The sequence below is a fragment of the Excalfactoria chinensis genome, chromosome 1 (genome assembly GCF_039878825.1).
Source record: "Excalfactoria chinensis isolate bCotChi1 chromosome 1, bCotChi1.hap2, whole genome shotgun sequence".
NCBI lineage: Eukaryota > Metazoa > Chordata > Aves > Galliformes > Phasianidae > Excalfactoria > Excalfactoria chinensis.
The window spans coordinates 59,575,480-59,863,837 of NC_092825.1; the positions used below are offsets into that span (position 1 = coordinate 59,575,480).

The following is a 288,358-nucleotide window of genomic DNA, read 5'->3' on the forward strand; positions in this document are numbered from 1 at the left end:
ATATGGACTATTTAAATCATTTAGTAAGCTGCAGCTAATATAAAAGGCAGCAGCTTTCTTTAAGGGAGTTGTACCTGGATAAATGCGCCGCAGCAATTTTCAGCAACCTTTGCTTGTTGGAAGACAATCTGACATTTAATTGCAGCTCTTAAAATAATATCAATAGAAACTAAGATTTTTAAATAACTGTGTATCCTTTCTTTACTTTCTGATTAAATTGGGCTACACCCAGACTCCAGAACCTGGAAGGAGTTTTGAAGCTTCCAGCCTGAGCATACATCCAGATGTTTTTCATGCAAGTGCAGGCGAGACCCCAGCACGCACCGGTGCTTACAGGCTGCCTTGCTTCCACCAAGAGGCAGCTTGTGCGTTGCCCAAATGGGAGCCAGCTGGCAGCAGCATGCATGTAATAACCAAGCAAATGAAGACAGGGGAAGCTAACAATCAGCTTCTCTGCATTCGTGCCACAGCCTTCTTATTTTAAAACTCTTTGCTAATTGGTATGTTCCCTAAGGCAGTATTTGGCATCTTTCTGCTTTGGTTTTCTGTGGAGAAAAACTACATGCTGACCAGAATATTTTTAGGCAATTCCACAAGGCTCTGAACAGGTAAACAGAGTTTTTCCAATCTTTTATTTTTCTGCAAAATGAAAATGTCAGACTAAGCTAAAGAACAACCTCAGGCCACAGCCTGATCACAGGTAGAAAGGGTGCTTCTTTGAAGGAAAACTTTTTGTCCAGTATTAGTTGCTTTGACACTTGGTGCAGTGTACCAGGAGGAATAAACTGCAAGGTTTTAAAAAGGATCTAAATGAAAAAATATTAATAATTGCACTTGAACTACTAAGTTACCTACTTGTTTTAACAAAGAAATCTCTGTTGATGTTCTGCAAGATCGAAGTGTTGCATTTAGCAGTAAAAACTTCCATTGATTTTCCTGGGTCTCAATAACTATTCACAGGGTTTTGCCATTGGATGCTCTTTTGAAGACCCATGTCTTTCATTTATTCCTGTGATCAGGTAGGCAAGAGCAGGGACTTGTGCTGCCTGCAGAATTGATCAAATTATTCAGGAGTCACTGATGTGCATCCTGCAAAGAGTGTGATAAGATGGTCTACTCCTAAAATGCACCTATTCCGAGACTGCCTTGGCTTTATTTTCCTGGTGAAGGTTGTGTCACTGCACTTGTGTTGTTGTCATTGTTATTGTTGTTGTTTTGCTAAAAAAAGTAATATACGTAATATATAGCTTATAGAAGACAATATTAATGTTGACAAAGAAGAATTAACACATACCCTGTGAGTATCTTTTACCAAGGCAGATTTTGTTTGAGGGACCATGTGTGGAATCAAGTCCTTGTAATGGTTACTTTAGCCAGAAACATTATTTTCTCATGAAAATGTGTATCTACATACAGTAACCACTTGGTTATTGTAGGACATTCAAATAACAATTCTCTTTGGGGAAAACAAAAACTAAAACAAACAAACAAACAAAACTAAGAGAGGAGATTTAGATTTGATGCTGGGGAGATATTTTTCACTGAGAGGGTGGTGAGTCCCTTGTACAAGCTGTCCAGAGAGCTGAGGATGCTCCATCTTTCAAGATCAGGTTGAAAAGGGCCCTGGGCATACTGATCTGGTGAGTGACAGCCCTGCCCCTAGCTTGGGGTTGGAACTGAGTGGGTTTTAAACCATTCCAAACCATTCAATGGTCCCGTGATTTACTATATGAGGCAAAGTATTTTTCGACTAATAAATAAAGAAAGGAGGCTTTGCCAGATGCACTTCCCCTAAATCATGATTGACTTTGAATAGATTGGCTTTGCTTCTGATGTAGTTTTTCTATTACACAGATTGTCAAAGACAAGATTGTTCTGTACTGCCCTATTTAACTGTGAAGATTGCTGTAAGCTGCAAATCTACTCACTTAATGTAGTTCAGACTCACCTACTGTCAGAGCTATAGGGAGAAATTTCATGGAAGTCTGTTGTTTGCACCCATCTGAGGAGTGATGGAAAGAGCAGAATTTTGCCCATCAGTGTAGAAAAAGAGGTTAAGTATAGTAGTTTATTACAAGTACAAGATATTACTCAGAAAATGTCAAAGAACTTTAAATTGCGAAAGCATGGTGAAATTACAGTTGAGTTGAAGTCTCATTGTGAAGGGCTGTCTTCAAAGTGTGTTGAATTCCACTAGAGTAAAAGAAAATACAGATTATTCTTTTTCCAGCACTTCACATGTGAATGAGAATCCATTTCCTTGGTGCACCACAGATTTCTATTCCAGTGATTCTTTTGCTAGAAATATCATGAATTTGCTTTTCAAAAGTCTTACTGTGGGTAAAAGTTTATCATCTCACATAATCATGTAGATCTGTGAAGCCTGTTGGAACTTATTAATGGATTTTAATCTCTTTCCCTCTTTTTTTTATAGTAGTTGTTTGGTTTATAGTAGTTGTTGTCAGGAAGCCAAAGCCTTTCTCATAACAAAGAAGAGAAAAAAACTATACCTTGTTATAGTTCTATGTAACCGGACAGGGCAAAGAGATTTTTTAACTAGTGGCTGACTGTCTGACACCAGCAGTGCGTGAAAGCATCCAGATAATAATTTTCCGAGGTTTTAAGATGCCTAATTGAAGTGATACACACATAAAACAGCAACAATATATAAGTGAATCAGGCCCTGAGCATTGATTTTCATCCAAAAGATAAAAGTAAATGAAGAAAATCAGAGGACAAAACAATGGATAAAGACTTGGAACTGAATCATTTCTGGAGAAAGATTTAGGATTAATCCCACTAAAAAAATAATAAAATAAAATAAAAATAAAAATAAAATAAAATAAAATAAAATAAAATAAAATAAAATAAAATAAAATAAAATAAAATAAAATAAAATAAAGAACTACTCTGGCCCTGATCCAAAAGAGTACTCAAGTCTTAACCGTAATTCAGTCAGCAGTTTCATGTCTGCTCAACTGCTTTTTCAGCTGGGGCCAGGTGAATGGTCATTTGGAAGGCTGAATTCTCAAAAAGCGGATCTTGGTCAGATAATAAGGACTGGCAATGAACTGAACTTGCAAGAGGTGGGATCTTGCAATGAGCCTTTCAAATACTTCCTGAAGATTAGTTGGGAAGTTGTAACAAAACATCCTGGAAGAAAATAGCTTTACAGTTGTGTAAACATTTACAGATTTTGGGTTCTTTTTTCCAATTAGAATAATTTCTCAATGTTTTTTGAAACAAAAAAACAAACAAACAAACAAAAAAAAAACAACAAAAAAAAAACAAGTCTGGAGAACTGTAAATTTTTATTATGGCAATTGTTTCCCTCTTCAAAATTTTCCATCCAAAATTGTCAGGTTAAGAGATTCAGAATTGAAGTTCATTACAACACCTCCACATCTATCTCAAGATACAAGATTATTGCTCAGCTTTCTCGTCAAGAAGCTCTGCTGTGGGTCTGGGTATTTGAGTGGTACGGTATACACTGCTTCTCTGTTTGCATGATTTTGAAGATGCACAATCAGTTTAATGGTACAAGTATGTAATATATCCTCAATTATTTTCCACCATTGTACTTATGTAACCTACTTCATATCTGATTCTTTGTAGATTATTGTTCCTTAAACTGAAATTTTAATTGGACTATTTGAAATGATGATTCCTTCATGGTTAGTTACCCTCTGAGGTAGACAGCAGAGAGGTATTTTGGCTGTGGGGAGAAAAATGCGGCATTCTGAATGCTAGGTTGCTGCTTGTAGGCAAGTGTGCCTGTGGAAATGTCAGCAGAGATGGAAATAGATTGTGAGTAACTGCTCATCACTGAATAAATATTAGGTACGAAAGACCACTCAGTGTTAAGCAAGAGAGAACAGCCCAGAGCACTTGGAGTAAGCCTGAGGCCAGCCATCCTTGCTTAGTGGGCAACATGGATGAAGCTGATCTGTGGAAGGCTGGACTCACAGCAGGGTCTGCCCTGGGGTCTCCTTATTCCAAGGCTATGCTCAATTTCAGCAAAAAGGAGAAGGCCTGCTGGCTCCTGGGATGGGGCCTTGACCACACAGCCTACTGCTGTGGCTGGGCTCAGAGTGGTTTCACGTCCCACAGGGCTCATTATGCCTGGTGCTCTGGGTCTGGTACATTTGGGGTTCTGCCTGTTCCTTTCCAAACAAAATGTGATAAAAATTTGCTTTATAGGGAGTGATTTGTGGAAAACAAAACAAAACAAGAATCCAGAGCTTATATTCAGGTCAGAGTTCAAGTTTGAGCTCACACTTGCTGGCTCGTGGTGAGCTAGTTTTGAACTCCTAAAACTTCCCAGGATCTGTGTTAGGATCCAATTTATTTTATTTTTTTTTCCCCTTGGATGTTTGGATCCGGAACTGTGGTTTTTACTGTTTGAGAAAAGACATTCTGATCCAGATATGGAGTCTAAATCTAGATTTAATCAGAGCTGTCTCTAGTTATAAGCATATGTAGAAGGGGAGAAACAGATGATAAAGAAGGTGACTAAGTTCCTCGGAGCTGGGAAAGTGTTCGTGCTCAGATTCATTTGTGTTTGGACAGATTTGAAATAATTTTCCAATTATTTATACAGACTGCCTCACTATGACTTTATCTAAACTGGACATCTTTCTAAAATGATGTTTTTAAAAGCTCTGCTCTAAACTCAGTATAAAGTACTGATGTGATGCAGGAATCTCTAATTCAGAATCTACGGTTTATGGCATCTTAACATTTCCACTGGATGATATACTGGCTGATCATTACAATGATTAAGAGGAAGACATGAATGAAAGTAACTGCAGATGGTCCTCAAGCTGCTGTAGTTCTGCATGCAGATTTCAGAGAGACCTCCAGCTGTTCAGGCACTCATTTTGCAAAGCAAGGCCTGCCTCAGAATTAACTTTTACTGCAACCCCCCACAAGACATTGACCACCCAAATACATACCAAGAACATTTCTGCAGTGTACCACTTCATTTCCATTTATGCCACACTTCATTATATGTGGTAAATAAGTGTAAATAGCAAACAACCAATGAGTCCTTTTGTCTACTACTCCACATGGGAATCATCTAACCTTAATAGGGAAGATGTTCTTTTGGAACCCAACCAAGCTGGTAGTAGTCCTCCTACATTTGCTTTTCTTTAAGAAAATGCAGTTCATGCCCTTTCCCACTGAATAAATGTTTCTAATTATCTGAAACATTTCGCATTTTTTCCAGTGTTTAATCGCTGCCTTCCAAAAAGCCTGGATTTAAAACAGAGTCTGGAAGCTTTACATGGCCACAGCCGTTACTCTTATCTGATTTAATCTTCCCCACCTCAGGGATAATTTACAGTTATTTGATCTGTTATGTAGAATACATCCAAGGTTGTTGACCTACAGCCTCCTGCAGTCTCACTTGCTCACATGGTATATTTCAGTGTTGCTTTAGCTCAACTGAGCAATAACATTTTCCAAAGCAGCCCCAGTGAAACTAGTAGGGCCAGCTACTTGTTTAGGAAAGCCATATTTAGTGTGTAGAAGCCCAGTGGAGCCCAGTGCTGCTTTGTTCATGAAAACACCTGCTAAGGAAATTCTGCAGTTGGTTAAAAAAAAAGCTAGATAAATAAATAAAAATCAGTGCCTTTGTCATTACCAGGATTTCTGAAGACGCAAATTGCACTTAGCTGGAAGTCTGTGGTTTTTTAGCAGTGTAGACCACCCTGCAACGTTTATCCATTACTTGCTGAGGATGGGAGAGGATTTCCAGGCAATCAGGTGGGGACGCATACTGCAGAAGCGGCCACCTCCCAGTGTTCAGATGGCCTAAGGAAAACTTGGATTAATGATACATTCTGGAGTCAGTAGAAGCTGACTGCCTCCTGGCAGTTTAGCTTTGAAATTACTACCTGTCCTGCCCCAGACACTTGGAAAAAAATAGAAATAAAAATAAAAATAAAAATTAAAATTAAAATTAAAATAAAATAATTATTCTAGAGAGAAATCCTGATTTCTTTCTTTCTGTTGTTGTTCTGATCAACTGAATAATCCAATATATTCAGAAAGTTAAAGCAGATGGTCTTATAAAGATGAAAGTGTAATTAGGGATGTAATCCATCTGCACCTCTGACTGTACAAACCCTGTAAGGAGCAGTAAAGAGAGAGCTGCATGCGCTCCTTAATCCTGATGCTGGTGGTGACTCCTTGACTGTTACTGCGTGACCTTTTAAAGGCTTGTAATGAAAAGAGGAAGAAGTGTCTCCTGCTCCTAAAAATCTAGTTTACCATTTTGGCCTATGATAAATGAGCTGCTTTTTTACAGTGACCATTTGCCCTGTTTGAATCCCAAGAAAGGCAAGAAATATAAGCACGTCTGCCTGGCATAGCGTGTGGAAGTAAGCAGCGTTGCCTCCATTCACTTCTGGCTTACTGTGCTGATGCTAAATTCAAGAAACACAGAACTGGAGATTTATGTAAAAATGTATTGGATGCAGCATCAAAGCATTGTCTTGACCGCCATCATCCATTCACAGTCTTGCAGAGTTTAGTAATGCATATTTTCTTGCTTATTCTTAGATTTGCAGTTTAACCCATGAGAATTACTTTTATCTCTTTCTGAGATCTAGGGAGCAGACAAGCTACACCAGAGCTTTGATATATTAGCTGATTAGAGCTTCTGGCAGCCCTCAGCACAGAGTTTCTCAGTACCAAGCTCTCCAGAGGATTTCTGAGGGTGGGATTACCGTTAAGGCTTTTTTGGTTGTTTTTCCTGATCACAGTCCTGCTGCTAATAGTGTGTGTGAAACAAAAGTTCAAATGTTGGCACATTCTGCTATGGGACAGCAACATTCACAGCGCATAATTTTCATTTCTCTCATATGCTACTTGATGGTTTGTTGGTTGTTGGGGTTTTTTTTTAAGCTGCGATGCATCCAGAAGAAGCATAACCTGTGGTTGTTAGTCTAGTTCTTAGTTTTTCCCATGTTTATGTAACTTAATGTTAAAAAAACCCCACAACCAAACAACAGAAACAATGTGATTGTTTTTCTGTGAAAACAGGATATCAAGAACTTGAGGAAGGAGGAATTCCTGCTACCTCAGATGGCTGAGGTAGAAGCACAGTCACTGTTCAGCTCTGATACAGTCATTGTAAAAAGTCTAAGAGCTGAATTTCCTCTAAAAATGCTATTTCTCTCCATTGACAATGGAAGAATACTACTATAACTCTGTCCGTGAATTTGGTTCTTAAATCTGGAAGTAATTAGTTATTGCCTTCCAAACTAATAGTATAATTTGAGGCTTACTTCTGTTCCTTATAAGCTTTGAAGTCTTTGGCGGAAATCTGATTTTCTCAATGTTTTTTCAGACAGCTCTGGTTTGGAATAGTTTCAAAGTGACCAAAATGTGAGAGGTGCCACTGTGTCATCTTACCAGATCCATGATATATTCACAACGAACAATATTTGTGTCTGGTGCTCCTTGTGGAAAATGAAATATTAGGCTTAATAGGATTTTAAAAGGATTTAAGGGAATTTAAAATGATTTTTTACTCCCTGTGAGTTTCTCTGCTGTACTTCTAGTGAAGAAATTGGAAGTCTCATTCTCTTATCAAGACAAATAAGAGCGCTGGGGTCCAGAAATATGTACAGTCTTTGTGTCTTTCAGTGGATACCATACAACAGAACGGTATATCCTAAATGTATCCCAGCTAAGTACTCCTCATTACCATATATTGCCATGATTTCTACTGTAATTTACAATCTCCCTTAATTGCTACTGTTTCCAGAATCCCATCTAAAGACTTTGAGGATGAAGTGCTGCCTTCACGCCCTCTTGCATGCCCTTTCTTGAGCTGGGACGAGCCACAGGCAGGGCTGAGATGCCCACACCTGCCTTCCTGGCTGTTTGTGCCTCATATGTGCAGTGTCTCATTGCCCATCCTGCCACAGCAGGGCATAGAGCTGACCTGTACTTCCCAGTTATTCTTTTAACTGTACTTCATGAGGCTTTGGAGGAAGAAGCAGGAGAAGCAGCATGGACATTGGCTCTCCCTCTGCCCCAACCCATGGGTCCAAGAGGCTTTGAGCTTCTGAGCTGGGGAGCAGTGGGAGTGGTGTGATGAAGTGTGCAGACAGTGCACAGCTACACTGACATTTAATTTCCATATCTTTGACTGGTATGGTTACATAGAGGGCTAAATGCATATGTAGTTAAAAGGGGATTGGCACTATGTTATGAGCTGATAATGAGATCTGGGGGGACTTAGCATCTAACAGTAGCACATCTGGGAGGAACAAGAAGGAATAGAAATTAAGAGTACTATCTCTTCCTCGTAGCAGTGCTTTAAGGATTCTGAAATAAGACCTGAAGGGATCTTAAGTGTATTGGACCTGGAATGGTAATTTACACCTCCTTTGAGCTTCCATGGTCTGCCAAGTATAAGCAGACAGCAAGTAGCAAGTAGAGAATAGCTTGAAATCTATTTCTTCCATTCTCCAAAAGCTTTATTACTCCAAGGAACATGTTCACCAAAGCCTGTAATAAGGGAAAGTGAGATAGGAAAGATGCATATATTAGAAAATCAGAAGTGAATTCAACACTGTACTTTGCACTGGGAGCCCACTATGAGAGAACAGTAATTGAACAATGCTCTATGGAATGGCAAATAGAAGCACTGAGACGACTATTCTGCATCTTCAGGCCACAATATGTAAAACTGATCCGAGATTGCCACCTGCGGGTGGCTTCAGCAGTGAAGCACAGGAGAATGCAGGAGCTGCAGGGCACCATGTCACTGCCCCAAGGGGGTCAAGGGGCTTGGGGCAGCTGGTACAGCTTGGCCGTGTGGGGGCTCGCCTCTGGGGGGTGCATTGCTCACAGCAAATGAGCGTGAGAAGGAAAAATGATCTCTCTTTTCAGACGCTGGTATTTTAAAGGCTGTTCTTGTTGTAAAATTCCAGTTTCACCGATGGACTGAAGGGGAGTGATTAACCTTCAGTGCCTTTCTGAGGTTAAATGACAGCATTGGTGATCCAGCTAAATTGCTCTCCATGGTTTTAATTGGGAATTTTGGGTTGTGCGCTATTCTTTTGCACTGTCAGATTCTCAGTAGCTCCATTGACTTCTCTGGGTGACACCAGCAGCAAAATTCGGCTTCTGCTGAGTTACAGCAGAAGAGAATTTGCCAGTTATTGACAAATCTGTAGCTGAGTGCAGCACTTCCCTTAATTAAAAATTATATTCAAGGAGCCTGTGTTTTGCTGAAGGGTAAATTTAGCTGATACTTCTGTTTATTCACTGGTGCTGTACTTAAGTGCAGAATTTTGAAAATGCTTCTACTTTTTCATAGCTTCATTCATTAATCTTATCACATGTTCTGACTGCAGTGCCAACCTGCACTCTTATAAATGAAACGTGAGAATAAACACTGAAATAAAAGAAGTAGAAATAGAAGGTAATTCCACTGGTATGCAGGCACAACATATATAGTGGTGCACACATGTTAGACTTGCATGTATGTGTTCATGCTTAGTCGAAAGCCAGTGTAAGGAGAAGAGGATGCATTTAAGCATTCTGAATTCAAGAAACGGGCAACATAAAACAGAGGGCAGACTAATTCATGTATGCACACTACAGTAGGCTGAGGTGCTTGAGGGAGGCATCGTAGAAGCTGCAGTCTACAGTGTCCTGCTACTTTTCAGAAATCTGTGTTCCACCCATGGGGTGTGTAGAGTAGAAGGAGAAAATTACTTCTAAGAAATTAATAAATACAGTCCATGTGTTGTTTCTATGGATCTCTGCTGACCTCGTTCAGCTCTGGAGTGTGGCACCTGTATTGCTTGGCAATTTTTTATCAACTAGGTTTTCCTTCTGGAAAGAACAAAGGAAGAGGATGGAAAGCTTGCAAAGCACAATGCCTGGCTGCAGAATGTTGTGTGGTCAGCTACAGTGGGAAAGCTGCTGGCAAGAGAAAAGTCAAAGAGGAGAGGTGGTGAGGATGGCCAATGCTATCTCCATCAATGAGCACTAAGAGAACAACCCTAAAACAATCTTGAAGTGTTATACATTGTTCTTGGAAAAAATGAAGTTGACATTTTTTCATGGTCTGCCCTGTGGACAGTAGAACATCTTCTGTGTAGTCAAAGGAGATGGGTTACTCTCATGATTCTTTTCCTCCTGTCTGTCTCCAACTGACTTGTCCAAACATCTGTCTTTTTGAACCAGCTGAATCTGTGACCTGCTCAATTAGAGGAAACCAGAATGTCAAGAGTGTCTGATGTGCAGTAAGAGATGAATTAGACTTCCAACACTGTGTTTTAGTCCAAATACTCTACTGGATTTCTTCACTTTCAGAAGTTTGAAGGCTTTTTGTGAACCCGCCATTGCTTATGAAGCATAGATGTTGTAGGTTATGCTAACTGAAATTACTGCTGCATAATCTACCCACTGCAACCTGAGGTGAAAAGCTTGTGCTTCATGTATTCATTTTGGAATACAAGTACATAGGGCATAATATGAATGAACTGAAATATCCTCTTCTGAACTATTCAGGGTCCTCAGAAATATTTTATCTTCCTTTACGTATGCTCTCCGGATTGTTTCATAGTCATGAAATTTCTATACTTGAGATTCTCTGTGGGACTTGTAATCATTTCCTGCCTAGTTTCAGAACAAAGGCATCAAAGTGACATGGACTGGATCATTTGTTGGAGGATAATGGTATGTTCCTATTTTTACAGTCTAGAATATAATAGTCTTTACTCTCTTAATTTTTATTTTAAACTGTGCTCCTGTAATTTCTTATTTTTTTTATTTCTCTCTCTCTACTTCCTTGGAAGGTGCAGTTGTGTTTGCACTCACTTAAAAGATGCAAATCCACCTTATATCACTGCAGGCAGAGGAGAAGAAAATGGGGCCATGCTGTTGCTTCAGAGTTCTACTTCTGCTGCATCCCGTGAATTGTGATATGTAAACCTCTGTTGGCCATAAATCCCCAGTCTTGACAGACTGAATGCAGATCATGAAAGGAAAAGGGAGGGTAGGATGCATTTTAATGTTTTTAAGCTTTGCTGAGGACATCTGGCCTGGGGTGATTTGCTTAAAAGAGGATTAATTGTAATGCAAACTCAGGAAGAATGGGGATTCTTCAGTGACAAGTGTCAAGTATACAGGAAAGGCATTGTTTATGTGAGCCAGTGGAATCAAAACAGAATTATAAAACCTTTGCAGGATCTCCCTGATGCTTCAAAATGTTTCAGAGAAATCCATTATACTCGGAGAATTTCCCCAGCAGGAATTTCTTGTGTAACAGAGTGTTGCCCACGATGACCTCCACTTTAATAAAGGACTTCTTTGAAATCCAAAGTTACATCAAATGAAGTAAGGCTAAATTGTGTTTGCCATATAAGTGTGCTGAAAAGAAGTGCTTTGTATAATCACAGTTTTGCCAGCAAAAAGACTTCTCTGCATTAAGCAAGAGTGTACCATGCAATCAAATCTCCCTGTTGCAGATATACAGAAATGTGGATAGATGTGGGATAGGTGTAGGATAGATTAGTGGACAGTGAGGTGGAGTGAGAACTTACTAACTGGCAGAACTCATTGAGCTGTGATCAGTGTTGCAGAGTCTAGTTGGAGGCCTGTAACTAGTGGTGCTCCTAGGATCCAGTGCTGGGTTAGTCTTGTTCAGCATCCTCATCAGTGACCTGGATGAAGGGATAGAGTCTACCCTCAGCGAGTTTGCTGATCATATGAAGATGGGAGGAGTGGCTGACACACCAGAAGGGTGTGCTGCCATTCAACGAGACCTGGACAAACTAGAGAATTGAGCAGAAAGGAACCGTGCAAGGTTCAACAAGAGCAAATGTAGAGTCTTGCACCTGGGGAGGAATAACTCTATGTATCAGAACAGATTAGAGGATGACCTGCTGGAGAGGACCTCTGTAGATAAGAACCTGGATGTCCTAGTGGCTAACAGGTTGACCGTGAGACAGCAGTGTGCTTTTGTGACCCAGAAGGCCAACAGTGTCCTGGGTTGCATTGAAAAGATTGTGGCCAGAAGGCTGAGGGAAGTGATCTTCCTCCTCTGCTCTGCCCTGGTGAGACCACGTCTGAAGTATTGTGTCCAGTTCTGGGCTTTCCATTTCAAAAAAGGCAGAGATCTCCTAGAAAGACTCCATTAGAGGATGACAAAGATGATGATTCTGGAATATCTCCCGCATGAGGAGAGACTGAGAGATTTGGGGCTCTTCAGTCTGAAGAAGGCTGAGAGGGAATCTTATCACTATTGATAAACATCTGAAGTATGGGAGTCAGGTTGATGGGGGTGGACTCTTTTTGGTGGCAAGCAATAGTAGAACAAGGGTCAATGAGCAGAAACTAGAACACAGGAAGTTCCATACTAATACAGGAAGAACTTTGTTTCTGTGAGGCTGCACTGTGACAGAGCACTAGAACAGGCTGTCCAGAGAAGTTATGGGGTATCATTCTCTGGCAATATTCAAGACCTGTCTGGATACCTACACATGAGACCTGCTATAGGAAACCTGCTTTAGCAGGGAGGTAGGGCTCAATGATTACTAAAGATCCCTTCCAGACCCTACAATTCTGTTATCTTCACCTTTGTTCCTGTGGATAAATATCTGCAGCCCTGCAGTGCCCTTCTCCCTGTGGGAAGTACTCACTAACTCTGGGCATATTGACCCCCAAGCTGGAGATGGGTGCAGAGATGTCCCAGCTAGGAGAGACCACCACTACTACATCCAGCTACTAGCAGATAGCATCTGTAAAAGTGTCTAATGTGAATCTGAATGCAGTCCGACCTTTTTTTTATATGTCTCTAAAGAAGTCAGCAGGAGCTGAATGATCTTACCTCTCAGGATCTCTTCCAGCTGTATTCTCCAAAGGTTTATGTATGAAGGGTATTCATTACAGCTGGTCCTTTTCACCTTTTTCTGTAACTAACTGTTTGTGTGACTTGGAGCTGCGAGCTAACAGGATTGGCAGTCCTGTAAGACTGTAAGAATTCTCCACAAGGCAGAAGGAAAGGGGTGTCTTTTTCTCTTCTGTTCTATCCAAAATGGAAAATAAACCCCTCACCACCACTGGAATAACAGTAATAAAAATTGGAAATAAAAAACCTATCAGATAGAAACCCCCAAACATACCTTATTACATTAATGAAACAAATACTTCATTCATCCAACATAAAAATATTTCACCTTATTAGCAATCTTTGTTGGATTGCTTTTTGCTTTAGGCTTAGGCTTTCTTCCAAAAAACCACATTAATTTAGGATTTAAAAAAAATGGAAAGAAAATTGAAATAGCAAAGAAATTCAATTATTGGAGGTTTTTGTGTTTTTTTCTTTTCCTCAGGAAAATAACTGCCTGAATTCATAGCAGATTTGTGAACCACGTCATCTTACAAAAATGCACATTTCTGGCAAGATATTTAAGCTGAATCTCATGTGACCTTTTGAAGTCACTTTTACTTTCTGTCTCTCTTCATTTTTTGAGTCCATAAAAGCAGCATGGCCGTGTCCGTGACAGTGAAAAAGAGAAACATGCAATGGTTCTTGTGGGAGATTACCACGTCATGCTTTGTTTGTTCTGGCAACTATAGCCTCATCTTGTTCTTCCCAGCCAAGTGTTCTTGTGGAGAAGCATTCTGTTGCCACCAGGGGAGGAATGCTGACCTTGCAGGGGGGAGAGCCATACCATGCTCAAGGACAGCCCTGTACCAGGATGGGTTGCTGGCACATCCCCCACAGAGGGTGATTAGGCTCCAAAATACTGTTCTTAGATCAGTGTGAACTGATTTATCAACAGCTGGATGTACAACACCTATATTTATACAGATATTATGTATGTTGTATAGGTATCATTATGTTTACATTTATTTCCTGTTGAGAGAACGAGTTGCCCCTCTCTTCTCTGCAGTGGTGTGGCCTCACCTGGAGCATGGGGCCACAATATAAGGACATAAAACTGTTAGAAAGTGCAAAGGAGGGCTACAAAGATGGGGAAGGGTCTGGCGGGCAAGGTGTGCAATGAGAGGCTGAGGACCCTGGGTTTGCTCAGGGCAGAGCAGAGGAGCTGATGGGAGGCCTAATGGCAGCTGCAGCTCCTGACAGGGAGCAGAGGGGCAGCGCTGAGCTCTGCTCTGTGTGACAGAGACAGGGCCCGAGGGAACGGCATGGAGCTGTCCCAGGGGAGGGGCAGCTGGGGGTCAGGGACGGGGTCTGCACCACAGGGTGGTGGGCATGGAACGGGCTGCACAGGGCAGTGGGCACAGTACCATGGTTGGCGATTGTACAGTGCTCTCAGATATACAGTTTGGTTTTTGTGTGGTCTTGTGCAGAGCCAGGAGTTGGACTTGATGACCCTCGTGGGTCCCTTCCAGTTCAAGATATTCAGTGACTCTCTATTAATGAATAGATTGCTTGTCACATACAGAAAATGGCATACAAATATGTTTTGTTGTAACTTCCTTACCTGAGATTTGAGCTTCTAAATGGGGAGCAGAAAGCATGAATATCAAATAAACAGCACCAACCATTTGGCTTGGGCAGCAGAGGTCAGTTGCTTTGTCATTTATTTGACATCATTTTTGCCAAGCACAAGCCACTTCTGTGGGACTGCAGCATCCCCACTGAAACTCCCAGCCTTTTTTAGAGACTTTGTCTGAAGCATGTGCTATCAAATAATAGAAATCTCTGATTTACTGTCCTGTCTTTCATCAGCCTGCTTGTGTCAGAGCTAGAAAGCTGTATTATTCCCTAGTAGCAGTGCCATCTGGTGAACAGAAACGACAATCACTTCCCTTAAAGCAAGTGCATCTCCCTCATCCCTCCTTTTGACTGTGTGTAAAACAGTTACGTGAAAGATCCATATCGCTAGTTTGAAGACACATTTTCTATCATGTCTCTTTAAAAGTTGTATGTATCCTTTCCACTTCTGCAATCAGCTAATTACAGTTAAAAGTAACAGGGAGGGTCACTCACAGCAGTGGTTAATGGCAGCAAATCCATTACAGGAGAGGATGCAAGGAAATGCCTCATTCAGCTGATCTGGGAGTCAGGTTATATTAGTTCAGAGTAGAATTTGGCTATGACAGTACACATAGCATCCCTAATTTTATAGGGAGGGACATGAGATCCTCAATAACCATGCAAGTACTCAGCTCTGGTGAGGCCACACCTTGAGTACTGTGTCCAGTTTTGGGTCCCTCACTGCAAGAAAGACACTGAGGCCCTGGAACGTGTTCAAAGAAGGGCAACAAAGCTGGTGAGGGGTCTGGAGCACAGGCCTTATGAGGAGAGGATGAAGGAGATGGGAATGTTCAGCCTGGAGAAGAGGAGGCTCAGGGGAGACCTTATTGCCCTCTATAACTTCCCGAAGGGAGGTTGTAATGAGCTGGGGGTCAGCCTCTTCTCTCGTGTCATTTGTGATAGGACTAGAGGAGGTTTGCCTGAAAGTGGATGGTAAATCCTGAACAGGGATTTAGCTGGATATTTAGATAGCCCTGCCCTTCTGCAGATCATTTGTATCTAGTGTCTTGATTGCAGCTGCTGTTATCTGAGCATGGGGAAAAAAAACAGAGCCCAGTCCAACTGAGCTCTTCCATGACAGCTTCCTGAAAACCATGAGCTTCTGATAAATTCTTAAAAAGGAAAAGGCAAATGGGCATGTCTGATGTTCAGCAGGGAGATGTGTGATAACTCCCTGTTGGCTAGATGAAGTGTTTGCAAACTTCATTTGCCTTACTTGCCTTTGGATGTGATACTGAAATATCCACGTGGACAATGTTTCAAAACCTGCTTTGCTTGCCCACAATCATCAGCACAAAATGGTCATTTCATCCTTGAGACTTACTGAGTTCTTTGTGTTGTAACGAATAGCTTCCGATAAATTCATGTTTGTGTAACACTGTGTCCATTTGTGTAATGCTTCAATTTGAAGTGTTTCAGAAATGAGTTTCTGTGATGTTATCATAGAGTGTGAAGATTGCTATGAGGTTGTTGTTTTCAGTGACTATCTTCACTAGAGCTACTTCTTTGCCAGAAGTCTTTCTCATGGAGACACTGAAACAGGTTGCCCAGCGAGGCTGTGGATGCTCCCTCTCTGGAAGAATTCAAGTCCAGGCTGGATGGGTCTTTGAGCAACCTGGTCTAGATGGAGGTGTCCCTGCCTGTAGCAGGGGGTTGGAACTAGATGAGCTTAAAGGTCCCTTCCAAACCAAACCATTCTATGATTCCTTCTATGTAATGTCACGTTCCGTAAAAGTTAAAATCATATTGTATAGCCGTACGTGTTGAAATCGGCGTGTTGTACTTCCAATTGCCACCGAGTGGCAGTGTTTCAGAAAAGTTCTGAAGATTTTGCTGTGCCCTGTCTGTGGGCTAATGGCGGAGGGTTACCCTGCTCCATCTGTACTCCGTGTGACTTGGTGCAACAGATTCAAGGGACAGGACGAATCTACTGAGGTTCTGGCACATAGAATTGCATGTTTTTGTTTGTTTGCTTGTTTTGTTGTTTTTGTTTTGTTTTTGAGGTAGGGAGAGGGATTCAATTACAATTTTAAAGAAACTTGCTTATATTTTTAATCAGGCTGGGGGGAAATCAGCATTGCTGTTCTCCCAGATCTCCATGTTTTTTTGTTTTTTGTTTTTTTCCTGATTTTCGGGGTTTAGGTGTTCTCACTTTTTATATTATTCAATCAGAGAGAATCAGAGAGTGGTGACACCCTGGAACAGGTTGCCCAAGGAGGTCATGGATGCCCCATCCCTGAAGGCACTGAAGGCCAGGCTGGATGTGGCTCTGGGCAGCCTGGTCTGGTGGTTGGCAACCCTGGATGAGCACTGTGGTCCTTTTCAATCCAGGCTATTCTATGATTCTGTGAAACCTAATTGTGGGTTTGAAGCTGAAGAATGGGCAGAGCTGCATGCTTGTTTCCTATTCTCATGTATCCATCTAACGATTTCATAGCATAGGCATGTCCAGCCCATGGACTGCAAGCAACCTGGCACAGCTCACAGTACGCCTTCATGGCAGTAACTCTGCCCCACTGAGTGGCCAGGCCCTGAGCACACATCCATTGCTCAGCGACAACCAGACATTGTTGTGCCATCGGCACTGTCTGGGCACGAACTAGGGCATGGGAAGGGCTCAGCATAGTGCATGACTCAAATTATGGCACATAATTGTATGCATTTTGATACAGTGGTTAATTACAGACCTGTGATCAGTGAAAAATATGCAGCTGTGCTTTTTGCTTTGATAAAAGAATTTGAAAATGATTCAAGATTTTTGGGGAAATAAACAAAAACAAAAACAAAAACAATTTTTGATATATTTGTGACTCTATTTTCAATTAACATAGATTACCCGAGAATTATGAAATGGAATGTATGGAGTTGCAGTCATATATCCAACCCAAAGAAAAATGTGATCATGACTCTTTATCGGACTTTTATAAGCCATCTTTTACCAGAGATATTCCTCACTTCACAGTCATGCCTTATTCATGTTGCAGCTTTTTGGCAGTGCGTACATTTGTGAACAACTGTTTTCAGGGATGAAGCACAGGAAGAGTAATATTTCATCAAAAACCTCTGACGAGATCCTTGAGAGCTCACTGAGAATAGCAACCACTGCTGTTGAACTAAACTGATGCATTAGTTTCACAAAAACAGAATCAAATATTCCACCAGTTTTATGTTTTTCTTGCTCTCTTTTTAAAATATTTAATAAAAATGTTAACAGTCAAAATGGGTATTTTAAGTTATATACATGAAGTATATTATATATTCTATGAGGGCTGCTCCAAAAGTAATGCATCCTATTTTATTACATTGTCCCATGAAAGGAAAGGCAGATGTTGAAGGTATGGCACTAGAGGTTGAACGTTCACACCAGTGTTCCATTGCATTTTGTTGCTGTGCAACAGATGGCAGCAGAGGGGCAGTCTGACAAAAAGTCATCTCACATAAAAGTGAGTATGAAGCAAAGGTGAGGAATTGTATTGCTCCATGCAGAAAAAGTTGCACCCATAGACATTCACTGATACTTGATGAACATTTGTGGAGACCAAGCAGTGGATGTGAGTATACTGAGGTGGTGGGGTGGTACGTTTCAGAAGTGGTGACCACAAGCATGCAAGTTTTGACAAGCATGGCATGCAGGCTGTTGTTGCTGGTGGCAAAAAAAGCATAGCTAATGCTATGTTGAAAAATAGTGTTTTCTGGCTGAGAAATTGCTCTATCAAGCAGAGTTACTGTTCTCTTTGTATTTGCTGTGTTTTCCATGAAAATAAATAGTAAGCATTTCTTCCTGAGTGGCCTACATATATGTAGCCCTCTTCACCCAATGCAACCCAGCCAAGGGAAAAGGTTGGACTCCCAAGTTGTAATGCAAAAATGAATTGTGGTAAGGCTGTTAAGCGTAGAGAAGAATGCTGGAAGATGCTAAACAATTAAAGGAATAATTTAGGTTCACACAGATGCTGTCTTAGCCTCTCAGTAATCTGCCACTTGAACATGCTTGAAGCTTTACTCAGATAAATACTTATGTAGGTAGACACACATGCCAGCACCATTTCTCAAACTGTCAGCATTTGATGAGCAGAGACAGCACACAGCCAAAACCTGGGATACAGTTAGCTTCAGGCTCAATGAGTTTTGTAGCTTGGGCAGCTACCTCAAGATTTCCTCAGCTTCCAGTTCCCTTACAGAATTATTCTATGTTGAAATTTTAAGATGCAAAATAAAGTGAAAGGGATGGATTTTGGCTTTGACAATAAACTCTTGTAATTGTAGTGTATCAGTTGTACATTTAGCTCTTTGTGAATGCAAAGGAGCAGGAATTTGATACTTACAGAAAAATGTTATTTAGAGAAAGTCATTACTAGTTAGGTATCCTTTCCTTTTTTTCTGAATTCAGTCTCTCTTCCTTTTCTTTCCTCATTTCTTAACCTCAAAGCAGAGCAATGGGGCTCTGCAAACTTGCCAGCCTTGGCCTAACTCTCTCTGTCAAGGTAAAGGTGCTCAATACATGCAGCTTTGTTCTCTGTGAGAAATAAGTGACTTGTCAGATAGGAAATGGAATCATAAGGGAAACTAATAAAGTGTGAAGACAGAGTATGTCTACTCTCACAGCAGTAGTTGCTTGTGCAGTTTTTAACTTCAGAACAGATAATGCAGGCAAGGAAAGTAGAGGATGGGACATAAAATAAGCAAGTGCTACTGTAAAGCTGCTGCAGTGCTTCTGCCTATAAAAGAACTAAAAATTGACTACGGGTTGGGTTCCATACTCTGCAGGTGACAGAGGACTGGTTCAGGTTGGCCAGAGAAGTTGTAGAATTTTTGTCCTAGGAGATCTGCAAAAAAGCTCCTGAACATTCTGCTCTGGGTGTCCCTTCTGGGGCAAGGATTGAAGTAGATGTAACTGAGGTCCCTTTCTAGCTCAACCATCTTGTGATTCTATGGAAGACCATGCTCAATGCTCAGTTTCCTTTTCCCATAAGTAACTTTCAGGGTTATGCTATGGATACAGCTCCATAAAGGCTTGTACTATTGGTATCAAATTTTGTAGTACTGATTGAATGGATTCTGCATCTGTATCCTTATTTTTTATTTTTTATTTTTTATTTATTTTTTATTTTTTATTTTTCTGTTTCTATCGATTAATTTAATACAGCCCTTGTCCCATTCCTCTAATTTCAAAGGCATATCTCTGAATGTCCCTCCCAATCTGCAGACTAACCTGAGAAATAGGAGTTAATAGACTTATCCCAAAAACTCAGTGATGCTCTTCTTAAATATTCTGAGTTTGCACAGGTGTTGTTAGTTTCTAGGGATGTTCATATTCTTGAGGGGATCTTAAATTTATTGAAGGGTTTTCCTTATTCACTGTAGAATATTAAGCAATAGAGTTATCTCTGATACAATATAATTAATTTTGCTGCAGTGCCTGAATTTATCAGAAGGCTACCACTGATAGCCTGGATGTTATACATGTACTATATAGTTAGAGCAAGTTTAATTTAATGTTCTGCATTTTTATTGATTTTTACTTTAGCAAAATACAGTCAAACAATCATGCATGGATTTAGAAAAGCTTTATAGTCCACAAGCACTGGCACATTCATTTTTGACTTTGTCAGCAAAGGAGAATTAGATCAAACAAGGTGCAAGGATGCGTTTGTTGCTTTGGGAGCCTCTACTTCAGAACTTGACATTGATAAACTGTTATAATTAATTCTCCCCATTTAATGAGATGGTATACAATATCAGCAAATGCAAGCTTTGATGTCAACATATTTTATTGACCATTTTCTTGTATTAATTGGAACATGCCTTGATGGAGTTTTTCCTTGTATATGACCAAAAGGGAAATATACAGAATTTTGCTTATGTGCCTAACCAAGAATACATGCACTGAAATGGTTCATGCGTGCTTACCCAAAGCAATTATTCGCCAAAGCCAGAGAATGTTTTTCAGTGATAAAGCAGAAGGAATCGGGAAAGTGAACTTCTTGGCTCTAATCCTGGATTTGTCATTGAGTCAGGCAAGTCATTAAACACAGTTTGACTACAGCTTACCTATCTGTTTAATGGAGATAGTAATATTTTCCTATTATGGAGAGAGACTGCAAGTCTTAATTAATACTGTGGAGCTCAATGCAGTACTCAAATGAAAGTCAAAACATTGCTTGGTATAGGTTAAATTATACAAAAACAAAATGTAATCTGATGTTGCTTTAATTTTATGCATTTTTCTGACAATTAAAATAATTTGATTGCACTGATGTTAACATTCAAATACTTCAGGTTTATTGAAGAGCTCGTACTAAAATCGAGTGCCATAATAGTTTACAGACTTTCATGTAAAACACTAAGAATAACTGGTTACTAATGCTGTTTGCAGCTGATGATTTTGTTTAGTTTTACAAGTACAAAAATAAAAAAATAAATGCTGGAAAGTGAAAAGTCGAAGAATATTTTGGCATTAACAAAAACTAGTAAGTGGTACTTGGTGGAACTCCAGAATGGAGTGATTAAGCAGATCAGCTTGCTTACAGCAGGGAAAAAAAGGTAAGGCTACAGCAGAAGTGTAAATGGGTAAAAGGAACCATATCCACAGAAGACCATAATATTTGTACAGCCATGGTCAGTGTAACACACTGGTAGCCACAAAAGAGAAAGTTACATTTTTTTCAAGACTATCTGTTTCTGGTTATCTAAGATACAGTGATGCATGAATCCAAAATATGTATATAAAGTACTAAACCAGCTGATTATGGCTACTCTCAAGAACTCGAAGCTTCAACAGTTATGCCTCTGTTCCATCTGGTGCCACACATGGCTAGTGCAGTTCCTGTGTCTCATGTGAAATCTGAAGGACTGAGTGTATTGCTGCCGATCAAGGGTTCTGCTTTATTCTTTAGACCTTCCTTCAGATCCCCCTTTATTGTGCTTTTTGGGTGAAGACTGTGACTGTAAGCATCAGTGTGAATGTCCACCTATTAGGGATTTTCAAGCTAAGTGGAGCATTTGCTGCTACAGAGCACAGCATTTTCCCCCATTGTTACAACAAAGAATTTGTTACCACTACAGTAACAAGCTTGTCCTTTCTGATTTCTGTCCTGCTGATTACATGAATCAATATGGCACATTAAAATGATGAGATATGTTGATTCAGGTTGGAAAGATAAGTGCCGTGATGATGATAGACAGAAATCTCACAGATAAGTCTCAGAGCCTTAGAATGCACTGCAAATTATCCTGAAAAACTGTTTTCTGTTCTTTTCATCTGAATATCATTTATCTTCTTAGTTTCATTCTATTTTTCACAGGAATTTCAGTTGACCTAATTATGTTTTTTTTCTGGCACACAATTTTTTTATTTTTTTTTTTTTGTCATAAAGCATGTTGCCATAAATAACAAGATCCTATTTCTCATCTCTGTCAAACGTAATTACTTTGATGGCAATGCATTCAAATCCACCTTGATAAATCCACCTTGATATTAGAACTTTACTTGCTTACCTCAGTGATTGGACAGGGACTGAAGGTTTATTTGTGCACCTCCTTTCATAAGGACTTTCATGATCAAACACTTGCAAGAAGGCTTGCTTAAATTTCTGTCTCTTGCTATTCTGAACACAAGCATGTTTCTGCACCTTCCTGATAACCAGTAACTTTGTTCCACTGAAATTATGGAGTCCTCTTCATTCTAAGCTGTTTGAGGTCAACAAGCTCCAGATTTGAAAGCAGATTTGAAATTCCTGGAGCAAAAAACTAATGGGATATTGAGGGGAACTGTTGGGCCACATAAGATCAGATGGGTTGAAAATGGATATGGACCTGAGAAGAAGTATTCCTAGTACGTACACAGATTATTTTCAGCTTGACCTTGTGAGTTCCATTGACTCAGTTCTTAAGTCGCTGAATAAATGGCATTTACTTCTTATAAGTTATTCCAGTGGCAAGAGATATTTGTTGAAAGAATATAGTGCTCTAAGAGAATAGGCTGCTGTCAGAAAGTGGTCACAGCCCTTTTCACAACATGTCAAATGGGGAATTCCGTGTTTTCACTTAGTTTGTTGAACGAAAAATGCAAGGCATATCAGAACTCATGAATCTCACTTTCATTAGTTGCTTCTGATTGCATTTATGTTCTGAGAATCACTATACCAATGTGGTTTTATTTTCAAGGTTTTCTAGCCCCACAAATGTATTTGGGTCATGTCTGCTGGCAGCCTACTTCAGAGGGGCTGTTTCCATGCATAGTCTACATAAAGCTCCACATTTAATTACTGCAGCTTAAACTATTATGCTTGTAAACACATTACTGCTGTCAAAGTCCCCGTAATGTCATTTTGATGTTCTCTACACCATTGATCTACCTCTGGCTTTGTGTGGATTTCCTGAGCTGACAGAAAATGTCAGAGCTGTCTTGTCCAAAAGCACTGGACTACTCCAACCACTTTGTAGCTGCCTCCGGTTTACAAGGCATTCAGCATGTATTTGAGCAGCTCAGTAGATGCCTGTTTGATGTGCAATGTGCAACCTCCTGGGGCTCCAGATTTTTACCCCGAGCTGATGCCAAAGTTCCACTCTATGATATGGAAATGCCAAGGTAATTTCATGCTTTGTACAGCTCTATGAATATTTTTAATTATGACAAAAATGCCATGGAAATGAAGATTGTTCTGGGTTTTATTGTTGCATGTAGTTTTGTATGACTCTAATTTCATAGCAATTTAGTTCGTTTGACACTTTTGAGATTTGTGTGTTGCCTGGAAGCATAAGAAAGTGAACCCCATATTTGTCATGGCTTTGATAACCTTGGCTAAGATAATACAGGGACTTTTCTGCTGAGCACTGCCAGTGCTGGATTTTTAAATGTTGTTTTTTCCTCTGTCCTCACTTGAGACTAAGAATCTCCAGGCTCCAAAATGCTTCTGAAGCACAATCTTTCCCCACATTGCTTTGGTATGCTTAACACTACTCAATAAGGACTATGTAGATGAAGGCAAGGGAATTTAACTTAGCATCTCTGTCATCTGCACTCTTAGTTTATCTTCAGAAACCGTGGTGTGTTTTTTTCTTTATAAATTCCTTTCCACCTTGTAGCAAACATGGAATGTCAGTTGATTTTCTTTAGGATACAAGAAACCAGTAAATGAACAAGAAAAACTTAACTTACTAGGCTAACTGTTTTACTTGTTTTGAGCCCACGTATGTATGATTTATCTTGGGCTTAGGACTTTGGATGGTCATTGCTTTTGGTGTGTTAACATAGAGGATGGACAAGTACACAAGTTCTGCCATGAGCTCTCCCCATCTGTTCTCTTTCATCATTAGTCAAATAGTTTGTTTGAAAGCACATTTGTTTTGGCTGTATTGAAGTAAGTAACAGCCTGGACATGGCTGTCACCTGGGTTATCATCCCCTCGGTGTTGCTCATCCACTTGTGGTATAAGCAAAGCTGCCTGTTAGGGCTGGGTGGAGACTGAACATCCATACTTTACTGGCTCCAGTGACAGGGATATCATGTGTGTTTAGGGGTCTTGTGCCCTCTGTGAGCCTTCAGCTTCTCTGTCAGAGGAAGAAGAGTTGGCACTGATTCCAGCTGAAGGTGGAAAATGAGACCTCTGCTGCTTTTAATTCATTGCACAACTACCTGGCTGCCTCACTCAGATTGGTGAGCTCCCTTCTGATTTAAGGGGCTATTAAAGATGTCAAGGCTGAGACAGCAGGCCATGGTATACTGTATGAGGCAGAAGAGTTGGATTAGATGATTAGAAGAGTTTGGACTAGGTGATGTTGTAGGTCCCTTCCAACCTTGTGATTCTATGATTCTATGATATGAGAAGATGCTGTGTGAGCTTTTCAGGAATATTCCTAGAGGTGAAAGCTGTGTTAGGAAAAGGTTTGCTGACTCATCGTATCAATCTGTATTACATTACCTTCCAAAAAAGAAAGTAAATGAGGCATCCTATGTCTGCTGAAGTCAATAATGGAACTCCCATTAGTCTGAGTATGTGTTAGGTTTGTAATTGATGTATTTGGCATATTAATGTGTTAATTTATGTAAACTGGATACCACATGTTTCCTGAGAGATGATCAACAAAGAGAAAAGCAGACTTCATTATTTATTTTTACAGTCTTACAAGTCAGTGTACAATGGATATGAAAATGGAGGGAGAATTCTATAGAGATGTTTCACTACTTCCATAATCAAAATTTGGTTTTCCTTCTCAGTGTTAGACAATTTGTCAAATACTCTGAACAAGCCTACATATAATGTACAAAACATGCAATAATGGAAAAAGAAATCCTGTATCATAGCTTCCTTTGTTTGGTATTTTCTTATTCCTGAGATTTCAAAATGCTAAAGATTGAATTTAAGTAGAAAACAGTGTTGCCTTACTTGGTAAGTGTACAGATTTTTCCTCCTATACCCATATGAATCTTGCTATTGCCTGCTTTCCTTGGTGACTTCTGCAGCTGAAATTTCAATACTTGAATGTGCCAGTAACGTTTACTGAGTCTCTGTTTTTTGCTTTTTCTTTCTTTGAGTGAAATCCACCCTGTAGGAAGCAAATGGTTTGTGAATGAAATGAGATTTTTTGGAATAAATGTATGATTTCAGGTGCTTTGATCCATTCCTACATAACTGAGAGCCCATTTTCCACACTGGACTGCTTTAAAAATTGTTTACTCAGAGTACCCAGTAATTGGCATGATTAACCAAAGGGTGTGACCAATCACATTGGTTGTGTGAAAGAAGGTGCTGCCTTCCTATCTGCACTGTGCAGAGGAAAATGACCGGTGCTAGTGTCCCATAGGCTGGGCAAGGGATCTTCACCCCATGCACAAGGACCCAGGTGTAAAGGCAGCAGCACAAGGGATGCTGGACCACAGGCAGGGAGCATGAATGAAAGTCATTTTGTCTTTAGTTTTCACGCTGTTGCCTATCCATGGGTAACTTCTGCTGAGCATACATAACAAATCTGCAGACCTCACAAGATCTTTCTGTTTTTAGTTTTTGAGGCAAAACTTTGGCTCTGAGGTGCTTTTGTTCATGATCTCCTGACACCAGACCATGTGAGCTTTGTGCTCCTGACACCTGCAAGGCAAAGGGAATAGCTGTTCTTGTACTACTGCAAGATACTTCGATACCTGTGGTTGGAAGGTAGTATGCAGAGTCTAATAATGTTATCCTTGTGTAGGGAAGAAATATTGCTAACTCAAGAAGGCTGCTTGTTGAGGCCACCTGGGAAACAGGAGAGAAAAGGCACTGATTTGAGGCATGCACATTTATATTGAGATACGGTAACCCCATGAAGACAGGAAATATCTTTCAGTATACATGCTAGGGGAGAAAAAGAAGGAAGTCATCTGTGCAAAATTGCAGCTCCTATTGTAAATTTCTGGGGAGAGAAATGTTTCCTGTAAGTATGACTCAGATTTCTGTGAATCAATAGAGCCTCTGAGTGTCAGAGGCAGTCAGTATATTTTGCAGGTGAAAGGTAGTAAAGTCTGTAGCTGACTGGAGTGAGTCAGGACCCACTCTTTCTTTTGGATATATTTCAGTTTTTTGGGGTGATAATGTAATACATAGGTGAATTCCTGGCATTTTCTCCCGGAGAGATGAAATCATCTTAAGCAGAAAATATTATATTATTACTGTTAGTTTGCATCTTCTTATATAGCCGAGGATGGTGTTAGGAACAGACAGAAATTCCCAAGCTCATTCTTTCTCTGGTGTGAATGTGCCTTTGACCTGCTCAGACCTTAGACAAAAATGGAGAAGCCATCTGTATCTGGGAAGGAAATAGTCTGCAATAGAAAATTAAGTGTGGTTGAAAACTGTAGCAATTGCTTTCAGTCAACTATATGTACTGAGACATGATGGAGAGCAAAAAAGATATGTATTGATGACAGACTGATTCAATATTTAATACTCCCCAAAAATAGTAAACTCATAGATTTTTTTCTTTGTCTAAAACTCCATTCACAGAATTCTCAGGCATCTCATTCTCTGTAGCATCCATCTGATGTAGGACAGGTTAATAGAAGTTGTTAAACACTGTTTAAACTTTAAAGCAATCACACTGGCTTTTGTGTGCATTGTTACTGCTTTTCTTCTGCAAAAGCTGTTCCTTTCTGTACATCATCTCACAGAATATTGCACATCATTAAAGAAATATCAGACTAAACCTTTCATAAACTTATTTCTGAAGGGAGAGAGATTCAGTGCCAAAGACAGATTTCTGATTTCTCATGAAGTGACCTTTTGTCGTATAGTTCATTGCTTTGTGCTGAATGACTAACAAGCACCTGGAAGCTTCTCAGGCTCGAAATGTGTCAATCACTCTCGTTATGAAAAGACAAGTTGACAGCTTTTTAAGATCTGTTTGTTAGAGGGACTGTGGGACATACTTTTAAAAGTCATAGGGCCTGTACTTATCAAAAAGAAAGCTAAGATAAATTTGCACTTGAACGTCTAAGTGACATCCTGTGTACGCTACTCCAGCCACCCTTGCACTTGTTTATTTTACTGTTTTATCCAATTTTGTCATTGAAAGATATCCATGAGATAAGGATTTTAGGTGGGAACCTGCTTCTTAAGGAGGTTGCACACTCTTTTTTTTTCCCCCCCATAAAAACATTTGTTGCTGAAAGATAGCTTTACTTTGGAAATTTCACAGACTGGGACTGCTTCTACATACAGGTTTTTTATAAACCTCATTTTATGCCATATTTATCCATATTTGCTGAGGCCTGTAAAGCTTCATACAAATCTGGGTTTATCTCATGGTCAAGTAATTCAGGTAGTTCAGAGCTTTCCTTCTTCAACTGTCCGAAGATGGTAGAGTTGAGTTTTACATTGAGGTTTTCAGTGACGTGAGGGGAATTCACTCTAAACCTGAAATTAAATCTGTTTAAGTTACAAGCAGGAGCACTTCACATAAATGCCTAAACAGCTGAAATATCTTAATTTTATGCTTTTCTAATAAGCTAGGGGGTTTACAATCCTGGTTCAGATGAGATGTTATATTATGTACAAATATCTGCAATTGTTTTAATTTGCCAAACCTTTCTGTTAAAGGTGGAGCTCTAGCATGGTCACTAGCCTGAACTTCATGCAGTTAGTGAAAACTACCTGAGGAGCTCCAGGAAGTATAAGTGATATAAAGTCCTTTTCCTAGCTGGTGCTCTCAATAGCAAGGTTTTGTCTTCTAGTGATCTGCATCCTGTAATACCTTGGAATGTCTGCATCAAGTTCCTGCATACTGACCGTCGCAAAATCATTCACGCCTCAGTATTACAATAAATCTAGTGAGCACAGACAGCACTCTGGGAATCTCACCTGCACTGTAACACTTCTTATGCGCCTCACTGCTGGGTCCCTGTGCTACAGATTCTTTCACCATAATTCTGCTGGTGTGGATTTACAGAGAAACAAAGTCCCTTAAGCCTACTCTGGTGCCTCTGCAACACACATCAGAGACCCTGATAAATTAGGCTGGCTCGTAAGTTTATGATTATAACATCCCTAGAAGGGACAAAAATAAATAAATAATTAAATTAAAAAAATATATATTCATAATTCATTATGGATTGCTTTTGCTGTGTATCCATCATGCTGTGTATCCATAATGCTGCATGTGACCTGTGATTAGTTCTGCGGGAAGGAAGATTTTAGGCCAAATAGTCAAAAGCACAGTGTTTTACTTACATATATTTAAAATATGCCTATGTTTGCACGTTTTTTGTTCAAACCATCAAAATCCAGATTAATTAGCAAAGTATTCTGCTGCAGCAGAATCCTTCCTTCCTCCTCCTGTAATGATGCCTTAGGAATCCGTTTGTACTGTCCCCATGATTTTGACTGTGGCCTTGGAGGACTTCCGTAATGGCCTTCTATCAGTGTATTTCATTTACTAACTGCTTATGAACACTCACAAACCACCTTGTTTCTTATTCCATGAGATATCTCAGTCTCATTATTTTAAAAAACTTTGTTGTTTTATTAATGACTGTTTTTGTTTAGATGCTAGAAAAAATGAGCTTGCCCTCCTTTTCACTGTTCCTTTTCTTTTCCTCAGTACATTAACTTTTCACACTTCTTATTCAGAAAAAAAGCAACTTCTTTTTTTCCTTTTTCTCCTTTAAATCCTGCCTTCTTGCACTCTCAAGAAATGCTGTGTGTGACTTTCCAGGTTTCACCCACTGAAAAAGCCTGGAGGCAACCTCTCTGGCATGCCAGTCGTTGCTTGTTAGCTTTGCTCGTGTTGTGTCACCTTTCTCTACTCAGCTGTAGGCTTCCCTTGGCAGGAACACTTCTACTACCCCTGATAACAAAATCTTGACCTTAGTTGCTGGATATCTATCTATCTATCTATCTATCTATCTATCTATCTATCTATCTATCTATCTATCTATCTATTTTATTTTATTTTATTTTATTTTTAAAGAAGACAGTTATTTTCTGAAGAATGTTTTTCCATTCACAGCATTACTTGAATTTTACAAAGCATTGGGAATTTCTTCAAAGTTTGGGTAACACTAAGCCCCCAGAATCTAAAAAGGATGCCATTCGTGTATTCTCTTGGCTGCATGTCTCTGTACTGCTACAGCCTGATCTGAAGGTTTTAGCACCTCAGCCCTTTATCAAAGGTTTCTTACTAGAAACACTTGTCATTTCTTCCAGCCATCCTTCACTTTAACTCTTTGATTCAGATAGTAGTTTTTCTGAGACCCCAATACCCTACTAAAATTCAATACATATTTTTTGCTTTTCAATTATCTTTAGTCTCTAATCTTGTTTAAGCCATCATCATTTTAGCCTCTGCATACTCTAGTTGGAGCAGAATGTCAAAACTTGTTTTACTTTGGCTAGGAAATTTTTGTTGACTAGAATTAAATCCATGGCTCTTCATTACTGATGACAATCTTAATTTCCTAAAGAAATTCACTCCCCTGTCTTTCAGACAACCTCTCTTCTTCCTAAACCTGTGTGCACTGAAGGGGAATTTATCTATGGTTAACCTCTTGCATACCAATTTGAGATAACGTTTAAAATACCAGCAGGATGATAGCTACCCAAGAGAGGTCTGTGTCCTTCACTGCTGGCACTGAGAAGGTCTTTTTTTGTCCCTAGCTTCTTGTAAATGAAGATATGAATAGCATCTTCTTTCTGGAGCTGTAAATTTGGGCTGTGGGCCAGTATCTATCCAGGACCCAAATTTCTCCTTCACTTTCTGGATTAATCCTCATCAAGTGTGACAAATCACTGCTTGAGGGCCCATTTCAGTGGAAAATAAACACATCCCTCTCTGGCTTTGGCCACTTTGAAATCCAGCTTCTGTTGACCGAAGATCTAAATTACATGAAAATAAAAAATATGCCACGTGTAAACCAAGTCATTGCCACTTGATTTACCAGTGCTGTCAGAGAACAACTTTTTTGATCATCTTAAAGGACATTCCTACAAGAAGGTAATAATGTACACCTTGCCTAAATGGCTTAGGAATTTTGGAAACACTAAAACTATTCTCATTCAGCCATTACTTTTCTTCTTTGTGTATCTGTTAAGCAAAAGTGATGTGGTGGCCCAGGGATACAAGTAATGGAACCACACCTGGTTCTGAATTTGCTCTGAAGTTTAATGTCTCTGATACAGACCTAGAACAATCCGTACTGGAATAGGCTCCCCAGGGAGGTGGTTGAATTGCCATCCCTGGATGTATTTAAGAGCTGTTTGGATGTGGTACTCAGGGATATGATTTAGTGGAGGGTTGTTAGCATTAGGGTACTGGTTAGGCTGCGGTTGGACTTGATGATCTTCAAGGTCTTTTCCAACCTGGGTAATTCTATGATTCTATGATTCTATGATCTTATTTTGCTCAGATCAATATTGGTTGTCACTCTCACAGGTGCACTGAAATTCATTTTGGTAGGAATGAAAGAGCAGCCACTGACAAAAAGATGTGGTTGTGGGGTCTCAGTTTTGAGAAGACCACCTCTGGGCTGGTAGTGGTGGTGGGAAGGTTATGTGTTTTGTTATTCCTGGTGACATCAGATTAAGCAAGACAAAGAGGAGCAGCTGCTCATCCACACAGTTACAGTCTTGAATGCCAGTCGGCAGGATACGCGGGATGTAGTACCTTTTTCCGGATACATTTACGATCGCTGGTCCTGAGCAGGTGGTGGAACAGGATGAGCTCTTACTTCTTCACCCCTCGCAGGTTTAGAGCTATACCCTGAGCTTCTCGTTTCCCAGCCCTGTGATCACCGCTGGCAGTGGCCCCTGGAGCCGGTGTCTGATCGTTCTTTTCCTGCTCACCCGACATTTGTCCCCCGCAGACGTGCTGCGGGGGTTTGGGGGAGGTTAACAACAGCAGGGGCCGGAGCTGCGCTTTGCCTCTTGCGCCCGGGAAGAGGTGGTGCCGGGGGAGAGGCTCGGGGCGGCGGCTGCGGGCTGTCAGCCCGCGGGGCTCGGAGTGCTGTGGCCACTCCCGTGGGCACACCGCGCCGCCGGCGCCCGCTGCCGCTCTCCCCACCCCTTCCTTACCCGTGCAGCGGCGAGATCGCCCAAACTCCTGCGAGAGAAGACACCCACCCCACTGCCGCCGCCGCCGCCTCCTCTTTCTTCTCCTCCTCCTCCTCCTCCTCCTCCCCCCGCCGCAACTCCCAAATAAAAGGGCGGGGGGCGGCAGGATGCGCGGCTCGGCGGGGAGGTCGGCGCCGCCGCCGGCAGCCTGATGCTGCCGCAATTCGCCATTGCCGAGCACGGCTCGGAGCCGGGCGGAGGGAGGCGAGGGGCAGCGGCGAGAGGCCGGGGGGCAGAGGAGCCGCAGCCCCCCCCGCCCGGCCGCTCCCGCGGGCCGCGGCCGCCGCGCTCCCCGATGCCCGACCGCCGCCGGCGGGGAGCCCGGGGTGGACCGGGGGCCCGCTCCTGCCTACTCTGGCTCTTTGTGCTGCTAAAGGTAAGTGCGGGGAACGGGAGGGCTGAGAGCCCCGCGGGAGCGGGGCCGCCTTTGTGTGCTCGGGCTGCGCCCCGGAGGCGAGGGCTTAACCGGGGTTCGGCTGCCCCCGCTTTGTGTTCCCTCTGCGAGGGGGATGAAGGCGGGGCCGCTGCGCCCCACACCCAGAAGTGCCGGGGAGGCGCCGCTCCCCCATCTTCCGTCGTGCCCGAAGTTACGCGGCGTAGTGGGAGAGCCGCGCCGGGCGCCCCGCGCTGTCCTTCAGCACCGCGGGCAGACACCTGCCGCCGCGCCCAACGCGGCCCGTCCGGCTCCTGCCGGCTTCCCCCGGAGCTGCCGAGAAAGACGGCTAACAAAGGCGGGCGGGGGGGAGCCGCGTGTCGCTTCGCCGTTGAAGAATTTGACATTGCTTCCAGATCAGTGCCGGCTCTGTCCTGCTGGCGGGTCAATCTTTCAAAGTTCAGAGTAATGCCGCCAGCTTGGCTCGGTGTGGCGTTTTTTATCGTTATGCGTTTGATGCTTTAATGGTTCCTCAGTCGTATTGAATGTGCTTCGTGCAACTTCTAAAAGAAAACATCTGCTCTGCCTGGGCAAATAGCACCGATTGTAAATGCCAGTGCCCTAAACGGCAATATGCCGCAGTAGTGAAAACTTTGTTGAGTATTTGTCAGTGGCAACTAAGGAACTCACTCTTCAGTGCCTCACGAATGGAAGTGTTCTATAGAGATGAGCAGAGCTCCCTGTGTGAATGGGACTTTGTAGGATCGTGTAGGATCGTATTCTGGAACGGCAGTGGAGTCACTTCTAGCACTGACATTGCATTGACAGAAGTACTAAAGGGGAAGCGTTCGCAGCATCTGTTCACATACTCAGCCGTCAGCTGTCTCATTTTCATAACTGCTGAAATGTACATTTATGCAGGGTAAAATGTTAATATAGTGACAAAACTTCATTCCTCAGAATTTCATGATATTGTGGGTTTGGGGTTTCTTTCCTTTATTTATTTATTTATTTTTCCTTTTTACAGCTTTTAAAAGTAGCTATTTTAATTACTGTGATAAAGTGAGACAGTATATAGGTAGTTCGGATCTGTAAGATTCTAGTACCTATGGCCCCATCCCTGGAGGTATTCAAGGCCAGGCTGGATGTGGCTCTGGGCAGCCTGGTCTGGTGCTTGGCAACCCTGCACATAGCAGGGGGTTGAAACTGGATGATCATTGTGGTCCTTTTCAACCCAGGCCATTTTATGATTCATTGATTCTATAGAAATAAATCTAAAGAAATGGGGTAAAGGCTTGAAGGCAGCCAAGGCCTTGGGTTTTTTTTCCTGTTGGAAGGTGACCATCAGCTCAGAGTCAGATAAATCTCAGACGTGCCCTTGGGTATGTTGCTTGAGAAAACCCAGGACTGGAATGGCAACAAAAGCTGCAGGAAAATAATGATGGATACTGGCAGAATTCTATAGTGTGAGAGGTGAAGCTGTAGCTCAAGACAGGGGCACATCAGCAATGCTACGTGTGACTAGATTATGACTTTTGTTGGATGCCTGTGCATTTGTTTTTTTCTTGCATTAACTAATAATTAAAGGTAATTAATTTCAAAACAAAGCATTTCCCTTGCTCTGTGCTGTTTGGTTATGCTAACTTATGGAACTACTAAAATTATCCAGCCTTGAGCTATTGGCTTCCAGGTGAGACAGCAATTTAATCTTGTTGGGAAGGCAGCTGTACTGAACTGATGACTCTGATGCCTGTGTGTTTGCTGTTTCAGCATTAGCAGTCCAAATGTCACTTGCTAAGCTGTATCTGCTTGGTGTGGCCTTGATGCCCATCTGGCAATTTATAAAGCCATCAGCAAGCTTTGCAAAGCGATAAAACAGCTCAAAGCACATTTTCATTTCCTTTCCATGCTATATTTCATGATGTAAAGAAACGGTGACAAATTCTTTCAGGACCTGGCGCTATCTGTTGATGCTGGTGTGGTCAGTGACAAGGAGGGGATCAACAGCGATGCTGCCCACTGCAGATTCATGTACCTGATATTGTCATCTATGGTCTAGCAATATTTAGTTCCTTCATTCGCAGCTCTGTCTGAACATTACTTTGTGCTCCAGGGCAGTATCATTATCTTTTTAGGAAATGGAGCGATGTGATCTAGAACCTCTATCATTCTTCAGTGGTTTTCCTATGCAATGGCTAGCTTAGAAACTAGCAGGAGATATACATTATTTGTGATCTCAGACTTTAATATAGATTTACAGTTCTTGGAAGAGGAACAGAATTATATCTTACTTCAGCAAAAAGCTTCCAAGCCTCCTGCTGGAGGAATCTCTTTCTGACCTAAAACATTGCCATTTTTCAGAGGTTCTGCATTCTCTATTTTTTCATTGTGGATGGCTGGGAGGCATAGCCCCTAGCAGCTTGCTTAGTATTTTTTTTCATCTGATGTGACAAAAGCATGGGTGATCACATCTAAGTGGAAAAGCTATACTTCATCTGAACAATACAATAACAATAAACAGACATGTTTTCATTGTCTTCACCTTTCCCATCTTTTCTAACAGCAACACAGCAGGCTTCCTGTAGCCATATCTACACTAACCTCCAACTAGCTGAAGTTCTGTCCTGGATTCTGTGACTAGTAGGTCAGATATCTCAGTTCTAGTAGCTTGCAGCTGGGTGGTTTTGTTTCCTTGCTGTGTTATGTCTACAAGTAGACCTAAGCAGGGAATAGAAACTTCTTAAAACAGCCAAACCTGATGCTGAGACATCATCAATCTGTTACACTTACAAGAGGATCTGATCAATGCTTATACTAGGAAAACAATCAGAAATCTGGTTGTCTATGAACTGAGTGGAAGGGATGACAGTGTTCAGGAAAATTATCTAGGAGTGCAAAGGGAAAAAAACACAATTCATTTCCAGGAGATTGAGGTCTTCGTATGGGGTCTTTATATGCTACTGAGGCTCTGTGTGCAAGGCAGCAATACCTTCTGGTTTTTCTACTAGCAAGAACAATTTTTATGTCTGATAGAACATTTTTGTCCACTACAACATTAATGCATGGAGTTTGGTGTTTTAGTGAGATCTAAATTCAGATTTGCATGGATGAAAACATTCAAAGGGATCCAGGTGCTGTAAGATCATACTCAGCACAACCTTACCAGACAAAGGAATCGTTTCAGTTAGTGTAATTTTTTAAGAATATTTGCATCTAATGTTAATAATCTGCAACAAAGATGATAGCACCAGAACACTGTCTTTTTCTCACTGAGAAACCTTTTTTAAGGGAGGCTGGTTTCACAGCCAAGAGCCCCAGTGTTTCATCACTGGTTCCTCCCAGCCAGAAAAGAAATGGACACTTAAAAGATTTGGTATGGAGTCCCTCTAGCATCTCTTACCTCTCTTAGGAATGCTGACTGAAGCTCTTGTTGAGAAAACAAGTACGTTCTTCCTCATGACTGTGTCCTAGTAGTGCCAAAGTAAACAACTTTGTCACCATTCTGTTTCTCTTTGCAAGACTAATGTAAGATTGTTGTGAGGGGATGTAGTCAGACGAGCTACGGAGGTAAAAAATGTTTGGTCTTTACAGATCATGTGGGAGAGAAAATCATCATCTCAGTAAGAAGTTTGTATATATATTATTTTTTTATGATCAACTGCCCTTTGCTCAGGACTCCTCCTACAAGCCACATTCTCATTTTGTTATTTTCATGGATTATATTTATGGATTATTTCTATATCAGAATGATTCTAACGGACAAAGATATTTATAAGAATGCTTGGGTGCCAACTCATGTTTATGGAACTATAGTAGGCACACAGTCTAGCAGTGGAATAAGTCTACCATTACACACTAGCAACTTTCTAACTTCAGCGCAGTAATAGTGGACAATCAGCAGAAGATCTTTCAAGAGAGATCAAGAGAGAGCCCTGCACTTAAACTGCAAGAGGTCAACAGGGCAATTTTTAGATGGCATCATTTCAGTCAGATGCTACATCCAAGGGTGATTCCTCATTTGAGTTAGTACAGGGACCATGCTGAATAAAGACTTGCCTGTAGCTATTTTACAACCTTTGGGCCATTTGTTAAAGAGCTCATAGACAATGTGCTGACTAAACTTCAGAAGCTCACTTATTATCTGCCTTTCTGATGTCACCTTATAGGGAAATTCAAGCAGATTGTAAAATAACTGTTTATTGAGTGAGTGTTAAGCAAAGTCTTGTGTCTAAACCCATCATGAGACTAATTTTACTAGATGTTTCAATACAGGAGAAGGTTGCTTTTATTACTTGGCCATGTGAGTCAGAGTGATAAATGTCAGAAAAATAAGCTTTGGAAATAAACGCTTTTGCTGAACAACTTAAAAGGATCATACTTATCTTCGTATTTAAGTATTTAAAATTATACATATTTTCTACTGGAGAAGTATGTATCATCTTCATTACCATAAGCACTCTTATCCTACAGTACATTAGTGATCACACTTTCCTTATTAAAATTTCAAAATATTCTTGTAGCAATATGTAATTGATTGCAATGTAAAGAAAGACTACTTTGATTAGATGTTAAGTGTTTTAAAATTAAAATGTTTATGCAGAGTGCAGTACACAGAAGTATGCTGTTCTAGGACGGCCAACAGTTCAATAGGTATTCCAAATCTAAGAGACAAATCAGACAATTACATTACATATATAATGGTAGAAGGGAGCTGTGGGGCCAGTGTATTCCTGTCCATTCTTCTGTGTCTAGTCTTGAGTTATCTGATGGAGGAAAGTTTCAGGAGAAAATTCCCAGTATGAAAGGATGGCGAGGCAATGGAACAGGTACCCCAGAAATATGGTGGATGCCTCATCCCCGGAGACATTCAAGGTCAGTCTGGAGCAACCTCATCATACGTGTCCCTGTTCATTGCAAGGAAGTTGGACTAGATGACCTTTTAAGGGTCCCTTCCTACTCAAATGATTCTATGGTCCTGTCTGCAAGAGGACCATAGAAATTACAGCCTCACCTGTGATTCATCCAAAGTCAGTGAGTTGCTGCCAGTCTAAGCAAGACATCGTCCTTCATCTTCTACTGGATTGCAGCCATAATGCTCTTGAAGGGCTTTGGCACAGCACAACAAAAGAAATTAGGATCGTAAGTGAAGCTAAGCATTAAGTTTGAGCAAGTAGATGAAATATTGGATGATGTCTGTCTTCCGTTGAAGTGTCACTGTGGGACATAGGACCTGGCTGGACTTTTTGTCTTTCCCACTGAAAGCTCCTAAGTTCCAGAAAATATGATGATTTAGGGCAGCAGGAAAGTGAAGAGAGTGGTTTGTTAATATGCATACAAAAGCTATTATAACTTTTCTATTAAGCTTCTGTCAATATAAAGCTGAAAAGAGAAAAATCTTTATGAAGTTGATGTAGCAGTATATACTGACTGCCACATCCACAATATATAACAAATGAATAGAGAATGGAAGATAATTGAAATGGAAAAGTTACCTTGCTTTTCATAACACTGTATAATGTGGAATGAATACAGTCAGTGAAAGGAGCAGGTCTGAAGGAAGAAGACTTCTATCTTTCCAGTAAGACAAATGTGATGCACAGTATTTCATTTCTGGAACCTCTTCATTCTTATGCTAGGAAATTACAGTGGCTTTTAAGAGAAGGAGTTCCAGAAATAATTGATAGGCATCATGTCTGGCTTACCATAAAGACAGCACGTTGTACCCCAGCAAAAGTAGCATGTGCTATTCTCAAATTACTGTGGTTATCTTTGCATTTTCTGTTCAATTAGATGCATGGATTTAGAGAAAGAAGTTCTTTACAGTAAGCATCAGTGATGGACAAATTGGTTATACAGATGATAGCAGCAGGGAAGAGAGATGGAAGGTAATATGCTCAGCTTTATGTATGCTGATCTTGAGGTGACAGCACGGGCACGGGTAGAGGATATGTAGGATAGGAGCTATGATTGAATATAGAGCGCAATATTGAGATGGAAAAATCCAAGAGGGACACTTAAGCACAGGGGCTGAACACTTGAGAGCAGCTGAATGGAAGTAACAGAAGTCAACAACTCTGCTGTTTTGAGGCAGACCGAGATGTGATGAAGCCGTTTGGTAAAAAGAAAGCTCTTGAGGGAAAAACACAAGAACAAATTAATTTTTAAGAACTTTGTGGAAAAGTAGATAATGTTGCTTGACAATCTAACAGTTATGATTTTGAAGTGATTGGGCCTCGGTGCACTTTAGGAGGATGAGATATGAGTCTTCTGGTTATTTCAGTAGGATTTAAACAAGCCACAGCTGCTTTACATGCTATAAACCTGCAGGTCTCCGATTTTGTTATGATGACTTTGGATTATATCTTTGGGTTAAGAGAGGTAGTTTCTGGTCAGTAAGTTGTCAATCAAATTAGAAACTCATTCAATTTTAAGAGCTTTCAATCATTGCCTTCTGAACTAGATGCACTGATCTACAAAGGAGTTGTTCCTTGAGGCTGAGAAGAGTCCCCAGAGCAGACAAGGGAACATCCCAGTCCTCTTGTTGCCTTTGTGTTGTTTGCCGTTTGGCACCTGTTGGCTATCCACACCACAGCTATTTAGGGTCATTTCTTCTTTGTTCATATGGAAGTCATTTTCATAGTTCCTGGTTGGCCTAGCAGACAAAAAGAAAGAGTCTAGTTCCCATTCTGTCTGCAAACAGCAAAGAAGATTTAAACTCAAGGAAGAAAATCAACCAACCAAACAAAAAAATGCAACCTATTTAAATGTGGTAAGGAGCAGTAGTGAGCATTGGTAGGGGAGAAAAAAAAACACACACACTCTCAGAAAATGCTAATTAGTATTTTCCTGAAGTAATGAAAGGCAGATTTAAGAAAAATGAATATTTTCCAACAGCAATGAAATTAATGTATTTATTATTTACTTAGCAGTACTGTGCCTCGCTTTGTTCTGCATGCAAAATATCTGCAGGCTCTGACTGAAGTCTGAAAGATAGACATATCAAAATAAGGATGCTCTAGATAAACAAGAAGTGATTATCATACATGCCAGTTGCTGGTATTCTCCAAGGGACAGTATACCTTCCAAATAGAAATAAGTCACAATTGCTTCCCTTAGGAGCTGAGGAAAAGAGATTTTTTTGTTTTGTTTTGTTCTAGTTGTTTTTGTTTGCTCCTTTTGCTTCTGTTCAGTATTGATTTCTACAGGATGTCGCTCATCAGATCTGCTGGATATTTACATCAGTTTAAAACATCAAAAATAATTAATAATCAATGTGACTTTAATCCCTTCAAAGAGAAGCCATTAACCCTCACAAAAAAAAAAAAAAAAAAATTGCTATAGCTTGCAATAGTTTCATGAAATAACTTTAATAAGAGGAAGAGATGAAAGAGAGGAACACTGCTCAACCTTTTTGTTTTTCTTCTATTCTTCTATTCAAAACAGAGAACATAGCTAATAATTTATTGCTGCCTACTTGTGGTAAATCAGTAGGTTTGTCGTTCAATAATTTTCTTTCTCTAACTCAGCTGCTACTGCCTAATCTTGCACTGATATTGTCTTGAGTCATCAGCGTCTGCTTCCGAGGAAAGGATTATGATGTCACAAAATCAATAGTGGAGGATTCTATATTGTAATCCCTTTTCAGGGAAGTCCATTAAATCAATGCCTCTCTTTCTGTGAGTAATGGCTGCAGAATCCAGCCCTCTAATTTTGCTGTGTGAAGGAATAAGAGCAGATGGGATGGGATTTTACATAATTAACTAGTAGTTATTACATACAGCATGAAAAATTATGACATTTTCTGAAGAATAAATGGATACATAGTGAATACCTAAGTGTATTTAAAAATGCTCAATGGTCTAAAATGCCTTTCTGGTGGAGTTACAAAGGAATGTGTTAAATCCAAAATTTTTAACCTTATCTTTGAAAACCAACTCAAGACTCTGTAGTCTTGGAAGCCCTGCCAGGTTTTTTTTGGCAGCATCAGTGTCACTAGCATTTAAGAGAAATGGAGACAGGTCATGAATATGGATGGAAATGTTGTGATCTCACCTAGAGCTCATGTGCAACACTGACCTCTGTTAGCTGCAACCAGAACTGCTGGGCTGTCTCTAATTCTCAGGATGCTGGGAGCTATCAGAGAGTCTACTGTGCTTCTGGGAACAGTTCCAAAATCCAAGCAAAATCAATAAAAGTCTTTATGTCGCTTAAAATGGGCTTTGGATCAAGCTGTAGCAGGAAGATATGCAATCTCTGCCAGGTGGTACCATGAAGCTTGACGTGCAGCACAGAGCTAATTGTGATGTGCTAGCGACCTTGGGCTCACTGCAGTGTCAGTAGCAGAAACTGCAGGCCATAGGATGATTTTGAGTTTTGGAATCCAGAAGTCTGATAGATGAAAATCCAGTTTGGATAAATCTTGAGTAGACTTCTCTCTCTTAGGGGGCCACTGTATTGCCATGATTGGCGTGTTGTAATACAGCTGATGGAGCTAGTGCAAGAGGAGCACACTTTAATGTTTCTGTTCTTGAAAGAGGGTTCTCTTTGCAGGAGGCTTAAGTCATGTAACTAACACTAGACAAAAAAAGGAAAAAAAAAAAAAAGGGACTTTTCTTCCTATGCAGAACCATAATTCTCCTCTTTCTCTTCTTTCCAGGGACTGCTCAAATAAGAGTTTTGATTTAAGTTCAGCACATATCCACTGTTGTTGACATTGCAACAATAGCATGGAAATATGAATGAATGGAAACCAAATTCTGCATCAGATAACAAGTACATGCTCAGATATGGATCTGAACAGAACATCTGATTCCTGTCCCTTTAGTAGGCTAATGGAGTTAAAAATAATTCCCAGAACCAGTGACAGTTTGGATTGTGCTCAAGCTCAATCTGAAGCTAGCATTTATTTTCTAGACTCTTGAACATACTTAGATTTCTGTCCTTCTATATAGTCTTTAATGACCTGGACATTGCAGGAGGCCTCTTGAAAAGCAGCATACTGAAAACCAGTTGGCTGTGGCAGATGTGCTTGATTCTGAGACAAAGAGGCTTTCATATAGTGGCAGAACAAACTGGCAGTCGAACACCAGCTCTTCTCGGTAGGTGTTACTATAGCAGGTGTTGGACATCAGCCAAGCAGGAAAGCAATGTGTCCAGGTTGAGGAAACAAACTTTGAAATGTCCATTACATGATGCCTGAGCATTCAGCTTGGAGCAGAGCCAGACTGCCCATCCTTATGGCTTCACCAGAATAACTGGCATAGCCAGAGCAGTTGCAGGTGGTATTATTTCATTCTCAATTTAAATATGTTTGTGAATATTATGAGGTTAGGAGATAAAATGGAAAAGAAATACAGTATTTTGGAAAATGCCAGAGCATTTCTGTCTTGGAGGCTTTGTCTGTCCCAGTTGCACACAGTTGTTGCCACATCCCTTTTCTTTCTATAGATAACCTTCAATAAAGATGTGATCTGTTTAGGTCTTGGCTTTTGTAATGGTGCTTTGCCATGTTTGTATAGGATCACCTGTTGGTCACTGATGTACTGTGAGAGAAACTGACTTCTTGATCAGGATGTTTACAATTTTAATTAAATTACTGCTTGTCTTCGATACTTCTTTTCAAGGAAGAGAATTGTCCCTATGAATACTAGTTATATGGATAAAATGAGAGCTTAAAGGATTTCTGGATTAGCATTAGCAGTAACTGTTGGAATAATCTTGCCATCAAAATGTCTAGAATAATGTAATTTGGTTCCCTAAGCTGGAGATTCATCATCTATGCGTTTGTGCCTGCTGTTTTTCAAAGTAGAGTGGTTTCATCTGGTGCTTAGCAGGAAAAGACCTAATTTTCTCATGCACATTCCCATTGCAACAACCTTCTTTGTCTAAAATCAACAACATAGCACAACTGAGACAGCAACAAGCAGTCATGTCTAGAGCAAGGAAAGCCAGGATCTGCCATGTAGATTTGCCTGAACATGTAGTGATAAAATCACAAGTCAAAGGCAGGGAATGATTCTATAAATATATGTATTTATAAAAAAATGACAACTGGAGTCATCACTATGTTATATAAGTTGGCAGTGGTCTGGTTGGATATCACTGGACAACTTTGTTTTCCTTTCCACTTTTTGGTTTATCTCATGGAAGTCTTCTAGTTAGCTTTAAGTTGATGGTAACAATGATGTTTCTAACCCCAGCCTTGTAAGTGGAAGACCATGCAATGGGCCATCTGAGAAAAAAAATGGATGATTCAGAATTGTTTCCTGGTTGGACACAAAATGTATAGAGTGGGGATGCTGTGGCTGCTTGAGGATGCAGCGAGAATTGAATCTGCTTGGAGCCTAGGAGTAATTCAGGCTGGAAGAGATGTCTGGAGACCAAGCGCCAGCTCAAAACAGGGTCAGGATGTTGGGGGCTCAGAGCTGTGTCTGATGAGTTTTGAATACCAGCCATGGACAGAGATTGCACCTCCTCTGGACAACTTCCAAGGGCTCCAAATAAAATGAATGACAGTCAATTAAACCTTTTTAAAAATAATGAATTGGGGTTTGAAAGAACATGAAACTTTTCTATTAACTTGTCTTCTAACATATTTTTTTTAAGTCGTTTAAAAAATTCATCTTAGGCTATCTTTCTTTGTAGAATGTGAAGCTTTGGGTTACAGTCAAATGCCTTTTTGCTGAAGTCCGCTAGTTTCTTGCATTCTCTCACTCCTCGGAGCTTGAGTTTTAAATATAACATCAAGGATAAAATTCTTAGTGCTGCCATTGTTAGAATGTTCCTTAATTATCATTTAAACTTTCTGCAGAGTCAGGCAGGTATCTGCCATCACTGCACAATTCGTTTCACAGGTTCACGTTTCTCAAGAAGGATTTTTTGCTGAGATTTTTATTTCTTTTCTTTTTTCCTTCCTCTGACTTACATTTCTAGGAGGAGAACCATCATTTCAAATGTTTTACAAATTTGGGTCTTTGGCATATAGGAAACCATTCACTCCAGAAGTACTTTTGAGTGATGTGAATTAAAGGTATTGGGGCAGGGCTGTCTCAACTGGCTTAATGCTGAAGTGAAGAAATCTGCCAGCACAACATGCAGTTAAAGAAACTTTTAAAAATCAAGATGGAACAATATATATCTAGAGGGAATATGTGGAATATGGTCTGGAAATCTTTTTAACACTTTTTGTATTGATAACTAAAATACTGCTCCTAAATTCAATACAAGATTAAAGGTACTCAATACAGTTAATGAGCTCCAAAGGAACTGTTATTCTGGGCTGTAATTACAGCTTTTGCTGCCTGACTCTGTGTCACACTGGCATTTTATTACTGATGATTTGTAATGTCAGAGGGGAGGATGTGTTTGGTGATTCATTAGTGTTTTCACAGATTCTGCCTTAAATTACATTAGCTCATGATGTCAGATGTTTGCATGTCCATGCTAGTATGAAGATTCCTTTCTTCTGTGCAATGTAGTTAAAAAATAACCTAAACTCTAAATCAAATGCACACCAAAATTAAATAGTCTCTAATAGTCCCTTCTTGTCCTGTCCTGTGGTCCTTATTTTCTACAGTTCTGTTCTGTGTCTCCCAATTTCTAAACAGTATCGCCACAAAAAAAGCTTTCTACTTGTAACTTTAAAAAAGGCAGATCTTCGAGTAAATAACACACTGTCGTATCTTACAGTTCACACCCCCCTCCAAAATAAAAAATAAACAACAAAAAAACAACAACCCAACAACCAACAAAAAAAACCCAACAACTTATGTCATCTGTTAGATAGGCAAAATGATGCTTTTTCCCTGAAGACCCTACAATGCCAGATTTAATTTATTTTGGGAAGAATGAGAGAATTCTGTGGAATGTGCTTGCCACTTGTGAAATGGAAGTGTCAGCGGAAAGTGTGAAGATATCGTGCAGAACTGAGCTTCCGCGGAATGAGATGAGTTTATAGAAAGAGGAAAAACCTCTGCACCTCTTTTATATTTAGCGTAAGAGAAATGGATAGAAAGGATTTCAAGATGTCATGCATGGCCCAGAGCAGATCAGCTGTGCTCAGACTGAGAGTTCAGAAAGTTTGGCTCTCTAATCCCAGCTCTCTTCAAAGCTCAATTTAGCTGTGCCAGTCTCTGAGGTCTCTGTGCAGGGATCATGGTGAGGAGGAAAACGAGCCTGAAGCTGAGTGATACATACCCAGCAGAACTATGGGCATGTGGGAAAGGGGCTGCAGATTGATGGGACTCAGAGCTCCCCACCTGTAGTGCAATTTTAATGTACAACTTCAGCTGATTACTAATACTTTGGAAAACGAATAAAGAATCAAAACACGGATGGCTATGCAATTGCATGTCAGGTGGGTGCAGGGCTTTCACACGTACTCTATTTTTCCACAGTGGGTTGATTATTTGTGTCTTTTGCAGCTTGCGAGAATAAAGTCTAATGACATCAGACCATTCCTAGAGTTGATCCTTTGTAGCTTTGTCTGGAAATGCTACCCCCTATTCCTACAGTTCTATACAACAGATGACTGGTAATTGCTGGATGCCCAGTGTGAATTTTTGCAGTGATACTGAGAAGTCTTTTGCATTAAGAGCTGAGCCCCAGTCAGGAGGAGGGAAAGCAGATGGACTGCAGAGAGATGGCTGCATCCCGCACCCAGGAATGCATGTGCTATCTTAAGATGGCTAATACAGTGTCCCCTCCTGTCCCATGATAAATCCATCTCCGTGCTGTCAGAAATGGCTGATAAATGGGAGCTCTGGGATTTTTCTCTACTGAACTGGTCTAGTCTCATTTATCTCTTTTCCTCTTTGCATATTGGCATATTCTTCCTCTGCAAGTATTTATCCAAAGTCTTTACTTGCTGTGTCGGACTAAAGGTCATATCAATTTTTTTTCTCTCTCCTTCTTTTCCCCTTCTAGTCCCTCTGTTTCTAAAGATGCCAAACTAGATAACTGATGGTTTCTTCTGATGCCAGAAGGCCTTCACAATATGCATATTAGGATTTTGTGTTTTAGCTTTTTTTTTTTTTTCTCCCCCTGTATCTCAGTGTATTCAATTTGTATGCAGAGCTATCCTCTTACCATGAGCTTCTATGCCCAGATCTGAGGATTATGTTCTTATCCAACATATGTACTTAGCCTGAAATGCTAAATCTGTGCTACTAGAGGAATAGAAAGATGTGACGGCTAAAGGAGCTATGTCAAAGTAACCAGTCAGATCAAACTATAAATTGTTCCTCCCCTGACCAGCACTAACTCATACATTTATATATTGCTATTTTGACTGTGGGTCAAAAACAAAAATGGTTTTGCTTGCTTTAAAAAAATATTCTGTGTCCCTGTCCTGAGCTTTCCCTGTTGCAACAGGAACTTTTGGGAAGGAGGAGAAAGGGTACTGGATTTTCCCATGTTCAGAGAAAGGCAGCTTTGCTGGTTGGGGAGAAGGTGCCAATACCAGGCTCTCAACTGGTCTTTTTTCTTTGAGGTCTTTACGAGGAATCAGATGCTTTGTCCCGCTTTGCAGTGCACCTGGCCTGTGCTAGTGCAGCCACAGAGGCACTGCTGTTGTACTCCAGTTGTGATGTTTTCTGAGTGTTTCTCTTACCATTCACATCATCACATCATTGTATCAGAGTGCTGACTGGTACCTAAAATGCTGGTGGAGAGCTTATCCCAGGATAAGCTATGGACTAATCAATTGGAACTAGGATTCTGTGCTGAAGGGGAAGAGGAAGAGCAACATCTTGTTGGAAAGCAAAAAATAATAAAAAGCCCTCTCATGGATTCTCTCATGAATTACACACAAGATTTTCTTTGAAGAAATGGGCAGAGTGTGTGGATGTTTTATTTATTAATGCTATGCAAGAAAAATATATACATATATATATATTGTGGAGGATGGGTCTTCTGAATGCTTGAAAGGCAGAATAATCACTTGGATTGACTGACAAAAGTATTTTGTAGATCTTGGTAAGATATAAAAGCCTAGGCAACTTCCTAGCAAATACATTGCCTCTCCAGAAAGAACATTTCAATCCTAAGCTTACGTCCCACTCTAAAAAGAAGACAAGTGGAGAAATGGTCAGATCTGTATTTTTTCAAAGAATAAAATACTAACCCATTTCTCACACATATCCATCTGTCCCTTGGCTATTACTCCCTTGGCCTCTTTCCTCCCCTGCCCACTTTTTACTCTCTGCCTCACCCACATCTACTCCTGCACTGTTCACTGCCCGCTCACTTTCAGCATCACCTCACCATGCTGGGCTTCAGCAGCCCCCAGTGGCATCATCTTCTTTCTGACATACTTTGCTTTCTGCTCCAAGCATGTGAAGTTGTATTTCTCCAATAAACATTTTGGATTGTGTTTTTGCGACCTTGGTAGAAAAGATTTTTCTGCACACCACTCGCAGTCATTTAGCAGAGCGCAGTAGTTAACTTCCAGTGGAATGCTAAATAGTGAGAAAAAGACTATGATTACACAAGAAGACTATTTTAGAGAAAATAGCTGCTATTCAAATAGATATTATATTTCACAGGGAAAAAAATAAAAGGGGCCAATTACTCTGCTTAGTCACCCACACTGTGAATTCAAATGAACTTCATCTACAATTATGGTCTTACACTGATTTTAACAAATATAACTAAAGTCAACATCAGTCCCTGTGACTTTCAGGCCAGTTGGCTATAGCTGTGCAAGGGTTATTTCTCTGAAAAAATATTGTATTGTAATATTAAAAAGACAGAATTCCAAATCCTTTTAAAACTGTTCTTCAATTTTCTTAATCTTTTACTGGAAAGCATTTAACGCAAGTTTGTTTGGGTCTTCTGTGTCTATCTTAATTACATATGTTTCCTCCATTAATCATAATCCAAGCTTTCTGGTAGATAAATTGGTTCTCTTCTAGCCCAGGACAGCTTGATGGCCCATAAAATAGATTTTCCAGGACTATTGCTGTGGCTATGTGATTTACATCAGAGTCTGTACTGAATTCTGTGCCCATAATTACTAACAGTAGTGCTTCCACACAACATATTGGGACTTAATCTGCCACATTACTAGTAAACAGCAATAATTTATTTCTCTGGAAGGTGTATGACCTTTTCTTTGAATAACAGTGTTATTAACTCTTGGAATTTTGCTAGAAAACCAGTCACAACAATTGTTTGCAAAAGCAAAAAATAAAAAATAAAAAAAGAACAAGAACCCCAAAAGTGTGGGTTTTTTGCAGCATACTTTTAGAGGGTATCATTGGAAGCACAGAATTCGTAGGTGGAGAGCCGGTGGTTTGGGACAGGTTCTCATCCAAAAGGAGTTGAATGGCAGCTGTGAGGCACAGCTGGGGGCAGTGGAGGACCTCTTCAAGGAAGATATCCCCTTTACGGCATAACGTCTGTGCTGTCACTGGTGAACAAGCCCCTTGACAAGGCAAGGCAAGTAGACTGCGGGCTTTGGTAGCATATTAGGTGGTGTGTTGATCATGGAGTAATGAAGAGGTTCTAAGATGCAGTGGTGACACAATAGTAGGGACAAATATGCAAACCTCGGTTGGCTTACAGATTTAAGAGGAAAAGTTGCCTTTTTACTTTTGAATGCAGAACCGAGTTCTGTCCCAAGGAGAGTTGTGAGTCCATCATTACATTACCATTACCTGGTACATCATTACCAGGTTTTGTTGTTGTTGTTTGTTTATTTTAAAGGGAAAAGGTGAAAATTTTGCTCCCCCAAATGAGACAGACAATGATAGCTTGTTTGTTTACTTGTTTTAATTTAAATTGAAGTTTCAGATATGTTTCGTCTTGCAAGTATTTTTAAATGTGTCTTACATAGATGGTTTGTGGAAAGTCTTGGGAAAACCACTGAGAAAAATGGGATCGGTGTCAGTGAAAGGTTTTGTAGTCATGTCCTATAATTTGTAAAGGGATTGTGTACTGGGACTACTGCTTTTCACATCCTATAACAGATTTCCTTAAGGCATTAACTTGATCAGCAAACTGATTCCTGTTATATTTCAGTGATGAGACAGACTGAGCATCCCGAGCATCCAGAATATCCCTGCTGTAGAATATCTTTAGGACTCTTAAAGAGGTTAATAGCAGCACTAGTGTAAATCTTCAACAAAACTTTGCTTAGCTACACTTTGGTGAAATATAGTTTTACTCTGGAAGTGGTTATTTTTAGGTTTGTACTCCAACAGGGACAGATAGGAGATTCTGTTGAACTGGGAACATATCTGCAGATTACCAGGGGATGAACAGTAATTAAATACTGGCACCTAAAGATGCTGAGAGGGGTGGAGTGAGTTAGTAGAAGTGTTCAAGTACTTGCCAATGTCTATTTCATCTCTACAGAAGAATGAAAATTAATGACAGAATTTTATTTTTTAGTAATTTCCCACCTGTGTTTAAATTGTAGATTGTGAAGCACGGGTCTTACCTTCCTGTAAGGAATAAAGAAATGAAGATACTGAATTATATTTTCTGGTCATTTTTTAGAATAGATTGATGTGTCCTTTTGAAACAGGATTTCAATTATTGGCAATTCCTATATATATATATATACACACACACATGTATTTACATATATATATGTATATATATATGTATATATATATGTATATATGTATGTGTGTATATATATATTTTTATATATATATATAATTCTCAGACTAATGTGCTTAATTTTATAGACCTGAAAGAGATGATGGAGAGTTTGGGACCTAACTGCAGTCTGTATTTCAGAAATACACACTGGGCAAGCTGTGTAACCTGCTGGTGTCATTCACAATGCACTTGCAGAGAGGGAAATAGGATCCAAGAGAGATCTGCTACCTGTGCTGATCACAGGAGTGAGTGAATTACCGAGTACAGACCAAATTTCAGTCACAAGAAATGCATTAACATCGATATTATGCCATCAATATTGCCCTTCTGCAGTAAAAGTAAAGGAAGTTCACCTTGTTAATTGTATTCAGCTTTATAATTGAACATTTTGTGTGATGGCTTCATCTACTGCAAGAAAAAAGGAGTGATTTACAGTGTGTGTCAGTAGAACACTGTTATAGGAGGAAAGATTAACAATCATCATTTCAGATTCAACAGTATTTATAATTCTGAATTGTCTGCTTTAATGAAAATATTCCATCTTAAATGCTGTGCTTTGTCTTGATTAGTTAAAATAATCCTTCCTTGCCTGGATAGCTCGGTAAATCAGTGACTGGGCCAACATCAGCAGCATCATGTTGCTGCTTTGTTTATCCCATACTGATTGTAAAAACCAAGAGAAACAGGGAAGCAACTGGTATTTTACATACACAGCATAAGAGGCATAGGTTCAGATTTTAATTCCTCTGTCTGGATTCATTTCCAGTCACTCATTTCATGAGGCTTCAGTGACTTGGATAAGGTTTTCACCTGCTGAGTCATGATGGCCCAGCCATGCTCTTGGATTGTTGAAAGCAGATCTGCTTTTGCACTGTTTCTGCTGCATGAAAAGGGTATCTGGAGATGTGACTATATCTCAGGGACTTCTTCCTACACCTGTTTTTGACTAATCAGACCATCTGCTGTTATCAGAAGAGCTGCAGTGATGTGGGCTTTACCTGCTGGGTTTGCAGCCACAGCCTGGCCTGCACAGAACAAAATGGGTTTCCATGGCTCAGGAGGTGGAAGGCACAGGGCCAGGCTGCCTCTCACGTGTGTAGTTCTGTTAAATTCAATCGGAACGCTTCCTCAAGCAGAAAGAGCAGAATTGGTATGTGTAGTATAAAACCATATTAAAATTGTTTGCCAATGAAGTGCAGCTGCATTTGTGATGGGGAAGCCTGGGAGCAGTGGATAATGAGCCTGCATTGGTGACTGGTCCTCCTCTTGCAGATGGCAAAACTCCTTTCTGGTGCCTCTCTGTAGCAGCTGAGGCTTGTGTCCAGGGTGAGATTTTGTTTGCCTCTTATCAGCCATTTAAAAGAAGTGTATTTCGCTGGATACCCAGTGAGGAGAAAGTATTTCTCCTTCCAGGTGCTGAATATAGGTTCTAAGGTGTAATAACTTACCTTCCAGACCCAGTCATCCCTGTCTAGAGTGAATGAGTCCCACTTGTTTAGATCAGATGCTCAGATTTTGTATCATTTGACAGATAGGGATGGAATGAATCCAGCAATGAAGCAAGAGACTTGCTTTCTGGTTCTAGTATCCAGGGTTATTTTCTGGGTTACCGAGTCGTGCTGACTTCTCTGTCCCACAACAGTGTAAGGAAGATGATATTTGAGGCCACAGAGACATAATTAAAACACGGTGTTGGAAGTTTCCGAACATCCATAGGGTGTGATTGAAGGAGGGAAAGAAAACTGTGAAGGGTCTGGAGCACAAGTCTTATCTGGAGTGGCTAAGGGTACTGGGGTTGTTTAGACTGGAGGAGACTCAGTGGAGACCTTATTGCCTCTCTACAACTCCCTGAAAGGAGGTTGTGGTGAGGTGGGGATCAACTCCTTCTCCCAGATAACAATAGGATGAGAGGTAATGGCCTCAAGTTGCACCAGAGGAAGCTCAGATTGGATATTAGAAAAAGAATTCTTCTCAGAAAGAGTGATGATGCAGTGGCACAGGCTGTCCAGGGAGGTGGTGGAGTCACTGTCCCTGGAGGTGTTCAAGGGCCATTTGGAAGTGACACTGAGGGATGTGGCCAGTGAACATGGTGGGGATGGGCTGATGGGTGGAGTAGATCATCTTAGTGGTCTTTTCCAGCCTTAGCAATTCTGTGATTTTTGAATACTGAGTTTCAAATGAAACATGATTTAAAAGCTTTCTGTTAATTACATGAAAAGTGAGGAGTGTAGTGTTTGTCGCAGTTCATAACAATACCTTTGGGGGCTTTTTCTGCTTTAAAAAATCACAACATTTTGAGAATTAACAACAACCTTAAACTTCATTAATAGCAAAATTGCTTCTTTGGCTGTGGTGTGTGCTGAAAAGGATGGATATCTTGAAACATTGTACTTTTGTTTTCTCCCCATTATTCCAGACAAAGATTCCAGAAAAGGAGAAATAAAAGGTTAGCATTTTCTGAATGCCAGTTTTCTTCTCCTGTCATTTTTGTTTCTGATCCTTTAATACAAGGGGAAGTTCAGGATTGCTTTCTGTGTCAGCCTACTGCTTCACCAAAACCTGACACTGGATTTGCACAGACTTCAGAGCTGATATTGAAGCTCAACTTTAATATTTAAACATCACAGTGAAACTTGCCTGGCCTCTGCTTCCAGTAATTTTTAAACTCCCCTTAGACTTGTTGAGTGCTGTAACTGAAGTTCATATCTCTTAAATGCACCTTTCAGGCTGCGCATGAATTTATATTGCGGAAAGCAGATGAAATTCAGTATCTCTTGTTCATGAAAGCTTTTGGGTAATTTCAGCAGTTTTGAATGAAGTCATTTGGACTAAGGTTTTCAGAGCTCTGTAAGACGTTTAGAACATTAATGGGAGGTGAGTATTAAAGCATCAGCCCAATATTTTAAATCCAGAACTGATTTATGCTGCCTTTTGTAGAGTCAAGATTTCACCCTAAAGACTTAGTGATTATGTCCGAAACCTAGTCAGTCCTCTTTCCATTCTTCATATTATGTGTTAAGATGAGAGATACTGGATGAAATTAAGAAATACATGCTAGTGACCTTCTACTTCACTTTTCGGATGCAGAAAAAACTGTGGCCAACACCGTTTGTTAGTTTCCATTTCAATCAACTCTTATTCTCTAATTAGAGGTAGAAACAGTAAAAAAAAGTATGGAGGAAACAATTCCCCTGCCATTGGAAACTACCTGTAATCACATGAACTTGCACATCCAAGCTGTTAGTCCAGGGAGTCTGAGGAGGCATACAAGATCTGAGTTGCTTATCTAAGCAGTTGAAAGGATTGTCCTTGTTAGATCATTAGCCTTTAATCTCTTGCACCAAAAAGCATGGCTTTATAATGAAGGAGGAAAGTCTGACAGCTTGTTTTGGGATATATTATAATGGACCTATTCAAACTCTGTTTGCAGTACTCATCTAGAAGTAAGCAGGAGACTCACCAAGAAGGACTTGATGTCCTTCTATCTGAAAACATTTAAATCCTTAATTAGATGGTTCTGATTAGAGGTCATGAAAAGATACGTAATTCCTCAGCTTTGGCTATGTAAAGCATGAACTGCAATGAATTCTCAGTATTGCAAGATAACAGCATGAAGCTTGTAGTACAATTATGCGGTAATCCAATACATAGAACTCCAGCAACTGCATGTCCACAGAAAATAAAAGTTCCTCAAATTATTTTTATTGGTTGTTGTCTGTCCTACTTCTTCTATTTAACCGCATAGAAGTAGTTAAGAAAAACATCAGTTATTTTGGTAACAGGTTAATTTGTTTTTGGTATGTTTTTGAAATGTAATAAACATTCCTAAAATAATTGTGTTCACATCATCCTGCATAACATTTTTTTTCCATTCTTTGTTCTTTGCTATTGTTGATACTGATTTATAAAACACAGTTTTGAGACTCAGACAAATTGGTATGAACCATTTGAAAGGCTGAAATCAGTCTGTGAAGTGCCACGTGCCACAGACTTGACAGCTCTTTGAAAGAAACAAGGCTGGAGATATAGCTTTCAAAAATCTGCTGCAATCTGCTTCTTGTGCCTTGGCTGCAAGGAAGTGGGTCAGCAGACTGTGCCAGTGGATAAGATATGGGTAATGTTCTTTGGCTGCTTTGTTTTGGGGGATGGGGCAGATTTGCTTTTCTCCTCTTTCATCACAGGCAATTTTATTTTCTAGATTACTGGTTTAGGTTTCTTAATCTTTTTCAAATCAGAGTAACACATTGCTTTCATTACAAGCTGTACTTAATGGATTTAGTGATATCATTCATAGCATGCAGTAAGAAGTACACACAAAATAGTATGGGTGGGGAAAAAATATCTTAGGCACTGCCTGATATTTAAACATATGTCAAGACCTATTAGCTGTGAAATTGTATAAAGTAGTGCCTGAATTCTATGGTAATATAATTTAAAACAAATAATTCTTGAATAAACTGTGTAGCTAGGAGAGGTTTTTCTCTCTCCAGAACTGAATAATAGCAGTAGTAAATGATTAATAGTTAATACCCATGTGAATATTTCCATTTTAGCTGCCAATCTTCTTCTCCTTTACAGAAAGGAATAAGTAGCACTTATCACTGAGTTTATAGGAGGGTGTTTGCTGTACTGCGTACATACCTTGTAGATGGTTATAATTTCTAGGGCCATCACTCAATTTAACTTGATAGTAAGTGAGCATGTGGGAATAGCTCTCACTTATGTTGCTCTTCCCTTTGCTAGCAGCAGAAATTAAGAACAGTGTGATTGATGCCAGAGCATCATTTATATGAAGAAGACTGAGTTTCTTTCAAGCTTCAGCTTTCCGCAGTCATTATCCCTAGGATGGCCACATGAAATATGTGCTCTGCCAAGCTGACCTCTACCTCTGCTGGGGTTGCTGTTCATGGTGCAATCCTCTGTTTTTTAGGGGTGAACCTCATAACTGCAGGTCCCAGGCAGGCTAATCTGCTGCCTCCTGAAAGCAGAGACATTTGCTCTCTGGTGGCCTTAGAGCTGGATTATGTGGTGACCTACAAAAGAGGCTGTACATCCACTTTCCCATCCCTTAAAGCCATTCATTCCTATTAGCATTTTTTTTTTTTTTTTCATCAATTTATTTTCTTTTGGTAAGCTAAGATCATTATCCAGATGCAGTGAAATTAATTCAGAGACGAATATGCAAAGGCAATAATGTATGGTAATCCCAGGGAATTACTTTTTCATGGTGCAAATGAAAGTAGCCTCCTCCTCTTTTTTTTCTGCCCTTCTACCCTTTGTTTTATTTTTATAACTGCAATTTGATGTTTTAAGACCTCATTTTTATGTAGAGTATGAACACCTCACACGTTTCACTAGAAAGTGCAGTACCTTAATGTGACCGTATCTACGTCTTGTCAGAGAAGAATTGAGAGACCTATGATAGATGTCCTGGTTCTACCAGAATGAAATTTTAAACAGGGTACAGGTGAATGTGACATGAATACTGGGATGGTTTCCTACATCTTCTCTTTTTTCCTCCTTGTTTGCTTGGGTGATTGGTTGGTTTTGGTTCCCATAAGTTTCCTTTCTTTCTTTGCAGAAATCACTGGTTTGTAATTCATAAGTCAAGTCAGTGTTTAAATCTCCTGATTTAATAAAGAAGCTGAGGTCTGCAAATACAAACAGAGGCAGACACCATTCAAAGTAACTGACTTAAGGAAATTCACAAGAATGAAGAATGTATCTCAGATCAAAAACTGAGTAACATATGCAGTCTTATAGGACTTCAGAGCAGATAATTGCATTTAATGACTTTTAAGACTCTTCAGAACATTTTGTGGCTTAGTAGTGCACAAACAAAATTTGATGTCAGCTTAAGGCAGAAGATCTGAGATTCTTGTTTTACCAAAACCAAGCCCCATCACTGTGAGGGGACAAATCCTTTTTGTATCTCCCTTATGTTTACATACTGAGGGGATGAGAGTAATCATCTCAGCACCTTGGAATTCTTGTTAGTTGCTCTTTAATGGTCTTATCAGACAAACTGTAAATAAGAGTGTAATTAATTGTTCTCTACTTACATGACAAGTTTCGTATAAGTTCTATCCCCCAGAGAATCTGTTATTTACCTGATTGCTTGGGGAAATTACTACGGGGTTATCTAGAGAATGGCTGGAAGATAAACATTGGTTTTACATGCACTTATTTGAACATTATTTCATGCATAATAACTACATTCTGCTAAAGAGTTCATGCAAAGAAGGAAGAATTAGGAGACATCAACTTTTATAATTATAGTTGGCTCATTTTCCTTTGCCTGGTAAAATCAACATATGGCAAATACTTTATTCCTAGCTAAATTTTCTGCATAAAAAAAAAAAGCTGTCAAATTCATACTTCTGGGAACAAAATCCTTGTGCTTGTGCACACAGAAGATGCTGCTAAACGTAATGCCAAACTCTGGAGGTCTGCCTTGGAGGGCATTTTCTTGTGGTAATCAAGTAATTTGTGTCCATGGCAAGATCCTCGGCTTACTCTCGCTGTTTCATTGGGAAATAAGTGCTCTGATTTTGGCCCTTCTCTGCTTTCTAAAGTAACTCCCCCCCCCAGAAAATAAAATAAAATAAAATAAAATAAAATAAAATAAAATAAAATAAAATAAAATGGATACATTAAAGCATTTACAAAAGAGGAGGGAAGGAATTAATTAACCTTTTGATCGGTCCTGTTTCTGCCTTGAAATTTCATTCATACTCCAAATATCAAAACAGATTTTCAGAGCATGAATAGATAAAAAAGTGTCTTCCCACCCCCCCATCTTCTGCACTGGCACCATTGTTTGAACACAAGAAATCTGAACTTTGACTTCATTTCTCTTGTAGCACAGGAAATTAGATTACATAGAAACCTTAATTGTACTTCTCATTAAGAACTGCTATAACCTTTACAAATGTTGTAGAATGACCCAAGTGTTCACTAAGTAAAACTTTATATAAGCTTTTCCCAAGTGAAGTTGGTGAGAGTTTTACCACTGATAAAATAAGAGGCAAGATTTTATACTGTAGCTTTTTAGTATGCAATCAGCCTAATTCAAGTTCATGTGACACGATTTTTCTTATCTTACTCCAGCTGTTCTGTCTGTTTTGTAATTACTTACTGCTACTCCAGGTGCTGGAAACAAGATCACACTTCCAATAAATGGTGGGAGATTTTGGGCTTTTATTAATAGGCTATAGAAGGACACTAAACATGTTAATAGTAGAGTGTAATCTAAAAGTACTCTTTTTTTAGAAGTGGACTTCATAGCTAAATCTTGACAGTCTGCACTTCGAACAGCTGGAATTTATCTAAAAGTATCTTGTAAGGAGTAAGACTGTTTATTGCAATTCTCATTTTGATTTTCTTTTGTTAAACTAGGAGACATACTAATCACCCCACTGATTTCAAATGTGCCTTTCTCACTATCCAAACAACTATCTTTAGATTTTGGATGACAGAGGAAGAAATTAGCTCCTCATTGCACAGGATGTACAAATTCTGCATTCAGTCCACCTGAATAGTTCATTTTAACAGGATTTGTCTTCCTCTTTCCAGTTGATTTCTGGAGGTCACCAACTTGTTGCAGGAAAGCTAGTCAGCTCTGGTCTGGTGTTCTGCTTATCACAGAGTCTGGCGGCTTCTTTCCCAGACAGTGGGTCTCTTCTGAATTTAATGTAAGGATGATTTGAAGGCAAAAGTCATTTGGAAGACCCTATTACAGACTGGAAAGCAACACAAGGCAGAAGAGTGGAGAAGAGAGAAGTTCAGTCTGCATTCTTGAATGATAATATATAGTAGGCTAAGACTAGCCAAATAGCCTGTGCATGCTGCCCTTGTCAGTAGATTTCTCAGTTTCAATGGTAATTTGAATGTGATATTTTCCTGATACTTCAGCTGTACCGTGGAGGATTAAACCCACAGTTTTTGAAATGGTCTCCAAAGAAAGATGGGCACTGTGCACCCCTCTTTCTGCCTGATCATCTGTCTTTCACAGCACAGGTAGAGCTCTTCAGAGAAGGCTCTATCAGGACCAAACAGTATGGTAAAGCCACCTTCTGCACTCTATCTTTCCCATTTTTTCATCTTTGTCTTATATTAAATATTACACAATTAATGAATAAAAAAAAGAAACAAAACTGGATGTTGCTTGATGAGGAAGAGGTAGATGAAGCTGAAGAAATGCTTTTCTGAATAGAAATAGGCTAAATATATGGAGCATAAATCGGTAACTAATTGCCCCAAACCAATTTTTACTGTGAAGAGGTTTGTCATTTCAGCCCAGAACAATTTTATTTATTTGTTTTAGAAGCCTAAAACAATTCATCCTTAGGGTGAAGAAAGAGCACCTACTGCACTACTGTGCAGTAGGAAGAAGAAAGAGTAGTGTTATCTGCATGCCAGAGCATAATCCTGACTATGGCTTTTAAGGTTCATGGGAAATTGGTCCTCAGATCTCGTTGCAATTCAACTAGAACTGGCTGTCTAATTTCCTCTCTTTTGAAAATCTCTTTTTATGTGTAGCACACTGCTGCAAAGGGCCAAATGCATCATCCCTCAGGTAACAGAACTGCTTGATGTGCCCGAAGAGCAATTGTGGCTTTAACTGACAGTATCAACAGGGACATGACAGCAGGCTGTATTATTATTTAAAGCCATCATTTTAATAGTAATTGCCACAAAACAAAATTTGGTGTGAGAGAAAGTAATGTTTTACACAGGAAAGGGAGAATCACTGAATGAAAATGCAAAATTCCCATCAGCCTTTCGGCTGTGAAAAGATATCTTAAAAGAACCAAACTTCTCTGTTACTATATATGATTTTGCATAAATCTCTCATCCTAGAGTTGAAAACACTAAATGCCTTAAGCCACAAAATACTTTCAGTGTACTCCTGATTTCGCTGTGACTACGAAGCATTGTAACTCTCAAGGAGATGAGACTGGTCCCCAAGGACCCTGCTTTGATTGCCCTTAGAGCTGGTAGATCATAGATGTAAAATGGCTCCAGATGAACTTCTTGTGAAGTAATACAAAGACTTGTGAGGGATGCATTTCCAGTCTGTAGTTCTATGATGTAGATCAGAATTTATTTGACATTCAGGAGCAAACTTTGACTTGCCTTTTTCTGTGTATTATCTCATAATACTCTATGACCTTCACTGTCATACTTCAGGGACTGAGTACTCCCATTGTCTTCACAGAGTGATTGGGTGTTCTGTGGCATTACACCCAGTTCTCCTATTTCAGTCCACTAAATGACCTTCGGCTTCTTGTGAAGGTCAAGAATAAGAAGAGAATTGCAGTAATAGAACATTTTTTTAAAAATGTGCTTTATTAGCATTAAGTCTTGGAACAAGACTTGGAGCTACTAAGATCATAAATATTATTGGGCACTTTTAATCACAGTAAAGTGCAATTCCATGTTACAAAATGCCATCCTTCTCTATATTCAGCATGAGGCATTCTAGCGTAAAACTGTACTATTGAGTCCTATCAATGTGGTCTTATCTGAAATCATATGACAATTGAAGCCAAATCCTGTTTGCTTTCAAACCCAGGTAGTCCTATCAACATCAATAGAAATATCAAGTGAAGTAAGTGAAAGGAATGTGACATTTGCTTTTTTGGGCATGAAGCGAACAATGCAAATGACTATAATTTACAGCTTATAAATATTCATAGGGAAGAGTTTAGATTCCGTGACACATACAAAATCTGGGTTGTTTTGTTCAATTCTTTTTTCACCAAATTCGGGAAATTCAGGTAAAGACTACAAGATCAAAACTGTGAAACTGGTTTTTTTTGTGATTTGTCACAGAGGCAGTATAGCATCTGCTCATATTCCTTGGATCAGAGCCTGAGGTTTAAACACTAACTTGACTTGTGTTTAATCTGCTGAAGTGACAAGCCTGGACTCCTGTTCTAGTGACCCAGTTCTCCCATCAGGAAATCTTCCCCTGCAGAGTGAGTGATGAGCCTCTGGCAGGGCAAGCCCATGCTCAACTCCTTGCGTGATTAGAATTAGGTAGTATTTTTTGCATACCTTCATTTTTAAGCCACATATGATGTGATTTTCATTTCTGCTTCTATGCTATGTTCATTTGTACATAGACAGGCTTATTTCTCTGCATCATCTGTGCTAATCTGCCTCTTCACAGACTGATTTCTCATGCACAAAAGCATAGCTTTGAATGAACTTTAAGCAGCTACCTAGAAATTAGCAGCTACATGCCTACCCCAGGCTGTGAAAAAGTCTAGGAGAACAGACTCAAAAATAATTGCTAAGAAGGACTGCTGATTGCTCTGCTTTTCTCAGCCCCACTCATTTATTCAGTGTAGGTTGGGTGGTTCATTAAAATGACTTGTTCTTCCTTCGATCATGGCTAGAAGCAGTAACATGTATAGAGCCCTGGAGATAAAGACAGCTTCTGGAACTGGTGATATAGCTGACTATGAATCATAACATAATGATTTGCACATGAGAAACACTTTTCATTTATTGGCATTGGTTCATCGTGATGAAATCAGCAGACTAGCAAGAGGCTTGACTTAAAAGAGGGAAGGACTGACATAAAATTACTCTGAGATGCTCTAGAAAGTAGGCCAGCTTTGACACTGTCTCTTGGTCTCATTCCCTTTTTACATTTTATGGGGCTGGCCATGTTGTAGAATCAAAGGATAATAGAATCATAAAATGGCTTGGGTCAGGAGGGACCTTGTGGATCATCAAGCTCCAGCCCCCCCGTCACAGGCAGGGCCACCAACCTCCAGATTTAATTCTAAAACAGGATGCCCAGGGCCCCATCCAACCTGGCCTTGAACACCTCTGGAGACAGGGCATCCACAACCTTTCTGGGTAACCTGTTGCAGACCCTCACCGTTCTCTCGGTAAAGAACTTCCCTCTGATATCCAACCTAAATCTTCCCTCCCTCGACTTGAAATTATTTATGTCAACCATATTAATCCAGTGCATGTCCAAGTGTTGTAGTTTACTTATTAGCTTGTGCAGACACACAATGCTAGGAAGGATATGGTCTAACCTCTTGAGCTTACTCAATGCAAGCTAATGCTATCCAGTGCCAAAGTTGAGCCTGGCTCAAAGGGATCCATAATTAGGGATGTAAGTGAGGACAAGCTCTGCCTTACCAGGAAGGTGTTTTTTGGAACACTGTGTTCAAATCCATGGGAAAGGAGACCATACTTCTTCCCTTGTCCCCTTTAGTTGGTCTTGATCCTTCTTCACCATATGGGGAGGTCAGGAGGACTGTCTCCAAAGCCACAGCCCTGTCTGGAAGAAAATTATCTAATTTCAAGTAGCAGTTTTTTAGTATGTTAAATTTAAGAATCAGCTGCTGTCCTCCCTGCCCTCAAAGATCCGTGTGACAGACTTAAAGATACTCTTTTGATCTTTTCCACATTTGCAGAAGTTAACAGGAGAATTTCTTAGGGGAAAGGATACCGAGAAAGTGGATAAGAAGAGAAAACAGATCTTTGTGCTAGTCCTAATTTGAAACACAGTGAAGTAAATGTGAGCTCTCAAATGACTTCAGTGTATTCAGTCAGGATACATAAGTGCATTGTGTACATGCAGAAGCACAAAAAGAAGTAGAGCAATCTGTGTCTGCTTTGCTGTTAATGAAGATGCATGTCACTCTTTTGTACTTAAGCAAGGATATCTGCCCTTGGGGTAGTAAAAAGAAAATGCATTTTATCTGGAAATCATTATTATGTGTTAATTCTCTTGCTCGTTTGAGAAAAATCTCACTGAAGTATAAAAATCTTCAGCTGTCGCATTTAATTTATCTGTGTGCATCCGGACTCCATGTTGAGGTCATTAGTATCTCAGGTGTATTACCTCACCCAGTTGCTATGGAAATAGCTCTAAGCATCTTCAGAGCCTTGGCTGTGTACCACATGTGCATCTTGGAAATAAAGGCTGTGTAAAAGGGAGCAAACTTTAATTTTAAAACATACAGATACGGATTTAAGTATTTACAATTATTTCAAAATCTTTACCTGCCTGTAAACCCACCAGTACTCAGTGAGGATTTTATGTGAACATGGATGATTTTTGTCCCTTCCAGTGGTGCAAAAAGTGATTTCTGAAGAAAAAGAATGACCTGTATAGAAAACATTAACTCTATAAAGGAAAGAAAATATTTTCTTCTATGTGTTTCTCAGGCTCCTAGGCTTTCTTAAGAGTTGCTTGCAGCAATAACTATACAAGTCCTGCATCAAATATAATGCTGTACTGAATAATAGATCACACTAGAAATAGTCTCACATTCTCCCTGAACTTGCGTGTTGCAGTTATGCTCTTCATACTGTGTTGGTAATTATCAAATGGCTTCAGTATAGTTGGTTATTTTTGCATACTGTTTTGTTTTGCACTTTTAGTTTAAGGCTGTTCAAGATCTTGATGCAGGCTTAGATTGAATTGAGCTTCTTTTGCCTCTCTGAGGGAATATGGAAGAATATCAGCGTATTCTCTTTGTTCCAGATGTAGCAGCTGACTCTGTGGTCTAAGACTACTGGAAGAGTGGATTATTTTATTTCTGTTGTGTCCTGTGCCTCTGTGGAAAGCTTATGGCCACGGAGGATGGCGATCCCTGCTGCCAAATGTCCCCTGGAGTTTCATTTTCAGAGGGATTCTAATTACAGGCAGTTATGAGAGCTAATCTCCATTTTCTTTAAAATGGAAGTACTCTCCTCATTGCAGCCTTTCAGTACCCAAAGAGAACCTATATCCAGGAGGGGAGTAAATTCTTTGAAAGGGCTGATAATACCAGGACAAGGGGAAATGGATTTAAGTTGAAAGAGGGTAGATTTAGGTTGGATGTTAGGGGGAAGTTCTTTACTAGGAGAGTGGTGAGGTCCTGGAACAGGCCACCCAGGGAAGTTGTGGATGCCCTGTCCTTGGAGGTGTTCAAGGCCAGGTTGGATGGGGCCCTGGGCAACCTGATCTAGTAAATGTGGAAGTTTTCTTACTAGAAGAGAACAGCCAGCTCTCATTCATGGGAAATAAGTTAAACACAACAGAAGCCCTTCCTCTGTAGATGTGTGGTATTTGTCCATTATCTGTTTACAGTCTTTGGTTTTCTCTTTCCTCTAATATTTTGTAGCCTTTATTTTTTTCACTAGAATAGGTTTCAGAAAACCCAGACAATGCTATGAGCAAGATACATGTTTTTAATCTGCCTCATTTGGGATATACAGTACAGTAGGACTGAGCAGTTCCAATGATGTCTCCTACTCCTTTAATAGTGCCATGAGCTCACAAACTTGTGGTTGGAACAGCCTTCCTGCTAGCAGCCAGCTAACGGTTTTTATAACCTTGTCTCCCAGGCTCAGGGGCGTAGGCCAGATTGTTCTTCCACCTGCTCCTCAATACGTAGTTACTTCCAGTGGGGTCTGACAGATGTAACAGAGAAATGAATTTTTTCTGTGCTGCTCAATAAACCTTGCAGGGCTCTCATATAAAACTTGCGTAATGGTGATCATCAGCAGGTTGAATCAGTATGATAAACTGTTTCCTAGCATGCCTGCATGGTTCTTTGTATAAGTGACTGGTCCACCTATGTAAGCAGTCTGGCTCAAGCATCAGCCATGCAGTCCAAGATGTTATAAAACCCCAAAAAGCACAGATTGGTTTGATGCCATAGCAGACAAGGTGGAAGAACTCATATGAATTCTCTCTATAGCCTTTGCTAGACTTAGGTTTTGAAGCTACGAAATTTGATTACCACACACTTTTTCCCTGCCTCTTCATATACATATATGTATATACATACACATAAATGCCTTTACCCAATTCTCTTAGGAATAACTGGCTAGGAGAGGAGTGTTCAGGATGAAGGGGAAGCAGTAATACAGAATATCTTTGCTTCTCAACATGTGAGTCCCAGTCTTGCTGTTATCCAAGCATATATTTCATGTTTGCACTTATAAAAAAATGCTGTTTTTTTTTTTTCTATTATTATTATCACTGCGTTTTATTTATTATTTTTAAGATGATCAGAGATTGAGCTTTTGGTGAGATCTTTGCCTTATGGCGACTGGCTGTACTTGGCTGACTTTGAGGAATCTCTGCCAAGTTATGCCCAATATGGTCAGGCTCATTTTGGAAGGAGTTCTGCAAATAAATGTCATAGTCTGTGAGGATATATAGTATTCCACCTAATATTTACCAATGATCTTTGGCTCAGTGTTTGGTGTTCTTTTTGCACAGAACATCTGAAATGATGGGAACTTACACCAGCTTCATAAAGTTTAAGAAATGTATTTTCAAATGAATCGTGGTGTCAGCTACCTTCAGATCCTAATTTTGTTAATGGGATGCAGTTTCACTGGGATCATAAATGGAAGGTAATGGTGCCATGCTTTTTGTAGTTGGGGCTACACATGACACCAAGGCTGTCCTTCTATGCTCCTGCTGACAGCACTGCTAGTGGAACAATACCACTGTAGGAAGTGGTGGGTGGTCATTTTCAGCAAAAGATCTCTTATGCAGACAGATACTGTATACAGATATTGTGGGGGAAAAAAAAAAGTACATTCAGAACAGACTAGAATGAGAAAGGTTGCTAACAAGAATTCGTGAAGACTGTTTATTATTGGTTTTATTGACAAAGACATTAAGAAGTGACAACCAACCTAATTTTCTATCCTCAAGTAGAGATGATTTTAGTCTAGTGACATAAAAGGATTAGATAATGAACACACGATAATGATGTGGGTATCTTACTCTGTCCATCTCTGTCTTGCTTGTCACTTTCCAGTCATATTGGTCTGTCCTGCACAAACCTATACCTGAGAAAACCCACATGTAAGAGAAAATGACAGAATGAATATTCTCTCTCCAGTGTCAAATATCTTGAAAAATGGATCCATCTGATTCTATTTTTATTTCTATGTTTAAAATGTGTTATATTTGCTTGTAGAACTGCATTTTCAGCCTATTATTTTTTTATACAGAAGGGAAGCCAAGGTCTAAAGAGAATAACAGAGCAAAAGAAAAATCTCCCTTCTTCTCCAACAATATAACTCCCAATTACACAAGTGTAGGCAGTTCAAGCGCTGAGCAATTTTTCTCCTCCAGTTGCCAGTTTTTTGTTTACACTCACTACAGATGAAGAATGCATGCATTTTTAAGCATTGGGTATAAAGACCTCGTGTTCTGATCCCATGGTTTTTTACATTAGAATTTTGGCTGAAGGCATGAGGACAAAGAAGAATTCAGAATCAGGACCATAGTCAGAAATATGTGAGAACTTAAAAGCCAAGCAGAATAATTGGATCTTTGCTAACAAATTGACAGTAACTGTCATAGATAATCAGATTAACATGGCAGAAAGCCCTGAAAACAGGGACAAAGTAATGTTCATTTCTTACCCACAGGAAACTTTGAATTTAACAAGCCAAAGAACAGGCTAGCTGTGTATAATGTCATTATCAAAGCCTAAGAGATGTTCATTGTCACACCAATACCTATTTCTTCAACCTTTTGAAGAAACTGAGCAACTAAAAGTGCTTTCCGTAAGACCAACATTATTGATGCTTTGTGCTCAACCTAATTCCACCCTTTATGCCTTCTGCCCTCTCAGTCCTCACATTTAGAAAAGAAGCTCATGCATTCTGGTCGTAGCTAGAACTGAACTGCAGTGAAGGGTGCAGCTACATGAACCTGTTCTTGGAGCAGCATATGTGGCAATAACTGTAAAAAGTAGCAAGTGTTTATTCAATACTTTGAGCAGAGCTGAATGTGTCAGAGCAGCATACTCAGAGCTATTGTCTGGCGATGAGACGTCTATGCAAAAGATTTGCATGACCTACTTGACTGGAACTTTTGTAGTCAAAATTAACATGTACTAGGAGACAAGAAAAGGGTTAAAAACAAAATAAAATGACAGAAAGACAAAGATGAGCCCGTTTCCAAATCCTCCTATTTTAGATAGCTTCTGTAGCAATAGCACAATTCTAATTCTCAAAATGTGTATTTGGGGGCTTTTAATGTGTGAAGAGACTTCTTTTCAAGTGTGGGCTTTGCAGAAACCTGCATTCAATTTCTTCAAACTGTGTCTGTTGTCTTAGGCAAATCACTTTAATCTTTGCCTGTCTCAAATCTCTATGGTGTAGTGCAGATAGATTAAGTTTACTGCAGCTATCCAAATTATCAGTGGTGTAAACCCTCCAGGAAAATCTTCCTTTGATCTTGCAGTAAGAAGTGCCCCACTGAAGCTAATGAGACTGAACATGCAGGATAAGTGCTGGTGTAGGTATAATAAAGCTACCACAAAGGTTGGAAGGAGAGTAATTTCCTTTGTATTTAGATTGTGTTTGTTGACAGAGGAAAGCTGCAAACTCAGTTTTGTGTCTGAAATTTCAGTGCATTTTTGCCAGGCTGCTTACACTCTCACCCCGCATTCCCTGTGTGGATGTCGGCCATCCTCTTCAGTGACCCAGCGATGCATAAATAGCTCTCCTCCACATGGTTTAATCGTTCTGATATTTTACATGGTGCAGCTGTGTTGTGCTTGTTGTTGCTGAAATTAAATGTGCCTTATGGTTTCTACCTCTAAAAGGGCTGATCCTGCATAGTGAGGCTGCCCTCCTTCCTTAGGAGGGCTGCTGCTGCTCTGGGTGATACCTCTCAGCTGTTGTGCATGTTGTTGGGCCAAATCCAAAAATCTGTTGCTTGAAACCTGCATCCTGTGCTGGGCAAGAGGCCAGGTAAAGAGGTCATAGCACCTCTGAGTCCCCTACAGCAAATACTGCTCCCATAAAGTGGCAGTTTAAGAGTGGAGAGCATTCACTGTATTTATGAAGTTGCTGGCCCTTATTGACTATGTTAATTTTTCTAGCTCTGTTGTCAGTCTGTCTGCGTGACTTTGATGGAGATTTGTAAAGAACAGCTTTTCTTCCCTTTGTCACGCTTTGTTTGTATTTTATTGGAGTGATGTAGCACTCAAGCACTAGTCTTGCTAGTAGGAAATTGTGTTGCTTAGTGTTGATACATTAAACATATGCCCATATCCTTCCATTATGGTTAGGCACACTATTATACAACAATCCCTGTAACCAGAAATGTTGTGATATAATTTTATTTTATATTTTTCTCTCTGAAGTTATTATTTTTAATGGATGGTGAGGTCCCTTATTAGTCATCAGCACAGTTATAGCACCTTAAAATAGCTTAAACAAGATATTATTGGGTCCAATATATAATGTGTGGTTAAATGACAGAAGTGGGACTCTGAAGATGTGCATTAACTCTACTTCTCTGCCTTAGATTTTGTTCAATAACCTCAGTCATGTTATTTAGAGTAAAATACCTGAAGACAGTTTATTATCTAAATCGTTGTTTTATTGTTTATTACCTTCCTCAATTATCTCTTGCTTTTCACATCCTTTGTCTGTCTATTCTTTGTAGTGATCAAACTTCTTTATAGAAAGAACTACTTTGCACAACATTGAATGCATTGGAATCCTGATCATGGTTGCATTATATAGCAATAGCCATCAAACAGGATGACACCACTGTCCCTAGAGAGATGTTTCACAGGATGCTAGATACTAATTCTCTATGATAGGATTGTAGTGGGTGTCCAGTGTTAATCAGAAAATGCTCTTTCTTGAAGCAATAACCTTTGATAATATATTAGCCAAAACTGTCTTTTGTAAATGAAAGAAAATGAATGTTAATCACTCTAGTGAATAATGATCCCAGGATGCATCTTATGGAAGCAAATGTATGTGATTTTGCCTTCTTTGATAATGGTCATATTTGCCTCACTAACGAAATAGCACAAAATAAGTCTGCTCTTAGGATGTTTACTACCCATCAGTGGTCCATTACTTGGTTGTGGTTGTATTAGGTACAAAACTACATGTACAACATATTGGATTCCTACGCTGAATGCTTACATGAAAAATGTGCACCAAGGCACATATATAAGCAGTTTATCTGGGTGAGTCAAAGTCCCCTTTAAACATGTACTAGTCAGTTGTTTTGTTTGTTTGTTTGTTTGTTTGATAAGAAAGCTTTTTTATCTTTGCATTTTGTTGTTGTTGTTGTTGGCAATAGATCTGTTCCTTTGCAACTCCTTTTAGAATTGCTCTGTGGACCCCATGCTAAGCTTGTCTTGTGTGAGGATCTCTAAGTTCAAGCAAAGAATCATAGCACTGATGCAGCATCCTGCGCATGGCTCAGTGTGCTCCAAACCTGGCAGAAATTCAGACATCAGAGAGCTGTGGGATCACCCTGACATCCCAAAGTCATCTAGCCTAGTTACTTTGTTGATATCTCCTATATATTAACATGCACATTTGTGAAATAAATTTACAATGCCAAAAGATTTCAAAATGATTTTTAAGCAATCCTAGCCATCACCATAACTTGAAGGCTTGCAGTCAAGAACTGTGAACTATTTTGGTTGTTTTAGATAGCACAGATTGTTAATGTAGTATGTCAAAAGTTGTATGTGAGGTTTTGTTTTGATATAGCCTTATTTCCATTCTCTGAAAGTACTTTTGGATTTGTGTGCAGCACAGGTCAGAACTAGCTATGGTTAGGTATTTTGAGGCTATGCTTAACAGCAAGATAAATATGTTTTAAGCATCTAGTTGAAAACAAAATAAATAAAAAAAAATCATATGTAATCCTTCAGTGGTTTCAGATTCTGGATGGTTCTTACATATGGTTACCTAAAAAGATAAATCTGTGCTCAACAAAGACAAAGCCTGGCTACTTGATCAGCAGTATTGCAACTGCAGGTGGCTGAAGATGGAATAAAGCAATGATATGAGCTGACAGCATTAAGAAGATATGCACCATAGTTTAACTATTGCATGTAGTGGGAGAACGGTGTATTTTACCAACAGTAATATCTATTACCAGAATATCTGGTGCACTGATGGACAGTCAGCTGAATATGAGCCAGTAGTGTGCCCACGTGGCCAAGAAGGCCAATGGCATCCTGGCTTGTATGAATAATGGTGTTGTGAGCAGGACTAGGGAAGTCATTCTGCCCCTGTACTTGGCATTGGTGAGGCCTCACTTTGAGTACTGTATTCAGTTTTGGGCACCTCAGTATTTAAAAACCATTTGAATGTGGTGCTCAGGGACATGATCTAGTGAAGAGTTGTTAGTTAGGGTAGTACGGTTAGGTCATGGTGGGACTGGATGATCTCAAGTTCTTTTCCAACCTGAGTGATTCTATGATTCTAAGATCTGACTGGCAGCAAGACACTAAAAATGATTTTGGGGGTAAGGAATGTGAGTGCAGGTTTTGAGGTTGGTTGCGGGTCTTGTTGTTTTGTGTTGTTGTTTTTTTGTTTGTTTGTTTGTTCTTTAAGGTTCAAAGACTTAGCACAATGCTTCAATTTCCTACACAGGTAGCTGTGTGTGTATATGCTTCATATTTAGCCTTATTTTAAGAATACTTTCAGATAGCCTTTTGTTCCTCTGTTAGAACCCTACATAGGTATATATCAATTTCAAAGAGACTTTCACAAGAGAACTTAATGAGATGGCAAATAAAAACCCTAATTTTAAAGTGAGACTCATTCTGGAGAAGAATAGTATTTTCAGGATGCAAGAATTCAGCAGGGATGTTCCACTGTGTGATCCTCTGCCTTTTTCAGCAAGCTGCCACTTTACAAGGAAACACCCTCAATAACTGATTTCAGGATGGCTTTCTCAGCCTTTCAGGTTGGAGCTGCCACAATTTGTGTATGCAACATATATTGCTCCAAAGTCACAGTGACTGATTTTGAAGCCTCGGAGTTAAACCATTTGCCCGGGATGCTGTGAGCAGAGAGACCTGAACCCTGATCTCCCACCACTCAGAAAGTACACAGAAAGTAATGTCTCCAGCAGATGAAACATGAAGCTTAAACCAAAATACCAATCTCATCTGAAGCTACAGACAGACAGAACAGGAAGTTTTAACATGGTAGGAATATTTTACCTTCCCATCTCTTACCCTTTATTTTTATCTGAAGTTTCCTCCTTTTCCTGCTCTCCTCTCGCTTTCTCCCATCTCATGTTTCTTGTCTTCCATGGAAAACAATGTAAGTTCTTTTTTGTTTCAGTGAAGGGTCTTGTTATATACTCGATTGCTTCCTGCAAGATGAAAACAAACAAACAAACAATATCCCATCTCTAATATTGATGCATGAGTCAGACTGGCAAAAAATAAAGAGGCTTCATATTTAGAAATGAAAACAGATTGTAATTGGTACTCCCACAGGGTGCTGTAATCTTTAAATGCTTCCAAGTAGTGCTTAGAAAGGTGAGAGATTCTTTCCTAACACTTATGGATGAAAGAAAATCTGAGGAAATAAATAAAATACTTCTTAGTGTGATTCTTATGAAAATACATATCCACAGGGTTCAGTAAGAATGGAGAGAGCACAAGGAAAGAAAAATAGCACATAAGAAAAATAACCTACTATAGAGGAAGATACAATTATACCTTTTAGCGGAGTTGGTGTTGGCATAATTAAGCAGGTGTAGAGCCTGGCTTAGAATCATAGAATCATTAAGGCTGGAAAGACCACTAAGATCATCTTGTCAAACCATCAACTCATGCCTGTGACTGCTCTAGATCATGCCATTTAGGTGACACATCTACTATTTTCTTGAACACCTCCTTGGGCAGCCTGTTCCAATACCTCATCACTCTTTCTGAGAAGAAATTGTTCCTAATATCCAACTCAAACCTCTCCTGGTGCAACAACAGAAGCAGCTTTGTAGCAAGTCTGATTCCTTACCGGTGGTTTATTAATGCTCCCACGCACTTTGCAGAGGTGGAAGCAGCTGCACAAAGCCTGCATGAACTAGGATGGGTCAAAAGCATGAAATAGGTGCTGGGAAACAGCACTGCAGAAAGAGTGAATTATTACATCAGCAAACTTTTGTGTAAAGTGAAGGTGCCATGTTGTAGGGAACTAGATTTAAATGATTTCTTTGGTTCTCAAAGTATAGAAAGGGTGCATACCTTCATGGTTCCTGGGGTAGGTCAAAGCATATGAATAATAGGGTACCCGATCAGGAGACAAAGAGTCACTAAAAACCTGAAGTCCACAGCTGTTTCTTGTCTCAGCACATGCGTTTGGAAACCCCTCTGTGTCACAGAGGCTGTGAGTGTGGTTGATTCGTTCTCTGCTTTACTGAGGCATGAAATGCCACAGCCTAGAAGTGAAAGCAACCAGGGCTGCTACAGGAGCTCTGAAATTAGTTTGCAAATGTGTCAGTTCATGCATTTTTTAACAGGTGTCGGAAGGGGTGGCTGCCATTTCCAAAGACATTTAATTGGAGTTCCAGTTTGTCTTTTTTTAATTGCACAAAAATGCAGTGAGAAGGAAAACTATGAGTGGGAGATTAAATAGGACAGTCTGTCTGTTGTAAAATGGAGTTTCCTTAATTAAATCTGCTTAGAAGTCGCTAAAATTTTGTCATTCTCTTTGTCTCACCATTTAGATTCTGGAAAGGGAAAAGAAATCATGTATGCTCACATAAAAATAATTTATAATTTATTAATTCTTCCATTTGTACGTGCTGAACAGGCTAATGTTATAGAAAAAAACCATGCAAAGAAGAATTGAATCATGAAGGCTTTAAGTTTGCTGAGAACTTTTGCAAATTCAGGATTTCTCTGAATGCTCAGTATATGCACACGTTGTATCCAAATCCCAGTGCAGACTTGTGAAATGCATACTCTGTTAAATAGCATGAAGGAAGACTAAAAACTGATGAATGTGAACATAATCCGTGTCTATTTTAGTGATGTACTTCCCTCTCTTTCCAAGGGAAATCCACAGATCTGTGACTCACCAATTACAAAGTACACATGGGCTTCTAGAAACAAACTGTGATGATACCCAAATAAATATATCTGCAACACACAGTTGATGCTACTAGTTTTCATTTGTTATAGTGCCTAATTTATGATGAGTGAAGCCTTATTACTTACCTGTAATGAATTCCCACTCACGTTACTGCTCTACACAGCAGCTCAATATCTTTTTATTAAAAGTTTGACATCAGCTATAGCAGAGCAGTTGTTAACGACACATTATTTATATTATGGAAGTACCCATCTCTCAGGACCCTGTGGAAAAACACACTGAAAACTGTTCTTTTCTCAGGAACATAAACAGAAAAGATAGGCACCGAGAACACAAAGAAGCATAGCTCCTGGCAGATATCAATGAGATAGTTTTATACCTTTGCTTTTAGCGGAGTTGTTTTAGCACTTAGCTTATATTGCTTGTATTTTCTTTTCTCAGCAGCTAGCAGAGGATGTTTTTTAGGCAGGATATAAATACATCCATTAAAGTCTGCCTAGGATTAGCTTCAGGCACCTGGCTGGCTGTTGAGTTGCAGCTTCCCAGCCATCAGCAGTCTGGTTGCTCCATGGAGCCCCTGTACTCTGGGCATGCCGGCTCCTCGTGGAGCCATTCTTCAACTGCATAGCCTGGTGCTGTAATTTGTGTCCAAGTCCATATTATACCCACATGGGACTAGACCTTTGGATTCCCCATTTAAAAGATTCTCTTTTCCAAATTCTGAGGCTTGCTAATGAATGAAAGAACAGTTCTAATTATTTATTGAGCCCTGGTATCTATTGGCACGTCTTTCACTCTCAGCTTAACGTTAATGAGATTGTTGACAAAGTCATAGAGCCACAAAATCATAGAATGGTTTTGGTTTGAAGGGGCCCTAAAGATCATCCAGTTCCAACCTTCTGCCATGAGCAGGGTTGCCACCCACTAGATCAGTCTGCCAAGGGCCTTGAACACCTCCAAGGATGGGACATCCAGTCATGTTTTTGGTTTTTTTTCCTTGGGAAGAAGATTCCTTCCAGTTCATCTTTTTACCTGGGCTGGGGTTTTTTCTCTTCCCTAGAAAGAAATCTGTGAATGAAAGTGAAATTTCCATAGCCCTCAGCCAACAAGAAGCACGTAATGAGTTGGATTAATGACACTGCTTTCTGGGAAGCAAATTGGAGACTTAAGCTGCTGTGTTTGGCAATTAGGGATTTCAGCTGTTCTGTGTAGAATGAAGTTGAGCTGACAAAAAGGTAATTACACTGAAGCGTATAAAAAAGCAGGTACTGGGCATATAATTGCCGGAGATTTTGCATGTGTGCATAGGTGTATGTGTTTTCTTAACTTTATGATCAGCCCCTAACAACAGAACTGAGGACTGCTAATGCAGGATTCTTGCCAAGGAAAGCAAATTAGGAAGGTTGTTACAAACCAATGTTTTCCTATGTTCAGGGCCAAACTTAACATAATACTCATTTACTCCTGAAAGTGAGAGGAGTGAGGAACACAAAGTGAAATGGAGAGCTGAATTGCTGTAGTGTGCTTGTGCCTTTTCAGTTATGTTCTACTACAATACAGCAAAATGGCAGTGTGTGAAGGTGTCTCATCAAGCTTTTAATAGTTATTTGCATGTGGGGCTGTGTGCTGTGCAGCTGCCGTATCTGTGGAGCAGGGATGGAGTGCTTTGAGAAGCAGAACTGGGTATCCATTGCTAGGTGGCTGTGCCACCTCTCCATGCCATCCCTCTGCTGCAGCCTCATCCCTGCAGCATTACAGGGACATGTTCTAGCAACACTCTTGTTTCATTTGTGGCTTTTTGGTTTTGGCATTTGTTCCAGATGAAACTTGTGCTTGGCACTCTGTCATTGCTTTATATATGCTGTTCAATTTCTTTGTCTCATCCCCAGTTTCTGCATAATAGCAACCCCCTCCCCCTGCCCTTCTCACTGTCTGCATGCAGTCAGCCCTACTCGCACTGCTGAGGGGGATGATCCTCTTTCCCCTCCTCCTTCTTTCCATTCTCATTTCCTCAAAGGGTTAGGAACATTAGGAGCTCTTTCCACCTCCAAGATTATTTATACATGGAGTGCTCTTGCCCATGTGGAGCTTTTGATGCAGCTGAGGGGAGAGGCCATCTGTGTAGTCAACTGTGATCACTGACCTGAACCCACTTCTTGAAGTTTTGGATTTATACATTTGTAAGTTCAACAAGTTAAACACTGTTAAAGGAGACCAGCTGGTGGTAAAGTGATGCTTCAGGGAGTTATTCCAGTGTCACAGCACAGCATCAGTCACCAAGGCCTCCTCATCCAGGAGAACACATACTTCATCTCTGGGCCAAAAGAAGAGGATGGAGAAACTTCCCCTTTGCGTCCTCAGGCTTTGTGTGCATACAGAGATGATCACTGAGTGTCTGCATCAAAATAGAGGGGAATGTGATTTTAATGATAAGTTGATGGCATGGGACCCCAGAGATCACAGTTTGTACTGTTTATCCTCATTAATCATACAGACATATTTTTAGGTGTAAAGGTGAAACAGAAGGTTAGACTTCAAAGAATCCAAGCCTGGCTGAATGGGAAGAAATTATATTTTTCAGGCATGTGTTTAGGATGAAGTTTTCATTTCAGGCACGAGCAAAGAATGAAAATCTCAAGATCCTATTTCTGTACTGGAAAAGCTGATAAAGAGTTCTTTTTCCCCCATGGACACAGGTAGAAAAGCAAATGCCAGTACAGTGCCTTGGAAATGAATTTCTTTCCAAATGAAGCATACATTTATTTAAGAAGATAAAGGCCTAGAAGAATGCTTACCTGGCAGTACCCATCAAACTGCCCCAAAAAGCTAAAAGCCAACAATACTGTTTTATGGACTCAAAGTTATCAGTGACAAGTGGCATGCTGCAACATAAAAACATTGGAAAAATTTCCGTGATATAAATGCAAGCATAAAATAAAATTATTTTTTATTTAGCCAAATGCATCATGGAGATGGGAGCGTGAAAATGTGTTGTGGATACATGAATTTCTATGTACAGAGTAGTGCATCATTGTCATTAACAAAACAAGAGTAACAGTGAATGCAAATGAGCTCCTCTTTTTATGGAAGGTCTAAATTGTTTGTGTGCTGCCACAGTTATGATTAGAGAAGGGGTAGTGAGGATTCTGCTGGAGCCAAGTTCCCCAACCTGCCAGCTGGGAAGGTGGCACAAGAATATAAAGGAAGTCTGCTAATGCTTCACATCCTCTGTTATGGTGTAGCTCCTCTTGCAATGGTAAAATGATTTGTAAAATTCAGAATCAGAATCACAGAATTATCAAGGTTGGTGTTGCAGCAAGCACTGTCTCAGTGATTACTGATGGAGTTATGATGTGGCACACACCAACTGTGTGAGCATATATTGACTAGAAGCATGAAGCCTCAACTAGTCTAGAACAAAAGAGCATCTTTGGCAGGAGGCTCCAAATAAAATTTAGGCAAAAATAAACATAAACATTGAGCACAGAATGACCAAATACTTGACTTCCTCAATCACTCCTACCTCAGACAATGAAAACAAGCTTATACATAGAATCACAGAATCACAGAATTATCAAGGTTGGAAAAGACCTAAAAGATCATCCAGTCCAACCATCACCAATACTTCCCAGCTAAATCATATCTCTCAACACAACATCCAAACACTCCCATAGTCGGTGACTCCACCACCTCCCTGGGCAGTGCATTCCAATGCCTGACTGCCCTTTCCGAGAAGTAATATTTCCTAATGTCCAGCCTGAATCTCCCCTGGCGCAGCTTGAAACCATTGCCTATAGTTTTATCACTGTCTACACAAGAGAAAAGGCCAACCTCTAGCTCACCACAACCTCCCTTTAGGAGGTTATAGAGAGCAATAAGGTCTCCTCTGAGCCTCCACTTCTCCAAGCTGAACAATCCCAGCTCGCTCAGCCGCTCCTCATAAGGCCTGTGCTCCAGACCCCTCACTAGCTTTGTTGCCCTCCTCTGAACATGTTCCAGGGCCTCAATGTCTTTCTTGCAGTGAAGGGCCCAAAACTGAACACAGTACTCGAGGTGCGGCCTCACCAGTGCCGAGTACAGGGGGACAATTACCTCTCTGCTCCTGCTAGTAACACTGTTTTTGATGCAAGCCAGGATGCCGTTGGCCTTCTTGGCCACCTGGGCACACTGTTGGCTCATGTTCAGCCAAGCATCAATCAGTACCCCCAGGTCCGTTTCCTCCACACAGTCCTCCAGCCACTCCACCCCAAGCCTATAGCGCTGCCTGGGGTTGTTGTGGCCTAAGTGCAGGACTTGGCATTTGGTCTTGTTGAACCTCATCCCATTGGCTTCAGCTCAGCTCTCCAGCCTGTCCAGATCCCTCTGTAGGGCCTTGCTACCCCCAGGCAGATCCACACTCCCAGCCAATTTGGTGTCATCTGCGAACTTACTGAGGGAGCACTCAATGCCCTCATCCAGGTCATCAATAAAGATATTGAAGAGGACAGGCGCCAGCACCGACCCCTGGGGAACACCACTTGTGATCGGTCACCAGCTGGATTTAACTCTATTCACCACCACTCTCTGAGCCCAGCCCTCCAGCCAGCTCCTTACCCAGCTAAGAGTGTACCCATCCAAGCCATGGACTGCCAGCTTCTGCAGGAGAATACTGTGGGAGACAGTGTCAAAGGCTTTGATGAAGTCTGGGTAGACCACATCAACAGCCTTTCCCTCATCCAGCAGATGGGTCAGTAGATCATAAAAGGAGATCAGATTGGTCAAACAGGACCTGCCCTTCATGAACCCATGCTGGCTAGGCCTGATCCTCCGGCCATCATGCACATGCTGCATGATCTCCCTCAAGACAATCTGTCCCATAACCTTCCCTGGAACTGAGGTCAAGCTAACAGGCCTATAGTTCCCCGGATCCTCCTTACAGCCTTTCTTGTAAGTGGGAGTCACGTTGGCAAGCCTCCAGTCTTCTGGGACCTCACCAGTCAACAAGGAGAGGTGATAGATGATGGAAAGTGGCTTGGCTGTCACCTTCACCAGTTCTCTCAGCACTCTCAGGTGAATCTCATCTGGCCCCATGGACTTGTGGCAGTACAGTTGGAGTAGTAAGTCTCTGACTGCTTCTTCCAGTATCACAGGGGGGTTAGTCTGCTCCCCAGCCGAGACTACCAGGTCAGAGAGAGTAGTACCCTGAGGATAACTGGTCTGACTTTTAAAGACAGACGTAAAGAAGGCATTCAGAACATCCACCTTTTCCTTATCCTCAGTGGTCACATTCCTAGCATCATCCAGCAAAGAGTGGATATTCTCCTTTGTCCTTCTCTTACTGTTAATGTATTTATAAAAGTGTTTCTTATTCCTTTTCACCCCAGTGGTCAGGTTAAATTCAAGCTGGGCTTTTGCCTTTCTGATTTCACCTCTACACATCCTAATGACTTCCTTGTATTCATTCTCAGTTGCCCGTCCCTCCTTCCACAGGTGGTAGATTCTCTTTTTTTCCCGGAGCCTCAAGAATAGCTCCCTGTTCATCCACACCGGTCTTCTTCCCCGCTGGCTCATTTTGCAGCTCAGGGGGACCGCCTGCTCCTGCGCCCTTAAGACTTCCTTCTTGAAGAGCAATCAGCTCTCTTGGACCCCTCTGTTTGCTAAGACTGAATGTCAGTGGACTCCCCCTACTAGTCACTTGAACAATTCAAAGTCCGCCCTCCGGAAGTCCAAGGTAGCAGTTTTACTATTCTCCCTCCAGGCTCCACCATGAATCTAGAAATTTATCATTTCATGGTCACAAAATTTCTGAGGACTTAGGGAGAGGTAGGTTTGCCCTACCACTTGGAAAACCTCCATTTCTTTCTGTTTTTCCTTCTGTTCCTCCAGTAAATCCCCTGGAACTCTGGAGACTTTTACAACTGTCACTAATAAGCTACTGTGAGTTGTATTTCATTGGTTAAAAGCAGTTACATAGTAATTCCATGGCTCTTGTAACATAGGAAGTCCTTTGTGTATTAGTCAGCCTTGTCTCTACTGTTGTACGCAATTTGCATGTGCTCAGGTACATCATCCATAAGTAAAATGACTAGAAATTGGATCCCTAATCTGCAGTTATCATTGCAGATTTTACATCTTAAAAAGAATAATTGCTGATACAACTGCAGGTCTACATTGCCTGTGACCAGGTTCGTAGCAACACTGTCTATGGTATTAGGAATAATTATCTGAAAAATATCCAAAATCTTAAGCGCCGGGTAACATAATGCTCACTGTGGCATTGTGACAGTCTTGTTGTCATTAGACAGGAGAGAACAATGTGATGATGATGCAATTCTTTCAGGTCCATAGACCCTGTGATAAGTATTGTCATTTCAGGGTCTCTGCAGACCCAGGTACCTGGCACTGCATTGATTCTTCCCTACTCATATTCTCAATTGTTTCCCGATCATGGCAGTTTCTAAAACCTTTTTTTTCTTCTCTCTCTTAAAGCTTAACTTTTGATGTATGTCTATTGCTGTAGCTCACACTGTGATGTGTCCAGAGCGGTAACACCAAGCCATAGTCCATCTGCAGATTTAGTTCAAAGGATTTATGGGGTAAAGAGGCACAGAATTTCAAACTCATAATGAACTGTTTCCAGCTCTTCTTGTTCCTTCCTTTGCTTTATTGCTGCTACCACAGTGTAGCCAGAGTGTTACCACACCTCTGAGCCCACAATGCTTTAAATCTTGCTTGAAATCTCAGTGCAGATATGCATCTGATTGTGTGGTATCCTGGGATCTGGACAGAACTACCCAGAGCTTGCCCTTAGGGCAGCCTTAAGGGCCAGATCCCCCTGTGTGCCATTGCCCCTGCATTACCAGAAAGGCAGTGGCATTGATGTCAGGGGTCCACAGCACTTTAGCACAGCTGCGTGCTAGTGGCGCCTTGTGCCCAGGATGAGGAGAGTTTGCTGGGATCTGGCATCATGTTAAATGCATGGAGCCTGGAGAAATGCTGAAACTGGGACATCTGCATGTTTCAGCATGCTCATTTCTTCCTCATGTTGAGACCACAGATGCAGCTGTGTGTAGTCCTGGGCCTGGTGGAGAGGGTGCTGAGAGATGTGGGCTTCCCCAGGCTTCTGTCACATGCTGGCTGCACTTTGTGGTATCCTGTTGCTATTCAAAACTATCCCTTTCCCTAAAGAGCTGCTTATTTTCCCATTCCAGGAGCTTTTCCAGGCTTGTTTTGTGTGGACATTAGCACTAAGAGAGAACAGAAAAGGATCAAATTGTTCTTTCCTATTCCTTATACTTTCAGCCGAGCAGCCTTGAATCTCTCCTGTGTGTAAAACACATTTAACTTTTGTTCACGAGAATAATTCTTCACCAAAGGCAGTATAGAAGGCAGCGACTTCTGCTTCCCAGTAAGATCTGGTAAGTTGTTTAAACAATCAGGTCCTTGCTAATTGTGAATTGTTTAAACAAACAGGTCCTTGCTAATTGTGAATTTCTTTAGGGATGAATTTTCATCCTTCAGCAAATGTGGTAAAAAGATAATATTGCACAAAACAAACTTCCTTTTCTTAGTAACTGTAGTTCTTCTTATATCTTTCTGCTGTGTCTGGGCGATTTTGTGTTCATTTCTGCTGGAGATCTCCATTAAAGTTTATGGGGTTCCTCTGCTACAGATAAATGCTATTTCACCAATAATTTTTGCTCTGAGCTAACAAAACCCAGCTTCTGCTGGATCCTCTAATGACATCCAACTGCTTGGTCTTATGACTCCGCAAGCTGTTTCCAAGCTGTGTTTTTTTGTATCTCTTCTCTCTTGTGAAACAAAGTATGAGAGTGATGTGAAGCTTGGGGAACATGCCTTAGAATGGGAGATTAAAAAAGCTCAGGCTAGTTAGTTTATGCTGAGTTTAATATGAAAAATGAATTTACACTATGTGTAATTAGTCTCTGTAGCAAATTAAAGGCGGTGGCCTCTTCTTCATTTATAAATCCTTTCTTCAGTTTTACTTAGCTCTTTTATGCAGATTTTCTTTTCTATACTATGATGGAAAGACAGGTTGATGCAAATGATACCAAGACTAGGGATCTGTGTAAAAAGTGTGGTGACCATGAACAGTGAGAAAGAAATGATCAAATCAAAGGTTTTCCTTGGGAGAAATATCTGTCTCATTACTTTCCATCTTTAGCAAATCTTGTCAGTATGAATGAGTGATGGTATTGAACCAATAATGGCCAATAATGCTTTCTTGGCTCAGTTATCATATGATAGTTGTGCAGAGGTAGGGCTCACAGGCTGGTGGCGGATATCCTATCAGTGAGCAGCTGGTCAGCCCAATGATTCTGCAGAGATTGATTAAGCAATGAGTCTTGACAAGTCTTGCTACATTGCCGCAAAATAACAAGGCCTCAGGGAACTTTTAAGATTTCCAGCACAAGCCTTTTGTTCTCTTGGGTGTATTTATCACATGAGATCCTCACTGTAGAGTGGCTATTAATGCACAGTTATTTGTGTTAGAAATATTTTGCTGCTACTGATCAGGTCCCTTGGAAGATTCATCTGGTTCTGTTGGACTTGCTGTCAACAAATCTGACTTAAAATCAGTATTTCTTACACTTAATATCATTCATTGTCTTCTTCCAGGTACAAATAAAAACCCCCATTCATCAAATCTCAAGTTTACATCAGGAAGAGTGGGGCAATAGTGGCTATCCTCATGAACCAGTTGGCAAGTGAGAAGTTCTGCTGTAAACAAGCTGCATAAAGAGATACACCCTTTCAGTAACATTTTTTTTCCTTGTTCTGATGGAAATAAGAGGTTTCCAGGTCTTAAGTCTTCTTTATAAATTCAGCCTATTTCTTGCATGACAGAGGGAAAAATAAAGAAGTCTTCCTGTCTTTTCTTGTCTCTCTACTTCTGCTTACACCTTCTTATGGATCTATCATCCCATATAGTAATGTTCCCACTCATGATTTTTCTTTGTTCTTCATGCTCAGCCTGTGCCTGGCTCTCTGACCTATCCTGTGCTCTTGTTCAAGGGATGATCAAGCTCAACTTTGCTGCTGAAAAGTTCGTGTTCTGATGGAGTCCAGTTTCACTGTTCATTTTTTACCCTTTCTAAAGCAAAAGAAAACAGCAGATGTAAAGCCATAATCCTTCACTTAGGCTGGTGCCACATTGCATGAGACTTGTTCTTGGCAGAGCTGTATTAGCACAGGGTTGTGTTAACTGCAGCTCTCTGTCTCTTGGATGAAGCCAGGCTACATGCAGGCAGTCCAAAACCAGGGCAAACCAGTTTTCTTTGTCCACAAAATGCTCTGTGGATATATCAAGTGACTCAAGTTCCTAATCTTTCAAAACAACATTACTGTGTTTAGCAATTAGCTTTTTATTTCTGATGGGCTTCAGCTGGGGTTGAAGGCCTGTCTATGTGCAGTCCCTGGGAGATACTTGCAATGATGGGACTGAGCTGCCCTCAGCATGACTAGTGGGGCTTGGAAAAGCACTGCCCGAACATGTCTATGCTGCTTTGTTCCCTGGGTATGAATGGTCAGACCTCATGGAGGCATCCATGGCATGGTCCTGTTTTGTCCTGGACTGTGTAGGGTTCTGGAAGGAAGAGCCCAATGAAGGTGGTCCTCAGACATCCAAATAATGCCAGTCATCACTGAAAAAAATTGTGTGGTATAAGACTATAGAAGTCTGTTTGATCAGTCTTTCCTCCTAATTCAGGATTATTTTTTAACTATCATAGGAGTTCCCATATTTTTCATGGGGAGGAATGGATGGGACCACAGAAAGAGGTCTGAATGTACTAAAAGGTGGAGGGGTAGTCTTAGCTTCATGACTGGTTGCTTCTGCACACTCAGTCTGCCTGGTATCTCCCTGAGTGGATTAGGCATTACCTACGGGCTCTTACCACAGACACTTGGCTTATGGAAACACAGGGTTTTGTACACAAAAAAGAAAATCTTGGTGTCAAAGATGAAGTGTGTTTTTTTTTGTATTTTTGTTTGCTTGTTTGTTTTTTAAGATCTATTGGAAAGAAACTGGGAAGGGAACTGATTGTAGAATATAGGCATTATCAGAACCAGATGGCTAGCTTAATCTGATCCAAATAACAGAATTCAGAAATATTACAGTCACTTACTTTGGCTGGATTTGAGATAGTTTTACTGGGATGGGGGAAAAATGTTAAAGGTAAGTTATGTATTCCAAAAGCATAACGAAGTAGTGGTTTTAATAGCATCAGTTTTTATAATACTTGCCATATGAGAGTGGGCTTTCCAAAGCTAGCTATTCAGTGATATCCACTGAATAATGATGCAATGAGCAAATATTGCTTTCTTGCTCTAGTATCCATCAGGTTAAATAACTTCTGCATCAGTCATTCTGCATAGCACAAAATGTCACTTTAATAGAGCAGTGACATGGAATCAATAATGTCTGCTTTGAAAATTAACTATATTTGTCTTGTACTGTTTGCTGGATCTTAAGAAGATGGGAAAGTGAGGAGAGAGTATCATAGTATCATAGTATCATAGTATTGTGCGAGTTGGAAGGGACCTTAGAGATCATCGAGTCCAACTCCCGGGATTCGAGCCCTCTGTGTAGCAGAGCGGCACTTCTACCCCCTGCTCCACAGGGGGGATTCGAACCCGGGCCCCCTGGTGTTGCAGACGGGAATTCTACCGCTGCGCCACCGGGGCACACAGTATTCAGAGGAATATAAAAAAAATGCATCAAAATGTGTTTCAGTAGGAATATTAAAGCATACAGAATAAAGGAGATTGTTGTCCTAAGAAAATGTTCTAATCTCCTAAGACTGGCTTAAGGCTGTATAAATGAATCATTCACGTGTTTGCTACAAGCACCTGGATGTGCACACAGACATATACGTGTTTCCATGAAGACATACAGTTATGTGAAACTTTCTCAAGAAATCAGCTAGCAAAGCATATAAATCTTTCAGCATTTATCTTGGTGGATATGGGTTGTACTCAGTATTTTTCATCACATGGTGTAGTAGTTTTCTAAGGAGAAGATGGTGAATGAGGAAGTATTTATTACAAACAACAAGATGTGGTATTTTGTTGAAATGTTCTCAGGCTTTTGGAGAATAAGTAAATCCAAATGCAGATAGTGATATGAATTTCAAAATATGTTGCCTCTTGTTTTCATGGGTCAACTCAACCCATGTCAACAGTATTTTGCGCTTTGATTTAATCTTATCCAAGGCTCTAAGGGCTGTGTTTGGACCAATTGTTCAAATTACATAGAAGGCATAACTGGTCAGCAGAACAGACGTTATTCTGGAGCAGCAACACATGCTGAGTCCAAATTCAGAGAGAAGGTACTTGCAAATCATATATACGCATCTTGGTGAGCTTAGTCCAATGAGTCTATAAATCAAGTGGTTGTTGCAGGAGTAGTACAAGAGGTTTTTATACATCCACCACATTCCTCCCATCACTGCCAAACAAGTGTCTTATGCCCCCCCTCCTTTCCGCAACTGAACTCCACACCTCCATATCTCAGAAGGCAGAAGTTAAAACTAACAGTAAGATTAATTTTAGGGTTTTATAACTTAATGTGAAATTATGTATTGGACACAGAAATATAGTAATTATGGTACAATGGTACTTAAAAGAATATACACTTTTCCCAAATTGCTGTCAATTTATAGCAGATAAAGGGAATGAATATTGGTGAAAGAAACAGAAAGAAATACACTGGCAGGCAGAAAAAAACATGGGAAAAAAAAAAAGAGTGAATTATTATAATTATTAAAACAAGGGAGAGGGCTGATCCAAAAGTAATACCTCCAATTTTATGTTGGCCCAAGAAGTCAGAAATGGATGTTGATAGTAAGGCTGTAGTTGAATCTTCCTGCCAATATTCCATTACATTTTGTTGCCATGTGACAGATGGCAGCAGGGGGGCAGTCTGACAGAATGACGTATGACATGGAAGTGCACATGAAGCAAGTGTGTGGAACTGATTTCCTCTATACAAATACCATGTGCATATATTATATGCATGTGTATGTATATGTATATGTACCTGCATCATGGAAATCGTTATGAATTAATCCAAAGTAGAACCTCAGTTATAATCATAACGTGGCTAAACAAATGGTAGAAACAGGTACTAAACCTGGATTTTTAGTTCTGCATCTCTAGGTGAGCACACCAAAAAATACACATGATAATAAGGTCTGAAGAGTTAACATACCACAGTGAAGTTGAGTCCTTGCTAAGGCAGTGCATTACTTTGATGTCAGTTCTTTTCATTTGGGTTGGTTAAGGACTGGAAAACGTGGTCATTTCTCTGTAATAAATGGGGAGCTGGAGATCCTGAGTTTACTTTTTCTGAGTGGTTCTACTTTTTGAATGTCGCTTTCTTAGAGCAGGAGACTTGTTTTGGTTGTTAGGATCATCTCTGCAGAGGAATGAAAGTAGAATGAATGGCTGAGAACTACCTGAGCAAGCAGAGCACATGGTATGCACTCAGCTTTCAGTCTTCCTCTCCTGAGAAACTCAGTTCTAGTTCCAGAAAAGGATGTCTGAAAACTATTTCTATGCTTATCATTGCTCTCAACATGTCAGTGGGATGAAAGTCTCTATAGAAATGTAGGATCATTATTATCATACTTGTTTTCCTCAGTACAGAGTGGAAAAGGGGTCACAGAGAATGACGCTAACGAAAATGACTGGAGAAAGGCAAATAAAGCATTGGTAGATAGATGGTTTCTAATGAAGATTTTGATGGATTAGATTAGAAACAAGATATCAAATATTTTCTTGCTTTGACTGAAATCACTTCTGCTTGCAGAACCATAATTAGAAATGAAAAAAATGGCAGTGCTGGGCATACTATGCAGTACTGTTATCCCTGATCTTGTCTGGCAATGTAGTAATAAAACATATTTCAGAGCAAAAAAAAAAAAAAAAAAAAAGAAACAGGAGTAGAGCAGATGCTGATTTTTTTCCCTCTTCCATTTTCATTGCTTTTGCATGACTGTGACTGCAGTGAGGTCCCCGGAGTCACATCTGATTCTTGCTGCCGTCAGCTCTGAGTGCCAAGGGAGATGGCAGAAGGGGCTTCCAGCACAGGCTCTTCCCCCATGCCAGTCTCTGGCTTGAGCTGTGACCTTGCACTGGCTGAATTACCTTACAAGGCTACTAGTGGTCTTAGTGAATATTCGCAGAACACTTTGAGACCCTTGAATGAAAGAAGCCATAAAAATGCACAATGTTATTATTTATTTATTAAAGTCCTCTGGGTTTTGGCCAACAGCATGAGTTGTTGACATTTAATTATTGAAACAGTATGCCTATCAGACCCCTTATGGTAGGAAGAGATAAATAATGCAGAAGACTTCAGAAAACCTGGTCAATACCCACTTGAGATCTGAAGCAAATATACTAGACACGTAGCTCAAGCCTAAAAAGAACTGAATAATTAAAACAAGGAATGAGATCAGTTGTTCTGAATGCTCTTTATAGTTCATGTACAATGTTCTACAAGTATTTATTATTAGTCCATTACTTACAAGTATTTTTTCAAACTAAATACCATACAAGTCTCCTAACACGGTCTCTTTATTGTGTGAATGTATTAAGGACCAGTGGAAATGTATGAGCATTTTAAGTTATTTGAGCAATTATAGTGTTTCTTCCTGATATCTTCAGGCTTTACAGGTTTTACAAAACCTTATCATAGAAGCAATTAATACTTTTAAATATGCAATCAATCATCTTGATGTGAAAAGGAAAAATAATCTGGATGCTCTGAATGCTTTTGAAGAAGCTGCTTGAAAGGAAGGGAAAGTCTGTGTAGTCACATTAATTATACAGTATACTTTAGATGATGTTTTTCATCCAAGCATTGCAAAATTTTTACAACTGTTGAGGCTTAATGTCACTGCAAGGCAAAGTACATAATTTACAGTAGTGATGGATAAACTGGGTGTGTAAGGCAGCCTGTTGCAGGATTTTGGGTGCAGAAGGAAGTTCTGTTCCTTCTGTGCAGGGTATACTCCATCCTCCCCAAACTGTATCTCTTTAGAAACAGATACTCTTGGAGTAGGTCCAGAGGAGGGCCATTAAGATGATCAGAGGTCTGGACCACCTCTTCTATGAGGAAGGGTTGAGGGAACTGGGCTTGTTTAGCTTGGAGACGAGAAGGCTCCAGAGAGACCTCATTTTGGCCTTCCAATACTTGAAGGGAGCATATAAACAGAAGGGGGAACAACTGTTTAAGAGGGTGAATAGTGATAGGACAAGGGAGAATGTTTTAAAACTGAGACAGGGGAGGTCTAGGTTGGATACTAGGAGGAAGCTTTTCACTCAGAGGGTGGTGACACACTGGAACAGGTTGCCCAAGGAGGTTGTGGATGCCCCATCCCTGGAGGCCTTCAAGGCCAGGCTGGATGTGGCGCTGGGCAGCCTGGTCTAGTGGTTGGTGACCCTGCACATAGCAGGGGATTGAAACCAGATGATCGCTGTGGTTCTTTTCAACCAAATCCATTCTATGATTCTACGATTCTATGAAGAAAGCTCATTTACAGCTCTTAACTACAAAAGTAGTGCTCATATTATTTCCAGAGTTTTCTGGAAGGGACACACACTTCAGGATGCTAGCAAATACACCACCTCTTGCCCCATGTTCTCAATTGCTTACTCATTTTAACATTTGGATTTTGTTGTACGAAGATTAATAAATAGGTACAGTTGGCTGCCTCTAACAAGTTTCTTTTTATTTGCTTCCAAGCTGCAGCCTGAGTAAATTCAGGATCTGAGCTCCTCCATCTCCATGACAATGCAGTGATGTGCAGACATGATGCTAAATGAAACCCCTGACTGAGTAACAGGATTTTTAGCGCTGATTTGAACAGAGATGTTTTTTTTTTTTTTCTTTGCCTGCTCTGACAAGACATTATTTCAGAAATTTAGCTATTTCAGAAGCTACAAGGATTTTTGTCTATCTTAGAGCTGCTCATTAAATTATTGTACTCTGGTTGTCATTTCAAGTAGAAATGGTATTTCTCTTCATTTCTAGCTCCGTGGCAATTATATCACAGCCGACTGTGCTGAAGGAACAATGCTCTGTGCAGATTTGTGCAAAGTGTAATTTGCTGTCCACTGATTAACTGGCATCGTCTCCATGGCATCTCACCTCTTCCTTCCTGCCTCTTGTTAAAGTACTGCCCGTGTCTGACCCTTTCTCTCTTATCAGATATGACAAGTTCACAGCCTTAGGTGGTGTGACTCAGAAATAGTTGAGGAAAGGGAGAACAGCATTTCAGGCCAATTTCTGTGATGGCTGTAGAAGAGGATTAGTAACTTCCACAGATGTGAGTGATTCCTTCAAGCAATGTGGTTATTGCTATTGAGCTAGCAAGTACTGAGGGAAACAAACAATTCAGAATATTCTGTCTGGAGCAGTGCTGCTGGATGCTGCTGCTCATTTGAGTGGGGGCTGAAAAGATGAAAAAACACATTTTCTTCCCTTTTCTTAATTTCCTTATTTTCCACTTTTTCAAATGCTCAGATTCTTACCGGATCTTTTATTGAGCATCTATTATATGTGTATACTTGGTCCTATTTTCAATATACTTCTAATGTTTCAGAAATGGTACCAAGAGGAAACATTTCATCTGACACCACTACTAAAAAATTTGAGGATGATTGCCCTCAAACTGTTATTCTTGAATTTATTTCAGGAAAAAATAAATAGAAAAGGGATTCCTTTATTTAGTGTCTATTACAAAAAGCTACGAAGTGAACATATTTTTAATTGGTTATTGATGGGTTTGGCTCAGCTTTTGCAATTAAGCTTTCAAATCATTTGTTGTGATATTTCAATGGTAAGCACTGTACACACCATGAATGTATGGCATTTTTGAAGAGTCCAGCTATAGCATTGTTAAGCATGCCTTCCATTTGGCTGTGGTCAATGTGTGGTCTACAATGCCTGTGCCATAAGAGTACTGAAAATAGACATTATGTTCAAAATTACACTCTGTGCCCAAAAAGCTCAGTGTCTTTTTAGGACCCCTGACAATGAAAAAATGTTCTTATGATCAATACCTTTCTCTAGAGATTCTTGTTAATTGTATTAAAGTTTAAAGGGAATTTAAGTAAAAAGAAGTGTCTGTGTTCTTAAAAGATGGACTGGAAGTTCTGGGGTCAGTCTGTGGCTGAGGCATTGACTTAGCTTAGTGATGCTAAATAAATCAGTCTCTCTTCCTTCGCCTTGATTTATTCATTGAGAAGGAGGAATGAGGATTTTTGTGCTCATCTAATTAAATGGTCTGCAGTCTGGGACAGAGAACGTGTGACTGCACAGTGCTCAGCACAGTGGTTCCTGCAGCTTGAATAACGATGTGCATTCAGCACAAGCTTTAGGAGAGCTGTGGCGTGGGGCATGGTAAAGTAGAAAGAAAAAAGGTTGGGATATTAAAACTGCTGCAGATTTTGAGAACCAATGTCTTGTATTAATTTCTTCCTGTCATTAACTTTCCTTGTCTTACCAGTATTTTGTGTAGGATGTGAAGTCATATCTAATATTGATTGCTGTGTATTCTGAAGTACAGATAAGTGTCAGCTTGCATTAAGCTGTGGCTAGACCTCTCCTTCCCCCCAGCTCTCCTCCTCCCGCTCAGTGCTTTAATGCCGTAAGTAGGTCATTGCAGAACTGGAAGCTTTATTTTTGCCTTCTCCCCCATGTGGCTGCTGGAATACATTTAATTGCAAAGCGGAACATCAAAGCTGGAGTAGCCAAGCTCACCTCTGAAAGATAATTAGTGAATCTGTTTCTGTGCTTTGTGCTGGAGGGGGAGCTACAATTAGAGATGGATAAATACTCTGGCATTTGGAGCACTCGGTTTTTTAAAACAATTTCTGCCTGAGACATCGAGAGATCAATTTTCTATTGGACCAAAGCTGAAGTGCAGTGATGGGCATCTAGTCAGGTAATAGGGATGTGGACAGCTTCAGTGCTGCATTCTGGAGACCTGGGAAAATATTAAAGCAGAAATAATAGATTGAGACAGAGAAAAAAAGAGCAAAATGAGGTTTTATTCAAAACTGTCAGGCGAAGTGCAAAGGGCCACTTTCCAAGAGCAATGTGTTGAAGCTGTAATCCAACAAGGGAGAGCTGGTGTGCTTTGTTGTTACCACAAATACACCAGAATAGCTGTTTGAAAATAACTGATTTCTTAATGGATTTAATATAAAGGCTATTTTGCCCCTTAGAAGATAGAGCTGAAGAGTTCACTGCACTGGGATTTGTTCCTAAAATTTCAGACAAAGTACTAGATTAAAGCATAGGATAAGAAATAAGGAAATCTAGGGTTTGTTCTCAACTCTGTGAGTTTTCTAAATGGACTCCCCGTATGACCTAATGCAATAATGTAGCACCAAAATAATGGCTGTAGTATCATTTTAAAGGTTTTAATAAACTCTTGCACTCCAGTGATCATGAGATAAACTAATGAACAATGTCACAGATATCTTTACTTACAAACTGAATATAGATTCTCATATCGCCATTTTAAACATTATAGAAACATACTTCCCCCCTCACCCTTTCCCCCCGCTTTTTGTTAAAGCAAGGTAACCTTCCTCATCTTAGTCAGGTAGGTTGTTTTGTTTTAATAAATGGACAGTCATGATGGAAGTCTTATCATCCAGAATTCTCTTGTGGTCGTAAATACATGTGTTGTCATTCATCACTGCAAAGGACTAAATCTGAAGGGACTGCCTGTCACACTTTAATAACACTAATTACATCTCATAGGCAGCTATAGCCAGAAGATATTAATCCAAATGGCTTCCTTTCAGTCTAGAAAAATTATAGATAGCTATAAAATTTAAAAACCTGCCTCTTATATATGCACAGTACATTAAGACCTCGTATGACTGTTAAATAAATACTGAGGGCTTTTTTTGGGGGGTGGGGGGTGGGAGGGGGCAGTTGTGAAATTATGAATGGGCCTTGACTTGTCTCAGGATGTGATTTGCAGAAGAGTAAAGGACCCTGAGCTGAGCAAGGGCAACTGCAGCCTCTCAGGATCTCCTCAGCCCTCTCTGGTATTGAGCATGTTGCCCTGTGGACCAGAATAGAGGGCTTTGCTCTGCACACCAGATTTGATATGAAGGGTCAAGTTCAAGTTCAAAGCTGAAGTTGTGCCAAACTGGAAATGGCCCTACCTGTTGTCCCTCTTTGGAACAATTTTGTTATGTGTCTTTTTATGGGTCTTTATCCATCCAGCCTTAGGATGAAGGTGAGTGCTGGCACGGTGCTGCTGGCTCTTGACTGCTATTCCTTGCTCATTTTCTGAAATAGTGTACTAGAGCTAATTTCATGTTTTCTGTCCTGGGCTGCCTTGCTAATAAGTAAGGCTTGACCGTTTCATTTCAGCTGAGTCCAGATTGACATGTAGAGGAAAGGTATTTGCTCATGGTAAAAGACAGCTCTGCTCCAGTGGTAAATCTTTAGAAATCTGTGAACTCTTCCCTGCTTTTGCCATGAGATCACTCTGCTTTTATTTGCTCATATATTTTTAAGACCTCCAGTTTCTGAGCTTTCTGAATCATTTTTGTGTTGGCTTCTCATCTGTGATAAGTCCTTGTGGATATCTTTTCTCTTGCCCTTTATATGGGTTCTGTCCCTGGATTTTGCTGCTCACTTTGCTGGTTACATTTTCCTTTTTGTGCTTTAATTTGTGGAACATGATAATGCTACTTTCCTCCTTTGTAAAACCACTGAAGAATTGCAGCTGAAAAGAAAGCTCAGTATCTTTTTTCTTCTATATGGGAAGCTTCTTTCCTGCTTCAGAAGTAATAACATTCACTCTAATTTAAATTACAAATGGAAACTCAGTACAACAGCACAGTGACAACATCACAGCTCTAAAGTGCAGCATGCCAAGCCAGACCCTTGGCTGGTACAACTCAGCATATTCCACTGGCAGTACTGAAGCTGTGATTTACAGCAGATAAGCATCTACAATATCTCTAAAAGCCCTCTCTGCAATTTGTCACCTTCTACTGTAGACTCAGCATGACTCTTAGATGAGATAATAGGGAAGATAAGGAATTATGGAAATGCTTGCTTTCTACTAACACAGAAAAAGGAGATTGGTGAGGAAGGCAAGGAATTAATTGGTCTATTTTCAAAGGGGTGCTTCTTCCAGGCCCCGTCCAATACCTATGTTGGTCCGCACATGGTTTGACAATGCTTAAGGGCCAAGTTTGCAAGTGAGCAGATACAAGTTAATATGAAGAATCAATGTAATCAGTGGGCTAGAATGTGTTCCCCAGGTCTGCTGTGGTCACAGTACAGCCATACTAACTGCAATGTCAGGATAGCTCAATCCTGCCTTTCCCACCCATAACATTCAGAGACCACTGGCATGGGATGCAGCCTGGCCATACTCCTAGTCATGGCCCTGTAAGAGCACGCAGCATGTCAGGAAGCTGACAGCACTGCATCTGGGGTTGCTGGGAAGTTGTTGCAACTACATTTGATCTGCACCCAGCCGGGTGGTGCAAAAAGAGCCAAGAGCATTAAATACATAGATTGCTCTGCAAGTAATGCCTCCTGTTTGTTTCCATGGAAACTACAACAGATACAGAGCACACAATAATGTAATTTGGTAGAGCAAATTCTCAGCTACAGATCACTGCTTTTCAACATGGCCACTACTATTAGCTATCCCTTTTTTGCCAGTGATAAACAAAAGCCTGAATGCTGTGCTCATAAAAATCTGCACAGCCATCCAGAACATGTCTTATGTTTCATACCACTGTTACTGCTTCTGAAATGCACTACCTGCTGCCTCACAGTGCTCACATTCACTGTTTGGTGTCCCTAAATGTTCAGCAAGCATCCAAAAATATCAGTGGATGCGATTTGTTTCTGAATGGAGGAATTCAATGACACATCTTTGCTTCATATGCACTTTTATGTCAGACACCATTCTGTCAGACTGCCTCTCTGCTGACATCTGTCACACAGCAACAAAATGTGATGGAACATCAGTGGGAAAGCTCAGCTTCTACTGCCATAGCACCACCATTCACCTCTGATGTTGTGGGCCAACACAGTAAAATAGGGAGTATTCCTTTTGGAGCAGACATCATAATTTGGGCCATACTATCTTCGTTATATTCCAATATAGAGTTTTTGCTTAAAACTTGCATTTCAGCACTTGCAATGGCTTTTAAAAAGAATAATATGCAATAGTTAAAAGAAGAAAACAGTGAAGAGTCATCTTTCTTATACTTTCAATGTCTCTTGTTGCTGAGATATTCAGGCCAGTTTTCACTGGAATTGTCAAGATATACTTGTGTTTATTTTTAAATTTGCTATGAATATTTTTATGAACTACTAAGTTTAATGACTGATAGCTTTTCAGTTTTCGTTAACTGCCTTTAATTGAATATCCTTCAAAACCTACAACTTCTATATTTCAGTTGTTTTGGATTTAAAAAACCTGTATAGAATCATACAGTCACTAAGGTTGGAGAAGATTTCTAAGACCATCTAGTCCAACTGTCCAATGACCAGCAGTATTTCCCACAAACTGTGTTCCTCAGCAGCACATCTACATGTTTCTTGAATGCTTCCAGGGACAGTGACTCCACCACCCCCCTGGGGCAACCTGTTCCAGTGCCTGACCACTCTTTCAGAGAAGATTTTTTCTTAATATCCAACCCAAATCTCCCCTAATGCAACATGACGCCATTCCATCACATTTCTATTTCCAACATATAATTATATGGTGGGTTGTTTTTTCTTTTTTCTTCTTCTTTTTTTTTCTTTTCTTTTTACAAGCAAAGCTTTTCCTCAGAGGTGAGAAAAACTGATTTTCATTTATGCTGAAAGACTGGAAATATTGAATGAAAAAAATCATCAAGAAAAGAATATGACAAAATACTACCTTCTGAGCTGCCTTTGTTTTCTTATTACTTTCAAGTGACCATGACAATTATTTGGTTATACTATATGAATTGTGTAAGATGCCACTGACAAGGAAGTGGTACTTCCTTTTCAGTTGACTTCGAACAGACAAGTTATGAGTTCAATCTAGCACCTCATACAACTAATTTCCTTCCAAATATCTTATTATGTTTTGTTTTTTTTAATTCAGACTATGAAAACAACACAATTTTTTTTTTCCATGTGCTTGGTACTTGGGGCCTCCTGCCAGGCTGCCAAGTCTGTTTCATTCAGTTATAGATTATGTAAAAAGCTGTGGATTTTGGATATTTCTCTTCAGGGAACTGTCTCCTGGGCCAAGAAGATAAATCTGAAAATGATGTATTTCCTGAAAGGATAATTAGGCCACTTTGAGAAAGTTCTATTATGAAATAGGATGTTGAGTTAATGTCCAAAAAACATATTAGGTGTTTCTCTTCAACCTACTTTGTTTCTCTTTAATGTTTTACAGAATTAATATTATATGGCAGCTGATATTATAGTTCTATTCTGTCGTTAACTGTCCCATAACTAGGGCTGAGCTAAGTGGCTTGAAAAATTAAGGCCGTTGAGTTTTTTGGATATGTTGTTTTCTATGTCTAATACTGATTCAGAATACGAAGGGAATTACCAGAAGTATGATAGGAAACTTGGATGAAGGTCTCTAATAGTAAAGAAGTATCTTAGGATACTAGCTGAAGATTCATTATTAACCACTGTAAGTTCAAAATAGCATAAATTTGAACCAGGATTTTGATACTCAGCCTACGTAGATGTGCAGAAACAGACAGGTAGATGTGTTTGAACAGACAGAATCTTTAAGTGATTGTCATACATATATATGACATCATTTAAATAAGATTCATGAATTTCCTTTCATGAACTAAGAGTGAGATTAGCTCTAGGCTTTTTTTCTGATCTTGACATAAAAAATTAGATTTTTTTACTATTACATTTTACATCGCTGAATAATCCTGAGCTATGGATTTAAAAAGGCACTCCTTTATGGATATTAAAAATGTTAACAGAATCACCTAGTTTTTTCCCTCAGCAGTTTCTAAGGAACATAAGCTTTTCTGAGGTCATTTTATACACTAAAGCTCTGCCTTTAGTACGTCTAGAAGGAAAATAGCAGGCACTAGCATATATAATACCTGATGGTATCTATCATCCATAAATACAGAAATGTGTTGTCTGAAAGAGGAAGTTAAGTTTGTAGTGAAATGCTCCTTTTGGTCCTTTGAGGAGTAGGACAAGAATGCAGTGGCACATAGCAGCAGTGATTTATCCTAACCTTCATACAATCACTTTGTTTATATCTTCCTATTTTCTCTCTATACACAGTGTAAAATGCTGTAGGCTCTGCAGTCAGGTTCATTACTGTTCTTTACAGATAGTGTCTTGAACCTGTATGGCACATCCTTATTCAAATGACTTCATACTCTGTGTTTTTTATGGATTCCCTCATGGTCATGAAGAGCTTGACTGGTGTGAGTCTATTCCCTGAATTTAGTTTCCACTGCAGATTATTTTCCTCTATAAACATCCAACAAAATATCATGTTATGAAGCCTTGCCTAGCAAAGCCACTTATCTGTTATCCAAAAGGTTTGGGATTTAGAATCATACTGCATTTTTATTAAAGCAGTAGCATGAAATGTAACCATCAGGCAAACAAAGGTTTGGAAGGCTGAGTGCAGGCATCAATGAGTATCAAAAGTGACCTAGATTGTCTTCTTACACTTTTTTTAGCCACAGAACTTCATTTTTTAGCCGGCAAAGCCTTTTCCTGTGAGACTTTTTGGGGTTTTGCAATTATTTAAACTGGACATTTCAATGCTGTGCTCTTGGGAGGATGTGCACACACATGCATACGCATATATGTAATGTGATCTTGATAGATTTCCTAGATTGTATCGTGTACTTGGTTTTATGCTTTCCTTTTTCTTTTGTGGTACATCTTGTTTTGCACTGTGTCACAGGATAAATTGGAGATGACAGCAAACAGTGTGCTTGACGTACTATCTTGTACATGATCTGAGGGCAATGTTTATTCCACCTTTCAAGGATTTCCCTCAAGATCTGTACCTTTGCCTCTGATGTGGCAGGGGCAGGGATTGCTTCCTGTCAGACCTTAATCCCATTGCGCAATAAAACTTCACAGTACAAAAATCCATAGTAAAATCTGTTAGAAGTGAAAATCTGCTCCCAGGGAAAGTTTACTGCAAAGTAAAAAATATACTATCAGTATAATGCATCACCCCAGCCCTCTTGAAAAGGTAATCTCCCCTTGCAGAAATGGATGTTACTACTGTTATTGTTTACTCTGTAATTTTTATGCATGTGCAAAAAGGAGACAGCTGTATCCATTCTGATGTATCAATATACCTCTTCTTCCTGCTCTTTTTGTCTGGTATAAATGTCTGAATGAGGTAGGAAATGAAGAACTGAATGCAATGAACAGTGAAGAATTTAGGCTTTTCTTGATCTTATGAGATCTCAATTAGTTCTAGGCAACCTGATCTAGTGCCTGATCTAGTGGGTGGCAAACTTGTTCATAACAAGGGGAAGTGCAGCTGGATGGTCCTTAAGATGCCTTGTTACCCAAGCCATTCCATGATTCTGTGATAATTACTGATGGACTGACTATAGGTCATTGCAGAGCTGTAGAAGCACTGTTGAGAGTTTGCTGGAGTAAACTTGCCCATGCAGAAAGAGAGAAGCAGAGTTGGGATGGGACCATTGCAGCAGGCATTGCTCAGGAGTTGAGGGACTCCTGCTCCTCCGTGCCTCTGTGGAATGGAATAGGGCTATGAGATTCAGAGTCCTCAGAAGTTGGAGACAAGACCTGCTCAGCACGTGGTCATGTGTCACTTTGTAGAGACCTGGAACCTTGGGACTTTTTGACTAAGTCGTGAGTTTCCTCCATGTATGCACTGAGTGCTGCATCATGTGCTGTGGTGCCACTTCATTCACTGGGTCAGGAGTCACATTTTCAGTTCTGTAAAAATCTCACTGTCTCAGCTTTCAATATAATGGACTAACCTTACTGTGAATTAAGCTATATCAGTACTGTTCTTTGTATGTAGTAGCACGAATGAATAAATATTAACTGGGACTGATGCATAATAATTATGTGAGGCTGACAGATAATTTCCATCGAGAAGCAAGACTGTGTGCAATTAACTTGGTGAAGGAATTACGTAGACAATTATCGTGTATTTTGGGTAATGAAGAAATGTCAACTCACTAAATGGATGCTTTCTAAGTAAACAGTTCAGTTCAAACCTCATTTGTATAATGGATGACACTCAAACCACATTTGGACTATAATAGATACATTTTAGGTCACTGGTTAATTTAAAATACATATAAATAGCACAACTTACATGTTATTAGTGAAACAGCCCAAATTAGGAGCCTCTGGTCATGAAAGGGGGAACCCTAAGTTCAGAAACACTTAATATTTGCCTGTACTACACAAGACTTCTCCACCCCCTTTCCAAACCTTCTTAACCTAGAACTATCTCTTTCTTCCTTTGAAATATCTTAGGGTCCTAAGTTAATTTCTTTCCCACAGAAACTTATTAATTCTTGAGAATAGGGGCCATTCCAATTTTAACTCCATCAGGTGTTTCATGAGAATGGTGCATTTTCCAAATTGTACCCCGCTAAAAATGAAGATAAATCCTTTCAGGGACCCTTTCAGTCTGCAACAGTAACTGTCTCCCAAATGGTCCATGATTGATGGATTGCAGTGCACAGCAGTTAGTCTCAGGTTGACTCTCACTGATCGTGTGTATTTTGCCATCATTTTTTTTTTTTTTTTTTTTTTTCTTAGCTTGTCATTGATTAACCATCCTTAGGAAGTGAATGGCTAATAGGGTGAAGGCAGTGCTGTTTTGCTGAAACATCCAAGCAGAAGCACCTTCATTTTCTGATGTTTTCCCCACCATTTCAACTGTAATTACAGGAGGTGCCAGAACATTTTTGTACTGAAAAAGAAATAGAATGCATCCATGCAGAACACAGCAGACCAGACTAAGACAGAAATACTTTAAATGATAAAGTTTTAAGTTCAGTCGTTAAATTACTACAGAAGAGGTTTAAATGCATCGCTCAACGTGGTTGAAGCTTCAGTGTACATTCTGTATTGTCAGTAGCAAAGAGTAGATATTTTTCCATTTAAATCAACATTTGCAGATTTGAATTCACAGCAATACTAGCAACTTACAGAAACTTATAATGATTAGGAAGGCTTAAACTTCAGAGGTAGAATATTTTGTTACTGATACCTATTTAAGAGATGAGAACGCTGTGGCTCAACTGAAGCCTAAGATGCTACTGTCTCCTTCTGCTCCTTTCTTTCCTTTGGGAGAACACTGCAGTTACTGGGGATCACTTAGTCCCTTGCACCTTGTGTCAGTGCTCTCACCTCTGAAAGGTGCAGAAAAATCTGCCTTTCCTGTTTTCACTGAGTTCCACCTCATCAACAGTGCTTTATGCAGGAAAGAAAGTGCTTGATATATGCTAGATTTGTTGCTTCACACAACCTTGTGTTTCTACTGAGACTAGGCCAAAGAAATCTGCTTACTTGGTTCCAGCTTTATTATTTACCTTCTACTGGCACTTTAACCACACATTTTTTGTTCAGGTAGCTTACAGACTGGCCTCAGTTCATCTGCCTGTCCTTTAAGCCAGCAGAAAGCTACACTAGCTGAGGCTGACCCTGTGCTAATGTACCTGACCTCTCATCAGCGTGTATGTCCACAGCATCTTATTTATTTCAATTATACAGTGTCTATCTGACTCATCATTCCTGTCAAGTACCTGTAAACAGATTCTTCATGTGTCTCGGTTGTTACCCTGTCTGCACAACCTCTCAAATGGGTAATTGCTGCAATAGAGTGAACACTTTGAAATAACTGAGGGATTTTCAGGAACTCAGTATTAATAGTTAATTAAGCTAAGTAAAATGTCTTCAGGTTAAGGGCATGGGTAAATGGAAGAGATTTTATATTGCTTTTTCTCCTCTATAATTAAGATCTAGTCCCACAGAGGATTCTAACCTATTTCTGGGGGTAGATGTGGATCCAGAGTTACTTCTCTTGCTTGCACCCTGGTATTGACTGCAGGCCTGCTTTGGAATGTTTAGCACATAAGCTGCTTTTACATTGTTTCAGAGTTGTTGTGTTAGGTGATCGCTATGTTTTTGGAAAGAACTGTGCTGCTGCTTTGCAAGGTAATCATGCCATAGCAGGGTTGTGGTAAGCAGGGAATTTCTCTTTCTGCCTAAATCTCTCTAACCAGGGTCAGCTCTCAGGAAAACTGACTCCTGAACACATAGATATTACTATTTTTTCAAAGTTCTCCATGGTAGAATTTGTTTGAAAGCTGCCCTGCCACTCTTGCTCAAACCACAATGTAAATTTAATAAGCTGCATGAGTCATGCACACATTATATTTTATTTATAGCATTCTTGTAGAGGTCTCATTAACTTGTATAGGAAAAATGCTTTGAAATTCTCCAGTGAAAAGTATAATATCACAGAAATACACCACATTTTTCGATCTAGGTGTATGCTTTAATCTGTTCGTTAATTTAAGTTGTCTGGATCTGAACTTCAGTTTGGGATCCTCTCCCTCAGGGTGGCAAGGTTAAAAGACTGAAATGCTCCCAGATTTCTGGAAGAACTGACTGAAGACCTATGAAGGCACTTCCCACATTATGTTGTACCACAAGCCATGCAGATTTTCCCTAGTGCTCTCCACTGAGCTCTGATATCAACAGCAGAACCACATAATTAACCAAGAAATATTCTTTCATCACTACTTGTTAACATAATAGCTGAGAATTTAGGCTCAGATAGACAACCAAAACACTCTCACTGCTGAATTCTGAGTGGGAGGAAGTGAAGTAGGGGAGAGGACATGAGTGCAGACTGCCTTTTCTCTTCCATGTGCACTTGTTCTCATCACAGAGTGGGTTTGCTGCCTTCTGAAAGGGAGGGAGGCAGAAGCAAAGAGTGAAGACAACAAACTGGGATTAGTCACTGCGGTGATCATGCATAGAATAATATAGGATTATTTTGAGCTGACTTTTCTCGCTCTCTTGTCAATAAGCACAGTTTCTGTGCGTGAAGGGAGCAAAACCTGAGCAGAAGGATTTTCTCTGCTGCCATTACTGACATGATAAAACAGTTGTACAACTGAAAGCTTGTCAAACAACATTATTTGCAGGGCTGTCATGTTATTTCAGGGCAGAGTCCTGTATTTTGAGAGTGATGTCCTTCTGCACAGAGATAGAGAACCGTTGTTCTCTTGGAGAGCAAAGCAATGAAAATGAACATAGATTCATTATCTCAAACATCTATTTATTTGAGTTCAGCTTGCTGCTGCCAGACATGAGGCAAAGCCAGACACTGCTGAGAAGGTCCCATATATGTAATGCACATGCCTAATGAGGATTTTGCATCTCCATGAGGCTTCTCTTGCTGTGGATCTGCACCAGCATTTTGTCTGGCTGACTCTGCAAATGCAGAGACATGAAAACTGGTGTTGGGAAGCACTGGCACTATGTTTTCACAGTTCTATTTCTTCATTTGTAGATGCAGGTCCCAGCCTGAGGTGACTGTGTCTAGTATTGCCCTAAACTGAAGGGGTTGGACTCCTTGGGAATCTCTTCTGTGGGGTTCCATCAGTGCAAAGTGCAGCTGAATGCCTGTGATACAAAATGAGAGAGCAGGAAGGGCTCTAGGTGGGCCTGTCAACCCTTTGTGCTGACTTTTGTCACCACTGGATAACATTCCCAGCTTGGCATCCAAAGGAGCAACATCAATCCACAGCAGTGAGGAGCAAGAAAAAATAAAGATTCAGCAGCGAGAGATTGCAGCATGTAACACAGACAAATTCATCAGCAATACCAAACACTCCTATTTCTCATCAACTGTTTTGTTGTGCTTTTAGTTTTCCTTTTTTTTTTTTTTTAAGAAAAAAATATATATTTTAATATTTTAAAGATGAGGAATGTAGGAGCAAACCACATGCAAGTTTTATATGAAGTGTGTTGCTTGGGTTTATAACATCTAAAAATATATAAAGCAACTTGATAGAAACTGTTGAAATTTCTTACAAACCTCTATATAAATGAGATGTTCTGGCATATTTATACTGATACAGTGTCATGTACAATGTCACATCTATAAGGAAGGAAACAGAAATAGTTCCTTAATGTCTCTTGTTAGTGGCAGAACAACAGATATGAGAAAATATGAATCAAATAGCATTTGTAGAAGTCTTTGTGGGGAAAGGACAAAAGATTATTCTTTGTGGAAATACCAGCAAAAGGACTCAATAAGTCATCAAAACACACTGGAGAAATATTTTAAATATTAAGTGTTCAATTCATCTCTCAATTATCAAGGCTAACGGGAGATGGGCTAAACCAGTCAGTGTTAATAAAACATTTATGAATGAGGCTGTAAGAATATGTGCAACACATTCACCTTGAAAACTTTCAAACAATTTTCTGTGAAATTCTATTGAATAAGTATAGTCTTGAACTGAAGCCAGAAGTGTGGGGAACAGCGTTAATGAGTTGTGCTGTGCATCTTGTGTGGCAGCCAGCCAGGCTGGGGAGAAACACAGTTGAGATAATGAGAGCTTTGACATCTGCCCATACCCAGAGCTGTGTGGATGGAGCCGCTGAATTTGATCACCCAATGTCTAATAAAGATTCTGACTAATGTCAGCTCTATGGGCTTATTATTCAGAGCAAATAATGCTGTGTCAAGCCCCTAATGTTTCTCCAGTTTCTAACATGACACACAGTCATTAAAATATTCCTTGTTCCTACAGTGGAACAGCCCCTCATTCTATTAATTGAGACACAGAGAGAGAAATGTCTGTAACTTATTGAATTACTGAGTCGCTTTTTTTCCTCCTCCCTCCCAACTTCCTTGCTTCTTCCTTCTGCTGCAGATCACTGTAGCAGGGAAGAAGTCAAACAGCACACTTACTGCGGATAATTACTTCCTGGATTGTATCATTTTTCTTTTGGATACGCTGCCTGACAGTTAAAATCTCCAAGAATTAAAACAAAAAAGAAACAAGATGAGGGGTATTTAATTAAATTCCTCTTTAGAAAAATTCTGCCTTAGCAGGGCTAAAGCCTTCTTACCTTTTTTTGTGTATGTTGTAACGTATCCCCTGCTCCTCAATCAGAGTTGCTTTCACAGAACTATCTATTGCCTATATGATAAGCCTTACAGTGAAAGAAAACCCATCTCATAAGATAGAATCATAGAATCATTAACATTGTAAAAGGCCTCTAAGATCACCTAGTCCAACCATCATCCCGTCACCACCATGGCCACTACATTGATATGGATACCCAGTGTTCTGTATGATCTTTTGAAACATAGATTTCAGTGAAATAATGTGCAAATTTTCCAGCTTTATATAAAATATTTGAGTTATCTTAGCAGACATAAGTGAACTGCTCTCATCGATGAGCTAGCTGACCTAGTTCTGCAGGAAGCATGACGAAGCCTATGGCGCTGAAGTTGTACCAGCCAGATTTTAAGGTCTGTTGTGGTACAGATTGGAGCCAGTGGGATTTTAAAAAGCTAAACTTAATGTTTTGGATTTTTAAAAATGTCAAAGAGAGTTTTTCATCTGATGCAAAAAAGCCTTGCCAGAACTTTTCCAAGGCACAAGGCCAAATCACAGCAATATTGGGTTATCCATAGCAAGGAATGGCACATTTTCAGGACTGTGTGTCAATATTACATCTTCCTAGGGGGTAAAATAAGGAGAAATGATTTTGCCATTAACACAGCAGGCTGAGAGCCAGGAAGAATGCCTTGGATTCACATTTGAACTGAAAGGTGGTTTTGTTTTCATCCTCAAAGAAAACTGTGCTCTAGAAGGTGAGGATGAGAAATGCATGCATCAAATAATTTCAAGCTACAGTCATGCCAGATTGAATGATTGCCTTTTTGACCTGCAGCTGAATGATAGCTACTGGCTTTTCTAGGACAGCTTAAAAAAACAGCAGGGTTCTTTCTCTCTAGCTTCTGTCCTACCATGTGTAGAAGCAGGCTGCTTTTTGCCTGCCCAGACATGTTTTTGTGTTATTTGGAATTATTTATAATGTGACTGTAGCAAGAGATTTCACACCCAAACATGGCTTCATTGCTGTAGTAAGTACAATTATTTTTTTCTTTTGTCATTATTTGATTTAATATGGAAGAAAATGTCGCTCTGTTAGCACTGAAACCATATCGGTAATGCAGTGGCTTCTGCACTGAACAGGCTCGAATGTACTGTAATGAACTGGACCTGGTTTCATTTCTGAGTTGAAAAAATTTGGTAACTATGTGAAACAAGGCTAACCTTGAATATTATTTCAGAACTCAAAATCTCTGCTTCTTCTTGTCAGGTTGGCAATGGCAGAGGTTTGAGGCTAACAGCATTTTGGTGTGGTGTGAAGAGGAAGATATGGAGGAGCTTTGGCACGTTAGTATGAGGGAAACCTCATCTTAGGGAACGAAATTGTTATTTGTTCATAAAGATCATTCTGCATTGCAAAGCTATCCAAGTCTATGAAGATGCAGATTCATTTTGGTTTTGTGTTCCTTGGTAGCAACTGCTGTGGAGTGATTTTTAATTTCATACTTGTTAATCACTGTACATTTCAGGAGCACATGTCAGTTTTGTTTCACAGCAGGATCCCTAATCGTGAATGACTCCTTGTCACCACTGTGCACTTTCAACTCAACTCTAGGTTAGTCAAAAAAGCCTCACATTCTGACAGCATGAAGTAGTCAGAAGTCTGTCTTTCTGACAGAGGTGAGGAAGAATTACACCAAGGCGGGGTGTACTGAGAGAATAATAGATCTCTCCATTCTGTATTCCTCTGCATGTGTTACTTTGTACATAATGGGACTTTCATCTGGCTGAAGGGATACAGGGCAAATTATTTCACAAGGATGATATGTCCTTGTACTGTTTCTCCAGTGAATTGGACACAAATAGATCTTCCATTAGCATCACTCATGCATGTCTTTTCTTCCTCTTTCAAGTACAGACAAACAGGAAACAAAATCCACCATTTTTCCAGGTTCTTCTTTCACTGTGGCCAATTCTAAGTCACTGCCACTCTTTGGAGCATAGTCTGTAGCAATTGGGCCTAGTCTTTGCTATTTACACAGATTTTCTGCATCTGTATGCACCTTTCTAAGGAAATTGATGTTTTTTCTCTTGCTGTCTTTTCAGCACACAAAGTGTGTTAACTAAATGAAGACCTTACAGAGCTAATGAGAAAGAAGAATGCTTTCAAATGGTTTATAGTTTATTCATAGACATACAAATGCTTAATGCAAGTATGAATGTTCACTCTTTCACATGCATAGTAGGAGATGCATTTGCCACAGCAGGGATAAGCAGAGCACAGCAAATTCTGTTACCACAGTTGAATACATTTCTGCTTTTCAGCTGAGCTGTGGTAACTGATTATGTGTATGGTTCAGATCTTTTTGCTAATTTAAGCCAAGCATTTTTACCTGGTGCTCAAAGTGAACTCAGAGCATGCACACAGCCTGTTACTGGTGGCATTTCATTAAGCTGTTGCGAAGCTGCTGCTTGCAAATGACTGTCAGAGGTGGGAGATATGAGGAGTTCAGAGTGTCAGAGGGCCATGAGATTCCCTTCTGAAGTCTGGAGATTTGACAGAAACCACAAAGACAGCACTGAGCTATCACTTTCTGCTGTGTGCTCTCAGCACTCGGCATAACTTGAGAAATTATCACAAGAATATGCCAGTTCTTGCAACACTTAATATAAAGTATTGTCAGTAAGACCAAAAAAAAAAAAACCAAACCAAAAAAAAAACAAAAAAAACACCAAAACAAAAAAAAAAAAAAAAACAAAAACAACCCAAGAAAATAAAGCATACTGAGCAACCAAATGAAAAACATCTCAACCTTCTGAGTTCTCTGCTACTTTAAATTCATGATGGGAAACAGTTTTGGCAGGAGCAAACTTCTGTTTGTTGACTCTTCTGTCACCCAAGTAAGAAGGCTAAAATTGCATTGGGAATATGCCTAAGCTGAGAAACAAAAACATAGTCTGATGTTGAAAGTACAGGGAACCCATTGCTGCATGGGTACATTGTAGTGTAGGGAAAACAAAAATATTCCACAGAGGACAGAATCACAGAATGGCTTGGGTTAGAAGGGACCTCAAGGATCATCAAGTTCCAGCCCCCAGTGCCTCAGGCTGAGCAACCAACCTCCATATTTAATTCTAAAACAGGATGCCCAGGGCCCCATCCAACCTGGCCTTGAACAGTTCCAGGGATGGGGCATCAACAACCTCTCTGGGCAGCCTATTCACCTGGTGTTGATTAAGTCAAGAGGGTATTTAAATTTTTAATAAGCTGTAGGTAACCAATAGAAACCACTCATTTGACTTGGTTACCAAACAAATCTCTTTGCCGTAGGGACTGTGTTGCTGGTGTGCACATTCTTGCATCTTTCTGTTGGGTAGGCTGTGCATGTATGTGTACATAGAGGGCCATGCATGGAAGTTGAGAGATTTAAGGGTGCATACTTGACTTTTCTAAAGAACATCTTGCTGTGCAGCTCAGATGAAAAGACCTAGTGGATACTTAGTGGTATTATAGGACAGCTAAATACATTTACAAAACTGATCTCAGTGAGTTTTCATGATCATGTACATGAAAGAAGTGTCTGAATTTTGGCACTCTGAAGTACAGGCAGACGTGCTGGTGGGAGGATCATGAGAAAATGTATTGATTTGGTCAAAGTGTTGGGAAGAGCCTAAGCAACATATGTATTATTTTGAGTACAGGAATTGATGAGGTAAGAGAGATTTGTACAGTTTTCATTGCTGCTACTGAGAAATGACCATATTGAGAATAAAAAATGTCTGCCAGCCATTTGAGTGGATCAGTGTAATACAAATTGACCAGCGCTTCCGTATAAAGGCACCACTTGCTGTGAATTACAGAAACATCAATGAACTCCATGTCATCATCTTCATCCTTCCCCTTCAATGATGACAAAAATAATTAATGAAATGTAAGGAGCAAATGGTGACCTAAACCAGTATGTGGTGAACTCACACCTAGAAGTTAACCAGGAAATAAAATAATTATCACATTTAAACTGTTCATATTTTTATATGTCAGAGTGGTATTTTATGTTGCATTGTCTAATGAACTGAAAGCTTTTTATATTACCATTGAGTTAATGCCTATGAAATAAAGCTCAGTAAATATTTACTGTGTTGAATGTCTGGGAAAGGTCATGTGACTCATTTAAGGTCATTCTGGTTATAAAATCATCCCTTTGAGAAGAGACAATAAAGCTTTAACATCATGAGTTAAAATGAAGCAATAACGTCCTAAAATTACGTATTTTCATTTTACAATCCATTCTACTTTAGGGAACAGACTTCCCATTGAAGTCTGCTATGCACATTTTTCTCAGCTGTCTTTCATCTCTCAACGTATTAAGCCTTATCTTGCCTGGCTTGCCATTGTCATGCATGGAACAAATCTCTGTTAGGTATTAAAAGAGAAATATATAAAAGAAAGGTAATGACCAAAGTTTAATTTTCTAAATTCTGCATTCAAAGGGCTTTTGTCTGCCAGACCAGCTAGACATTTAATCTGTATGCTCTCCATACTATTGCTGCTGAGCTACCTCAGCCTAAGATACCAGGCTGATGAATATAATATAAGGGTTTGCCTCTGTCCCTGATCACTGAATGACTTCCATAAGTAAAAATGACCCAACAACAGCAAAGAATAATCATTTCTATGAAGAGAATACCACACTGGTGCACAGAATGAGCCAATATTTTCATTATCATTTGAATGACTTTTTAGCAGCTTCACTTCATAGAAGACACAAAACAAAAAAAGAAGGAAGTTGCAGGGGTTCATTGCTCTTTGACAGCTCAGGAAGAGGGACCTTGATCTCCTGATTGATTACTGCTCACAGAGCCAGCCTCTGTCACCCAAGTAAAGGATTTATGATCATGCTTACGTCTTTTGCTGAGTAGGACCTTTTGTGTTCTTAAAGCTACAGAGAGCAAAAAAAACATCTGCAGAAGGCAGTTAGTTTAATCTTTAGTAGATAAATTATTCTGATCTATCCCTCTCTACAGAGCCTCTCTAATGGGATTAAATTTGGTGCCCATTTTTTTAGGCTGAGATTAAGCCAGAGGTATCTCACACCAAGTACAGAAATCTCAGTGTAAAATTTCTCCCCACCATCAAGTTAACAGGAAGTTCAGTATTTTACTTATAGAAACAGAGGTGTGTGAAATATTTAAGCAAGTTGTTGTGATAGTAGACAAGTGGATTGCAATGAAGGATAAATGTGGTGGCTGTTATTAGAGTAAAAGTAGAAGGAATTATTGTTTTCCTGTTCGGGTAGGCAGACAATTCTGCTTTTGATGTTGAATACATTTACCACAAATGGATTTACATTTAACCTGATAGGAGAGCACTGTATAGCAGATTTATATCCTTCGTGAAAGTTCCATGTCACTTGGTATCCTGGACTGTCATCTTTCTGAGATGTAACACCAGTCATTCTTTTCCTCTGAGCAGGTGGAACAGCACATGTAGGAGCTGGAAGCACATTACCCCCCATTTGAGAATGCTGACTCCATTTCCTCTTTATATTAGCTCCTCATTCACTTCCTTTTAGTCAGCACATGGCTTCTGTAGCAAATAATAAGCACTTGATGCTCTACAGCCAAACAAATCCTGCTGGAGTTATCCCTACAAGGGAAGGTGGAAGAGACAAGCTGTGAGATTTTGCAGCATTAGGGGATTTGGTAACATTCATCACTACCAAGCAGCATGTCACTATCAATAGTGTGATGGAGAACTCTTCTACGGACAGGAATTCATCAGATGAGTACAAATGGCTGATCTGAGCCTAAATCCACATGAGAAATGAATTCAAGATCAGGTGGTATAAAAAACTGAAATGTTCTGCATGGGTTTGTGATTGACCCTGTGCTGTATGGAGAATTACAGAGCTCATTACTTGCTAGTAATCAAGGAAATGGCACTGGGTGCTTGTCTCTGAACGTAGTTTGGAGAAAAGCAAACTAAAACTGCAAAGCAAATACTTTAGCAAGAAAGAAAATATTCATCTGAAGAAACTATGTATAAATAACATGAAAAGTCTCAGCAGGTGTTCTCAAATCAGCCCTTCCAATTTAGAGAATACATGAGCACAACAGGGTAATCAGAGTGCAGAATATAAAGTTCCTTTTGGATCTGGAAACAAAATAAGCAGTCTTTCAAGGGAGGGAGCACACACCATATACATAACACCAGGGTTATAGCTTTGGGCAAAAAGGTAGTATTTTAGAACACAATATAGAAAGACTACTGATCTGGATTTAGATTTTCTTTCTTTTTTATCTTTTTTTTTTTTTTTTTTTTTTTTCCCTTACTATGCAATAGTTCCTATGACTTTTAAGGAAAGGTTTGTGGCTGTTTGGACTCTTTAACTGGGGATGTGTGGAGACAGGAAATAAGAGAAAAATGAGCATCAGTAGGCCCACGGCTTGTTTGAAGTGAACTCCAGACCACACCGAAGTCACAAGCTTGGATGGAAACAAAACATACTCCACGTCTGCTTCTGAATTTCATTTCTCATGTTCTTTTGATAATTTAGGAGGAGGCTGAATGAGTGCTTCCCAGTTTCAGTGAGGAAGATGAGAGTTCAGTTACGCAATTTCAGCTAAATAATTGACTTTGCGCAATGCATTTAATTGAAATTTGGAGCAGTTTCACACAACATGTACTGCAGTGTAAAAAATTTTATAGAAGTTTAAGTACATCAGCAGCAGCCTAAAGTTTCACCAGGGAGGTTTAGTTTGGGTGTCTGGAAAAATTTTGTTGCAGAGAGCGTGGTCAAGCATTGGAATTGGCTGCCCAGGGAAGCGGTGGTGTCCCATCCCTGGGAGTATTTAAGAGAGTGAGGGACGTGGTTTAGTGGTGGGACTTGGTAGGTCATGTAGATGGTTGAGCTTAATGATCTTGAAGGTCTTTTCCTATGTAGTCAGCATTATGATTCAATGATTCTATCATCCTGAGTCAGTGTTGTTCAAGGTTAGTAAGAGTCTAGCGTGTTAGTAAAGTTGGCTCTGATAAGTGCCAGAAAACCCAACTTAAAGCAGAAAATGATATATATATATATATTTATTTATTTATGACTTCCTTTCAAATCTCCAAACGTCTCTCGTAGTCTCAGAACATTTTTGAAAAAAACAAGTGTTTCAAAATACTGAAGAGTACCTTGGTGACAAATTACCATTAAAATCATTTGGAGTTAAGGAACAAGGTGCTAGCCTCCTATCTATGAGTTTATTCATCGAAGTCTAGTCTGTTACCTTATTAGAGACTTAGACTGCAGGGAACAAGAAGTCTTTCTCTCTTCCACTGTTTCCAACTAATTTGCTTTTTGATTTTAAATTAATAGGAAAGCCACTTTAGTTTCCAGTTTCTCAAATAAAAGTAGACTATAATGTTCTTCCAGCTGTGCTCTTTGTAGTTACAGAAAACAACAAAGCATTTCATGCTATCTTAATAACTAGTTTGCTCGTGCTTGTTGAGGGCATACATACACCCTATCAATTTAAAATGAAGGCATTTTCACCTTTATAGTACCCATAAGACTTTGCCAGAGCATGTATGACAAAGTTAAACTGACACCAGTCCTGTCTGTCTCAGCTGCGCAGCAGTGATGGAGCACATAATGTTTATTGCTTTCTTACATTCCAAATTAAACCTGCATACTCTTGAACATCAGGTACTTTCTGTGTGCCTAATTTCACATTTAAGCAGCAGTAGTTATTCTGAAGCTTTTATTATAGACATCAGTTGTATGATCTGGTGAATCCACCATTTTAGGAACTGAAATTGTCCTTTATCATCTAGAAAGTGTCTCTTCTCTCCCATCAGGCACTTGGAAATGCAAAGCACCTCAAAAATCATTTTACTTAATGGAAAGAAACATTACTCTCCTTTCAACTCAGCTCTTCAAAATCTGATATATGAAGGCTGCTCCAAAAGTAATGCCTCCTATTTCATTATATTGGCCCACAATGTCAGAAGTGGATGTCGGTGGTATGACAGTAAAGGCTGAACATTCCCATCAATGTACCATTACATCAAATGGCAGCAGAGGAGCAGTCTGATAGAATGGCATCTGACATGACAGTGTGTATGAAGCAAAGGTGTGTAATGGAATTCCTCCATGTGGTAAAATTGCACCTGTTGACATTCATTGGTGCATGATGTATTTTTATGGAGACCTACCATTGAATGTGAGGACAATTAGGTGGTGTGTGGTGTGTTTCAGCAGTGGTGACGGTGGTATTGGGTCACCTCCACTAGTGCAGATTTCTATGAATGCTGCATGCAGACTTGTGTTTGCCACTGTTGATAATGCTTAGCTAATGGTGATGGCTATTCTGAAAAAGAATGTTTTGTAGCTGACAATTTACTCTATCTAATAGTGTTATTGTGCTCTTTGTATCTGTTGTATTTTCCGTGGAAATAAATAGGGGACGTTACTTTCAGAGCGACCTAAGTGGATCAGTTTCTTACTCTGTCTTCTCATTTATCGTTCTCCTGTAGTGACATATTCCATTTTATTTTCTCTATGATGGAGAGGAAACTGAAGTATTGTTGGTTACATTTTCACTTGTAGGCACTTTGCTGTGAAGTCACAAACACTGCTGACATATGTACTTCCTTGGGATGTCATACATGTGGAGCAGTGTGGTTTCCAGTCATATTTCAGGTGTATACAGTCAGGATGCAGAATAAAGAGAAATTCCATCCATGAAATCCTAACCTGGTTTGAACTTTGCAAACATCAGGGCCTCACCATGTCTGAGTTTTGTGTTCTCCAGTATATGCTGGAAAGATGGGATACAAGCATATATTTGGAAACAATTTATTGAAAATTTGGTGCATTAAGAAGGTGATCCATAAAATGTATTATCATTACTGAATGCAAATATTTCTTGTTCACGTGTTAAGTATTCTATAATTTATTTTGTTGTGGTTGATAGTGTCAAGAAAGATTATTGCTAACTTCAGAATGGTAACAAAACATGGTGGTCTGTATATACTATATTGATTCTGGCTGGAAAAAAAGGCCTTTATATTGTTCATTGGTGCTCAGAGATGGGAAAAAATAACTGTTCCTTTAAAACTCTCTCTCTGAACAAAGGAATGTTAAAGCTCATTTATAAAATATGAATAGCAGAGTGTTATTGCTGGTTTTTTAAGCCTGAGAATAGCAACAGCACTGAGGACACTATTCATAGAGCAGAATGCCAAAAATGGTGCGTTAACCTAAATCAAACCTTATAAATTATTGAGAACTGCTCCTTTTCACTTCTTAAAATACTTCTCTTTTGCATGAAGAATCTTAAAGTTATGGTTTTCCATTTCTTCCATGCACTATTTATTCTAAAGTGTGTTAAGGGAACTTCTCTACACAACATGTGAAAAAGTGTGCATAATAGCAAAAGTCCCAGGAATAAATACCCTTATTTTTACCAAGTCTTGTCCTTTTCTTTTCTTTTCTTTTCTTTTCTTTTCTTTTCTTTTCTTTTCTTTTCTTTTCTTTTCTTTTCTTTTCTTTTCTTTTCTTTTCTTTTCTTCCCTTCCCTTCCCTTCCCTTCCCTTCCCTTCCCTTCCCTTCCCTTCCCTTCCCTTCCCTTCCCTTCCCTTCCCTTCCCTTCCCTTCCCTTCCCTTCCCTTCCCTTCCCTTCCCTTCCCTTCCCTTCCCTTCCCTTCCCTTCCCTTCCCTTCCCTTCCCTTCCCTTCCCTTCCCTTCCCTTCCCTTCCCTTCCCTTCCCTTCCCTTCCCTTCCCTTCCCTTCTCTTCTCTTCCCTTCTCTTCTTTTCTCTTTTCATACTCTTGAAATACACTGGTGGGAAGTCCATTTCAAAAAATCATTTCCTCTTGCAGCTAATAGTTGTGAAACCTGTGCCTGCTCTGGGACTCACTGTATTAGGAGAAAACCTTAGGACCTACTTCCTTCCCCAGATGCTTTAAGAATGACATTTCCCTTTTTATTAAAACAACAGGACCTAATTATGATAGATAATGGCTCCAAAGAATTTTCATTGTGGGGCAATTTCCACCCAATCCTTATGTATGCTCAGAGACCATCTTTCTCAGATGATAGCTTTGGGAACTGCTTGCATCTCTTTGTGAAACTATCAGTTTTGGTTGCGTTAAACATTTTATTGAGTACCTTTGGAACAGGAATAAAGAAACTGTTTGTTGAACATGGACAATCTATGGTTTGATGTTGCAATATTTAGCAGAAAATACAAGTCTTTACCCGAGGAAGAGTCTGGGCAGGGAGCTGTGAAACTGAAAAAGGTGTATTGTTGGGATGAGCCAGGTAGACTGTGCAGTACTGATAGAAGCAAAGTGTAAACCTGAAAGCTCTGCTGAAGTAAAGAGTTAACTCACACTTTAAAAGATAATTAAACTTATTGAAAACAGAGTCTGTCATTGAAACAGCAAGGACTTTTGGGGACCATTCTTTTTCATAGTTATGAAAAGCCAGAGGGTGGCTGGGACCCTCCCACACCTGTGGAGTCTACAGTCTACAGATACAGAGTTATATTTTACAAAATAGAATAAATGACTGAAACAATTTAAATATCCAGATTTTAACTCTGTTCTCTTTACAATAACTCAAATGAAACAAGAAATTTCCAACAAGTGCATTGCAGATTTGTTGGATATAAGATCATGCTTTCTGAATAAAATGGAAGTTTACCATTTTTATTGGAATTGCTATTCAGTATCATTTGTCACCATCAGAGGATAACAATATTAATGCAGCATACATTAGGAAGTTAGTGAAGAAGTACAGTGACGTGACTTTTATATGTGATTTGCAATACTATTTATTTTATGGAATTTCTTATGTGCCTTCTATGGAGGTAGCGCTGCAAGAATATAATGTGGGCAAAGATCCTGAAGTCTGCATTCCAGTGTGTCAAGGCTTGGACTAACCATGCCCAGAGGGAGGACAGAGGAATTGTGCTAGGAACATGGACTCATTGGCTGGTCAGTGCACTTCCTAAAGTAATTCAGATCTTATGCAAATCCATGAGTAGTCTGTTTGGAAAGGTCATCTTCATTCTCGGTCATTCCACTTGTGAGCATACAATTAAATAAAAGGTATCTTGACTGCAATTAATCATCATTTAGAATAAAATTAGCAACATTGTCTGTAGGGAAAAATATATATATATATATATATATATGTATATATATATACACATATATATATATACATATATATATATATATATGAGTACAGGAAAAACCAGTATTTTAGCCAGGAGATCTGGATATAGTGAAAATACTATCTTGTAACACTTGCAAGTATGTTAATTTTGACCAGTGCTATATGGTAGGTAAGCATAATGGTACTTATGGCCATAGAAATCCTCATAGATTCAAAACATACTCCTGCTTAGGGATTTCAGATACTTTGAAAAATCCATGATATTCACAAATGACTCTGTAAGAGCTGTCAGAGAACAGATTTGTTTGAGGCCTGACACTTGTCTAGTGTTAGACAACATGATGGATTTGCCGGTACTTTAAGCTTAGTTTTCTGGATTTGATGAGCACACACGGCTCTTCCTGAAGTCAGCAGGACATTTAACTACTTGCACTTCTGAGAATCAAGTCCTGGCCCCATGTGTTTCAGAGAGAGGCATTCAAAAGCTAAAGTACATAAAAATAATAGGTGTTTTGCAACTTTTATCTCTTCTTCATGAAAAGCTTAGACTGTTGTGTGGGAGTAAACTGAGGATATGTACTTCTAGAAAGAGGACTCTGAGCTCTGCTGCACACCATTTATTTTCCTATTACTCTTTGAAAATTGTTTATTTGACATGTCATTTGTCTTCTTGCCTCACCTCCTTTTTATTTTAATTGGGACCTGGTTATTGGCTAGAAATTCCACTAGTATGACTCATCCCTGCACTGAAAATGACTGTGAACAGGCACCACGTTGTGGGATTGACCTCCTCCCCCCCTTTTTTCCTAAGTGCTTTAACATGGCACGAGTTTGTAATAATAAGCTAGGAAGGAAGTTGGAGCTAATCATTTGGTTCTGAAAGCACAAGCCCTGCCAAATTTCCCCACAGGCATGAAGCAGCCGCTCAAGCTGTGACACCAGCAAATTAAATCCTGGAGGTAGCTGACCAGAAGTAATGAAATGTGTACTTACCATACTGATGCTGTCAGTCCTAAGACACACTGACTTTACAATCTAGTTAAGTGGGGCATGTTTGTCACTTCCAGTGCTGCTACAAAAAATATGCAGGTTTGTTCCTAGCCTTCTTCCCAAGATCACAAACACAGTGCTGCCTGGTAACCCTCACTTGTACAACAGGAGGAAAAAGATTCCTGTAATGGTCTGTGGTTTTTAAAATGCTGCCAAAGTGAAATCCATATCCCAAAGGAGATAAGTGATCTACTCTTATGACATGTTAATTACCATATCTTTGTATTCAACGCTTATCTGCTGCTTGCGTCTATAAACTCATAGCTGGAATGGAAGGATGGAAATTACTTTAGGACTCAATAGATAATTTACAACAGAGGTCTAGTAACCACGTGTCCCATGCATGCAGCAAATTAAGATCCTGGGCACCCACAGGTATGTGGAAAAAGGCCATGTAATCACTGAACAGAGTGAGTAACTCTAGAGGGAGTTATGAGTTATGCAGGTGGAGACAGGTACACAAAGGAGAGAGACTATCATTTTGTTGTCCCAACATGCTTAGGTGGTAAAGGACTCAAAAAAAAAGTTATTTTCCCCACACATGTATTGTCATAACTAACAAGAGCATGTATCTGTGAGGTTTTTATGTATTTAGATAGCACAGGCATGTAATGCTAATTGCATGTGAGCTATTTAAGCAGGTTAGCAGATTGTCTGCTGAGTGGAACTCACTGTGAATTAAAAAAAAATCAAAAACACTGTGAGCAGAAAAATAAGTGTGCAGTCTTCAGTGTGGTTAAAATCATGGTATAAAATCATAACCCATATAAGCAGCCTGAAAGCATCTAATTATATCCTAGGAATGTCTATAACTCTGCAATTATATGCTTAATTTCCAGCTGTACTTGATGAACATCACAAACGATTTATAATACTACCAAGCACAAGGAGCTTGCTTAGAACTGTTTTTTGGAATGTATAAAATTTGAGGTTTCTTTTGTGTGTTTTTGCAAGGCAAGTTAGGCAAACTGAATTAGTGTCATGCAATTCATCAGCAAAGCCAAGAGAACAGTAGACTAGAGTAGTAGATAGAGTAGTTATCTCTATCTTTAGAGATAAAACCCTTCTCTTTCCTCTAGTGAAGCATTCAAGTGCAAGACTATGGAAGCTCAAAACCCCTTGACTTCTGTGGGATTATAACAGGATGAGTGGATGAGTGCAGTCCTACAGAGAAGGACATTGAAGTATTGTTGGATGGAAAAGTAAATATAAGCTAGCAGTGTGCACTCACACCCTTAGAATTCAACTGTATGCTGAGATGCATAAAAAGATGGATGGCTAGCAGGTAGAGGGAGGTGATTGTCCCTGTGTTCTGCCCTTGTGAAATCACATCTGCAGTACTGTGTCCAGGGGCAAGCCTGGGACCCCTGCACCAGAAAGAAAAGGAGTTGTTGGAAGTGAGGGCTATGAGGCACTGTTACAGGCTGCCCAGAGTAGCTGTGGATACCCCATCCCTGGAGGTGTTCAAAGCCATCTTGGATGGAGCCCTGAGCAGCCAGAGCTGGTGTGAGGTGTCCCTGCCCATGATAGGAGGGAAAGAGCTAGGTAATCGTTAAAGTCTCTTCCGAGCCAAACCATTCCATGGTTCTACAGTACTGCAAGCGCACTTCAACCAAAATGCATAGTAATCAATCACATCTGAATTTGATCTGTCTTTCCTTGATTGAAAGCCATGCTTTCTGTGCTGTGGCAGCATATGTCTCTGAAAGCTGTGGGTGCATCACAGAATCATTAAGGTTGGAAAAGATCATGAAGATCATCTAGTTTAATCATCAACCCATTACCTCTGTGCCTAATAACCATGCCCCTCAATGCCACATCCAAACATTTCTTGAGCACGCTCCAGGTATGGTGACTCCACCACCTCCCTGGGCAACCTGTTTCAGTGTCTCACCACTCTTTTGGAAAAAAATTTCATATTACCCAGCCTGAACATCCCCTGGCACAATGTCAGCTACTCTCTCATCCTCTCACTGTTACCTGGGAGGAGTCCAACCCCATCCTCACCACAACCTCCTTTCAGGGAGCTGTAGAAAGCAGTAAGGTCTCCACTGAGCAACTCCTCTCCAGACTGAACAGTGCCAGCTCCCTCAGCTGCTCCCTATAAGACTTGTGCTTTGCATCCTCCACCAACTTCCCACTCCATGGCCTCAATGTCTTTCTTGTACTGAAGGGCTCAAAACTGAACACGGCATTCAAAGTGTGGTCCCGCCACTGCTGAGTACAGGTTAATAATCACCTCCTACTGGTAACACTATTTCTGATACAAGGCAGGATGCCATTGGCTTTCTTGGCCACCTGGGCACACTGCTGGCTCATGTTCAGCCAAGCGCTGACTAATGCCCTCAGATCCTTCTCCTCTGTGTAGCTTTCCAGCCACTCCACCCAAAGCCTTTAGCAACATGAGGGGTTGTTGCGACCAAAGTGCAGGACCTCGCACTTGATCTTGTTAAAGTTCATATAGTCGGCTTCAGTCCATCAATACAGCCTGTCCAGATCCCCCTGGAGTGCCTTCCTCCTCTCTGACAGAAAGAAATGTTGCCTCCCAACATCGTGTAATTTGCAAATTTACTGAGGGTACACTCAATCCCTTCATCCAGATCATACCAATAAAGGTATTAAACATGGTGGGTTTCAATACAAGCCCCTGGGGACACCACTGATGACTGGTCATAAGCTGAATTTAACTCCATTTACTACTAATCCTTCCGACTCCTCATTTAAAAAAATAAATTGAAGTAGGTATCCTTTGACATTTTCTTATCCTGTTTGTTTATTTTTCTTTATTCTAAATATAATCCTCGGTTAAAGATTCAGGGCTCTACAGATCCAAATGCTGAATCAGGATTTAGGCAAAATACAAACACTTGAAATGTGGTATTTTAAGCTTTTAAAGGGTAAGCCTATTGAATTCAGCCAGTGTTAAGGGAAGCACATACAAGCTTTTGCATAATTTTTGTCCTATTTTGTAAGCCCTTTAGAGCAATTGCTCTGCCATCTGTGAAAGATGGCAGGCCTGGATGCAGTAGCAAAGGAGGGGTCCCACAAGGGCAGAGTAGAAGGGAACAATTACTTTCCTCTCTCTGCTGGCCACCCCTCTTTTGATGCAGCTCAGGATACTACTGGCTTATTTCAAGCTTCCCATCTGCCAGAACCCCCAGTTCCTTCTCCACAGGCTGCTCTCTATGAGTTCTTTTCCCAGTCTATATGCATACCTGGGCTTGCCCCACTTCTCGATCTTAAATCTATTTACACTGGTTATCTCTATTTGGGCTGAATTTATTATGTGCTTGTTACCTTGTTCTCATGTTGGGCCAGTGAAATGGATTTGCTTAGGTCCTTCCTTCTCAAACCTGTAATTCTAGAACAGGTTTATTTATTTATCTAAATAAATGTCAGAAGCTGGCAATATTGTATACGTGAATTCCAGATAGGGGGTTTGTCTCCCACAACATAAAAAAAAAAAAAAAAAAAAGCATTATTCTCATGAAAAAATCTCCACTAAGCAAAATTTCAGTAAGACAGAGTGCTACCTTCTGAATGAGATATCTGTCTCTGGTACAAGAACAACTTGATTGTTTGAATAAACAGCAAACTAGTCACAGGCCCATCCTGCCCTCCAAACAGAGCTCTCAGACTGTAGGAGGAAAAGATACTGTGGAGCTGAGAATTGAAAATATATTGCAGCTTTTATTGGAGGTTAAAAAGCAAAAAGATTCTAAACACCAGCGTGTCCTAAAAAAACAAAAAGCCAGCTCCGATATGAGCTTGAACTGTTTTTTCTCCCTAATTGCTGTGAATCTGTTTTGAAATTCCTGTAGAGATCAAGTGCTTCTTGCTGACATCTGATTTGAAATTAATCAAAAGTGTTTTCAGCTGGCAATGGCTTAATATGCTCATCATATATATTAAAAAGGTTAAATTGTTCCTTTTTCACTACTTCTAATAAAAGTAATAGTGGAATGAAGCTAATGAAAAGTACCAACCAAAACAATGGGCAGAGAGCTGAGGGCTGTTCATTACATGGTACTTGCTGGAAAGGGCATATTTGGAAATGCTTGATAAGTGTCAGAAATGATTCTTTAGTTTTGGGCTTTTTAAATTTCATTATGGAAAAACAAACAAACAACAAAAAACACGTAAAACACTAGAATTTGATGTTAACTGTCTTGTAGAATAAGAAATGTTACTTCATCACAAAGATAGCACAAGCATCTTATAAATACCAAAGGAAATGGGTACAAGTGGCTTTAAGGTTTACTAAATGATAGGCTATACTTCAACAATATCTTTTCATTTTTTGTTTCTTGTAGAATGCAGAACCTTTCCAAGTTACTGTTCGAGAAGACAATTGTATCGTTGTCTCCCTGGAAGCATCTGATGTGGTGAGCTCATCCTCTGTATATGTTGTGAAGATAGCTGGAGAATCCAAGAACTACTTTTTCCAGTTTGAAGAATTCAATAGCACTTTACCTGCCCCTGTGATTTTTAATGCCAAATACCATGGCCTATATTACATAGTAACTCTGTTGGTAGTGAACTCAAATATGGTTTCGAAGTCAGCAAGATCAATCACTGTGTTAACCAGTAAGTAACATCTTATTCTTTTTTCTTTGTTTCTTCTCTTTGTGAGTGTTTGTGTTTTATTTTTGTTTGTTTTTTTTTCCTCCAAAAGTTTGTTTTATGGAGAAGCTTTTTTATCTTTTATTAAGTCCTCCTTATGTGTGGGATGAATCCCTGTGTGAGAACAATAAAGAAAACATTTTGAGAAGGCTGGAAGGAAATTTCACAAGGTCTGGGCAGGAAAAAGGGGACAGCTGTGGGGTTCCCCCAGGTGGCCTTCCCTAAACAATAAATGGAGAAGTTTAACATACTGGAGAAGCTCTTCCCCAGGTGGTCATCCTAACCTGTGAAAAAGGAATTCTGAAAAGCTACTGGAAAGCACAAAAAGTGTTGACTCGTGTTTCAGTGTAAATGTTCCTGTTGTATGGTGAGGTATGTCTTGCTTCAGGTGCCATGGCACTGTTTTTGAGTTGCTGATATATTGAAGCAGTACTAAACCTGTAAAGAGGATGGTAGCCACCAAGAGCATATGTTTCTGCCACTACAGCTGAAAATTTCCATGTGCTGGAGTCTATATTCACCATCATCTGTTCCTTACTACCACAAGGTGATCTTGGGGAGAGGCATGATTCAGTTTTCTCTGTAACCATGCAAAGCACCCGTGCAATTCCTGCCATATTTCCAGGATTTGTACCATGAGTAGTCTTCATCCTCCCCTTCTGTGCTGAAGTTGTGCACTAGGACAACTATGAAGGCTCCCACAGGAAAAATATAATGCGGTAGAGCAATGCAAGCCTTTCATTAGGCATATCTATGCATAGTGGAATATTTACGGCTTCATAGGCCATCTGGATTTCCATTTATTTATTTATTTATTTTAATTGTTACAGCTTTACAGCTGAAGTAGTAATTCTAACCCAATTTCCTATTTATTTTTTTTTTTATTTGTTGTATTATCTGACATACACAACTGAACAAATTCCTCATCAAGTATTTCAGTGGTTTTAGAACACTGCTCTTGCAGTCATGCAGCAATGCTAACTGCTGCTTGATTTCCAGAGCCCACAAGGTCACTGGTAGCAGAGTCAGGTGTGATTCAGGATGGCAGGTGGAGAATGGCACTCCTGTGCAGGGAATCTCTGAAGGAATAAGGGAACTAGTGTCTCATAGCCTATCACAGCCAATCCCAGACTCAGTCTCTGGCTCACAGGATTTCCAGAAGTCATTCCTGAACAAGCATGAGTCTGCCAGCTCCAACAAGCATATCCCATGTCACTCTCACTCCTCCAAGGCTCAACGGTGCCCTTCCCAATGGAAAATAGCCCACCCCACCCCTTCTCACCACCTGTCTTATGCGGGTGCTCTGGCAGCTTCCCAGGGTTTCCTGCTGTGGCTTCTGCTCACCCAGACCTTGGAAGGACTAGTGATTTTGGCAGTGCGCCTGTGCTGCTTGAGAAGCTGATTCCCTTTTTGTCACACTTATTAAGCTTTCTGTTAGTCTCAACAGAAGAACAACCATGTTACTGAAAAGAAAGGGCATTTTGACATGCGGCGTTGAAGGGTGCCATACTAAATGCTATAGGAATGATGTAGATTTCCTCCATGGTGCAAAGGACCCAACATTCTTCCTAATATTTTCCTTTAGACAGGTTAATGCTTAGCTCATCATTTCAAATACAAGGATGCAGGAATGAAAGTAAATTTGGAATTAGAGGTTCATGCTGTTTCTACAGAGTTCTTCTGAGAAGGCTTCTTTAAACTCTTGTAATAACTACTGACTATTAAAAACTTCACTAGACAATAGTTGTTTTCCCCTTTGTTTTTGAACTCTAAAAGCAATCATTATTAGCAGTGTCCCACTGCCCATGACAACTTGAATTTTTGGCAGATAATAATGATGATATATTCATATTTTTCTTCATTCTGTATAGTCTTTCTACTTCTTTAACTTTCTTAGTTTTTTAAATGTGTAAAGACACGTAACTATCTAATTTATTTTATCAATATCTTACACATGACAAAATGGTACTCTGTGAATAGCATCCAGGACAAAATTAATTTGTGTTCTAATTTCATTGGTGTCAGGAGAGCTTTGTCAGTGTAGATTGGCCCTATTCATTATTAAATCGCAAGATAAATCAAGTAGGATACTCAGTGATGCCAGTGTGGTAATTCCCAAAGATATACTTCAATATTTCACAATAATTTTCTGGGCTCTCCAGACATCTACAGGGTGTTCAGTGCAGAGAAATGATGCCTTTCAGCTTGGCTATGTGCTGGAGACCTGAACATCATACACAGCAGTGTATATTCAAATTGTGCATCTCAAAATGAGAACTAAGTCCTTCAAAGAGATTACCTACTTATAAATTCAGTAAGAGTCACAAAAGAACTCTGCTTTCTGGTGGTCTTTCTTGATGACCTTTTTTTTTTTTCCTGTTCACATCCCTCGGTGATGTGCTGCTTCTCAGCATATTGGCAAGAAAAAAGTACATCTCTTTGCAAGTTGAAACTTCATCCCAATCAAATCAGGGAAGATATTTTGTTTTATCCCTCAAAGGTTACTGCATGGGAGAGAAGTGATTCGCCAAGTGAAAGATGATGTCAAATCTAACAGAATGCACAGTCTATATATGTATGTATTTATGATTATATTTGTAAATTTGTTAATATTTTGCACATAAATGTATATTTATATAAAAATGTAAATGTATAAGATTATGTAAGTATATATATATATGCACATATGAATGTTATCATTTGAAGCTTCTGTTGTGAACTTAAGCCCTCTGTACTGGACAGAAGAGTTCATTTTCTTCTTCTCTTTGACAGAAATAATTTCAGACATTTCTCGGGTTAATCAGAACACCACAGACTGTGGGATGTGTTTGTTTAGATTTTGTATGCCAGATTGTTCTAATGCAAAGTGTGACCTATTTGATTATTTCTTCTCAGAGCCTTAGAATACTGTAACCTTGAGCACAGTCACATCATCGGGTTGCTTCCTGAGCTGGGACTTTTAGAAACATAAGATGATTAGGACATATTCAAGTCGTAGTCAGGAAACCTGTAAAATAAAGTCTAAGCACAGAAAAGCACTTGTTCTGATGATTCTATAGGAAAGCTATGGTCTCAGTAACTGCACTTGAGGGAGAAAATGGTGAAGTGACACCTTGAGCACTTACTGCTAATGATAAGCGTGTTGCCACCCTGGCCAGTTTCCTGTGTAAGCAAATGTGTTGTGCATAATATATGACCATCCTTCCAGTTTTCAGTCTGGACAAGTTCAGAAATCATTAACATATGGAAACCATAACAACTATTTTCACTCTGCTTTCTTCTATTGTTACTGGAGCTTGGGGTTGACAGCAAGTGACTCCAGAATTAATCTCACTAATTTAGTGTTTAGAAAAAAAAAAAACAAAAAACAAAAAACAAAAAAAAAAAAAAAAAACAACAAAAAACAAAACTTGCAAGAGATTAAGTTCATTAATAATAGTTTTTAAGTGAGTTTATGAGAGAAGTAAGGAATATGGATTCAAAATCAGTGCTTAAAATTCTCATTCATCCTGCATTTTCTTTCTGGGGTGACTCACAATCATATGGTTGTGTTTTTGTTGTTGTTATTGTTCTTCACTGAAATTTTATTGTTGTTGGGATAAAAAATACTTGTAAAGAAATGGGGAAAATAGTACACGGCAAAGCTGTTTTGTGCTGTAGGAAAAGAAACCTCTTGCAGGATTTGGAGAAATCAGAATGTGTGAGGGTAATTAAGAAAAGCTCTGCCTGGCTTTAATTTAGCTTGTGATTAGTAGTTTTCATTGGTGAATTTCTCATTGTTTCAAAAGCTGACGATTCCTTACATAAATCACCATAAAATATATTCCCTTTAGGGTGAATTCTGCCTCTTTGTCTGCTACCAAAAAATATTCTCCTCAGGAGACCAAGAAGGCCTGCTGCCTGGGACTGTGATCTCTTCCGCTTCTAGAAAGTAATTGGTATTAGCCCTTGTTAATGCCTGTTTGTCATTGTGCCAGATGCTGCAGGAAGCGATTCAGCAGATCAAATCCATGCCTTCAGCTTGTTGATGGATCAGAGCTGCTGAAGCAGGAGATTCAGAGGTTGTTAGTTGTTTTTTGTGTGTTTTTTTTTCCCAATGAAAAATAGAACTGATGCCATTCGTGTATATCTGTCTTAAAGGATGATGTGGCACATCTTTTAAAAGGTTAGTTATTCATGGGAGCCTTAATATATAACATAACTCAGGAGAACTTTTAGATCCCTCAGCACAGTGGTCTCCCCAGTAAACAGGTCATGTTATTCACTTTTAAGGGAAAATGAGAATTAAGAAACAAAAGAATTGTAACAAGATGAATCTTTTTTTTTTTTTTTTTCCTGACATAATTGCCTTCGAAAGGCTGATATAAGATATTGGCCCAAATCTGTTCAGTACTAAGACGCACCCTTTTTTGCTGTGCCAGTGTTATTTTCTGGTTTGTGTGGGCATCTAGAAACTGCAGTATACAAATTGCATCATTGCTCAGATACCACTTGCACTTACATTCCCCTTTTGTAAGCAGTTACACACGATATCCTCTATTACGTATCATAAACTCAAACGTTATGTTCTTGAAGTATTAAACAGCAGCTATTGAATTTCAAAACTGGTTGTCTTTTAACAAGAGATAAAACAGTCCCTAAACTTTACAGCATAATGAAAACTTTGTACTGGCTATGACTTACTCCCATTAGCGATGCAAATAGGTAAACAGTGTCATCCTGGTGATGATATTACCTAGTTCACAGCTTCTTCATGTGAATAAAGTCACATACCTGTGAGATTTACATCACTCCACTATTGAGTCTTCTCTCTTTGGAGAGTTGTGTTATGAAGATTAGCCATGATTAATCTAGGTTTGAGTGTGAGAAGCAAGACAGTTGATCTAATTCCCATCTCATCCAGCCACATGTAAAACTACATCTAATCTGCTACATTAACAAAACATCAGTTCCCTCTCTAGAGGGGCAGGCCTGTGAATATTAAAAACAAATTTATCTGGCCTGGACTCTGGTACTTATTTTCAGTGTCCTTTTTCTCCCCTGAATTGCAAAAGCCACCTAAAACATGGATGTGTCTGGCACAGATCGAATGCGTTTACAGAGGATTTAGCCTCCAGAATTTGCCAGGGCATTTGAGGAAGAGGCTAGAAGCATTTATTATGTTATCTGTTTTTATAATGCAAGGTATGCGCTAAATGCAAAATGTGGTAATATTCAGGAGAAATGCAGAAGTTAAATTTCCCATAAACAGTTATAACTGGAAAGCAGTTGATTCAGGAGCAGCAGAATGTGAGATTAAAATAAAGGAACTTCGGTCTTGATCCTGCAAGCTTGTCTATATGAGTTTAATATAGTCTAGATGTCTAAAAGTTAAGACACTGAGCAAAAGAAAGAGCCTTAAACATGTTATTAAAGGAAAACTAAAATCCTCTAATTCTTTACTTAATATGTCTTTCAATATCAATATCATTGATGCTTCTAATTTTTCCTATGAGAGTATTAGATCATACCTTATTTAAGCTATTTCTTGAGAATTAGTAAAACCAATGGAAAACTGGATCCTGAATACTCTATCTGAACTATAAAAAAGACCAAACTGTTTATGTTCTGAATTATAAATATAAATGTTGAAGAGTGACATTTTACATATTCCTTTATGCTTTAAGAAACCCAGGAACTGTTAGTAAGTGAAAAACTTGAACATGGTTTTTATCTGCTGAGTGTCCTTTTAATTTCACAGCGTGCAAATAACTTTTGATGTGAATATTTGGTGCTGAAGGAAGGAAGATAATGGAAGACTCTTTAAATTGCATTATGTCAGTCAAACTACTCTGCTAGCATCAGCCATGAGCAAGGAGAAGTCAGTAAGCGGAAGATAACAAGAAAGAGAGTCTGCGGTGATTACCGTTTAATTCAATTATTGGCTAATTAAATCAAGACATCAGGAGGAAAAATCATTCAGATTAAAAATGAATGTAACTCCCATCTTTTATTTGATTTGTTGTAGGAAGGAATAAATTGGGTAATTCAATCACTAACTCAGGGAAGTTTCAGTTATTCTTTCAGGAATAAGGAGACCCAGATTGGAATGAGATAGCAGAAGCCTAAGACATGCCTGCTAACATGAAAGATGGCTGCTTGTAAGGGCTGTGCCATTTAGAGATTGCTGTTGACATTTGAACCACTATCATGTGCTGTGTGAGATGTGATATGAAGTATCGGGTCACGGGGATTGCCAGCTCAACTGTTTATTTCAGAATAAGTGATGGGAAGAGATTCTGCAGAAAGAAGAGGGTAGGCATTGTTTCCCATGACCTGCTTTGCTCCCATTTATTTCTAGGCAATCACAAATTGTCAGCAAGATTTTCACAGATTCTGTCATTGCAGTGCCTCTTGATATCAGTGAGCTCTGAAATTTCTATTTCTCAGTGTCTAACATACATATATAGTGATAGTTACCTGAAGATAACAAGACATATTTGCTATGAGAAATAAATTAGAAGTTCCACAGTGTTGTATTCTGGTGTTCTGACAAAGTTAACGATGGCAACACAACTCCTTCCTAAGACCTGGGCTGAGATTTATTTTTGTGATTATGTTTTTTGTTCTTTGTTGCTTTTTCTTCTTCACTTCTCATCATTGGAAGCTTCAATGGAAGTACAATCATGAAAATACTGTGCTAGCAAATGGGATTTAATTTTTATTTGTGCAACAGGCTTGCTTTTCCACCTTCGATTACCCTGTTCTGTCCACCTACTGTGAGACAACTTCCTTTTTGAAGCTGATGTTGCTGTTCTTTTTATCTGCCTTCTCTTCTGTCTGTCATGACTGTGTGCTCTTTGGAGAAAATTGTATGATGAGGGCCTGCTTCAACAGAACTTTGCATCATAGTATCATAGTATCATAGTATCGTGCGAGTTGGAAGGGACCTTAGAGATCATCGAGTCCAACTCCCAGGTTTCGAGCCCTCTGTGTAGCGAAGCGGCACTTCTACCCCCTGCGCCACAGGGGGGATTCGAACCCAGGCCCTCCAGTGCCGCAAGCAGCACTTTATACCACTGCGCCACCGGGGCAGTACTCATATGTGTCCTGCAAGAGTGTAGTGAGACCATGCTAAAGAACATGGAATTTTTGAATCTGTTCCCTACTGTGTACAAGAATTAGGTCAAAATGATAATACCTAAAAGGACATGGACATAACTACTGATCGCTGTGTATTAACTACTTCTATTAAAATACATTAATATGACTAATATTGAGTAAAACTAGAACCCTGTATTGAATAGCTGCTTAGCTCTCTTAACCAACTCATAGTTGCTATCGTTTCTTCTAGACAGCCTGTGAAAGTACATAGGCTATTGTTCTTTCTATAGCCCCATCATGGTTAGAGCTGAAAGCAGTAGATTGGCAGCTCTGTACTTATCTGCCTTCTATGTTCAGGCTACCCCCATGCCCTTGGGTAAACCACTTTACACTGTACCTCAGCTTTTCATCTGTGACATAACAGCAATGGTGCTGCTGTATCCTTTAGAAGCGTGGTGTGGATGAGTACTTTAAAGATGGTGGCCCTCTCAGGTACACTAGGAATCAGGACTGTTTAATTACTCATGAAATATATAAATGAATATTTACAGGAACAAAAAACATCATTCAGACAGTTTCCTCTAGCTGTCACACTGATGCGCTTCTTAGCTCATCTTAGAAGTTCAGATTAGTGCCAAAATTATGATTAATTTCAAGTGTTTGTTGCTTTTGTCTGGGCACTTGATCGGCAAGTGCTGAAGAAGAAAATCTTGATGGGGTGATGACTGTGAGTGCTTAAGTAATTACTGTGATTTCAACCATGACTTTTATGCCTGCTCCTCTGCAAATAAGGACAGCTTCCTGTTAAAAGGTTTTGGGTGTTGTTTTTTTTTTTTTTTCCTCTAAAACAGCATTCAGTGCACGGGCACGTTGTGTGTGGGGGAACATAACCTTGGCCTTCACATAATCCCATGTGGTTTTGCCCCAGACCTCTGTGGAGCCTCAGATGTCACCTGGGAAATTTGAGAGTTCCTGTGTCATTCCGCATAAAACCATTTGTTCCTTTGATGTTGTTTTTATAGGTTTGCCTATTAATCTGCTTCTTTCTGCCTTTTTTTCCTTTATTTGTATATCCTTTAGAACCCCTTCCTGTGAGCAGTGTTTCTATCTATGATTACAAACCATCTCCAGAAACAGGAGTGCTATTTGAAATTCAATACCCAGAGAAGTACAATGTTTTTACCAGGGTAAATATAAGCTATTGGGAAGGAAAAGACTACAGAACAATGCTGTACAAAGGTAGGAAGAAACTATTCCACTAACTATTCCTGCTAACAAAGATATGTTTTAGCTTTCTAGTTATACTTGCTGAAATCAATGGGCAACATTCTGTCTCTGTAGTAGTTGAAAACATCAATTCCCAATTCCTTCTTTCCAATCATGATTTCTCTTTGTGAGAGGCTGATGGGGGAGCTTAGAGATGCCCTTTATCTGGGAAATGCTTTCAGTACAACTGATTCTTGGGAAAGACTTTGAAGCTGATACCTCTGTATCACTATCACTGGTAGCACTGAGCGGCACTCTATGCTGCGTAGTACTGTGTATTACTCTATCATTCTTTGTTGTTCCTGAGCTAATAAACCTGCTGCATTTTATCAATTTCATGTTTCTTAGAACAGTTCAGCCAAGGACAAGCAATCTAATAACCTAGATAGTCAATCTAAAGAATTTCAGCAATCAGTCTAGCCATCTAAACAGGCTAACAAGGGCAAATTCTGCTTCTCTTTTTTATTTTTTTCATTTTTGCTTAAATCTGAACTCCCCTTTGCTCTTCTGCCATGCAGTAACTTTAAACACAGCATTTATATGAAAGATGTAAAGGGCTGTCCTACTGAAAGCACCTAAGGAGTGAAAAAGGCACTGCATGCTCTTCAGGTCCCCCAGCTGGTTTAATACAGCATGGTGGCAATATTGCCTCTGAGCAGTCCAGTAGGTAATGGATTGAATTTCAGTGATAGAAGGAAGGTTTCTGGTGCAGCAGCCTGGTCACTGTAAGCTCTCTTTAAAGTCAGCAGAGGGAAGTGCCCACATCCAGATGGAGCATGGAAAACTTTGGTGTCATTGATTCAGTGCATAGCAGAATTAGGGTAACATCTGCAAGACTGTGAAATGCCAGATACTGGGAATGGAGATTCTGGATCGTAGTCCTAAATACAAGTGACCCCTTTCCAGGGAACAAAGGTGATACAAGCAGCAATTTTTCTCTTTCACAGCTCATACACAGAGGCTGTAATACTACTGCTGCAGCTGCTGATAAATAAAAAAGTCACCTTGAATTAAAAAATTCCCTAACGAGCAAGCATACTCTTTCCCACAGCTAAATTGCCTTAAGCAACATCTCTTCAGCCCACACACGTACTGATGTTGGATGTGAGCTCAGTTCTCAGACTGTGGCTGGTGCCCAGCTGCTCTGTGGATGGCCCTTTGAACATCTCCTCTTTCCTCTGAATGCTGTACCTCAGTCTGCACCAGACCAAAGTGGGTTTTGCATGCAATTGTTAAAGGTCTGCAGGAATTGTCAGGTGCTCTTTGAGATGCTCAGTGTCACATGGAGCAGGTTGCCTGGTTGAGTTGCTTTTCCTGTGAAATGTAGTTCTTATTTCTCTTGCTGGGGTAGCAATGGGGTTTTGACATCCAGGGAAAATGTTGGCAAACTGAATTTGGAAGCTGAGCAATGTTTAAACATCTGAAGCGCTGCTGTTTCAGCATGTGTAGTTGCATTAACAGAAAGCAAACATTTGATGTGTTTTTTCTTTTATTCTTTTTCTTTGATTAAAAAAAAAAAAATCTTTTCTTTTTAAACCTTCTGCAGATTTCTTTAAAGGTAAAACCGTTTTCAATCACTGGCTGCCAGGTATATGCTACAGTAACATCACATTTCAGTTGGTATCAGAAGCAACTTTCAACAAAAGCACACTAGTGGAATACAGCGGGGTTAGGCATGAGCCCAAGCAGCACAGAACAGGTAAAGAAAATGATTGTGTACCATTTGTTCCATGTCTGTGTATCTGTTTTCCTTTCTGCCATAGGAGGAGGCTGACTGCACATGGAGGAGGGGCTGTGTGGCACCAGTTATGTGGGAGGAGGATGTTGCAGCTGGTACTGGGCAGGCAGGGAGTGGAGTTATGTGTGCAATATAGCGCAAGGGGAAATCTGTATGAGGGTTTCTATTACAAAGTTGGTTTATTAGAACATAAATTTTGCTTCACATGAGACATCCTCGGTCTTATGTTAGGAATTAATTTTTAAACCACAGGAACGTCACACTGAGAATGATATTGATCTATCTGTTTTGGTCTGTCTGCTCTCACAGTGAATCATAGCTAAATGGTTGGAGAAGGCCTTCCTCATTGTTCAGTCTTCTCTCATGGAGAAGAACAGCATCACAGTGTCCCCACTTGGTGGCCAGTTTATGCCCTGAAGCATGAACTTTTAATTTCCAAGACAGCAATGCTGCAAAAGCTGCAAAAGTTGAAAATTGCATTTGTTCAGGGTCCAGAACTAATTTAATTTGGTCCTGGGATGATGCCCAAATCTTTCCTGTTAATCTGTTGGACCACAGACATTTTCCAGGGTCCAAAATGAAATGAACCAGTGGCAAAATCAGAAGGCAACCAATAGAATTACATTTTTCATTCCCGCTGCCTTCCCATCCCTCATTCTGGACATGAATTGTATGAGGTTGTAGTGTCTGGTTTTGTTTTATTGACTGTGGCTTGTTAGGTGAACAAATTAGTAGGTCATAAAGGGCCAGCTTAAAATATGTCAGACAAAATGTTTGCAGAGGCTGTCCACATGTAAAGGCATACAGGCAAGCAATTATGGCACCTTTTGCTCACCAGCTGGCATAAGCAGAAATAACTTCTTTGCGTGCCATTTGCCTTTTGGAGATCCATATCTAGAGATCAAGCTTTCACAACTATTAAAATTTAAACTGATCTTTAGTGCTTGTGAAAAGGTGTCTACTAAGAGCATATGAAAAGCCCTATGGCAGCAAGAAGGTCATGCTTTTCAAGTATAAATCATGTCATGCATTAGTTTTGTAAGTTTTTTTTTGTTTGTTTTTGTTTTTGTTTTTTTGGTTCATTTCTACAGAGGCATTTTTTTCTGTTATCAAGAGATTGTGGAAAACACAGTAAATCAAGACCCACATTTTCAAATTCACAGTTAAGTAGCATTGTTGCTGTATTAGCACTGAAGTCTGATTATGTCAACTTCATGTTTACTCTGCATCATGGTATTCTTGAGTCCTGATTTTTCTATGAATTTTCAGTAAGCTTGATTCTACTGGAATCACTTCTGCTATGTAATTTTGTAATAGAAGAGCAAATCTTAGGAAGGACAAGTTATTTCAAAATATCCTTGATATACCATTTTTCTGCAAAGAATATTTCCCTAGGGAATAAACACCTGGCAGAGGTAAACAGAACACACCTATTAAAAGATTAACCTTTGCTTCTCTTTTAGTTCCTTACCCACCTCGAAACATTTCTGTTCAGATTGTGCCAATCAACAGAAACAACTGGGAAGAGCATAGTGGGAATTTTGCAGAAGAATCGTTCATGGGACAACAAGAAATCATAGGCAAAGAGAAACTGAGCCGTTTTTCTGGTGACCCACCTGAAATTCCAGTAGTGAACACAACTGCAGCCTGGCCCGATTACCGCTCTAACAGTACTGAGTACGAAACCACATCACAGCCATATTGGTGGTCTAATGAAGCTGAATCATCGGAGGGTGAAGAGGAGTTTGTCAATGCGGTTCCCAAGGATTATGGGGCCAATGAAGGAAATGCATCTGGAAAACTCACAGCAGAGCCCACTCCTTTCCTTCCTGTACAGATGGTTCTGACTTGGTTACCACCAAAGCCACCAACCGCCTTTGATGGCTTCCATATCAACATTGAAAGGGAAGGTAAACTGAACCTTATACACTTCTCATACTCCTTTTCTATAATTCTTTTGGTGGGTTTGTCTCCTTCACAAATTATTAATTACCTAGAACTGTGCCTCACAGGACTTTGTTAGATATCTTTGTATCTTAATAAGGTTCTCATATTGAATAGCATGCATTTCTGGCTGGGTTTAAAACTAAAATAAGGAAGGTGTGGTAAATCACAGTTTGCAGTTCTCTTTTGTTAAATGAGTTTTATACTGCTGTGCATACTGCTGCACTGTTTGCACCGCAGTTATTGTAAATCCACTCTTGTATCAGAAAATGGAGAAACAAGCTGATGGAAATTGGAGGTGAAGAAGGTACATTATTTCATAAAGCTTTGTCTGCCCCCTGAGAAAGGTTCACAAGGGGACCTTGACTGGAAGAGAGCACAGTAAAGTCATTCTGCATTCAGGTTAACAGTTGTCTCAGGAGAGCGACTGAATGCATTCCTTAGGCCAAAAAGAGGCTAGGTGAAGAATGGAGAGAAATTTCAAGTGGTGGAGCTACAATAGAGTAGCCACATAACTTAGAGGTATCCTCTTTTAAAATCTTTTTTCTCAAAATGAATTTGACTTCCTGATAAACAGTTTTCCTAAGCATTCCCCCACTTAGGATAAATACTTGTGTTTTTGTTTTTGTTTTCCCGGAATAAGAAGGTGATAGAATTGGAAACTCCTTTTCCTCTATGCTTTGCTCTTTTTCACTCGTGCAGTCATGGCAACCCTATTTTATCATCCCCACTACTGAGTGGGCTTATTGTTATTGTACACCTACACTGCAACCTTGGTCATTAATTACTCTTGTTCTGACGGCAAGAAATAAAACTACTCACATAAATCCAGTTCTTTCGGATACCTTTAAATCCCACAGCAGAAACTGTATTAGCATTTCTGATATAAATCATTTTCTCAGTAGCTGGAGTCTTTCAAATTTCAATTAATCCACAATATTTTTCCCCCCTGATTTAGAGAACTCCACAGAACTTCTAACAGTCAGTGAGGACACTCACAAATTTGTCGCTGAACTGAAAGAACCAGGAAAATATAAGTTGTCTGTAACAACATTTAGCTCTTCTGGCTCTTGTGAAGTTCGGGGAAGCCAATCAGCAAAAACACTCAGCTTTTACATCAGTAAGTACCTCAGTAAATCTTTTTCTCCCAGACCAGTGTAACTTTAATGTACAGGGAGTTTGACCAGTAACACACTGTGGCAGCTGTGGTATCTGCTGCAGGATCAGAAAAGTCCATCTCTTACAAAAGGAGGTTCTCCTTTTTCATCTTCCAAAGAGAGAATTTGGTTCAGAGAATTAAAGCAGAGGTTATAAAGAATCTTAAAAATATTTAACTTCCTTTCTCCTGGAGGCTGTATGCATAGTGTTAGGGACAAAGGGCATCTCAGACTGAGACTGTGGGAATTGCACAATTAAGCACTGAGTTCTGAAATTAGATGGTCTCTAAGAGCACACAGGGCAAGTAAAGGTAAATGCAATACTTCAGACTGCTAAATTCAGAGGAGGAAAAAGTAGTTTATTATTTCCCTGTAGAACCTCAGGGTTTCTTAATAAATACAGATTTACTAAAAGTCAGAATAATAATACAGTACTTAGTAATCCAAGATTGATATTGAGAATTAGATCAGCGAGTGAGATAGGTGTAGGTAAATTCAGACTATGGTCATTCTGGAGGCTTTGATAATCTGTACAGCAGCAAGGGAATGAGATGTCTGAGTAAGTATATCGGTCCACACACATGTAGAGTATCTTTTTGTACAAGAGAAATTATGGCCTATGGAATGCCCAAACGCTGAGAAAAAGGGAACACTTTCAGCACTACACAATGTTACCTGTGAGAGATTAGTGTCTCCCCCATGTAATGAATTCCACAGCTGAACATGGTGGCTAGGCTGGCAGAAATATTCGTATTAAAAGGAAACGTAGTGGTACGTTATTAATAACAAATAAGTTTGGTAGGTCATGACATTTACAAGTACTATTTAAGCTTAAATTAATCACAATGGTTAACTGCATGTAACTGGATTCCTGTATCACTGCAGTATTTTCAACAGCTTAATAGGTGAAAGAAAAAGTACTTGGAAAACAAAGAGATGAAACAGGTCTTGAGAAAGGGTCTCTTTTGTTTTCATTTAACTGTGTAGTGATTTCCATTAGGAATAGTTCATAGGCATCTTCATTACCTGAAAACATCAAAGTATATAAAACTGTACAAATAGATCAAAGTATATATAAATTATGTAGTATTGCTATCAGCACCAAATATTATTCCATCTTAAAAAGTGACTGACATGTACAGAAATACACAGTACTGTGTCCTACATACAGTCTACTAACTGAGGACAGAGTCCTTTCAGAAAATGAGGAAATGTTAATCAAAAAGTATATTTGGATAGGTTGCTAGACTGAGGAAGAATGGACTTGGATATAACTAGATATAAACCTGTAACAGGAATGTAATGACTATATTTGTGTTATATATAATAAATGAGCATGTTTAGTGTTTTAGTTTCTATTTTAATGAAGTATTTCTGTTTGGTTTGTAGGCTTCTTACATGAAGGTTGATCTAATTATTCTAACTTGAGAACCTTAGTATCTTAGGTAGATTTCATGTGCATTTCTGACAGTATGCCAAATCTGAGATACACCCCAGTACTCTTGAGGAAAAATTGGTTTTCCATTCCTCTTTACAAGCCTCTTGTGGGGGCTGCAGCTTTGGGCCTGACACAAGGTACTTCAGTTTCTTTAGTGCTAATGCTGAAATAATTTCTGAATATAAACAGCTACACATATATCCACTGAATCCAGAGAGTAACTTAATGATCAGATTTCTCTTTTTTTCTAGAGTAGACGTGAATCTGCATTCATGAATAAATTTTTCTCACAGCTTCACCCTTACGTTATTCTTGTAACCTTTCAGTTAGTGACTCATCCGGTTGAATTATTGGTTTATATTACCCAAGGTTTTTGTTGCACTCAAATAGCAGTCTTGATTGTCAGATCTTATAGCCTGATCTTACACAAAATCCTTACTTCAGATTTGTTTTATTCTCTCAATAAAGTACTGCTTAGAATGGTGTGGAGGGAAGGAGCAACGTAAAGGAGAGAGCTCTCCTTGAGTTTAAACTGACAACTATAGTTGGTAATTTTCATGAAATCTGAAATTTTGACCAAGACTAACTTAATTTGTTTTCCAAATTTAAATATACACATATATTTAAACAAGTGCTTCAGAAAGTCTGATGGAGAATTCTTCACTATGGTAGACTGTGAACTCAATTTTATCACTCCAGGTACATAGTATGCTTGGGTAACTTGGTGTATAGGGAAAGAAAAAATTGTGTGTAATATTTATAATAGATCTGTACATTATTGGATATCACCACACTTAAAATACTCTTTTGGAGCATAACTGATACTGCTGGGTGATTTCTGGTAAGCAACAGAAAATACATCCAGTCCAGATTTTCAAAACAAATGTTTCTCTTTTCAACTCTTGATCTGCTACTGGTGAAAATAGCATTGACTGCAGGCTGTTTCCCATCTTTGCTTTGTGGAGATGGACAGCTGTCTGTTCACTCTTTTTCCCCTAGTAGAAAGAAATCTCATGAAGGCTGTTATAACATGAGTGACTTAAATGTGCAAAGTGCCTTCCTCACATGTGCTTTCTTGGCATGTCCCAGGCCCCACAGGTGAGTGGATAGAAGAGCTCACAGAAAAACCCCAACATGTGACGGTGACAGTGCTCAGCTCTACTACAGCCCTGACATCCTGGACAGCCTCACATGAGAGCGGTAGCAATGGCACAATCGTGTCTGTGGTCTCCCTGACTTGTCAGAAGCAAAAGGAAAGTCAAAGGCTTGAAAAACATTACTGCACAGAGGTAAGGGACCTCCTTAAGAACTGGAAAAAAAATTATAGTCATCCCGCTGTTGTTATCACAGTGCCAAGGGCCCCATTCAGCTAAAGGCTGCGGTGCACAGTGTTCCGTTCTGCAGAGTGGAGGGGAGAGAAAGCGTACAGAAATGACAGCACTAAATTCCACCAGCATTAAATCTGCTGCAGTGGCTGTGACCAATTCTATGTTCAAACTTTCGAGTGAGAAATGTTTGCAGCAGTGAGCAAAAGGATACCACATCATTTTAACACTTAGGCATACTCTGCAATCCATTTTTATTAAGAGAAGTGCTCACATGGATGATTATCATTCAACTTTCATGAATTAATTAATTAATTGGTTCTTAGATTTCCTCCATATGAGTACAGAACTTGACCCTACATTTTCTGGAAGTCATCTGAATTCAGTTTTTTTTTTTTCATCCACAAAAGATATTTCAAAAGTAGGAAGTAAATAATCATCACCTCCACCTGTGATTTGGATGGACAACACTCCTCTAGGGCTGTCATATGGAACATATTTATTGTGATCAAGCTTCCTGAACACCAAAATAAGGCAATTTTCCACTACCTGAAACCCATGGTGAATCTGATCCTATGGCTCTAATGCATCAGACACTTCTGTTGCCTTGCCACAGTGCTGACAAATCTCTTTTCTAAGCAGCACCACAGTTTCTACCTGGCTTCCTAAATGTGTGTGATTGAGAAGTCTGAAAAAGGCTGCAGTGCTGCCATGTGCTGCACCTTCAACACACCCAATGAGAATGGAAGAACAGAGACCTAGCTTTCCATAAATCTTAACCTCCTTCAACATTGTGATTAGCCTAGCAAGTTAGTTAACACAGTAACTACATCATATAGAAGTGTCTTTCTAAATAGGTCTTCATCAAAATGCTTTGAGTTTTATTCCAAGAATGGCCATGTTTTTCCACACTGGGAATTGTCCTTTAAAGACAATTTGAGAATTGTTTCTTTCAACCAGTTTGTAATCTCCTTGAGTTACATTCCTTCCATTTATTAAAAATGCATTCATCTAATCAGGAAGCAAAACAATATGGTAGTTGACTATAAACCTTAGAGAGCAAGTATATACATACAGGATTAAAGTACATACTCAGGGGTTAATCTACAAACTCAAATACAAATACCTAAAACTAATCTGTGAATAAACAAGACATTTGTAAAAGTAAATGTATTTGCTACAAGTAGGCAAAGTGTCTAAATACAGTTGTTTATTTTTGTCCCTGTAGAGTTTCATACTGCCTCTAATCAAATTTTATCAGATTATTATACATGGAATTATTAATGGCTGTTGGTTTGAATTCTCCTTGACAAGCTGAAAAGGGCAAAATTCAGTGCAGAGTTTTATTCATTTCTACCATTATGCATGAATTGATTAGTTCTCAAAAGAAGCTGTCAAAGACAAATTCCATTCCTCACTAAATCTGTGCTTACACTGATGTATTTATGTGCATCACAATAAACCAAAGGAGGCTGTGATGAGATTGTGGAAAGGTTGCAGAGAAAATATTAATAAGAAATACCAGTCTGCAATTGTAGAAGAGGGGCCTGAAGTTGTTGTTTTTTGTTTTTGTTTGTTTTTTTTTGTTTGTTTTGTTTTTTGTCAAAGCTCCTCCACGTCTCTCCTGATAGCTCAGAATATGAGGCTTTTCACATATTGTACCAGATTAGGAATCGCCTGGTCAGGCATCATGCTTCTAGCTCTGACCAATACCTGATGTGCCACAGCAGAAGATTGAATTTTGATGTCCCAAATGGAAAAGTCACAAGGTCTCTTCATCAAATTTTGTAGTGCTGTGCAAGAGGGGTGAAAGAGTAGCTCCTCTCTGATTTCAGCATTCAGACATTTAACACTTGCGCTCAGAAGACAGATTTCCCATAAGGCTGCTTTCAGCTCGTGTCTGCAGTTGAATCAGATGGCTGATGAAAAGTCTGAGGCTTTCATTGAAAACATACTGCCTGAATACTCTAGCCTTGATAATATCACCTGAGTATGAATACTATAGCCTGAATATTTCAATAAGCCTTGGTGTGAGGAGTGGCTCAAGTGGCTCTGCCCCCGACCTTACGTGGCAAGGAAAGTGCAATTCTTTGGGTCAGATCATTTATGAATCCAAGACTGAGTGCTTTCAGAGTTCTGCCATTTGGGGCATAACTGAATGAGGATTAGCTACTGATGCTGGCTCAAAAGCACACATTCTGTTAATAAGTACAGTCTCAATATTCTTTTAACTGACGAACTCATCTGATTTCTCTTCCATTAGGTAAATTCAAGCAGCAGCCTCATTGAAAATCTTGTTCCTGGTGCCCAGTACCAGGTTGTGGTTTACTTACGGAAAGGACCATTGGTTGGTCCGCCCTCAGATCCTGTTACATTTTCCATTGGTAAGTCCTGCAGTTATGGTTTTAAATGCTTCTTTTCTTTTTCCTGAATATGAATAGTACATTCATTAAACTCAAGAGCCCACAAACAAATACAGACAAAATTGTCACGTTGGTTGCTTCAAATGTAATGAACTCTTACTGAGAAATTTGTTTCCCGTGTGTTGTCTAGCCATTTAATGAGGGAAAAGCATGAGTGCTCCATGAGTTGGTGATGGATATTCATATTTATTTACTGGGTTATTACAAAACTCAACGAGAAAACAGTTGTGGATTCACATACATGGAGCCGTTTGTAATGAACCATCTTCACCTTTGGCCACATGTGTGTTCAACTCCAGCAGTACTTCTGGTCTGTGTCCTTTTGGGAGGGAGTCGCCTCACTTAGGTGTGGCTGGTCTGAGCTGCAGGTAGTCTGCGATTAATGGAGAGATGTGGGCACCTCCTAGAAGTAAATCATTCTGGCTCATGAAAGGTATGGGACTGCTGTTAAGGTATTTGTAGCAAATTTACATTGCGAACTACGCAGTGTGATCCAGCCTGAAGGCCGAGGTACTAAGTCAGGAGCTGGATTATCTCCTCTTGTACTAAGTCTGATTCCAACCTTGATCTTCTTGAGTTAAACCATGAATCTTGATGTTCTCTGCTTTGAAATCTGAAGATAAAAAAGGCTTTTTAAGAATGAGATTGACATTTTCAAGAATGTGGTTTCACGACCTACACGCTGAGCTTCTCCCCCCATGCCTATGATTCAAGGTTCCATCAAGCTCCTAACTAAAGAGTGACTTAGGATTTAATACCTTTCAGTTGCAATGTCATTTATTTTGTTAAGGTTACTACTGTGACAAAATGTAATGAAAAAGGGCAAAGAGAAAGATATTCAATCTATAGAATTACATTTGCAGAGGAATATTTAACCTGAGTCACCCAGTCTTTTCCTTTTGACTAATAGTCTGCCTTATGGGTGAGCAGGTGGCTGAAAGTTAGAGAACTTCAGTATTTGTCACGCTATGTCCTCTCCGTGATACAGGGAAGAAAGCAAAACAAACAAAAAACCAAGCAAGCAGACCAAAGTTATACTGTTAAGAAATGAATTCTGTAGATGAAAGCAGATATGTGGAGTAGTAAGTAAGGTGAGAGTTTTTTCATTCTAGGCAACCTCCTCATGTATTTGTGTAAGCAGAGTCTGCATAAGAATTTGAAAAGGGAGCATAATATAGTACAGTAAAAAAAAAAAGAAGTCAGCAAATATGTTTTTTATATATACACACACGCCTTATTAAAATCTATGTCAATGAACAATATTTATGAAAGTATTTCTGTTTGTTTTTTTTTTTCTCACTGCAGTTACATAAGAAATCTGTGAAGTTCTGTTTTCATTTGAGAAAGTAAAATCATATATTCCCATATTAAATGAGTTTCCTCATTTTCTCCACATTTTTATATCGACCCAACAATGAAAAGTTCTTACATATAATAAAGAGAACATTTTATGGTGTAAAACAACAGTTGTAGGAGTTTTCATTTGATTACAGGATATTGAATTTGATATTAAAATAATAGAAATGCAAAACAAAATGTTCAGTGAAATGATCAGTGATGGCTAAAGATGAATTAAACAAAAATATGTTCAAATATGCCTTCGAAAGTATTCGGTTCTGCCTGCATTTATCGTAAGCCTCATTTTCACTGGGTGAGTATTAACACTTTATGGAATGGATGGAAAAGATGAGGGAAATGGTGAGTGACTTATGAAAGGAAAAGCAGTCGTGCAAATATGGGCTGAAGTAATATGTTCTTTATTCTGCAAGAGTTGGGGCTCTGCAACCCTTGAAAATGTTAGCAACGTACTTATTTAAGTAACCTCACTGAAGTCATGAAGAGTGATTGCTTTCCAGAAAGTAAAGGCTGCTGAACTTGACCCCGATGTGACATTTTTCAAATCACTTGACTTCCCTTTCCCGTTTTCATCATCTGTGAGGCAAGAATAGCAATTCATGACAGCACCTTTAGGTTCCCCAGGGAAGGAAGGATAGGTATAAAAAACCGTTCTTTCTGGTGGCCTTTGTCTTCCAAAGTGTTGTGGCTTTTGATGCTTTTGTTTTTGAGCTTACAACTTCAAATATCACCTAAACAGCCTGATTTTCAAAGTAAATGGAAGCCTTCAGTCATTTCTGACAAAGTAGACATAAGAAAAAATGCTGAAAAGAATGGTATTCCACTGCTCATGACAAGGAAGCTATAAGGAATTAAAATCAGGAACAAATCAGAAACAGATAGAACTTGGTTAATGGAAGGTATTGTTGTGGATTTTATGTGTTAATTTATTTATCTATTTAATGTAATTAATCATAATTAAAAAAACAAACAAACAAACAAACAAAACACCTACTAGTCACAATTTTTATTTTATAGTGCCCACTGGAATAAAGGATCTGACACTGTACCCTTTGGGACCTACTGCTGTGGTTTTGAGCTGGAACAGACCTTTCCTTGGGGTGTTCAGGAAATATGTTGTAGAAATGTTTTACTTCAACCCATCAACAATGACGTCTGAGTGGACAACCTACTATGAAATAGCAGCAACCGTCTCCTTAACTGCCTCTGTGGTAAAGTGGCTGTTACTATTATTTTCTCATGCATGTGTGGTGCTGGCACCTTGGGGCATTTCCTTGTTCAGCTTCTCCCCTGTGAAGATGTATATATGCCTTTAAACCTGGACCATTTTTCCAGGCCAAGGAGAGAAAACATCCACGATGCTGGCAGCATCTCTTTCCTAAAGTAGGGGAATACAGCTGAATGATGCTAACATTTAAGTAGAATGATAAGATGAGAGATGAGCCTCTATTTGTTGACGAATGGGCATATTCAGCAAGTCCAGAGGCAGCTTCAGTTCGTGTGTCAATTTGTCAGTCAAGGCTTTAACCAATTCCAGCATGTCCTCAGGGGGAGTAGTCCAAAGCCTTATCAGCATAATTAATATTGATAATAGGGATTTGGGGCTTGCAGGCTAGTCTTGCATTGAGCCATCTGGAGCACTTAGCTGCAGAGATGCTCTTGTGAAAATAGCTTTCATATTTCTGAAGCTGCAAAGACATGCAGAAGGCTTTAACCTAGGCAAAAATCACCTTCTAGAAGAACATGTACACAGATCCTTGCAAAATGGAGTATTTAACAGAAATCCCATGAAATTTTTCTCTTGCTTTCCTCATCTTCCTAGAGAAGCTGAACAGATTATACTCAGACTTTGCCATTGCACAAGGAAGTGAGCAGTTTTAGCCGAAATCAGTTGCTCAGAAAGTTATGACTATGCAAAAGCAACAGCAACAACTTTTGCTGCTTATGAGAGCTGCAGTGATTTACTGTAATTCATCTGCATAATACTATTTGGTTAGTCATTTCAGCTACAGCGGCTGAACAGTAATTGGGTATGTGACAGTAAATCTAGCACATAAATCTCCAAGGAAATTAAAACCAAAAATAACTTACCAAAGAAGTAATTAATACCTTGTAGTAATGACTCAGCACAATTAGATTAGTATCTGAGTGATCCAAGTCATCTTAGAGATAATAGTGTCTTTCAGAGTTTGTGTGGTTCGTTAGAAAATGTGATGATACTACCCATTGCTGTTACAAATTCTGTTCATGAAAGCTGAAGGAAGTTGGCCTCCTTTCCCACTTTGTCTGAATTTCAGTTTGAAAAACAACAGTGCCATACAGCTGTCAAAGTGAACGTTTCTTAAAGAACAGTTTTAAAAGAGTTAATGTAAATTTGAGAAATAATGTCTTTTTGCTCTGCTATGGCATTTAGTGTACAGGTATGTATTGATGAACTTTTCGTTGGGTTCACTAGCCATATTCAGAAATCCCACTGTGTGTCACAGATTTATCTATCATCAGTAAATTATCTGACATCTCTGGTGGTCTCTGAAGCAAGCGTTAAACCCATTAAGGAAGGAGGGGAGTAAAAAATCTGCCATCTGACAATGAGATAAAAAATGGTTTCCTGAAGAACATATCACCTAGTTAGAACTTTTGGAACTGGATAGCCCTTTCACTTTGTTTAATGGCTTCCTTCATTTTGGAATCGTAGAATCACCAAGGCTGGAAAAGACCTCCAAGATCATCCAATCCAACCATACCTAGAACCAATGCTTAATTATGCTTTTATGCATCACCGTTTAGCTCACCTTGCAGAAATACTGCTGATCAAAAGCAGTAAATAAATCAGGTACAGCATCAGAAGAAATAAACATGTCTCACTTTTCTTTCCCAGCTGTGAAAACCTCATTGTGAGGGAAATCAGGCTATGGTTACTCCCTCCAAAACAGACAGTAACCTAGAACAAAGTTTTCTGTCTGGTGAAGATCTTAACAGGATGTAACTGAGGAAGGGAAGGGAATAAGGCCCATTTGCGAGGATGGTTAATAAATGCCTGAGAGACCATTAAACCATGTCCCTCAGTACAATGTCTAAATGTTTATGCTCTGAAGTTTGTTTTAAACAGTGTTACTATTTCCAGCATTGCACCAGAAGTATGTAAGAAGTCCAACCAGCTTCAAAGTTTTGATGTCAAATGGATAAAACCATAGAGAGAATAGGCCCCAAATGCTGTATTTGGATTGCCTTGTCTTGTCTGAAAAAAATAATAAATAAAAGGCCACTGAAAACATCAGAGATCTGTGAAACAAGCAAGTTGATGAAATTTTTTCATTATTACCAGTATGCTTTTATTTTGAATTACAAAATATCGTTAGGATTTTCATTTATATTTAAACATGAAACTTAAAATGTTGTGGTTTTTTGGGTTTTTTTTTCTGGCATTGGAAACATTTCAATTTTAACTTAAATGTGACAAATGATATCGCAATATAAAATATATTGTACTTATATTTCATTTATATCTCATTTGTATTTATATCTATAATTTATGTCTCATTTATAACTCATTTATATTTCATTTATATTTCATCTATAATAAATGATAATACAATATGAAACACACTTCAAAAATTGGGGGAAAGAAATGAGTCCTTTGAAGTGACGATATCTGAGTCAAAAACAGTTTCTAATATATCTTAAAAACTTTCTTAATCAAGAAAGAAGAGCCCATGTTTGAATGAGAGGAACCCATGGTGGGTGGATGTGGGACTGTGTGCCTCTGCTTAAGCTGCAGAGCTGCCACAACCAGCCTTGGTCTTCCCACAGACATTTTTGAATGAATTCAAATACCAAATTACAGAATTTACCCCTGAAGTAAGAAGTGAGAGCTCAGTAAAACAGCCCCATGTCTGGATTTACAAATATGGCTGCATTTTGTAAATCACACCACATTCTGATTAATTTTCTGCTGAGCTGCTGTTTGTCTTTTGTCTCCCTGCAGAGGATAGCTAATCTGCTGCCTGCATGGTACTACAATTTCCGGGTCACCATGGTGACCTGGGGAGACCCAGAGCTGAGCTGCTGTGACAGCTCCACCATCAGCTTCATAACAGGTAAGTAGCACTCTGAAGAGACCCCAGAAATGCTGCCAGAAGCAGTAAGATGGGAAAAAATGCTGTGTTTCAACATCAGATCCCTGAAAATCAGAGTATTTAATAGCTAAGAGTGGGGGGTTGTCCTTGGTTTTGTTTTTGCTTTCTCAAAGAAAGCTCTTAGGCTTGCTTGAGGAAGTACAATTTTCCTGTGCAAAGCACAGTGTTGGATTACTGTGTCCCACCTTCCATCAGCTGAAGGCATAGATCCAGTGAGGCCAGTGACTGTACTTGTCTTTTATGACACTGGGTGTTTTGCACTTTGAAAGGTTAATGGACAAATAGATAGTGTGAATTCTGATACTGTGAAATATTTTTCCATGTATTTGCACTGTCTCCACATTATCAGAGAGTCACAGAATCATTAAGGTTGGAAAAGACATCTAAGATCATCTAGTTCAACAGCCAGCTCATCCCCACCATGACCACTAACCAAGTCTCAGTGCCACATCCACAGTGTTTTTGAACATCTCCAAGGACAGTGAATCCACCGTCAACATGGGGTAATGTTCTGTACGCATCATACAGATCTAGACAGGGACTACGTATTGTAGTACATTTTTCTTGTTCTCCAGCTCTGCCTTCTCTGCTGGGTGCATTTTGTGTGTGCATGATGAGAAGTGTCCTGCTGAGATCAAGATGTTGCACCTCTGCTAGGTTCATTTTCACTGGGCAGCTGTGCCTTGGCCAGTCCCTCCCAGTCAAGGTTCTCAGCTGCAGGAACTTGATATGACCCCATTGCTTGCCTTCCTCCAGCTGGAACCAGCTTTGAATCTAGCACACTCTTTTGTCCCTTGTCAGTTTGAATTGGAATCTTCAGTATATAAAATAGCCAGAAATGGAACAGCATCTGAGTTCTCCTATGAGCTCTTTGCCATGTGATTCCAGCAACCAAACTGCTTGAGTAAAGGTTTCCTGTTGAATCATTTTGCTTTTATTCATTCATCACCATTTAGTTCACCTTGCAGAAATACTGCTGATTGAAAGCAGCAAATAACTCAGGTGCTCCATGAGATGAAATAAATGTGTCTCACTTTTCTTTCCCAGCTCTAAAAGCCACATTATGAGGGAAATCAGGCTACAGTAACTCTCTCCAAAACATATAGTAACCTAGAACAAGATTTTCTGGTTGGTGAAGGTCTTAGCAGGATGCAACTGAGGAATGGAAGTGAATAAGGCCCATTTGTGATGATGGTTAATAAATACCTGACAGAACTACATTAGCAAAATTATTACTGCATTGAGTCTTAGCTCCACTGAAGTCAGATGAAACTTCCCATCCTCAGATATCTGATCCTAAGCTATGCTAGGAGAAATCCTGTCACTTGGCTGGAGTATCAGAAATTCACAGCATCCAGCAGAGCCCCATGACAAATCTTGGGACGTCAATCATCTTTTCTTTTTAACGGTATGGAAGAATTTTTCCAGGTGATTGGTTGCTGTGTGAGGGTAGAAATGTCTTTCCCAACTAATGTGGGTATCAGGTTCAGCATATTTGAGTGGAAATACTCCAGTAGGGCCCACATACATTATGTCGTTTCCCAAAACCTTCAGCAGAACATAGGAAGATGAAGTTATTCTAAAATACAAGCCTTCATCAGGGCCATTCTGGATCTCTGCATAGGGCAAGTAAGGGCCTTTACTGCCACAACATGGAAAATGGATGAACTTAAATAGCAGACATACACAAATGAGAAAAGCGCAAAAAACTCAGATAATGTTGTTATCCATTTGTGATTGGCAAAGGCCCTTTGCAGAAAAATCATCTCATATCTAGAGAGGGAGGAGGCCACCACTCCCCTGGCAAGTTGTACTAATGCTTAATTTATCTTATTATCAATAGTTTATCCTTTGCTCCTGATCTGCATTCATCTAGTTTTAATGTCCAGCCCATGACTGTTGTTACACTTTTCACTTATTGATTGAAGAACATCAGGCCTTTTTTTCCCCTCCTTTTTATTTTAACCTTTAAACATAATTTAGCTTCACATTTCTTCCTTGATAAACTGTGTCCACTTTGGGTGCTCTCAGTAAGGAATTTTCTCATGCAACTTCTTTTCCCAGCTCTGCCTCTCTCATTTTTACTGTCTTTACCAATGAAAACCTGTGCCTAAAATTGCAGTACCAGCTGCTGAATACTCCCGCAGAGGCAAAATCAGCTCCCTATTCAATGCTCTTCTGTTTGTGCATCTCAATGATTGCATTTGCCAAGGCATCGCACTGGAGGTCTGTGTTGATTTGCTTCTATTCTGTGCCTTCTAAACTTCTCCTAGGGTAGCTATTTTTCCTTTCTCCTAAAGATTATTGCACCTGGGAGTCCAAAATAAGTTTTGTTTGAATGCCCCCAACACATGGGCCAATAATTTACATCACAGTCCTGTCCTGAGTGTTTCCTTCTTTGCCAGTCACCGTGCTGCCATTTGCATGGCTCATCAGCTGTGCTCTTGTTTTCAGGGTATTGATGAAAATACTAAATACCAATGAGCCAGACCTTAAGCATTTTAAGGGAAGAATCCTGGTTTAAAAAATAAAAATAAATCAGATTTGACCAAATTACAAGTGCTCATCAATAGACAATTGCAACCAAATGTGAGCATTACATGCCTTCCTATTCTCTGATTGCATTATTAGCTGCATCCTCTTCAGTTTTGTTCTGGGAGTGCTGTCAGGTTAACTCACCAGAAAGAGGCATGTCAATTTTTCACATCTGCAGGCTGGAAATGTTTGTCCCCAGTAGGTGCTGCTTTGCGCTATCTCAAGCTGTCAGGGGACTGCAAGGTTCTTCATCACCCTCAGCCTGTTTCCTTCCAGAGAGGGAGCAGATGTTTAAAAAAGCTTTTGGTCCCTTTCTGCATCATTCTGAATAACTCTGCCTTCCTCACATAGCCTGAGAAGGTCACCAAGAATTAGAAAAAAAATAAAAATAAAAAATAAAACGCAAAAACTAAGCTTTAAAATATTAAATAGCAAATTTTGTGGGCTTCTTGACAGTGCACCATCTGTCAGACCATTCCCCTAATGCAGAAACCCATGTGGAGCTCACTGGACCACAGTACCTGAAATGAAAACAGTGTTAGGAGAGACTGGGTGATGTGCAGCTCTCTCCCACAACAGCTGGTCAGATGTCTCGAGGAGACTGGGGGGGACTGGGGGCCCGGGCTGCCCTTAAGTAAACACTTGCCAGGAGCAGCATTTGCTCTCAGGCTCCTGCAGGAACAGCTGCATGCTGTTGTGATAGCACAAGGAGAGATCATGGCACTGCTGGTGTTGCTGTGGTGACTAATGAGTTTTTAATGCCACCTGCTGTAAGCAGCTGGATTTTAAAGCAATCATAAGCAAGGGCACTTCAGACCACCAACATTTTCCTTTGCGGCAAGGATGCCATTAGCTTTGGGGGGGAGGGGAAGGATAGAGAAGTAGACCATCAGTGCTGGTGAGCACAAGTGCATCTGTCCTTCCTGCAAGGCTGCTCTCTGTTAGTCCAGTGGATGCTTTTAGCTGTCACTTTAGCCAGGTTGGCTATGATACATCATTTCCTACAGCCTTTCCATGCTACTCAGTGAAAATTGATGCTAAGGGGCACACCAGTCCTGACCTGTGGTCTTATTTCAGATATCCTGCAGGTACAGTTGCCACATTTCTAAAACTTAAAGCTATGTGAGTGTTAGGAGGGCAAATACATCATCAGTATCAAGGTTTAAGAGGTAATTATTCATAGCACGTAACATTCATGCTAGTAGTGGCCTTAGCTGTACAGAATTCATAGGGGATGGACTGGGAACTCTATAAATTAAAGAAGCATTACTTTAAAGATTTTGTACTAAATAATGCTGCTTCCCCTCAACAACATAAAAGCATGATCTCAAGATGAATTTGAGAGGAGTCTTACTAAACGTTTCTAAATGGCTCTAAATTGCGTGTCATTGTATTTGCTGTCTTCAGTAAATCTGTTTTCCTAACGAATCTCAGCAAAAAGTAATAGAAGCCTTTGTGAAAGCAGCAGTGACACCGTGTGGCCCCTTAAAGCAGTCCCGCGCTCCCAGCGCATCCTGCATTTATATGCCTGCTGTCACCCAGGGCTCTGCCAGGAAGTGGGGCAGCAGCCCTGCAAAGGCACAAAAAGAATTGATTTTGGTCTAAGGAGGATCTATCCGCGTCCTTTTCACTATGGGGCTCCTACGGAATCATACAATTCCCATTTTTTCCAGATTATCCTACTGCTGACATCTTAAGAGGCAGGCTACAGTTCTTACCAACTGCAGACTTCCTCTTTGGGTGCTCCACTCAACTCAAATCCTACTTAGGGCACATGCAGCTCCCAGTTAGGTTGGTGATCAAGGTGAGCCAGTCAGCTATGCTCCCTCTATGGATAATAGGGAGAGAGGCAACTCTCTTACTCATCCTAAACACCCATTTTAGGAGGAAAGCTTTAGTGGTGCAGATTCCAGTTGGAGACCTGTAACTAGTGGTGTTCCCCAGGGGTCAGTGCTGGGTTCGGTCTTGTTCAACATCTTCATCAATTACCTTGTTGAATGGATAGTGGCCACCCTCAGCAAGTTTGTTGATGATATGAAGTTGAGAGGATTGGCTGACACACATGAAGGCTGTGCTGCCATTCAGCGAGACCTGGACAGGCTGGAGAGCTGGGCAGTAAGAAAATAGATGAGCTTTAACAAAAGCAAGTGTAGAGTCTTGTAGCTAGGGTGGAATAATTGCATGCAACAGTACAGGTTGGGGGATGACCTGCTGGAGAGGAACTCTGCAGAGTTAACCTGGGTGTCCTGGTGGTCAACAGGTTGGCCATGAGCCAGCAGTGTGCCCTTGTGGACAAAAAGGCCAATGACATTCTGGGGTGCATTAAAAAGAGTGTGGCCAGCAGGTCGAGGGAGGTGATCCTCCCCCTCTACTCTGCCCTGGTAAGACCTCATCTGGAATACTGTGTCCAGTTCTGGGCTCCCCAGTACAAAAAAGATAGGGATCGCTTGGAAAGAGTCCAGCAGAGGGCCACAAAGATGGTGAAGGGCCTGGAGCATCTGCCCTATGAAGAAAGGCTAAGTGAGCTGGGTCTGTTTAGCCTTGAGAAAAGAAGACTGAGAGGGGACCTGATCCAGGTCTATAAATATTTAAGGTGTGGGTGGCAAAGTGGCAAGGCCAGGCTCTTTTCATCAGTGTGTGAAGACAAGACAAGGGGAAATGGGCAGAAACTGGAACATGGGAAGTTCTGCACGAATGTGCGCAAGAACTTCCTTACGGTGAGAGTGACGGAGCACTGGAACAGGCTGCCCAGGGGGATTGTGGAGTCTCCTTATCTGGAGATATTCAAGAACTACCTGTGAGACCTGGTGTAGGGAACCTGCTTTGGCAGGGGATTGGACTTGATGATCTCTGGAGGTCCCTTCCAACCCCTACAATTCTGTGATTGTGTGTGATTCTCTGATGGTGGGACTTGCACACTGGGAGCAAAGAGGGCTAAGCTTTTCACTCAAAGAGACATAATTTTGTTCACCCTCAGAGTTTGTTGCTTTTTTGTTGTTGTTTGTTCCTTTTTTTCCTTTAGAAAAGCTATCTAAGATATTCAGTGTGACAATTCTTATTTATCTGTCACTGAATGTCATTGCTTTTCAGTGCTATAACACAGTGAATCAATATCTGAGGCTTTTAACTTGGCTTTAAATTTCATTTATAAATGTTGATTTGGAAAATGGTTTCTATTAGCCAGGATCTTCATTTATTTATTTATTTAATAAAACTGTAAGGCTGTGAACAAAAATGCATTTCTGTTCCAAATGTTCCTCAGGGAAAAGCTGTTTTTCATTTCTTTCAGCTAGTACGCAGTTACTGGTATAAAGTGCAGACGATTTTACTGATACATTTCTGCTGTGATCATGATACTTTTTTCCCAGTAGTATCCCTTGGCAGAAGTTTATTACTGGGCTTGGTAATCAGTCGTGTTAGAGCGTGTCTGTAATATGTTTGTCCTATTCCTTCAGCACCGGTGGCACCTGAGATTACCTCCATAGAATATTACAACCACCTTTTGTACGTCACCTGGACCTACGGAGGAGATGGTACTGACCTCTCTCATTCCAGGATGCTGCATTGGATGGTCATTGCGGAAGGAAAGAAAAAAATCAAGAAGAGTGTAAGTATGACCAAGGAAGGTGTCATTCTCTTTGTGTTCTTTTGCTCAGTTTATGATTTTCTATTGCAATGTTTGAGCATGTTGCTTAATCGATTAAAGTTATTTCTGTGTGAGCACTTCTGAACACTCAGCTGTCAAAACAGGCAGTGGGCAGAATGCTTCCATTGCAATCCAACAGGAAAGTTTGCTAATTTAGGTGAGAATTTAGGAATAGCTTATTGATCTTCTAAACTGCAGCTAGTAGAAACTGAAGAGTATTTTTCAGTTAACAGAAATACTGCTTTCAATTTCTGGTCAGTAAAAAGCTACGTGACACTACTGTATGCTTTTTCTTTAAGTCATCCATACCAGGTGCTATCAATCACTTCCCATTTGAACACACATACCAAGAACTAATTGGAAGAGGATTTTACCCAGAATCTCTTCATCTGTTAAAAAACTTGCCAGATGTTACCATGGATTCTTGTCACATTCTCCTCAACTATTTGAGCTAATTCAAAAATCAGTTAGAAAAAGAACTCTGCATTTTCCAATTATGGAATAAAGCCACACTTCACTGGGGTATCAAGATGCATGTTTAACCTGAAGCACAAGAGCAGCCCCTGGACAAACAGCAAGAAGTATTTAAAACTGCAGTAGAGCACTGCTGCACAGGAGCACATACTGCCAGCATTGTAGCTTCTTGCAGCCTGTGACCTTCAGCACCGCTATTGATGTTTTGATCATTTACAGGTAGAAAGTGGCTGCTCTTTTTCAAATGAAAGGTTTTCTCCAGCTGAAGATTCACCAGATGCTGAATTGGAAGTGGATTTTCAGGATAAGTGCAAATTCGTCAGCAATTTTTTTTTACTTTAATTTATACGGAGCATTATAGAATTCATTGGTTTCCTAATGGCTGCAAGAGTGAACCCATCTGGAGCTTGTTGCACCATGAATCTAATTATGCGATTAGTGGAGCTCTTCAAAAACATGACGTTTATAAGCAGTAGGAACTTCTAATATTTGGATCTTTGTTTCAAACAGAAAAAGAAAACCCCACTTTCTCCAACCTCCCCTCCCCACCCTCCCCCCACATAATTTATTCTAACCATTGAATTTGAAAAAACGTTGCTGAAATTTCCCTCCCTTTCTTTCCTTCCACAAGTTGCATTCTCATAATACAGTTATTCTTTCAGGAAGAATTCTGATTTCTATGCAACAGTTTCAGATAAACCATATTTGAATACAGAATTATTAGATTTAATAAATATAAAATGAGCACTGAATACAAAATTAAATGGGGGAAGAAAAACATGGAATGTGTAATTTCTCCATTAAACAGAGTATCTACAGCACAGAGTACATGCAAATGAAACTTCAAAGCCATCTTATGGGATATTTTTCTTTGTGCTATTTTCAGAACAAGAGTACCCAGCAAATACTCTTAAGGGAATACCTAGAATAAGCTCTTGATGAATGAATTTTATGGTACTGCTTATATTTCTAAATACAGATGCATCATGCTTTCAGGCTTAGGGGTGTACTTTTTCTGCTAAGCTGTGTTAGTCTCTTTCAGAAACAGTTTCCTTTGAAAATGATACTACACGATTTGTTATGGTAAAGATTGTTAATGTGAATGCTTTTCTTGTGGGATTATTAAAATTAATAGATAATATAATCAGGTACTGATGACTTCTTCCTGTTCTTTGTATATTTCTAAAGATTCTGGAGAAGTTTGTCAGTCTTTAGATAAGTGGACAAACCAATGTTAGTCACTGTTAGTCTGCATTCAGAACTTTTCATCTTTCTTGGATATGAAAACTTCAGCTGAAAATTTAGTGTTTGTGGAAAGCAGCATGAGATTCCTGAGTGCACCATTATTAATTAGTCTACAAATCCTCTGAAAATGGCCTGTTGCATGTCTGAGTCCTGTGTCCTTCTCTGCAGCCCTGGAGAAATGAGGAGCTTACTTGCTAACACAATAATAGGAAGAAGTTATTCATGGTCTGTTAAACCTTAGCTTGGATTTGGATCATATCTTGTTTCAAATCTGTAGGTGACTCCCACCAGTACTGGGTAATGTAAGAAGTCTAGAGTGTGCAGAACAAATTTGCTGTGATGTACACAGCTTTCTTTGTAGTACATTAAGCATCCAGATTAATTTTAGAAGAAGAATATCTGGTTTGGGTTATACTTAAGAATTGTTGTCTTTAATTATTGTAGGTAACACGCAATGTGATGACTGCAGTGTTGAGCTTGCCTCCGGGGGACATTTACAACCTTTCAGTAACTGCTTGTACTGAAAGAGGCAGCAATACTTCCCTGCCCCAGCTTGTGAAATTGGGTAAGAAATGTGTGCTTGTTTGCAAGTTGTGAACCCACTCCTTCACTCATTAAAATGCAGAATTTGCTCTGTCAGCAGATTCATTATCTTCCTCGTTTCAGAGTCATGTACCTGTGATTTCTCCTGGAAAGCTGTAATTTTTGTTTCTCCTTGCTGTGAAGATTGTCCCATTCACATATGTGACACTATTCCCTAAATAGTATTACTCCCTAGGAGCAGGAATAGCAGTATCTAACTGTAAATGGAAGTAGAGGAGTATAAAGTGCTCACTGCCTTCCTGTGAGTACAACTCTACTCCACGTTTATTTGACTTGAGCACAAGTTTTGGGAACAGAGATTCAAACTTCCCAGCTGAAATTTTCAGTACAGAGAAAATCTTGGTTTTGCCTGTTTCTCTGCATTCTGCCACCTGGTATGATTTCATAGGACCATAGAATGGCTTGGGTTGGAATAGACCTCAAGGATCATGAAGCTCCAACCACTCTGCTGCAAGCAGGGCCACCAACCTCCATATCTAATACTAAACCAGGCTTCCCAGGGCCCCATCCAACCTGGCTTTGAATACCTCCAGGGATGGGGGATCCCTTCACATTTCTTCCCTCCCTCAACTTCTCCACCACCAATATCCATCTTTAAGTACAGATCAGTGAGAGTGTTCTTTACCAAAAAAAATCAAATTCATGGCTGAGGAACGCTGCATCTTTCTAAAAGAAATTTGTGTAACCTACGCAAAGAAACAAACAAACAACAAATGATGTCTTCCTTTAACTCTGAAGAAAACTGAACAATTTATTGCTGTGCCTCAAGAGATTTCACTTCACTTTTGCATGCACGTGGAATTGTTGAGCCCTTGGTGCCTAAGGCTGTGAAATGTTGAAGCATGCCTAACTGCTTTTACGGGCATTAACTTCACTGCGAAGGTGGGTAAGAAGAGCTGGTAATTTCAAACTGGATTATCTTCTCTATACACATAATATATATTTTCTGAGTGACAATGAAAGGAGTGATATTAAAGGTTTTCATAATTTATAATGAATTAGAGATCTTTTAGCAGTCATTGCCTACTTGTCCTTTTCTATAGCTCTATTTTACCCAAGTCCCTAAAATGGCACGGGGGTAAGCAGTACAGTCGCAAGAATCTAAGTACCTTCCAGGTCTTCTAATCAAAGGAAATATTTGAAACAAATTCCATGAATTTTCCCTTCTTTATGCAAGTCTTATCTTCTGTTCTACCCAACACTGTGTATCTGTGCATACAGTTAAGCATGTAAATTCCCAGCAGAGGGAAGTATATACCCCTGCTACTACTATCCAAATATTTAGGAATATTTCAAAATATCAGCTAGCTTTATCTCCCTTGAAGGTCTATAAATGCCATGTGTTATTAATGTTACACCCCCTGCATCCTAGCTGTGTCTTCCTGTTTTTCCTTATAGACAGGGAAAACAGGAATTGGCAGGGGTAAGCAGACTCTTATTGAACTCTTCTGGTTATTTTGTTCTTGCTCTTTCATTGTCAACAAAAAGAAAGCAGAAACAATTCAGTTTTGATAAATTGCCTCTAGACTTCTTTGTGGTTGTTTGCTTCCTCTATCCCATTTGCACTTTGAATGGGCAATAGTAAGGGCATTTTACGAGAGGTTCTCCTTCTCTCTTTTTCTGAGGGAGCATTGGGAGTTGTAATTAGCAGTACTGGGAACTGATTCTAAGTGATAGACAACTCAGCACTTGGCAGTCACTTAAGTACTCCTGCCAAATGTTCTTCCCTCCATAATGTTTGCTTCATTCTGGCAACTTTCCACTTGCAGAAAAATCAAGACATTTGCTGGAGGCAAAAGGAGGATTTGCTTGGGATGATGCCAAAATGTAAAACTCATATTTTCACTGAGACTATTTTTTACCTGGAGTGAGGGATGGAATGTATTTCTAAATCCAGGAGCAGATACACTGGTGTAACTAAAAGAGAGAGATGCTTTCTGATGTCCTCCTGGGACAATGTTTATGCTACAGACCCCATGACAAAGAAGAAGTCTTGTGAAAGTGGCTCAGTTCCTGCCCTGCTCTCTTCAACTCTTTCCTCATTGCCAGTGTACTCCTAGCAGCCTCAAACCATGCTGATCTGATTGTCTGGGGAACTGGTACTTCTTCCAAATTTGTAACCATCTGAGCAATTTCTTTGTGCTGGATTTTTTGTGATGAAACTTACACATCACATACAGGTTTCTATGACAGCATCCTATGCAATGAGAATAATGAATTATTTGTAAGAGGAAGAGATGAGAACAAGTTGTTGTTGTACCTGGTTAGTCAGGATTGCTTTTCTCTGCCCTTCAGGATACCCTTCCCATGCTCCCAATGCTCCTGGAATCTCAGGCAGGCCTTACACTAAGGGCTGGCCTCCATGGGAGGCATGGCATTTTTAATCATTGAAAGCCCACGTTAATCAATCACCATGTTTCTGTCCCCAGAGGGTTTCCAGGGCTTTATGTCTTAAGCAGAACTTTTCCCTTCTGACATTTGATCTTCCTCCTCCTCATACTTTGTTCTGTCTCCACTCATTTCTAAAGTAACCTTAATTTTTAAATCATTCTATTCCTCCTTTCTACCCATGCTGCAAGATATGTGTAATACAGCTTCAAGAACAATAAAATGAGATCTTGGTGACTCAGTGGATAGCTGAGGGAAACAGTAACTTCAGTGGGCAGTGTTCGTGCTATGCTCCCACACTCCTGTACGCTTTGGGAACATAGTGGAAGGACAGGGGTTACAGTTTTAAACTATAAGAGGGTAGGTTTAGTTTAGATATAAGGAAGAAGTTCTTACTCAGAGGGCGATGAGGCAGTGGCACAGCTGCCCAGTGAAGCTGTGGATGCCCCATCGCTGGAGGGTCTCAAGGCCAGGCTGGATGGGGCCCTGGGCAGCCTGAGCTGCTGAGGGCAGCCCTGTCCATGGCAGGGGGTTGGAACTGATTGGGCCTTGAGGTCCCTTCCAACCCAAGCTGTTCTGTGATTCTGTGATCCCCATGCCACCCAACAGTCTGCTATCACTAGTCTGTTGCCCTCAGGATGGCAACAGTCCTCTTATTGTAGGGTTCATCTTGTCATGTGAGAAGCTCAGTGCCTTGTCTATGTTAGTCTGTTACAGCACAACAGCAACAAGTACAAAAACAATAAATTAAAAACCTCTGAGATCTGGACCTCTACATTCAATGAGAGAAAACTCCTGGAACTAACTGAAATGAGTGAAGATCCAATTGCCCTTATGTATTAACCTGTAACAAAAAAGACAGACTAGAAGATATATTTGAACTGCCAAATGACTAAATATTTCCTCTGGTGCAATTAAGTGAACCTAGACAGAGCTCGCTTTAGGGAGGCTGCTTCATTATCATCTCCTGGGTCAGGCCTTGCAAAGCAAACATTTATCAGTGCAAATGTGTTGCTAGCAGGTGGGCAGACATTTTCTCCTGAAAGAGTTTCTGTTAGCATTTTTCTATTAATACAATATGCTGATTACCATAGAAGAGTCTGTGAAAAAGGAAGTGACTATCCAACTGCCCAAATAGAGAACGTTTTAAATAAATAAATAAATAAAAGAAGACACTTCATAGCCTTCCCATTTTGCATCGGTTGCTTATCATCGTGAGGGACGGTGCTTTTTGCTGGCAGACTGTCTGAAGGAAATGAATGATAGAAAGGCATCAGGCATTGCATTTCTTTTTATGTGATGCTTCCTTTTCTTGTTTGTACGAAGACTTCAAGATAAGCTCAATAAAAGGAGATTTTCTTTTAACTAGAACCAGCACCTCCAAAGTCACTGTTTGCTGTCAACAAGACTCAGACCTCTGTCACTCTGCTGTGGGTGGAAGAAGGAGTGGCTGATTTCTTTGAAGTCTACTGCCAGCAGGCTGGATCCAATCAAGAAATTAAAGTCCAGGTATGTGAACTACTCTTTGCTTTTTACTTTTCATTTCTAATGCTGTGACTGGGGCTGTCATCTTTCAGGTTTTACTGTCTGCTGTCTAGCAGTTGTCTGTAAGGTGCAGGGTTTGGGTTTTCAACAAAATGTGATCAGGTGGTTGAGAATTAGAACCTTTAGAGCTGAGCTGCTAAAGCGTTTGAAATGCTAAAATATTTTGATGTTTTGCAGTGTTAAGGCTGGCTTCTCTTACTGATGAGATTGTTTTTGGTTAAATAGAAGCTCTGTTCATCCATGACACCAGCAGTATCAGCCCTTGCCTAGTCATGAAATGGACTCCATTATACTCTGCAAGACATGAAAAGCCACAAAACTAAGGGAATGTCAATGGGCAGAAATGGGATAATTTTCAGGTAGCTTGATTAGAAATGGGGAAAGTAGGCATATTCAAATGCTGCAGGACTGAACTCTTTTATACAGCATCTAATTATTACTGACTTACTCTTCTGGTTTCGAGGACTGTTAACTGAAGTTAAGTATGACCATAAGTTCTATTCAGGTTTCCTTTATGGGCAAATGTTGCTGCTTCTCAAGCATTTTTTTTTTCTTGGGGCTTTTCCTTCCAGGTTCAACTTCACATAATAATCTTTTGTTTCCTTCTGTCCATGATGACACGTGTGCTCTGTGGACACCTGGGTGTTTAGATTGGTAAAGCTGTTCTGTGAAATGGAGGTGCAGTAGTAGTTCTGATTTCTTGCTATTCAACATTGTGCAACGTATGAGGATTACTTTGTGGTTTAACTGACGGCTTAGTGAATCACTGTGATTGCGTGCTATGAAATACCGTTCTGTCATCTGGACTTTCCCATAATGGGAAATCACTCAGGAAAAAAAATAATAATAATAAACTACGTGGACCAGTGATTATCCTGAAAAAGATATACACACTCTTTAACTCAGTCTGTGAAAAATTTAATACTTTAAGAAAGGCACTGACTAAAGGAGAAAATGTTCAAATGCACTTGAATCTTTTGGATAGTTTGGACTGCAATTTTAGATTCCCGTTCTTTTCACAGTGAATAGACAGAGATCGTGAAGTCATTATCTACTTAGCAGAGATTCAAAATAATGATGTGATTAGACAAGAAAGGTGCCACAGGATTTGCGGGTTCAGTGCTAAGCAGTTATGTTTTAAGAACATCAGGAAAAGTCTGCTCCATTTGGCAGGAACTTCAGTGGTTTCTCATTTGGTGACATGAACATCTGGCAGCGGGAAATGCACAGAGATTAGCAGCTCACTTCTCATTAGATTCATCACTGTCTTTTCTGTTTCTATGACAAAAGGGAAGGACTCCTTTTTAAACCTTAAAAACAGATGCTTTCTTGTTAGACCAGTGAAAAGCCTTTATTTGTGATTTTCCATGCTAATTACATAAATACTTTTGTCACTTTCCTCCATTTTTAAACTAGCAACAGATTTCTGTGTTTGAACATCTTGGGTTTTGTTTGACTTATTTAATTTTTTCCAGAAGGGAAAATGGAAAAAAAAGCATCATACCGAGTCCAAATCATGGCCCCTCCTTTCAGCTGAGGGAATACAACTCTCTGCCCTTAAATTCACGCACATGTGATTTCATCTGTGTGGCATAAATCAAAATTGCACTGCAGCAGGAACTCTTTCTCATACACAAAGAACCCCTGGCTGGTAATGGGCCACTGAAAATATCCGGTGCTTGCTACATTGTACTCTGTGTGGAGTGAGTTTGTTCATTAAAATTCATTAAACACTGTCTCAGTTTTCTGTTATTGCATCTGCAACCCACCCTTAGCTCTCAGTACTTATTCTCAGTGAGAGTAAGTATGGTTTTAAGAACCATAAAGACCTCTATCTTTAAATCAATCCATGCGTAGTATTTGTTTTGTTTTTCTAGACCAGCATTTATAAAACCAGGGACATAGAAATTAAAACACTGTATAAAGTTATTATGTAAAAAATAACTGTTTTCCTCCTACTTGTGCTGCTTATTAACCAGAGCTCAAGAGCTTCTGTCTCTGGGAATGTTCCAGGGGATGCAGCACTTTCTCCACTACAAGTGTGCCTGGTCAAACCACTGCAAAGTACTCTCCTGCCCAGCTCAAAGCATTCTGAGCTCCCTGTGGTTCTCTGGGCTGTTCCTACTGCTGCTTTCACCCCTGCTGCTCTCCCCTTTTCTGCCAGACTAGGTACCTGTGTTTGAGAGCAGGCCTTCGTTACTGTCCCTAGGTTTCAAAGCACTGCTTTGATCACCAAATATAACTTGATAATTAAAAATAATCATGAGAGAGCAGAGCAGCAATTTGTGTTCTTGCATTTATGGGAGACACAAACTACTGTGTCTTTTTCTCCATGTCTTTAGGAACCTGTCACTGTCTCTTCACATGTAGTGACTATTTCCAGCCTAACTCCTGCCACCTCCTACAACTGCAGCGTGACCACCTTCAGCCACAATAGCCCCAGTGTTCCCACTTTCATTGCGGTTTCCACCATGGGTAAGCAACACTTCCCTTTCTTCTTTTTCCTCCAGATGCAGCATGTGTTTCTTCTTGCTTTCTAAAGCTGCTCTCAGCAGTGCTGGAAACCATGTATTGTTTTTGTCATGGAAGAGATGCCAGATGAAGTTGGGATGGGGAAGTAACTTTTTAAAGCTTTTATTAAAACCTTGATGGGGTTTTGACTTGGTCAGGTACAAACTAGTTGCTCAGTTCTCTACAGGCTTTTAGAACTTAGAGACCTGGTTTGTAGTCTCAAGACTGAACATCAGTGCATTGCCTGATGACATTTATGGAGAAAAAAGGTCTCCTCAGCCAATCCCAAATGAAACAAGAAAAATCACACTGATGAGCTGCTAAGAAGAAATATTTCTTTCTGTTTTCAATGAGGAAGTGTAGACAGAGTGAGAGCAGAAAGTATGGGGTGTCCTGAGCCATCACATGCCAGAGGGATAACTCCCACTGGAGGCTATCTGGGAGTGTCATCAAGTCTAGCATTGTACTGGCTCTAAAGAAAGAAAGTCAATGTTGGCTTGCCCAAAACAATGGACTTTTATTTGAAGTCTGCCATTCATAATGATCAATGTGATCACTGCTTGGTTAGCATCAGTCGTAGATTTAGACATGTGTCCTATACATCATACACTACTCCATCATGGAGTTAAATGCCTGAAATTTAGCTTAATGACATTTAGCTCTTTGATTTCTATTCCAAACATGCTTCTCTAGACTGTTGTTGATGTAAAGTTATTTTGAGCAAGTAGAGCAGGCAAGTTTTCTTATGTAATGAGCAGAATAGGTTATCTGTTCTTATGCTAGTAAAACTGATAAGCATAATATGGAACAAAAATAAATCAAGATTTTGTTATTGAGAGTTGTTTTGAGCTCTTAGTTAAAATAGAACATACTGTTAAAATTTATTTGCCATTGTCATTCAATCTAGCTCAACCCAGTATATTCTCAGAGCCTTTGCCTGTTATTTTTCTATTGGATCAGAGAAGGTATTGACTGTTGCTGAAGAACACCTTCAGAGTTGGAGCTGTACTTTGGAGACATAGAAAGAGAAGAATATCTATATTTTGCATTTCCTTCTCCATTTTTCTCTTGTATTAAGTATGTCAGTTAAGGAAAAAGAAATAAAAATATCAGAACACAAAATGCCACAGTGAAGTCATTTCCCCATGGAAATGTTGTAAAAGCAGTAGTGGTAGATTTTTCTCTCTGTAAAACTCTAGGCTGAACAGTTCATAAATATAACACTGTGGGTGGGGGTGAGGGAACTTAGTTCTTCTGAATCAAATAACCAAGATCCCCTTGTTTGTATATACAGTCACTGAGATGAATCCCAACATAGTGGTAATCTCTGTGTTAGCCATTCTAAGTATCCTTCTCATTGGACTGCTGCTGGTGACCCTTGTTGTGCTTAGGAGGAAACATCTACAAATGGCCAGGTGAGTCCAGATTTATGTTAATTCCAAAATTATCAGAATGCAACAAACGCATTATGCCAGTATTTATAGCTTGAGATGTTTGTAAGCTTGGGTAATGCTTGAGGAGCTTGCAGTTCCTTCAGAAAATTGGTCTCTTGCTGATGTTTAGAAATATCATGTCTTCTATTTACTTTCATTCTGGACCTGAGCTATCACCCTGAACATTTGTCTCATTTTAACTTTGCTGAATTGGATAAATAAGAAGGGCAGTTACTTAATACAGAGGGGTTGTGTCAGGAACTTAAAGGATAATTAAGGTTTGAGGCACCTTGGCATGATCAGGACATCAAAATGATCTGCAGATCTCTCATTTGGTTTTGAATGGGGGATTTCTGTATCAATAGATAAAATGGTTATGCCATGGTTAGTTCATCAGGTCCAGGATTCTGCATTTCAGGAGCAATTCAAGGCCTCAACCCTGTCAGCCAAACCACCAGGATGAGGAAGGGTGCACCCAGGGCCTTAGCAGTCTGTCCCTAGAACATTTGACAGCCTACATCCAACTCCTCATCTTCATCTGTCCAAATTCTGCATTCATATGGGATTCCATCCTATGGGAACAGCAGCACAGGACAAAGAAGATGTTCTTACCTAGATCATCTCATTCCATGCAGTCAGAATGCATAAACCAAGACCCACAAACCCAGGAAAGTCCTTCTGTTCACCTATAGCATTAATTATTCTCATTTGTTCTATTGTACAAATAAGGGAAAAAATTATCTTGCACAAATGAAACTTTTTTACAGAACCTGTTCCTTCAGATATCTGCACCAATCATTTGTACTTGACATTCAGTTTTTCCTTGGATATCTCACCTGTAAGAGTTCAGCTTTGTGTAAGTTACATTACAGAGCAGGAGAACAGTGGAGAATAGTCCAAACACCCTTTATGTGGCTTATCTGATGGGTCTGGAAGGTTCCTGGAGTCTTCATCCTTTTCTGATCTATGCTGTATACCTTATATTAATATATTCTCCTTGCAAACTGTAATTGTTTCATATAAAAGCCTTGTGTATAAAACCTTGGATGACTTTATTACCTAGCAAACTGAGTTTTATGTATCTTGTCTTGGCTATATATTCCATGCAACAGACAACCACATCACATACATTTTTCAGGGTATTTCTTTCAGGGGATACTATGTGGTTGGTTTTGTTTATATGTGACTTGTTCTGGGAAAATACCATCTAAATTAATTTTCTTCTCTATTGAATTGCTGTGCAGGCAGCCTAAAGCTGTTTCTTGTTCTCTTCAACACTGCTTCTAGCCATAGAAGATAAAAAACCCAAGAGGAAATTAAAAAGTAAATCCAGTGAAGCTGCAAGCTCTTGTTTGTTTAAATCAAGGAAGGAAAATTAGTCAAGTCAGTTTATCATTTGCAGCAGTAAATAATGAACTCGTGATAAATTCACTGTTCCTCAGGAAATTTCATCTTATTCACATTTGTTTTCTGAACTCAGAATTACCATGCTTTTGTCAAATGGAGACAAAATATACATCTTTTCCTTAAAGGAATTGGGACTGGGAATATTTAGTATAGAAAGGTAAATCTTTTTGTGCATTTACTGAGGCCACCAAGGGGTTTCAGTGCCATTCTTTAGAAATCCCAGTTCTGAATAGATAAGGCTTATTTGAGCTTTCTATTAGCAGTGTTTTTTTAGGTTTTCGAAAGATTATTAGAAAGCCTAATCTCAGGTTAGTGGTTTTGAAGGACTATATTGAGGGATTTCGGTTTTTGTTTATCATGCATTATCTCAGACTTAATAACAAATCTTATGTGCACTTAGCACATCTCAGAAACCTCTGGTGTACTCTCTTGAATCAGCATCACTGCAAGCATTGTAAATCCTAAGATCGTAACTTTGCACTCAATCATCTTCCTAAAACAGGGAGTGTGGGGCTGGAACCTTTGTCAATTTTGCATCATTAGAGAGAGATGGAAAGCTACCATATAACTGGTGAGTGTTTAAAAAGAAAACTTTTAATTATGTTTCTCCCCATCTCTGCTTTATTGGCAAATATGGCCTTTAAATTTTAAATGCTTTATTTTCTTTTTTTAATGTGATTCCTGTCCCTATTTGTGATAAAATTACTATTTCTGTTGCTTCAGGATTTTATTTCTTGAACGATGACTCAAGACTGTGTGTACTGTCACCTCATATTTTTAGTATGGTATGATGCATAACAAATCAACAAAGTTGCATAGATTTTGAAGTTTTATTGCAGAGATATAAATATATTTTATATTAAAGACTTATTTCCTAAAGTAACACAAGTGTAGAAACTTGATCTATAATTCCATCAGCACTTCCACTCTTCAGGATTAAGCCAGCATGTAGATGATCCATCAACAACCATTTTCACAAAATCCTGTTAGTTATTTTTCCTTGCAATGAAAAGTGAAAGTCAGCTCAGTATTCACCGTAAATTTGTATTCAGCACCGTTGAAGTGACTGGAAGAAAGACTGATTTTTTCTTGCCTAGAAAATCACCTACAAGAGTTGTAGGCACTGACTATGGACTCCAAACCATCACTGACATTATCAGCTGAGGAGAAGTATTTGTATAAAGGTAGTCAGTAGAATTAGCTTTTACAGAAGCAAAAGGGCTCTAAGGCCTATCTCACTGGTACCAGTATGGCCATTCTTATTCCTAATTGATTATCATATAGGTGTAAATGACTGATCTAGGGTTTACTGTCCTATTATCAATCTCCACAAAAAGACCTGTGTTTTTCTAGTCAAATCCAAACACAGACATCTAGAAACACAGTTATCAGCCCCCTACTGCCCCATTCTGGTATATGGGAGGAACCTTGGTTTAATGCTCATGGTCAGCTTTGTTGACAGCTAAGAAGCTGGAAAGCAATGTGCTGGGAACTTCTTCCATGATCTCATGGGACCCAGCCTGCCCAGCAATGACAGAATTAAATGAGTTGACACTGCACCACAACAAGCCTTTTGCTAATAAGCGTGCAAACTGAACTAACAAGCCCAGCAAATCCTGTCAATATCTTACTGTGCTGCTAATTAACTGGATATTAAACAAGCTTCACTTGCTTGGTTTAGCTTTAATAGCAGCCAGCTGTATGCAGTAGAAGCTAATCTCTCTTTCAGCTTCTCTTTCTTGACTGTATTAATGGCAATGAAGGCAGAAGATCAAACACTCATGTTAATTAAATATCCAAGCTTGAATCAAATGATTAAACTAGAGACGGATGTTATTAAAACCATAAAAGGCTTTTTTTTTTTTTTTTTCTTTTTTTTTTTTCTTTTTTTTTTTTTATGGGCAAGGAAATTAATTAATAGGTTTGGATGTGGAAGTGAAGGAGCTTCTTACTTGATTTTGTTTATGTGTATTTATGTGCATAGATATTTATTTATATAAACATTAATTTTGTTATGAAAACATCAATTTTAGAAAACATTCCTGCTTAATACTTTTACAAATGTTTAGTAATTGAAGTCAGTGTGCCCTAATCATACAGTCGTGACTTCTCTGAGGATTAGTGAAGACTTCTTGTTCTGTGTGCCTCTCTTGTCTACTCAACATCAGATTCACTGTCCATCCAGGCAGCCAAATGGGAACTATGGTCCCACAGACAGGTACAATGATTAAGAAACTAACTTTGCTAGCTGTTGTTGCAAGGACCTAGTAAGAGTGCTATGGGCATATCCACTGAATCCTAAGAAAAAGGCAACTCAGCATAGTTTTCAGGATTTGATCAATCTCCTCTATTAAATAAAAATCAAAATTCACTACATCTCAGTAGTAAGTGAAAAACTATATGATTCCAGGAAACCAATATTTTGTTTATTGGACAGTTATGTGATGTATGTATTGGACAATTATGTAATTTTCATACATTGGAGAAAGTCAATTGTTTTAAAGTTCGGAGTTCCTAAATCTGTATTGTAAACAGCACAAGAACATAGGCAAGCATACTAACCTGTGATATAATCAAGTGTAGAAACTGCTCATGGTGATTTGGCAATGGAACAAGACACAAGCTTAAATAATTCCTTCTGCCTCAGCAGACAAGAGGAATAAAAGCTCTAGAAATCCTCAGTGGGATATCCCTGAGGAAAGAGGAGTATTTTAGCAACATAATATCTTTTTCCTTAGCCTAATGAAAAGCTCTCTGTCTCACCAACACTGTGCTTGTGGTCAATTTAATCCTTAGTCCATTTTCATACAAGCAGATAGGCAGTAAAAAGCTGATCCTACAACTACTATAGTATGTTATTAACCAGAAAGCTGAAGTGCTGTGCTGGCTTTGCTGTTGCTGTCCCCAAAGTACAAAAGAGGAATAACACAGTCACTGGCTTTGTTATCCATTTCCAGGAGGAAATGCTGGCTGGCTGTCCAGCAGAGGAGCTGGCAGAGGAGAGGCCTCTTCAAGCTCCCTGTAGAGCTTGTGCCGCTGGCCCACACAATCCCTATCAACATCTGCGGAAGGTGCTCAGCATAAATTGCACTGCCCATTCTACTCCGCAGTAAAACTCTTTGAAATGTAACTTAGACTTATCAGTGTGAAGGTAGTTTTCAGTTCTGGGCTGGAAGGTTATTGTAGTTGATTTGCTTTTCAGGGAAAGTACAGTATCTACCTATGTCATAAGAGCCAGAATTACTGGAAAAAGATATTCCATTTTGTGGTTTCTCTTCAGAACAGTTGTGGAAGCATGCCATTACCTTTAGGACACTGAATTTTCTGTTGGGAAAAGCAAAACAAAACAAAACAAAAACACAGTATCACAGTATCACAGTATTGTGCGAGTTGGAAGGGACCTTAGAGATCATCGAGTCCAACTCCCGGGATTTGAGCCCTCTGTGTAGCAGAGCGGCACTTCTACCCCCTGCTCCACAGGGGGGATTCGAACCCGGGCCCTCTGGTGTTGCAAGCGGCAATTCTACCGCTGCACCACCGGGGCACACAAAACAGTCAAAAGAAAACAACAAAGAGGGTGTATTTGGCCATAAGTCCTACTCCTGGGGCAATTTTTTGTTGAAATTTGGGCTTTCCACTGTTGCGAAGTACTTACGTTCCACTCAGTGCAGAAATTTAGTACTATTTTGTACTCAAGTTTCCATTAGCTGCAATGAAACCATGACCAGGAGAAACAGAAATGATATTTTCATAAAAGTTAAGAGAGAACTGAAAGTACTTAAAGATAGGACACTGCAAAATATTATGTGAATGTTTCCAGAAATCTGACTCAGTTGAGGGTACTAGGAGATACTGGAAGGATCTGAATTTAACTCTGATACAGATGTTCCTATTGATACCCATATGATCGCTTGCAGGAACATAGACATATGTGGTAAAAGCAAACAATGTCTGTTCTGAAATAGCTCCAAACATCAGGAAACAGATTTAGCACCACTTAAGTAAAGGGTGAAAACTGTAGATGAAACTCTCAAACTCTTCACTCTGAAAATCTTTCAGTTTATCAATTAGTATTCATTTGGAATCACAGGCCTCAATCAATACCATAAAACACATCTATTCTGATCAAATAGAATTTCATATTGGATGGCTGAAAATCATATACAGAGTGGAGAAAAAACTCTATGGATGCTAATAATATTCTCATGAGGTTAGTAAGAAGAAGCCTTTATGGATTTAGCTGAATTTTAGAATAGCATTTACTGATCTCCTGACTTCTGTTTGTCTTACTAACTCTCCTCACTTTTTCATCTTTATGTATGTTATTTATTAATGCTCACAGGCGTAGAAGTGTATTTGCTTTCCTAACTCTGCTACCCTCATGCCTTTGGACTGATTATCTTTTGGCATTTTATATTAATCCTTGGTAAGTGATTTACTTGTTTTTCCATATGCACTGTGTAAACAATGTTAATTTCTGTTATATGAAAAAGGTGTGATAATTTTGCTTTCAAATGGGTCTTGAAGCTTTTGAAGTTTTAATTTTCTTGTAATAGAACATGGATTGGAGAGGATGTGGGTATCAAAGTATTTGCTACCCTGCTTCATCTATTTTATGTCTGTTTATGCTCCAACCCATTTTTGCTATTAAAAAGCTAATTATATGGTGATAATCATATTCATTTCATTGCTGTCTCTTTGCAGTTTTTGCCATTTCATTATAAATCCTGGCTTTTTCTGTCCCAGTTATTCATCTGCTCATTGCCTGACATTGCCTTCTGCTGTTTTTCTTTTACTAAAATTGCTTCATAATGGCCCACCTCTGCTGAATGATGCCAAATTATTTGCTTTTAAAGTTGCAGTTTTGCTTTTGAAAACAACAATTCACTGAGAATCTATACCAACTATCATTCCCCAGGTGTAAAAATTGGGTCACTGTGTGCATGTCTGTGTGTGTGTGTGTATTCAGTAGTTTTGTCTATAAATAGTTTATAAAGGCTTTGTAAATTACTTTGTAAATATATATATATATATATATAGTTATCCAGGAAAGTCTCAGGGTCTATTTAGAAGCAGAGCTTTTTTATGATCCATTTACAAAGTACATAGAGAGAGAAGATTGACAATGATCTGAAAGTGCTCCACTTATATAGAATGAATGTATGTTCCTGATGGTCTGGAGTCCAAGGGATAGTGATGTACAAAAATTAAGACTTGCTTTTGACTAAACATTTTCTCATCGTGTTACCATACAGCACCAGTCCCCTGGTAGGCAGTCATAGAAATCTTTAGCATAGGGGTTTCTGAGAATGGTTTTCTTTGGGTCACATTTTCTCTGTAGGAGATTAAAAGGAGTCATCTCCCTCTTTGCCTGTTCTTTTTTAATATACATTATCGTTACCTCACCTCCCTAGATATGTATCTTTCTTGAGAAATTTCCCCTACAATCAAACTTCCCAGTTTGGTCTATTTTACTGCCTTTCAAGGAGCTGAAGTTGAATGAGATAAGATGTATTGTTCTCTCCGTATTTTAATCTGTAGGGTAAATGGAAGAAAAGATGCAACACCAGCTAATGTTTCAACTGTATTTATTTCATACTTACTTTGAATTAAAACATTCATGAATATTCAGGGAATAAATGCAGAGCTAAGAAACAAAGGCCTCTTGAGAGAATCAAAGCAGAAGAAATTGTTGTTGAGAAATGGATGTTGATCATTTGTTTTATTGCCTCTTGAAGCGTTCCTTAGAGAAGTGTTCTTAGAAAGTCCCATCATAGACAGCGCTTTGATATTTTTTTCTTTTGAAGTGAGCTGCGGTCTGCCCAACCTTAAAAGTTGTAACACAGTTACAGTGAACAGCAAATAAATGCATTAAGTAGTCCAGATAAATTAATGTTAGGACTTCTTTGGATAAAGAGATGTTACAAGATGTAGCTAAAGTGCTGCTCATTTATATACGAATGTCGTACTCATGAATGAGTACAAATGGGTGGTGGTATCTGTATAGATAGCATTGTAGATTGAACGGTGCTTTGCAATGTAAGCTACAGTGTTAGTGTGAGGTTGGTACTGTCATAGCTCTTCTTAACTCTGTAAGCAAAGCTTCATATCTGAATGGAAATGTTCCTTGACAAGTTAACAAAACTGCTGAAGTTGATGGCTCCTCTGAAAACTGAACATTTATTAGAATTTAATTTTGGAAATGAGATTTATATTTTTAAATTACTATTTCACTTCTAAACTTGAAGGGGTAGAAAAATATAAGTACTCCACTTTTTAGAATTTCCTTTTGTATTTCTTATTTGTTGTTTTGAAAATGAAAGTCTTCACCTTTAATTTGCCAATTGAAGCTGTGGTGCATGGTATCTAGAAATCATTTTACTATTGGAATTAAAATAAAAATGTATCATTATAATACAATTAGTAAATAGATATTTGATGACCAAGAATAATAATAAAAAAAAAAACAAACAAAAAAAAAAAAAAACAAACCACCATTAAAATTCCTTCTGAGTAAGTGAGAATCTACTTGTGCTCCCTGCTTTCTGTAAGAGGATTGATCATTGTTTTCAAACCACTATTGAAATTATTTTATGTTGCTGACTTGGTGTGTTTAATCTTGTTGGTTAATTAATTGTGGCAACAACATGAACACACATACGCAGATCCTCCAAAAATCACTTGATGGTGGTTAGTTTAATGTAGTTCCCAAGTCCATTTGTTATGGCTTATACCATTTAACTCATAAGCTTGCTTGCAATTGTCACTAGTGAGTTATATCCATTATAAATCATGAGAAGACATGACTGAAATAATTATCTCCAACTGTTAAAAATCAATTAAAATTGTCTAAGGTTTAAGCCTTAGTCCAGCTAAGTCAGTAGGATATTTGCCACTGTCTTCATTGATCATCATAAGCAGGTTATGAGATGGGTGAGAAATGGCATCAGAGTCCTTTCCTTTCTCCTTCACCCTTACTGACATTTGCAAGTGTTCTGTTTTTTCCCAACAGGCTCTTCTCATTAGCTTTCTCTCTCCCGTTGGCGTAATTTCCCAGTTCAGTAGAGCCAGAGTGGAGCAGCCTGGGGACACCTTGGTGCTCCAGCCCCTGCAATAACACTGACAGGAATTCAGCCAGGCTCAGGACTCAGCCCTGGCACAAGTCATTAACACTGTTGGGTCAGTATTTGCAGAGAAGATGCTTCTTCTGAAAATAAGGTGGTATTTTTCAGAGCCACAGAATGGAAAATACATCCCACTAGCATCAATGGAAATCTTGCAACTAGATTAAAAATGCCCAAGATATTATTGCCAACATTATCCTATTACATTGACCAGAAAGCATGCATTCTCAAACCAGTACTAAACTTGAATAAAGAATACATGGTAGTTTAACAAATGAAAAAGCACTACTTCTTCCTTTTTTTCAGGAGTAAAAATGGACTAAAGAAGAGAAAGCTGACCAAGTATGTAACTTCTTTGATATTTAATAAATAAATATTTTAAAAATCTCAGTAAACTAAATATCTGTTATTGGAATACACTGTATAGTGATATTGCAATTAGAGATATACAAAACTTCTTGCAAAACACACCCTAAGAGAGATGTCTGAAAGCAGAAAACAAACGGTAATCAGACAAAAGCAATTCTCCAAAGATAAATTGCAGTAAAACAGTTTCTCACTGATAGAAAATTAGTCACTGGGGAAATGATCAATTAGCCAACTTAGTTATTCCAATGGAGCTTATCCTTAGTTAAAAATGACAAATGATGAAAAACTGGAACACATTTGTTCCTGGTATTATTTCCCTCTTGACGTAAGGTTCTCATTACAGTTATAGCTAGAACATGGAGATCATTAATGTTAACAGATAAACAGGAGTAATTAAGTGGTGATGAAGCAGGTTCCTCTGGGCATATTGCCTCAAAGTAAATGAAAAGATTACTGTGTACATGCCTCAGTAGCTTGTAAATTAGAGCATGATAATTAGGTGAGGGAAGCTGTTTACCTGTATTCAGTTATTCAGAGTGTTAACCTAATTATTTCTCTATGTTCAGAGGTTGTGCTTGTACTAAAGATAAACCCTCCCCTAATGGAAAAGCGTGTAAAATGATGAGCATCACTAAATCAAAGCCAATTTATACCTGATGAAGCTCTGCATGCTTTTGTATAGGTGTATGCCACTTTTTTCAGTCTGTGTCTCTCCAGGAGGAGAATTCAATCACTGTAACAAATATATATAGCTCTCAAAGCCAGCAGAGAAAACAGCGGCATTGAGAATACTGTTCCAACATTTTTTTCCTGGACAAAGCCTACACATGAAATCTGTTTTTCTGTGTGAGGAAAGCTCAGATGAGTTGTAAAACTGTCATTTTGCCAGATATTTTGCTTCCGTGAAAACAACATTTTGCATGGCACACAAGGAGCTTAAATGAATTGGTGGCTGCCCTGGTGCCAGAAACACAGTGGGACAATACGAAGTTGGGCACTCCAACCCACATCAAACCCATCAGCACTAGCAGCACTTGTATATAGTGTTCTAGGGGGATATAGAAATGAAAGCTAATGCATTTTTTTTTTTTTTTAAATTTCTTAATTCTCTGTGTTTTTCTTTTTAAAGCCCCGTCCAGTTGGATGATTTTGATGGCTACATCAAGGATATGGCCAAAGATTCTGATTATAAATTTTCTCTGCAATTTGAGGTAAACTAGTAGGGACTGTCCTGTCGTAGCTGCCATACTTCAGCCAGCATTTTTCCAGATGTTAGGTCTGTGTGGTGTGTTCCTGTACTCTGCAGTGTGCAGTGTGTGCTGTTCTTAGGTGGGTCAGCTTCACATCATGTTCTACAGAATTTCAAGGCAGGACTCAGTACCATTAAGGAGTATATTTAGTAAGCTTATCTCACTGTCTTATCCTGTGCGATTCCAGACAATTGTCAAATCAATACACTTCCTTTAAATATAGGACATGCTGGCAGCCCAAATTACATTCAGGACTTTTACAACACCTTTAATTTGAGGAGCAGCATTGAAATGAGAAAGTGACATCAAAAATATCTTCAAGAGCAACCTTTAATAGTAATTGAAGTACACTATCTTAATTTACCTGCACTTAAGTCAGCTTAGAAATGCTAAACTAAAAAGCTGCACTATTTGAGATAACTTCTAAAGGCTTAAAAGGGAAGCAAGAAGACTTTCAGGGTTTTTCCACTGTTCTGGGTGGCTGGTATAACCTTGCTGCCAGTGAAAAGGCTTTTGATGTTTGGTGTAAGAACTGAAAGTAAAGTCTGAAAAAAATGTTCAAGTGTTCCCCTGAAAAAAAGACCAACAGCCACTTCAGGACCTAGAGAAAGCCCTTAAAGTGATGTGAAGGCTGCCACAGAAAGAATTTATCAACTCTGTTGATTTGACACTAGTTTGGTTAACTGCAGGCAGGTAGAGAAGAGCAGGCTGCAGGCACTCCCTCCAATAGCAGAAGTGCATTGGCAACATCGGTGTATAAAGTGTTTTATGAACATTTTCAGTCTTGTACAAACAGTAAGCATTCACTTCACAAAGATTCATTTTCAGAGTCTTGGTGAGCTTGACCTCTGCATTTTTATCTCTCTTAACTCAGGAGCTAAAACTGATTGGGCTTGACATACCTCACTTTGCTGCTGATCTTCCCATGAATCGCTGCAAAAATCGCTACACAAATATCCTACCATGTAAGTACCTGCACTGATAAAGTCCCTTGAGAGGGAAAGAAGATTGTTAACAGTAGGGAAATCAGGACAGATTTTCTGAATAATAAAAGTCTTTTCTAAAACATGTCTGTGGAAAGAAGCTGGCATTAGTTATTTTTTTTCTATTAGATACGAAGAGGTGTTTTTGGGGGATTTTTCTCAGGACTGGAGTTAGGAAGTGAAAAATACAATGTTGTTTCTACTGCCAAAAGGTGTTACTATATTTTCCTTATGGTTTTAATGAAACCTAATGGAGCCCAAAGGACTGACAGTCATAAGATGCATTTTGCTGAATCGTAGTGATGGTACACCCATGTAATATTTACTGAAGCAAGCATTGCTCTCTGTTGGTGAATATAGGATCATAGAATCCTGAGAGTTGGAAGGGACCTTTAGAAGTCATCTAGTCCAGCTCCCCTACAATGAACAGGGACATGCACAGCTAGATCAGATTGCCCAGGGCCTGATCCAGCCTGGCCTTGAATGTTTCTAGGGATGGGGCATCAACCATTTCTCTGGTCAACCTGTTCCAGTGCCTTACTACCCTCACTGCAAAATACTTCTTCCTTCTGTCCAATATAAATCTACCCTCTTTAAGCTTCAAGACATTTCCTCTTATAGGCATTCTTTTTTTTTTTTTTTTTTCTTTTAATAGATTTTTTTCAGCTTGCATAGGACTAATTTTGAGCACCGCGCTTGATAGCCAATGAGTTTTTTTCTTTTACAGATGACTTTAGTCGTGTCCGGTTAGTCTCAATGAATGAAGAAGAGGGATCTGACTACATTAATGCCAACTATATTCCTGTGAGTAAGAATAGTGTCCTGAACAGCACTTAGAACATGTCTGCTGCAAATAGCACAGTAGCTGCTGATGGCTGATTCATATTCACAGCATCTTCTTTAGCTTCCAGTATTTTGCTGAAAGGGAGCTTTTCTTTCCACCAGCCACCAAAACATAAAAAAAAATAAAAAATAAAAAAAGGGGAGAGGAGACATTAGACTTCTCACCATTTTTTTCCCGTAGTAACACTGAGTGAGCTGTGAGTCTTTGTGAAAATGACATATAACAGGTAGAGAAATTAGGAGGAATGAGGAAGTGGTGCAGTGGCTTCTTAAGGCAGCTATGAAGAGCAGTAGAAACATTTAAACTGGAAACATTTCTAGGTTTCTGATACACCCAGTCTGCTTTCCCCTTCGTGTTGATGAACTGCTGTTTACCAGGAAAGAGCACCCAGAATTCTAAAATAACTGAAGTGGAAGCAGAGCTGTAGCCTAGTATTTGAATGTTAGGGATGAGCCAAAACCTTGTCAACTCTTTCCACTGTTGCTGCCCAAAAGTTTGACCTTGTTTTATTCCCACGTTCTCCACTGCCCATTTGCTGGTGCTCAGTGTGTGCTGTGTTGGGCAACTACAGCATCTGTTTAGAAAAAGACCTTTGACTTGGTGATGAACATTTCTGCACGTGTTGTGAGCAGAGGACAGAGCTGTTCCCGGCTGCGCTGGAGAGAGCTGAGTCAGGATTACAGAAAAGGGAGGAGCCCTCAAGTGAGTCAGTGAAACCACCTCTCTGTCACTAAGCCACTGTCCACAAATATACTGCTGAATATGTTGCTTGTACTTAGTTTCTGCACGACAGGAGCATGAACCTTCAACGCTGCTGTTGCATGTGGCTGAGCTGGTAGTGAATCATGAAAAATGTCCCAGTCTTCAAAAGCATCATTCACAGATCAGAAAAGATTCTAAGATGTAAGATTATGGATAATAGGATTGAATGCAGCAATTCTTTTTGGATTGCTGAGTTCTATTTTATTATTACTTTTTTACTTACAGCATAGTGCTGAATTTGTTTTTCTAACTGATGTAGGTGCATCAACTTAATGCTTGTTTTCTTTCTGAAGATGGCTTCTTTACTGAGTACCTCCTCCAAACACAGATACTAGTGGTTATCTGTGTCTCTGTGATAGTAATGACTTGACGCTTGGGCCATACGAGTAAACAGCATTCTGTGTAACAGGAAAACTTAGACTGCACTGACCTTGAGAGATGTCTAAAGGAAAACATTTGTGGGAATTGCTCCCAAACTGTCAGTATTTTTACAGTCCATGGGGACTATATTGGGGTGGCACAGAAATTGCCCAGCTTACATGGGATCATGTTGTATGCTGAATTTATCTTTTGCTCTTATCAGGAATATTGTATAACTTCCAATCTCCGCAAATATGATTATAGTAGATGCTAAAAAGGCCTTTCTTTGAGTCTTTTATTATAATCTTCAAGACAGTCTTTTTGAATATAAGGAGATTTTTACATTAAAAGCATGTTGATAGTGATAGGAGAAAAAATATGAAATATGAAGCATCTGATTAAAAAAAAATCAAATTAATATGTTACTAATTTAAGTCCTTAAGATGTAAACATGTGCACATATTCCTGTTTATTGCTAACCTCCACTTATAGTGTCAGTTCTTGAAAATCACCACATGCACTACATATATAATTATTTTCATGCCTATAACTAAACAAACAAATTATGGAATCTGGAAGAAACTGGAATTTTGATTTAGGATCCTCAGTACTTAACTTTTTTAATGTTGCCTTTCCAGCTCTGAGTGCACAAGATTTGTGGAGTTGCAGCTTCCACTCCTGTCTTCCATTATAGTTGGCTTATATTTGGAAGCACCAAAAAATGACAAAAGTTGTGAAGTAATCATTAAGTAAAAATCATGAAGTGGTTTATGTTAGAGAAATTTAAATTAAAAATTCAAATTGAACTTGAGCAAGCCAAAAAGTACATATGCCAGAGCAGAATAGGAGTTCTGAAGCATTAAACATGTTAGTTAAAGCACTTGTCTCTTTGTTTTTTAGGGTTATAATTCACCTCAGGAATACATAGCAACCCAAGGACCACTGCCAGAAACTAGGAATGATTTTTGGAAGATGGTTCTTCAGCAAAAATCTCAAATTATTGTTATGCTCACTCAGTGCAATGAGAAAAGAAGGGTATGTAACAAAACCTTTGGTGTGGTTTAAGCACAAGCAATTGTTCACCCCTCCTTCCTCCAGCTGATGCCCATCTAGCCCCAAAGCAGTGGAGGAAAAAGAGATGAACCCCCACCCCCTTCAGAACTCATTCCACATGTTGTTATGTGGTACAGAACATCCCTTCGGCCAGTTTCAGTCTGCTGTCTTCTAATTCTGTTCCCTCCCAGCTCCTTGCACCCTTCACTGAGAATGGCCTTGGCTCTGTACAATGCTGCTTAGCAACTATAAACATTGGTGTCTTATCAGTATAGCTTTTCTCTTAGAATCAAAACATAGCACCATACCAGACACTGTGAAAAAAACAATTCTGTCCCAGCTGAAACTAAGACAGTCTTACGCATTTTTCTTTCTTTATTTTTTTTAACCATCTCCTCTGAAACCATATTTATTAATTGGTGGGTGGATTCATTTGCATTATTTTTCATGAGGCAGCATCATTAGACCTGGAATTTCACTTCATTAATTTATGGTAAACATTTCAGGATGATTAACAGTCTGAAGCATCTTTCAAATGAAGAATCTAGGACTCTTTGGCCTGGAAAAGAGTAAACACCTAATGGGAAAGAATGGAGATGAGGGATCCAGACTCTTCTCCGAGGTTCCTTTTGACAGGACAAGAAGCAGTGAACACAAACTAAAGGAAACAGAATTCAGTCCAAATACAACAAAATGTTTTGGTTTTTTTTTTTTTTTGTTGTGAGAGATGGGGTCATACTCTGGCACATGTTGTCCAGAGACTCTGTGGAGTCTAGGACTTTGAAGATCTTCAAAAGCCACCTGGACATGGTCCTGAGCACCCAGCTCTGGGTGTTCAGCAGGGGTTGGACCAGATGGACCTTGCCCATCTCAAAGTATCTGTGTTTCTGTGCTTTTAAGTTTACATAAAAATAAAGCACATGTATTACGCTTTACGTTTCCCTTACCATTATAATGTAATCATGTGAAAGATACATTTTTAAAATATATTTTTCCCCACTTTTTTTTTTCCTCTTAGACCTCTTTCATGATGAAATGTTGCAATCTACAAAGAAGATGTGTATTTTTATGCTTTGCTATGCTAATGCTCCCCTTCAGAGAACTAATGCATAACGATGCCTGTAGTTATACAAACAGGAATGATGAAGCTGAAAGTAATTACAGGGTATATTACCACTTATTGAAAGAAGCAAGCAGTGCTGTAGGCATTTCTAAAACTGCAGTTCAGTATGTTTTTGATTGTGCTTTTTTTAAAGTGTGCATGTAGATATAGATATATTTGTCTGTTTCCCTCTCAGGTGAAATGTGATCATTACTGGCCTTTTACAGAAGATCCTATCGCATATGGGGACATTACTGTCGAGATGCTGTCTGAGGAAGAACACACAGATTGGGTTTATAGGAATTTCCGAATTAGCTATGTAAGTGTATCGTGTTTCACAGCTCTACTAGCAGAGTGGGCTCAATTTTCATCCAGGCTTTTCCTTAACATTTGTCCATTTTTCGCATGCACTGAAAAGCACCTAAGAAAATGATTATGGCCTTGCCCTCACTCCACACAAGTAAACGTCTAAATCACTTGACTTTCACCTAGGATTGCCATCTCTGTGAACTTGTCAGAAACACATAAGACTGAAGCAACAGTAGTACATCAGATTATAGACATTCCTGTCGTGCAGATAATTACTGAAAACTGACAAATAGACTTGCTGCTTTTTTTTTTTTTTTTTTTCCTATCAGGCATAATCTTATTGCTATAAGCCATTCAAAACCTAAAAATACATATGTAGAAATTGAAAATATCTTTTCGAATGGGCAATTGTGCAGTATTTGTAGCATAAGTTTTATGTATGGCTCAGAAAGGATCTTGTGTAAAATGTGTCCACACAGATGGTTCTCCATTCCCTACTGCTGCTGAAATAGAGCATTTCTCTGCTTTCACTTATTTAAGCAGAGGAAACGGAAGAGGCTTGCAGCTCATTACAAACAGCCAAGCTTCTTTTGCAGCTGCTTCACTAAAGCGTGTGAGAATAGAGCAAAGAACTGGCATAAGACATGATGGGATCAACTCAGAAGTTGGGCTATGTTGGTATCTACTAAAAATAATAATTAGAGTTCAGTCTGCTGTACAGGCACTGTTCTCTACCAAATCTAGGACAGCTGCTTAAGGAAGGGGCTTTTAGACTGGTCTCCTTTTCAATATTCTTTCCCTAACACCTGCTGCCAGAGAAGAGTTTCTGAAACACAGATCTTTAGCCTGATTCAGAATGGCAAAACTAAAGGCCTTGATTGCCATGTTATTTTTGTGATAAGGTCCTCTCAAACACATAGATAGCCTTCCCCACATTTCGAGTCCCTTTTATGTCTCAAAGAAAACACTAGCTGTACTGAGGATTTTATTTCACCTAAAACTACTAGAGGTTTTAGAAATGCTTTTGAAAATAATGGGTATTTTTCTAAGGTCTTTTCATTGTTGCCTGGCAATGACAATAATGGGAGGTGATATTTTTCTATTTTTCCTTCTGTTTTGTTTTTTTTTTTTAAGCTTCAGAAGAAAAATTCTTGTGAATTCAGTACTAATTGTTTGCCAGCAGTGTTGTTCTTTATCCATGGCAAAGGGAGAAAAAGAGAGGAAACGGAATAGAAAGAGGAAGAAAGCCTAAACTTGAAAAGCGTAACAGTTCTTGATTTATAAGCAAAATAAATAAATAAATAAATAAATGAAAAATTAACTACCATGAAAAAGCAAACAATCAAACAAGCACCAAAACCATATCCCAAACCCAGCAATGAGAGTCTGTACCCTTTTGTCTGACTTTATGATTTTACTGTCTTTGGTGGATCAGGAAAAAAAAAGCAACCGCAAAACCTCAGTCTGACTGAATGTGACTGCACTGCTAAAACCTCTTTGAACACGCTGCTGTTCTGCTTTTTCTACTAGGCTGATGAGGTGCAAGACGTGATGCATTTTAACTACACTGCCTGGCCTGACCATGGTGTCCCAACAGCCAACGCCGCCGAAAGCATCCTGCAGTTCGTGCAGATGGTCAGGCAGAAGTCAGTAAAGAGTAAAGGCCCCATGATCATACACTGCAGGTAAACATTTCACAGCCAAGGCAGTGGGGAGTTGAAAAAAAAAAGGCCTGGTGAGATAGTTTGGAAGGGTAATTTTTCAGAAGAAGCTTGCTAGTACACTGACACATTTATCCCTTGTGTGTTATCTGGCCTCTGATGAACATGCTTATTCCCCTGGCCATACTGGGAGCAGCTGCCATGCCAGAGGTGACATCATACCAGACTGCTTCCTGATGCAATGCTACCCACTGACTTGAGACCTCTTTGTGGCTTCTGGTGTGAGAGCTGCTCTCAGTAGGTCTTCAGAGGGACGTAAATTGCCAGGTTGCAGTGGATGAGTGTGTGTACACCCCAGTGACATGGTCCAAAAGAAAACTGAAGCTGGACAGGCTCTGTAGCTGCCAGCCCTGCATCAGCCACCTCAGATAGCAGCTATATTGCTGGGCAGTGTGTCAGCACCCTCCAGCCTAGTCCAGGCTCTTGCTGATGTGTTGGTCAGCTGTCTCTCGCAGCACACTTTTGAGAACTACTTCCCAGAAAACAGTCTTTTAGAATAGTATCTTTTCAAGTTTCCAGAAATGGCAACTAGCATTCTGATGGATGCAAAACAAGAGCATCTGTAAAAGCAGCAAGGCATGCAGCCTTCCCCTACCTCTTAATGGAAAAATAAATAGGGGATATTGTTTTGGAGTCCTACTATTGAGAAAGATGCTAGTAAGCCAGGGAAGAAACTAAAATTAGGGTTGTAAAATAGAACTTTTTATATCACTTAATTAATTGTTCTGGGAAGGTATAGGAAAAAGCATTTTCTGTAGCATCTTCTTTTTCATTAGGATGCTTCTAATATTGGAGAGAGAGCTTTTCAGATAATATTTCACACAACACTGTATGTATTAGACCATATAGATCATAAATAACAATGTTCTGGAATTAGTGGAAGTGTGGGGAGAAGGAATGTACTGAGAAACAACAGTGATTGCTCTCATGCTTTAAAGAATGGAAAGAACTAACACAATTACAACTTTTCCACTTGCTATTTATGTATATATCAATTAATGAATTTATGAATATTATGAACATATCAATTAATGAATCTTTCATATAAGAAGATCAGTTCCACTGTATTCATATCTTTTCACATTTTAACAGTTTTTGCTAAAGAAACACAAGCGAAAAATCAGTTTTCTGAATGCTATGGTTAGATGAATTACTGAAACTTCATGTCTAATACTTTCAAGGCTTTTCTGAAAGTACTGCAAAACAGAGTAAGGAACATCTGTTACGGCACTTCTAGCCTTAGTAGTAGATACTCTGTCGTCTCTCTTTAGGTCACTGAAGCAAATAGTTGAATGAACAGCAGCTCAAATGGTGTTTTCCTGCAAAGAACAGGAAAACCCACCAAATGAACACAAAGCTAAGAGGCTGGTGCTCTCAGTGGAATTTTGTTTTTTCAATTATGGAGTGGTTTATACAGCACTAGACCTCCTGGTGACAGACGGGGATCACCTGTCTCATGCGGGAAAAGTATTCTAGCACAGGAGTTGATGGAGTTCACTGAGAAGGCTTTAAACAACTAGGTTTTAAGGGGGAAAGGGATAAAACGAGGCTTATTACAGATGAGCTTAGGGACAGCATGCCAGGACTGGGGATGAGATCAAAAGCTAAGCTGAAGAGCATCTACAACAGTGCACACAACACGGCCAAAAAAACAGGAGGAGTTAGAAACCCCTGTGCAGCAGGAAAACTGACATAGGCATCAGCACTGAAATATGGTGGGATCACTCTCACAGCTGGACTGTTGCAGTTGATGGCTATAAGGTCTTCAGAAGGGATAGGTAAGAAAGGAGAGGTGGTGAGGTTTCTCTGTGTGTTAGGGATGAAAAAGGAGATAGATAAAGCATTCTACAAACAGTTGGCAGAAGTCACACAGTTGTAACCTGTGTTCTCCTGGGGGATTTCAACTTACCAAATGTTAAAATGTTGGAAATAAAATACAATATGAAGTAGTCTAGAAGGTTTCTGGAATATGTGGAACATAATTTCCTAACACAACTGGTAAGAGTCTCACAGGGGTCTGTCAGGCTGCTCTAGACCTGCTGTTTACAAACACAGAAGGACTGGTGGGAGATATGGTTGTTGGAAGATGTCCTGGGCATACTGCTCGTGAAATGATTGAGTTCTCTGTTCTTGGTGAAGTCAAGGGGATCAGCAAAAACACTACCGCAGACTTCTGGAGGGCAGACTTTGGGCTGTTTAAGACACTGGCTGGGAGAGTCTTTTGGGAGAGAGTCCTGAAGGGCAAAGGGATCCAGGAAGGCTGGACAGTCCTCAAGAAATAAAATCTCAAAAGTACAGGAACGGATTGTCCCCCTGTGTCATAAAATGAGCTGATGTGGAAGACTAGCCTGGCTGAATAGGGAGCTTTTATTTGGACTGGAGAAAAAGAGAGGGGCAGGAAACCTGGGGATGTTGCTGTGATGTGCAGGGACAGAATTAGGAAGGCAAAAGCCCAGATGAAACTTAATCTGGCCACCATTGTAAAAAGAGAAGAAAAGGTGTTTTTACAAATGCATTAACAAAAGGAGAGCAAGGAGAATCTTCATCCCATATTGGGTGCATCAGGGAACATTGCCACAAGGGATGAGGAAAAGACCAAGGTACTCCATTTCTTCTTTACATCTGTCTTTAATAGTCAGAATGGTTATCTTCAGGGAACTGAACCCTCAAACTGGGAGATGGGTGGGGAGCAGAATAAAACCCACTAATTGTGGAGGAAACAGTTAGTGACTTGCTGCTCAGCCTGTACTGTTGCAATTCCATGGGGCCAGATGGGATCCACTGTAGGGTACTGAGGGAGCTGGCAGAAGTGCTTCCCAAGCTGTCTTCCTCCATTTATCAGCAGTTCTGTTCAACTAGGGAGGTCCCAGGTGACTGAAGACTTGCTAATGTGATGTCCATCTACAAGAAGGGTCAAAAGGAGGGTCTTGGAAACAACAAGTCTGCCATCCTGACCTCAGGATTGGAGAAGGTTGTGGAGCAAATCACCCTGAGTGCAGTCACACAGTATGTGCCCGACAACCAGAGGATCAGGCCCAGCCAGCATGGGTTCATGAAAGGCAGGTCCTTCTTGACCAGCCTGATTTCCTGCTATGACCAGGTGGCCTGCCTAGTAAATTATCTACGCTGCAGGACATCTACTTTTTGCAGTGCCTCTGATTTCCTTCTATGCTCATGCCTGGAAAGCCTAAACGAGATACATGTCTGTTTTTGTTGCAGTGCTGGAGTAGGACGAACAGGAACATTCATAGCCTTGGACCGTCTCTTACAGCACATCCGTGACCATGAGTTCGTAGATATATTGGGCCTGGTGTCTGACATGAGGTCCTACAGAATGTCCATGGTGCAAACAGAGGTAGGATGCTTTGTCAATTCACTTTGGTGTGAATGTATCATGGGATCTCTCTCATGTTCCCCTGTAGCTTGCTCATGTCCAATGATTGTTGTTCCCTTTGAACCTTGTCAAAGTAGCTATGAATCGAGAAATTTAGGTTTTCATCTTTATTGAAATATTGTCATATTGTTAATCTACTGCATAGCTGAGAGTCTGATAAAATCTCTTTGATCTCACTGATGTCTTCCAGAGATGATGAGCTAGTCTCACTTTCTGAAAAAATCAATGTGTAAAAATGCATTCAAAGAGATTACCATTTAAAAATTTCCAACCATTTTGAAAAGAATTGGACTTGCTGAAGGGATTAATGACTCATGAAGCACTATCAGTATTGGACAGCCACTCACAGGTTTTCAGGAGTGTATCACCTGGTCAAGCATATGAACTAAGTTATGTGATGGCAATACAAAAACCCAAAGCAAAACGAACCATTTGCCAGCAACCACCCTGTTCCACTCTCTGTATATATATCTACTAGGTGCCTCTTTTTATGTTGGAGGGAGACATTTCATAATAGTCATATCAGAATATCTGTATGGAAAAATATGCCCAAACTCTTATTCCAAAACAGATGGTTTTAGGCATCTGGAATCTTCCCAGTTCCTCTAGTAATGATGGAAAGACTTCATGCTTGTTTTACTCCACTGGTTAGGCGCAGAACAAGCTGGCAACCTTCATACAGCTGGAAGAACTACTATCACTCTTAGCAGCCTGGTTCTGGCAGATAATCTGTTGCCAAGGACTCTGTATTCTAGAGCAAAGCAGAAAAGACTTAGCAGGGGTGAGGGAGGAGAAGAAAAAGCAACAGGGATGCCAGCTACTGTCTAGGAATCTAAAAAGTCAGTCTCAGACCATTCTGGATCATACCCATAAACCACCACTTTTCAACACAATTCCCTGAAAGGCCTTCTATAAACACCGGAAAACAAATCCTGGTACTTTATTTTGGCTGCAGCTGTATTAACACTCCTCAGGTAATGTGGTTAATTAGTTTTTCTAACATAAAATCTCACTGCATGCTTGGGGCTGATGCCCAGTCCTGCAAAGCCTTGTGCAGATGTCAGCAGGTGTCACTGGCACCCAGGTTCAGGGCCACTGGAATGGCTTTCTTTAGAAAACCTGAAACCACACACCTGAGCTGAACTGAGCTCACATTTCCTCACATGCTGGAACCTTGGCTCTGTCTCATGGAGCAGTTAAAATAAATAAATAAATAAATAAATAGTACAAGCCTGAAAAAGAGTTTAGAATGGAGAACAGCCTGAAATAAAACTAGTTACTTCAAACCAAAGAGTGTGAAGAAATCCCGGCTTCTATGTGGTCTGAGACATGCTTTGTGCTCATCCTGATACTTCTTGGGATCAGCAGACCACTGTGGGCAGGGGATGAGATCAACACTCAGATTTCCAAGCTTTCAACTGACTCTCCATTTGGAGAGTCATTTTTGCTCAAGAGCCTCTTGTTCCCCATGCCTTGTGCACATAAGGATTACTGGAGGATTTGCTGGGGTTTGCCTTCTCTCTGCTTGGAATAAACTCAAGTGATGACTTCTATATTCCAAAACGAAATACAATGTTTCTCTGTATGATGATTTGCTTACAGTGTAGTGTGCGCAGGGGGTGATAAATCCCCAAATAATTAGCTGCTCTGTGAGCAAACCTAGGTTTCAGCCTTACATTGGCAAAGAAGTCAAGCATTAGGGAGCACAAAGCTTATCAAATTTTTTCAGTTGTGTGTGTGTGGCATGAATGCAATTTGTTGCACTTAAGTGCATTTGGGTATTTTTCTGTGAATTAATTTATTTTCAGGCAGTGTGAAGATGATGGACTTCTGGAAGGCCATTCAGAACCTTCAGGCTAAGACACGAGGGTGTAGAGTATGACTGTTACACCTGTAGCACTAAAGGACGGGATAAAAGAGGGAATCTGCTAATATTTATAAATACCTTATGTGTGAGAGTGAGTCAAAGAGACATGGCCAACTTCTTTTCAGCAGTCTCTGGGGACAGGACAAGGGGAAACAGCCATAAATTTGAACATAGGAAGTTCTGCAGCAATATGCAACAGAACTTCCTCACAGTAAGGGTGACAGAGCACTGAACCAGGCTGCCCAGGGATGTTGTGGATTCTCATTCTCTGGATATAGTATAGTATCTTGTAGCTGAGAATTTGCTGTATCAAATAGCTTTATTGTACTGTTTGCATCTGTTGTAGTTTCTGTGGAAATAAATATGAGAAATTACTTTTGGAACAACCTACTTAAATGAGAAAAGGAAAAGCTATGTCGTAAATATACCTGAAACACTTCTCCCACAGCATGGTTGTGACTTAACTTACAATATACCTTGTTCAGAGCTTAAATTTGCTACCATCAGAACTAGTGGGTAATCAGTTATTGGTAAAACTCTGACCAAATCACCCATCACTTCAGCTTTGAGTCAGGCTGCCCACACAGCAAGCACTATGACACAGTGTTAATTTGTCTCACTGCATCTCTTGCAGCACGATGCTGGAGGAAGCTTCAGTGCATTTTTGTATTTCCAAAGCTGCTGTGTGCAACAGTAAGAGGCTATTATTTGGGGAGCAGAGAACTCACTGTACATCATGAGGGGATAGAGAGAGGAAAACAGGGAAGCTGTGCAGATGGCTGCTATGAACCACTGAACTGTTTCACTGTTTGGGTTTTCATCAGATTTTGTGAGTTACAAGAATGCCAATTCCCTTGATTCTTTCTTCCAGGAACAATACATTTTTATTCACCAATGTGTGCAATTGATGTGGCAAAAGAAGAAGCAGCAGTTCTGCATAAGTGACGTCATATACGAGAATGTCAGCAAGTCCTAGTTTGGAGTCCCAGGCGGTAAGTCAGGGAAGCTTTGTAAGAAGCTCACAGGCCAGCATCCCAGCTGCTTGGTGGTAACCAGCATCACATCATAGCTTTATGCTTGTCACGCTGAGGGAGCTTTGCTCAGGTCTTTCTGCCTAGGCCTCTGCTCTGAGGGGATTTTCAATGGAGAGTGCAAGCAAAACCCCCTCAGACTCTTGCATTAAATACTTCACTGTGCTTTCCTTGGCAGTGTGTTTGTTGGCTCACATGTTCAAAAAATTAGAGAATATGGAAATCCTAAGGATTTAACTGAAGCTCTTTCTCCACTTGTCCTCCTACACCCTTCAGTGAGTGAAGGGGTTCAGGCAGAGGGAGAATTTATACTGTCCTCACATCACTCAAAGCTGCAGGTTACCAAGGCCATCTGAGGGTTGGGCTGCCAGCACTGCTGGCATATCAGCAGGGCTTCCTAAGGAGTGAGATGGGAGCTCAGGTGCTCTAGCAGGGAACACTGGGAGCCATGGAACACGACGACTCTTGGCCAGGTGCTGCCATGAGCAGGGGCCACCACTGTGCTTTTCCACCAGGCCCCAGGGACTGCCTCAGTGCATAGCCTGGTCCCCAGCAGCACATCAAGCAGTGCTTTGGGCTTTTCTGTCAATGAAGCAAACACATTTCCTTTTGCTGTGGGCTCACACTGTGACGACACATGGCCCTGACTCAGCTAGTGAGGTTTAGATCATTAGGTGGCAGTAATAAACCAGCCATAACCTTAACACTTGCTTTTGGGTGAATGAAGAGGCTGCATGCTGATGACATAAAGTGGCTTCTCAGCTACCTCATGGAGAGCCATGGTAGGCACCAACCATCTCCACTGGCATTCTGTGGTGTGGCACAGGCACCTGTATCAACATCTGTGCATGTTATTCCCCCGCTCATGAAACACACCCATGACTTCGCATGGGCCTCACTTCCCCACCTATAGGGAATTCCCTACCTAGACAGAGTGCCAGAGCCTCATGATGCAGTTAGGCCTCCGTATGGATGTCTGGCAGAACTATATGCCAAGATCTCTATGTATTTCCTTATCTAGTTCTAACGTGTTCTCTCCCCGTTGTACTGTTCCAGGTGAGACCATGAAGCACACCCATCTTCCCTCGCTTCCGATTTTTTTTCTTTTGGTGGCTTGAACCACCACTAGAGACCGCTGCTTTGTGGTACGCAGACGGTGAGAAACAGCAACATTAACTTTCAGAAGCACTGGGGAGAAAAAGCCTTAACAAGCCTGCGGTGTCTTTTGAACTGTTTTGATTTCTGGACATTTTTTTAAATACTGGACCAAATTCAACTGAACAACATGAAGGAAAAGACACTACAAGATGTGCATAAAATAGAGTGCTCCAGAGCACTGGGTTTTCTTGTCTGGTACTTTCAGTTATTTTATTTGTTTCTGTGCAGGTTGGGCTTAAGGTTAAAGTAAGTAAGTAAGTGCAATATTTTTTTAAGGGTTGAATGAAGACCTTTTCTTCATGTGTCACTGATCTGTGCTAACGTCCATAGGAGAGCAGGCATTGTTAGTATCTAATAATACCTCATTAGTGAATAGCGAGGCATGAACATACATGAAGAAATCTGGAGATTGTGAAAGATGGTGGGGGGTAAAGGGGTGCTGGGTACCTGGATTGAACTGCTTCCTGCAGCCCTGATATTCTCTGCTTGGGACCTGGGGAAATGCAAGACCCAAGGAACAGACTGACGTTTGGAAATGCAGACCATGGAGCCTGAAACTGAAGCAGACAACTGAGGAATGGGATCGTCGTGGTTTGTGACAGTGCTGCTAGGAATAAAGCAGAGATTGCTCTTTTCTCCAACCTTTTCAGTAATGCCACTGAGAAGGTTATTTTTTTTTTTAGAACAATCTAATACAAGCGCAGCTGAGGTAGCTTTGACTCCATTTCTATAGCATCTAACTGTCTGAGCAATCTATGGTGCCTATACCCCTCATTTGTTTATTATTTTTAATCAGTATTAAACCTGTGTAAAAATGTGAAGCTGATTCAGGTTGGGTTAAGAAAAAAAATGTGCTTTAATGGATGTAACTATTTTTCCGAGCCAGGAATTCATGGTGTTACAAAAACCTTGATTTTTATTTTTTTTTTTGGCATGTGAAGGGATATGGTTATTGCTTTATTGCTACAAGGCTGCCAAAGCATCGGGACAGATTCCTGCAGGGACGTCGGGTCAAGGCGATGGGCTCTTTTCCTTTTTGCTGTCAGTTTCAGTTCTAGTCAGAATAATTAGCTATATATATTTTTTTGTCTTTGTACATCATTGTGTATTGTGACATGGATGCTGTCAGAATGGATGTTTGATGGCATTTTGTAGCCTGTTGCTTTTTGTCACCTCATTGGAAGTTAGCAGCAATGGTAACTCAATGTAAACAAAACAGACTTGAACTGAAAGTAAACACACTGGATTGCTTACCTGTGAAGAAGTCACTGTCAGCAAAACAGCAAGTGCACCCACACACACTTTGCATTCACCGTACAGCCAGCGTACCAGAGGTGGTAACGTAGCCACTTTCAGGAGCCTGATATCCTCCTTCAGATGACAGTGGGTTTATTTATTTTTTAAAGAGCTATTCCTTCAGCTGATAAATAGGTACATATTCCTTTAATATCTACTCCATCTATCTCAGTAATTGTTTTAATTGAAAACTTCCTTCGAACTCTCCCACGTGCGCTATGCAAAGCTGCATAGGTAAGATAATCTTTAAATAAACCAGGTCCTTTTGAAGGGTATTGAAAGAAGCAAGGCACTACCTCTGATTATTAAAAGGGAGGTGAAGAAGTGCACACTTCTCCTTCCATGCATCTAATATCATTTCGACAGTTTCCACTGGGTCCACTCCTAAAGCAGTACTGCCATGGCTCTAAGTAGGAAGCCTGGAAAGACGGCAGGGAGCCGTCTTCAGAGAGTAGGCTGCTAACAAGAAAGGCTTCAGTAATACCATTGTTTCTGTTCCTTCACAAGTAAGTACAATTCAGCTGGAGGGCCTGCCAAGTAACTGGGAACAGCCATGATTTGCTGGCTTAATTTGAACAGAAGTCAGAATGATAAAAGAGCACTTGATAGTGCAGACCTTGCCTTTTTGTTGGTTTAAATTTCACAGTGTCATCACACGTTTACTTAGAAAACATGTTCACACCCCTCTGGAGAACTTCTAGCAGGGATAAAAAACAACAAATCCACAATGATACAAATGTTCTTGCTTTCCCATATACTGCCCTCTGTGTCTTGCCCACTGATTCTACATTTATTCTGTATCAAAGCCCAGAGTAATCAGGTTACTTTTAAAACATTGATGTGCACACAAACCATCACAGTGTGAGTTTTGGCTGTAACTGAACCTTGGCTGACCATAACAAAGTATGAAGTTGCTGCAAAGATGCCAACATCACACTGTTGCTAACTATACTGCCTGAATAGCTTGAACTTTGAATGCTTGTGAAAAAGTATGCCACTTACATGTTAGCAGGTGTATATTTTTCCTTTGGTTGTATATGGGAGCTGTTGAGTCACAGCCTGAACCACTGATTGAGCACCTGGGGAAAAGGCCCAGTCTGCCCTGGGAGCCCAGGAGGAGGCAATTCATCTGTGTGACCATAAGGGGTGGAGTTTGGCTGCACCTCTCTTACACCTCATTTAAAGGCTGACTGCCACTGTGGAAGGATCTCTGGTTGGAGATCCTTCCCTTGTGGTGTTTTCCTTATGAGCTTAAATCTTCAGAGACAGATGAGCATTCTTCCTTTGTAACATCTTCCTACTGTGCTGGTCCCTTTGCTATTACACCTCTTACATCAACATTCCACCATGCTGATCTTTCAGAGTGTTACAGGTTGCTACTTCCCAAAGTCAATTGCTATTAAGAACTAACAAACAAAAAACCCTCTCTTCAGACAAAACATCCTTTCCTAACTCATATATTATGCAAACCTGCCTAAAGTACATGTGTTGGGATGAAAGTACCACCTCTCCTGGCCTTCTTCAACAACACCTCTACAGCAATAGGAGCGTCTAAGAGACAGTGTGGCTCAAAAGAAGAAGCATGCAGAGCCTTTAGCATGAATAGACATTCTCTACAGCCAGCTTTACCCTGTCATGGAAGCAAGCTAACTAAAGAAGTGGGCAGAAGTGACTGATGTTACGCGGTGTGTGCAAAGAAAGCATAAAACTGCTGAGTGATCATGGGATGCCAAAGCTCCTCCACCCCATTTTCATACACTTTCCACACAGTGTATCTTTCTAAAATACTACTCTTAAAAACAAAAATCACAACATACTGCTCAAAGCCTAGAGAAGACATCTGGAATGAAATGCTGCATTTGACCATTTCATTTTTCTTCAAGACCTTGGGAATTTTGAAGAAAATTAGTTATTACTTTCATCTACTTAACCCTAAATCAAACCTTTTGATTCCTCATAACTGCCACCAGGCTGTAAACTCGAAAACTGCACAGTGGAGGTGTGAAGCTCCCTGGAGTGCCTTAAGCAATCAAGAAAATTCCAGGAAAAAGGGAAATATCTGCCTTAACATCACTTAAATTTCACAGATTGTTACATAGAAGTCATACAGACTAATTCAGCAACACTGAAGTGTAAAATACAGCTTCAAGCTTTACTGGCTTGGTAAATCATTAGCATTTAATTTAAAAAATAACAATAATTAATTTGAAAAAAAAAAAATGCAGAAAAACCAAAATCAAGGGAAACAAAACATATAGATTATTCTGCTTACATGGAAGGGTTTTCCTGTATTCCTCCCAGGTAGCTCCAAAGATCTCTGAGAATACTGATGATATTCAGATTAAAAATAACTATCCACTACAAAACCAGCTCAGAAGTCACCTCTTTTCTTTCAGAGAAGGTATATGGGGCTTCTTCTAAGCTAAAGCAAAGCTGTTTGTTCAATGTGTGAACAAAGTTGCAGTGAATATGAAAACTGGCTTCGTATTTTGGTATCTAACAGGAAAAGAGAGCTGCAAAAAGCCATCACTATGGCTTTTATGGTATCACATGTACTTTCCATGTGAAAAGAGAGTGACTTTAATTTTTATGTCCAGATTTCAAAAATCTTTTTAAGTTTCCTACTCCTGTAATTACAAGCAGTGATCTATGTAAGAACAGCTTGTAGCTTTCCTTTTTGTTCTTAGTCATTCATCATCCTGTGAAGGGGACTGCCGAACAGCAAACATATCAGGCTGGGTAGGTACAGATACATACAAGAGAGGGCACAGGAAAGCAAACTTAAAATGTGGCTTAGAGAGTAGTTCAAATCTTGGGAGGACCATAACTGATTTTTAATGACAGGTTGGACAGTCAACTTTCTCCCACACAGTTGTGTGCATAGGTTGAATGGATGCAGTCATCATGCATGTGCTGTGGTTCAAATGTCTCCAGTAGGGAGCATGCTTTAGGAGAATTGTCATTTCTTTCAAAAGGTAAGACAAAAATCCCCTTCTTGGCAATTGCCGCAGCATTTGGGGCCTTAAGTTTGGGACACTTCACTTTCAGAACCATTTCTGAGTAAGACCACATTTTAATGACAGGTGTCCTGTGCACTTTTAACCAGAGTAAATATACACATTGACACATAACAAACACACAGAAATAGTATTTGTAAGGACATTTACAATAAATGGCACTAAACACCTTTATTAAGATTTTAATTTCTTTTATGAAAAAAAAAAATGAATAGGATTCTTTATTCTTTTTTTTTTTTTTTTTTTTTTTCTTGTACACAGAGGAAAAGCAAACTAATGGCAAAAAACAAGAACACTTTCTTATTTCAATACCATCTTTGTAGCCACAAAGATACAACTATTTAACAGACAAGAAATACTGTTTATTGCAGACTTTAAGCTGATTCATGTGGAAAAGGCACTATGAAACTTAATCAAACTAGATGATTAAATTTGTCTAAATTAAGTGATATTATATATTATATATAATACATATATTATATATAAAATCACAAGACCATCTGCAGAAACAGAACATTTTTGTGACAAAAAATCATTGCATCTTCAAAAATAATATTTGCAGGAAGGGTTGCTCCCTTTTCTCTCCCTTTTGCCTCCAGGAATCCAATTTTCCAAAAGATTACATTCATAAAGGAACAACAGGTTTTTACATATGGAAAAACTGACATCTGAGATCAACACGCAAAGTCTGAATTATACACTGTTCTTCTGACAGGTTAAGTTACAAACAAAAAATGCAAGTGTATTAAAAAAAAAATTAACAGGAATTGTTTCATGGCTACCTACAGCAGATCTGATCGCCTCTTTCAGCTGAGTTGTGTTACTATTTTCTATTAATTCCTTCTTGTGCAATATTATTGTTCATCACGAGTGAAGTACTGATAAAATCAAAGTACAGAGTATTATTTTGGTATAAACAGCGTCATTAGTAATAAAATACCTTGGGAGCAATGCAAGAAAGATTCAGTCTATGCTGGGCAGCTGTTCATACCCTAAACATTACCTCTTTGATTGCTGGCATCAACTAAACATCCTGCAGCTGAATGCACTGTAAGAAAGACATAGTTGCAAACTACAGCTGGCGACGGAATTCAGAACTGTATTATTATTGACTGGTTCAAATGCTTTTTATTGCTGGCTCAACTTTCCTAGGATGGATCAAAAATAAAACTACATTCCAGTTTATCTGTCATTGAAAGGTTAACTCCATAAAGCCAAAGCTTGTCTTTGGATATAAGTGACTCTAGTGTCAATAGTTTTACCTGGCAGTAACTTATATTGAATTTCTCATTTTCATTTTCAATGATGAGAAGCCAGCAAGTACTTCTGCAGATACTACTGTAAGTTTTCTTTATGATAATCAGTTATGTATTTTTACACAATAATTAGACATTCCCCTTCACTAAAGCAAAGCTGGACTGCATAATGCTATGGTCAGTGGAACTAAAGAAAAGAGGAAAGACTTTTAGTGGCTGCTTCCTTCATCAAAAGACTCCACACCTGAATCTGATGCAGCTGCACTGATTTTTTCTTGCCGTCTTCTCATAATTTCTTGCAGTTCTGAACTGCCACTGTTAGCCTATAAAGAAAGAAAAAATAAGAGCTGTTAATCTGTGATTTTGACAAAGGATGAAGTAAGTTCTACTGACAGCCTTTTATTACGGTAGATGTTTGAACAAGTTAACCATACCCTTCAGGTCTGAAACTAAAATTGCACTAAAAATCTGGTTACATGACATTTGGAAAACAGCAGCATTTATATTATTCCTAAATGTAGAGCAGAAAAAAGCCTACAAACAGTTAATCCAGCTTGATTTTTAATACTGCTGGGTACCATTACTTCTCATGCAAGTAAGTTCCTATTAGCACTGGATATTCATGGTATGAAATACAGACTCAATACAGAATTAAAGTCCACTAAGTTTTCTAGGACTACACCTGAGTACTTAAAATTCATGGAAATCACATTTAGAAATTAAAGCATAAAAATCCTTGGGCTTTTAGATCTGTGTCACCACAAAATTCACACATGCCCATGGCTTTGCACAATCAAGGCCTAAGTAAGGATTTGGATTACTAACCTTAGTATCCTACATCGTACTGTGTGCCATCAAGTATTTGCTGATCAAAGTTGCAGTACTAAAACTCAGAGCACATTAACAAGAATTGAATCCTATTAATGTATCAATCTTGCCTAACAACAGCATACTGAGGACAAAGCTGAATTTCACATTTAGGGTGAAAGTACAGTCTTGAAGAGGTAGGTCAAATAGATTTATTTGAAAACATAAATTATTAACAAGGCCAGGATGTACATACTGTAGAGCATAACTTTACAAAGCACGCATGACTTTGAATAAGGCTAGGAGAGTATGAAACAAGATCTATATCACTGCTGTGTTACTTGCCTGTGGCATGACCTTCCAATCTTAAACACTAACTTCCCAGTTATCCCCTCACTAAGGAAGCAGAATCTGTTTTTGAAACTCGTGAAATAAGTTTCTGGGCTGTTACATGGAAAACATCCTTCAATTGATTCTTCAACATTCTCAAAATCCTACAACTCTTAGAATTTATCTCATGACATGAAACTTCATTTGGATTTAACCCATTAAGTCTATTACACTGCATTATCTGTTGCCATGACCTGGCAGGCAGGTTGGGCACCTAAAGAGAGAGAGGGGCTTATCCTAGCTAAAGTACCATTGCTCTCTGCCCTGCTCCCTGAGTGGGTGCACAAAGCAGGGGGCACATAACTAACTCCCTGAAGGTGACAGACCACCTGGATTTGTCTTCATTCATCTTGTCCTCACCCACTTGGTTCCAGATAGAGAGCAGGCACAGTAAATGCCCATTACTGAAGTAATACACAACAAACCTGACAACTTGCTTCACCAGAGGTCACATAATTTTTTTGTTCTGCAAGGGACTGAGCTGCCAAGGCTGCAACAGTTTATCTTCCTGATAACATCAGTAAAAACCTGACTGACAGGCTTGAAAAGCAACTGCAATACAACACGTGGCCAAGCACAGCAGGCACATCCTGCTGACACAGGGAACAGCATAGCTCAGCAGACTAGGGCTGTTTTGGGGAACACAATTCTTTGAACAGACTGTTAGACCTCAGCTTTGCTGGTTTACTCAGCTTAGTCTCTAATCAAATCATGAGGCATCAGCAAGCCAGTAAACTTTACATGTTTAGACTCAGATTGCTGATATCAGAATCAACGAATGCAATGATACAATCATGAAATGACTTGATTTGGCAGGCATCTCATAGGTCATGTCACTCCAACCCCCTGACATGAGCACGGTTGTCAACCACTAAATCAGGCACTACACCAGGCTACCCAGGGCCCAATCCAACCTGGCCCTGAACACCTTCATGGAGGGGGCATCCACAGCTTCTCTTGGCAGCCTGTTTCAGCACCTCACCACTCTCTCATTGAAAAGCCCCACTGGTCCATCACATTTCTATGTCTATGTTGGTTCTTACAACCAGGTGCCCCAGAAAACAAGCAATTTGTTGCATGGACTAGATAAAAACTATTTTTGTGTGTTCCCATGCTTTCCGTAGACGGAGTAGGAAGACAACAGGAATGTGGACCTGAAGTTTTCCCCCCATAGAGATTACAAAGGTAGTGTTCATGATATTTAATCTCTATGCTTATCTTCTGATTAATGTTCTTCATCCCCAGTGCTCCACAAAATTTGAGGAAGTACACACACAACATGTCATGGTCACAGAGACTATTAACATTTTCAATTTGCAGTGAAAAAGTAAATCCATACAGCTGACTGGCCAATTAGGTAAAATGCTCTGTACTTCGCATACAAGCTTCAGCATTATGGAGCAGTCATGAACAAAAGCTCCCCAGAAGGCAATCCCTATCAGTACAAGGCGTATGGGGCATCTCATTCTGCCCCCTCCTGAGATGCTGCTGCTTGCAACCACCATCTCCTTGGATAGAAATGGTGTTTGGCCCTGGCTATGTCCAGCTGTTTTGCTGTCTGACACACTGATCTCATGCAGAGTTTTCTTTCTGGTTTTGCTTGGACAGACTTAGAAAGCTGCAAAATCCCAAACATCTCCACTACATTCATGGTCTGCTCCTCTGTCATGTTTATATTGGGGCCGCAAAACTCTGAGAGGAGTCTTGCTGCCTTTGATATTTTAAACTGGTTTGGATTCAGAGTTAAATAGAGTTGTCATAAGCTAACATGACTAAATTCCAATAACAATTGGAATTGGAACTCCAATTTCAAAATACTTTCTTCCTGTGCCTAAGGCTGAATAACTTAAAAAAAATAAAAAATACAAATGCAGCTGCATACAGGTGAGGATCTGGTTTTCAGTATCCAGGAATGCAGGCCTAAATCTGAGAGACAGGGCTTTCACTGGCCTACAGATACTGTATGAATCAAGAAACCCTCATGGAAGTTCCTGGCTACAAATAACAAGCCAAGATGAGGCAGGGAGTTCTGTAATGGCAGACAGCATATGGGTTTGTTTTCTCTTGCCCATTATTGTTATTTACGCATAGCACACAGGACATTTACAGAAATATGACACCAAAGTACTATGGAAAGAATGCCTGAGTTACAGAACTTCAGGAGAAGTTGTCACTGATTAATTGTGTAGGACAATTACTATGGTCAAGTCCATAACCATACTTAACAAAAAGCATTCCGTTTTGCTTGACTGACACTGGTACAATAAATACGTGTGCAATTAAATGGTTCTGTAATTGGAAATGCTTCTAGTTTAAGCAATAAAACATAACCTTGCTTGGAATATATGAGCCCATGTTTCCTGAGTCACTGGTAGACTTTTTAGGACTTATCCATCATGCACATTTCTATAGATTATCTTCAGCAGAGATAGACAGCCTTTCTAAGACTTTCAATAAGAAATTCAGACATTACAAATGATGTGATACATGAAATAGAAAATATGGACAGAAAGGAAGATGTGTCTTTGTGTTCTAGACAACACAGCAAACAGGCTAAAGTAATCAAGAATTTCTTCAGTTCTGAAAATCATCAGTTAAAACTCTAATTAAAGTAGAAATAAATATTTGCATTACTTTTTCACTAACAAAATCCAACAACTTTGCTAAACTCTCAGGACCCACTTATTAAAACTGGGCAAGTTTTTACTGCTCAGTTTCCTGCAGAGTAAAACCTAACTGAGGTAAGCAAAAAAACATCACAGGAGGGAAAGACCAGACCTCTACAATCTCATCCATCTATGGTTTTCAGCCTAACTTCAGCTACAATAGCAAGGAGTGCTTTTCAAGATTGAAGGCAGAAGCCCACATACATGCTTAACACAATCATGAAGTTAGCTTTACACTCCACAGGATGCCACCAAGTCCTCTGGCAGGCCAGACAGCACTTTACAGGATATGTTCTTCCAGGTACAGTGTCAAACTCTCATTTTTTAGATCTCCCCATCAAGTCTACATCTCTGAGATAAACAGTTTACATTGCTCCTCACATTCTCAAGCATGTTGGTCAGAAACTGTCTATTTAAGAAAAAAAGCAAAAACCTAACCCTAATTAAATTTCTAAACAATAACATTTATTAATAATGAAATAATGACATGGAAGTAAATCTGGTTTTAGACTATTTTAATAAACATTTTCTTTTTTGTACTTCCATACATGGGGACTTTCTTCATGAACCTTAAGACTGTAGACATTCCAGAGAAGTTGAAGCATATACGTACTCACTAGGAAATGATGAATTGCATTGGATTTAGCAACATATTCATAACAGAAAATTAAGACTTGAAGCAATTTTGATAGTGTTAATAGTGTTAATAGCTCTCTGGTCCACACTGATCAGGTAAGGTATAAAATATGCATCATCTTAAACTCCCCTTTTAAAATAGATCTGGGAGTTAAAGGTTCAAATTCTTTAAGAAGGCAGTTCCAGCCTTGTGATGAGAGAAATATGTATATACATATGTGTATTAATTTTCCCTTAAGCAGGATTTGAAGACTGAAGCTTCTCTGTGGGCTAATCTTACCTCTAGATATTATCTAGTCTATTTCTCTACTTCCTGCAGCAAGTTAAAAAAAAACAAACTGGTTTTAAACTCGTAAACATTCTTCCCAGGTCAACTCTTTAACCTAGCTTTTAATTTGTTAAGGAATAATACCATTGCAATGAGCATAGAAGTACTGTACATATTTCCATGTCTCGGTAATTCTGAAGCATGCTTTTGAGCATGTTTTGCTACACTTAGGATCCACCAATGAAGATGCACTTAAGCTTAAGTACCACCATGTACTTTTTCTAATGCTTTGTGGACCCCTTTAGAAGTGTGGAGACATCCCACCCAGTGTTTTAAGGAATGCTGCTCAATGCACTAATACCAAATAACCCAGGTACAAATTATGCATACTGACATGATGAGAACTGAGGAAAAAACTATATATCTTGCAGAAAGAGCTAATTACTTCTATACATTCAAAAATGATTACTTGAATCATACACCTTAGGTATCAGTGAACCATCATTAGAGTAGTAAGAAGGGTTATACATACCTCCAAAGCAGACTTCTGTACCGTAATTTGGCTGTAGACTCTAGACCCTTCTGGGCAAACAGTCCTCAGTTCCTCTTTATTGAGGGAGAAAAGTTGAGCACCAGTGAGCACACCAAGGCTGTTCACAGTCCTGGGATCACAAGGAACAAGCAAGAAATAAGAATCCACTGGCCAAAGAGGAAATAGTCTTCACTGATCATCACCTCAGGTAGAGCTACCAAATCAAAATAAAACTGCAGGTAACAGGACAACTGAAGTCAATTCATACATGTCATAGCCAGTACATTTCGGAGGAGGCTAATGTGCACACATTTTTTTCAGATATATGTCTCTCCATATATAACCACAAGGTAGAACTAGACATATTTGCTAAAACACTATTATTTTTTTTTCCAAGAGTGTTTTGCTTTTCTGAAAGCTGCTTGATTTTAAAAAGCAGGCAGACTATACCCAACTAACTGTAAGGAAAATACTTGTAATAATTTTCTCAGATTTGTTCTCAAACTTACACAGGGTTGAATCCTTTGGACTGCAGCCACGCTTTCACATCCTCAGGCGAGGAGTCGTACGTAATGTTCACTACTGGGACGTTTGGCCGTGGCACATGGAACTTCCTCTGGGCGTTGCTGCGGCCGATGGTGAGCCGGTGAACGAGTTCATCCTGCACCTCTTCCATCTGAGATTTCCTGCCTGGAGAGAAAGGTGCCCCACAGGGATTATTCTCCAGAGTGCTTTATCAAGGAAGGTCATTTCTTCTTCTCTAATTTAAATCTTTTTTTTTTTTTTTTTTTTTTAAATTATTTTTTTTCCTTTTCTTTAAAGATCTATTCATTAGCTCTGACTAAGTTATTATTCACCTTGTTCCCCAGGGAAGACTTCAATATTCCCACTCCAGCCTTTACCAACCAAAACATAATAAACACATACACATAAATTCCACTGAGACCCCAAAAAAAGAGAGAAACTTGGTGCTGCAGAAGTAGATAGAACAGTCTAGCACTCAAGATGGAAAATGGGCTAAGAGGCTTCAACTGTCATAGTCTGAATTTCTTCCAATATAAGTTTAATGACGCACAACTTTTAAGTTATCTAAGAATCATAGAATCATAGAATTACTCAGGTTGGAAAAGGCCTTGAAGATCATCAAGTCCAACCGCAGCCTAACCGGTAGCCTATCTCTTAAAAAACAACCATGAAACAATACCACAACAACAAACCTCTGCTAAATCATATCCCTGAGTACCACATCCAAACGGCTCTTAAACACATCCAGGGATGGCAATTCAACCACCTCCTTGGGGAGCCCATTCCAGTGCCTAACCACCCTTTCTGTAAAGAAGTTCTTTCTAATATCTAACCTAAACTTGCCCTGGCGCAACTTGAGGCCATTTCCCCTCGTCCTGTCACATGTCACTAGTGAGAAGAGACCTGCCCCACTCTCACTGTAAGAACCTTTCAGGTACTGGAAGACGGCAATAAGGTCTCCCCTCAGCCTCCTCTTCCTCAGACTAAACAGCCCCAGCTTCCTTAGCCTCTCCTCGTAGGGCTGATTCTCTAAACCCTTAACGAGCCTCGCTGCCCTTCTCTGGACCTGCTCCAGTACCTCCATGTCCTTCTTGTGCTGAGGTGCCCAAAACTGGACACAGTACTCGAGGTGAGGCCTCACCAATGCCGAGTACAGGGGCAGGATGACTTCCTTAGTCCTGCTCACCACACCATTCTTAATACAAGCCAGGATGCCATTGGCCCTCTTGGCCACCTGGGCACACTTCTGGCTCATATTCAGCTGACTGTCCATCAGTACACCAAGGTCCCTTTCCGTCAGGCAGCTTTCCAGCCACACCTCCCCAAGCCTGTAGGGTTGCCTGGGGTTGTTGTGACCAAAATGCAGAACCCGACACTAGAACCGACGATCTAGAAAAATCTCCATTTCCTTAACAAGTATTTTCAGTTGTCATTATTCCACATTCTCACTTTGATGCACAAAGAGTAAATAAATTAACTTTCTGATGCATTTGGATAGCAAAAGTTTTCCTTCGTTCCCGTTACACTTGATAGCAACAGGGGAAAATGATACAGCACTGTATGGAAAAACAATAAGACAGCAAAAATGTTTCAATTTCTCATTTCATTCTATATTTTCACAAGAATCCTCCAAGAACTTGTACCTCTTGCCAGTCACGTGAATAAAAACAAAATGTTTTTGTTTTTTTTTTTTTTCCAATTTCAATTTAGATTACAAAAGAAAAATCCATGTTTTAAACATTTTCTTCTTCCTTTTATAAAATAGCCCCAGGCCCCAAGCTGAAAGCAGACAAAGTATCTCCAGCAAAATATCTGAAGCATGCAGACCCTATGTGTTTCTTTTTTTTTTTTTAACTCCACAGTATGAATTGGAAGCCAAAATGAAATGCTTAGTGAAATACAAATAAAGACTTTGTACAATGTTATTGTAGTATGCACCAGTTACTCTCCCAAACAGGAAAAGCACAAGAAAATTGCTATTGTGTCTCTATTTACACGGATTTTGGAAGACTTAGGTTTTATCTAGACCAGGACTGTATCAAAAGATAAATATTTAGCTGTAAGATAGCAAATTAATACTATTGTTAGGTGCATTATCATGAACAAACAAAATACATTCAGTAGAGGTGGCTGCTACAGTGCACGTTCCCTGCAGCTGACTGGGAAGGGCTGTTATCGACTGTTGTAGGGGCAGGAATTTTCTGGAAAGGTAAGCACCTGAAGCCCAGTGGGCTTGAATTTAAACCCCTGGTGAGGTTACAGACATCAAGCAAGGCCTTGGTCTGAGTGGAACCTAAGGGGTCTCAGATGATGCCTTGCAACCATTTGGTCTACAGTAACCCTTCATAGCCCATGCCTAAAGCCAGTATGGCCTTCAAATTTATCATCTGTAGCAGACAGAGAAAGCCATTATGAATCCAAGGAAATGCACATCTGCTGCAGCATGTGAAGAGCATCTTAAATGGAAATAAAAAGATTTTTTGGGGGGGAAAAAATAATAAATATTAATTTATTAAATTAAAAATAATAATAATAAAAAAATATTCTGGGGAAAGTTCACTGTCAACTTCCACATCTCTTGTAAAAAACTCCTCCGGTTTGTGTTTTCATTTAAGAGACAAACCAAAGGCAGAGGCTGGCCCTACGGTTTGTTTGGGAAGCAGCAGTGGGGTGTGTTCCTCCCAAGAGACAGTTCTAATTACTAGCTAGACTGTTGTGTGAGAAAACTGAAGAGAGTCTCAGAGTCCTCCTGAGTTCAGAGTCTAGGGGAGAGCTGGTCTACCACCAGGCAACACGACAGCAGGCTGAGTGTATGCTTCCCATCTGCAGGGAGTGTGGGGAAAGGAGCCCTCTACAGAAAGGACTACACTTGGTTTCAGTTTTCATCTCAGCTGGAAATTAGATCTTCTGACAAAGAAGGGGATTGGAAAAACTGTCAACTCCTGAACAGCAAAAACCTTATTATTTTAAGGACTGCTGGTTTAGAAGCTGTAGCAAGTGCTTGCTGTCATGGTTTTGCAACAAGTTCCAGTTATTTTTGAGCTAGGCAATTTCATTACTTCAAGTATATTTAGGACAGAAATTACTGATCAGGGAAATTCTGTTAACCTGACCGCTATTCATTTGGTACAGAGTGGGAGCCTCAGCAGCAGTTTGGGTTTATAATTACAAGGAAACCTTAAGCAGAATATTTCATGACTACCACACACTGCTTGGCTGCAGGTTTTTCCACCAACAGAGCTACGGATTATGTCTTCTAATTCTCCTAAGACAAGGACACACAAATTTGCTTAGTGCCCTGCCAATTGCTCTTGCTTTGACCAAGGGTCCTGATTATAAAGACAAGTCTCCTACATTTCCACCAAACCACGTTTTCTATGCATCAGCCATTGTAAGCCTCCTTGCAAGCCTTGGATTTGTATTTCAGAAAGGTGTAAATGCCCTAGAAATATGGATGATAGTGGAGAGAAGTGTAAAAAGAGCCCAACTGATTTCAAAAGTGATTTAATTAGAATGCAGTAGTGAACTCAGGCAGGCAGTGTACATTACCCAGAATAATAGCATGAACATCTGCAGTGTTGAAAATCGAGTGAAGATCCCAGATAGTCATAATTGAAGAGAACGTGAGAATATACTATTCCAGGACAGGCACAGATGCAATGCTGTTTTTGCTCCTACTTACTTTCATGATTGTATAGAGAACTGTTTACACAGAGAACATGTGTATTTCAAATATGGGGTTAAATCTAAGCAGTTCTTAAACATTTATCTGAAATATACGGCTTTAAGGAATTTTAAGATTAAGCAAAACATATAAGGATGGGAAAAAAGTATTCTTTTGCTTCTTAGACAAACTTACGGTCCACAGGAACTTGTTTGTGCTTCTGGCTGTCTCGTGCAACACTACCACCACTGTCGCTAGAGGTGCTGCTTTGGCGGCTGACAGTTGCTGGCGCCTTGGGCACAGGAACTGGGATGGGTGCTGGAGTGCTCGGAGGGAGTGGGACAGCTGCAGGAACCGGAGCAGGCATTGGAGGTGGTGAAGGAGTAGCAGGAACCGGATCAGGTTGTTTAGCAACATAGTCTGTCCTTTGTTTCTGAAAAGGTGTAGAGAGACTCAGTTTGACAACAAAACTTGGACAAATTGGCTTCTGGAGAAAATATTGGGGTGCTCTGTACCATCTGATTTCATTTATTGCACAAAAAGTCATCCTTGCCAGACAGTTATAAAATTTGACAAAATGTGATCTGGTATGGTGTTTTCCTTATCTTTTAGACATAACATTCAGAACAATCACATCATCTGAGATGTGCTTCTTTCTTCCAAGCAGATGATTTCTATAAATAAAATTGTTTTAAAATTCTTAACTTTACTATCTGGCACTTTTGAACAGCTTCCAAAATTTTTGAGATGCTGGAGTTTATCGGTATAAAAACATACGTTTTAGAAATGTTCTGTTAGAAAGAGTGAAAAATGAATGCATCCAGTCACTACTAAGCCTGACTAATGGTTTAACTTAGGAACATCACTGAATCTGAGGTATCTCATTGTTCCCTGAACTTCAGACAATGTTTAAGAGAATCCTACTCCTCCTACCCATTGAGTTGTGCCTTTACAACTATCTGTATGAGCACTACATGCAACAATGCGATTAAACACAAACACCACAGCTCACTGAATAAGGCTGCTGGCTTTTTTTCCCCCCTTCTTTATGAAGTGTTCCAACAGCATGCAAATTATCTTGCTGTTAATAGCTAGCTGGCAGGTGCCTCAAAATTAATTCTGCGGAATAATTCCTCTCCTTCTTTGCCTTTAAAATGGTGCCAATTGCAGGAAAAAGTGTGCATTTTCCCAAAGAAATCCCAGTGACAGACAAGCCCAGAAGGTCATAAGCAACCTATGCCAGCCTTTTCTTTCCAACAGTTCAAATTCCACATCTCACTGTTTTAACACTGATCCCTCTCTACGGTTTTGGACTGATAAAGCTTGAAGTTTTAATATCAAAGTTTGTTTGCTCAGTACTGATGCCTCATTTTGAAGTTATGAGAAGTCCACTTTCTTTGGTATGAAAATAGAGGAGTACATTCTTCAGGCTCATTGCTCCTTCCTAAAACGCCATTCACTAAGTCCTTGGAGGCAGAGGGTTTATGGCAGATCAAGCAGGGAAATACTTGTAGGAGCCATATGTTAGAAACTGAACAGCACATCACTACCCTGAAAACAATCTGATCTTCATTAAATGTCAGGCACTGCCCTCATACTGGAATCCCCAGCATGGTATACATCTAACCTGTGGGAGTGGCACTTTATAGCGAACATGAGCTATGATTGTTATAGCTAAGCAACACAGAGCTACACCAGCTCAACATTTATCCAATCAGGTTCCATTAAGCCTAGGGAAAAGAAGTGTATTTTGCCTGCTTTAGAACATTTTTCACCTCCATTGCAGTAGCCAGCAACTGAAGCAAACATATTGTCCTACAATACATTCGCCATTAAACCTTTCTTGTTTCAGTTTTTAGCATTTAAGTGATTTAAAGGCATTCATATGGGTCATTTTGTATCCGTTTTCTGCACTATGCTGTGGAGAAATTAAAATCAGAGTAAGAATCACATGACTGACTTTTCTGTATTCCGGTACTTTGATGTGAAGACAACAGAATATTTTCTAAAATGTCAAATGCCAACAAAAGTGAAATATGGAATATAAAATTGAACAAGCAGTATAACGTGTACTTCAGTCTTTTGGTGGAAGCAGTGCCTTAATAGGTATTTAGTAAGCATTCCATAGTTTATTAGATGTAGATTAGACATAGATATAGCCCAAGTTATCTGAATGAATTTAAGAATTTCACTGATACCAAAATATTTTAATACAATATACAGAAAAGTCTGTAGTTCATTCACAAATGCAAATGTGTAGGCAGTTATCCCCATAGCGTACCATCACATGTGTCCCTGACCTTCCTAAACAACGTGCAAGGAAAAAGCATCACTCTTTTAATAGTAGAGAGGATTCATTACAAACCAAGGCATCAGCTGCACGCCACTGCAATCTCAATCCAAAAGCAGCGATAGCAAAACATTACACATAGCTCTCAACAGATGCTATTAATGTTGCTTCTGAAACATTGTACCGCAATCACAAGTCTCATCAAAATGACTTACTGCATGCTGGAGTGAAAACAGAAACCAAACTGGAAGCATCACTCAAATTATAAATCTAAATACGAAACTACAGGGAAATACACTTCAATTTTTCTTGAACAATGCACAACAAAAAATTACACACTTGAATCCATTTAACATTGTTATTTTTTTCAGTTTTTAAACACTCCTTTCTTTAATTCTGGATATTCTGAGGAGATCCACACATGCATCCCATCATTTCTGTTCAGTGACACAAACAAAACAAGCATGCTCTACAGAATTTGGTAACTACACACTCCAAAAGAATAATCTCTGAGGTTCGATATCAGAACAGTAATTCTATTACCTCTGAAAGCTCTCCCAGCAATTGCTGTGAGGAAAATGGAATAAATCATATCGAAGAGTATTGTTAGTAAGGTAAACAGTAGCTGCCTCACACATCGCTCCTGAAATTTCAAACATATTAGCAATTTAAAAGCAAAAGAACATCGATGCTAATAATGAGCTCTTCTTACTCACTGAGCAACTTGTATAATGAGGTTGGTTTTTTTGGACAACAAATGGAGAAGCAGTTACTTCGATACATGCATGTGACACTACATAAGCAATGAGCTCTTTTCAAAGCACTTATCCAAACACAGAAAATTGGAAGTAGATGCTTAAAAAAACAACAACCAACAAAAAAGATGAATGCATTCAACACATAACTGCAGAATATTAAGAATTAAATCAGAGTGGGTACAGTAACAAAAACTTATTCATTTGAGCTTAAAAATATTTACTGGTTTACAAAACAAGTTAAAGACTGTTGCTGACACACATGTACCCACTAATTCACTAACAGCCATCAGAAAAATCCCGTGTTTTTTTCTTCCTTTCTTGCATTTTGTTTTTCTTTTAGAAATACATTCAGTTCATGTCAATTGGAACAAATCCATTATATTATTTTGAACAACGATGATGCACACATTAACAATCTGGATATATCAGAGAAGATTGCTGGGACTAGATTATTATTATTATTTGATAGAAAATGTTTTTATTTATCAAGAGAAAAAAGCAGAAGTTCTAAAGCTCTTTTTCAACATACTACAGGCTGGATCTTGTAAAGAAATAATCAATATGATTTGATCTATTTTTTTAAATAAGTTTTTTATGTATCAGTATCAGCCCTGGTTTTCAATCTCTGTTAAAAAACAAAACAAAACAACAGGGAACAATGTGTTTTCAAACACATTTTGACATCAAAAACAGGAAACCTGCGTTCAAGCTATGGCAAGTACTTAGCATTAAAGAGTCACTGGATACAACCATAAGCAGTGTTTGTGTTGTGAAGTGCTCACCTTAAGTTAAGACAGCACTTTCTATTTACTCTCTTTATGAACATTTTCATGTTCACAGCTGTTGGCAGTGACACCAGGAGTGATGCAGAGTGCTCAGCTTTAGACTAGCCAACAGCATGGTGGTTTGGATGTTTTCTTGAGACCCACACTGTGGCCCTGTCATTCTGGGGCATGTGCCTTCTTTCCTTTGGCTGTATTTTAAGAGACAAAAAAGAACCAACTGCCTGCACCCAAAAGGACCAATGAAGAATCTAGGACTGGGAGAGCAAATTTCAAGTGAAGTCTTGAGTTTCCTTTGGAGGACTCAGCTATTATACACTCAACCATCTGTCTACTGAAATCCCACGATGAGAAACTTATGTTTCTCTGCCAAAATGTGTATTAGAAGGCAAAAAGGAGAAAATTTAACAACTTACTTAATCAGATTAGTATTAGACATGCCTAGCCTTCATTTCTTACAGAAATATATATGATGGGGAGGCACAGTGTGGATTTTCAATTCTCACCATGGATCACATACTTTTACAATTATTCAAGTACATTTCTGTGTAATAAGTGTCAGTCCATCATTTGGGAGTGGATCGATGCTGAATTGGACAGAAAGCTACCATCCTTTAAAAGTCATCAAAAAGCCCTGCTCTGATGGCAACTTTAAAGAGCATTCAATATGTACAAAGTAAAAAAGATACTGGCTCATGATCAAAAAACATGACATCTCTTTGGCCATGACAAAATGAACACCTGGCAACTAAATCTCTTCATTATTAAACAAACATGATCTGCAGGAAAGATACCAGTTGGCAAAAGATGAGTATGACACTATGACACTAAGTTGGAGCACAGATACTGTGCTTGAGAGAAAACAAATTCCCACAGAGAGATATTTTCAGTGAGCAGATAAACAAAGAGACTTGAAAGACACTTGAGGGGAGACTGCCAACAAACATGGAGGTCATTTGTCCCAAATGAGGTAGAGACGTATGGTGTTTACATATAAGATTCATGGCTCCTGGATAACTATCCATAGAAGCGTGACAGTATAAGATTTATTAAAATAAGACTATATATATATATAAATATATATAAATATAAATGTAAATAAAAGACTGCATTTGGCCTAACATTTACACTTTGCGCCTCAGGATTTTATATATGTCACTGAGAAAATAGCTGCCTCACCTCACAAGGGGTGTCATAAGATTAATTATCACACCCAGCAAGATACACATCTATCACACCCAGCAAGATACACATCTCTATCATAATTATGTTTCTCATATTTCTAAAAAGCATTGAAAATAAACAAAAGGCATAGTAAAAATGAAATATTATTAATTAGTTCCTAAGTTCACCAGAAAACCTTGTACATAAGGAAAAGTTTGAGTGCTTGGAAAACTTGATGCTAGTCTGTAGAGGATGGTAAACTATGACTGCTGCTTTATAAAAAGAGGCAGACTAAATGATCAACATCAAAAACAAAAAAACATCAAAATGTTCTACTAAATGTACAGAAACACTGAATGAGATGGTTTTACTATACATATATATATATATGTACGTATGTATATAATTATCTGGCATTTTATATGTGTGTATATACATTTTTTCTAATCAGAAGAAAGACAATGTATTAATACAGCCTGACAAAGATGATGAAATTACTGAGACATTGCTTGTAGCATTCCTGTAGGTGTCCCCTGCAGTTTCATGAAAGCACTGAACTGATCCTAGCTGGGACCTAGATCCTGGATGGGATCAAGATAAAAATTAGAATCTAATCTGCCATAAGGACTCATTGGTTCCTAGCAGTGGGAACTGAGTGAGAGTAAAACAAACTTTGAGTTGTAAGAATACTCATGATAATCAGGCACCCAGCTCACAGAGAAAAGGTATCAGTATGGAGAATAACAGAAAGAAAAAGTGTTCTCTTGCAATTTAATCCTTCATTCTTCATAATATTATTGCAATCTATTTTGGCCAGCAATGGTTTGAAGGCTGTGTCCCTTGTACACACCACTTATCCACCACAGTGGAGTAAGCGGCTCACCACAGGTGACACACCACTTGGAAAGGAGCTTTCTGAAAACTGAAGACACTCAGCCTGGCACTAAGAGCCTTTTCATGTCCAGGGTCTTGTGAAGGCACTGACAGCAAGAGCTTCTGTTCCCTGCTCTGCCCACAAGCTCTCCTGTTTGACCTTGGGCCAGGCAGTAATCCCTTCGGTGACTTATTTTTCCCTGAAATAGCAGCAATGTCTCATAGCACTATTATGAAAACAAACAGAATTATGCAAACAGATCCCAAATTAAGCATGTATCTATCAGGGAGAAAAAGACGAATGAGCACACGCAGTAGTCTGAAAAGTGTATCATAATCACTGTAAAGATGAGAACAACATTGCCGACACACTCCATAAAGACTCCCTTTATCCTGTGTAATTCATTATATTCTTAAATAGTTTCACAGAACTCCAAGCTCACATTTGAATATGCTAAAGCTACAACCAAAATAAACAATACGCTGTAGGGAACAACCTGCCAGAGGGAAAGAGTCAAAATTATCTTGAGTGTTGTTTTCCGTCCCTAATTTTCATGGCTTCATGGACAATGCTTTGCAAAAGTGATTATATTACTATTTCCCATGTCACGCAATTATATCAAATAGAAAACTTCAAAACCTGCAGAGCATTTCAACAGAAATAATAGTATGAGAAGCTCTACGCAGTTCTACACTTGTTCAGTCTTCTGAATATTATTTCCTGGCAAATTCCAAACACACAGAATTAACATGCACGTAAAGAAAATAAGTCAGCCCTTCAAATCTGGATTTGAAAAGCACTCCAGATACATGCTTCACTTCACACAGAGCTAAAAAGAAAAATCAGTTTTGAAAGAGCTCATACATCACTGGCAAACAGTTAAGGACAGGAAGAACTCAGAAGTGATCTGACTAAAGCCCACCAAGCTCAAGATACGCCAGCAATGATTGTGCCAGAAATAACATAGGATCCATTTCTGAAGAGAGTTTCCATATCTGCGGAAAGACTGGAAACACTGTAAAAGTTGCAGCTTTCAAGATAGCTCTGCACATATCATCTGGCACAGTGGCACCTTCAGCTGGGGCTTTTAGATGAGTCTGCAATGCAGACTGCTAACAGCTACACAGCATTTCTTGTTTTTCAATCATCAGCTGGTGTATGTAGACAGAAGGAATGAGTATTTCATGAAATAAAATTTAATTCAAGTTTTAACAGAAGTTTAGCATCTGCTTGGTCTGAAAGTCTCATTCAGAGTCAAGTCTGGAATTTCTGTTTAATCCAGATCTATCTGCACAGTTTTCAAAACCATTTGAAAATTGTGTCAATTGCACTGATATAAGATCTTTTGGAAGGTGGAGGTGTAAGCAAGCAGGATGTTGGTTTCATTTCTTTGCTTGGTTTTCTGAATATCTTATCCTCTAATTATTTTCAGCACATTTATGAAACAAGAAGAAAAACATTAATTCCATACCATAAAATGAAAGAATGAAAATCAAAATTAGGTCAGAAGACTAAAGTGCTGATGATGTGCAGGGATAATACTTGAAAATACCTGCTTTGTGAATTCAAAAATAAAAACACCTGCTTTTTATAACTCTGAAATCACAGTAAGTAAATACATTTAGGACAAAGATAGAAACACATGCAGAGAGAGAAAATAAAAAAGCCAGTGTTCACTCTCTTAGAAGCCACAAAGATGACCCTACCTTAAATAATTCAAACTCCTTCTTTGGCATCAACAGCTATCAATGCACAAAGGATATTTGAAATTAAAATAAACACATAAGCATCCATTAGGATGGAAATTACTACCTCTTCATAAATAAGCAGGGAAAAAACTTACAGGAGAAGATTTTTCTATATCTCTACTTTGCTATATTTCTATTTTGTTACATGTCTATTTTGCTTTATATATTTTTTTGTTATACTCTATGCAATATAGAAATGAACTTCAGCCTGTAAAAGAAATATAAACTTCTGACTTTATGGCAGCCTGTGCAGACATTTTAGCTTAGCTGTGAATCTCTTTCTCTTTACATACTTCAATAAAAAGCTTCTCTTCTACCAAGCAGACAGTACCTGGATGGTGCGGGTGTACACAGGTTCTGGCAATCCCAGACCACCTTCGTAATTCCTCAGAGGATCCAGAATGTTGTTTGGCACAAAGCCTGTGTTGCCGCTTTTATTCCGGACCTTCCACCACTGTTTCCTATCATCCAGAATCTGAAATAATTTGTTAAAATAATTACTTATATTTTCTGACGGTACTTAAATGGTGCATCATTTTCAAACAAAATCACTGCCAGGTTCTGTGGCTGCCAAAAGACTTTGAGCTGATGTCATCAGGAAACCACTGCAAGCTTTCTTGATTATCACTGTAACTAGTTCTATATGGTAGAAAGGATATGGAAGCAAAATAAACCTGCATAAAGTCAGACATATGCAGCACAACATAGCAGAATTAAAATCAAGAACTTGTGCAGAGAGGCTTGCGTCTCTACAACCAACATGCTGCTGGCAAAAGGAGAAACTACTAAAAGACCATGGAAAAGATGGTTCAAACATGGAGAGAGTGCGCTTTTGAGTAAGGTGAAATCTGGGGCATGACATAGCAGAAATCTGGGTTCTGGCTACCTGAGTGTAGCTTTACACAAAATACTTGTTTCTGTTTCTTCTTCCCTTCTACATTTATCTGTCTCCCAGGGTACCAATGCTTTCCAGGACAGTCTTTCACTCTGCCCCATGCATGGGCATGTAGTGTTTGTCAGAGCCAATTATTTACATACTACTGAATGATGCTTCAAAAGCTACACTAAAGAAGACAGAAGAAACACACAAATATATTTACAGTACTGGTCTCAGGAGAAACGAGTCATAACTATCATAAATTCATGTTTTCACAAAAATGTTACCTCTACAATCTCTTCTTTCAGGACTGAAAGCTCACTGTTGTTTCTTGCCATAAATTCATACTTGCATTTGGCATATTTCTTGGACTGTGTTTTATTGTGTGCCTCATAGTTTCTGCAATGCAAAGATCAGACATTAAGTGAGATGTTCAAACAAATTAAACCGCAACCAGCTGCAAAACATTTAAACAAAAATAAAGGAGATAGCTTGCTGCTGTCTCCAAATCATATTGACTAAATATTTATAGAGCAACAAAATGAGAGAGGAAAAAAAAAAAAAAGCATTTGAGTTATTGTAGAATCAATAACCTTTTTGGCCCACTTCTTACAGTATGCATGATACCAAATTAGATCTGCAAGTGACATTGTGTTTAGATAAATATGCACACTACATTATTCGGTTTTCCTATACAGAACAACAGAAGATTAAATGGTCATTTGCCATACTAATGAATGAATATACTTGGTATCTCATGCTTTGCACAATGTTGTACTGCTAGTATTTATTACAAATAAAGCTTCAAGTCACAACTGACATTGATACCAATGGAACTAAATCCTATTTAAAAAACACTTTCCTCTGTAGGCCATTTCTCTTAATTGTACATAAGGTATCATCACCACTAAGAACCTCAAAGTATTGCATCAATTATAAATGTAGAATTACTTCTAGGCAGTTAAGAACAGAATTCATTGTAGAATTAAGCATACCACAGTATACCTCAGCAGCTCTGTTTTCTTTGAGGAAAGATCTGTTCTGATAGCCTTTGGGTAACAAGTTACTAGTTTCTTAATGCGCCACCTCTTCAAAATGAGAAATACCCCAAGCCCCTCAAAACACATCCAAAAGAAACAGTAACATTATTCACCTGTTGCAAATCACACCCAAAAACTCAAATCCATATCAAGCAGTAAAGTTAAGTAAATAAAAATAAAATAAAAAAACAACAACACAACAGTTAAAACATTGCATAAACAAGGGCTTGCCATACAACATCACAGTACAGGGATACAAATGCTGATGGTTGCTGATGTTTGTGCTGTGTAACCACGGATCCCAGGTGTGTGTCTCAGCAATCCAGTAGTTACCTAGCTATTGCATGGCTGTGGAGAACTGTCTCACTTGACTTGAAGAACAGAACAAAGGAACAGTCATATTCAGATTGAAAACGTATTATTTGGAAAGAAAGACAAAACACTTAGAGACTTCGAGCACTTAAAGAAGAGAGTGAAAAACAAGGGATGAACCACAGCCTGCAGAATACCTGTTATGAAGTCTGGAGACTTGTGAGTAATCTCAATTTTTTCAGCCACCCACTCAAAATTTATGTAATTTTGAAGTGCTATGACTAACACACCTAGAAGTAGTTGCTTTTTAGACCACCTTTCCAAACTCAGTTTTACTAACTCTGTCATCCTAACTTGTCCACAGCTATTAATCTTGATCCCTTCATACAGTGTAACTCAGGAAGAATTAAAAATAAAAAAGTCAAGAGCAGCATCCCCAGCACATCGGCTGGATAGTGGTTGTACACTTACAAAGAGACCACAACTTTTCAAACCTAGCTTAATGAGCCAAGCAGTTTACATGGGGCACAGATATCCCCCTCAAGGCTGCATGAGAGCCTGGTGGATTGCATGGAGCAATCCCATGTTATTCCCCAAATAGCAGCACAAAGAACAAACTGAATGGAATCTGAATTTGAAACATGATATAACTTACTGAAAAAAAATGATTCAATACTCCTTTAGCATCAAAGAGAACCCCTTGTATAGCTAGTAACACGCTCAAGGTTTAATATCCTGACATTTAGTTTAAGTCATCCAAAGAAAGCATGGCTTACTGGAGGTCCTGGTGCCTTGAAATAAGATTAACTGACAATCCCTGTGGTTACAATTCCTTGGGCAATGCGTAACCTACCTGTCCCTCTGCAGACACTGAGTGGCTCGGTCACTGTCTTCAGACTGCTCACAAGGAAAGCCAGCTTTCAACAAGCACCAGAAAATGATGGCTGAAATATTCAGCTTCTATTTCTCACTCCTTCCCCAAAACCCCCTCCTGCACCTGTTTATTCACAGGTTCTTTAAAGTTATCTTCAAATGGAATTTATTTAGGGTACTGCACATTAATAGCCTTCATCCAGTAACAAACTTCTACAGAGCACGTCATGTGTCTCAAGAGCCAATTAATAAAAGGAAGTTCATGTTGGGCTGGACAAGGACATAGTGGCTCAGTGTACATGTCTGCATCAGTGCTAGCCATCTAGACTCCCTCCTATTGTCAGTGGTGAGAAGCAGGCACCTCCACAACATGTCTCATTTCAGATCTTTCAAAAAGACTGACTTTACCTGACATTAACTGCTTCAACTTACACTTAATGCTCTTTTCTCTTTACTTTCTACTAAGGAAACTTGGATGACTCATTCAGCTGTGGCCAGATACACTGATACTATCAAGGGGGCAATGCAACAGTCCCATTCTCTAAACCTGAAAAAGAGATAGCAGCTTTTGCATAGAATAGTCTTACTCTGAAAGGACAAAACAGGTCTTATCACATTACAGATAAAAGAGAAAGGAATTTTGAGTGCAGATCATTTCGATTTCTAGCTGAGTGGTTCTCAGACAAGAACTCCGGAAGTAACCAAGTTTGAGAAAATGATCAGAGATGACTACTATGGCTGTTGTTGTAATAAAGAGTTCAGGATGCTCAGGAAAGCAATGCTCAGGAAAACAATGGAATCTTCACCCTGCACACCACATAGGAATTTGTTTGCATGCATATTTACAACAGGATCTTCTAGCAAAGAGCTCAAAATTAGAGATTATGCAAAGGTTTGTGTCAAAAAAGTCACATCGATGTTGTTTTTACCAGCAATATGACACCCAAAACATAGCTTAAGCACTTTCCATGGGAAATAAGTTAAACTATTGTTCATGTAAGGATATATAACATAGTTTGGCGTGGGGGATCATTCCCATCACCACTTTACTTTCATAGCTTGTACTGGCAGAAATATTCCACACAGACAGGGCTGAGTCTCCAAGGATCAGTGAATTTCATCATTAAGCAAATCAGACTTAGGCTAAAAGGGGATGAAAAGTGTGTGCAGAAAGATCCTGGTTGCTATGCAAACATTCTAAAGCTTTGATTGTAGCAAGAATGGAAGAAAAAATCAGTCACTAGACATGGGCACTTTTACACTGGCCGAGAACAGCCAAAACAGGTTGCTAAAAGGGTAGCAAGTGAGTAGCTCAACAAATCAAACAATCATTCAAAACACAGACAGATAAATCTGAGAGCAGACTTGTCATTCTTTGTAGTTGAAAATGAATAAATCAATTAAAAAAGCAAAGAATAGTTTTTAAAAAGCGAAACCAAAGCAGAAATAAAATTTAAACCCGAACAGGAGGATTTTGTGTCCTTAATTAAGTTAGAATTCCACTATATCATTTTTGACAAAAGCATGATTTTCACAGCATAAACACAGTAGTTTCATAGAAATGATACTGAAAGAGCCACATTGGGTGTGCCTTGGAGAAGCACAGGCAGACATGTGCTGCAATCAGAGCCGCTGGCTGCCTTACAGATATACGGGTCTGCTCCCGGCACAACCTGAGACCAACAGACACCACCACCCCAATAGCCATAAGTCAGTAAGTCGGGACAGTTATCCACAGCACCACGTACGCCGTTGACTCAGTGTTACCTATCTACATGGCGGCTAACAGTTTGCTTAAAGGCAGCAACAGCTGCCCCTTGGTCCAGGAGAGGCCCTCTTTTGTACACTGTGTTACTGAATGCGTACCCATCGGACGGAGGGTAGTCAGGAACACTGGGAGGCTGCAAGACAAAACAAAGACAAAGCAACAAAGGGAATTAGTGTCATGCACTGCAACATGCTGCTTCCCCTGACCAATGGCACAGCACTCCCTACCAGCACTTGCATGGCCGTGCTCTCATGTGCTCATAGTTCTGCTATGAAAAGTTAATAGCTTCTGCATTTCAAATACGTACACAGAGAGATCAAAAGGACAAGAATAAAAGAATTTCTATCATAAGTCATCCCCTGCATTAAAATTGCAGAGTATATTCTTTAGAGAAAACAGTCCTCCGGTGCAAGGTCCATGTCCTCTCTTACACATTGCTACAACAACACAGGTCATAAGCAGTGCCTGAGTGGCTTTAAAATAAACTGCACTAAAAAAGCTGCTCTGAGCTCTTGTTCTAAATAAACACTAAGCCAGAAAACTTTAGGTAGCTAAACATACGTCTATATGAGAAATAAAAGCTTCCAAGTAAAATCATCATCCCGCTGCAGGCTCATAATATCAACTGGCTCATTTATATTAGTTACCTTCTTACAGAAAGTGGTTGAAGTCAAAGAAGAAATGCAAAAAGGAAGGTAATACTCTGTAATTAAGGATTTTAATTTAAAAAAAATATATATATATTACAAGGAGACACATAAGAATATTCAAACACTTACAAAATTCCTTTTAAGCAGCAGTCCTTAAAAAAAATCCAACTTTAAATCCAACAATGATACTTTGCTTCTACTAAGAATTATTTTAATGTCCATTTCCCAAAAGATAAAATGAGTGGTTCAGCTGTGCCAGGGCCTCACTTCCCTCTGAGTAAAGAATTTGTTCCTAACGTCGACCCTAAATCTCCCGTTTTAGTCTAAACTTGTTCTACCAGTATTAGACTGTGTAAAAAATAGGTTTATCTCCTGTTATAAGTTCCCTTTAAGAACTAGAAGGCCAGAATGAGGACTCCCTTCAGCCTCCTCTTCTCCAGGCTGAACAAGCATAGCTCCCTCAACCTAACTTCATAGGAGAGGTCCTCCAGCCCACTGATCATCTTCATGGCCTCCTCTGAACCTGATCCAACAGCTCCATGTTGGAGCGGGTCCACATCCTCCTTGGTGCTGGAGGTCTCAAGCCTGGATTCAGTACTGCAGGTGGGCAATCACCTCCCACTCCCTGCTGGCCACCCCTCTGTTGGTGTTGCCCAGGAAAAAGCTGTTGGCTCTCATTTTACTTTACCAGAACTCTTTTGTTAAATAAGCTTTCATGACAGACTTATAAGACAATAACTCTTCTGGCATCACCGACTCTAAGAGTCCTTTTGCTGCAGACATTTTGCACTGGCGCAGCTTTTCCAGCTGAGCACCTAACACATTTCACAGCTATTGAGCAGCTGAACACTTGTCCCTTAAGGGATGTACTAAGGAGGCACTGGCGTGGGAAGTCAGAGTACCAAGGTTAAATGGTTCGCTCTTCGTGAATGGAATCATGAAACTAAGGCTTGACATCACAGGTGCCAGTCACACAGATGCCTTCAATGAACTATTATTATTAATAATATTATTATTAATATTATTACTCTTATTATTTACTCTTTTGAAGACTAAAAGGCAGTGGGCACACCTACCAATCCAACCAAAACATCTCAGTTTATTTGCCCCCTCAAAATAATCCTTTTAACTTACATGCTAATTCAATATATGTAGTATGCATCTTCACTAATAACCAAACCAGAAAAAAAAAATGCCCCTATTTTTCAATATTATTTTGTACATTTCATGATTATAGTGGAGAAAAGACTATGATTTCTGTTTGCTTTGTTGTTTTGGTTTGTGGGTTCTGTTGTTGTTGATGCTGATTTTAATTTACAGGGAGCACAACATTAAAAAAACCACTTGCATGGCAATGAAGAACAGCAGTGAAACAATTTTTGATGAGGCTTTTTTGGGAGATGAGCATGGAGCTGGGGGAGGGCGACAGCTACATTTCATGTTATTGTGGCCATTAGCCCTATAAATGCTTCTTTTCTATTAAAAAAAAAGGGGGTTGGGGGGTGTGGGGCTAGGGTGTATTTATTCTTGTGAATCCTATTAGGTATAAGGACAAGCAGTGATTTTAGTAATCAAACATGAATCACGCTAGCCTCCTTTGCTTGGCTAACTTTTTATGTAGTGTATGCTTTTAAGTGCAGTTTTTCATCAAAATATAGTGTTACAGCTTTTCCACAGGTAGTTTTGATAAACTTCTGCTAGGGAAGCTTTTTAGTCTCCAGGAAGACTTCAGAGAGTTGCTCTGCAAGAGAAAGCCATCCCATAGAATCTGATAAACGGTACACGATGAACTCAGCTTTATCAGGCTAAGACTGAATATACCTCCCATACCTAAGAAAAATACCCTAACCATAAAACTGTTCTAAATTTTGATTGTTTTCATAATGAAAGCTGTATGAGATAGAAACTGCTTTCCCTTTTTAGCTTCTGCCAGCCCCAGGCCCCATCCCTGTGCAGATGCTCAGGACAAGCCAGCAGAGTGCAAAGTGCCCAGCTACTGCCCTAGGACAGGGCAAACACTCATAGCAGTAACTCAACACTAGAAAGCTGAACTGTGCTCAAAACCAGAAATGGCAACTATGACAAACATTTCTTGAAAGCACAGTATTCAGTGATTCTTCTGAAATCTTTCCCTTGAATCTTCCTTTCTAAATCCAATTTTTGTCACTGGTATAATTTTATAATCTTAGCATTGAGATGTACTCTGAATACAGTACTGCTGTAAATTGCACAAGGAAGATACGAAAGTCTATGGATTAAACTTAGAAAATTCTTAGCTTTGCTTCGATTTCAACATAGCTAACAGGGGAACATGGACTACCAAATCTTTGAATTAGACTAAAGCTATTTCAATATATTAATTTATTAAATTTAAGTTAATTTCCCACTAAAACAAAAAGCTTCCAAAACAAAATCCTTGATGTGTTTAAAGCAGCAATAGTTTTGTTTTTGTTTTTTTTTTTGTTTGTATTCTTGTGCATGGATGCACATTTGACAACACCCTCATTCAAACTCTTCTTAAAATACAGTCAAAAATCAGTGGAACCTGAAAGCACGGGACAAGAATCAAAACAAACCTTAGGGGCTTGGACTGTCCTTTCAGCTGATGTGGGAAAATGCACCAAGTTCAAGGAGGGCAGTAGGCAAAATCCTGCTATTTTTCCTATTCACATTTTGGTGGCTGAACAGATATTTGGTTTCACATAGTTTTTCTGTAAGTACACTGAGCTTGCACTGATGTAACAGACAGTGACCACTCCAACAGCATCCCAGAAGATATTTTTCTTTTTAACCTACCTCAGCTGATAATCTTTTTATTTCTTGCTTCCTCTGTTGCTCTGCAAAGTTTGCCACAGACTCAGCCAAATTATTGAGTTCTTGCTCATTTGGAGCTCCCATGAAGTTCAGCAATGGAGGTTCCCAGCCATTTCGGAAACGGGGAACATAAGGTGGAATGAAATGGTCCTTGGGCCAGTCCCCTCTGCATGAAAATAAATTAGAGATCTTTAACAAGGGCCATGCAAATATTACTTTCATAGGTCTCCTAAAAATGAAATACATTTTAATATCACAGTAAAGACAAAGAAGCTGGGGTTACTGTACAGACACGATAGTGTTAGACCACAGAAAATTTGCAGAAAATATTTATTGACCATAACTACTTTTCTGCAAGGCATAGCAAGGAGCAAACTGTTCCTGCCATAATGACTTGTCTGTGCTAAAACACAACAAATTTCTGGCTTGCAGCAAAGAATGAGTAATAAAAGAATCAATCACAAACACATCTAAGATTTGTTATAACTGTTAGATAGGAAAGAAGTGCTGTTCTGCAATGTTTTGTTTGCATTAAAGAACCAAACAAAAGACTTCAAAGAAACTGCCTACTTTATATGAAAGACTGAAAGTAGATATCTAGGTCACTTTGAAAGTAACAACTCCAATTTATTTCCATGGAAACTACAGCAGATACAAAGAGCACAATAACACTGATTGATAGTGCAAATTTTCAGCTACAAAATACTATCTTTCAACATAGTCACAACCATTAGCTATGCATTTTCTCCAGCAATGAACAACAGCCTGCATGCCATGCTCAAAGAAATCTGCACCAATGGAAGTGACTCCTGCCTGCTGTCATCACTGCTGAAATGCACCACCCATCACATCACTGCTCTCATCCACTGTTTGGTCTTCAGAAACATTCAGCACATGTCACTGAATGCCAGTGGGTGCCATCTTCTCCACGTGGAGGAATTCAGTGACACTTTTGCTTCATACGCACTTCCGTGTCAAATGCCATTTTGTCAGACTGCCCTTCTGCTGCCATCTGTCACACAGCAACAACATCTAATGGAATATTGGTGGGAAGGTTCAACCTCTACTGACATATCACCTCTGATATAATGAGTCAATATAATAAAATAGGAGGCATTCCTTTTGGAGCAGCCTTTGCATGAAGCAGGGAAGCTTAGGGGGCTGAGTTACACCTTAAGGAAGGAGTTAGACAATAGATAGCTTACAGTGTAATACAAAGAACTCTGCATTCTCCTGGGCACAAGAATTATCATCACATTTACTGTTTAATAGTCAAGCTTAATCTTAGAAGAGTCTATTATTTTTTAGCACTTCATTCTCATTCTTTATTGTAATACACAGTACCTAAATTAATACTTTCATACACTGCCTTTGCACCATGGATGACATACCCTCCTGCAAAATAAATTACTGTATCTTCACAGTGGAACAAGAAATGAGAACACACATTACATTGTCTTAGTCTCACTGTTGATGCTGCTCAAATTTAAGGGGCACATGCTGCCAGTTATACAAGTTTCAGGATCAGTCAGAAATTATTAGCCCATTGGCAGGCTTGAGCTATGTCAGAAACCCTCATGTTTCAACAATTATATATCTTACTAAACTTCTCCATAATGTACCTCTGCATATTGAGATCAGACAGAGTATAATTTCTAATCTTCACACATCAACCAGTAGTATTCTAAGTGCTTCATTCTTTGTGCAGCATGAGCTACTTCTCTTTCAATTACACTTTTTTTCAGGTTGGAATAAATGAATTATTAAGGTATTTCCTAAGATGAGAAGCCCAGCATTTTAAGCAATAATCCATTTTCCCTGCAAGAGGCTCCAGTGCTATGCAGATTTCCACAGCAAGCATGCTGTGAAGCCAGCAAGCTCTGAGTAAGTATAGGTAAGCTCTGCTGAGATCAACTCTCTGGCAATCACAAGGACGTCTATTTGCTGTTTCTAGCCCAGTTTGTAATAGTAGGTTGAACAATAGGCCCAAAGGATGAACTCGAATGTCCTGGTCCAGTAGCACAACGAGATCAAGAAAGGCAAACACATCTACATCACACTAACTGCTATGAGGATGTTTGTCACTTCGTGTTCTACAGCTTTCCATGTAGACTCCTAACACTCAATTTATTGTTATTTCTTCTTAATCACTTAAAAACGACAACAAGAACAAACATTTTCATTGGTTAATTAGTTTATAAAGCCACTTGGTAGATGTTTATTCTTGAATTTGGTATCTAAAAGAAAGATGAATAAACTCAAAATACATGGCACCTTTTCAGTTAAGTGTAAGCGTGCTTAATCACTGTCATGTGTTCTCATCTACCACAGATTACAGAGTTAAAACACACTTTGCTAATCTTTTCTTTGCATATTTTACTTTACTAGGTAATTTCAAACCACATACATACTTCAAAAATAACAAATACATAAACAAAGTAAATTTTAGTGAAATCTAACTGCAATAGCAAATCAATTAAGCGGGACTTCTATGAGTATGCATATCTAACAAAAATCAGCCTATAAACATTCTTTAAATGTTAAAGCACTTTCCTTATAGCATCATGATGCTCTTAGAGAAGCTTTGAAATTGGAAATAGAAATCTGTATCCTCTCTTACATAATTTTTTTCATTTTTTATTGCAACTTCTTCCAGCTGATTTTTTAACCAATTCCAGATTGTTTGGGTTGTGAAAATAAGGGTGGAAAGCAACTTGAAGCATGAAACAGATAGAATAAAATAGGATAGATAGAATAAGATAGATACAAAAAAAAAAAAAAAAAAAAAAAAAGATGGTATAAATTTACATAATTTAGTCTCTACTCATTCTATGGAGGAAAAAAAATATTCTGTCTGTATTTGCTTCCTCCATGCCTAAAAAGTCATACACAAATACCAGTGAGGCTAAAGGGCTTCTTTTCATAGAGTTTAAAGAACAGTTGTGAGGTATAGGCAAAGACTATCAAACTACTATTGAGTTTGCTGGGTATGGAATGTCTGGTTAAGACTGTGTCAATAAACACAAACTTCTTCTCACCTGGCTTTGGTCCATGTGTCACCCAGTGACATCCATAACTGTCCTTCCTCACTGGTGACAGTATACTGTAGGAAGTCTATGGTATCTTTTGTTAGGAGGGGACTTAGTACTGTACTGGCAAGCTCTGGACCTCCTGTTGTCTGCACCACCTAAATCAAAATATTAAAATAATATAAAGAATACACACATAATAAAAAGGAAGTTACAATGAATATGTTACCTACATTCATGCTAGGAAACATTTACTACTGAATAAATAAACAAATTCTGAGAAGCTAACTTGTCCTTAAGTCCTGTGGATGGATGAAGTAAAAAACCACTTATGGCAGAAAACCAACTGTTCTGGTCACCTTTATATTTAGATCCACTTCTGTCAATGTTATTTTAATCTACTAATCAGAATGACACACACTTTAAATGAACTGGTGCATGGTTATGCTTTCAACTCTCCTCCTGCATAACGTAAATTATTTCTTTACTTGGTTTGTTTATTAAAATTATAATGGCTAACTGCAATACAAACAAAGATTTTTTAAACGTGTATATATATATATGATAGATGTTAACATGCAAAAAACAATAGAACTTGTTTTCTAAAGAGATCTTTATCCTCGGATACACATTTCTCCATAGTAGCTCTCTAGGGACACTTCTTAATCTCATTATCCTTGGAAAGATTTTAGATCATACAAATATAAGAATTCTGAAGGAAAATACCTAAAAAATTCCCAAAGCTTACCATATGTAGTGGAGTGAAGAGAAAATGAACCAGTTCAGCTGCACTAGGATTCTGGATATGGAACTTTAATTTGGCCTAAGGTGAATGAAAAATGACAAATTTTAAGATACAATTAACTTTTATGACAATAAATACTTCAGGTAAAAATGACTGTCCCAAGTGAGAGCACAGGTCCCTCTAAGTAGTATGTTTTGTCTCCAGCATCAGCTAAGAGAAAGTGCTAAGGGAAGCATGAGAAGGAACAAAGCAAATATAAAACGTCTGGGAAAAACTCTTAAATATCTAACAACAATTTTCCCAGGGACATCTTCTACCAGAAGTACAAAATGCTATTGTTTTGTATTAAAAGTTACTTATGGATTCTTCTCTTCTATAAATTCATATGATTGCTTTTGAATCCATATAAATCTTAGCACATATTGTGCAAATAAGAAGTAAAATTCAATTGTATGTTTTGTCAAGAAGCATCTCATTTGGAAATATGCCGCCTTTTGGTTTCATTAAGACCCTATAGTTCTTTTCCAAAAGAAAACTGAGCGATCATTCTTTCCTCACTTTTTCCAGTGATGCTCATAACCACTCACAGATTTATTACACTCTCCCTCTTTTTTGTCTTTCTCGAAACTGAAGAAAAGTCTACAATAATTTCTTACAGCATTCTTGTTCTCCCTCCACCTTCTTCAATTTCACTCTACAGGGAACAAGACAAAATCAGTGAACCTAACTGATGTTCTTTATTTGATTTTCTTTTTTTGGTCTTTTCTTCCCACAGGCTCTTAAAATTCCCTTTTTAGAGAAGATAAGCAAGGTAGAAGGGATGGGAGAGTTGTCCAAGAGTTGCTAAGAGGAGCATAGATTACAAAGAGCTGTCTCCAGAAAACAGCCATTGTAAATAGGAGAGCTTGTGGGTTAAAATTAGGGACCAGACCACTAAAGGACACCTGGTGGCTGGGATCTACTACAGGCAGCCTGATCAAGGGGAACCTGCTCACAAGGCCTTCTTGCTTCAGCTGAAAGAAGCATCATGCTTGCAAGCTCTCACCCTGATGGGAGATTCCAACCACCCAGATGTCTGCTAGGAAAGCAACAAGGTGGACTTCAAGCAATTCAGGAGACTCCTAGAGTCCAATGAGGACAACTTTCTGGTCCAGGTATTAGACAAACCAACACAAGATGAAGCATTCCTGGATGTGGTGCTCACTAGTGAACAGGAGATCACTAAAGAGGTTAAGTCTAGAGGCAGCCTGGAGCCATAAACAATTATTTTCATGAACACACTGTCCAGCATCAAGCTTTTCCAAGTAAAATACACATTTACAAAAATAAAAAAAATAAAATAAAATAAAATTAAATTAAAAAAAAAAAAAAAGGTGAATATTTCCTGTTCTACAGCTTCTTGGTGGACTCCTTTTATTTAGTGATCATAGGCTCTGGAAGTAAGAAGCATTTCAGAAAGTATTTTAAAAAGCTACAGTAGCTTTTATTGCATCTTGCTGTCTGTTCCTAAACCTCATTTTAGCTAGCTTCATTCCAATTTTGCATCTAGCCTTCTAGAGTGTGCCTCCAAATATAGACAAAAAGAGGATGTATTTTTACTGCTACTGATTTTCTATACATTGTTCTTCACACATAACAACTTTCTTTCGGTCTTTCTATAGTTTTCTTTTTGGCAATGGTAGGAATTTTCTAGGAGCTTCCAGAATACTGTTTTAAAATAGATACCATTCTTCTGGCAAAGATTTTATTCTTCAAGCTATTCTTTTTATTTTTAAACTAGATTCTTCTTCTTTATACAGCTCTCCATATCTGACATAAAGCCCTGGGAAGTGAAATTTAAAGCCTTTGTGGCTTCTTCAATGACACTGAATTAATGCACTGGTATAGCATTATGAACAGCATTAGAAAATAGACCCCAGATCTTTCTCAGGAATGAAACAAGAACTATTTCTACTCCTGCACAGAAGACAAAGATTTTTATATACAAGTGTTACTAGGTAAAAAATCATTTAAGTGCAGAATGCAGTATGCAGTAAAAATGGAAAAAACAAACCAGATTACATTTCTATGTCTGTTCCTTTTTAAAGAGCAGTGGAGACCAAGACCCAGGCTCACAGTTCCCCTTATGGTGTGATAATCTCTGCATGGTTTACAGCTGCAGGGATTTACAGTCCACTAGGTTTCTTGACACAGACAAGGTACTAGGAAAGTTAGAGAAGACAGAACACTTAACTACTGCTCTTCCAAAGAAGAGATGGCCTTTGCAGCTCCCTTAAGGAGTCAACAATAAAGCAGCCACACTCTGCAAGAGAGAACTGCAGGAAATCTACAAGAAAACTCAACTTAGAAATAACTAAAGAGAAATCTACTGTGGTAGTTATTCCTCCTTCTCTTCAACTTTCACTGGAATTTTAGTTCTTCTCTTCATACTGGTAGTATATGACCCTAAGAAAACCACTGCAGCACCCAAATGAATTTTTAGCAAAAAGAAAAACGAATATCATGTTCTATGCAACATTAGCTATCCAAGGCAAAAACAGAGAACACGGTTTTCAAACCGTATCTACCTGCAGTTACTTACCAGAAGATTGAAGCCATGCTTGAACTTTTGGAAGCAGTCAACAAACTCATCTGGAGGTGGTGGTTTTGAACGGAGAGTAAGCACTCCCTCTGATAAATAAATTTATTTATTTTTTTTACATCCATTCACATTTTACATCATTTCTAAACATACTATGGATATAATAAACATATAAAACATACTTAATAAATTGACCTACTCACAAAACGTTGTTAATATAAAACTACAGTGAGCATATTCTATAGTCACATCTCTAATCAGTCACTCCCCACTGATTCCAAACAACAGTTCTTAATTAATTTCTAAGAATATTCTGTGTGGATAACTCCTTTTGTACGTAAAGTGAAAAACTATTACTATGTTCACAAAAAAAACAACACAAAAATCCACATATGCCAGTTGCTTCAGTGATCTTTAGAGAAACAATATTGTGTACAGCAAGAATTCCTACCTCCAGGTCCTTTCTTTTTACTTTTCTTGGTTTTCTTCCTCTTTGAAAGTTCAGCAAATGCTTCAGCAGCTTTTTGAAGTTTAGTAACAAAATATTCAATGTCATCCAAAATATGGTTCAAAATTTGCTATGAGAGAAAAGAAGAATAACAATTTCAGTACTGAAACTACTGATATACTCAAGACATTAGAAGGATTACTCTCTCAGACACCAAAAACTCCCTTTGTACAAAGTTCACGCTAGAACACTACGTATTTAGATTCATTATTATCCTTTATGTAACTGTCAAGTATTGTGGGGCTTGGACTATTCTCAAAACTCTGGACAAGTTTTTAAAACATAAGCATTATTAAGTCTAATTACACATTTCTTTCACACACTGAATTTTCTCTCACAGCACGTGAAAAAAAATTCCAATTATTTGTGTAGGACAGCATTTTCCTAAACCGTATAACTTCATAATCTCCTTTAGCACAAAGTATTAAGCTATTTGTTGAATGTCAGAATGTTATTTCTAAGAAGTGCTCTTTGAAGAATTATTTTCAAAGAGCGAGTGAAGAAAAAAGGAGGATCCCCTGGGGAAGCACATACACAGCAAATTCAGCAGGCCCCAACATGCTTCCCGCAAGACCCCCTGATGCTGAAAGTAGAAAGTTACAACTAGCAAACAAAGAGATATTTGATATTGCATACACCATAGGACCTGCCCTAGATTTTTTGCTACTTGTCTAGAAATGGTTAGCTTACGCATGTGCATAGTACATCTGCCTTTAGAAGTGACCATATGCTTATGTAGAATATTGCACAAATTTACATCCCACTAAATTGAGGGAAATTAATTTTATTCTTATGTGCTCTCTGAAATTTAGCCTTAACAAAACTAATGTTTATGTTTCTATATGTTCACAGAAGACAATTTAACATCTTTTATTATTATTTTCTTTCTTTCTTTAGGGAAAAAAATAGCAATAACAATTATCTACTTTACGTTCATTAAGAGGTCTACACACAAACGTGAACATATAGAAAGACTTTCCAAGTAGTAGAGCCTCACAATTGCTCAGGAATTAAGCAATATCTTTTGTAGCATCTCACTTACAACATCTCTGTCAATCCTGGCTGCTATCATTTCTGCCGTTTCCTCATGGTCAGGGTATTGTCTATGTTTTTCATCTGTGGAAAAGAGAAGAGGAGAATGAAACATGTATTTATGCAGAACAAAAAACAAACAAAAAAACAACCAGCACCTCCTATGGAGCTTATACTTGAAACTACACTACTGCAAGAAAATCAAGGGCAAAACTGTCCTTACCATTCAATTTGCAAAGATTGAAGAACTTGCACCCTAATGCCTGATCCTGTCAAGTCCCACAAAAGATCTCTGGCATATAATTTAAGCTAGTTTAGCTGTATAAACTAAGTAAACCGCAGTACAGAACTATGGTACTATGGTCTTGATAGATAGATAGATAGATAGATAGATAGATAGATAGATAGATAGATAGATAGATAGATAGATAGTTTTAATGGCAGATTATAAATAAAATGCAAGGGGAAATGGGGAAATTGTCCTATTTTGCAAAATATGCTGAAAGGTACCCCAGTAGAAGTAGGCAAGAAGTAACAGTGTAGCCCTGAATTTGAAGACAATTTTGATGTAAAAGATAATAAGCAAAAAGGGATATAGGAAATTTGGGCAGAATGACCAAGTCTGGCAATAGAGAAACGGAAGTTATCAATGTGATAAAATATGCATTTCCAAATAACAGTGGACAGAATCAGTGACTTATGCTTGAAAACAATAAGGGAAAGCACTTTGAAAAAATGTAAATTTAGCATTTCTAAATCACACTACATTCTGTATGGCTTTTGTTAATAGGCGGGATCTTACAAAATATATTTTAGAAAAGATCTACGTGAATGGAATAAAAGGAACTGCAGGAACTCAGACCATTGACAGACCACTCATAAGTTAATGAAACTTATTTATTTATTTATTTGAGAGAAGAGAGAGGAGTCAAACGAAGGAACACACTTGCTGTTACTTAAGACAGGTGCAGAGGTACAGATTAGTAGGTCCTTAATGTATCTTATTTCTCAAAACATTTTTGTTCTCTCTGCACAATTGATTTACTGACTTCATGGACTGACATAGCTTAATAAGCAAAAGCAATGCATATGTCTTGGGTAGTGATTTTAATTCTAAAATTTTAGTATTCATTTTTATAGAAACTTCTCACCTTAACCACAATTACTTCATTATCACAGTCTGTTTTACAGAGCTTTATTGTTTCTATTTTTTATTTTTAATGGAATCTGATTAAAACAGAATGTTTCCACTAGAGATTATAAAACATAATAATATTCAGAAATACTGCAGCATTCCGTGGGTAACGCTTTAAAAATATAAACTAGGTTAGCCATACCCAGATGAATAAATAAATATATAATGTTGATCTCTAGTCAGCTTTTAATCCAAGTGATTGTATTTTTTAATTGCCTGAAATATCTGGCCAACGCTTTGTCTACTTCTCAATCGGGCATCATTAAATTAGTAGAGTTATAACAATACAGATTACTGTGCATGTTATTATGTTCCCATAAAAGCCCAAGCTAAAATCCATAGCCCACACATCCACTCAACTGAACAAGTAAATAGGACTCTGAACACAAGTTCAGAAAAATGTTAAGTAAATGACAAGTCAGATTATGACAGCCAGGTCTTATTCCACAGATCCGGCAATGGTGGCTTGGGGCATTTTGAACTGATTGGGAGAACAATCATGCCCACTCCCAGCTATGGCAGAGGTGTGACCTAGTACAGCAACTCCTCTATCTGCATTCAATTACTGCAGTCTTCATGAAAGCCTGTGAATTTTTTTTTGCTATTACTGAGGATCATAAAACCCTGCTGCCCAGAAGAACTGGTTATCACTACGCAGTGTAGCACAACTCACAGTCCCCTTGCTCTGCAGCCCACGCAGACCATGCTGCCACACGGCTTCTCACATCCACCTGGGTGACAGTCCCTGGGGGAACAGGGGCAGGAGCCCGTGGTGGGGGAGGGATAGCGCCATCAGCACTGGAGATCATCCTGCAGGAAGACAAAGGGGCCCATCAGTGAAGTCAACACATTTCTAGTGCGTAATCAGAGAAGAAAACAAGGTTTATCAGGACCCTTTTACTGTCAAACATGCTATGGACTTGCCAAGTCACAAGTACTAAAGGTCAGGGTATGCAAATAGATTAAACATAACAGGAAACCCACGCTATGATGAGGTTAGAAAAATGCGCATCAATAAAACAAATAGTCTTTCACGCAGCCATATGGGACACAGTTTAGTGGGCAAGGTGGTAATGGGTTGATTGTTGGACTTGATGACCTTAGTTGTCTTTTCCAACCTTAATGATTCTATGATAAATTCCAAAGCACTGACAGAAAATGTGCTGTCTAGAGATCTGATTGCTTCTATGGCTAAATTCTGTGCTTTGTGTATTGATGGTTGGACTTGAATACTCTTCTAAATTCTTCATTCAGAGTCTTCTTTCAGCTATCACCAGCTGTGTACCTGTTCCTTATGTTTGATGGGTTGTCAACCAACAGCTTCCTAAAACCCTACCAACAAAAACATTCACAGGCTGATTTTCCTTTTTAGATCAATCTGTTCATTCCATCTTGATGCAAATGTATGACTATTCCCATTTTCAATTTTCATAGAATCATAGAATGGCCTGGGTTGAAGAGGACCACAGTGATCATCCAATTTCAACCCCCTGCTATGTGCAGGGTCACCAACCACCAGACCAGGCTGCCCAGAGCCACATCCAGCCTGGCCTTGAATGCCTCCAGGACTGGGGCATCCACAGCCTCCTTGGGCAGCCTGTTCCAGTGCATCACCACCATCTGAGAGAGAAAAAATTCCTTCTAATCTCTAACCTAAACCTCCCCTGTCTCAGTTTAAAATCATTTTCCCACTTTTCTGGTTCTTAATCTGCCTTTAAAAACCATAAGGAAAGAGATCTTTGAAGTCATTCTGTAACTCAGTATCAAAAGACAAAAAATCCCAACAAATCCTTTGAAACGCATATCCCATCCCTATTTAAAAGAAGGATCTTCATCTTACATTCTTCACTTTATAATCCCATCTCATTCATGGCATTCAACAACAGCAAAAATACAATTTGGTCATTTATAAAAAAATAATGGTTTCTTCACAGTTCCTTCCTCCCGTCTCCTAGAGTCTCCTGAGCATTCTCTTTTGCATCTGCTACATTTTTTACTTGCAAATAATCTTGCAGCAATTTGATGGTGCAGTGCCAGACTTACTACAAGATCTCCAGACTAGTCAAACAGGACCCAGCTAGAAAAGGCTTTCTTCCCATGGCTGAATGCTAACACATAGATGACATGACAGCAAGTATCCAGTGCTGAACTGTCATGCACTAATGACCTTTAGGCCTCAAAGCTTTTAGAGACTGATATGTCAGATTACTTTTCCCTGTGGATGTACTGACCTACATTCATTTCCCAATTAAATCTCATTAGCCTTCCCCCACACCCAAAGTGCTCAAAACCTTGTGATAACACATCTCTGTGCTTGCACTTATCTGTTACCATACCTCAAACAGTAAAGTCTACTTGCTTAATTTTAAACCCATATGTAAAATTTGATGCACTTCTTCCATACATTTTTCATTTCAATGTAAGTGTCCATTATTCTACAAAAACAACACAAGTTGCACATCAGAATTTAACAGGCAACTAAGGCAACAGCAAACTTATGTAATAGTGACATTTTCACTTGAAGATTTTTGTACAGCACAGAATTCTCTCACTGAACCAGAGAACTATTACTGAGAATATCATCAGGACGCAGCATACAGACCACCACCATCCTATTCAGTACTTAACATATTTGTGCCCTTGTTTCTATGCCTGCACCAGCTACTGCTCATTTCTGTATTAATCTGAAGCCAACAGACTCTTTTTAGTCTTTAGTTGTTGTTTTCTTAAACATCTTTAGATCCCAAACCTTGCTTACTTGGAATTTGAGAACATTTATATATTTAATTCAGATTTTGAACTGCTTTGCCCAAATACAGAACTCAAGACACATAATGCTATTCTCTTGCAACCTGCATTTACATCAGCTGTTCCAGTTACTAAAGCAGAATTGGGAAAGTTAAGAGTGACACTATAATCCAAGATAGCTTGACATAGTTAGTAAGTCAAATCCACCACATGTGCTTTTTGAAGTATATTATCAACTAGCCAAAATAAAAGAGAAAGAAACAGTAGACAGACTTGGGGAGTGACGCATGACCCCCTATACTGCCAAGAAACAAGGTTTTTACCTCAGTGTTTCAAGTCTCTTCTTTTGTTTTCCACTCTTGCTGTCACTGATTGCACTTTCTATATCTTCATGAATAAAGCTAGCCTGAAGGGACAGAAGAAGAGTCCGTCAGTTCTCGTCTAGACTAAGCGGATATATGAATTAATGATCTCATCATGTACTTTTTGAAGTTATCTGTTGATTACAGAACCTCTTATCGTATTCCATTTAACAAAAGGAAAAAAGCTGGAATTTGTATGGAAACAGAACAAAGAAAACACGGCGCCATTCTCTAGGAGCTGGTATTTTTGTCACTGTTCCAGTCTCAAACATTATCATCAGATGGATGTGTTATCCAGATACTAAATTTGTCTGAACAGTTGTAATTATCCAAAGTCAGCAATTATTGCATGAGCTATTTTTCCCCCTCCATTTTATTTATTTATTTTTTCTGTCAAGGATGTGTGTGAAAGACATAAAGTAAAACTACTATAAATAGTGGTTGCATGAGGATTAAGAAAATAACTAGTAGTAATGCAGTCTCCTGTAAGCAGGTAGTCTCCAATTTCTCTTTAGCTTAGTAAAGATGAATTTTTCAGTATATTTCCTGATCTTTAGGTTCCTGTATCTCCATTACTGGAATCTGCCCCCACCAGAGGCCTTCAAGAGAAATTCTGATACATGTCTACGGCATTATTTTAATAGACCTTGCATTAAATAGGTCACAGCTTCTCACAGGATTTAGGATGCTCTGTTACATATCTTGAGCTGACAAATTAATTTTCTATACAGCTTGTCAAGACCCAAATCTGTCCATGTCTACTTCATTCTACAAGTCCCACTTCTACCTTGGAATAAAAACATCTAACTTTTTTAATGTAACTGCTGGGACAAAACTACATTGAATTTAGAGATTAACAGACTTTTCAGACTACAGTGGGGTAGATGAAGGTTAAAGAATTAATTGAACAACTTGACAGAATTTGAGGAACAAAAGCATTTCATAAATTACACTATTTATATTTATTATTTAACAATTGCGTTTTTCTAGAAAATACTGACTGACCAAAATATAATTAATTTTGAATAATTTTCTATTGCAGAGGCTCCTGAAGTTTGTTATATGTTCTGATTGATAGCATTAAGAAGGCAGTGAATATGATCTAACATCTCAAAAAGAACCAAGCCTTATAGAAAAGGGACAGAACATAGGATAAGGTCACAGACTCAAATAATATCTCAGAAGAAAAAAGGGATCCCACACTTCAAGTCATGCTTATGCACTCTGCAATTTTATTTGCACACACTGGAAGAACTTGAAAAGATGAAAGTCTGCAGAGACCACTCTATGCCTTTGGAGGCTGTGTCCAACCAGACCTTAAAAGAAGAGTCCTGCATTATTTAGCATACTGCAAACTGAACTCACAGGATCCCAAATCCCATTGAAATAACAAATTTTGTGCAACAAGTCACTCAACTGGCCATCTTCACATCACTTGCAATGAACCAATTTCAGAATGTTTGCACAATGTGATCAGCAATGTGATGTTTTAAGACAATGACATAAACTCCTAAGATGCAACTGAGAAAAACAAACAAACATATCATAAAATGACTGACTGAAATTGAGAGAAATACCAATTATGTGGAGTAAATAACACATTAACATTTATTATCCTGGAAATGAAGAAGCATTTCTGAGTGGATTAAAAATATTTACTCTGGAAGTTTGAAGGGAATATTTTTATCAGAGATAAACAATCTCTTTCCTTCTTTTGTCCCTCTTGCAAGCAATATTTTACATTTTACAATCTCTCCTGCAGGACAGAGATGTAAAGAGGCAGAAATGCTGTGGAGGCTTAACTGTTCAGTGGCAAAAAGAGTAGAAAGAAGGAAGGAGTAGGTAAGACTCAGGATTTCTATGAGTTCTTTCCAGACTATAAGATAAATATGAGATAACTCAAACTGTTTTACACCTCTTTCTTAGAAGTGTGAATGCAAATCATATGTACATTCCAGAGCTTTAGTCCTTTGCAAACATAAATGAACAGCTACAGAGCCCAGGAATCAATATTTACAATAATAACATATTTGGCCATGCACTAAAGATTCAGCTTACATACAGTAATCTTTTCTTACAAGATATACTACGCTGCTTATATTAGCATACTATAAGTCATGTAGATATCATAAATGCAAGAAGCTTGAACTACACTTATAAGAATAAAAGAACATAATTTCCTATGAATCAGTTTATTTTATTTTACCCATTGTACCTGCCAAGTCATAAAATTTCCCCTCCTGAAATAAGTCATGGAAGATCTCTATTATCACCTTACCTTAATCTCATCACACTGGAAAAGATGCAAATCTGGCTTGCTCTGAGTTGGTTCTTTACATACTAATGCAAGAATTGAATTGTAATTGCATGCATTCATCACAGCTTGGCAATGCTGAATTGTGCTTAAAGGAAAATTTTCCAGTTCATTCTGCCAGGAGGGAAACAAAAAAAAAAGAGAAAAAAAAAAAAATCTTAATATTCAGTGTCTTGATCTCAATAAAAGCTGCAAGAGTTAAAAAGAGAAAGTGATAATAAGCTAATTAAAATAGCAGATCTCACACACATCATTTTTTTCTGTCCCTTCCCTTTCTTTATCTCTCTGGAAATGAGCCTGCCACTCACAGATCATACCTTTGATTCCAAGTCCACCAAACTGACAGCTTTGTCATCCACTTGAAGAATCATATCTTGAGTCCATACTTTGCCTTTGGCATCCAGTAATTTCAGCTTCCTTATTCCATCATCTACTGTAATCATTGCTTCTTTTCGGTCCAGAACAAAGGTGGTCAAGTGCTGGTGAATGACACACATATTAAAATAACAAAATTGTAATATTCCTTATCACTAGGCAATGTCAGTATTCAAACTGCCATGAAAGAGCAATACAAGTAATTCATGAATGAAAGTGCCTTTTATGATAGAATTGACCAATATCCATAAGGGAGGTCGTTTAATCCATAATCTCATTTTAAACTTGCTGTTTGCAGGTATATTCTGACATCTTCCAGGTACCACAGCAAGAATCAAATCCTGAGTACTTATCCAGCTTTCTTGAGAAGTGAAAACCTGTCTCTATCGGTAAGCTGAGTCCAGAAAGCACCAGTTGAAGCCTCACAGAAACACGCTGCAAGCACACCTCCACTACCACCATCCTGACCTGGAGCATCCCTATCTCTCCCAAAGCTGCCAGCTAATACACTGATGGCAAACAGCATGTGTTTGCATCTGACTGAGGTACCTTACAGACAGGGTAGTTGCTTCTTTTATGCAGAATACAGTAGAAATGTAGTATATGAAGTATGTTTGCTCACTGTCAACTTGGAATATTCTCCAATATTAATTAATGGTCTAGTAATGAAACACCACTCGCAGACATCACCTCAACTAGTTTCCTGTAAGTAAGACAGCCCATAAAGTTATTTAATCATATCCAGGCACAACTCCAGCTTCACATTCTTCTTTAAGACCTGAATACAGTCACTCAAGCTGAACCGATTTTAATGTATGCCTGCACACCTATCTTATAAATGGATTAAAAGAATTAAGTGAGCTTTCTTCTATTACAGGATAACAGCACATGTTAATGACAGACAAGAGAGCAGATAAAAGCTGCATATAATCAAAGTACTTTAAAATTGAGACAAACCCTGATGACTGCTCACACAGGAATACTGAGACTTCAAATACAAGTACTAATTTTTATGCCAGTGGAGTACCAAAATGGTTACACAGAAGCTAAATACAGACAGACAATTATAAGCAACATAAACGTTCCTTTGCAAGCTGATCAAGGATACAAGTACTTGGAATGAAGACTCTTTTGCATACAATCTCACAATTTACATCTAAATTTAAAACCCAGCTAAAAGGACCTGGGAATCTATTGGTTTTGTTTTTGTTTTTTTTTTTTGTTTTTTTTTTTTTTTTGCAAAATTCAGTTAAACCCATGACAGTGTTCTGATGGTAAAGGAATAAGGTTTTGCAAAAGAAAGGCTGTATAATGAGGAACAGCACTCAGAAGTGCCTACAGACTACATATAGGCAGCCAGGCTTACTTTGCTGAATATTTAATACTTGTCTACTTCTGGACAGAATACGACAGCAGCACACAGTATTTCTGCAAAGCAGCTTAAGGTAGGAAGGAAATTATTTTGCATTTCTCACTAGGGAAGAGTCTGTGCAGGCAGAATAGCACCACTAACAGTAGATTCACTAAGGGTTTTAGGGCTCAGTACCCAGTTCTTTCTAACTATTATGACACCTATGTTGTTTATAAATGATCAAGGTACTTATTTTAGTTATCAGCCAGCCTTCCTTGCTAATGGTTTGCCTCATCCGTACAAATTAACAGGTTCAGAAACAGGGCAACATAGCACACTGAACTGCCATCCCACTGAGAAGCCCTCTCCATTTGCCAAACTATAATCAGCTTTGTTTACATTTTTCTACATCAAAATTTCTGCTTGTTATGGCAAAGCTAGAGATTTTGTTACATTTCAATGTAATCTGTTCTGAAGTGACCTCAGGCTGGCAGGATATTTTGGAAGATTCATATGTCTTCAAGCACATTATCCTCAAAAACCATGCAAGCAAAAATCGCAGTATAACAAAAAGCTGTAACGGGTAGATGGTGTCGTCATACATCCTTATCTCACCTCTACGTGATACTGGGAAGTTTCCGATATGCTGCTGGCACTGTCCCGTGCATAGTTCTTTCTTTGTTCTGAAGATTGAGAGAAAAGAAAAGAATAATTATCCACTTGTCCTCTTATCATGCTGTGTTTCAGACACTTCTCAGAGATGCTTAAAACAAGCCGTCTATATGAAAGCAGAAGGTGAGCTGTGGTTATTTCTGCATTCAGGAAGGAAAAAAAAAGCTACATGCTTACACACTCCAGCACAAGAACCATACTTACACTGACGTTAAAAGCCAGCTATCTTGTCTTGGTGGCACCAGATGGGAGCAGTGTTCTGGCTGGAAACACTTCATTGGGAAGCCTGACATAAAAATCACTGGCTTTTCACTTGGTAGCAACATGTTAACTAGCAGTGTTGCCTTCGCATGAATGCAAAAGTTTTCTGACATACACAACTCCCACAAAAACAAAGCCACTTGCAGACCCGATCTGTGTCAACATTTATTTCTCCTTAGTATATTCAATTTGTAGAATTAGTAACATAAAAATATTTATCGAAAGAAAGAAGGAAAAAAGAAGCCAAAAGCTGTAGCTACATAGACATTAAATAAAACAGAAATATTTTTCAGCTGAACAAAACACAATGCTGCAAAATCAGAAACACTGTTTGCCTTTTACTCCATACAGTGGATTAACATCAAACCTAGAAAGAAGGGAAGAGAATATGGAAGATGAGGACACAACACACACCCACACTAATAACCAATGAATGCAGGAGAAAACTCCAAAAACAAAACAAAACAAAATCCACTTTTCAACTTGATTTTGAATACAGTGCTGGGGGAGCGATCCTGTTGTTTTTTTCCAATAACCAATGAAACACTCCAATCTGAGACAGAGACAGTTTGATTGTTTGGAAGGAAATGTGTGTAAATGATATTACGTTCATTTCATCATATCCAATTGGGAGTGTGTAGGGGCAAAATGAAAGTGCATGATTCTGTTGGCTGGAGATATTAGTTACTTTTTTGCAAAATTAAAAATGCTACCAATGACCTCACATGTGATCTGTGAGGTAGACAGATCTGTGGGGAGGATACCATACAAGCAACGCTTTAAAAAGTTCTTCTGTATTCAGGGCTCCTTCACAATAATATGATTACTGACAAGGAAAGGAATGCCCTCACTTGGAGAAATATTTTGTTACCCTTCATCACACCCCTTATCTCTTCAATTCTCAGTGAGTCTCATGAAAAAATCAGAATTTAGAACTTCTAAAACTTCTTCTTGGCTCAGAGTCCCCTCCTCAATGGCACACAGCTCATGCATCAGAACCACCTGCTACCCTTCCACAGCGACTCATCTTGATTTAGCACACAAAGTCTGCAGTGCAGTCACCAAATTGAAGAATGACATGGATTATCAGAATTTTTATTGAACCAGGTATGTGAAAACTTTAAAACTGACACTTTAACTTCATCACCTGTTAACTCAAAATCCCAGGACAGGGCATCTGCATTGATTCCAACTCTGATTAATATTTCTGCTTTTGCAGCATATTATTTAAGGTATTTTGTTTGACTCTTATTCTTTTAAGGACAATAGGCACACACACATGCACACCCCAACAAAAGAGTCAGTGAAGCAGTACTGTCTGACTTGCTACCTTTCTTTTTTTGTTTGGATGATGATCTGAAGAAGTAAAGTCCATCTGTTCCTAACAAAACAAGGGAATTAAAAAACAGTATCTGGTTTAACTCCATACAATTAATTGCATCTCCAAGGGGATCAGTTAACAATCCTTCATTACAAACTATATAATGCTGTCCAGTAAGAAAGAAAATAGGCCTAAAAAATAAAAAAAGCCACATGTTTCAATTAGCAATGCATCTAACATTCAACTCTGATTATTATATTTTTGAGGTGAAAAAGAGAATTATTTTTAATGACACCAAATGAAACCAAGATAAGGAATCTTCCATCCACTGCAAGGCTTACAAATCCTGCAAGCAGCAAGAGTCAGAGTGGCTTTAAGCAAGGAAAGACTTCCATAAGGGGAGACTCCAATGGAATGAAAAAGCAGAGAGCAACTTTCAAAAGTTCATGCCCTGTTTCCCAGGATTTTTGTCCTGCTTTAGGATATCCAGAAACTCGCAACACTGACAAGCACATCCCCTACCACAGAGCAGCACAGTACTCACACTAGATAAGATGTAAAGTTTTTCAGCACACCATGTCACGGTGAGAACAATAGTGTTTATATAAGAAAAAGCTTTCTGAGTGATAATAACAGCTGTGGTTGCCTACATTTGAGAGCAAAAGAGAACCCCTCAAGTTCTTCATTTTTAATTACAACAGGTCAGCAACAAGTACTTCAACAGAACTTTCAATTAGCAAAAGCCAGTAAGTGTCTGTGATAATAAACAAAACTATGGTAACCACAACAACTGACAGTCCATATTGAGTTCAGCAATAATTTCAGCTTACCTATTAATTTTATAAACGCATTTGTTCTGGCAGAATGTTTATTAGAACCCACTAGAGATCTAATTTATCCTTTGTTATCCTACATGCCCTTCTATCCTCCTAATAAGTACTTTAGCATCAGGCAAAATTCTTCATTTGATTCTGGAAGAGCCTGTCCTCAACCTTAGTTTTTTCAACCATTTTATAACCAAATATTTAGAAAGCGGATCTCCTTCCCCTTACAGAGTCAGCCCAGCTGCTAATAGCTCAAACTCCCAGATGGCAAGTTTTCCTGGCTGCTTGGCATAAGTCATGCTGCAGAAAGTGTCATAAAGGATGTGAATGAATGAATGAATGAAGTCCCCACACGATAATATGAGCAAAACACAATGAAAAAATTAACAAACAGACAAACTGCAATCCTCTGCAAACTCTCACCTTGCACTCAGACAGGAGGATGCATAAACCCTGCTGTATTCCTTCTGCTGATGTGCCATCACATTGGATTTCCAGAAACAAAACATCACTGTTACTCTTCTGACCACTTTTACAGAATACCTGAAAACTTCCCTTGTCTTATTATATGATATTCAAATGCTAATAATTCATACTCAGTTACTGAATTTGCTGACTTACTGAATGCACCGTGTCTGGCTAGGATGGAATTAATTATTTTCACAGCAGCCTGCATGGGGCTGTGTTTGGGATTTGTGTCTATAGCAGCACTGGTAATGTTTCGCTATTGCCAAGTAGCATTTGCACGGCATCGATACCATCACTGTTCCTCTGTCTGTCCCCAAGGAAGTTTGCTGGAGGGTACACAAGAGCTTGCAAGGGCACACGGTAAGGCCAGCTGGCCCAAACTGACCAGAGACCCACTGCATATAGAACAATAAAGCTTTGCTCAGCAATACAACTGAGTGGTGGCATTTCCAAAGTAGCTGTTGCTCAGGGCACTGATCTGCTTGCAAGAGGTTGAGAGGTGGTGAGCAATGCAAAATGCCTGCATTATTTGTTTTTGTTTTTCCCATTTATTTGTTTTTAGTGTTTTTCCCTCCTACTTTCCTTCACTTATTAAACTGTCTTTATTTCAATCCAGTAGTTTTTCTTGCTGTTGCTCTTTCTATTCTCTCCCTTAATAGGCTGTAAGGGAAGGAGGGGTAGCAATAAGGTAACTCACTCAGGGAAGGCCCTCAGTTGCTGGCCAGGGTCAAGCCCTTACATTGGAAAAAATTGTTTTCTGTGTTTTGCTTCACTCTCCTAATCCTCCAGATCAATCTCAGCTTCTCAGGAGTCTTTTCACCCATGAAGAGAGTTATTGAACGTGAAGTGAGATCCTACAACAGAGGCTTCAAGATGTGACGAATAAAGCAATCAGAACTATCTTCTTTTTCTGTTTATTCTCTTTATTACAGACCTTACATCCACTACATAAAATGCAGTGCAGCCTTAATACCAGATAACTGAAACCCAGCTGATGTGCTACACATAATTTATCCAGTACATTTTCCCCTCTGATAAAGGAAAACATATAAGTAAATATAAAAATCACAGCAGAAGTCACCAAAGTTAAATTCTTAATTCTACTGCAAATGCAGCCCAGAGGAATTTGGGCAAAATAAAAGTTCTCAAAAAGCAAGTGCAATAAATTTAAAAGCAGAATAACTATTCACTCAAGACTCTGACCTTAAGATCTACCGGCTATTAAACTTTTCAAAGGAGGGCAAACATTGATCCACAGAAACTAATACTCTCACCTCTTTCTGATGTGGAGCAACGCTACTGCTTGCTATTCGTGTCTTTGTGAACATACTGAATTTACCGCTCCTCAGGAATGGATAACATTTCTGGTTTCAAAAAGGTGTGAAAAGGTGCTGACTTTTTACTAAACTTGGAAGCAGACACAGAATCACCAGAAAAAATGATAGAAAAAAAAACACCTCAGACTCTCAAGTAAAGGTTTTGAGCCAAGCCAAAAATACACTAGATGGTAAACTACACAGACAAACAGGACTGTTCACTGCCCTCACTACACTAAAAACTCTGGGCTTTCCCCAGTTATTTCTGTGAGAGACCACTTCATCGTTCAGAAATGTAATTGTACCACAGTCTCAGACAAAAAACATACTGCCCAAAGTCACATGAGGCAGAGCTATGAATACAACCTGACAGCTGAGTCCTCTCTTACCCATTTTCCCACTAGAAAAGGTTGCAGCTAAATGAAAAATTAGAAAGTTGCATAATAAACTGAACTAAATCTGACTCTGTTGCACTATCCAGACCACAAAGACAAATGAATTATAGCAAGATGTTAGAACAAGGTTCTTCCTTGAGAGGGCGATGGGCATGGAACTGGCTCCTCAGGGCAGTGGGCATGGCCCCAAACTGCCAGAGTCTGCAGAGCATCTGGAAAACACTCACAAACATAAGGTTTGAATTTTGGATTGTGATGTGCAGAGCCAGGAGTTGGCTCCTTGTGGTTCCCTTTCAACTGAAGATATTCTATGATTCTAAGATGAACCTGATTCTTTATCTAAATAAGGAAAAGCCTTACCAAATATAAAAGGTCTAAGGCTGGTTCTTCACGGATGACCCAAAGCACAATTAGCACTAGGTAGGGCTATGCTCTGTTTACATACACATTTTCAGTTCTCAGAGCCTAAAATTGAAAGGAAGAATTCCAGTGCATAGACCTCCACTGATATCTTACAAATAATTGCATAGGCCAGCTGTAATAAATGTTATCAGCACTCTAGTTATGACAGTGTAAAGAATGGTGGATCCCATCTTCCCCTTCCATAAGGAAATTGGAAAATGTCTATACTGCATACAAAGAGACAAAGCTCTAAAATTAGATGATAATCTACATATAGATGGATTAAGTGTCTCATGAACTGTCTTATGAATCCTGAAGTGACAATTTAGATTATTACCATGCATTGAAAAGCAGAAAAACACAGTGCTGATCTTACTGCTGTATATTCATTAAAGTGATTGCTGATACCTTTAGGAATTACAGCAGCTGGAAAAACTCAACTTGAAACTCAGAGCAAAGTACAGGAGATGTGATCTAACACATCCAAGGACAAAGGTCAAGACTTTTTAAATACAAATGTTATTATTAGAGGAGTAAAGGCTATTGCTTTCAGAGATTCTTGACATCAGTCCTCTCCCTGATGACTACAGGGAAATAGCTATCAGAGAAGGTGCATTGTTTAGAAGCCAGTTGTCATTTTAATTCAACTGAGTATCAAATAACAAAAGAATGTTACATGGATAGCTTATTTTAACAGACTCTATTACACTGCATTTCTTGCTCCGAATAAGGTATTTGAGCAGTACAAACACAGGCATGCAATTTTACTGCTAGCACCTCATCACAGCCATGAGAATACAATAGACAGTATATAAAACAGCCAGTCCTTCCTGATGGGTTGCTCTTGTAACATCTTCCAATCTGGAGAAAACTACTATTTTATGACTGCTGCAGAATGGGGCTGCTCCACAATGTGTCACTACCTGGCAAACCCCCAGTGCAGCCCTGGCTACTGGCTCCTGATGCTGCCCATCTCCTTGCGAGCAGAGCTGCTGAAGGCAGATGGGGAAGCTAATGCTAGAAAAACAGATGAGAGTATGAGCCAAAATGCATTTCAAATGGAGAGATGAGGAGTTAAATAATGAAGTAAAACCATAAGAATGTGTAAAGGGCATCTTTGCTCCAAATTCAGGAGAACATTTATCAGGAAAATACAAAAACATTTCATTTCAGGCAGGAAATGGATGAAAGAAATTATTTGACACAGGAAACGACAACTGGAATCAAGTTTTTGCTATCAGATAACCACTTCAGAGATAGCAAAGACTCCAGTTTTAAGCTGAACAGCCTGTGATACCAGCAGTGTGGGAAAGCCTTCTGCCTGAAGACCGAAGGACTGAACAACCGTGAATGACATTACTAAAACAAGCACTGGCACTCAACATTTACACTTTGTGTCACATTGTATATATATATCTACATAAGGAGACAGATAGAGAAATGTTTTAATATCTGCACTGTGACTAGAAGAAACTGTATTCAAGAAAAGTAATGACTTCAGAACCCAGGAACCGTGGGTAGGTGCTCTGGTACAAATGACATTCAGAAGTCTTCCAGAAAAGAAACTTGGCTATGGACAAATGTAGCTCCTAACATTACAAAGCCACATTTTATCAAAACAAAAAGTACAGTTCACGTTACTCCGATGTCAAAATTATTTATATGAATATATATGAATATATATACATGCACAAATACATATACATTTATATATATATTATATATATGTGAATCTACTAAATAGATAGACTTGAGGTATTTACCTAAGTGTCATTTGTATGTAAAATATACATTGCATAAAAAATAAAAACGAAGCTAGGAGACCTCTGATTTGATTCACAGGCATTCAGTTTCGTGGATCAAAAAGAACATATACATTAATTGTGCACTCATTATTAATAAAATATTTTATAATATTAGAAGTAATACTCTGTTTACCATTGTATATTTCAAATTTACTCACTTGTCCCTATCTTTTACTCACATACGAATATCCCATGATGTTTGACATGAAAAAGCTCAGAGATGTACCATTATAAAGGCTCATAAAGATGAAAGGACACGCCTAAGACACTTAATGTTACCACAGCATTCAAAACATATACTTTTGAAAAATTATTTGGATGACATAAAACAAATGAGAAAAGTGAGAAGTGTCCCAAATAAATAATCTGCTAAGAGCTTTTAGACACGTTCCTTGCTGGTTTCTGTTACCACCCACTATTTCTGTCAACGCGTGCAATCAGTTTGTCATGTGAGTCTATACAGGATGCAGAAACACCACTGTTGAAAACTCCTCTTACTGCAGAATTTTGCTCTGCTGCAATTCCTGTCTTTACTACTATGCAAGTGAATGAATTCTGTAACGTGTCACTGAAAAAAAAAAAAAAAGTCTAAACTTAGAACTATTCATATGCAACATCATTCTTAAATGGCAAATATTTCAAACAGCTTCTTGTCTGCTGATTTTTCTGGAAGTGGACTTTCATATACTCTAGCACAGTGTTTTCTGCTTCCAAAGCACATCAGCAATTTCCCACCTCTCTTCTTATCAGGGGACACAAATCAAGAGATCCCCAATCTCCTTAAGTTTTTAGCCACAATAATTTCAAAGCAGTTTAAAAGTCAGCAATGCAACTGATACAATTAAGTTCTTATGTGCTCACAGGTGAATAGCCAACACAGCCTGACTTAAGGCTTGTAAGGGTGTCCTTCCAAGGGGAAATGTAATGCAAATATAAAGCAACCTGCCATCACTCCCCTACCCTCATGAGGTCATTCCTGACCATTACACAACTCAAAAGAGGAGGGAGGAAAGACTAGTTACCAATAGGGATGTTGCAGTTACTACATGCAGCACTTCAAGCTTTCTGGTTTCTTAACCTATGGAAGAGGTGTTAAATTCAGCAAGGGAAATCATGGAATGGCTTGGGTTGGAAGGATCTTAAAAATCATCCAGTTCCATCCTCCCATGGTGAGGGCAGTTTCCACCCAGCAACTCAGGCCACCCAGGGCCCCATCCAGCCTGATCTTGAATGCCTCCAGGGATGGGATATCCACAGCCTCTCTGTGAAGCCTGTGCCAGGGGTTCACCACCCTCTGAGTGAAATTCTTTTCCCTAAAAGCTGCCTGAGGTGTGAGGGGTCCAATACAGGACTTCATTTTCACTACAAAATTTGTTTTTCCGTTCTCAGAAAAATACTATCATCCACAGTTGGTAAGTGTAACCTTCAGGCATTTCTAAATAACAGCACACTTGACAGTTACAAAACCTGTCAAAAATAGCAAGCCAAGTAGGACTTCAAATCTTTTACACCAAATTTAAGCTCCTTGAAATCCTTGTGTCAAACAATAGTAATACTGTTGCAAATTCCTTTTCTGCTAGCTGAGCATAAAGTTGGGCAGGGAGACACAAAGCATGAATCAAACCTACAGCACAGCTAGATCCTTTAGTGCCTTCTCCTTATCACTCTTAGTTTTCTGGCAAATGCTTTAAATGTTGCTGCCTTAAGAGTTAGCAGGTGGGAGTTCTCTCCTTAGAAAGAGACAAAAATATTTTATAGCTAGCCAAATTACTTTAAATAAGAATAAAATCCACTAGTCATTTTATTTTTGTGAATATAGATTTATAGATATATAACAGTGTACTGATCTATAAACATTTACATACAAAATTTCAGCTCTGTATACATATATGTACATAAAAGTGTCTATAAAATATATACAAAGACATCACGATCAACATTTAAATAACAATCCTAACATAGAAATAGTGACTTACTGCCACCTTACCATAAAGAGCCTTTGCACTTGTTCTTGAATTCTGTTCCCTCTCTGCCTGAGCAAATGTGGGTGAGCCATAGCCACTGGAAGGAAAAATTTCTGGTTAACTTCCGTATGAATGTAATTTCTTCCAAAACACAGGCACAGAACACAACCTTCTCATTGTGTAGGGTTACACATACCTACAATGTTTGCAACAGAGGAGATGCTACTAGATACTGGTTCTACATCATGAATATAATGAAGCGTGCTTCACTTGGGCTGCAAGCCCTCCTGTGCCATTTCTTGTTAACAACATCATGCACAATGGGGGCTGTGACATACATCTAAATACTAATATAAATGTAAGTAACACTGCTTACTATCAAGTAACCATAATGCCAAAGACTTGGTAGCATTTTGCCTCTTGCTTATGCACACAAGTGCTGTTTTTAACATTTTCAAGTGCTTTTCACTAAAGAAATAAAAGGAATCTTCTTACCTACAGCAAATGGAAAGACATCCCAACTTTTCTCTAGCATAACGACAATAATGAGTCAAGGACAAACTTTTGCATCAGATCAGGCCAATTCTCATTAACGGCGTGAATGAGTCTAGTGCCACACTTCTGACACAGGCAACATCTTCCTATCTCAGAAAAGGCAACACTTTCAAGGAAAACAGTGGTTGCTCACTTCTGTTTTCTGGGAAATGACATTTTCTCACAGATGGAAAGGGCAGCGTCATCCTCGAGGCACAAGAATGCCTTCACTCACAGCTAACCTTAAACATCTCAGTCATACGAAGACATCTCTGTGTCATGTCATAATTGTATCATGGCTACAGCAATTTATTTTTCTGTGCCAGATGACATCACCCAGTAATACAGCTTTACTCTTCCACTAGAACAAAAATCAGTCAGATAATATCTATTAGTTTGGTTCCACAGTTTGGAAGCTGCATGCTCTATTGGAGAAGCTGCATTTGTGTCATTCTATTAAGCTCTAATAATCATAGCTCCATTCAAAATGAAAGCATAAGGAAAAAATACAAAACATTTTTCTGTCCATAGATGGAAAATAAAGGGCATAAACTTACTTGATTTGAGGAGAATAACTTCCATAGCCACCAGGAGGGGTATTTGATATATGGCCATTCATTCTTATCGTCACTTACTGAGGGAAATGATCTGCAAAAGAAAAAGCAGCACATGAATTGAAGTCTCTGAAGAGATGAAGGTTTAATACAGATGTAATCCAAACCTAATGAGAAAATTATGGTTGAAATGTGGAACCAATTGCATCAACAAACTCAATTGTTGTTATTTTTATTGCATTGAAGCCTTAAAGACCTATTATGGAACTTCCAACCCCCCCCTGCAGTTGTAATTTGATAACATTCTCTTCAAATAATTTCGTAAATTACGCCATTACAGCAGTCTTTAGGAACAACATTTCAAATAAAAGGCTGACTAAACAGAGAACAACATCTGCTTCAGAAGTGAACAAGATGTTCCAAATGGTAACTTTAATAATCAAGTATGCTTGATTTTCATACAACTTTTGAAATGATTTTTTGATGCTTATTACATCTATAAAGTGTATCAGATGAACTGTTAGAAAGATACATTACCAAAACAAAACACAATTGTTAACATAGAAGGAAACTTGGTTAGCTACTGCGGGACTAAAACAAACTTTTTCCTTTCTTTTTTTTTACATAAGCAGCACGTAATTTCCTGGAAGGCTGGCATGCCAAAAGAAAATTCTCATGTAACAGTAATTCTGCAAAAGTTATAATGAAACAGTTAGAGGAACACTTTCTTGCTTAAGTATCATGCCCACTGAAGTTAAAATTGACTCAGGAAAATGATTTTCATATTACAGGACAAACATACTTTCATATATGTGTGTATGTGTGTATATATATACAACCATAGAATGGCTTGAGTTGGAAGGAACCTCGAGGATCATCAAGTTCCAATTGCCCTGCCATAGGCAGGGTTGCCAACTGCTGTATCAAGAACTAGATCAGATTGACCAGGACCCCATCCAACCTGGCCTTAAACACCTCCAGGGATGGGGCATCCACAACCCCTCTGGGCAGTCTATTCCTGCACCTCAACACTCTCTCCGTATAAAAAAATAGCCTTCATCCTGACATCTAATCTAAATCTCTCTTCCTCTAGTTTTAAACAATTTCCCCTTCTCCTATCCCTATCTACCCATGTAAAAGTTGATTTCCCTCAAGTTAAAAAACTCCCTTTAAATACTGGAAGGCCAATGTGAGCTCTCCCCGCAGCCTTCTCTTATCCAGGCTGAACATGCCCAGTTCCTTCAGCCTGCCTTCATAGGAGAGGTGCTCCAGCCCTTGGACCATCTTCGTAGCCCTCCTCTGGATCCTCTCCAAAAGCTCCACATCTTTCCCAAGTTGGGAGTCCTGGACTTGAATGCAGTACTCCAGCTGAGTCCTCATGAATTCAGAATAGAGGGGTACAATCTCCTCCCTCTCCCTGCTGGCCTTCCTCCTCTTCTGATGGAACTCAGGATACTGCTGCCCCCCTGGTCTGCAAGCACACACTGCTGGCTCATGTCAAATTTTTCATCTACCAGAACCTCTAAGTCCTTCTCAGCAGGGCTACTCTCAAGGAGTTCTTTTCCCAGACTGTATACATCACTGGGATTACCTCAATCCAAGTGCAAAATCTTGCACTTGACTTTGTTAAACCTCATTAGGTTCACATGAGACCACCTTTAGAATTTATCAAGGTCCCTCGGGAGGACATATAGAAAAAGAATTTCAACTCTGCAAAACAAGCTTAAGTATGTGAGATAACGCTTGTATCCAAAAGACACTCCATTTCCAAATGTGAGCACAACCTGCTTTGTTGTACTAAAGCCATTTCACAATCAGCTTATGTTCTGAATCACTGTCAGCTTACTGCCTTACTTTAACAGTTCTCTTCTTGCTTTACAAAGAATCAGTAGCCAATTGACCTATAATGCATACTATATTTTGTATCTACACACTCTTCTGCTTTTCTCTTCCATGTAGAAATACAAATCCAAATCAAATTCTGTTCCCAGCTCAAAGATTTCTGTGATTTCAAGAGACTTAGGAAGCTTCTTTGGTCCTCTGTACTCAGCATAGAATCATTTCTAAATCCTTCTCACCTGACATCCTCTACCTGAGATGCAGTTAAGAAAGGCAGCCAGAACTGGGCCATACTGATGGCATGCCAAATATTGTCATGGGGCAGAGTGGTACTTCCTCTGTAGCGAGCACATTTTAGCTTGAAATCCCTCTGCTCCCCGTCCACCCCTACCTTTAAAATTTTGATTGCTCTTTGCAAAACATTTTTGTTGACAGATACACAGCTTACTTTCATTTCTCCTGCAAGTTGACAAGAATGTATCACATAACGACCATGAAACATGATGGTGTGCTTAGCCTCTCCAAGCCACTCTTCATAGAATGCAATACTTACTAGCAGTTTAGAATAAAACACTATTCACGCTGTGTGCTGTCCATTTCATTAGCAATTAAAACCCTTTGGAAGCAAACTTGTCCCATGATTTGAAAGAATATAAATACTGACTTTTTCAGCAGGACGTTCCAGGTCATTGTGCACTCCTTGTTCCATTTCAGAAAATAAATAGGCCAGAGCTCTTTGGATTGCTGTTGTTTAAGTCATGCTGCCATTAAACTCTAACACTACATACTGGCTATCAATCCTTATCATCTGCAAAAACTTTTCAACTTTAATACACTGTTTAACAATTTACACTTGGATTATGTTCCAAGAGTGATCAAGTGCTAAATTTTACACAAATTGTATCCATTTCTTTTCAGTATCTCCCATTTCACATGATTTCCACATACCCTTTTATTAAGATAACTCTTCAATCTCTAGATCATTTTATAAGCTGTGATTTTTCAAACCACAAATTTCTCAACTAAAAACCCATTTTAAAGTGATATCTGGAAAAAAAAAATAAAAAAAATAAAAAGTACAATTTTTTTTTTTTTTAGATTCTCAGAATGACTTTGTTCCTCTAGCAAATTCTTCTTAGTCTGCAACACACTATGTTTGCTAGTTGTACTCCACTTCAGGATAGCAGTGAAACTAGAAGAAATGTAATAGCAGAACTCAAAGCTTTAGCCTTTGAAATTAACATACCACACTACAAGTTTTAAAGCAACAATGAACTTGACAAGCAGATTTTTCACATTAGAAGAAAATATATCTTGACTAAAGACTTGTCAACAGTTAGGTGTATCACCACTCAGCATTAATGAATAAAAGCTTTAAAATTAAAACAGACCAAAATTTTATTGTTTTATTAAGATAGAAAACAAAAACATAAAAGGAGAACAGAATATGTAGTGCTTTATTTACTATGCACTTGCACAGCTTTCTTTGCTGTGTTTTTCATCCCAAATTCTCTTTCAACTCTTAACAACTGCAAAAGTCAACTAGCACACACTGTTAGGCCTTTGTCATCCAGGAGTCTATTAATAAACTCTACTTCCTCCTTATTCTTCCCTTTCACCTCAGCCCAACAGCTCACAGTAACGCTGTGCCACGAACTGTAAGATAAACAGCCTTTGTAATTAACTGTTCAAATCCTCTTTAAGTAGACCTGAAGTATCAACACTTCAGTTGTTAGTATATTCATGTATGATGATGCCTTTCTCACACTTTTGAACAAACTAAGGCCCGCTCTGAACTGTTAATATTTTAAAACAAGAAAACTAAAGAAGAGAGTAAGAAGAAAGGAGTAACCACAAAACTGATAAAAATAACAAGATATAGTGAGATACATGTTACAACATTTATATGAAAGTATATTATAATGAGATAAAAATCAACGTCATAAGCAAACAGGAAATTCCTTAGTATGAAACAAAAACAAAAGAATACTAAATACTTTTCTGCCAAGTTCTGAGACAGAGCAAAAAGAATCCATCCAGAACTGTACTGCCACCATAAGCTTTATTTCTGGCAGGACTCCTGGATATTGTTAATAAGCAGCAACATAAATGACAAAGGTCCAGCTTTTGTAACTGAAAAATCATTTTGGAGAATGATGTACGTCAGTCTTCAGTTGACAGTTACAGGTGGTCTGTCACCAAATACAGGCGGTATTGCACTGCTATATGATATAACTTCATAAATATTCATAAGAAATATGCACAAATAATAAAGCACTCCTTACCTTCACCTTACAGAGCAGCATCCTAATGAAAGCAACTGAATTTGTGCCCAAGAGGAAGCTGACACTCAGGCCATTCACATATTCTGCCATTAAATTTCCTAGGAGGAGTTGGAAGGTAACAAAATTGCTCCATTTATTTTCAAAGCTCCTTTTCTAGAAGGGTGGAACTATTTAATTACAAAAACTGAGATATAGGAGACACTGGTGCCCTTTTCCACTCATCCTCAATCAATCAGTTCTACCTCGCAATGGATCGCAGCATCACATGGGGAAGAAAAAGAAACAGTTCCACAGCGTGGGGTTTTTAGAAATGATGCAGAGCAGGGAGGTTTAAGGAGAAGAAGATGCATGGGAAGGAAAAGGAAAGATGAGAATGGCTGAAATAGCAATTATCTGCTAAGTAAGAAAACGCTGTTAGTAACAAGTTGTTGTTATCACATGCCCTCAAAAACATGGGATTCTTCCTCAGCTAGATAGCAAGCACAAACTGTAACTCCAGCCTGAACAAAAACAAGTGGACTATTACAAGGTAACCCCTAGCTGCAGCAGATCTCACATTGTATCAATGTCAGAAAAGGACTCTGTCTCTCTACACTTTCCCCCCTAAAGAATTATGGAACAACAAAAACAACCTCAGTGAAAAACAGATGAGTCCATATGACCCTGTAACTCACTGCTGCTTGAATAAAAATGCCTACCATTGCTATTCCACAGCGTTCAGTGCAGCTGTTCTAGAAAACTCACTTGTTTTCTAATTTCTTACACTTCACCTGTTTCTTCTTGAACTCCCCCACTTCACCTATTAGCATTTTCCATACTACCCTCCATGATAAATTTTGAACCACCTGTATTTTTAACTCACTTGCTTCTCCTCACAAAGGTCATTTCTTTGGCTATTTCCTATGTTTTTATATTCCTGTGTCTTCTCTTGCAACTACTTTCTTTTTCTCTATCGTGTTCTCCAGCCACAGACAGTACAAGTCACAGACATACTCGAATGAAATGTTGGCACTGCTCTCTGCCTCAGGACTTGTTTCAGATAACAACCAAGAGCAAACATGCCTTCTGCACTCTGTTCAGCATCCTGCGCCAAGATAAACATCAAGATGTACACGCATATACATAGGCCTCACTTCAGAAATGATCAGAGTTTCCCATCCTCTGCATGCTGCTGACAGAATTTCTCAGAGACAAACCACACCTCTTTGGGCTGGCAGCAACTTCACAGTATCCCATTTTCCATTTTCTATTAAGAGGATTTGAGTATCCAAAGCACATTCAAAAAGACAACGGCAAAAAGCACATGAAGACTTCAAAGTTAGACCTGAAAGTGATGCAATTTCAAGCCAAAAGACTTGGTCTTCTTTCACCACTAGTCTGCCTTTTAAGGCATCCCTTATTAATGACAGGTGCAGAGGGTAGAAGCTGAATATTGTTGGGAAGAGAATAGGTACTCTGATATGTTTGAGTGTCAGAACTAGAAGAAAATATGCTAAGCTCAATAACCACAGTACAATCATTTTGCAAATACTGCTACTTTTAGGTCCTGTCTTTGGCTCTTTCATAACAGGGAACAGCAGACTGGGAGCATTTCAGTGAAGATGTCATAATTATGACTCTGGCCGGGAAGGAGACAACACTGTGTGACAGGACATAGCACTATCAAGGAGAGATTTACAAATGCATTCATGCCCTAATAACATGGCAGCAGAAGAGTTCAATCAACACTGCTTTTTCACTGCATTTGCTTCTATATACACTTCCTTCGATTTAGCATTTTCCCTCCATCGTACAGTAGGACTATGCTAAATTTATCATGATTAGTTTTGTCAGCAGGATAGGTAAGATACATTTATTAAGAAAATTCAGAGACAAAATCATCAGTCAGTGTAGGTATGTTAATGCAAGAGTAGTCTTCAGAAGAAGCACTGTTAGGTAGAAGTTTTCTGCTGGGAAAACTAACAAGATTAAAAGTGCCCCTTCAATTTTCCTTTTGCTGTTAGGACATTTTACAATGATTTACTGTTAAGGAAACACTCTAACAATACAACTAAGATAGGGATCTTTTATTTGGAGGAAGGGGAGAAATATGGACCTTAAGAGGAAGAACTGAATGAATAACCTTCAGAGAGATCCTGCTCACAGATCTGGCTTTTTGTATTGACACACTAATAGAGAACCTGGTTGTAAACAGGTTCTTATTCAGGCATGGTAACCAATTTCCATTCACTTCACTCAGGCCTGGGCTATGATTTATGATTAATCATACTGAAAGAAAATAGAACAGATACTTTACAGCTTTACAGATACAAAAGCTGCAAAGGCTTAAAATCCCTGTTGTACAAAGGAGAGTTAATAAATATGCCAGCATTAAAGACACCACTCACTGCTATTTATAATTAGAGAATTAACCAGCTCATCTAGTGCATGATGAGTATTAATTACCAAAATCAGGACAATTACGCAGGTCTTACAGAAAATGTCAGACTACTTGAAGAGCAGCATCTTGTACAAAACAAAAAACAATCAAAACCCACTACACGCAAAACCAAAATATGTTAAAAACAAAAACAACAACAATGCTACAACCACCATGGATACAGAAGAAGAATGTAAAAAAGGAAGTTGTCTGTGGTTCACGAAGTACTTTGCAGAAGGAGGCAGAAAAATGTAACTGTAACGTACCTCTTAATAAATAAATAAATAAGCCCAGCTCATGCTAAGTCTAGCTCAAGTATTTAGAGAGGGCCAAAGACAAAACACTACAAGTGAAAGAGGTCACCAGTTTCATGTGCCACAGTGCTCTGGAGTTTTATGTGGCACCACATCCAGCACATCCAGAAGTCAGCATGCACCTGTGTGACTGGGATGGAGACTGGGAATAAATTTGCCATGCTCAGCACCATCACTAACTTCTCTGCCCCAGCAATCAAGTAAAAGCTATAAAACAGTCTCACAAGAGAAACCTAACAACCATAGATTCATAGAATCACCAAGGTTGGAAAAGTCCAAAAAGATCATCCAGTCCAACCGTTCACCTATTACCAATAGCTCCCACTAAACAATGTCCCTCAACACAACATCCAATCGTTCCTTGAAAGATAACCATGATTCCACTGGAGTTTAATATCCTCTGAAACGAAGAACAGTGGGTCACTTGTACTTCCTGATGAAGGCTGGTGATTTCATCTCAGACCTGAGGAAGGGTTTAGATATCTGGAAAGCATCTGCTACCCCCATGTAGAGCAATGAGCTAGCAGAAGATACTGTCTTTACTCACAAATTCTATTCCAAATATAGCATCATTGCTGATCTAAATATCTCCACTTACAGAGAGATAAAGAGTAATTTCTCTGGCTTTATTTTATGCTACTCTTTAGAACCTTGTTTTGGAAATACTGACTGATGAATAGAACTGAACTTTCACAGACACTATAGTTTTATACTTCATCACACAGACATTTTTCATTATCTCCCCCTTCTCCTTGTGACAGAAGACTACAAACTAGATCACCATCCGCTTTCAAAAGAGGGCACTCCAGACATTTGAAAACAGTGTACCATCAGCAAACCATCAACTGACTTGCAGAAGGAGAGCTTATAAATGATATTAACATTGTTGTCTGAATATTTTCTTGCATTCTATGTACTTGTGCAAATGTTAAGAAATAAGAATTTTAAAAAATCTAAAAATAAGACATACTGTAAAAATAGCAAAAATGGCTTTAGGTCTTGTCTGCTGTTGTTTCAGATAAAATATTCATCTTAATCTGGCTAGGAAATGAATGAACTCCCAACATAGTTAGATTACTACTTACTGCTCCAAGTTAACCAGATGAACCTGGGTTAACCACATAGCACATCTTACTTGCAAGTTTAACAGATTTTCTTTTAAAACAAAACAAAACAAATATATATATATATATATATAAATTAAACAAAATAACCAAAAAAAAAAAAAACAAAGAAAACAACAACAAAAATAATGCTGATTGACTCCTTCGTCTTCCCAGTTAAGAAAGACCTTTTGTTTCACCTAGATCAAGTAATGTGCAATCAAGTCAACAAATAAACCTTCACAAAGCTGATATGCAAGAGCTCATGGCTTTAGATGAGATAATTCAGAATAACCACCATCACAACATTTGGGGTTCAAACAAGAAACGTTAAAACTCAGTTAGGAGTCACAGAAGTAATTTAAAATATTCCTCAAGTATTTTATGCTGCTCATAGACGTTTCTATCTCAACTCAACTATCTCAACCATGCAGTCACTGGACTGAGCATTATCTCCTGTGTTTCCCACTAAGAATGAAAAATATGAGAAGTGGACTAGACACACAGTGTCCATAATGCAAGGTACCAACAAAAATGAAGTGATGGGGACTTCGAGAATAAGACGGAAAAGAGAAAAGACCAGAGGAAAGCAAAATGAATTTTTAAAGAGAAATGGAGAAGTTGTTTCACTAGAAGCTATTTTAAGACCTAACAGTAACCTCACGGACTTTTATAAAACCTACTCAATGTTCCTATCTGGAAAAAACAAAGAACCCATTCTGCTGTCACACTGGAGAGACAAGTGAAATGACTGGGATGTTCAATTTAATACAATACAATAAAACAAGACTTTGCTGTTACTGGAAAACATGCACAGCAAAATATGTTATTCAAGGAAATATCATTTTTTCTTTTTCTCTCCTTCTAATTCAAATACCCTCTAGACACCATCTAGGGTAATACAGCATCATATCCCACTCTCCAGCAGTGAGGAGTAGTGTGGAGAAATGAGAAGAGTCGTGCAGTTTGTTCAGATGTGAAACCAAGCAGCCAGCCCCTCTATATCGCACAGCATTCCTCTGAGGCTTTCCATTCTGAACCAGGAATCTGCAAAGACAAACTTCAAGGACAGCTTCTCCTCACAGAGGGTTAGAAACAGGCATATGACTATGTGCAGTAAGATGTTTGACCTTGAGGCAGCCTATGCAGCTCTCAGCACTTTCAGACACGCAGTACCTCAACTGCACCCAAACATCAGCTGGAGGGGCTTATTTGGATCAATAAAAAATCTTGAACCTCCACTTTTGATTGCATTAACCTGCATGTAATCCAAAGAGACCATGCTGTAATTCAGCGAGTAAACAAAAGGCACTATCTTAAGAATCTAAGCATAACCAATTGGTCTGCACTGGGGAAACAATTAGGTAGAAGAAAGTCATCAAGTGCACAAGAACATACTGAACTGAGGTCACAGCTGCATGAAGTCTTAGTCCACCACTGAACTGACAGCATACACTCATAACTCAGCCCTGTTACCATGAAACCAAGTAAGACCGAACAAAAACAGATTCTACAACTTGTAGGAAGAAAAGCAATTTAAACTTGGCACTTCATGCCTCTGATTCTCCTAATTTCAGTTATTTATTTCTCACTACACAGATATAACTTTATCCTCCAGTGATCTGGGCAAAGCTCTTGCCCCACATGCATTTCAGAAATGAAAACATATTCATCTGAGTTCTTTTATCAATTACCTGATCGAGGACAGGGAAAAAAAAAAAAAAAAAAAAAAAAAAAAAAAAAAAAAAGTTATTTTTTTTCAAATCAAATAACAGATTATTTGGAAATTCAAATGTACAAAAGCCTGTGATTTTAATGCCTAGAGCTACAGGCTTGATTTTTGGAAGTCAAGGTAAGGAGTTTTTTGTTGGTTTCCTAAGTTTCAATGCCCTTACCATTAATCACTCACTAGAGTTCCAGTAAACATTCAGCGACTAAAGATGACCACACTAGAAACCATGTCAGAAGTCCAATTATAATCAGCAGAAAATGGATTTGGCTCCAATTTCCAATAATTGTGGTGCTTGAATTTTCATATGCCACAATAAGACCTGTCCAGAAATTTGTCGTTGCTGGTTGCCCTGTCAAATTTAACACAGCATCACAAGAAAGCAATCCCAAAAGACTGCAACCAGTTATTTTATTCCAATTTGCTGATTCACTGAATTGAAAACATTTTTCTGAGGTATTTCCAATGTCAGAATGTTTTTACTGATGTCAGCTAGGTTCCCAATGGAAACCTCAGTCTGGGACTGGGGCCTAATAACACCCTGCTCCCAGGAAACCTCAGGGGAGCTCTATTTTTCAGAAAGTTTCCAATGGTCTTGAAGAAAGCCAACATTAAAAAATCTTCCAGAAGATAAAATTATTGTTCTCCACTTAGATCTTATATTAGAAACAAGCATGCGTACAATACGAATTTGTGGTAAGGTGGAGAACAGAAAGGGAAGGAGCTACAAAAGGTATATGTGTTAATGCTTTTTGATCTTTTCCTGCCTAGAGAGGTAAAGGGATAGGTTGGGGAAATCAAGAGTGCACCACGGATTTCCATGCACTTCTAGAGCTGTTCTAGAATTGACTCCAATGATGTTAACTTGACCTCTTTTTCCATTTATATGGTTACCAAAAGAGCCAAGAAAGAATTAAATAATCTGACTTTCAAGATGAGTTGCTATTTTATGGGTCTCTGTAAGATTAACAGTCATTAGAGACACTATAGGTTGGCTGGATTTTTCCCACCTCACTCCCAGAAAAGCACATTTTGACTTGGTACTTCTAATACATGTTACCAAATGGAACTGTCAGACTTCACGAACTGCTTGACTTCCATAGCAATGACACCACTGCAAAGCATTACACTTTCAATGGAAATTGCAAAGTTTACTCATTAATATAGTCCTTAAAACAATGAATGCTACCTTGAGCACTATTTCCCATAAGATCCTTTTTCTCCTGGTTATACTCATGGGCAAATAAGCTTTTGTATATGTGTAGATGTGTCTATGTATATATAATCATAGAATCATGGAATCACAGAATGGCTTGGGTTGGAAGGGTGCTCAAGGATCATCAAGATCCAACCCTTAGGCCACAGGCAGAGTTGCCCCCACAGATCAAGTACTAGTCCAGATTGCTCAGGGCCCCATGCAACCTGGCCTTAAACACCTCCAGGGATGGGGCATCTGCAGTGTCTCCGGGCAGTCTGTTCCAGCACCTCACCACTCTCTCAGCAAAAACTTCCCCATCAACATCTAATCTAAATCTTCCTTTCTTTAGTTTTAAACCATTCCCTCCTGTCCTATCCATGTCCTTATAAGTTGAGCTCTTTCTCACATACTGTAGGAATCTTGTTCATTAAAAAACTTCAGCAGCTCTTCACCAATGATTTAATTTTGTTTATAGAGCTACACTGCTGCTGTTATATATTTTATATTTCTTGAGAATGAGAGGGATAATTTTTCCTTTTCCAGAAGGCACATTAGATAAACTTTAAACTTGTACCCATTTTCAAAGGAAAAATATTTGTCCTACACAAAGACTCCATTCAGAGTCCCTGTTTTTACTACAGTAAGAAAAATAGCTGTGTCCTGGATAATTTGTTCATGTATGCCAATAAAAGCACATTGGATTAGAGCCAGCACTTCTGGCAAGCACCCAAAGACTTCTGAAAACCTATGAAAAGCTGAACTCTTGTTTTCTCTACTTTTTATCCTTTTTTTCTGTACACTATTCCCAGTACTTATTACTTATTTACATCAAATACATCTTTATACTACTGTGAGACTAAATTAAAGGAGGAAAATAAGTCTGAAGAATAAAAGAAATGCTTTTAAAGAAGATCTCACATGAAAAAAAGCTTTCAGATAGGTTTATACGTTTCAAGTCTTAAGTATATGTTCTCTTGAACTCCACTCTATGTAAAAACGATAGAAGATACTAAAGTACACATATTCATATCTTAGAGGTAGGAGTAGTAAACAAACATACTGAAAAATATGCTTAGGAACCTACACTTCTATGTAGGACTCAGATCCAGATGTTCGCTGTCCAACCTCGGTTAGAATCTGTGCAGAACCAGAGTGCACAGGAACCTGATGAAAGTTCTTGGAAACCACTCAGATCACTGAGAAATATTTCATGCCCAAGTACTTTTCCCAAATCCAATGTTTTTCTAAACAGTTTCACAGAATCAGAAAACAGGGCTGAAAAGGAAAGAAGTCATCTCCCATCTTAAGGGCAAGAACAACTGTGCCAAGGCATTTTCCAAAAGATGCTTGCCCAACCTCTCCCTTGGGAACACCAGCAAGAGAGGCTAAAGCCAAGCCTGGAGATCTCACAGGTTCACTACCCTTACTCTTGAAAATGTTCTCAGTAAATACCCTAAATCCTTGCTGCAGTTTGTATGCACTTGATACTGCTTCTATCCACTGCATGTCCAAGAAATACATTAGCTTATTAATTGTAAAAAATAAAAGGTAATAACAACATGCACCCAATCAATGCTAGAATGGGCTTACAAAAGAAAATATATATATATACATTATATATACATCTCCTCCTCCTCAGTCTTGCTTGGTAAAGAAAAGTTGGGTCACTGTAACCTCCTCTTTTATAACATATCATGCATATCAGCACTGCAACAGGCCTACAAAGATGATGTCTCATGCACACCATCTCACTTGTTTTTCCAACTAAGCCATCCAAAGTAAGCAGACGTCAGCTTCTATTTTCCCAAAGGAGCTCACAAGGCAAGTTTTTAGGGGGAGGAAAAAGTATTACTGTTACTTCATCTATATATTATCTTTCATTATCTCAGTGTTTTTCTAAACCATATCCCCTCGCTTCTTCAACTTTGCATAACCTCTTCTCTTTCCTCATATTGTTTAATTCAGCCTTATGCCTTTCTCCTCCTTTTCCTTTTGTACAGCAGTATTTCAAGAAAGAAAAAAGAAAAAAGAAAAAAGAAAAAAGAAAAAAGAAAAAAGAAAAAAGAAAAAAGAAAAAAGAAAAAAGAAAAAAGAAAAAAGAAAAAAGAAAAAAGAAAAAAGAAAAAAGAAAAAAAAAAGGGAAAAAAAAGACAACAACTACAGCCCTTGCAGTTCTCTCATGATCTCCAAGGCCTTTGAGCAAGTTATTCAGCTTGCCATCAGCATCGTGACTATCCTCATCTGTCAGACTGGGCTGGATGACCACAGAGACAATTAACCCTGACAGCTATAAACACCATGTTTCCCAGCAGAGGTTGCAAAAGCATTAGAGAGGTGTTTTTTTTTTTTTTTCCAAATAGATTTTGTAGTTTATATTTTCCAACTATTGCTTTAAACATTTTAAACATGTTCTTCATGAACCAAGCAGGTATCTTTTAAGAGACTCCCTACTTCAAACTGGTATTCCACAAAAGGCCTGGGGAAAAGGGACCCATTCTCCTGTTTCTCACCCACTACTTCGCACTCTGAAGAACAGACCTAAATGATTTTATAAATTTTTTTGCTCTCTCCAAATTTGCCCTTACTGCAGCACATTCATACTTCATACTCACATTCCTTCACTGATGTATTCAACACATTTTATTGCAAAGAGAGGCCACAAGATTATAGAAAGCCTCCATGATGTGCTGCTGTCCACATGCAGTAAGTTCAATACCCATAGCCAAAGGCATCGGCACAATTAATTTCTAGCCAAGCTAACTACCTTTGTGCCCTTTATGGAAGGGAAAACAGCATGGCTGGAGTCCAACACACTGAAGGTGACATTTCAGCAAAGTACACATCCAAAAAAATATGCTCTCTTTGCTATTATTCAGATTTGTGACTCAGTTCTTCCAAGCAGAATTGAATTGCAGGCAGTATCAGCCTCTTGGGTGATGTTAATGGGAGATATATGCACCCATTTTTTCTAAAAGAAGAGTAAGAAATAAAACCAGGGCCAGCTAGGGGCTCTCATAAACCTACGGACATCGAAGATTACAGGGATTACAACCTGTTTCCTGCTAGCAGACTGCTCACTTGGGCACGGGTCCTGGCTGCTATCCAATTCTGCTACTGGAACAGAACCACTTGAAAATCTTGGGCCCAAAGGAAAAAAGGAAGCAGATGAGGGACAAGTGAGTCCTGTGAGGGCACAACCACCCTGCTCTTCTGCTCCTGAAGTACAGAACAAAGCAACTCAGTTTAGAGGAATTCCCAAAATATCTGCATGCTTCTGCAAGGAACTTAACAGACAATCAGAGACTGTGGGGAGGGAGAGTGTCCATTATCATGTAATAGAAATCCCACCAGGCATCCTAACATCTCCTGCTGCCCAGGTGAGTATCAGAAGTTCCAGTGCAGATCACAGTTGGGCTTTGGCTTCGCTCCTCAGACTGCACAGAACCTTCCCCTCCTTGGAGCCAACTGTTTCACAGCAGCAGAAGCATCAGCTTGACATTCACCCCAGTCTTCCTAAAGCCAACGCAATCTGCAAGTTCAGGCAACACCTAACACTCACTTTATTTATAATCTCTAGCAGAAGTAACAATGTGGCTGCAGCATTTGTGACCAGAGGGCTGTGGCTCACCACCAGGTCAGGATGAAGTGCTCCAGGAGCACACAATGCAGCAGCAGCAATGGCTATCCTTCGAAACTGATGATACTAGTTGCACCACCACTTCTCAGCAATGAAGTCAAAAGCACCAAATTGAAGCAGATTGCACTTTTGAGTGGTTAACCAGCAAGTCTTTAAACTGCGCTCAACATATGATAGGAAGGATACTCGAATGTGGCTTTTTTTTTTGAGAGGAGATGAGACGCTTTTGGACTTGCTCCTGAAATGGAAGAGTGGGCAATGTGATGTCGTGTACTTTGCACTTCCTTAGGACTAGGTTGTTCTTACCAGTGCTCTTCTCCGTGTCACGCTTTAGTGCACCCTGAAGGAGGATAATACACACGATGCACAAAGCAATATACAAGCTAATGTCAAACTGATTGCAAATGCTTTTCCAGAGATGGTTTCCAAAATCATCCAAGCTGAGGCAAGGAACGGAAGAAATCCCTCACTCATGAGTCAGGCTGTTGGCCCAAGCACAAGGTGTCTTATTAGTCAGAAACATCTTTTGGACACCCCCGGCTCAAGAGCAGAGGACTACAGGGAGGGGAGGAAGCAACCACAGCTCCAGATTTGAGCACTTTGATTTCTCCATGAAAGAGATTGCAAAGAACTTGAAGAATTTGGTAAGTATTTCAAACCACAGGGAAACTGTAAGCAGCAGAATGAGTTCTTGAGTATTTCTGGATTATCTAGAGGGAAATGCATCTCTAAACTGTAATATATTTTGCCAACTGTCCACATTTCACAAAATTAAATTCAGCTATGCACCTCTCTTCCAAGCCTACATAGAAGGGCAGGCAAAAAAACCTCACTCCCACCATTCTTAAAATTTATTATTATTACAGCTTTTTTTTTTTTTTTTTTTTTTTTTTTTTTTTTTAAGATCCCTGGCTTATTGCATGCAGAAAACAAACGCTTTAAAGGTGATTGCTAATACAGGAAATACTTGAAGCTACAGCTCAATACTTATAATCAAATCTTTAAAAAAGCAGGAAAAGGAAGTCCATAAGGTTACCAAAATTCTTGAAAACCCTGTTAGAGAACAGGAAGGAAACTTCAGAACTATTTAGAAGTGGGATGCAACATATTACTGAGGGGGATACAGCCTGGAAGCTGAAAACATTTTTCAATCAACTACATGATATGCAAACTCTTAGCATGAATTAGAAGGGAAAGAAATTTTTAAAAGGAGAGCACCAAGAGTTGACACCGGTTTTTCTCCAAATGAAATCTATCATTTCTCTTTGTCACACCAGCCCTTTCCAGAGAGCGGAAGCAGGGTGAAGGAACCATAGATCAATCAATTGCCCAGATTCCTTCAGTGTTCTTCTTTTTATTACTGATTTTGAAAAATATTAACATTTGAGGAGAATCAGGGGATTTGCGTACAGCAGGATGATTCTCAGAAGAAAAACATGGTGTGAGTAATATTTGTGCACATGCTGGTGCAGTCATCTGGACATTTTTGTCATCTTTAACACTCAGTTCCAAATGCCTCAGTAAATAATTTATTTCAACACAATATGCTTGCTTCCAGGATTAAATCTCACACCAGATAATTTGAGCACTACTGTACATGGATCATTCTGCTTAGAACTCCCCAAATCGCCCAATTCAAAAACCTAAACCAGAAGAGGCTGGCACTCTTCGAATACTCCAACTCACAATGAAGTTTAAGAAAGGAAATATACCCTTTCCAGAGATTTGCTATTTATCTCCCTCTTCCTTATCTGCTCTTAAAAATACGCACCCTGGTTCCTCCTCAACACCTTTTCTTTAGACGGAAAGGAAAAATACCTCAATTGCCAATGTCAGATTGTTTGGGAATGGAACTTCATCGTTTTGATAAATTTTAAGAATTAAAAATAAAAAGGGAGACAGTGAACTTCAGAGCCTGTTCAATTTTAAGTTGCTAGGCCAAGCTGGAACAGCAGTTCATCTATTCTGCAGCTATGTCAGTGTTTCTTTAAAGATATTTTATCTGTGTCTGGTGGTTACTGTGTTATATACATTTAAAAAACAAAAAATAGAGGTAGCATTTAATTTTTATTTGTTTTGACTACCACATATAAACAGTCCCTGGGAAGTGAATTAGTTAGATGTTAACTGTTATGAGTTTGCAACTAGAAACTGCCCAGGTTCAGTGAGGGTTCCACAGAGGTAGAGTTTAATTATTTACAGTTTATTTCATGACAGACTAGATTCCAAGGTTATGTGTCACCAAGAATGAATATAAGTCACTGGTTTCTATTTTTGTAGTGCAGGCATTAGCACTGAGCAAGAGCAGCAAGGTGAGCAGGAGGAATATCCACCCTCAAATAGCAGAAAGAGATGGACTTTATGAGCTAGAAAAATACTAGAGGACAAATATACCTGTTTATAATCACAGAATGGCCTGGGTTGGAAGGTACATCAGTGACCATCAAGTTCCAGTCCTCCTGCCACGGGCAGGGTTGCCAGCCAGTCTTAAAAGTAGGTACCTTCCAAATGAGAAGGACTGATACATTGTCACTCCTTTTCTGAGTCATATTGGGAATGCACTGGCAGCTTCTTGAGCCCATTCCATCAGCAGAAGCTGATACTAGAGCTCGGCAGGGGTGGCAACAGCCACCCCATTAGCCCCTGTTCTCACAGCAGATGCCACACATCGGACTCTGAGTGACAGTGGTAGAGAACTCATATGGCTAAGCCCAGCCATGGGGTTTTCCACTACAGGATCCTCTCCCAAAGCACCAGTGCTGTAAGCACACGCCCCGTGAGTCAAGTCCAAAGGCTTTAGAAACAATACACCCGGGAGCAGGGACAGCAATATTAGCTGGCACTGGCTTATGAAACAAAATGACACACGTGGTTGGCAGGGACCTTGGCAGCCTGTTCTGCCAAACCAGACCACAGCTGGAGGGCGTACCCAATAGCGCAGAACGACCTGCTTGGGCTAGATGTCATCTCAAGTGCATCTGGATTTGTATGTTTATTGCAGGAACACCCATAACCCAAGAGGTATTTCCCCCTCCATACAGGAAGAGACTATTCCTTCCCACTCTCCTAAGCTTAGGGAAAAAGAAAAAAAAAAAAAAAAAAAAAAAAAAAAAAAAAAAGAGGAAAAAGATAATGAACATTAAGGCAGAGTTGAGTTCAGTCCAATATTTAGCCTCTCTATGGCACGGCTTGTGTGGATATCATGTACCACTGGAGCCAGCACCCTCACAAGCTCCTAAGGGATGCTTTGGAAAACTTGCAAAGAGGATCCAATTGGCTCATGACTCAAATGAGATTTCAGTTTAGGGATATGTGACTTAATAATACTGATATTAAAAATGCAAATGAAAAGAAAACAATCTTCAGCATCCATCTTCCAAAAATAAAGGTAGTTTCAGATCAAATATCCAGTAATTAAAGCAGATATCAAAGGTACAAAACATATACCAGCCCTGTGTTGATTTCACTTTCAGTCTAGTATTTGTACTGCTTTAGATTTGTACCTATTATTCAAATTCCAAATGTATATGATTCTTCTTCTACTCCAAAGAAAAAAACAGAAAGCAACAAAAAGTATGTCGTACTACTATCTGATGTATACTGGACTATAACAACACAAACATTTTTGAAGGTACATGTCATTATAGACAAGCAATGATATGCTTGTGCCATGTGGCAATAGTAACAAAACAAATTCTTGGTTTCATGAAGAATGAAAGTTCAGTCATTCAAAGGCATAATAAGTCAAGTGCAAAATGAATAAAATACGGATGTATCACTAAGATAAAGGTTACTGCAGAAAGTTTTACTGTAGTGAAAAAGTGGGATTACTACGTTGTTACTGAGCTGTTTTTAAATGGGCATAAAGGGACATCAGCAAGTTAATGAGCTATGAGAGGTGACAAAAAAGCTACAAATTAATCCTTTTTTTTAAACCTCGATTTTACCCCCATACACACTTCTTCCATATCTTTAGCACTAAACACTACAGCTTGCTCTCTTTTCAGGAGAGTTAAGAAAAAGAATATTAAACAAAATTTATTCAAGATGCACACAGAGACCTTAATTCCTAAGATCTATCAAATATATAGTGATGAGCCTTAGAATATCAGTCTATAACGGTCTTAAGTTGAAAATGAATGACACAGGCTTAACTTCCCTCTATATTTCAGCTTGTAAGTCACCTGTTGCTTCCTGACTCTACTACACTCACCAGTTCTTTGGCTTGAAGCATCTACTCTGTAAATGCATTACACTTACCGGCCTAGTATATATTACAGAATATTTAGCATCTGGAATGACCTCTGGAGGTCATCCAGTCTAACCTGCTACTCAAAACAGCTTTGAAATTAGCCCAGAATATGATCTATGAGTTGTATAATACAACTGCAACTGGATGTATTGATCACAATCGTTGTATAATACAATCATTATAATTCCTCAAGCCACAATACAGTCAGAAAATGGTTGACAATTAACTCCTGAGTGACAGTAGAATAAACTCTCTCATCTTGGTCTCACACTTACGTCTCATCATATCAATCTAAGATCTAGAGCAGAAGACCTTGGCTATATGTGGCCAACCTGTGAATTATATGCAGTTCAACAGAATTTTAGGAAATCTGGGCAAACAGGCTGTTGATAAGGAGGTAGAATAAGGGTAAAAAGCTGCAGGAACCGAGGAGTAAGGTAGACAGCATATGGGTGGAAAGTCTGGGGTCAGATGTCAAAGGAGCATTTCTCTGGAGGACAACAGCACAGTTCAGTTGGCTGATGCATGGAGAAGTTCTTGTAAATCCATTAAGTACGGCCTGCATGGTCCCTGGCGACTTAGAGATCCCACTGCAGGAAGACATCTGCATTCACAACAGCCTTACCACAGCTGTTTATACACTCCCCTTAACCGAGGCCTCACCATGAGGCTGGGGAGGAGAGTGATTGGGTTACAATAAACACTGTCCTCTGGCACAGAGCACAGAATGAACGTTTACTATCTAGAACAGACAATCTGTCAAGCTGTAAGGTGATGTCATAAGTTTGGATTAGTGCAATCCCCATATAGATTTATTCATGTATATGTAAAGTTATACATATATCATACACACACACACACACATATGTATTAAAAGGCAGATATTTAAATAAGAATTGTAGCTCCTCAATATGCCCTGGTATATTTGGCTTTGCCTACACACTGAAGCTGCAGTAAGCATCTATGCCAAGTGCAGCAGGCTGTACATTACTTAATGGTTCAAACATCCTACACCACAGTTCATCATAATTCCCACACGCAGGAACAAACCCTGTCAAGCTCAGGATAGTGTTGAAAGCAAACTGCTTGGAAGGTATATAAAGAAAAAGAAAAAAAACAACAGGAACAAGTTTTGCTGATCATATTGTGACCATATGGGCAAACTGAATAACTGCTGCTTTACCAACAACAAGGTTCTGAGCAAATTCCAGGTACTATAGCAAATCATACCTCTTACAACCCCCAGTGACCACAGCAGTTCCCAGTAAATTGAATACATTCCTCCTTCCCGCTTTCCTCTCTGCAGAACAGCTGAATGACCACAGAGGTGGGAGAAGGTCAGTGTAGATGAGAAAAAAGTGTTTAAAACACTCTTCACTATTTGATTTTAAGCAATAAGTTCACATTTCAGAAGGAAATCCAAGTTTATTAAAATTCTTTCATGACTTAAAAGAAGTTGTTGAAGTTTCAAGAACTCTTCCCACAAATCAGTCTCAAAACTGTCAAACTAAAAATGAAACAAATACAGTGCTAAACAAAACAATACACAAAGGGTAATAGGAAGAGGGTGGGGAAAGTTCAAGCCTCACATACTCTTCACTTTGCAAAGTACCATAAATCCTTTCATTCTTTTGCAGGTCACATTTAAGGTCTGGTTTGCAATTTTGCCCTTTCTTTAGCCTCTTATTCTGCAAGTAAGCATAAGTTCTTGAGGTTCAGATGTGTTGAACTACATGAGGTTCTCCTGGGCCCACTGCTCAAGCTAGACTAGATCTCTCTGAATGGCATCTCACCCCTCAAGCATGTTGACCATACCACACAGCTTGGTGTATTTTGCAGACTTGCTGAAGGCGCACTCAATCCCACAATCCATTCATTGATTCAGATATTAGAGAATATCAGTTCCAGTACTGACCACTGAGGGACACCATTCATCACTGAGCTCCATTGAGACATTGAGTCATTGATTACCACTCTCTGGGTTTGATTGTTCATCAAACAGTCCACCTTTCAAATTTGTAACTTTCCAGTTTGGAAAGAAGAATGTGGGGAACCACATCAAAAGCCTTACTGAAGTCCAGACAGATGACATTAGTGACTCTTCCCTTGTCCACTGATGCAGTTACGCCATCGTAGAACACCACTAGGTTGGTCAGGCAGGACTCGTAACTGGTGAAACCATACTAGTTATCCTGTATCACCTCTTTCTCTTTCACGAGCTGCAGCATAGCATACAGGTGGGTCTGTTCTACTGTCTTCCCCGGCACAGAGGTGAGGCTAATAGGTTGGCAGTTCTCTGGGTTGTCCCTTCTACCCTTCTTAAAAGTTGGTACAACCCTGCCTTTTCTCCAGTCACCAGGAACTTCACCTGACTGTCACGACTTACCAAATGTCACTGATAGTAGTAGCTTGGTGACTACATCAGCCAATTCCCTCAGGACTCTGGGATGCATTTCAATGGGACCCACAGATTTATGGATGTTCAGGTTCCTCAGGTGGCTGCAAATTTAACTTTGTTTATAGTGGGGTGGGATGGACACTGTTCCCCCAGTCCCTAAATTCTGACCCATCTGCTCAAAAAATACATGAAAAGCAGATGCCAGCGAAGACTAAAGCAGACAAGTTTTTTGAGTACCTCAGCCTTCTCCTTGGTCTGTTGTTACCAGCCTGCCTGTATTGCTCACTAGGAGGGTACTCATTCTTGGGCTTTCCTATTCTGGCTGATATGCCTTTAGAAGCCTTTCTTATTTCCTCTTTGCACCCCCTGCCAAGATCGTTTCCAGTTGGGCCTTGGCCTTCCTGATTCTATCCCTACAACACACTAGTGGTATCCCTACACTCCTTATAGGATACCTATCCCTGCTTCTTCACCTCCTTCATCATCTGGCCTTTTCAGCCACTGACAGCCACATACGAGTCATGGGAATTATCTGATCACGTTTCAGTGATGATGATTATGGCATGGTTTTCTAGAAGCACAGTGGCTTCCAACTACTCCTGTTTATTTCTCAAACTGTGTGCGTTGGTGTAGAGGCACCTCAGCTGGGCAGATGGCTGGGTAAAGAACTTGCTGGAGGTCTGGGCCCAGAGAGTGGTGGTGAATGGAGTTAAGTCCAGTTGGTGACCGGTCACAAGTGGAGTTCCCCAAGGATCTGTATTGGAACCTGTCCTCTTCAATATCTTTATTGATGACCTGGATGAGGGCATTGAGAATATCCTCAGTAAGTTTGCAGATGACACCAAGTTGGCTGAAGGTGTTTATCTGGGGATAGCAAGGCCCTGTAGTGGGATCTGGACAGGCTGGATCACTGGGCTGAAGCCAATGGGATGAGGTTCAATAAAACCAAGTGCCAAGTTCTACACTTCGGCCACAATAACCCCAGGCAACTCTACAGGCTTATGGCAGAGTGGCTGGAAGACTGCATAGAGGAAACAGATCTGGGGTACTGGTTGAAGCTCAGCTGAACACGAGCCAGCAGTGTGCCCAAGTGGCCAAGAAGGCCATTGGCATCCTGGCTTGTATCAGAAGTAGTGTTGCCAGCACAAGCAAGGAAGTAACTGTTCTGTACTCAGCATTGGTGAGGCCTCACCCTAAGTACTGAATTCAGTTTTGGGTCTCTAACTACAAGAAAGACATTGAGGCCCTGGAGAGAAGGGCAGCAAAGCTGGTGAGGGGTCTGGAGCACAGGCCATACGAGGAGCAGCTGAGGGAGCTGGGATTGCTCAATCAGGAGAAGGCTCAGGGGAGACCTTATCACTTTCTATAACTACATGAAGGGAGGTTGAAAAGAGCTGGGGGTCGGCCTCTTCTCTTGTGTAAATAGTGATAGGACTGGAGGGAATGGCCTTAACTTGCACCAGGGGAGACTGAGGTTGGACATTAGGAAATACTATGTTTCCAAGAATGGTCAGGTGCTGGAATAGGCTATTCAGGGTGGTGGTGGAGTCACCAACCCTGGAGTTGTTCAAATAATGTTTAGACATCGTCTTGAGGGACATGGTTTAATGAGAACTACTGGTGATAGGCAGATGGTTGAACTGGATATCCTTGTTGGCCTTCACCAATCTTCTATGATTTTATGGCCTTGGTGCCTTCTTGGAGAATAACTCCTTAATTCCTTTGAAGTACTTCACTTGAGTTTCCCTATTGTCTTCCCCTGTTGCCTCAGCGGTCCCTGGCTCATCATCATAAGATTTCAGACGCACTGCAGCATTGCCAGCACATCTCAGAGCAGCAGGTTGAGGGCCTCTACTAGCACACTGTCCCTCTAACCCAAACTGTCAAACACCTTATTGGGGCAGGCTAACTATTACCCATCCCTTCCTTCAAACCTAGTTTAAAGCCCTGACAATAAGACTTGATAGCTTTTCCCCAGAGACCCTCTTCTCCCTTTGGGAAAGGTGAATAAAACTGAAGTCACGACATTTTGCATGTCTAAAGACAAACAATGAAGTTAAAAACAAATGCAGCATCTGAACAGCCCATGCTGGTCTTGTGCTACAGCCTACTTATATACAGGCTGACTAGTATTTTATCACAGGCATTTTATCAACAGCTCCAGGGTAGTATACAAATAACCTCACCAAAAAGCAAGTTTCTTTGAATCTATTTATTTGATAAATATTGAATAATGGGGAAAAAATATGTAGGAAATAACCTTTAAAAGCAGGTTTGAAGTACTTTTCTGAATGCAGTTTCTCCACAAATGGGTTTACACTTCACTTCTTCTGCAAGAGTGCAATCTCCAAAATAAATAAAGTGCTTTGAGAGTAAAGGCAGCAGTTCTGCTCTGATAAATAACAGAATATAAAAAGGCATCTCCTCACTCAGCAAATCTGGCTCTGGTGCACAGTCAAGAGTGATTGCTGCTGACTAGCAAGATAAATAAGGTCTATTGCTTTCATGCTTGTTTGCAATAGGATGTTAATGCTATTGTAGCGAAGCAAACTGAATGCTGTTGTTCCATATATAAGGGTAAGTTCTTCATTAATTTCCTATTGTATATTCGGACAGTCCCCACTGCACCACTCAGTAACAGGTAACGTGATGATGAAACAATATCAGAGAACGCTTTGGTCTACACAAACTTAATGATGTGAAAATGCTCAGGAAGGGAGATCAGTCTACCAGACTGGCCAGTGTTTAATCCAGAACTAAACAAAAACTCTAGCCTCATAAACAACTTTTAAAAACAGTCACTTTCCAATTCAAAGGTTGCAGCTTTTCCTCATAAAATGCTATGTTTACAAGCATTATTGAAGGCAAAAAAAAATAGAGCAGCAAATCAGTAAGAAACACATTGTTGTAAGAAGATTTAATAAGAGGTTTTCCCTGTCAAAGTTTAATACTGTCCATATATGTTGTATGTATAATACATAGAATAAAAATCCAACAAATACAATATACATAAATAGCAGCTCATCATCTCAAGACTACAGACCAGAAAATCAACTTCACCTTGTGATCCTACCAAAATGAGACTAAATAATATTTTACAAGACTGATTAGTAAATGATTGGAAAGAAACAGTCCACAAAAGTTCTGAGAAGTTGGCAAGCTACCAATTCTTAGAAACCATTCTGAACATTAGGAGAGAAAACATATGCTTGAAAGTGAGGATTTAAATTATTCTGGATTTTATTTTGACAGTACTTAGCATAAATAACTAGTAGTGTTGCCTGCTCTTTGGAATCTAGATATCAGAGAGATGAGGAAGCCTCTTAAAGAAGAAATGGATAGTAAAGCAGGAAGACTGGCTTCCACAGCCACCCAAGATGCACAGACAAAACACATCACCATTATTTTCTTAACATTATCTGACTTGAAGCTCCTGAAAGTAAACTACTTCTCTTTCACATAACACAGCATACACTATATTTCCATCTGCAAGAATTTGAGACTTTTTTAACACCCCAGAAAGAAGTCAGTGATGCTACCCTGTGCCATCCTGCAATTTTCTCAGAACATCCACCCAAAAATAATGACATCAAGTCTGATTTTCCTACCCCATGTCACATATTTTTTTCTTAATACAAAGCTCAACATAGCAGTAGCAAAAGCTGCAGTAAACTTCACTGTTCTCTTACTAAGCAGACATACAGTTCAAATTAGCAAGCAATATTTCTTAAATACACATATCTATATGTATTATATACATATATATATAGATCTGCATATTACTAAGAACTCTCCATTGGATCTCATGTTCCATCAGATGTGTTTCACTTCATGCCTCCAAGGAACAAATGAAAAGCTTAGGTCAGAGAAGCACTAAAAATTTCTTGTTATCACTGTCAGTCAGAGCTTTCAGTTCCTTCCACATTTCAGATTCAAGAAAACATTTTCCTTACATTGTGGGAATCTTAAAATTCTGCAAAAGCAGATTAGAAAAGCTGCTCTCCTTTTGGCTGAACCTTCAGGCAAGTTTTTGGTACACAACAAAATAATCCAAGCCAAGTTCTCTCGAATGTGTGACTTTTTATGACTTAAGCTGCCACTCAAGCTAGGTGAAGGGAGATCTCCTCTCTTCTGCAAGTACTTCCCCCACAGGCTTAACTTCCTGCACTTACCTATCACTATTATCTGCTCTTCTTCAGCCTGATAATAAAAGCAGATGTTTGGGTTTCTCAAATATGTGCAACGTGAGGCTTAGTTCCAGGAAAACTATTAGCAGGCAGGTGACAGGACTGCAGGCTTCTAATGCATCTTAATGCAATTGGAGGCATAGGATGCCTTCCTTTGGTATGAGAGAAAGTGTTTTTAAACACACCTGTTAACACGTATGGACACTAACAGTGCAACATACACTCACATATCTTTGACTCCAAATACATGCACTTCAGAAACAGTTCCAGTAACTCAAATACCATTATATGAATTCCATGAAAAGGGTTACAAATAAATGGGTATTTCAGTGAAAATTTATGAAGGAAGCACACTCACTTTACCAAAGTGTGTGACAACCGCTACCAGGTATCCCTCCCAGGGCAGGTTAGGGATTACCTCCAACTGCCACATTCTACCTTTCAGAAGCACTTTGCATCTCACCTCTTTCACACCTCCTAAATCATTAAGTGTAGCACATCCTTCACCCCAGGAGGTAGGCTGTGCCTCACTGTTTCTCACTCAAGACTTTGCAGGCACATAGTCTTGGTGAACGGACAGGTGTCAGGCTGGTTGTGGGAGAATATACCTGTATATCCCTGACAGACTAGTAATAGCATGTGGTTCCCTTTTGTTTCCCAAGGAATCACCGCAAACTATTATTTTTTTGTTGCCAGTTCTTATGACTCATGAGAAAGAAAGAGAAGCAGACTTTCAGAGTGTATCAACAGATGTTTTCTCCATGACTGTTCCCTTGTTTGGGCTTGACAAGTGCAATCTACTAGCAGTTCTCTATACCTGCTAAACCAATCTAACATGTAATCAGCTTTCGCGCTTGTCTCCACTCTCATCACATATTCATATGGTACAATGAAGAAGGACACTGAAGATGTTTCACAATCTGGTCAATTTCCACAAACACGCACTGAGATAATTGGTCCCATCCTAAAAACAGCAATGTCTGGGCACCGAATTACCTAGGCAGTTATGCTGGTGCTCATTGTGCCAGCTAGGTAACTTAGCCTGAATCTTACAAATTTAGCACACAGCCAACCTAGCATGTTAAGTGTTAAGAATATCAACACTTCTACCACTGTATCCCACTTTACCTCTATGTCAACTCCCTAGGTAGCAACTTGTAATTCTGTGGCAAAGGAGGGGTTGAGCAAGAGAAGAAAAAAAGAGAAAATAAGATAATGAAGGAATGTGTACCATACAGAATAAGAATCATTTCAATTCTATCTCTGTGGACTTTAAAAGTTGTTACATCTGCATTCCATTCTTCCAATCAACAGGCATCTTCTGCTTTCTAAAATGATCACGAGTAAAGCTTTGTAGGGCTTTGTGTTTGTTAAGACAGAACATCAGAACACTCTTGCTTTTCATTACTTAATGCAGATAAGAATTTGGGTACTTTCCTACTGTTCCCCTAGGGAACGAAAGAGAAAAGATGGTGCTGAAAAACACTTCTTTTGGTCCTGAAGTTCCATTCCCCATTTTCACCCAGGAATCACTGCCATGAGGTGGCCTTCAGATGCTTCCTCCAGAGAAGAGGCAACATCCCTGCAAGGGACTGGAGGGGCTGCACATCTGGGCCGCATGGTTCATGTGCACACTGCAGAGGAGCTTCTGCTAATGGGGTGTAAGGCTTAAGAGTCTTCAGCTCCCCAAGTAAAACATATCCTTGGTTGTCTGAAGGCTTCATGTAAGCATTTTCAATCTTGAAAGAGGAAAAAGCAATGCCTTCTGAAATTTAATTCATTCTCGCCAAGCAAGTGGTCTGGGGGAATAACCACTGAGTGTGCATACGCACTCTGGACACATCAAACAAATTGCACTGTGTGTGTTCACTTGGGCAAGCTCTTATTATAGGATCATGTCATGGAATGTCTTCAGTTGGAAGGCACCATAAAGATCACATGGTTGCCAACCAATAGGTCAGGCTGCCCAGGGCCCAATTCAACCTCACCTTCAGCATCTATTGATTCAACTTATCCACTGGTCAACCCTCATTTTGTATGTTTATTTAAAATAATAATAATAAGTATTCTAATTCACAAGCAGCATGATAGTGTCATATTTTTCAAGCATTGGTTAGTACAAACAGAATTAAAATGCATTTAAGCTCAGCTGCAAACACAGATTTTGGTAGACGCTATCAACTCAGGTAGCAAAATAAATAACAGTATTTTTCTAGGCTAACCCTGATGTTTGGACAGGTGTCTGAGATTTATAGGACATGATGGTTACTGAAGTATTCACATCTGGGCATTAGAGCTGTCACCAACTTATAATACATTTCCCTTCCTCCTGATTTGGATTAAAAAACACCACCAAAATATCCACTCTCACATATCACATTTTCCCCTTGACTGAGCACAGAAGTGAATAACCTGGCTGGTTTTTTTCCTTCCAACTCAAAACGCATAAGTGATTAACAGCACACTGCACTTTGATACAGTGCTGAAAGGAGTTCTCTCCCTGTGAAGAAAAGACAGACCTTCCGTTTCTTTTTATGAGCAAAGAAAAAAGAAGAAGAAGAAAAAAAAAAAAAAAAAAAAAAAAAAAGAGATGGAAGAAAAAAAGGAAGTTCTCTGAGGAGAAAGGGTGCATTTACTTGTGTTTCTCCATGCCCCTTTCATCACAACTTAAATTTGCATACCCTGTTTTTTCCTGAGAAAAGATCTGGTGACTGGAAAACCAGTACTGATAAATGAAGGAGAAAAAAATAGAAGAAAAAAAAGCATTTCAAACAGAAAAACCATTAAGGTTGAAGGCTTATTCATAAGGATCTCCACTCAATCCCGCTCCTAGAGAGACCGCTAAGCGCCAGACCTCCTCAGCCCCCTTCCTTTTGCCTTTAGCTCCACACTTTCATTTATACAGTTCCCACTTTCCTGGCTCTCGAGTACAATTGGCAGACTGAAAAGACAGCAAAGGCAAACTGTAAAAGGGGAAGCACAATGGGGAGGGGAATGCTAACTCACTGCTACCTGTGGCAATAATCAAACAGTTAAGTGACAGTGACCTACAATCATAAGTTTACCATTCGAGGGGTCAAAAAAATGAACATTTCTTCTTGTATATACTATTTTAAATCCTGTATTTTTCTTCCTCTGTTTCAGTATAAGCCAGCTCTGCTAAGTGACTGCAGCCCATCACAAAGGCTTTGTCTCCAAGCTCAATGAATTAACGCAGTGTAATTGCCAAACATCGCCCCTACCACCAGTTTTCTCTTTTTATACAGCTTAATTCTCCAGCCATTTTTAGGTACTTTATATATTTTTGGGAGCTAAGTGAACCTAGATACGCTCCAGCCACTTGATGAGCTCAGGAAGGAAGAAGTTGCTGATGGTAGAGGCATAACTGCTGAGACCTGTGATGGGGCAGGATTTTTAAAAACCTAAGCAGAAGCAGATGGATGGCAGCACCAGCTTGCATGCTCTATAAACACTCAGTTTTAGGGGGCTGTAAAAGCAATGAATCCCTACCAGGTCCCTGAAGAGTCCTGTGAAATAATCTGTTTCTTCATTGCATATTACAAAGGTACAATATTACCTTTTTCATTTTAAGTGGGATACTTTGGAATGGAACAAATACCTAATATAGACCTTTTACTAAAACACGTAGCAACAGAAACCAGGTATAATTGCTGAAACATTTGCTCTGGTAAATCCTAGTGCTTCATTGGTCTTTGTTTTAAGAGTGCTTTTGTAATCCTTGCAAACAAAACTACTTTGGAATAAAAACGCCCATAATAAAGAAGTAAAACATGGAGTGGCATCCCTATGGCACACCCTCTTAAAAGCATCTCCAAAAGCAGACTGTGCTTTTCCAGACCTACAGATACCATCACCAAAAACCTCTCTTTCTCAGTGTTTTTTAACTAAAATACAACAAGTTGATTACTAAATCCAGCTTTTGCTGCTTCAAACTCATTAAAAGTAATTTAAGCTTCCTGAGTTTTAAGTGAGAATTCTTCAACATCACACTCCAATATAAATCTCAGAACAGACTGTTGTAAAAAGTAGATTTGCTGCAGTTTAATCTGATGAAGTCTAAGTAGAATTTCTCCTTTGCAATAAAGGAAATTACAAAATATTTGAAAAATAGAGAGGATTTGACATTTTCAGGTAAGGAGATGGTGTACACCAAGTGCTGCAAAGAAGGGGACATGTAGGAAACTGAAGTATAGAGTATTCCAAAGGCAGAACAGCACTCAGTGTTGCATCGAAGTAGTCATCATTGCCGTGAGGCTGCTGCTGTCAGCTGTGTACAACTATTGGTCTGAATTCATTCTAAAAGGCATGAATCCACTGTCAAAGAGAGGGGTGCTGCAACTGGGAATCCTTTGCCGTGACTCAGTATGCACAGCACATCAATCCACAGATTCAGGGCATTTTAAAAATACATAGAAAAAACAATTAAAATCCCCTCAAAACATTAACTGGGGTTGTTTGCTAACAAATACATTTACTGATAGGCTAAAATATTCAGTTGTTTATCCTACTGAACACAAATATTGTATGAGAAAATACCGAGGCATCAAAATTAAACATGCCAGATTGTACAAAGCAGAATCAGAAATGCCAAAATCAGGGGAAGGTGACAAAGCACGGTTTTTTTCCCCCACAAAATTGAGAGGACATTCAGGCCAATTTACAAATTTTAAGGAAATAAATTAATAAAGTTAAACTAACTAAACTTTAATCTGAAGTGAAAAGCCCAATTTGTATATTTAAAACATTTCTTATCTGTATCAGCCTCTCTTCTTCAATTAAAGCCTTAGATTTCAGAGTTACTGAGTTTTTAAATTCAGAATTCAAGCTCCTAAAATATTCTTTAAGTGTCTATATACAATGTCCAGAAGACACATCACACTATGGCAATATTTTTTGCAACATCACACGAACTATAGGAAAAAAAAACACACTGTGAAAAGGAAACCACAAAGGAAACTTCAATTTTCTGTTCTGAACCAGGTTTTGAGTATAAGCAGTTGGAGAACGGAGCTACTTCTGCTGCATCACAGTGTTTATTGCTGGGACTGGCTGAACACTGGAGAGGAAAAAGTTATAGCCGCTTGTGCAAGCACCAGGACTGCAGAGCAAAGGATCGGCTAGCTGCATCATTATTACTCACTAAGTTATTTCTTAGCAATTTTTATAAACAAGGAATATGTGGTCAAACCACTCCTTAATTACATGACTAATTCCAAAGGTCAAACAGTAATATCCAACAGCACACTGACAACTGAAGACCAAAAGCACTGCTTCTCACAAATCAAGAAGTGAAACTGGTCAAAATGTACTCAGGAAATAAAAGAAAGAAAGAAAAAAAAATCTGAAATAACTACTTTATACAAGGGCTAACATCGTAACAGTGGAGGAGTAATGTAGCCCAGACGGCTCCTGATTTCTCACAGGCTGACACCAGGTGGTGGAAGGTTTCTAACCAGCTCGCCTCTGTCTCCCAGGAAAAGTAAAGTAAATGCATGGGAGCATCCCTCTGTCTGTCTGCCATCCATACAGCCTTGTTAGTCATGGGATCAGCCTGGCGTCCAGACCAGCCTGCTGCCATTTTCACCACCAGCAGGACCAAAGCAGGCGACAGCACAGGCGTGGCCCCACGCTCTCACCAGTGAGTCACTGCCTGGTGACAGCCACCACCGAGCACAAAGGCAGCCTCAAAACCTGAATGTCTTCCTACAGGTAACAAAAGGAAGCTTCCCCATCGCAAAGCCCAACCTACCACTTCTCCAAAGCTGAACATGATTTTCTCTGATCCTTCCAAGGCATCCTTTCTTGCTGTCTTCTTTGGCAATTCAGTTGTGTGAGAACAAAGCTACAGTTGGCAGCTGTTTCCAGTGTTTCCCCTACTACAAGCAGCAAGGGTATAGAATGCAGCCCTCAGAGTTCAACAGGAGAACTTAAACACACACCACGACTTTCAGCTTTCTCAGAGCCAAAAAGACACAGTCAAACATGGGACGATTACAGACAGGTGAATGCAGCTATAATCCTATCTCTCCAGTGCACAAGATGAAAGTGTTTATAAAATCTGCAGAGAGTTTCTATTATTGGAATACAGCAAAATAAAGACTGAACAAGGTGTCATAAGTTACCTTGGACTTAGGTCTTTCATATTGCTCACGAATGTGCTGATACAGAAAGAAAGAAGAAAAACAAAACAAAACAAAAAACATCACTTACTGGAAAAGCGAGAATTAATCAGAAGCAAACATACCTGGATCCACTGCAACTTACTTCCTGCTCTAGGGCAAGGAGCCCCTTCCTTGTCACTATGGGATGGGTTGCAGTCTGCTTCCTACTTTTAAGCCCCTGATCCTCTTCCTAAGTGACGTTGCTGGAGACATCCAGGCGAGCTGCCAGCTTGGAACCACAAGATGAGTCCTGACTCACTGTGCTCCTGCCCTGTGCCAGGAGTCGCTGGTCCTCAGCACCACCTTTAGGAAGCCCAGATAGACGCAAAATGCTTTGCCTTGCAGGCATTGCAGGGTTTCAAATGACAGCATGAGAGAAAAAGAAGTGTTTTGTTTGTTTCTCTCAGCTCAAATTAACAACGCAGATAGCAGGTGACAAAGGGCGTTGGTTGAGTACTGCCAAAGACGTGAAAGTCATCACGTTCTGTAATTAAGCCACAAAGAAATTCTTGGACTCAAAGTCATCTTTCACAGCAAAAATGAAACAAAGCATCTGCAAATGATGGGAAGAGAGAACACCTGAGGCCTTGTGACAAGAGACTGAGCCCTTGTAACTGGCACAGCACCTCTGTGCTCCCCAAACTTCTGCACTCCTTCTGGGTAGCAAAGGTGTATGTGAGGTATTTTTCCCCTTCCTTTCGCTGCAGGAGAAATAAAGCTGGCTACAACCTCATGGTGTATCTCCTGGCTCCATGGGGAAGATTTGTGTGCTGCAGTGAGTGCAGCAACACTCACAGAAATGAATGAGATAAATCTTACACAAGGCCACTGCAAAAACATGGCCCTGACATGGTCCCACACCCACTCAAACCCTTCTGTAGTTTCAGAAAGCTCATGGCCTACAGCTACACAAGCCCTCCTGAAAAAAGCTCCCCACCCCTCCTCCCAGATTCATATCTATCTTCAGTGTCCATTGGCAGACCTAAATCTTAAGAAAGTTCACAACCAAAACCAGCGATTTCACTAAGTCAATAGGACAAGATTTGAATGATCTGTTAGGCTCACTAAAAACCCCTCAGAGATAAGGCTCTGCTCCTTCTTACTTCCCTGTCAGTACCACAGATGCTTAATTTGCTCCCAGTTGAAGAGAAAGTTGCTCCTGTAAAGTGTCACGTGTGCCATAGACACAGCTGAACAAAAGCACAGCCATCACTTCAGAACTTCTAGACCAAAGGCAACACCACTCAGTACCACTCAGTGCCCCAGTCCCACATACACACATCATCCCTATAAAGAATAATAATATAAAATAATAATAATAAATAAAAATAAATATTAAAGTTAACCACAGCTCTAGAAAAATGTCTCATTTTTCCCCTCAGTGCTGGATTCACGGCGGACCCTCTCTAACTCATATCTCTGCATCTCATTTTCCCAGCCTGTAAAAGCAGGCTTGCTCCCACTTGTTCTCACCATGGGCTGACATTTGAGCTCCTCTACCAATGGTTAGGACAACACAGGGTGAAATTCAGTATGAAAGCATTTTATTTTAGTGTAGCACTCAAAAGGGGAATTCTTAATTACTGCAAAACAAACTCAGTTTGGATCAAAATGATATATCTAGCATAAAAAACATATATATGTAACTCAGTCAGATTTCAGCCAAGCTCTTTCCTTTGATACAAACAAAAAGAGTAATCTACTGTAGCATCTGCTTGAAAGTCTACACGTCACTGTCAAGCCTCTACTATGTGCTGAAAGATGCTAGAAGCAACTCGCTTCACTACTTTGGTGGAAAAAAAAATCCAAGCAATTAAATAGGAAATCCTTAGGATTAAGGCTGCGTACTCACAGCTTACATTTTCATCATCTGAAAGGTGACATTAATGCTTTAAGCTCTCCCAAAGTCATATTTTGCAAGATGCTTCGCTGCCAATATGTTATATATAGTCAACAGGCTAACAGTCTGATATTATCAATAGTGTATGACATGTAGCCATTTTTTGTTACATACTTCGACCAATGATAACTGATTCAAAAACAGCAAATAATGAATTCTCTCACAGCTAATAATAGATTCTTTCAGAGCTCCACCTCAAATAAAAATACTTTAAACATACAGTCAGAAGTCACCCACACTCGGATGCTGCTTGACTTCTTCCCTGAATGACAAAGAACTTTGAGTATCGGCAAAAAGGTGCCTTCTTCTGAGTTAGTTATTGTGTTAAGTACCTCACTGAGTATTCAGAGGGCGTTAACCAGAAGTTCCTTCACTTAATAAGTAAACATTTACCTTGTTTCTGTGTACATCTATTCACTCTGTTATAATGTTACAGCTGTGAATACCAGTATAAAAGGGGAGAGAAGAAAAGCACTGCTTCTCAAAGAGGCAGTATTAGTTTATCTGGAGGAATCATGAATTAACCAAACTTTAAATCACTGCATGTTTCAAAGCAAAGAACTTAGTTTTACAAGGCAAGAATCTAGGCAATTATGAAATCATCTCAAAAGCCCTAAGACCAAGGTCAGTTTTATTCTGCTGTTGATAACACAAATAGTAAGCGCTTTTAAAAGGCACACGTGTGCGCTAACCTATTGCCTTTCTGTAAGGATGCAACTCTTAAGAATAAAGTCTGTACCCCCTCACCCCCAAAAAATAAAGTGATGAAAATTTCAAAGCAGGACAGAAACAGAATTCTCATTGAAATGAATGCAACATGCAGGATTACATTTTCCAGACTGCTTTGAAGAATTCCAATGCACGTACACTTGAACACAGCTGATAGTGCAAACTGTGCCCATGAACTCACTACCGTTTTCTGCTGTCATCCCGTAGCATTACAGCCACACTCATTAGACCCCCAGTCAGCTTATCAAAGAGATTTTCTACAGTGATTTTCTGAAGTATTAGGAGCATAATCCCTGCAGCATCTTATGTATCACAAAGTTCATCTCACCGTTACTGCCCACCAAACAGGGGCCTCCTTTATTTCAACAGCAACCTCACCATGTAACACCCATGTATCGAGCCATTCAGAGCACCAAGCAACAGGCTGAGCATTCCTTGGAAGTGAAAGAAACATGAGATGCACATACCCAAAGCTCAGCTCTGCCAGGCAACCCAGGTTCTCCATAAAACTCCAGGAAACAAAAGGGCTGGGTAAAAAAAGCTTGCAAACTACTGACCTCACCTGAGCAATTCTGAGGAAAAGCCCAGAGCAGACAGCAGCTGTTCAAATCCAATGTGAAGTGTCAGAACAGCAATAGATTGATTTCAAGGACTCCTCCTACACCACATAATCTTCAAAACAAGCTATAAGCAGTGCCTGGAAGGTTTGACTGATTTTGCTGATTCAATAATGGGTTTCTTTGCCAGCAAAGAAAGGAAATGAGCCCAAGTAAGAGACAGAGGAGAGAGTGATCCCACACATGCACGCAGATGGAGCATGCAGAAGTGCAGAAAGAAGGAACTAAGCAGGGGGAGGGAACAGGGGATGGGGACTGTGGCTTACAGCTGCCCGAGTAACTATATTTGCCATACCAATAGCAAATAACGGATTTTCTGATAAACATGTGTTTTTTTTTAAGCATCAGAAAAAAATGTATCTCTGTGTGTGATGAGGAGTGTCATTCTAAACACCTACAATGACGGAAATGAGGGATACTTCTATTTTTTTTCATATAATGCAATCATTAAACATTGAATTTGTTTAAAATTGGAAAATGCCTTTCTAAATGTACCCACAATAGGAAAGTGTTTTGCTTTGTATTTAAGAAAATGTGAGTTACAATAACAACTAAGCAGAAAGAGCTCTAATCTGAATTTCTTTGAATCTCCTCCAAATAAGAATAAGATATAGTAGTTTAGCACCTGTGGATTTTCTTTATATACATACAGAAAATACTAGTAACAACTACACAAAAAAGTCTCCTACACAAGAAGGAAAAGTCAACAGTTTTATTTAAATGAGAAAAAATATGGCATAGGGAGCACATAAACAGGAAGGGGAATGACTGTTTACAAGAGTGGATAGTGAAGGGGGATATGGTTTTAAACTGAGACAGGGGAGGTTTAGGTTAGAGATTAGGAGGAAGTTTTTCACACAGGGTGGTGACACATGGGAACAGGTTGCCCGAGGAGGCTGCGGATGCCCCATCTCTGGAGGCATTCAAGGCCAGGCTGGATGTGGCTCTGGGCAGCCTGGTCTGCTGGTTGGCAGCCCTGCATATAGCAGGGGCTCGACACTAGATGGTCATTGTGGTCCTTTTCAACCCAGGCCATTCTATGATTATGATTCTGTGAGATCACCCTTGCAACAAACAACCACAGCAATTCAAGGTATGGATCAATTCGCTTTAATATTTTCTGTCTGCTAGCAGCCAGTAGTTGATAACTGACCACATCATAAGGTGGTTGATTCCTGTGACATTTACTAAAATGTCAGGCAGAGAAAATACCTTCTGAAATCAGTGAGGGATCAACATGAAAACTGAAGAATGATTCTCTGACTGTTTAAAAAATGAAATCTTCAACTGGGGTTTACAGATGAGGGCTATAAAACTGTGCAGGTGTAGGAGTGCCTTGCCAGCACTCTGAACTTTACTCTTGCTTTTCTCAGAAGGAACTTATTTTTCCTTGTTTGCTCTACAGACCATATTTTTCTGCATTTCACCTCTATTACATTAATCATTAGTGTAACCAGCTGCACACAGAACCATGGGGGTTGGAAGGGACCTCAAATATATCAAGTCCGACTCCCCGCTAAAGCAGGTTCCCTACAGTAGGTTACACAGGAAAGCGTGCAGAGAAGAAGACACCACAACCTCTCTGGGCAGCCTGTTCCAGTGCTGTCACCCTCAAAGTGAAGAATTTCTTCTGCATGTTTGTACGGAACTTCCTGTGTTCAATTTGTGCCCAGTGCCCCCTGTTCTGTCACTGCACACCACTGAAAGGAGCCTGGTCCCATCCCTTTAACTTCCTCACTTTAGATAATCTCCACGCTGAACAATCCCAGGTTTCTCAGCCTTCTAGAAATGCTCCAGTCCCTGAATCATCTTTGTGTCCCTGCACTGGATTCTCTCTAGAAGATGTCTATATTTTCTGAACCAAGGAGCCCAGAACTGGACACAGTACTGCAGATCTGGCCTCACGAGAGAAGAGTAGAGGGGGAGGATCACCTCCCTCCAAGTAGACAGAAGCTGGAGTTCACATGTTCCCAAGGGTCTCATGAACACATAATTCCACTCAATACAATTTGATAGGATCTTATGACTAAGATATCATCTGAATCAGACCTCTACATAACAGGGATTTGGTCCACAAAGATAACAGTTTTCCCTTGCATTAAATGCTTTTCGATTCCAAAAGACAAAGCACAGACACAGCACCACGTTATGCACCATAACTTACTTATGATATGGTAGCAAAGGCTCTTGGTTGAACCACAGAAAGAATGCTGAAAGGGACAAAATCAGATGATATTAGGAGCTTGGTAATAAGCATAGTGCCTTTCCACAAACCCAGCTTCAAACTGAGCAGCCACAGAAGCCAGAACTGCAGGCTTGCTTTGATGTAACCGCAGTGCAACAGAGAAGTGAAATTTAAATTATGCCAGCAGGAAAACAGCTATTCTGTGAAATCACGAAGTATGATTCACCCACCCGTGCCCTGCCTTCCTGACTAGTTTGTATCTCTGGATGAGCAACCGCAAGGAGAGGAGTAGCACAAGTACATATGGCTACGGCTCAATACTTTGCTGATTCAGGCTGCCCTGCAAACCCAAAGCAGTCATCCCAGCAAAAAAAAAAATCACACTAAAAAGCACTGTTCTTATTTTGTATTGCCCAGTGACATCTCACATAGTGCAACTTTATTACACCAGTGGTGGTGATGAAATAAATCATCTTAATGTACATTTAGTATTTAATTCTGTGTACTTACAAATGTATCCTTTAGCTCACCGCTCCTTGTAATCCTGTTTTTAATGGTAGATGACAGACTACTATATGGTTACAGAGGACACTATGGGGTGCTTTCAGGGAAAACTGTACGTAAATAAACAACAATGAGCAGGTTTTAAGATCTTTTTCCCTCTAACGCCCTCTTACCAAAGCATTGACAAAGAGGAGAGGAGAGGAGAGGAGAGGAGAGGAGAGGAGAGGAGAGGAGAGGAGAGGAGAGGAGAGGAGAGGAGAGGAGAGGAGAGGAGAGGAGAGGAGAGGAGAGGAGAGGAAATGGTAAATTCTCTTAGAAAACCAAGTTATGGGCTGCATTAAGAAGAAATCCTATAGGTAAAGATATGGACAACAGCAGACTATACAAACATATTGAATTTCATGTATTCTACATGCTAACAGTTCCTTCGCCTAGCATTTAGAAATACATAAATAAAATGGAAGAAATTTCTACTTCCTTCTATTGAAGCTGTAATAACCACAGTATAAACTGAGGCACCATGATAAAGCCTCTATCAGACTATCTGCTAAGATTGTACTACAGGACAATTGGGTTCCTTGCAGTTTCAACATTTTGCTCCCCTATCTCTATCAGATCAACCATCACTGTTTCAAACCTACAAGTACTGCAGCAATTAACAGATAACAAAACTCTTCAGATCGTACAGCCTGTATGTTACTTTCCAGGAACAAAATAGCCTTGCATAACTGATAAAAAATAAGCCAGGTGCTGTAATTTTATTTGCAACTATTCAAGGCCCATATAATGCAGAAGAAACTTCAAGTTTTACGCAACACTAATGATGTTGCTTATGTTACTAATTCACCTCGGAGATGTAAAAATTACACATTCAGTCAGCCACGGGTATTGACAAAAATCCATTATTCATCACGCGCGTGAGAAACTAATGACACAGAAGACACAAACACCAATCAGCATTTCCGCTTAAGGCATATCACGGTACTGAAATACTGATTTTTTCATTTTATTTTTAGAAAGGGTTGTAAAAGCCTAAGGAACAGAGGCAACATAAACAAATAAAAACCAACACTTCATCCTATTTATCGGTACAGTCTAGACAACATATCTAGGCATTTCATTCCTAATCCTCTCAGACAGCTCTGCTGCCTCTCCAAATACCCACCCAGCAAGCTCAGAATACCCTGCCTCTGCTTTTCCATGTTGCAGGAAAATGCTGTGTTTAACCCCATGCAGGAAGGGAAAGAGTTTAAGCAGGAAGGGAAAGAGTTTTCCTCCCTCCTGTCCTACCAAATCCCTTTATTCAAGCCCAGCTTGTGAAGCCTGAAAAGCCAAATTCAGAAGGCAGTAGGTTCCCCAGAACTGCCAGCAGCCCTCTACAATCAATGCTGCACCCAGCCAACCCCGGCAGTTTGCTCAGGAAGGCTTTCTTGAACTGCTCCGGCTCAGTGGCTATATGCAAGGACACCTATTTGTCCATGGGCTTGCAGAATCAGGTCTTTCACTTGCTGACTGGGGCACAGATTGTACTCCTTGCTAGGTTAAACGGTGAAGGACTGAATGCTTGCTCTTTGCCTGCAGCTAATTTGCAGATACTTAATGTTTAAAATCCAAAGTGGGCGTTCAAATGAGTGCCAGATCTTAATGACTGTATTTTCACACCACTAAGTATTTTAAAGGAAGATAACAAGCCATTGTCAGCTCCAAAGCAATTGCATTACCCAGCTAAGTTCTCTGATTAAACACAGGCAGAAAAAAAAAACAATGCACTTCAAGGAAAAATAAAAGAGCATGTATTGACTCCTTCTGCCAGCCATATTTCCTTAACATAAGCCAACATCAATCAATCTCTTCACTCAATGTGCAATTCACACCGTCTCCATGCAGAACACGTTAATGAGTCTTCATCTAGATAAAAAGAAAATCATCAGAATTTTTCAGGTGCTCGGCAATAGGAAGCTCTGTCATACAGGGTGCCCTTTTCTCCATATTGAAAAAGAAGTTGTAAGATTCTCCTTGCAATGTATGACAAGGGACACTTCATTTCAATAATACTGCTCTAAAATCAACTGATGTAAAATGCACACTTAACGTCAGCCTGAGTGTTTTGTCACATTGCTGTTATTTTGTTGTTTTTTTTTTTTTCTTTTGTCCCTTCTCTGTACTTCTGCCTGTGCTGAATTTAGTGTTAATTAAAGCGTTGATCTGGCACTTCCCCTAAGGATGCAGCAGTGAGGCAGCTGCGTCACTGTCCAGTGAAGCTCAGAGACTGCAATGATGAAACAGAGAACAGGCAGCTCATACCAGAATCTCCAGACTTAACCCACCACATGAGGTCTCCTGTCAGTGTGGGTCTGTCACTGGACAACATTTACCTATCTCTGCTGGAAGATAGACCCAGCAGCTGGACATCATACCAGAGCCCTGAGCCCAGGAAGGGCCTTCGTATTACAAAAAAGGAGTTTTTTTTCAGTGAGAAAAGAGGTTGTCCCTCATAAAGTGAAATGAAAATTATATACTCTGCTAAACATGAGGTATTTTGTGGTGAATAAGCTTCTGCTGGCAACAAACACTTTTCCAAAGAACTATTCACGTACCACAGCACAAGCTCAGTCCTCCCATTATAAACTGGGTGAGGAAGAAACAGGGCAGAAGGAAGACATCAGAAGTTATCTGTAGATAAGACCAGTGGGCTGCAGTCCAAGCTGGGCTTCATACACACTATGCAACTCACTGACACCATTATTAAGGACTGAAGCTTTTACATACAGCTATGAGAACAGTGGATGATCATTATAAGTTAGTGAATGACCATTAATTACTCTCAAATGTTGCAGTAAATGCATTTTACAAAGCAGCCTCAGCTGACACGCTTCAGACTCCTCTAAATCCAAACAAAAACAAGAAATGGTGCATGCATGCTGGGGCAAAGAAGAAACATTGTCCCCCTTTTGCAGATTTGCATAAGCTCCTTCCTCTTAAATTGCTCCTCTGGAAGAACACTCATCTGCCCCAATAGAGCACGTGATAGACATTCATCAAAGGGTCAGGATTAAACAACAGGCAGCAAGCACTGCATACAGCTTCTGGAAAGCTAATTATGGTACATCTGCCCTCTAGTTTATACAACCTGCAACTGAACACTTATCTGTATATCAGTGTAGAAGTACTGCTTTGCAGCCACTTAGCTCTCTTTTCTAGATGCTGCAGCAAAGCACAGCAGAAAAAACCTCAAGGGTATCCCAGAGCCTACCTCAGTGCACTGTTGGGTTTCCCCTCCTCCTTTTGGCAAACAGCATCCTGATACTGGTATTACCAAGTCTCCTGACAATCTGAAATTCACACTTTAAAGAACCCACTGGCAGATGGATTAGATTTAAAGGATGACAGTGAACAGCTGCTGCTGATCACACGCTTGTAAAGTGAAGCCATTCATCACAAAATAATTCAAAAGAATGAACCAAAATGGAACAAATGAATTTGAAGAAGTATGGGAGGTGCAGTAATGTTTCAGTTGGTAAAAGATATAAATACGGTGCTGCCATTCATTTATTCCTGTGAATGCTGGTTCTACTCTTTTAGTGGCATTCTTCAGATTCTCAGAAAGCCAGAGTGGAGTTTCTGTAAAGTATTAGAAGACAGAATTAAATATCTCCTCAGTGAAGGTGGTTTGTAACTAAGTGAGCCATTCGAAGGAGCTGACTGTGTTTAACTCACGCTGGTGAAAGAAACAACATGACAAGTTTCAAAACACCACTGGAAGGATAGGTTATAGGGTGCTCTCAACCATCATGAAGTCCCATTGAGTCTGCATGAGGCCATGTGCTCTGCCTTCCCTGGCTTCCCATTCAGAACTACTAAGAGGCCCCTCTGCTTCAGAGATGACTTTTATCTTCCTCCGTGATCCTTTGCTGTTAGGAACAGTTAGGAAGCTTCAGTTAGGAATAAGGGAGCCTTCAAAGTACTTGGACTCAGTGATCCTCATGGGATCCTTCCAACTCAGGATATTCTACGATTCTAGTTAGTCTTGCAAATAGAATCACCAAGCACGATTGTTCCTATTTAAGAGACAGGGAGCTGACACAAAACTGAGTAATACATACTTCATTTATTTTTAATTCAAAGATTATGCAGCAAAACTAGACATTTTAACTGCTGTTTGTTATGGCCCCTGGATCATTCCCGAGTGACTCAGTTTTTCCCAGTCACTTCCTAAAAGTTATGCTAAGAGCAGCTTCACCAACACTGAGAACAAGGGCAATATGCAGGGAAGGAAATTCTCCAAGAGCTGCCTCAGGTGGGAACTCATTCCTCCCAGCTCCACTTAGTTTTCTCGTGGGTGAAGATACTCGGGTCTGAGAACAGGGATTGCATTTTACTGAAAAACATATCTGTATAATATATATATATAGTATAAACGTGGAAAAAAAATATTCCAAGACCTTTGCTGAGCCAATTTTTACCTACAAGTGATATTTATAACACCTTCAAGCAACTCAAAGCATCCTTGTAACAGCGTGACACCATTAAAACTTTAAAGCACGTCTCGTATAAAGTACTTGTACATATCTTATAATTCTCAGCCACTTTTGTATCAGTACATAGTTGTTACAGCAGATTTTTATATCATCTATTCTGAACCAAAGTAAATCTACTATTCTGCAGAGCACCTTAGTGTATTTCCTCCCTTGCTATCCTTCCTCGTGCCCAAGCATCAAGGTAACACGGCTCGGTGTCACCAACTCACACAAATGAAGCATGCATGCTGCCCTGCCACCACCCCACTTATATGAGATGGGATAGAAGTAATACAAGGCACTGGTCACTAGGTTAAGGATCCACTGATGTCTAGCTCTAAGACAACAGCTTGGTTGTTTAACTCATCCTAGGGAGCAGAGGGCCATTGCCTGAAAGCACACCCTCTCTGCCACATCAAAGGGCAGCCTGATTTTACACACACACAGTAAGGCCTGTGTGCTCCCTTGCTTACACACCCCCTGTAGAGGCCACATGTGGCCACCACGGCCTCCCAAAACAGAGCCACCTCTGAGGGCCTTGGAGGAGTGAGGAGGAAGGGTGCTCTCCACCTGCGCCTCATGGCGTGTTGGCTTCATTTTGTTTCGATAGAATTGGATCTCATTTGCTAATTTAATTTCCAGCCATGTGGCATGCACACCCAGAGCAGGGAACGGAATTAACTACGCATTAAGTGTAGACATCTTTTACAGATCCAGTTACAAGAACCAGGAAAGAACCAGCTCATGCTCAGCCCCTCCTTGCTGCATAGCTGCGTCAATGTCACACATACCCACCAGCAGCTCACCTTCCCTGTGCACTACAAATAGCTGCTGCATTATAAAATAAACACTCCACCTGTAAGCAAAACCCAAACCTGTTTAACTACCACTTCTTCCCTTTGCCTCCATCCCACCGCTCCTTTTCTTCACAACCATTTTTTCCTCCACAGGGACTTTGGAGGGCCCCTTACTCTGGGTAAGGTTAGGAAAATCTGACTTAGACAATAAAAATAACTGCACGTAAATTCAGCACAAACAAAAAGCAGAGCATCTCCCCTCTCAATGAGCCTTAAAAAAGCACACTAAAACCACTCTCTAAGTTACTGGAGGAAGGAGATGATGATCATTTCGAAACCTCCTGAGTGATAAACCATAAGGAAAAACACTGTTTGCGATGACAAGCTGCTGGTATCCAGAGAGCAGCGTGGCTCTCACCCATGACACCAATCTTCCGCCTGAAGCACAGGACACATGAGCAGCAGCAACCTCACCACATGCAGCGATGGCACTCACAATGCCCACATTAATCTATTTCTCAAAAGGCAAATCCCCCAAGTGAGCTGCCAGGCCTTGAATATACTAATGGGAGAGTGCCTTCCTTATCATCAGGAATCAAAGATCGGGTAACCACATGATTTGAAACACGGGACCAAAGGGGAAAAGAAATATCCACACCCATAATAGTTCTCAGGATTTTTATTTTTCAAGTAAAAAATAAAGTTGATATAAAGGTGATTGGCACAGTTAACAGGAGGGTAGATGTCATTTACTCCCACCAAGAATTAAGTTCTATTTTACTATGCCGAAGTAATCAGAAATACTCACCTAGCTTCAGTGATTCCACGGAGCTAAGCAAAACACATACTAACAAAAGAGTGTTCTGATTTGTTCAAATGAACTGCTTAGGCTAATATTTTCTCAGGTTTCAAAACATTCATTGACAGCTGACCATTAGCAGCTTGCAGGCTGATGGGGATACGCAGTTTCTGCCTCAGTGTTTCAGCACCTCAGATATACAACAATCAGCATCTGTGGTGAAATGGGGCAGGAGATTTGTTTACCTGATTCTGCAATTTGTTTTGGCCAATCACCTGCAAACACCACTGCTCTGACATCAAAGGATGCATGGAACTAAGGAAAAAGCATTATCAATTCAAATAACAAAAAAATTGTATGAGAGAAGTCAAGTTGCAGCCAATAATTAAAACTGCAATTTCAGAAGAGCACACTGTGTTTTCAGGTAGAAGAACAGAAGTGAAAGGGAGTTAAAGCAGAACACAAAACAGTCTAAGCCCAAGTGCAGGACACTCACCACATACGCTGCCATTCAAGATCTACACCCCGGTAGTACTACAGCTCTCAGGAAAGGAAAGAACTGCATTTGAACTCAGACACATTTCTTATGTGTAGTGCCAGGCAAACCTATCCAATTGGATGTATTCATAGCACAAGGTAATTTACGTCACAGTGTAATCACTACTTGACGTGATAAGCAGGCGTTGGCTGACACAATCTTTATTTGTGCAGTGAGTCTTCATTGTACCTTCCTGATGGTGTTGATTTTCAAAAGAGGTTGCTCCACACCGAGATTCTTTCCCAACTCTGTCATAGGGGAGCAAAGGTTTTTGCCTTCTCCCATATTCTGGTATTCAGTCTTGAGAAACTGACTGGTACCATGACAGCCAGCAATCGTACTCAAATGTGGCACCTTCCCTACCAAGACACAGACACACTGAGCTGTGGGAGAATATTGTTTTTCTGCCTCAAGTGATTAGGCTTCTGTAAAATTTGTGGTCTCTAACTTCTAATAACTGAATCTACGTATAGGTTAAAAAATTCAATGACTACCCACGTATAGGTTAAAAAATTCAATGACTACCCTGATTTCTCGATTCCTAGGCAACCAGAAAATCAACTGCAATAATTTCAAAAACTTTTCTCTTAAAGATTGCCAGAGTTAGTGCTGAAGTTGTTCTATTATTTAAGCTCTGGCGTTCAGAGCTCTGGAGCAGTGTCAGGCAACTGCGTACACCTTAAGTGGTTCCCAAGACAGCAGCTGCTATGCTTGCACTGAAGCAGGAGGAACAGCAGTAATGAACAAGGGAAATGTGAGGACACACACCTTGCAACTTGCAAAAATACACTGGATACTTTACAATAGCACAAAATCTATTTTTTCAACTTTTCCCTTAATTAAAACCTAGACTGGTTTAATAAACCAGTGGACCTTAAAATAACGTAACTGAGTTCCCTGTTCTTACTTCATCTCCTCCAGCACAAAGTCAGAATTACGCTGATCATTTTTCAGGCCAGAGTCATTTTCAAAGTCTTCCACTTATCAAACCAAAATGCACAGATCAGTTGTGCACCAACCGCCAGATTTTTGTCCAAACATTCCAAAAAGCAATCTTAACAACATGGCAAAAATCTGAAGTTCTCAGTCTAGAGTTCATGGCATACTTCCCTTTCCATATTCAGTCCTACAAGTGGCTCCTTCTGTGTTCTCAAGAAGATGAGTTCAGGCAATTCTGCTCAAAGCACCAATCTTCAAATCTGACAGTCACATGAAGATTCAGTATCTGATGCTGAGCTATATCACACTGATGCTTTAATGAGACCATGCTCATGCACAGTGTCTGCTTTATCCCAGAGTTCTCTGAGATGTTTAAATGGTTAGCAGTAGCTAAGGGCGCACACGTTTTTATTAATAGTCAGCGTGCGTTTTGCAGACCAGGCTGCGTCTCATCAATAATTCCTTGGTGCAACACTCCTGGGAAGGCAGCAGTCCACCCAGCATGACAGTGTCTTAAATAAAGAAGAGTGTTAAAAGGTGCAAGGCAGCACTCCACACATTTGCTGTCAAAGACTCACAGTGCTTCAGCTGCTGAAAGAAGCAGATTGCCATTGTTTTATATATAAAAATCACAGATGGGAGAAACCGACTGGAAACCACCTTCCCCTCAAAAAGAAATTGCTAGCTATTATCTTTCACAGAGAGGGTACATCTAGTATTGAACTGCAGACAGGATCATGCTTCAGGTCAAAACAAGTATAGTCTTTTCTTTACAAAGCATCTTCAAAAGGAAGCTGGGGATGAAGTTTGTCTCTGCACAGCCATACAGATTTAAACAGGAAAAAATCCCCCTCTCCCCCCCCCAAAAAAAAAAAAAAACACTGACCAACCCACGCACTTATATAAAAGGCCTTGGAGAGTTTCATTTTCTATTCAGCTGGAAATGGAGTGAACACGCTCACACACAGACACTCTCATTTTTAATCATCTTCATGCTGACAGCAGCCAGTCACTACGTCTGTTATCAGAGTCCCACAGCTTGCATTTTCAGGCTGTGAAGCACTAAGACACAAGGTATGAAATCTCCTCTGATTAAAAAGGTGCAGTGATAGTGCCTGGTATTTCACACCAACTGCTATGGATTTGAAGCTTGGCCTCATCAGTATGATACTCATTTGGTGGAGGGAGGGGAAAAACAAATCCAGAAACACACAGACAAATAGTAAGGATTTCCTAAGATTAGCCAGCAGTCTGGCTCAGGCTCATTTTCTCTCAGCTCCTCAGCCCACTCCTAGAGAAAAAAAGCAAGCAAAAAAGACAAGTATTGGCATCCAGAAATTTAGAGTTAGTAAAAGGTACCCGTTGTTAAAGAGAGAGGGAGAGAGAAGCTGCATTATGTGCAATTGCTCAGTGAGCGCTTCTGTGGCACCTGAGGAAGGAGGATGCAGGAAAGGAAGAATACTGCAAAAGCCAAGGTGAAAGGTAGAGAAAGGAGAGAACAAATTTCAGTTCTTATTTAATTGTTTTGGTTTTTATTTATTCATTTCTTTTTGGAGCTGACAGTTATGGTACTCTCCCATTTTCTCCATGAATTTATGCCATCTCCAACACTTTCTTCCAAACTGGTTACACGTACAAAATCACTCCTTGCTTTGTAGGTTTCTCCATCGTAAGGTGCTGAACAGTCTTTCAAATTTTAACAAACTTGCCTTTACAGTTGTATTTTCTTACCAGTTATTCTCTTTGGGACATCACTGTGGAGTTATCCCAATTCTATGTGAGTTTCCATCTCCCCTCCCTTATAGGGTCAACTCTATAGTGATGTTTTCCATTTTAAGCTAAACTCAATTATGAATAATTGAAACGTACAGATCAATTTGATATAGCAACAGAGAGCACAGAATTAGAAAGGAGCAGCAGCAAGTCAATCCAGTAACAGGGCAGGCAGCAACAGGTCAATTCAGTCAATCTGAATTGATCCAATAGTTGCACATTAACACATAAAGTCATATATTTAGCTAGCTTACGTACTGAACCTCATCAAGCTGCTTACTAACATGTAGTGAGGGTTTATCTGCCAGCCACCTAATTCTGTTAAAAGCTTAAAATTAAAAGATGTTAAAGAAAGCTAGGCAATTCATGCCTTGCAAAACCTATTCAATATGCAACCCAGAAGGAAAAGGGACACAGTCAAAACTTATCTCTAAAGCAAACAGGTTCATACACAAAGCACTAAGACAAGGGAATAGAATTCTATTCCCTTTTGGGAGGATATTATCTACGTATGTATTTAAATATAGACAGATGCACACACAGATAGATAGATAGATCTACATAAGCATGTATGTAAGAAAGAGGTAAATATCATATCTTCTTGAACAGATATATATGCCACGTCAAATCTATTCCCTCATCCCACAAGCATCTATAAAAATACGTATGCAAATATGTATACAAGTAAGAAAAATGACAGTCTATGTCTCTTATAATTTATTTTAATTTATTATCCCAGCAGCATCTTACTCAGAATTTAATTATTCTGAATAGTTGAAGAACAATTAAAGAATTCTGCTAAAAAGCAAAGTACCCAAAAAGAAAAAATAAACAAACCAACCTAATTTCATTGTTTTAAAGCTCTTTATCTTAAAAACTTGTGACTGGTTTTGAAATTTCCATTTGAAAGCCAATTAAAGAAAAAAAAAAAAAAGTAGAAAAGGAATAAGTGGATTTCAATGGGGAGTCAGAGGTCCGCCTTTGCTAATGTGATTTTAGTCTTTGCAGTCCTGGACATCAACAAGGTTAATGAATAATGGCAGTGCAAACAAAATATCAGATAATGATGAGGGGGAGGGAAGACTGAAATAATTGTGTGGGTGGCTCTGACTGGACTTCCCTTGGATTTTCCTTCAATAGGAAAAATTGATGCCTCCTTAATTATAGGAAAAAGGCTTTACTGAAAAGACTGATGTGAAAATTGAAAAGCTTTACTCTTTGGATTCAAATGTATGGAAATGCAATGGTTGTGAGATTTGTTAGGTTGGGTTTTGTTTTTCTATTAAATATAGAACTTTCTCAAAAACTGCATCCAAACGCGTGTAAAACTTCACCTCACTTCAAAGCTCTTACAGCAAGAGATTTGTACAGATAGTGTATAAGTTTGTTTTTATCACTCTCTTGGAATATTGCTTACTACAAGTTGGACTGCCTCCCACAAGGTGCAGGGCATTTCCCTTCTAGTAAGAGCTCAAGTCAATAGAAGTTATGGCCACTTGAAGGATCAGCCTGATAACCTAACAACATAACTCAAGATTTCCACTAATCGGCTCCACTGAATACATTATCAAAAGAGATCAACAGAGATTTCTCGCTGTTTGATTAGGACTGCACTGTGCACTTTTCCATCCCTGCTCTCAATCAATTCCTGCAGTGCACGTCAAATTCTCACGTGTTAAAAATGGCTAATGCAATCGCATGAAATACACTGTTCTCTGTACACTTCTAGATAGTAAGAGAAAGTAGCATAATAATACCCCTGTAAAAAATGTTAAACAAAAGTGAAGGTGACATTTCACTATGAAAGTCACATGCAATTCCTCAGCTACATGATGAAGAAAAATCCTTACTTTTAAAGAAAAAATCCTAACTTTTACAGCTCCTTCCCTGTAACATCCACAGTCACACAAGCCATAATTACATGACAATTTCTATAATGTGACATAACTGCTTCTGAAGAAGTGATATTTTATAAATAGCATTTACTGTTCTTTAATTTGTAGTCATCATTTTTTATTATTCAATATTTTTCATCAGCAGGTCTCAAATAGCATTAAGAACTTGCAGATGTGGCTTACAAAGTGAAATCACAATTATATGAGGCAGAATTTATCCAGGAAACAGGAACTGAGATACTTAATCTCAGAAAGTAACCAAGAGATAATTTAAAATAAGGTATCTACAAAGAATAGCGCCTTTGCCAAGATACTGTTTGTATTGGTTTTGTAAAGAGGGGACAGAATGTTCTATTCCAAAGAACCACAAAATAAACTTCCTGAACCAATGTGAGCTTTATTTTTGCTTTTATTTAACCCAAGTAAATGTGGCTTAGCCAGATTTGCTTCATAAAAGAAAACAATTCAATTAATTTGGCATAGACTCGTCCGGAAAAAGCACAGACACACTCCTCAAAGTGAACAGAGCTGGCTACCTGAACAGAACTGGAACCACAGCTGCTTTGTGAAATTAGTAATAGCCTGGAAGGAGGGATTTGTCCATTATTTTTTATTTTATTTAACAATTTCTCCATAGCATTCTGAGCAGATGTAATGCTTCTTTAATGCTGTTATCCTGATGCACTCTAGGAGGGTTTGAGAGAGCAGAGATAAGAGATGTAGCATGCTGAAACTGCAATGGAAAAAGAACTCGAAGTCATTGAAGACATTACTATTGTTATTGTTATAGAAATTTGTTCCTAAATCAGCCAGGTTCTCTTTTAGAATAATAATAATAACATCAACAACTTCAAGTCAGCTTCTAGCAATTTTTACCTGTCAGGAGCTGATTTAGTCCACAGGAAAAAGCTTATTTGCAA

General features: G+C 39.4%; 2 protein-coding genes across 6 annotated transcripts in view; one reads left to right on the top strand and one right to left on the bottom strand.

The window, feature by feature from the left end:
- Nucleotides 1-31,136: 31,136 nt before the first annotated feature.
- On the top strand, nt 31,137-182,192 carry PTPRO (protein tyrosine phosphatase receptor type O). Of its 2 annotated transcripts, XM_072342099.1 has the most exons (27): nt 31,137-31,498; nt 115,650-115,923; nt 124,123-124,281; nt 125,855-126,007; nt 127,510-127,956; nt 128,949-129,110; nt 131,675-131,874; nt 134,174-134,294; nt 136,707-136,900; nt 139,675-139,786; nt 145,816-145,967; nt 148,170-148,290; nt 152,086-152,225; nt 154,604-154,736; nt 156,067-156,187; nt 158,115-158,183; nt 161,955-162,038; nt 165,043-165,078; nt 166,235-166,316; nt 167,230-167,320; nt 168,066-168,142; nt 170,205-170,339; nt 171,656-171,778; nt 173,299-173,453; nt 176,709-176,844; nt 179,622-179,742; nt 180,838-182,192. In XM_072342099.1, exons 1-26 carry the CDS (start codon nt 31,274-31,276, stop codon nt 179,724-179,726), a joined length of 3,807 nt encoding a protein of 1,268 aa, XP_072198200.1. In that variant the 5' UTR covers nt 31,137-31,273; the 3' UTR covers nt 179,727-179,742; nt 180,838-182,192. The 2 variants fall into 2 exon arrangements, with proteins under 2 accessions (XP_072198200.1, XP_072198201.1); XM_072342100.1 differs by lacking the exon at nt 161,955-162,038.
- Nucleotides 182,193-185,447: 3,255 nt separating this feature from the next.
- Nucleotides 185,448-288,358, bottom strand: part of EPS8 (EGFR pathway substrate 8, signaling adaptor) — a 130,747-nt gene continuing 27,836 nt past the window's right edge. For 2 of the 4 annotated variants that reach the window (XM_072356590.1, XM_072356597.1), the window contains 20 exons: nt 238,706-238,796; nt 237,638-237,711; nt 228,802-228,869; nt 226,778-226,939; nt 226,425-226,574; nt 224,108-224,190; nt 221,710-221,846; nt 219,852-219,925; nt 218,753-218,879; nt 218,302-218,390; nt 215,724-215,798; nt 214,985-215,133; nt 211,929-212,112; nt 208,482-208,615; nt 204,777-204,888; nt 203,944-204,087; nt 196,192-196,429; nt 192,317-192,497; nt 191,808-191,937; nt 185,448-186,831 (listed from right to left, as the gene is read on the bottom strand). In XM_072356590.1, coding sequence (XP_072212691.1) covers nt 186,718-186,831; nt 191,808-191,937; nt 192,317-192,497; nt 196,192-196,429; nt 203,944-204,087; nt 204,777-204,888; nt 208,482-208,615; nt 211,929-212,112; nt 214,985-215,133; nt 215,724-215,798; nt 218,302-218,390; nt 218,753-218,879; nt 219,852-219,925; nt 221,710-221,846; nt 224,108-224,190; nt 226,425-226,574; nt 226,778-226,939; nt 228,802-228,869; nt 237,638-237,711; nt 238,706-238,767 — 2,487 coding nt within the window. In that variant the 5' untranslated portion in view covers nt 238,768-238,796 and the 3' untranslated portion in view covers nt 185,448-186,717. The remainder of the gene's footprint in view (nt 186,832-191,807; nt 191,938-192,316; nt 192,498-196,191; nt 196,430-203,943; nt 204,088-204,776; nt 204,889-208,481; nt 208,616-211,928; nt 212,113-214,984; nt 215,134-215,723; nt 215,799-218,301; nt 218,391-218,752; nt 218,880-219,851; nt 219,926-221,709; nt 221,847-224,107; nt 224,191-226,424; nt 226,575-226,777; nt 226,940-228,801; nt 228,870-237,637; nt 237,712-238,705; nt 238,797-288,358) is intronic. The other 2 variants (XM_072356604.1, XM_072356582.1) reach the window with 2 other exon arrangements.

Coding starts and splice junctions, on each gene's coding strand:
- PTPRO (XM_072342099.1), top strand. CDS start 31,274: ATGCTGCCGCAATTCGCCATTGCCGAGCACGGCTCGGAGCCGGGCGGA. Junction 127,957..128,948: donor TATCAACATTGAAAGGGAAG/GTAAACTGAACC, acceptor CCCCTGATTTAG/AGAACTCCACAGAACTTCTA. Junction 152,226..154,603: donor ATCAAGAAATTAAAGTCCAG/GTATGTGAACTA, acceptor CCATGTCTTTAG/GAACCTGTCACTGTCTCTTC.